Source organism: Phoenix dactylifera, chromosome 17 (assembly GCF_009389715.1).
Source record: "Phoenix dactylifera cultivar Barhee BC4 chromosome 17, palm_55x_up_171113_PBpolish2nd_filt_p, whole genome shotgun sequence".
Taxonomy (NCBI): Eukaryota; Viridiplantae; Streptophyta; class Magnoliopsida; order Arecales; family Arecaceae; genus Phoenix; species Phoenix dactylifera.
The window spans coordinates 15,782,193-16,049,205 of NC_052408.1; the positions used below are offsets into that span (position 1 = coordinate 15,782,193).

Below are 267,013 nucleotides of genomic sequence, written 5' to 3' on the forward strand. Positions count from 1 at the left end.
ATTGAATGTGTTGAACTAGGTTGCACGGATCGAAGCTCCGAACATAAGCACCATCCATTTGATAAAAGAACCTATTAATGACAAATCCAGACAAGGTAAGTTTATGTCAAAGTTTTTTTGCTGGGTTAGTGAATTGGGTCTAACATTGGTCTGCTTAAGAGACCCTGAGAGGGACATGGTATGGCTTGTGTGACATATAGAGGATTATTGTCCATGTTTTGCGCAACATGGTAAAATATAAAATGCTAAATGCGACAATTCAAATCAAACCAAGTTGGTTCATCTTGAAAGTTGATTGGGATTGAATTTCTTAAGCGGTAGCACGTAATTGACTTGCTTCGATCTAAATAGATTATTTATTGCTTGTGTATCCTATAGCCTAGACCCGATCTGCCCTCCTAACATGTTTATATGTGAGCATTTGGCACATGCATCACGCAAGGCTAATAGAGATATTCTTTATTTAGAAAAAAATTGTTTATTAAAATTTATTTATTTATTTATTTTTGGTACAACGATAGCTTATACGCGCAAGTGTGAACAAAGCCAACTAAATCAGAAAAGATAAGCTCGAGCAAGGGAACAGAGACCAATGTAGGTTTTGCCCAAGCAAACTTAGAAGAAAAACATCTGGATAAAGTAACATTTTTCTTTTTCTTTTTTTGTTAATGAAGGGGTTGGGGAGGGCAAGACAGTGTGGAGCAACCTTTGGAAAAGAAAGAAAAGAAAAAAAAAATAAAGGAAAAGAAATGATGGCTTGTTTTATTGTTTGGTTATATTTTATGATAAATTATTATTATTATTATTTTATATATATATATATATATATATATATCTTGGCAAATATAGTTTATCATATATTTATTCTTAAATCACTGTTTATATATATATCCCTCAAATAATTCAGTTTTGACAATAATGCCCTTATGTTAGATTTTCGAATATAGCTGTTAATAAATAAATATGTTAAATGTAAAATAATCTTATTGCTTTTGCACTAACATTCTTGAAAATTCATCCAAAAATATAGTTTTCATAATAGAGTTAGATCTTTTTTTTATATATCTAATGTTCTAATGCAAAAGGATAATAGTATCATTTATACTTAAAATGATTATTTATTAATGTTATCAATCAAAAATAAAAAATGAATATAATTACAAAAATATAATTATTTGAGGTGCATGCAAATAATAATTTTAAATTATAATATTATGTGCTAAAAAGATAGTTTTGAACGCTATTACCAAACACTTGCTCCAATACTTTCATCTCTTGCTACTTAAAGCAAAGGGGCAAGGAGTCAATTTTAATGGGCCTCGTCCTCGAGAGGGGGGGTAGTATGGAGTAGAAGACAGGAAGGCTACTCTTAGTCTCAAAAAAAATTAAGAAGAAAAGAAAAGAAGAAAAATAGTTTGGCATCATACTTTTATAAATTTTGACCATCACATCAACTTTAGATATTAAAAATCTTAGGTATATATAGGACATGTATAAAATTTATTCATCTGATGGGTAGCAACACACGTATAATATGGACTTGAATTATTTATAAATTATTTTGCAATGATATGTCCATATATGTATGTTTGTGTATATGTAGAAGCACATAAATATATCATGTGTATACACACATCACTTGTATTTGCAAGAATTTAATAGTAAAAAGGATTTATTTTTTATCCACCACAAAAAAGAAAGGATTATGTTATAATTAAATAATTATTTTAAAAATTAATATAATTATCTTTTAAGAAATTAAGCTATAATATGCATGTACAGGTTTAATCGTTTCTTTTACCAATAAAATAACCATTTAGATGTTTAAATTAGACGATAGGTCAACCCATCTACAACATGAATATATTTTTGTCACACTGGCCCGTTTATCTTGGGTCAAGTTAGCATCAAGCCGACGAATTAGGTCATGGATCGTCCGCTCCTGCCCTTGCTTATTACCCCACGAGCATGATTTTTCTGCGGTGCGGTGCCTAGGCTGCACTACAAAGTGTTGTGCAACCTGAAAAAAATGGTTGCCAACTCATCTTTTTTTTACTCCAACTTACTAATTGATCTAAAGTCTACAATTCCAGGCCGCGCCGCAGAGTGTTGTGCAGCATAAAAAGGGTTACCAACTCAATCTTTCTTGCTCCTCTTTACTCATTGATTCAAAGTCCACAATCTCAACAAATTTCCTTCTTAAATATATATATATATTTGATCTTTATTGCTTTTTTTTTTTGCCTAGGCAAAAGGAGGAGGGAGAGAGGTGGAACTCCGCCTGCCCTCAATGCAAGTAGACGGAACGTCATACCCTCCCAACCTGTAGATTGCTCTACGTGTGAGTATGTCACCCCAGCGCCATCTCAATACCGGCGGACCAGATGGCGACTTCACCGGACAGATCAGAGGAAGGGTATAGTGGTTCCCACATTTAATCGACGTTAGCATGTTTCGAACTTGAGCCATTTTGGTGGAATTTTAGTTTCATTCCAATCGTGCGACCACCTTGGCGGCGATCTTTATTGTTTTCTCCCAGGTGTGATGCTGAAAATGGACTCCATTTGAAATAGCTCGTAGTTAAACAAAATCAAAGTTATGAGAAGAAAATTTCAGTTTGGCTCCTTTGGATGGCCGCCATCACAAGATGGACGACCATCAATCAATACACTCCACGGGCAACTTCTGCTCCAACCCCAACCACTCTCGCTCGCTCCTTCTCATCCTCTCTCGGCTATGGGCTCGGCCACCCACTTTCCCACGCTCTGCTGCTATTCCCATCCGACGACGCCGCTCCTCCTCTCCTCCACCTCCTCGTCTCTTCCCATCGTCACTTCCCGAACCCTAGCGTCTCGCCTCGCCCACGGCTCGATTCTCCGCCTGGGATTCGTCCCTCTCTCATCATGGATCGGTCTGAAGCAGATCGGCATCTCATTCCGGCAAGTTTACGGCCAGAGAGGTAGCCTCCTTCTCCTTTTTCTTTCATTTATAGCTTTATTCTGGCTTTATATAATTTTTGTGCGAAATCCTTGTTCTATCTAGAAAAAATGGGTATAGATTTTAAATATTAATTTATTGGCTGCTAAATATATTCTTTCATTTACCGCTTTGCCTAGAATTGTGGGGAAATTTTCATTATTCCTGTTTTTTTCGAAGTGATTGCCGTTACAGTGGAAATAAAGGAGCAGAAAACAGGATCATGTAGGAACTTATGGATCATAGTCTTAACAAAACAAGCTGCTTTACAAATTCACAGAGCATGAGTTCGAATTAGTGTTTGGATGTCTTATCTTCGATGTTCATGGGCCAGCAATCACATGCAGGATATATCAGGAACAAGCAGGACTGTAACTCGAGCCTCATAAAGCGTCGAGTGAATTTTCATGGAACATGGGATTCTGTGTGTAAAAGAGTTTCTATAAGTTGAAGTTAAAGGTTTGGATAAACTGAAGTAGGAAAATGAATACAAAGTTGAAACATTGGAAAGGTTGCTCCGCCAACACCACATGAACTCCAATTCCACAAAACCATGATTCTCAGAGCTTTGCCAAACGCCTGTAGGCACCATTATCGTTATCAACAAAAATAGAACCTCACAAAAAAAGTTTTTAAGAAGAAATAAATGATGTCTTTGTGTAATTTCGCAGAAACAAAAGAAAACTCAGATGAGCGATAATTAAAATAAGTATTTTTTTTTCTCATAGGGTGATGGACTATGTGATGTCTCCTTTGCAACAGTGCTAATTGCACCTTGATGTGCTGCTTTGTTATCATTGCATTGGCAGTCACATAGTACAGAGCCTTGACATTGCACACTAGAGCAACATCACCAGAGCTTAGCTTTTGAGAGTACTCAACTGTAAGTGAAGAGGCAAGAGTTGTGTAAGGATTCACAACTCTTACACAATGGCATGAATAGAGATTCATCATGCCACGTGAAGTTGGAGTGGTCTTAAAAAAAGCCACACAATATGGTAAGAAGTAACAATTGCACAACTCTCCATTTCTCATTACATATAGATTACTAAGTTGCTTCTAATGTGCTGAACTTGTTCTTTCAATAACTGAGGGTAGAAATGGATGAGAAATTGTTATGGTACAATTGACTCAAATCTGAACCGGGAACTAGCTTAGGATACAACAATTTAGTCTCATAGTCAACTCATGCAGTTGACTGGATGGGTTGGAGGTTCCTTTCCAATTTAGGTTTGAGTTGGATCCCTTTTCAGATCAAGTTCCGGTTTTTTCTAAGACGTAGGATCAGCCAAGACATCAGGACTAATTTTATTGGTTTTGTCTGAGTTTTTGCATGTCTGATCAGGTTGGTTCCTGTTCTAGGTTTAATATTTACTGTTTTCATTCCCACCTTGTTATAGTTTTTCTAACAGCCTGCGACTGATAAACGTCTCATGGTTTTGAATTTCAGCTATGAATTGAACCAGATCAAGTTAGATATAGATCGAATCTGGTCCTACTCTAACCACTCACACCTCTATTAATAACTTAATCTATGAATGTCAGGTGCCACAAGTATGTTATAATTACTCCAAAGTTATGAGAGGAATGTATTATATTTTTGGGGATTAGGGATAAAAGATCATGAAAAATCAACTAGGATGGAACCCCTAATAACCCATTGAACCTTGATATTTTGAAGAAATGCCCCTGTTTGTGGAGTATCCTATCCACTACAACACTCTTTACACATGATGCACCTTATTCTTAACAAGGCCAGTTCTATGGTACTTTGCAAACACTAGTTTAAGTGGAAGTCGCTGGATTTTAAGTAGTTTAATATTTACACAACAGTTGTAAGGCCTAAAATTTGTAATAATTCAGGCGATATTACTTTGTTTTTTGTTTTCTCTTTGTATAAAAATGTTTTAACCATTACCATGTGTTTGGTTACCATATTTCATGCTAGTTAGTGATTGCTCTCTGAGATTAGTTTTTCTGAAATTGGTTCTTGTTGTTTGTATTTAGCCTTTTTAGCTAATTTAAAAATACTTGTAGTTCACTTTCACTGTATCATTTACAAATATTCTCTTTGGTATGTAAAATTGCTGTATCATTTACAAATATTCTCTTTAATGTATAACTTTGGTGTTTTTCTGCAAATTAAAACTTTCTGTGCCTAAGTTTTATACAATTTACTAGCTTTTATATATGTATGTATGTATCTATGTGTGTATGTGTATATTTCTATGCAATGAGAGTCCTACACATGAACATTTTCTCTTGAAACGTTTCTTGGTGCAGTCTAGCTGATATAGGGTGTGACTGATTTTTATTCTTCTTTCTGCTTCACTTGTTCTGTTTCATTCATTGACGTTTTCCGATGGGAGGAAGAGTTGTTAACACTTCCATGCTATTCCATCTTCTTGCTGATAATTGAGTTACTATTTTTTTCGTCTTGTGTATACTACAATCCTTTACTTATAACTGTCAGCTTTATGTCATGCCCTCATTACCTACCTTTTTTTTTAATTATCATACTTGTTGGATAATTTACTATCATATTTACTGATATATTTGATTCTTATTCTTCTCTGCTGCAGAAAAGAAGCGAAAATGTTGTGGTAAAATTGTTTATGCTTCTCTGTTTGGAGTTGGAGCTCCAGAAGCTCTGGTTATCGGAGTGGTGGCTTTGCTAGTCTTTGGTCCTAAAGGACTAGCCGAGGTAAGCTCCTTTCTTTGTAAAATAAAAGCTTATTTCCTAGACTAATGTTATGATGCATATAATTTCATTTAGACCATCATGCATGGACATAAAAATTTGTAGACCAATTAATGGTGCTAAAAGAAGAAGAGATTGATCTTTCTGCACTTAATTTACTAGCAAAACTGATTTTTAGCTATTTGAATAGCACCATGGTGGCGACAACAGTGGTATGGAGTCCAATAACTTGTTAGCATATGCAGTTTGGCTGAATAATTGCTACCGTGTCAGCTATAGCATGGTCCAAGTCTTAATATTGTAGTGAAAATATCTGATCTTAATCGACCTGAGGTGAATAGAGAATCTTTAATGAAGATGTAGAATCAAATGCAAGATCATTGATCAATAATTGAGCTTTAGAGTTCGTAACCTTGGATATGCACAAATGGTGAAACATGTTCGAAGGCTAGCCTCTAACAGATGGGATGGAGCTTGCAGATGTCTAGTTTCAAGTTTGTGTTACGTTTCTTATATAGTTGATTTTTCAAAACTTTATAAGATGTTTGCCTTTTTCAGTTCCTTTCTTTCACTTATTCAAGAGTTTTTGATTTTTCAAATTTAAATTCCAGTCCTCATAATGCATCAATGTATATCACCCCTAACACTTTTGTTCATTGAGTAGCCCTTTTGTTCTTATCCTACTCAATCAGTTCACAATAAGATGACATTTTTTGTTGTTTTGAGTAAATTACTATATAAAGCTAAACATGAAAATACAATAGTTTAGGTAGTTTATATGAAAGAGGAAAGAAAATTATGCTATGATGGACTGCATAAAAAAAGGATGTGCACTCTTAACTGCCTAATTATCCTTTCCTAATTATAATGAAAATCAAGGTTTATTTTTCTTTGGTCGAACCTATATATTCAGTCTTTTGAGCAAGTTGATTAAATGCAGGTAGCACGCAACTTGGGAAAGACTCTGCGTGCTTTCCAGCCAACAATAAGAGAGCTTCAGGTTGGTTAAAACACTGCTCTTATTTTTCCTTATGCTTTTCGTCTACTTGGCTTCCTTTGGAAATAGGATACTTTTACCGGCAAAAATGATAAGCTATGAAATGTCCAAAGAATGAAAACAGCTTTGTAGAAAATTAGACACTATAGCAACATTATCTTATGTGTAATTTGGGGACATATATCAGGTTGATGGTTCTTATGCTGCAGGAGGTGTCAAGGGAATTCAAGAGCACCCTTGAACGGGAGATAGGACTTGATGAAGTTGCATCTTCAACGAATTACAACATCAAGCCCACTTCAAATGTCAATGAAAATCAACAAGCTGTAGTTGACCCAAGTAAGCAAAAAGATATTTTTTATGCCTAATATAGTAGAATGGATAATAATCTTTTTAACTTTTAATTTAAGCAAAAAAGATTGGGAAGGAATCGGTGTCTTAAATTTTCTTGAAAAAAGTCGCATCGTATGCTCTTTGGTTGCTGTGTACCACTTTTGAATTTTCGCTTGCTTCTTATATTCTAAATTTATTTGTTTTGTCTCTTTGAATTACACAAAGCTAGTTTATTTCTGCAGATGGAAAGCCTTCAGCTGGACCATACACCAGTGAAGAGCTTGTGAAAGTGACAGAAGACCAGCTGGCCGCATCTGCTACCAGACCTCAAACAGAGGCACCCACTTCTGAAGAACAACTACAAGGTAGGCCGCTATAATGATCACTTCATGCCACTGAATTGAAGCTCCTTATTTTGCCTTCAATTTTGTGTGTGTCATTCATCGATGTGATGACGATTAACATGTCATGCGACAGCAACATCATCAACTTCAGAAGTCACAGCTGCCAATTCCTCAGAAGTTCCAGCTTCTCCTGTTGCTCCAGAAGCTGCTGCTCAAGTACCTTCATCTGAGAAGGCAGAGAATGATAGATGATAATTTCTACATGAGCATGATCGTAGCAAGCGACTGGCCAAGGGGACAATAACTTTGTCCCTACTAGATACTGGAGCTAAAAGGTTAGGAATTTCTGGTGATAGAAGGGAATTTTGTTCTCCTTGTAAGCTTGTGTCTGTGATATTTGTATCATAAGATCGGAGATGGGCTTAGCACCATTAATGGGTCAGAGAATTTTAAAGCTAGCAGTCTGGCTCATGTTGCTGGTTTCGGATATGTATGTACATCGTTTTCCCCCCCTCAAGCAGCTAATAAAATGCGATTCTTTGACATTTTTAGGAGTCATCTTGGAAAATCTGAGTCATCTTGGAAATCTGAGTCATCTTTGAATTATAAGAAATTATGAGGAACCTATATTGCATCTATGAACATGCCAATGATGCCAAAGCGGCGCAGTAGGCTAAATATGGCATCAAGAAACGTACCGTGCCAAAATGTTATAAGAACCCATGAAAGCAAAAGATCGAAGGGCTGCAGTTTAGATTTTAACAAATGCCTCGTGTGAAAAAGTAGAAAATGGGATTCGGTTTTATAGTTTTTATAATGTCTATCTTTCTATGATTTGATAACCCATATGGTATCACGAAGCAAACTCAAATCCTGTGTCTCCGACTGCTGTCAGGTTCCTGTGTGATGTACTGTCCATGATTTAATTCAGTGAGCACGAATTCATCCAGTGCAGCTGTGGCTCGGGAATCTTTTCAGACGTCTTTAACACTCCTCACAAGATTTCAAGACTCACCCTAGCTCCACAATAAGAAACACATACAAATCTCTGCTTGCGAGGACACATACTTTTGCAAAATTGTTCAGCGGTATGAGGGCTTCCTCCGCCCAAGAGATTGAATTAGAAAACAAAAGAGAAATTTATGACAGATTATAACCAAACACCAAATATATAAACAATTTCTATGGTTTGAAACATCTCATTTGATAATCGTAAACACATACTACGGCTCAACACATGCTAGAAGCTGTTGGGCAGATACTCATTTGTAATTCTTGCTGCTCCTGGGGAACTTATGAGACATAATCTCATGCAATGATGCGGAGCTGGCACAAGGCATTTCTTTTATAATATCAAAAATAAATGAGAATAAATATTGCATAGCCATGCATCACAGCTACAAGAGATTGACTGCTCAGTGAGACTCAAACTCATGATAATCAGCACCTGTTTGTGCACAACCGTTGAACCCAAAACCTTCAAAAATTCCATTTTCAGGCCCCCCATAGCCACCATCTGGCCCTTTCAATCCCCCCATTGGGGAAGGAGCGTCTGGACCCAAAGCGTCCTGATAAAACCCAGAAAAGGGAATAGATGGGGCATTTTGTGGAGAATTTCCCACAGATCTTCGCTTATTAGAATTGCTATTAGACATCAGAGGTATGGGCTGCTGCAGCTGATTCTTTGGGGGAGGCGATTTGGGCCGCAAGCTTTCTATGTCTGGGGTTGTTTGGACGAGATGAGGAGCATCAGGTGGTGGATTCCGCCCCCCACCTCCTTGCCAAACTTTCCCCTCTTTGTCTGCAAAATTCCTCATATATGCCTGCAGTACAGTATTCTTGTCATCAGGATTACAGAACACAAACCTTACCTATGCAAGCAAAAAATCAGAGAATTTGGTATCCAAAAGGAGGGGGTGAAAAAAAAAGAGCATGAAACATAGGGTAAGCAATTTCCTACCTCAGCATTAAAATTAGATGATGATAATCCCTTCCCTACTGTAAGCCAACCTGAACGAATATTATGGTCCTCACCAAACAGTTCAAGCCGCCTCCTGCCCAGAGAGAAATGCTCAACAATCCTATACAAATCATCGGGCTTTTTTGTTGAACCTGCAAAGTAAATGATAAAAAAAAAAAGGTTATTTCCTTCAGAAATTTTGCTGGGAATCAAATATGTAAGTAGCCAAAGGAGGTACATAAAATAAAGATAATTTCTCACAGCTATGTTAAAGGGGAGCACGGATGGACAAATGGGGTCACAGTACAGGGAACCAACAGACATGGAGAATAACTAAAGAGAACATCTTCAAGAATCTGTAGAGATGGAATCTGTGTTTTGATTGTCGATAACAGTATTTACTCTGAAAACGTTTTTGACAGAACAAATATATTAAAATTCAAAATGGCGTAAAGGAGAGCACCAGATTGGTGTAGTCCCTCTTTGATAGCAACGTAGTTTTATCCAGAATACGAGGAAAACATCTGGAGCAAGGGAGGAGGGATTTGTTTGAATAAATTTATTTGACTAAAAATAATTCTGAATAAACAAATTTGACAATTTGGTAGAAAAATTTATCGGGGTGAAGAGGAAGAGAGAAAAGCTGCTTGTCAGCTTTTCCGATATCCCAAAAGCAGCATTCTTTAAACCTGCTTTATATTGTGCCAAAAAGGTTTGGATGAAATTGTGGTGAGGAATAATAGACAAGGGAGCCTCAAGAATGTTCAGGAGTAGACTAAGAATTTCCAAGCAGGTTTGGCACCAAACACCGAAGGCTGGATGTCCTACCGAATGTCTTGAGTGCCAGATTGACCCTCTTGAGTACCACCACAATAAGCATACAGATGAAGCTGAAGATCATCAAGATTCAAGACCAATGTGGAAGACAGAGAGGAAAATATTATCCAAAATCTAGAGTAATCAAAGAGTGGCAATTGTTGGAGAGTCAAAATGCAAATGGATAGCAATAAACTTCTGCCAGGATTGAGATTTCCTGACATAATTCATCCATTTTCCAGTTTGGCAAATAACCTGCTAAATGTACAAAAGCTTTCTTAGTAGGTTATTGCAGTCTAGTTGTTCATGGTTATGCGCAAAAACTAGGCCAGAATGACCCAATTAATGCAAGCGATTTGATCTGGAATCAAATCGTCAACACAGGCACATCATTACCCATAACCTGGAAAAAATATACAAATCTAAGAGAAGAGAGCACATGCGCCATTGCTTTTAAGAATGAATTTACCAAATGAAAATATCCATAGAAAATAAGAAAAAAAAGTTATAAATACCTTCTAACAACTTGTAAGTATGCCGTTTATAATAATAATGATGGTATTTTCTCTTCAATTTAGTGAATGGAATGTCCCACCAGAGATGAACAAAGATCCAAAAGTTGAACTAACAACATATAGACTCCAAAAGCAGAAAATACTAACCATAAGCAGGTTCTTCAGCTATTATCACATCTGTATCAATATTGGCATGAATGATATGCCCATCTGTGCTACGTCGAACAGTTCCCCTTATGCCCATCAAGCAATGTTCCTACCCAATACAAATGATTATTTTACTTAGCAGGCACTGCAAAGACAGCAGCTTAGGAAGAAGCTGAAACTTGAAATATCTAGATAAAGAATAAACTTGTTCACCAAAAGTTTACTAACCTTCGAGTGCTGAAACAATGTGCGAGAATCATGCCTCAATGCAGGAGTTGCATTTGTTTTGTTGGTTTTCACCCAACAAATATCCTCACATCTCCGAAATCCCCACTATATGCAAAACAAAAAACAAAAAAATAAATGATAACAGGTTATAACCCCCATAAAAATGGCCAATCACAGAATGATTGAAAATACACCATTATAATCAGCAGGATAACCATATCAGATAAATATATTCTCTTTTTTTCCCCTTTTCCCCCTGTAATGCAAATTGGAAGAATGAAACCGTTTGCGCAAAATTTTGCCACAATATCCCATAAAGTTTGAGGGCTAGTACTTTCCAACAGGCTATTGACAGAAACCTCCTGTTATCAACAAATCAATCACACTGCTCTCTCCCTTTCTAGAATTGGAACAAAAGTCGGGAAGAGTGTTGCAATAACTGCTAACAAGATCAAAACTGGATCTTCTAAGCAAGTATAGTAGAAGACTAAACTAAACTGACCTTCTTTAAACACTGACGGCCCTGTTCAAGTCCTGCACCATCACCAACCCAGAGGAAGATAAATGAAGGGGTGTCAGCTATTGCCTGATGCAACGAATAGAGAAGATTTAAGGATTGAGTAAAATCCAGTATATTGAGAGTTACTAGGTGCCAATAAAGATACTTATAGCAAGCATGCAAGAAATATCAAATCAAGACCAAGCATATTATTCTAATAAACACAAGTGATGAATAAAACTTACGAAAAACGCACCTCAATCTTCAAATTCACTATCTCTTCAAACGTCCAGTATTCCATGTGGTCAGTAACACCAGGAGCCCGATGAACATATTCTTCCCATGGAGGATCCACAAGAATAACGTCAAACTTTGTGCCAAAAAACTCAGGAGAGAGTGCATGCTCACGGAGGTCACACTTATAGTACATGGGTGGGCAAGCAGACTTTGCAACAATTTCATCTTTCTTCTGGATTAGTTCCCTCAGCTTTGGATAGTCTTCCACAACACTAGTGAGCTCCAGCTCTCTGATGAAATTCTGTGGTCTCATACCAGTGTCAACAAAATTTTGAGAGTAATCATTCTGCTCTCCCCTTGAAGGACCTTTGGAAGGCCCACTGTTTCTCTGTGGACCCCAACCGCTAGGTGCTTTATCATGTGGCATCCCGCGGCCACCTGGTCCCATTGCATTAGGACCAGGACCAGTTGTGTTAGAAGGAACTCCTCTTCCAGGGCCTGGTTGATTGAAGTACATGCCATGATTAGGGCTACTTCCCATATTAGGTGGAAACCTAGGTCCACCAGGCCCAAGAGGAGGAATTGGAGGAAGACTGGGAGGGACAGCTAGCATGTTCATATCAACACCTCGAGCTCCAGGCCAAATGAGAGGTCCTGGAAATGGGGAACCGAAAATTGGTGGGCCAGGTAAGTGTGGCATATTCGGCCCAATTGACTGCATTGGTCCAGGTGGCAAGCCGAGATGACCAAATGAAGGGCCCATCATAGATATTGAAATTGCATCACGTTGAGCATCCCTCCCAGTTAGCCTTCCTCTTCCTCCTCTTGCAGGTCTGCCCCCTTTTGATCCTTGTTGGGGAGGCCTATTAACAGAACCTGATCCCTGAATATTCCCAAATGGATATTGTGGATCATTACTTTGGCTCAGTCCTGGATGATTATAATTTTTGTCCTCGTGCCCTCGTCCTTCTCCGGCATAAGAATCAAGAGAATTCCTTGTGGACCTCTGATCCACAGGTGAACCATGATCTTGGTACCTTTCCTGTAATTCATCTCCATAACCATATGCTGTTTTACCCTTTTTCTCAGGTGGATATTCCCATGTTCCATCATTTACTCCGGAAGTGAAATCCTGCTGTGGACCCACTTCTGCTCTCCTCCCAGAATATATGGAAGAAGGTTCCTCTTTTCCAAAGTCAAGATTCTTGTTGGGTCTTATCTCTATTGAATCAGAACTCTCATAAGCATTCCTGGAGGTTGATGACGCTTTTACGCCGTCAGACCTGATTCTAAAATCTTTTCTATAGCCAGGTTTGCTGTGAAGATTTTCACCATCCACCATTTCTTGTTCATGCCATTGCGACTCCCACTCCTTGACATGACCAAAATCATTTTCCCTATCTTTGGAATCTTGCCTAGTCTGATTTCTCTTCCAGTGGTCTTTTGAACCTTCCCAGTCTCTATTTTTGTCATTCCAGCTCCTGTCTTTTCCCTTGGAAGACCTATCATCCTTATACCCCTCTCTTTCCCATTCTCTACTCTTAAGTCCAATGTTTCTTTCATTGTCAGATTCTGAATAGCCTCGGTCATGGTCATCCTGCTCCCTATGATGCCTTCCGCTTCTCTCAGGGGTTCGAGACCTTTTACTATGTCTAACTTCCCTCCCAATTTTATCTCTCATCTCTTCATCCCTGGCAACAGACCTTTCCCGGATTTGAACTTCATCACGACTGCCATATGCCGAGTCTTGCTGTTGTCTATATTTCTCAGATTTCTCCTCATGTGGCTTGCCACTATACTTGTAGGCATCCTCATTTCCTGCCACCTCGCTTGATCTTTCCCGCCCCCTTCTCCATTTATCATCTTCACAAATATCCAGTCTAGCTTCATGAGGTGCAGAGACTGGCATAATATCTTCATCTTGAGCAACCAATCGGCCTCTACTTCTACTGGGTTCTCCATCTACTCTTTTCTCTTCCCTAGTACTGGACCTGAAACCCTTATCAGCACTAGAATCCACAACCTTACTTTTGGAGTCGCTTAATTCATTTCCATAATCCTGCATTCGATCCCTAACAGACCCCTGCTTACTATGGTCAACAGCTTTCCCACCCTTTGAATCTGATTTCTCCATGCGACTGCTATCAGAAGGTTTCATGCTTGATTTTCTACAAGAATGCTTCTCATTCTCTTCATTCCTGCTCTTCCTAATGCTATCTGATTCTCTCTCCCGGTACCCTTCACTCAATCTCTTTTCACTTCTCTCTTCTGGATTCCTTCTTGAAATCTTGGTATGTGATTCTCTTTTTGTGTCATACTCACATTCATCTCCACTGCTTGAGCTACTTGACTTCTTCCTAGCATCATTCCTATCTCCAGAGCTTTTTCTTCTTCCGCTATCCCGTTTCTGAGCTTCTTCTACGCTACTGTGCTTCTGTGACTTGCTTGACCGATGCTTCCTCTCATCAGTGCTTTCCCAGTCTTCATTTTCTTCAGTTTTGCTGGACCTAACATCCATGCTTTCAGCTGCATTCTGCTTCATGTTACCCCAACTGAAGTTCAGTGCATAAACTGCACAAAACAACAATTAATTGCGACTGGTTCCAGCCCTAATAACTGTTAGTTCGCAAATAACAAAATTTTCCCAGTAGGTAAACCCCATCCCGTTGCCACAATAAAATTAAGAAAACAAACTGAATCAAAATGGCAGAATGCATGTGGCAAAGATCCAAAAATCATGATGCAAGAACGCCTTTTTTTTTTGGGGGGGGGGGGGGGGGGGGGGGGGGGGGGTGGGCTCCATCTTCTATACTGCAATTTTTACGATTTTAATTACTTGACAGGCAGGTTCCCTATCATCAGATCCTTAAGCCACTTTTTTTCCCCTGATTTAATGGGTAATTTTTGTCTTATTTTCCTATTTTTATTTTGATTTCCTAGATTAGCGGGGTGGTTGAAAACAGGATATTTGTAATTAAAATTGAGGGTTTCCCATGTAAGAGGCGAAGTTAAATATGTATCTTTCTATATATATTCTTCCTCTCGGAAAAAATCGTTTGCATCAAAGATCCGCAAAGAAGCGATCCAAAGCCGAACCCGACCTTGGAGCTTATTGCTATAACTAAAGTTAGGGTTAGGGTTTAGGCTTCTTCTCAGAGACACCTGGCCTTAAATAGAGAGAAGATCGGTGGAAACCCTAGGTGTTAACACAACCTAATAGACGCGCAAATAACGCGGCTTCTTGGGCGATGGAAATGGTGATGGCGGAAGGTGGAGTTGGGGTATGAAGACGAAGGGGTTGCGGCCGGATGCGATTGAGGGTGGTGGAAAGGACGGAGGTGGGGCGGCGGCAGTGGTGGAGGTGGAGAAGGGCGGCTGCGACGCCGCCGTAGGAGGGGTGAGGGAGGACACAAAGCGAGCAGAGAGAGAGAGAGAGAGAGAGGGAAAAGATATAACTTACAAGGGCAGTCGGTGGCTGTTGGCTGCCTCTCCTCGCGGAGGTGGACGGGGAAAGGGCCTGGAGGCGGAGGCGGAGGCGGAGGCGGAGGTGGAGGCGGCGACCTGGGTCTCCGATTTCAATGGGGGTGCGGGACTCGGGAGAGGGAGGGAGGGATCGCTTCGCTCCTCAGCCCCTCCGTGAGGGTGGAGCTAAAAAATAAGGTAAAAATACCGGGTCAACGTCGTGGAGGATTCGGCGACACCCAGTCATGATCTCAGATTGCGCTGCAACATGTTGGGTTAGGTCCGACCCAAGCCGAACCAGATCCACCGGAAAAAGCTTGCTTTATTATTTAAACCTTTTTTGTTTCTACTTAGAAGTCTGCTTGTTGACGCTTTGCGTCAGTTCGGCCCAACACGAGCCCACCTCCAAACTCGAAAATTTGGCTATCCATCTCTCCTTCACATTCAAGGCCTCAAGGGTTCCATACCCTCTTTAGCAAGCTAACATGTTTAGTTTTTGGAACCTTTTTCGTTTAGTTTCTGGTTCTTCTTGGCACCTTTCTTGGGCTTTTATCCCTTTTCTTTTACTTAATGAACCGGATGGAACTGGATTCCTCTCTTTCTCTCAAAAGGTCAAAAGGACTTCACTTTAATAAAATGGAAGTAGACTCTTGCTTAGCCGCTTATAACAAATCAAACAGGCTACATGCTGGAAAACACATCTAAGATATATGTGCGTGTATATATATATATAACACATCTGCCATGTAAGATAGGTGATGAGAGGAAGCATGAACAGTTACGGTCCCATTTGATTTGTTTTCTTTTTTTTTTTCTCTAATTAGATTATTTTTCTCCTCCAGCCAGATTTGAATGCACGCAAAAGTGGAAAACAGACCATCCGAAGCCTCACGAATCGGATGCACGGGTTCAGCTGATGCACGCCGGAAGAGGCACCAATTGCCGTGATTTGTTTCATCTTACAGATAAATCATCAAATTCTACCAGTCATTTTAGCCAAATCAACTGTTTCTATAATTCTTCTCCAGGACCTCTTAGCAAGGTTAAAGAAAATGCGCATGAAATGGCATGGGAGTTTTGCATACGTGATGCACATGGATTCCTCTCCCTCTTTCGATTCCACGCAAAAAAATAATTTGAAGCACCGCATCGACCCCTTTTTTTTTTTGGTAAAATGGATGATTCATACCATTCCAGTATGGATACATCTAATAAGATAAAAAAACATCACTTTCCGGAACGCTCTAGACAACACTTCTTTTCCAACCCCCAGAACATCTCTAAAGTGCTTAACTACACACGAAGCCACCCAGTCTATAGCACTGCTTACCTCTCTGAATATATGCTTGGCCTGAAAGATCATATTGCCACTCGTCATAGCCTAAATATTCCAAAGTAAGAGATGATTCCCTCCACCACCGACCTTCACTTTAAACTGTTAAGAACCTCAACGCGTCCTTAAAATAATTGATCAGACAAATAGGTGACATACACAACATAATAAATAAAACAAAGTTACTTGCCTACCAAGAGAACAGAAAAGTTACTGAAATAACTTAAAAGGAAAGATGATAGGATTGATAACTAAATGACTAATCGAGATATTTTTGTGATTCCAACTGCAAAAGTTTAAACAAAAAAGAAAACTACAGTACCAAACTATTTCATTTACTATGACAAAACAAAAGTTACCTGCTCGCTTCTGAATCTTCTGCAATGAATCAATCACCTATTTAATTTACAACACCCATCTGACTCTATAAGAAATAGTAACATGATTGCAGCATAAGCCAACTGGGACTGGATTATTTACTTTTTAAATACACAACTTTCTGATATTTCCATATTTACAATACTACTTAAGAGTTCATGTCAACACAGAGAATGCGCCAACACCAATGTGAAAAGCCAATCACATCTAACAGTCCTGGCACTCTTACCAGAGGCACAGTGGTAATTTACATTCCCAGACCTCCCTGCAAACCCTTGGCCCTCTTCACCGCATTACCATTCTTCGTCAACATCATTATCATCATCGGCAAAAATCTCAAAGGTGGAATACAGCATCACCACAGATCAGTGGATTGCGTTGATGTTCACCGACCAGAATGCCTTTAAACTGGCTAATTGATCCCAGTGTCCAGCTAATACCCTGTTGCATCAACAAGTTGTCGAGACTAAATAAGAATCAACTTCAAAAGAAATGGCAGTCACATAAGACAGTGGTAAGAACTTGTATTCACCATTTACTGTAGCAACAGTGCATACTGATTTGGGACAGATCAGATTTGCTCTTTTCTTAAAATAAAAGAGCATGCCAACAGCAGATGAATAGTTAGGGACATGTAAAAGATTGAAACAAGTAACACACCCACAAAACAAACAGAAAACAATACATAATTCGCAAAACTTTGAGTTATTCACCATCAATTTATGGCAAATGCTGGTTTAGTAGAAACAACCAGATCAAAAAGCAGTTCATTATCCTTAGATCAATTAAGTAATTTATTTATTTGGTTAAATGTTTAAAAAAGAAAACTCACAATCACAAGCTGGTATTACATAACCAATGATAATTCAAAAAAACCTGCCATGCCCATGCATACCAAATTTGAGCACATAGTTTATGAAATCTAGCATGAAAATCAAGCCAGCAAACCCTCAAATTTGATAACTGACGGTGCTATATTGACATGCATGGACCCACACACTTGTCAACTGCAACCCAGATAATAACTTGCAAAAGATGTTAAAATAAAGATCAGGCAGCCTTCCTGTAATCAAGACAAAGTTTGTGAAGCAAGTTCTGAACAGTATAGAGATAAGGTTGCAGAGCATGATAGGCACTAAAGAATAGCAATACGCCAACAACAACGCAATGAACATAAAACTCACCAATTATAATGCCCTACATATTTTGCACCTTTCCTGTAAGCATCTCTAGCAGCCTCTAAACCACACAAAATACAGTACATATTCTGCTTTTGTAACAAATATGAATAATACCAGAATTTCCTCTTGAAGATTAGGTGGCCATAAATATCCATAGATTTGACCTACTTAATAGATACAGCGCACATAGGTTCGAAGAACAGAGGCGAGCACTAAGGAAAATAATTTTGCAGGTGATTGACTTACCACCATCTAGCATAAACTACCAGTGTCATGACCGATCGATTTAAAAAGAGAATTGAATCATAAAATTATATAAGATGGATCAACATGACGCATTTGCAGGCTATTATTTATTTTTCCAAAAGGGAATGCTTATAAGATACATGAAAATTAAAAGTAAAAATTTTCACATATCTTGCAATAAAAAGCTACGATATTTTTTGATGCCGATAAGCTACATACAAATCATACGACCAAGGTTATGAAAAGCACTCAAGCAGCTTCTAGGTATCTATATATGGAAAATTTTACATCATTTATTGACAAGAAAAGCTAACGAAAGAAAAGGAGCAAATTTTTACCAAGCAGATCACCAAATAATCCAAGTGACAAGCATATGACCCAATAATAAAACTTTAAGCAACAACTGAATTATCGGTATATAATTATAAGCATAAGAGGAAGTCTGCAACAAATAAAAGAAAAATAAAAGGCATGTTACAGATAGAATTTGCAAATACTTTTAAGAAATGAGTAAAATATGAAAGAAGATAAGGGCAACATTTGTACCAAACAGACACTCAAATTTGAATGTCAATGTGATGATACAATTAAATCCCACATAAAAGAATAGATGCTATATACATCTTGGCAACTCCTAACATCAGGTGAAATCAAAAGGCAGAAATAAAACATAGAAATTGCAAGAGGATAAAAGGGGAATTACAGGCATCCATATGAGACATGTCAAACCTCAGATGTGTTGACAGTATTTGCCTTTGAGTCCATCAGTATATATCATGCAATGAGGAAGTCACATTTAGATACTTGTAGAATAATCAGTTACATTATTCGAGAGGACAGAAAGGGAAGAAGAGTTACAAGCCCTTGAGTTCACCAGCCACCAGATAGTTAGGAGTTCCAAAACAATTCAACAATAATGCTAAGTGTTCGGTGAAGACCACAATATATACTCTACTTAAGCAACTTAAAAAAGTGCCCTAAGTGTTCAGATGGGCATTTGAGTCACGATCATATAATGCATCATGAACAAAGACTATCAGAACTCAAGTGCTTTAGTCATGCTAGATAAGGTTATATCACAACCATATGAATCAAGCAAATATAATGATATTTTGTATTCATTCTATCATTTTTTTACTCTATAAAAACCATCGACAACCACCAAGCTCTCATTTTCTTCTTGAGAATCTTGTGTTGGGAGGAAAAGTTGTGACATGTCTGATTAAACTATTGTCATAAATTTACCCAAGATTCATAAACTCCTCAGTTATTTTCTTTCCATTCACGCACAAGAACAGATCAAATTAGGTAGCCTTGAGGCCCTTGACTATCTTCCTTCCTTAGGTTTTTTCCTGGGCCACACTCTAGACCATCAGATTCCTCGCAACAAAGCCTACACAACTCAATGCGGCACTTATATATGACACATGATTAAAGGGCATTAGTGTTTCTAAAAGAAATTTTAGGCTTATGTAACAAAAAGAAAAGGTGTTTGAATGACTACAAAGGGATGGTCAAAGAACACGAGGATAAAAGAGCATTTCAAGCTGAAGAGGCAATAGTTAAATTATTTAGCATATCATAGCATAAATTCTTGAAACAGAAGCCAACATACCATATTGTTGGTGCTAAACTGTAATTTAAGTTGCTGACTCTGCAACTTTTCTCTCTGCCAACGCTGCCCCAAAATCACAAGCCCCATTAAAGCAGCAGCCACAAAGACAGACCAAAATGTGTTCCCTTCCTTCGCATGATGATACAAAAGTACTGCCTTCCTCTTCCACCATGCTTCACATGGAAGGCAAGATGCATCATTTTTGTTTTCTTCATTCCACTCTGAAGCATTTGTAAAATCTGAACGAGAATCTGAATTTTGGCAAGAAGAATCATTTTGCTCGGCAATTTCAGGGTTCTCACTACATAGAATTGAGCTGCTATATCTGATTCAGCATGGTAAGCATTAAATATGACCGATTCTTCACCACCCAAGCTTAACCGTTGCAATCCCTTGCCTTCCCCAAACTCCATATCACCAACAGAGAGACCCTTTCCATTATCAAAGAACTGAATTCCATGAAGGCTGTCATCAGATTTACTCTTGCAACTTTCTTCATAGGTAATTGTGGGTCCATTATCATCCTTCTCAATAAGGCTTGCATCTTGGCCCCTGAATTTATTGTGAATTTCAATGCACTCAGGTTCTACTGGAAGATTCTCGGTCTTTCTAGGTGGGAAAATAAAGTGTCTGGACATGAACATTATGTCAGGAAATCCTTGCTCATTTTTGTTGAAGTCCTCATCTAAATTCTCATCAGTGAGCTCAAGTGGTTTTGAACCAGGTGCAGCAGCATATGTGGATGCTGTGAGAGAAACAACCTCCCAGTCAGTTTCATGGGCCGAATTCTCCACACCCTCTATCTCATTGTCTGCCATTTCCCAAAACCTAAACAGAAAACTTAGGCAAATTGGAATCAGACTTACAAAATACCGACAAGGTGAAATAAATGATTATATGCTTATCAAACTCAGGTAGAAAGAGATGAACACTTCATGGGTGCATCTTTTTCAACTGACCAAAATTTATAAAGCATATTTCGTTTACAAGCATAAAAATTTGGCAACCCAATCAAGCAAGAAATTATCAGCAAAAAACATCAGATCATAAAGACTATCATATATCAGAGGTGAGACAATAAATGAAAAATTCCTGAAATGAGACAACTTTAAGAACTATCTGGTCTTAAACTTGAAAACAAAATAAGGAATTTCCATGAACTTCTTTTCATCCAAAAGGAAGAAATCAAATAAGGAACTTGACTACAGCAATCAAAAAGCAGCAACAAATGAATTTGCCATCTAACTTTTTGATGACCACGCAGTCACATCCCACAAACTAAAATATCATATTGCCCTAGTACTTATAAAATGATAAAATAAACTACCAATAAAATATACTTACCCCATCAAATTGGCTAATATAAAGCAACAACTAAGCAATTCCTTTCCTACCAGGTCTGGTCTCCATTTTGGACTCAGTTTTGATTTGCCCTGCTCTAAGGTGTTTGTTCTTGCTTTGTTTATTTGGGTTGCATGGGTTTTTGGATGTAATTAGCCACGGGATGCACTTTCTTTTACCATCTTTTATTTTCTTAAGAAACAAAAAGATGGACAAAAGCATGAAGGAGAAAATGATGTATACATATATAAACAGGCCCCCCCCCCCCCCCCGGGCGGCGCAAAAAAAAAAAAAAATGCTAAACTGCTACCCAAAATTTAACATGGCAGACTTGTCCGAGATTACACCTTGACAAGCGGAAGATTGAGCTTCCATATAAAAGCTCTCAAAAGTGAAAGACACAAAGAATAATACATATAAATTCTCGGAGCGCGAAATCACAGAATTATAGATGTGCAAAGGACAGGCTATCTTCCGTAAGAATTATGGAGATAGAATTAAAGAACAAAAAGCTAATCGATCATCTTTTCTGCATATAGAAATCCACATCTCTATTAAAAACAACCTGCTAAGATACCTTCACGCAGATCAAATTCTAGTTATCCGCTCCAAACAAATTAAGCAGTCAAAGTCGCCAAAAGAAGGTATCCAAACAGTCAAAAACAGGAAGATTTCATCTTGTCGCCAAAACAAGAACGACCAAACCCTAAATTATACGACAGAGAACCTAGGAAAGAAAAATCTTAATATAGAGAACATCCGTCCAAATCCGTCAAATCGAATCCAGGAACGTTCAGAGTACCTCCGACAGAAAACCTCTGCGTGTCGGCAAGAAAAATGGGTGGGAGATGGAAGACGAAGAAAGGTTTCCCCTCCAATCCCCGGGGCGAAAGAATTACAGTCGAGCAAACCTATGCAACTCCCAATTAGGAGTGGCAACCGCTACGGTACCCCTAAATTTTTTTCCTGTCCTTATCTCAGGAAAATTCTGCCATGGACCAGTTCTAAATTTGATTAAAATTTATTTAAACATTTTAAATTTTAATTTATTAAAAAATGATAAATTTATCAGATATTAATTAATTTTTTTCGATCACATTTCCGACTCGGAATTATAATAAAAAATATGAAGTAAAAATAGATATAAATAATTTGATAAATAATTTAAATATAAATGAGTTTTGTAATTTAGTGGTGAAGGTAGGAGTTAGATATTTTTAAAATTTAGGATTCAAATCGCTTCATGATATATATATATATTTATATATATATATATATGTTTGTAAAATTATATATATTATAATTAGAATTAGATAGTGGGTATTTGAGAGACAAATTTTAAGTCTATCCTAAATTCTAACAATTTTAAATTTTAAATTTGTTCTAAATTATAGAATATTTTGCTGAAAAATATTCTGTTAAAATTTGAGACGGTCAGATATTCCGAAAATCCTGTCCAGCTATCATTCCTGCAAGGATGATACAAGGTTTAATTTAGTCAGTACAAAAGAAAAAATAAATAAATAAAAGACGGGGCTCTATCTTTCTCCATGGGCCATACTCATGAATATTGCCGGTTGCATACTTTATTTATTTATTTATTTATTTATTTATTTATTTAGGTTGGAGTGCTCTGCTGCCAGCATGGTTGAAATTGGATCTTTCCAATTGATGAAAATGAAAAGAAAATGACTGTAAAGCGATAGTCAAATCCAATTAACTCAAGTTTTGAAAAGATTTGTTAGCCAAAACGCAAATCCTGTAATTAGAAGTTTACGATGATGACATTTTAGTAATAGAGATCTTCTGAGGATTAAACACCAATTAAAACTCCTTTTAAGTTGCTTAATTGCCGTAAGTGAGTGCGAAGGGCTCATAATGTTAGCCCAATCTAATCTCACTTTACCGAATTAGTAGTTGAACAAACTTAATGGCGGGTCTTCTGTGATCTCGTCTTCTCAACCACCAAGTATGGCGATGCTGTTATAATACTTGGTGGTTGGTAAGTAGATATCCGTTTTGTTGTGGATCAACTTTTTATGCTAATTTACTTGACTATATAAAAAGATCGTAGGAAAATTATTTGAAGTGTCGTGTAATTTTTCATATATAAGTCATAAATAGTCTCGTCACAATGATGGGATCCGTTAACTAACCCCACACCTACTTTTCCTGGGCCCAAGAGTAGATGCCACCACGACGAGGCTCTTAAATTTTTAACGGAAATGAGAAGGGAACTAGGGGTGCCTAATCTTTTTTATATAAAAAAAATCAAGAAATGAGCTATTTTGAGTTATTATGTTTGTTTTATTCGGTGGTCCTTATATTAAAATCTTTTACCACAATAAAAAAAAGTAAATTATCGTTTCATTCGGACTTCAAGTCCTCACTTCACTTGTTTATCGAGGGTTATTTTCCTAGCTTAAATAAGGATTCTTTCTCTTAGAGAAAATCGTCTTAGAAAGCTCTTTTTTATTGGTAAATAGAATCATGTCTATTTTTCTTGAAAAAGTGGATTCTATCACATTTTTGTTAATAACTTTTAACATATAATGATCTCCGAACACGTATTACCTAATAAGAAAGCTCCTTTTAGCTGAAGTAGTTCCACACCAGGTCTGGGGGCCTAGACTAGCGGAGGCAATATTAGTATTAGATTGGGGTAACCTGAACTTGACATCCCAAAAGCTCTTGTAACTTGGGAAAGAGGACCTCCTTCGGTTAGAATAACTTTTTTCTTCTAAGACTCAAGATCTGCGGATTCCCTCAAGCAGTGGTGCGTACAAAAAGGCGGAGGATTGAGACCATCCTTTGCCTGTTCTCCCAGTCGGGAATTTCATTCCTTGCAAGTATATAATTTTTAAGAGTGAGAGTATCTTGACGGCATTCATTTGATTATGAGTCCATTGAATAAAAGAACATTTCGAAAGAAAAAAGAGATCGTGCTTGCTAAGCGTCTCCTACTCTTTAGAGATAACTTACCTTATAGGCTTAGACCTGCAATCCCGAAAAAGCGCCCTAATAAGACTTTCTTTTAATAGTGATCTCAGTGAGGTAATCCACAAGTCTAAAAAAAAAAAAAAATCTAAAAATGACATACAAACTTTTATGTAAGATTTGTCGTATTGATCGATTGCTAATACATGCCGACTGTCCTATATTACATCAATATGCGGTACAGAAAACTTACTAACATCGAAGTAGAAACTGTATCGAGTATATCCATGCTATAATAGAATGATATCAGTACAGAATTAGTACCAAGCCAGTAAAATTTGCTTTTGATAAAACAAATCCTGTTTGACCCATCATATCATCTTCATTTAAATGAAGAATCATCTAGGTGTTAAAGTCTCGTGGCATTTATAAGTACCACTCTATCATTTATATGTATGCAAACATAAAACATTTGTATCATGTAAAAACTTACTAGAATCTAATGCAACTGGTAGCAAAGGACTTTTAATCCATGTTTTATCAATATATATATATATATATATATATATATATATATATATATATATATATATATATATATATATATATATATATATATATATATATATATATATATAGTGTAAGCAACCAGAATAGCAAACATCTACTTGTTAGATGGTGGCATTCACGTAACTTCAAAGTTCTTCTTTAATTATCTACTTCTCCAAGTGAAAGATGGATTGAAATCAAAGTGGAATGCATTAGCTTGAAAAGGAGGGAAGTATGTAAAACCAAAGCCCCGATCTGCAAAAATGCAATCAAATTCACGTCAGATCACATCATGCCTGGGATATTATTTAGGTGGTCCCAAATCACAAGTGCTAGTCCATGTACATAACTTCTAAGAAGAGGTCCCACATCAACATAAGTAGTAAGAACATGTCTTAAACAAGCCAACATAAACATATTTGCCCCTTAAAAGACAACAAACAACCAACCGAGGCCAAGTAGTAGATATTAATTATTAAAGCACATGAAGCAAAGAAATCAGGTAACTTTCCCGATCAAGGAGCATCAACTATGAGAAACTCCCTATCCTTCTGCAGGCTATGCATGGCTTCTTTCTGCAACGTGAGCTCCACATCGATGCTCCTGCCCCCTTCCCTGCCGGGGTACAAGTACATCATCCCATCGAACTTGTTATTGGATCCACTCCTCACCTGCTCAGGGCGCCCGAATCCGAAATCCACATCATAGACTTTGAATCTCGGCGAGCTCCCGACGGCCACGCAGTTAAACCCGGCCATCAGAGTAGTAGAACATCTTGGGCTTGGCCTCGTACTCCTCGAGACGCTTCCGGATGGCGCCGGTGTCGTGGGCGTCGATGACCTTCTGGATGGCGCTAGCGCCGAGCTCCGGCGGGCTGGCTAAGAGAAGGCCCGACGCCGTGACGGTGAAGATGGCCTGGATGAGGTTGCCGAAGTAGGCGTCGGGCAAGGGGCGGTCGACGCGGGAGCGGCAGTCGATGAAGACGGCGAAGACGGTGAGGTCGTCGGGCTTGAGGGCGCGGGCGCGGCAGACGGCGCGCCAGACGTGGGCGCCGAGGGACTGGAAGGTGGAGAGCGGCTTGGCGTCGGGGGGGAGGTTGGCGTTGGCGTGGGCTTTGATGCGGTCGACGGCCGTGCCGGAGAAGGAGAAGAGCTTGGCGAGGAGGGGTTTGGGGGGGCCGTTGGGGTCGGCGAGCTCGTGGTCTTGGGCGGAGGCGGGGAGGGAGAGGGGGACGCGGGTGGGGCGGGCTTTGGTGCGGTCGAGGAGGGGAGCGACGGAGATGGATGGGGCGCCGCGGCAGAGCTCCGCCCAGGAGGACATGAAGTGCCAGGTGGAGTTGCCGTCCAGGATGGCGTGGTTGAAGGCGCAGCCGATGGCCAGGCCGTCCTTGAGCTTGGTGAACTGCGTGTTCGACAAAATGACACAAGAGTGAGTAAAAAAAAATATTTTAATGTAAACATATTTAGATCCGAACTCTCAGCTGCGTCCATTATTTTGTTATGTTTTGGCTGAAAAATATCCAAATAGTTAGAGAATACAGTCCAAATTAGAATCTCTTGAAAATAAGCAAATAGCTTATAGGTGTCAACCGGTTTAGTTGACCAAATCACATGATACCAATATAACACATCTTTATGATGGATATGTATAGTCTTAAAAAAAAAAGATTTTCTTTTCTTAATTTCTGAACTCATTTTCTTTGAGGACTACAGTTAGAAATTACTCAATTCATCAAGTAGTGCAGACATAATCAAATGGTATTTGTTACTCGTAGTATATTGGTGTACTAATCTATATGAAGATAAAATAGTGGTCAAACTAGCATATATACAAACATGCTTGCCATGGAACTAATGGTGGCCTCACCATCATCTACACCCTCAAACAAAAAAAACCTAGCATGTCTAAAAATTAGAGTTTATTCAGATGCTGAATTCAGGGAACCGTACATTTGAGTCATGCATAAGCTTCTAGCTAATTAAACTAATATGGAGATATTTCAGGACTTTCTTAGCTTGCATGCAGAGGCTATGGAAAAACTCTAACACGTAGGGCTCGTTTGGTTCGCAGGAAAACGAGGGGGGAAAGTGTGGTCAACGGGAAAGTAATGAAATGCCTCTTGTTTGGTTGGAGTTTTCAAAGGAGAGAGATGGGAAAGTTGTATTCCCATGAGAATATGATTCCCACATTTCATGGAAAAGTTTTTCCCATGAGAAACATGGAAAAGTTACTTTCCCATGAGGTGGGAATCACTCCTTTTTTATTTTTTCCCAAAAAGACCCTTCAGCATTAAAGAAGCATTAAAGAGGCATTAAAGACCTAATTTTTATTAAGGGCATAATAGGAATTATACATAACTTTCTTAGGAAAGTGGATGGTCAACCAAACATAAGCACTTTGGAAATTAGTCACTTTCCCATGGTTAACCAAACATGTCAAAAGTACTTTCCTAGGTATCCTCTTCCTAGGAATCTGATTTTCAGGAATCATATTCCTAGGAGGAAAATACTTCCCGCGAACCAAACGAGCCTGTAGTAATTTTGTATCCACCTCGATCAAAAAAAAAATATTAGGGGATAACCTCGAGGGCCGGTAGGCCAGAAGATGTGACACTCCCAACTAAAAAAGGGTGCATTTAAGACCACCGCATTGCTGCATAAAAGAAGGGCATCAACCCATTGGACCTAAGTCAAGGAGACTGGTGCATGCAACCATGTGAAAGCTGCAGCGGCTTAATTATGGCTTGCTTCAGTGATTGCAGTAGGGAGTTGGTAAGTGACTGTCTACTTAGGAGAAGGCCATGCTCAGGGATTGGCTAGCCCACATCATGAGGTCCTGCCCAGGTTTGCATTTAGTTAAAATCTCCATATTCCAGAGGTAGATCTCAAAGCGAAAAGAAAAAAGAAAAAGGAAAGGAGTGCACAAAGGATATGGTGACTCACACACGAGGCCATTGGTTTCACTGCCATTTGATGATCACTAGATTGGAGCTTGATCGAGTTTTATTAACTATTTATTCTTGGAAACATAGTCTATTTACATGCCTTAAAAGCACACTTATGTTTGTTTTGTGCATCTTTGCATTGTTTTATATGTAAGGAGTAGAAAATAAATGGTCATTGAACAAAGGATTGGAAATATATTTTTGGTCAAGAAGCCTCCGTCATCTAATAGCACTAAAAAACTTGCAAGTTCTTGCAAGGAAGGGGCGTGAAAGAAGGATTCAACTTCCTTCATCCGAATCCACCATTCTGTCACCTACCACAGCTCTCAAAGCGCTCCGAATGTTGTCATTCCTCTACATACACATATCTCAAAGCAGCCAATGGATGATCCAATGGTGGATTAGTGTGAAGAAAAAGTAAATCTTTCTTTCATGCGAAAGATACAACTCCAACCCTACGAGGAAAACTAGAAGTTTCTGCTAGCTTTCGGATGGGGTGCTATGGACATCTCGAGAGACCGTTATGTCCTCTTAAAACTGTTGGAATTGTGAAGATAAAAAAAGGAAAAAAATTACTCTCAAAAATTTGGGTTGATGGACCAACATAACCAGACCTACCAACAAAGCCTCGATGCATATACAAAATTTCCTTGTCAACTATACCATTCAAAAATTACAGAGAGACAACTAGAAGAAATTGAAAATGACCTTACAACCTCTTTGGGAATCAATAATAATGTCATTAATGAAGTGTGTGTGTATAATTTCCTTGTCAACCATACGATTCAAAAATTACAGAGAGACAACTAAAAGAAGTTGAAAATGACCTTACAACCTCTTTGAAAATCAATAATAATGTCATCTATATATATATATATATATATGCACCTAATAAGATGTGACATTAACACTCATAATATTGCTTCTAATAGTAGGGTTCCTTTGTGTATTAATACACCAAGTCATGCTGAAAATAAAGTTACCTGAATAGCCGCTAAGTTGATATGAATAATATATTAGGTTGGTCGGACTAAGGATGCTTGATCTCTCAAATGATTGATTGTTGGACATACTTTTAGGATAATGGTGGTGGACACGGGATATCTGAGTACCTCTTGGGGCCCATCTACGACGCTTCATAATTGCATTTAATGCATGATCACTTTTACGTGGACCAATGAACTGCTCTACTTTTTTTCGTTTTTTGATGTGAATGAACTGTTTTTTTTTTTTTTTATAACGCATGATCACTTTTACTTGCACGCATCTAATAATGGATCTGGAATTCTTTTGTACACCATATTCAACTCCATTGGAGATTAGTTGTTACATCCATTTAGGAGGCCTAAATCGCTATATGGTCAAGCCTAGCACTCATAGTGTTTGTATATTAGGTATTTGGGCAGTCCCTTGGATAAACTAGGGGAAACTTACTAATTATGGCATACCAGGAAGTATTTACTAAGCTTATACTGTTATACATTTACTGTCAAACAATAGAAAAAATAAGAGAAGTTGGATGTACTGATATAATCATGTACTAATAAAAGTCTTCTCATGGGATACCCAACAAGCTTAATTAATTCGAACAAACCCCTCGTGTCTATATTTATGCGAATTCCCTAAAAATGATCTGATACTTGAACTAGAATTACTTCAAGATTAATTGAGCTCGGACTTAACCTCAAACCTCAAAACTCGAATAGATGTGTATGGTTAGGCATTAGTCAAAAATACCTACAACTCCAGCCATAAGAGATTCATAAAACTTTATTTTGTAAATGATCCATCACCTACAAACAACCACCAATTGCCAAAAGGGGATCCTTAACATCTTCAAATGTAGGAAATACTTGTAACCCTCGTGACAAGTTTTCACCTACTTACATGCAATCTTGGACCTATACTTTACAAAAGAATACCGAAAATTAAACAAGAGAAGTTTTTATCTGAATTTATGGCTAAGTAAAACTTTCCTTGTACCTAAGTCCTACTAATCAAGAAAATATATACAACTTGGGCATATGTGTCGATGCAAATTTTGTCGTCCAAAGTGACACAGGTGCTGTCATGACTGTCAAAGGATATTATTTTAAAGAGAGCACCAGTTGAGACCACCTATACAGTCCTCCTTTTTTTCATGCATCCAAATTAGAGGTGGAAATATTTTGTCATTTAATCTGTTTAACTTATTTCAACCAATTAAGAATCCAACTAGATTACCTATTTAACAAAATAGTCAAATTTGTATCTAAATTTTTGACCTATTCAATAATCATGTCGGATTCAATTTGACAAATTTTTAATCTACCATGTATTCGACCTCTTGTCCAACCCATATCTTGTCCAACCGATCTAATTGCCACCTCTAATCTAAACCCGGTTAGAAAATGATTCATTCAAGGTAACATTTTAGATAAAAATTTGTCTATATTCTCAAAATATCATTTCATGATCTCCCATTGTCCTTTTGCTTGCATCACGCAATGCTCCAAACTACCTATACTTTTTTTTTTACAGCTTTTTGGAGAACGATGAGGGATTCCAACCCCATATCATACCTTACATGTTCACTCCTGGACCGACATTAAACTCTTTGGGCAGACAAGTCTCCGGACAGACCAAGTCTAATGTTCACGAATTTAGAGTATATAGGAAAAAAAAGGAATCCTAAAAAAGGATCGACGCCCTTCAAAATTGAATGGAAAGGGGTGGGTACAAAGCTACTGGTTGGATGAGCAATTTTGTTAGCTTGTTGCTGGCTCAGGTATGAATGCTGATAACTCGATGCTTTCTCGTGATATTTCTTATTATTGTATTTCTAATTTTATTAAATTGGACAAGTATAATTCAAAAAAAAAGAGCTTTTTAATGAATGTCCTTCTAAAGATTCATATTTACGTGAATATTTTTTAAAAAATTTATATTTATTTTTGTATCCTGATGAAGCACTATTTTTACACAAATGTCCTTAATATAACGGTTCTTCTAATATCATTACTAAAAATCATATTTATTTTTAATTAAAAATAAAATAAAATTTAAATTTTTTTTTGTCTACCATCGTGATTGCTTTGTCTTTTTTTCTTCTTTTTTTTTGCATATCTATCCATTAAAAATTTTTTAGTTATTTTAATTTGAAATCGTTAATTTTTTAACAGATGACGTGAATACATATACAAAAATAAAAAAATAAAAAAATATTTTATAAATATATATATATATATATATATATATATATATATATATATATATATATATATATATATATATATATATATATATATATATATATATATATATATATATATATATATATATATATATATATATATATATATATATATAAGTTTTAATTTTAAAAGAGTATTTACGCAAAATTTGATATTTAGAGGATATTTATAAAAAAAACCTAAAAAAAAAAAGGTTAGAGTGTATTTCAGAATGGAAAAAGTTGGGCTTAATTAGAATCGAGGCATTTCAGGAATAAAAATAGAAAGATATTGGTTGGCGGTCACCTGCACTGCGAGGAGAGGGCGGCGGAGCCCCTCGAGGTTCATGACGCCGGTGTACGGCACCAGCTCCTGCAGCAGCCCAGCGGCCTCCCCCTCCACCAGCTCCGCCACCGCCGCCCCCTCCGCTGCTGCCTCCACCACCTCCGCTCCCGCCGGCGTCTCGCAGTCCACCACCAGCACCCCCTCCTCGTCCTGCTTCAGCCTCCCCGCCAGCGGATAAAAACACTCCAAAACTTTCCCCAGACCCTCCTTCAGCCTCCCCACGATCTCCCCAAACTCCCCACCCTTATACAACAAAAGCTTCTGGTTGTAATAGAACGTTACATAAGGGAGATCGAACGTGTTCAAAGGGCACGTTGGCTTCTCCGGCTTCTTTTCGGGAAGGACTATGGTCCTGTTGATGACCTTAACGGCCTCGGCCTTCGCCTCCTCCAGCGTCCCATTCTCTACTGCCATGGCGAGGGGTGTTCTAGGAAGAAGAGGAGCAGGATGGGAATGTTTGGGACTGTGGGAATGATGAGAAAAGGTGGTGCCGTGGGGGTAGCTATATACAGTAATGGATTTGATGAGGGTGCTGACGGTTTGGTTGGGAGCGGGCATTTATGGGCTTCATGAGCAGTTGTTCGTCGGTTTAAATGCTCCTCTTGTCCCGTGCATTCACCGCCACGGCATTGCCGCAGCAGGAGTCCTTCTAACTCCTAAAGTTCCTTTCTAACAACAAGAACGGTGGCATTTAAATCTTATGTCGAAGAATAAGTATAAAGAATCTATCTTGTTTCTTTGCTGATGCCATCTAACTCATCTTGAGATTAGTTACTGATTCTTTAGTAGAGCAAGCATGCATCTGGAAATGCCAGCAAATTAATCTAAGATAAGAACTCAAATCGACAATGGAGAAACAAAACCCAGCATGGGATGAGAAAAAGGTTACAGGTCATATTTATGACTCGGGAGTACCATGCCAGAAGGCCGGAGGCCATGTGAGCTTATCAATGACTCTGGGACCAGATTAATTCCTACGTACCAGGAACAGTAGCAGCTTCACCGATCTTATTTATTGAGTAATTCTGTAATACGTGAAGCAGAAATTAATATATATATTTCGGTAAGAAATGAAAGAAATAAACTTCAGAGAATTCCTACTGATCCGTGATCCTAGTTATGCCCGCTAAGGTTTAAGCATCCCTGAACAACTGCGTTACAGTACTAGGCAAATATTCCAAGGAGCCTTGTTTCACATTTTTCCACAGTAAAAGGCTTCTTCATCGTAGCCATGTCAAAGGGTGGTGAATGCTTAATTATTCTGTAATAATATTACAGCAATAAATAGCACCGCTGTTCTCGTATTGCACCGCTTCCTAAATTCCTAATCACCAGCATGCAAAAAAATCTGATTGAAAGGAAGGGGAGAACCGATAATCACAAAGTGCGACTTCAAAGGAAGGGGGGCCCAATGTTATCACATGACTTCTCTCAGAAAAGACCAAAGAAACCACGAGTGACTGTTTGAGAAAGGGCTAAAAGAAAAAGGCGAACTAGTTTTCCTCGGTCAGGTAATTTATTACTAGATTTTGAAATCCGCTTTATCCTTGCCAACTACATGCGGTACAGGTTAGCAGCTGTATTAATGAAATTTACCTGAAAAAACTAATTTATAAATAATATTTCTTTTATTTTTATTTTTTTACTTGGACAAATGGCTGGCACTAATCTAACATGACCATGTCCGATAAAACCAAAAAATAAAATATCATGAAAAGTCGTTGAAAAATAAAAAAAATCAGTCCACAGTACCTCACTCGAATACTCTGCTGTAAAGAAGACTATTTAGTCTGTAGCCACATTCGCCTCATAGTAAATATACCTATCAAAGAATAAAGTATCATGCCTAAGAATCGCAGACAGTACCCTCTCGTCCAATCATTTTTCAAAAAAAAAATAATCAGGACAGAATTCTACATTCTTTCTGTAAACATAAACAGATTACAGACCCACGTACTAGCTACAATCTCCATGCCAGTTATAATCAGCCATTGCCTCAATAGGATATCAGCCAATGCAGTATCGATCTCTCATCACATCGGTATTCTATCCATCCCTAATCAACCATCTCGTATTAGCTATTATCCTTTCAGCATTGATGCAGATCCCTCTTCGTATGAACTTGCTATTTGGTCAGTCTGAATATCTGCACCTAAGATCCATAAATGCGGATGCCTTAAAAGAAAAAAAAAATGAATTCTCTAATTTCACTGACATAACTGAGAAGAGGCATCTTATCAGTAATTAATGTGTAGCAGAATCTAAAAACAGGAACAGAATACATCAAAGTTGAGATGTAACAATTTGCTTTGCTGTGCGATGACCGAAATCAGATTTGCCTACACAACATTTTGTTAACAGAGTCCTAGTTTTGACCGGATCCTGTGGGAGAAAAAATGCCATCAATCTGACACTTTCAAATAATACAGCAACAGAAACTATGTATCTTCACTCAAATTGTAATATACCGCTGGCGTGGTATTAAGCTTAATACTGCAACTACATAGTAATCAAAAATTTATTGTGTAACAGTAAATAAAACACTTCACTGAAAATGTATTATGTTGCCAGTATATATTGAACGCCCCTCAATTGTTTTAAGTAGCAAAAATTTGGTTGTGTAACCGAAGATTAAGCACTTTGGAAGAAAAAAAAAGGGGTAGTCATGACTCATGACTACCCCTTGACTGTGGAAAGACAGTTTGCACTGATAATGACTGGCTACTTACAATTTGAACCTCCAGAAGTTTTATTACTTGCAACTTATAATATAGATAGAAAACTCAAAGAAGAAAAGAAAATCTTAACGGGGGCATGCATTTTTGCCTCTTTTTTATGTTGTGAATCATTGTGAACGTAGAAACAGAAATTTAGCAAGAAATGATTGAAGGTGCTAGGGACATGCAAATAGGCTAGGTATCGACCAAGGAGAAGCAAGCTTTTTTTTTGTGTGTGTGATAACAAAGAGCGAGTACATCACTACAATCTTATCATGAAACACCACCTGCCCTTATCAAAGAAGCAAGATGTCTCGGAAATCTATCAGCCCAAACCGCTTCTGAACGCTTTATACTTGCTTGATTAGCCAAGTGATCAGCTACCTGGTTACCTTCCCGCATGATATCGCGACAAGAGAAATTTAAAATAGTAGCACAAAGAGTCCAAATGTTTCAAATGTTTTGATCGAAACCACCACTGTATGTGAATCTCCCTCATAATTTTCTCATTCTGAAAATTCCTCACCGCTGTTTTGAACCCATACCAAGCTGCCATTAACTCTGCCTAAGACTCCGTTTGGCAGAGCTATTGGCAGTAGAGCTTTCGGAAGTAAAGTTTTATGAAGTAAAGCTTTTATAAAAAGCTATTTAGTATTTGGTAACTACATTTCTAAAGTATTGTAAGACTTTAATATATGTTTGGTAAACAAACTGAAAAAGTATTTTTGGTATGACAAAATAACCATACAAGATATTGTATAGTATTATACAACAGAGTATAATAAAATATAATATGTATTAATACATAAATATATAATACAATATAATATTATTGTAATATAATATAATATAATTATAGTATAATAATATCATATTATATACTATCGCATAATGATATAACATAATTTGATATTATATAACATAATATATCAATGTATTATGATATAATGTAATATAATATTATATTTATAGTATAATACACTAATAAAGGTATAAAATATTATAATTATTATCATTATATATTAATATTATTATTTTCTATTATTATTGTATTCTATCATGGGTATTTTGGTCCAAAAGAAAAAAAAATTATAACTCAAAATAGCTTTCCGATGGAGCCTAAAAGTGCTTTTCCGGAGAAGCTCCAAAATGAAGCTTCTCTCAAAAAGCTGTTTTAGCTTTCTGATAAAGCTAAAATATCTTTTCAATTTTTTTTACCAAATGCGTGTACTCCATCTAAAAGTGCTTTTGGAGGGTCAGGAAGTGTTTTCTGACCCTCCAAAAGCTCTGACGGGGCATAAAAATCAGGGCCAGCCTCTAGGGCCAGAGGAGGCCAGATGAGAGCTTTTCCCCAAGAACTAAGGCATCTCATAAATCTCATCTCATCTCATCTCTCGGGAAGTAGATGATTAGAGACAGATCCCGTCCTAAACGTTTTTTATTAGTTTTTATTCTTGTTTGGTTTGGGTTCTGAACTGTCGCGTAAGAGAAATCCAGTCCTAAATTTTATTTCCTTCAGTTTATTCGCGGAAAGCTCAGATCAAATCCGTTCGTGATTCAATGTTTTCAACCTTTTGGAAGAATTTTTTTATTAGCCCCGACCCATTGAGATATTAATTTCAGTTTCAGCATCGGCCAAAATCTTGACCGTGGTCCAAATTGGAAGGTTAAGTTCGGGATAGACCCCAAGCCGATGTCTGAGTCTGAGATGGGATTAAAGAGGCCCGACCTCCCCTAATTCGTATATAATCTAACTAGATTCAAAGTCAACCCAAATTAATCCAACACATTTGGACCAAATCTGATCTGATTTTACTTGAGTCAGCCCCAAACAACGCTAAAAACTTGGCTTCAAAATCGAACGAACTTAATTTGGCACGATCAGATGACCCAGTTCAACTTGACCTTCCACATCCTAGAACACTAGGAAACAGACACTAGAAGCCTGTCTCCGCAAATGAATACTATTTTGCTCTAAAAATTTATTGTCGATAATATCCCCTGGTCACAATTATCTTGGTATTATTATTTTTGTAAGGCCTCTAAAATAGTATACACTTCACAGTACCAAAATGATCCCTTAAATGCAGACCCACATCAAAAGAACACCGTACTCGAATGGATCGCTTCCTTTATTGCTCACCACTTCAGAAAGATTCTCTAAACTTGTCATGTACCTGTTCCCCTACCTCTGAGGTGTATACCTTCTCTGGACTCACAGGGTAGTGCTCATGCGAGATTACTGTAAGCAGCCGATGTATCAATAAAAAAAAAAAAAAAGCATCTAAAAGCGTAAGTCCAAAGCAAATGCTCACCCTATCATTCCCATGTATGCACATTCTACTCCCAAAAAGAAATCAGCATGATATCATCTTATTAATTAAACCCACATTTGAAACCAAAATAAAACCATTAACACCACAACATAGACAGGCAAATTGATCAGCAATTGAGCTTGCTTATTTTCCTTTTTGTTTTCTTAAAATCTAGATAGAAGCACCTTCTATTCTAACTGGTACTCTGGACCAAGAGTGCAAATGAGCCAAGTAGCGCACAAGCTGCTCAAGCTTAACTCGGGTCCAAGCTCGACTCAACTCAATTATTACCGAGCTCGAGTCCAAGCTCACAAGCTTAGAAAAGTGTATATATATATATAATACTTTTTTATTTATAGTATATATTATATTTTTATTTATACTATATATTATTAACTTAATATTTGAATATAATATTATGTTATGTTTTGTTTTAACCATATTTTTTTAATAATGACTAAAGCTCGAATTCGAGCTCGATCATCACTCGGTTAATATTCTAGTCAAGTTAAATGGATCTCGATTATTATTATTTTTTTGATTGAGTCGAGTTCAAGCTTAGATATTAAAGGTTTTTCAATCTTGAGTCAAGTTTCGAGTTCGAGTATTTTGAATCGAGTTGAACTCAAGGTTCTAATTATTTGACTCGGCTTGCTTGCACTACTGCTACTCTGGACCACAACTCATTATAGAACTCTTGTTCATTATCTTCTGAACACTCCCTCTCCAACTCCATGAACCCTGCCCCCCTGCAACTCAAACTTCGTTTTAACCCATACCACCATTTTGGCTCACATGAGACGCATGGGTAGAGCTCCAATTGCTCTGGTGGAACCATAAACTTTTAGCTCTCCCGTAGTCTTAAATTTCTCAGTATTGTTCTGATTTACTTCAAATGGTACGAAAAAAATTGGTTTCTAGCTTGTCTTGGACAATAGAGGCAGGCGGGCTCAAGCCCAGCGCTTGTCTTCAAAACTTGGGCCTAACTTCCTAGAGCAATAATTAGGTAGTTGCGTAACGATTAAAGAACCAACTAGCCTAAGCATCTTGTAGAATTAGCCAAATGTCCATAACAAACCTCAGAATATTTGTACCAAATCGTATAACACCATAATACCATATTCTCTTATACCTGATTGGCTCTTTTAGGCTAAATCCAGTACAACCTGCAGTGTTTCAAACTCGCAGACCCCGTAAGGAGTCGCAACGAAACCAAGAAATATTTTGCAATGGAACAGGAGATTGGGGTTGGAACAATTCCTTCAGCCGTGTCGTGCACCCTCGATTGATTAATGCTTAATTTAACAGATAACTAATCTCCTCGTTCTGAAATCCAGGAGCATTAGTGTTACCCAAGCTTTATACCAGTCCAATAGTTACAATTGATACAAGTTCTGAGCTGCACGAGAAATTAGAATTATAGTGCATATTTTATTTTATACATAATTGGGAGAGCATTGCACATCAAACTCTGTTGGTTGACATTGATACGGATGAACTGAGGAACATACCAACACCGTTTTCACATAAATCCATTTCACTGACAAGATAATAACCATACAACCACAAGTTACTTCACATTATTCATGCAGCCAAACTCTTGGATGCAATCTCATAGACGTTCTCAGAAAGCCCATTTGCTGACATTATCATCTCCAATTGTGCCTGTATCACAGCAAAGAACACAGAAGTGCGCTTAGAATCATAGCATACTTAAAACTCTGCAGAACTCGTGTGAGGCCTATGGTAATACACCAAACAACCAAAGATTGACGTGAAAAGCAAATTATTCAAGCAAGCAGCACAATTCATCCGGCGGCATCAGATCTATTGAGTTCGCTTGGCAACTGCAGTCACAATGCATAAAAGGCGCCTCCACCGGCCACCAACAATATAAGTTTTTGCTGGCTTGAGATGTGCATGGAACACCAAAAGTACTTATGATATCCTAAAATTGACATGGTTTGATGATCCAAGGCATGGCTAACAAAAAACTCACCAGCCAGCCAGAGTTCCAGTTCATGTCCCGTCGCAACATGATCTGATCTGTATTTGGCATCAACCTTTTTTGTCCAGGATCCAATAGAAGATACCAGACTGTGCAGTGACCAAATTGGTCTAACAGTCCATGGTCATCAGATGAGGCTTTGCTTTCACAAGATTGTACATGCTTACAAGGAATTTGGAGCAGAGAAACTTATGGAGACACAGGATGAATAAATTTCCTACAATAATGACTAATTTTACCTTCTCCTAACTCCCTCAATCCACAACCAATTATCCTTTGTACAACCCCGACTCTTAATTTGCCTTTTCTAGAAGAAGTTCAAAACACGATCTTACTATACCATGCGAAATTTGGCCAAGGAGTGTACTCATCATATTGTAGAACCAATTCTAACTAGCATATGCAGGTGCCACTTTGCAAAAGATTTTAGGCATACACAAGCATTCATATTGCAAACTGAAAGGTAGGGTTACCTTAGCAAGTGTTTGTCTAGTCTCATCATATCGCCTCCATCTCGAGAAGGCTGACACCATGCGGGAGGCCACCTGAAATCAAATAGAAGAAAGCAAATTATATAACAAAGAAAAGGATAATCTAAGAGCAAAATGTAGCAAAAGCATTACTGATGTGCAAAATGGAGTTTCAAGTCCCAAGGCTTTTGGACTGATATGCACCTGAGGGTTCAATTTATCCAACTGCAACACTATTTCTCCCAAAAATTTGTAGCCTGACCCATCTTTTGCATGAAAGTTCACAGGTGATCCACAAAAACCTCCAATTAGTGAGTATACCTGAAACAGAAAAAATGATCTGGAAGTTATCAAAGAATCAAACATAACAATTACATGATATAACCACATGGTCCAAACCGACCAGCCGTAACTCAAAACATGAATAGGAAATATTATCACCTTGTTTGGATTTCGCAAGTCAAAGGCAGGATGGTTCAGCAACTTCTGGACATTAACAACATTTCCAGGAATGTCTGACATGGCTTGGAGAGCAAACCATTTATTTACAACCTACGAAAAAAGGAAAGGCATTATGCTTGAATACCACTCTACCTGTTCTATTGCGACCAGAAACATGACACAAATGTCTTGGAAGAGATGCTCAACATAGCGTTTGACTTTGTCTATCCAAAGGTCTCTTACCAGAAAGTCATGCTGCCACCTGCTATAGAAATCAGAGAGAACATCATCACGGACTTGACCTGGATTTTGGGCTATGGCTGTTAGAGCAGCAAACTGTTCAGTCATGTTTGTTGCAGACTTGTACTCATGCAATGCAAGTTCTGTGAGCTCTGGTTCATCCAAAGAAGCGAGATAGGCTGTATAGAATAATTAACAAGAAGCCAAATTTAGAACTTTCTCCGTAAGTCTCCGTAAGTCAAGCTATGATGATAGCAAAACATACCAAGAGAGGTGTTTTTCAGTGCACGAAGAGCCATATCATGATGGTTGAAAACATAAGGACCTGAATTTCTGTTGTCAATAAGCTAAAAATGAAGAAAATGCTGGTCAGCTCCAATGTGTAGGAGAATGAAACGTATCATCTATCGCACAACAGTTAAATGGTGATAACAAGAGGAAAGCTAAATGCTGAGTCATGGACTCCATCTTTTTTTAAATCAAAGCATTATCGGAACAAATTACCACTACCACATATGTGCATAAACACACTCGCACATACACAGTCAACTTGCTATAGCAGTGAGATAACCAATATTGAGTGCATGATTTTCATGATGAGATAATCAAAAACCTACAGTGGCTAAGAACTCTTTCTTTAGCTGGAGAGCAAGCTGCTTCTTAATGAAAGAGCGGACAGCATGAACAGCATCTGGATCTGCAACAGCCATCATGTCCATGATCTCCCCTTCACCAGGCAAAGTAATTGCCTTTGCAATAAATTCCTAAATGAATAGGAGGATTAAACCATATTAGTGCACATTATTTTGCACCGAAGAAGATGAGCTTCAGGCAAACATAATTGTTACTTTATCCAAGGTTGAATTACAGAGGATGCTTCTAATCCCATCCACAAACTTTGGGTTCAGAACCAATGTTTCCTTTTGCTGGAAGTCTGCTACAAGACTGAGCATCAGTTTCCTCGCCAATACCTGACCAGCCTCCCATCTAAAGTGCAATCATATACACAATTTCATCACTCATATAGTGAACTGCATGTCATAAAATAATACAATAATAACAATAGTATAATCAGCATACCGGTTGAATTCATCAGAATCATGTGCGAGTAGGAAAAGCAGATCACTGTCTGTAAGATCAGAATCAAGACGAACAGGTGCGCTGTAACCCCGCAACACAGAAGGGATTGGCCGCTCAGGTATATCAGAAAACACGAACTCTTCTTCCTTCTGCAAAATTCAAAAAATGCAAGTTCTAAATACTTTCATTTTTATAACATCATTCAAAGTAATTTCAAGCCTCACCACTAGAAGCCAACCCACTTCCAGTGCAGAAGAAAAAGTACATAACCCATTTTTTCTTGCAACAAAAACAATAGCATCACTTTGAATATAGAGCAAAGTGCAGCAAGACTGTCCCATATACCAACATAAGTTCTTGACTGACCTTCTTAACTTGAAGTACTGTTGTGGAGACTGGTTGGTTGTTGCTTGTGATTGTCTGCATCATCCCATCATTATAAACGGTAGTGAGGGGCATGTCTTTTCCACTTGAGTCAAGAAGTCCAATAGCAACAGGTATAAACATTGGTTCTTTCACTGGTTGACCAGGAGTTGGTGGCACTTCTTGACTGACAACATCAGCAAACATGTTGGTTAGTACTATATGTCCAAATGCTGCAGGTCTTTTAGTAGTTTGCCTGTGATAGATATGTGGACAGAACAACGTAGATGGGCAGTACCATATAACCTAAGAAAACTTAACAAAATATTTTTGCTGAGAATGTAACTAATTACAACATTATTCGTGAAATAAAAGAGATGCAAAGAAAGAAGCACAGGTAACTATCACATTGATATCAAGCAACCATACTGAGGTTAACAATTCATAGTTTTTAGCAACAGAACCAAGAAACATCGAGTGCTTCTAACATTGCTTTGCCTAAGTAATGCATTAGCACATTTACCTGAACCTCAAAGTATATGTATGAGCATCAGGATCATAAGATGAAGTAACCTTAACATAGGGCGTCCCAGCTTGAGAATACCTACACGTTTTGTGACATCAATGGTAAGGAGCACCCTTTGCAAATGAAGGAAAACAGGAGAAAATGCAAACAAGATAACACATACCACAACAAAAAGTTAGAGAGGTCAGCATCATTTGCATCACGCATTGCAGCAAAGAAATCTTCACAGGTCACAGCTTGTCCATCATGTCTTTTGAAATATAGGTCCATGCCCTAAAACAGTAAAGAAACTCTGTGATTTTTCAAGAGAGATCCAAAACAAAACGTACATATCCAGTATGTATAACATTGATAAAATTTAAGATCTAATGACAATATAGTCAATTTTTAAACCTAAAATGAGCATGCGATCTTGCACTCACCAAATTCATTATATGATAGGAAAGTTGGGCAAGAGTCACTTCTACATATTCAAGGGTGACAACAAAAATATCGTATAAACTAGTTGTCTAGTAAAATCATTCTGAGAGAAGCATGCGGAGATCAATCTAATTATTAACCAACCTATCACAAAATTATGCAACATGTTCAGTTTTTAAGAAACATGGGAACAACAGAAAGGACATCCATGATCTTACCTTCCGGAAACCTGAACTTCCAAGCAAGGTTTTGTACATTCTAACAACTTCAGCTCCCTATTATAAACAAAGATAGTGCATATCATTAGAATCTATTAATTCCTTTCTGGTAAGGGGGAAAAAAGGAAAGAAAATGGCATGACAAACGGGTAGAAAGACAAACCTTCTCATACACCTGTAATGGACACCACACCGAGCAAATTGTTAATGAACCATCACATGTTCACCAGAAGGGAAAGGAAAAGTCAAATACAGTGATGAGACTTGCATAAATGGGAAAAATAAAGAAAAAGGACAGACGAATAGTACCGTCACTGCAGGTTCGCATCCATACAAACCATGTAAGGAGACATATCAAAAGGTTGTTCACACAAGTACAAGTTAGAAACAAACCCTGAACAGAACTTTAAAGAAACTGACGGCAACTTAGAATTCCAGATGTCTAGAGTTATAGGCAATAAAACCCACCGGTATAGAAGTTGTCCATCTGTCAATGAAATACAAAAAGAATCTTCAATGTCATTTTTTTTTCAAAGAAACTTGAGCGGTAGGATTGCTGTGAACCAAAAACAAAAGGCATCCTGAGGTTTCAATGCCTACCTTAATATATGAATGTGGCCGAACAGGGTGAGCCATTGGACCAGCATCCTGGAAATCACTCAAAAGTTCAATCAGTTAGATGCCACATTTCACAGCAACACTCTATCAATCAACACTGCAAACTAGCAACAAGTGTTGAATATAAGCAGCCTATATAGAAACAGTTCATTATTAACTATTCTACAGTTGCTAATCAGGCTAATGGATATGATTAGCTAGCCTATATCTACTAAGGATTTGAAGTTCACATAATTGCAGTTTTTTAAAAGAGCTTGTCACTCAATATGTTGGTCCTTATGTGAGTAGGAATATACGAGTATATTGTAGTCATATATTTAAATGCTACAGAATAATAAATGACATAGAAAATTTAAGAAGTCTTCCAGAAAGCTTGTTACTCTACCCTTAGCTAGTCCTAGATATAACATAGTGGTTTATCTCACCACCACGAATAGAAAAGTACTTATGAGCACTCTGAAATGTCGAAAACTCTACTTCAAAAAAAGGAGAACAGAATCAAAATTTAGAATATCTAAAAACCTAAAAAACCAACAGAGTTTTCTTTTTTTTTTTTGACAAATACTTTATGAAGACTTATTGAGATGGAACAAGGAGGAAATGAATAATATGCTACAGTGAATAATATTGGGAGGAATCATATGCTCTCAGAAGGCCAGAAAGGATCCAAGAAGCAAAACTACGAAGGGCTAATTCCAAACTACAAACTCCCTGTGCAGGGGAACAAGCTTGACTTCTCTTGGATCTCCCTTGCATTATGCCAAACATTGATCATTAAGAACTTCGAATGTACATTTCCCTTTCTCTTGCTTTCAATCTCTTCCTAACATGGACAGAGACAAAGAGAGTGTGTGCGCCAAAGCCTATATATTAGAAATGGAATTTTAAGTGAATCACTAGTGTATATAATCATGCATCATAGAGGAACATCTCATTTGTCATAGACAATCAAACCCCTTCTCTCACAATAATTCACAAAAACCCACCAAGAAAACATTTATAAAACCATCTCCTTTCATCAACGAAATCCACAACAGATCAGAGGCTTTTATCAAATCTAATAGCCAATCTTATGCACCAATATCACAAATTAGGATCACTTGCACCTGAATCGGGCCATTAACAACAATTATCGCTAAGCAAATCAAGTCTAAGAATTTGGAAATTCTAGCATGAATTGATGTTAGTGGTATTTCTAATGACACTGTTTTGTGAATTGCACTCATGACTTGTGGAAATCAACAAAAGTTTTCGCCTGATCTCCAAAGCCTACTCAACAGGTTCAAGACTAATTAAAACACAAAAAGGGGAATAACGAGTTTCCAAAACCCCCCAACCCCCTCAAAATAAAAAAGAAAAAAAAAACTCAAATTTTACTATAGACCTGAAAAACTAAAATTACAGAAAAGTTAAGGAGTTAGCTATACTTCTATTGTTTTACCTTTACTAATTTCCATATATTATATGGATGATGTTCAATGAAAAAAATTGGATGTCATGTGAATATATTCAACAGTTCAACAGACAAACAGGAGAACATATAAACCTGTGGAAATTGGTAATTCCGAAGTCTTGAAACATCAGCTATGCGCTTAACTGTGCGGCTGCCCATGTCAGATGAAAACTCCTGCCAACCCCATTAAAAAAAATGACTTCCAGACATTCATAAAGTTTTTGCATCATCTAAGAAGCACATTATAAAGTCAGAACATAAAGCACAGAACGCATTACCTGATCTCTAAAGACAGTGAGGCCTTCCTTTAGACTGAGCTGGAACCAGTCACGGCATGTCACTCTGCAATGGTTTCAAAATAACTCAAATTTTTAACAGACATCTGGGTTAATGGGAACAAAAGAAAATGAAGAGCCCACTCTTTTAGGAAAGCTAGTCTTCTGGCCAGAAACCACAGCTGTTTGGTGGCATGAAAGTCACACATGCACACAAAAATCCACAAGTTCTAGGTAAATTGTACACACAAAATATGATTGTCAATTAGAAATGAAAATCCAATACCACACATTCTCAAGCAAGCACACTAAATCTATGTAGAGATATTACATAAATACTTGGACAAATATAAATATATAAATATGGCAAGGAATCTCATAAATATTGAGGGCATCCAAAATAAACAGATCTTAGGCAGTTCATTAAGAAAATGATCGAACCTGTTGCCAGTCCAGTTGTGGAAATACTGCAATTCATCCAAATCAAAAGCCACATTAGCATCAATTCCAAAGACAAGAATAGCATTATATGCCAATTAAAACATTATACAATCAAAAGTAGTTTTGCATAGCATCTACCTCATGACCAATTACTCCCAAGATTGCAGCATAGTCTGCATCTGTAGCAGTTTCAGGTGATGCCAAGACAAGTTTAGAGTTGAATAGCTGCCCATTTAAATGTTAAATACCATCAGAAAAAAATGACAAAAATTTGTGGTTGTAATCAAGCTGAAGAATTACAGAAATGCTCACATTCAGGCTCTTGTTTTCCATGGCCCCCCTGCAAACAAAGAGAGTGGTCCCATTAAACTATAGAATCAATCAAATCAACTATCCAAATTACACATTCAAAGTAAATGACATCTACTACTCTGAAGCATTTAAAAAGTACATGTGCATATGGCAAACATATAGTATCAAGAGAGCTTCATGCAGAAAAGGGAAGTATTGATAATTTCCCAGGCACATCAATATTAACACTGGCAGCGTCATATTCTGCATGCAATGTTTGTGGCTGTGCTTTTCAGGGGTAGACTACATATTTTGATGTTAGTAAAATAAAGAATTCTGTATATGTTTATAAAAGAGATGTAGCAAGTAAGAAAAGAAAATTCATAAAATAAAACAGCATTAAATCATGCATCAAATTATCTGATAAGCATATGTAGCAGGCACTGAAATATGACTTGTCAAGTGTTTAAGCAATACTGAGTTCTATGCATGTTTATAAAAGAGAATCTAGCAAATAATGAAAGAAAACAAGTTTTGTCATAAAATAAAACAGCATTGAATTAAGCATCAAATTATCTGATAAAGTATATATGTACCAGCACTAAAATACAACTCGCCAGATGGTTAAGCTGAACAATAGTTAAAGTATCACCCTGAATTGTAATCTGAATTGTGATGTGTAGTGGGATATAACCCTCAACATCGAATGAAGAAAGGAATTAGGGAAGAGGGGGTTCTCAGTTTATACTGAATCCTATAACCACTAGGTAGAGCATCGTATTTAAATGTGCAATGAATGAAGACAGAGAATCTGGTTATTCCATCTTCAGCTAACTCAAACCCACCTCCCTTCCAACAATCATTCTATCCTACTTTTATCAGATTCAAAACACTTTTCTTGCAAAAGTTATCCCCATTCGGTAATCCTCTCATAACTTTTGTTGTTATCTCCTCTGTATCTTGGGCAGAACGATGAGAAGCCATGCCTAGTTAAATAAACTGAAGAGAGTACATAACAAAGAACATACAGAAGCTTGCATATGCAATTCTCCACATTTAAATGATCTACAGAAAGGTCCTCAAAACACACCCAAAGTATATTTAGTATTTAGTTTATTGTACATACACAATAATCTTCTCAATCTACAAAAGATTCATGACCACTTTGAATCTAATCATAATTCAAAAAATCACAAATAATAAAGCATTCAGATGAAGGAAAGAAACTGCTTACATGTTAAAATCAGGAACAGCCACAATGTTGAACAAATCAAGGTCATATTCAAGACCAAAGACCTGTCCCACAAGCAAATGAAAGAAACTTGCATCAGAATCTGATCAATAACCAAACATATCATAAGTGCAAACTGGAATAACAAAAATACAGACTTCCTCATCCCATTTCATAGCTGACTTGAGAGAATACATCGCATGAGCCGTTTTAGGTACATCATGCGAAGGGGTCCAGATCCTCAAAGAAACCTTCCGGCCGGAGCGAGTTACAAATGTGTCATCTCTGCTTTCTAACTGTCCAGCAACTAATGCAAACAAGTAGCTGGGTTTTTTAAAGGGGTCCACCCAAAGAGCATAATGTTTACCATCCTGTAGATAAATTAAGGTAATATAATTTGGTGATCAGAAAAACCAACTCGACCTATCTTTCTCATGTTAATTCATACAATTAAGTAAAATTCACCTCAAGGCCCCCGTGCTCTATGAGATTCCCATTAGATAATAGTACTGGATACAGTGTCTTATCCGCTTCAATTCGACAAGAATATTTTGCCATCACATCAGGGCGATCCTGATAATAATGTTGCATTAACAGTTTACTTTTTGTTAACAGATAAAAGATGTCATTTGCTGGAATAATAGGAAAAAATTTAGCAACAATACTAGTGTGATTTACAAATAGAGGTCACTCTTGACTGCATCAGACACTTAGATCAGCAACTCCATTGTGCAAAAATTGCTACTCAATCAAATGCAACTGAATTTTACTTATGCATAATTCATCATGCTGACTGGATAATTTAAAATAAGGAAGTCGCCTTCTATCATATGCACGTAATAACCTGGTAAAAAGTGATTTTCCGAAAACCTTCTGCTTCACATTGCGTACAAAAATTCCCAGAGGATTTATAAAGACCCTATGAAAGGAGGTAATCCTGCATTAGAACACTGAACTGGAGCAAAAGCAAATCCAAGATTTTGATATTATTTGTACCTCCAAAGATGTATTGTTCTGAGGATATATCTCTGTAACAATTTCCAGAGTAAATGCACTGGTGGGTGGTGACGCCAGTGTCAGTTGACGCATGTCCAGCTGGAATTCTTCTTTCTGACATATCATATCAGGGTTTAGAAATGTAAAGAACAGAAGCAGCCAAAGTGTTGTGCACACCAAGCAGAATATCAATGTTTTTAGATGGCATGACATCTATCGAGTATGCTCGTCCGCTTGAACAAGGTAAATGCAAAATATGAGTACCACTATTATGCCAAGGATGGGAAAAGATGTTCAAAAAATGCTAGCAATAACAAACTCAATGTGCTACCACTGCCTCAATCGAAGATAATGCTCACACGGCCATATATAGCATATTTTAGTAAAATGAAGCCCTCCTGAACCTTCTTCAGCTTTTTTTTTGAAATTCCTGGAAAATCTATAAGCTGCACAGCAGCACTCCCCTCCCTTCTTTCTTGTGAGTCTTAAGAATACACTGAGCACTATAAAATAACATTTCCTTCTTGTCAAGTAAATGTAGTCCAATTTCCTTATGCTCGCAATACTGAAGCTCCGACATCTCTTTTTTAATCCACTTAAGATAGCATAGAATTAGACATTTTATCAAGTTTATTAAAATTACTTCAAATTTAGCCTATGAAATGATGCCAATGTGCACAATAAAATTCCCGCAGAAGGAAGAATTGCAGTATGCATCCGACAATTCCATCTGAAATAACAGTAAGCCATTCACATCAAGCATTGAAGAACCATGATTAGTAAATGGTCATTCTCTAATCATACTAATCTTGTAACATGACTCCCTTATCATGGCAACATTTTGCATTTATGAAGAACAGAGACAAGAAAAAAACACATGCCATCTAGAAATACTAGCGCACCAGATGTTTGAAGAATAAAAACAAGCGACCCAAGTGCTATTTAGCACTAAGATATTTGTAAGGAGTGATAGTAATCAAGGATGAGTAAGTATGGGAATGAGGATCATGTGTAGTTATTTGACCCCTTGTAACGGAAAAATTATAAAATATAGAAGAAAAAATAAAGGAGGATTGAGATAGAGAGAAAGAAGAAAGGAGAGAAGAGAGAGTGGAGGACAGGATGAGTGTAATGAAGGGGCAGCAGTATGGGCACAGTTTTATGCCAGTGAATTAAGCTAATTTGCCTGGACCAAGCAAACAATCACATATTTTGGTATTCTAGACTCTTTGAAAACATCAAACCCAATTAAATCAAATCAATCTAGGATGATAATCAAACCTTAATTACATCAAATCAGTTATAATCAGCACTAAAAAGTACAACAGTTGCAATGGACTACCTTCAGGTCCTTGCCATCAACTTTAATTGATAATAGCTTAAGATCGTGCCCATGAAGGACCAAAGGACAAGAAACACCTGATAGAAATAGAAATAAAATCAGGAAATTGAGTTTACTTCCCCTGATATGTAAAAACAATATGACTAAAGCCTGAAGAACTAAAAATGTCATTCTGTGAGCTGCTAAAGAAGATCACTTGAAGCTGCTACTTAGCACAAGAAATGTAATCAAAGATATACCCAGAAAAAGCTAAAAACAACGAAAATACCAAGATTAACATACATATACCTTCAATTCTGGGTAAAACAGCTATCTTTGACGATACAATAGTTTTATCCTCATCCAATTGAAATCTCAAATCCACCTTTAGCAGTTCACCATGCAAACAAGGAACAGGATGATTAGCAGATATATTGGTTATGAAAAAAAAAGAGTAAACAGCATCCTCACGAAGCAATATCATCATGAAATGTCAAAAATAACATTGTCAGTGGCAGCAGGAAGTTACTAATTGAACAACTTAGGGCATTAAAATGGTGAACAACTTGTCACTGCAATAGCTATGACCTGGAACCACAGGCTAGGTCATGGTTCTAGATATAATCCCTTTTCATTGAACTGCGTTTACACTATGCCGCATAAAACAGAACCCAACCCAAAGTCCAGATAAGACTGGTTCAAGCAATGATAACATACTGATTACCAGTCAGTATATTATGATTCCAGATATGGGGTATACAACTCAATAACCTTCAATATAAATGAGAAAAATAAAAATTAAGAACCAATGTGTATCAAGAGGTACAAGCCAATATACCCTCATACAGCACAACACTCCAATACTGGTGAGCAATGAGTACTATGGGCCAATGTGCATGAGACTTCAACCATTCGGTTCAAATGTCGAAAAGAACAACCTACAACTGGTCCTCAGTGGAGATCCATTTCCACTGGAGACCAATATTGAATCAACAAGTAGTTGATACACAAGAGTCATTGATTCCCATACACATAACATACCACTGTTTGCATATGAAATACCTCTTCCTCATCATCCAGTAAATAAACTCTCTTAATGGAAATATCATTATCCGGTTGAACAATGTGAAATATTCATTCTCATGGCCGTGGGTTGGGTATCAACAAATTCTCTTTCCTCTAGATAATAACATGTATGCCCTTCCACTACGTTCTAAGTTTAGCACTACTTAAAATCAAGGTTTGTAATCTCGGTAATAGACCCCATACTAGTACCATGTTGGTCCAGTGTTGGATGAGGGGCTAGTTCAGCAATACCAAAACCCAATATGCCCCCATATCAAGCATTAGTGTGGTGCCAATACGGTGCGCACGATATGGGGGTGGTATGCACTGGACATGCACTCTCTCTTTCTTCATCTTGATTTTTTCCAAGTCCAACAAAAGTAATGGAAGATCTAAATTGCATGAGCATAAATCACATAATCAAGAAGTAGTCTCGCACCTGATCAACAAGTGTTCTAGGTGTCTTGGGAAAGAAATGGACATCAACTACATTTGTCAAATAATATGTCCATCTTGAACATTAATCTTGTTTAGGTGAAATAAGGTTTTGTTGCTGTATGCCTTCAAAAGTCTCCATCATTTCTAGACCTTCGCCAAGTCTAAACTCGTAACCTCATTTCCTTATTATTGCCTCTAGGACCTAATAATTACATCGCCGCATTACCTTCTGCATACAATTTAGCCTTTAAAGAGTCCTAGCACCTTACATCAAGTGCCAATAACAGGATATCCTTTGCCTTTCTGACAACATTTCTTCAAAAGAATTTGCAACTTCTCTTAGACAAGTCCACATTTCATTTCGACTTGCCACTAAATTTGTTATTCTCGTCTTTTACCTGCAGATAACCATAATCACTACTTATTTTTAGACAAACTCTCTTAACAAAAAACTACATTTTCACATTTTCACTCTTCTTTTTTTGTGAGAGACAAGGTACCAACATTTAAAGGAAACATCAATAAGCAAAATAATTGAATGTGCACAATTTATTTTAGGGTCGCTGAGGTTTTTTTTCTCCCTGTGGAATTTGGGCCGGCCCACTCCAAAACCATTCCTGAGTGTTTATGAATATAGGTTTAGCCTGGCCTATAATCCTGCGATCTTGTTGGTTGCACTGGCTCAATCCACGAATCTTATAGGATTTCAGCCCAATCATCCAAACAAGCCCTTAGTGGTTGTGTTATTCACGAACTTCTCTGCTGGTAATTTAACTCAATAAAAAAAAACTACACCATTCCGTTAAGTAAGCATAAAATGCATAAAAATGGACAAGGTAACAACATTCTTCTTTTCTGCGAGAGACAAGGTAACAGCATTTAAAGGAAACATCAAACAAAATAATTGGATGCATACAGAATTATTTTAGTGGTAGTGTTATTCATTAACTTCTGTGGTGGTGATTTAACTCAATAAAAAAACTACACCATTCCATAAAGTAAGCATCAAAACTGAAACTGTTGCCACCAACAGTAGACTGAGTTAAATAAACAGAATATCCGAACCTCCATACCCAAGCTCTGGTAAAGATAAACCAAAATAGACATACCAAATAAATTGATCTACAGATAAGAGCACTATATAAAAATTTCCTGGGAACAACCAAATTTGTTCTTTTTATCTAGTTAGACATAAAAGTCCACTAATTGGGGGGGAAAAAAGTCAATAGGATAAGATGTGGATAGGCAACCAAATCTTTTTAAAAAGAAAAAGAAAAGGCTGTTACAGATTACTCGTTATAACCTACACACAAAAGCAGAGGGCTGGAGGGACACTTTAATTAAAGAAAACAAATACCGTGTCAAAGAGATAATCAGGCTTCTTGTAGTCCTTCAAGAGGATCTCTTTTGGGGTATCCATCTTTGACGCCTCCGTCTGAGATGGTAGGGGTTCTGTTGCAACTGAACAAGTTAACCTTCTGCCAGTAAACCTTCCCCACTGAAACAATGTCATAAAATTAATGTCATCGTGACACTATCATCATAAGAAGAATATCAGATGAGCCAAAAAAAAAATCATAAAAAAGGAATGTCACTTTTCCTGATCCCTATAGATACTTATATAATAAAAGAAATCTGAGAAATGAAGTAATGGAGCAAGCAATAGCACTATGAAAGCTTAACTACTAAATAAGAAAAACAGAGTTCTCTTAATTGTATCCGTTGCAAAACAATACTCTAAAATAAAAAAGCAAATTTGTTGCACATTTTCATCCATTCATCCCTCCAAAATCATATTTACCATCAACCTCTCAGTATCCATGCTGCATACAAGTCCAGGAACATTTCTTTCATAGCTCACCAATGGTTTCATTAAGTAGGGTCCAAACTGGGAAGGAAACAAAATTGCCTTTTCTTTTAACAAAGACAAGGCCAAAGTGGATGATCACTAAATGTGAGTCCCACTAAAAAAGGAAATGAAAGAAAAAGCTTGTATTTTCTCCAATAGTTTATCACATTACTGTAGGGCTTGTACAAAAATGAGATACCATACAAAAAGAGTGCCACCTCTGTCCTCTTTGTATTGCACCATCAAAATGATATCTTCACATGATAGTTGCGTCCAAGGACTCAAGTCCCGGCGGGATATCCTGGCGGACACCAGGATGGGGTACCATCCTGGGTGACGAGACAGGATTGTCCTGCCATCCTGATCAGCATCGCTTCGGATAAGAAACCCCAAGTGTCGGCCGCGGGGGGGGGGGGGGGGGGGGTGGTCTCCGTTCACTTTATTCAAAACTAGTGGTCCACCACAAATTTCAAAGAAGCCTATCATTTTCTATTATTGCACATCAAATATGATTTCCATCAATGATAAACATATACACAGCATTCCTTGGCAATTTTAAATTCAAGATTATATGCATGAAAATTTTTAAAGACTATATATATTAAAAATCACCAACAGATAAAAAGAACATGCAACTTAGTCCTCAAGCAGATGGACAAGACATAGTTAAATCCAATCATATGACCTGTATGAAACCCAGCTTGCATCAAAACCACTACTTAATGTCCCTGTGCACCGTCTGGTCAAGAGAACAATATGGTACATGCATAGATTGACATGAAACAAGGGCACATTAAAGAGACTGCAGATTACAGCGCATGTACAATATATGTGTGTGTGCGCATGGACGAACACAACCATAAAGGAAATAAAAAAGGAAAGTGTTACCAATCAAGAGCAGTTTGGAGATGAGAAAAGGTAACAGCTGGAGGAAGAAAAATACAACATGGAAAAGATTATGCTAACAATTATATTGGATGAAGAGATTGTGCCCTCTATTACTTATCATAAATTCACATGGAAAAGAAAAAGACTTCAATCAAATGCTATACAGTGCATTCAGAGATTATACTGTCAGACATTCATATTACTATCAAACTTAAACTTGCTGAGGAAGACCAAGAGCATCAAATTCAACATCCATCAGCCTATAATAATTCCACAACAAGATTAAGCAAAACTGTAACTTCTAAAAGTAACCCACAGGTGAAGAGACAGGAAACAGATTTCTCCTCCAATATGTACCCTGCAAATAACATGAGTAAGAAAAATGCTCAAGTTAGAATGAAAGTTGTTGAACTAGATGCCATCCATAAAAGAGAAACTGACCTCCTTGCTGACGTTTAAAATATTGTTACAGTGGTTCTTTGTCAAGTAATTTTTTGTTGGATAGTGCAATGAAGAACAGCAATGCCTATATTGAATCTGCAAACAAATGTAAAGAGTGTTTAAACTATGAGAATTACTTTTTTTTCCCAGCACAACTCACAAAGACAAGCTAATAAAAATGTGAAATTCCTGACAAAAAAGGAAAAAAAACCAAAACAAAATAAATAAACACAAATGACACCAGCAAAGAAAAGGGTGAGAGCAACCCTAATTTTCATCAAATACAAAAGCCTACCAAAGAGAAGTATGCAAAAAAAAAATACTTGCAACTAATCAAGCAAAGATGATTGGAGGGGAAACTAAGCTTATATAAGACAAAAGGCATGTAAGCTCAAAACACAATCTAGGAAAATATGCATTAGAGAAGACAAGGTGCAAAAAGTTATGTTGCAGGTTACTTCAAGCGTGGATGGCATGAAGGATATATAGCTGGGCATTGAATTTATGACTAAAAAATACTAGAGGAAATATTTATTAGTCTGCTGTCATCTATATCACATCCTAACATAAATCTCAAAGTTCACCTGGATCTGATCTGATCTGATCTGTGTCATAGTGCAAACCATTTATTTCTTCACAGTGTAGTTAAACTAAACCAAAAAATAGTAATAGATCACGCTAATTAGGTGAAAAGGTCAAATGATGAAATCTAACAAAAAAATGAAATGAATATCAAAAGAAAAAGCCAAGCACCAATGCTGCAGTAATAATTTATCAAAATGCCTTTCTTTTTAAAATTTCACTCTAGTGAACAACAGCAAAGAATCAGTTTTCATTTCCCTTAGAAGCTATGCATAGGTGATACAGCCCTTCCACTTGACATGCGAACCCCCCAAACCTTGGTCCACCTATCGATTTGGCGGCTTAAGCCTACACAAACGTGCGCATACACAATGCCCTTTTCCTTAATAGAAAATGATAAGCAAAATACCAAATAATTTAGTTAACCGCATGTAGCAGTTGTAAAAACAGCATATATAGGCTAACATCATTGAAGAATCAAGTACAATTAACAAATATCCAATCAGTTAAACTATAGTCATGAAACCCCTCCCCCCTCCCCCCTCCCTTTTCCCAAATTGGCACACCTAATACACAGGTCACTCTGAAATATAGCAGAGGGGACAGCACAAATGCAAGGCATACAGCGAACGTTTATACTCCCCATATTCGAATGAAAGAGAAGAGATATGCAACGATATGAAACAACAACAATGGCAACTGATTTGTCGTCATCAGAACTTCAATATACTAACAGCAAATGAACCAGGAACAAAAGGTTCACTTCAGTACAAACAAAAAAAAAACAGAAAAGCTTAATCGACACTAACTAGCTCAAAATTTAGCTCAGAATCTTGAACAATCAATGCAGAGTACTCCAAACATTAAAAGTCGTACAAAGACCAAAACTTCAAAATCAGATCAAGAAATCGAACAGAACATCTGAAATAATCCATACACCATTAAAAGATTTCAACCAGTCAAGAAGTGAGTTCAGATAATCACATGAAAGGACGAGAACAAGCCGAGAAACCCGGGCTTTACCAAACTCGAACCTTTGCACGGACCTACCAAACGAGCCATTTCGATTGAAACCCCCTTCACCTACTTCTGCTACAAAGAGTAATCACTCCCCCAAATCCACATCAAAAAAAATGGATGAAAATAAAATAAGAAATCATTTCCGCAATCGATTAAAAATTAAACGCGATCCCCAAGCAAGCCCTAAGATCGCCGCCTAATCGCAGGTAAACCGAGACGAACAATAAAAAGAGACCAAAGATTCGATTTTATAAGGGTTTGTGGATAACCTAAATCGTGGACGAGAAAAATACACACAATCACAACCGTACAAAAGATCAAAATTGTGATCTCGCAAGGAAACAAATAAACTGAGGATTATTGGAGAATAAAATAAATGAATTTAATATGGATGAATTTATATCTTTTTACTTCGATTTATACCTCGATCGATCAAAAAAAGCGAAGAGGAGCGGAAGAAGGAAGCAAGATCCTCTTCGAGAAGCGGAGATGAGAACGATGGACGATGCTCCAAAGCCGGTATCTTATATAGGAAAGGAGTACAGAGGAACGTTGTTACGCTCCGCCAAATTCGATCCCCAGGAAGCTAGATACCGGGCTGGCATCGGGTCCGAAGTGTATTTGGGAGCCAAAATTCCTTTTTCACCCTTCGTTAGGTCGAACTCAGGCCTGGTTTGGACGATTTAGGGAAATGACTTGGCGATCGTATTTGAGGAGGATATAGAATTTGGGTGGATCAAGGCGAGGTCCATCCAATAAACGGACACGATGATGCGGACCCACAACCCACGGGGAAGCGTGATGGGAAAATATCTTCTTTTCTTGATTCCGAGGGCACCCCACCTTCTTTCCCCATATTACGGTTTTGCCCTCTAAAAGAAGGCGCGCACACCCAAAAAGCAGTAGATGTTTGCCAAATCCGAATCAGATTGTCCACGTGAGGTCGGCTAGAGGCAGATTAAACAGGCCAGCTGGTGCATTGAATCCTAGATTTTTTTGGAGATAGTTTGTTAAAAATCAGAAAATTTCAAGGCAACAATATAAAAAAGAAAAAAATTTAGTAGAATGTAGTCTTTGTGAAAAATATTGCGAACATACTTGACGTTTCTCTGTTATTTTATATAAGGAAGCCCATTTTATCATCACCTTGTCTGATATGGCGTGCAATAATGACCGGTAGTACGACCGATGTATGGGTGTCAGCCTATATGAACATAGCAGTGCTGGTAGGATGCAAATTGCGGTGCTGCCACAACTGCGGGCTGCAGAGTTATCAGTTGTTGGGACTATCAGTTTTTGTCAATATATACTGATTATTCTCTTCATCTGATTACTCCTTAGTTAATCAATTATCTCAGCTCCAATCAAGATAGCTCACTTCGATTGGTCAGCTACTCAGCTAAGGATGAGATTGTTCTCTTCAACTTACGTTCGAGGTCAAGAAAAAAGACCTATTCGAAGGTCGAGGTATTAATATTTTTTTAAAAATTTTTAAATGTCCTGCAATAAATAAACAATGCCAGAGATAGTGTTATGGGCCTCATTAAATTTTAATATTTTTGAAATTTATATAATTTAGTAACACCATCAATTACACGATATTTTTATTTTTTTTTGTATTTTTAGGATAATAAGTAGAATATGTAGAATAGAATGGCATTAATTGTTGTTTGCCGTAAAACTAATATTGTCCCATTGCCAAAAGAAAAGGCGTTGTACCAGAAAAAAAAGAAGAATTGTACCACAAAATGTGCAAGTAGTGGGCATGCAAAGTAGTATTCGGTCGTTGGACTTAAACTTTTGCATCCCATAACTTGATTGTGTTTATGCAACATGGATTACTTGTTCCCGAAAACTTTGTCCGCCACTATTATGTCCTAGTATAATGATTAGTAGCTAACAACAATCATTTTAATAGCAACTCCCACTAAAAATTACTTAATAACTTGACTTAAAAAAATAAGGATTGCTTATTATTTTAAAAAAGAATAAAACAAAAAATCCAAAGGAAACATAAACCCAAGGATATCATTTTTTAGCTGATATAGGGGCAAGGCTTCAATGTTATTATTATCTTACTGTAATAAGCTTCCACCAAAATTAATAGCTATCACAGTGGCTACAACAACTGCTATTTGTCCAAAATAGTCGGGATATACATCATTTGGGATTAAAATAGTGATAATTACAATGTTATTCTTCCAAATTAATATTGGTCCCAAAAATTTGTTTTTCAACCATCAATTTTTTGAATAAAAAGTTATTTCAGAAACTATAATTGCATATCAATGCAAATGTTAGAAATATGTTCCTTGATTTTAGTTCGAGCCATTTCTGTGCCCTTTCAAGTTTGACCTACCCAAATCACTTGAATTAACAAACATTACAAAATGATTGCTTAAATTATGGCCTCATAAACATGTCATTCAATCCTCGCCACCTACAAAATTTTCTTTTTGGGGGGAACACTTGACTACCTCTTGAAAAATGAGCTTGTGTTGCCAAAGCTGTATGTATGTATATGTATATGTATGTATATACAGATATGTATTTATGTATGTATGCATATATATTACTTATTTCTTTCTTTTTTTTAGAGATAATAAATATTATACTCGAAAATCAAGCTTACATGATGATAATCTAAACATTATCTATAGTTTTTCTTTTTTTTAAAAAAAATATTGCTCATATGTATTTTTAAGGTATTTTGTACCTGCTTCAGAGATGTAACGTAGCGTAGAGCATTGTATTCAAAATAGCTTGCAGAGAGTCGCATGATTGCGCCTCATTTCGATAATTATAATGATACTAACTATCAAGGATTGAAAAGAATGATAAGTTTTAAGGCTTACATCGCAAATGAAGTGCGAGCAAGTGAAGGCCATACCACCACTTTAGACTTTTTTCCCGTTTTTAATCACGATCAAACTTCCTCTCGCTAGTGTAGCTATTTGAAGGAAGACTTATCACAAATAAGCACAGTGTATTGCCTCTGGTTTTGCCTGACTCTTTTTCTAAATAAAAAAGATAAAAAGCATTTTTTGTCTATACTTATTTCAAAACATGAATTAAAAATATTCTTTAACCAGATTCTAGCTTCAAATGAAGTTTACCCGAGACAAATTTTTCATCTGCCACAGTGCTTGCATTACTTTGGGAACTAGTGTAAAATATTCATTTTGATGATAGGGAGTCCAGTAGAGTGATCGTCCACCAGGCCTAAAGATATTTTGTAGCCCCTTTTTTTTTCTTAAGCAACACCAAGCACATCCTTTAACTTAAGAGTTGACAAGTTAAAATTTTAGGTGAAAAAATTTGATTCATACAGGAATTAAATTAGAAACCTCTTGATTGAAATTCTTTGGGTTGGGTTAGCAGTGGGAGTTGCAAGGAGATTCTGTTTTTGTTTTATTTTTTTGTTTGGGTGTTGGCAAGGAAATTTTATTGGCAGTCTATTTCTTGTGATGCGTACAATTAGTTTTGATCTAGATGCTTTGAATGCAGATTATAAATTTAGAGTGACAAGAAATTATTAGATTTCATGGTTGATAATATAAAACTTAACGCCTTGCATATCGACGGTCAGGATGGCCGAGTGGTCTAAGGCGCCAGACTCAAGTTCTGGTCCTCGTGAGAGGGCGTGGGTTCAAATCCCACTTCTGACAAAAAGTTTTAATATAACTTATTTTTACATTTTTAGATAAGAAATGAGTATTAATTTGAAATATTAATAAAAGTTGATATTTTTAATTTTATTCATTCAAATATAAATTGTTTTTATTAAAAAAATTAGTTGAAAATGAGCATTTGATTAAAAATATTAATGGAAATTGGTCTTTACTATATTAAGTCTTGGATTTTATTTCCTAAAAATATTAAAAAGTTGAAGAATGACTCTTTGATGTATAAAAATAAAATCAAATTTTATATATTCGCAAAAAAACACTCCAATTTCCTTCATTTATCCATCTTGACAAATCTCAACCTTTTCCCACTTTACTAGTTAGACATCTAATTTCTTGGGATATGTTAAAAAAACAGTTGAATAATGACAATTTATTTATTTGATATGCAAGAAAAGATTTAAAGCATCCACAAGATATATTAGTTTAGGCTCAACCTGCATCATGCTGGAGCTGAGTTACTCAGTTCATTCAAATATATGAGTCCAGATCTCTCAGTCGAACTTAGCACAAACTCCACGTCCCCGTATACTCCTTCATTTTATTATTCTTTTCTTCTTCTTTTTTTTAAGATAGAGAGATGGGTAGAAGCCCATCCAGAATCTACGGGTACATTTCTATCATGCATGCATGGATGTATGTGAAGGCGTTATGCAACTGATCCATAATTCCGGTTCATGCGTGTCCAATTGCAGTTCGATCACAAAGACATTTAAAACAATATGATCACAGAGTACACATATTTACAGAGCAACATAGGAAACTGATACAAACAGGAATCAGGGTATCAGATGGGACATATCAACTTAAGGATCTGGATTCCCAGGCACTGAATCCTCATCAGTGGAACCACTCTCATCTTCGCTCAGCTCTTCATCACTTGATTGTTCTTCTGGGGGAGCACCAGCATCTTCAGGCTTTGCATATTTCTCGCAATATTCTGATGGAAAAGAGCAACATCACAGAGAGAAGAAATCTTCCAATTAATGAATCAACAGTCTTCAACTAGCATGGTTTGCTTTTGGAAATTGGAAAATGAATGAAACTGTTTCTTAGAAGCATTAAACCAAACTTGTTTAAATGCTTTTGCACGTTTATGATGCTGGAGAGTGACAGGGTCAAGAATTTTTTATATCATTAATTTTAAAGTTTAGAAGGGCCTTCATTGTTTAAAAACAAAACTAAATTGTAGTATTGCTTTTTTGTCTATGCACCTTATATCCACTTTGTAGATGTATGTACAATTTACAAAGTTGCCGCTAAACTCGTGATCATCTTGCGTATGAATATTGCTAAAATATCAAAGGAATTTAGGTGTAATAGATTTTTTGCAAGATGCTTGACAATCATGCCATGCGCATCAATAATTTATAGCTGAAAAAAACCTGTACAATTACTTAATTAGCTATACACAACCACTATTATCAAGAACTACCGAACCGTCTTAAACCGGGTGATTCAAGGCCTACTGAAATGGACTGGCTAGACCGGGACGATTCGCCCAGTCAATCCGGTTCGACCAAAGTTTTTATAATAACACTTTCTGAATACCGTTCAAATACAAACAGAGTAAGAATAGTAATCTTTATGACATAGGTGCAGGTATATATTATTAAAGCACCATTCATGGAGATGAGGCCTATTGTGTGCATGTATATGTAAATCAAGGATATGAGTGCTGATGGCAAGGGTCTGCTGTATCAACATGTGCAATGTTGTGCTAATAGTGTTTATGGTAGTTTCTCACATGGATTAGTATTATATATCGGTTCAGATGGAATGAGTGTACTAATAAGGTTGGTAACATAGAAAAGATGGGAATAGTATATATGGTAGTTGATGGAGGGAATTAGGAACATAACGAGAGAGAGCTTGATGGAGAGTAATGAGTTGTGGGTGTTTGGGTTATGTAGGATGCATCAAGGGGGTGACAAAAAAAGGATGGCCTGCCAGAAGGTAAAACAGAGAGATTTGTAACTTGTTAGGAGGACAGAGGCTACCATTTATGTTGAAGGCCAATCTGGAGGTGGGCAGTCATCCTATCTGTACACCCTGCAAGTATTTGCATTGTAATAAAATGCTCCATAAAATGAAACTAATCCACAAGTAGAAAAAAAAGGTTACAGTGCTCTTAGATAGAATCAATGAAAACTGCTGATACTATTACCACAAAATTTCCAACAAGTCCATGAGAAAATTTCAGAGTTTGAGTTATGATGAGATTGCCTATTTGGATATAATGTTACGGAGAAAAGACATTTCTCAAGGAATTATGGATGAAATAGGGAACAAGGAAATAATCAAAAACCAGATAAAACAACAAAAAATCAAGGTCAGAGAAACAGAGAGAGAGAGATCTTTAATAAAATCTTGAAAAGCTGAAAGCATAGCTAGCCAAGGCAGAGTGGTTTACTCACAAAAGAGTAATAGTAAAGGGTGTGGAAATTACATATTCACCTAATAAGCTGATAGGAGCTGAAGAATCAAGATGCGAGGTGATGTATAAAATTAAAGAAAAGGAGTCTGAAAATGAATGGAAGGATCCTTCACTAATTTGGTCTTTCAGGAGAAAGTAGATAGATTTACTTGGAAAAGTATGGACCTAACAACCCCAACATTGGAAGATAAAATGCACTGAAATAATACTTATATAAGTTCAAATTTATAAGTTGAAAAAGGGTGTTAGCACTTAATACTTCATACCATATGTTTTGCTGAAAAAAAGTGGGAGTACATTGAAGAGAAAACATGAATTAAAATTAGTTGCTTTAGTTTTATCAAAAACAAATTTCTTGGACTAATATTTTTATAGGTGAAGCTGTAATTGCAAAAAGTGATTTATTTTTTTTAAAGAAAAATGAAACCTTCACTCTTGGACTATTTGGGAAAGACTTTAAGATGAACATAGAGGTGCAATCATAAAAGCTGAACTGCTCTGTGGAACAGGAAGAACTAAAAAGATGAGTAAATTAAGACATTCCACCTTTATTTTACTATAAGAGGGTTGAACTTAATGCCTATGTTGGATGGAACCTAATCTCGGAAAGAAAGGTATTCGACTTCAGAGCAGATTATTACTATACGAGCTTATGTAGGAAGCTTCATCTTTGTGGCATAGTCAATGCACATAAAGTATTTGGCTCCATGTTTCTTTAAACATCACTTTGTTGGAATCAACATCAACTCCTCAAAGATGACAAAAGGTTAGGAGTCAACTACAGTAGTCAGAGGAAGCAAAAAGAAGTGCAATGACAAATTTTATTGGTTCAAGACTGCATATCAATAGAGTTCAGGGGCATTTGTTTGAGCACTGCAAATTGGCATCCATTTGGAGGAAGGGGTTTCCTTTCTTGAAGATTTCTATAAAGAACATCTCATCTCCTCTAAAAGAGCTAGTTCTGAACTCCTATGTCTTCTTCCCACTGGCTCATGGCTTTCACAGCTAGTGATGATAGATGTTCATCACTAAGCTAGTTTGATTGGTAGACAAATATGGGGTGGCACTGGCAGAGAGTGTTTGAAGACAGCTTATCATGCAATCTTCCAAAACTGGACAATGATAGTATGGGCTGTTTGGTTTCAAAATTCCTGTGATGCATCCACATTCCTCATGTAATAACTGCAGAAAACCTCTACCTTATCAAAATTAAGACAAAACCGTATTTGACAATGAAATTGGCTATGCCAATGGTCACTTGCAACATAACTACTTTTGAAGGAGGAAGTGGAAACCATTTACTGTTTAATCTAAAATCACCAATGATATTACAGGTTAAGTATCCTTCTTCATGTCAGCTAGATTAAAACACAAAGCACCTACATTAAGCAAATGGTAGTTTAAGAGATGTCACCTTTCACTTTTTGTTCGTAAGCAGGTCGATCACGCATCATGAGTGCAGCAGCTTCTCCATTTAGCGGATCAGATGGGTTGGGGTACAAAAGTAGCTGTGGGAGAAAAACTTCGAAAACATTTACAAGATCTGAAAAGACAGATGTGAACATTTTCAAAGCACTTATGGTATCCAAAAGTAACGAGTCGACAAATGCAGATTGAGTATCTAACAACCATCCCTGTTCTAGACGAGCCATGAAATTCAATGCAATGATAAAATTGGATTGATTAGCTCTTTACCAAACATGGGGCTCCACGTCTGGTTGATGACATCCAAGCAAACTGAACCAGACCTGAATTCAGATAGAGAAGGACATCAGAACATTGCAAAGTCTTCTAACTCATACTTACGGCCACAAAATTAAGCCAACAACAGGAATTGCAGACAAACATTAACCAGAACCACCATAATTTCTTAACCAGAAACTCACATTTCATCTACATTAGGATGACAGATCTTAGTGACAAATCCAATAGAAGGAGACCTGTAAGGGTACGCATCTGGCAATTCCACCCTGATCTTCCACACACCCCCCTGATAAAGACCTGCCAAAAAGTCCATACATGAAAACCAGAAACTTCTCTCTAATTGAAATTAAACAAGCACTGACATGAATCCCAGAACCGAGAATTCATAAGAACATCAAAACTATCAAATTTCTGCATCACTCTATCAAAAGGACCGAGAGATGAAATCACATTGAAACTATCATCCAACTGCATAGAGGAATTCACAATTACTGCAAGGGTACTCAGGAAAAATGAATACAAAAAGAGAACAACAGAAATCATATCAAGTTCATGATTTTATTACAGCAAACAGATAAAGAAGGAATTTGAAGCACACAGTTGAGGTCAGAGTGACCAACCAAATACGAATTTCAATAATCCATGGTAAATTAATAAGAAATGAAGAAAACAACCAAAATCTTGCAAATTAGTGAATAAGGGTCAGGGATTGATGCATGCTTCTTCCAGATTCCAACGTAACTGAATCAAGCACATAAATCACTACAATCAAACACCTACATATCAAAAATAATCTGGAAAGAATAAAACAAGAAAAAGTCCTCGTCTCAAAAATATTGTTCAAAACTAACTATTGAGGCATCTTTCAATGGAGATTATGGGCAGATGCTATACTTTCTTTGGGTCCATGGAAATCAACGTAGAACTCCTGCATCCCATCGTTTATCATCTCCACTTTGTAATCACTCATCATCCTTTAAGCCGGAAGATCAAAAAAAGAAATAAGACAAAAAATTCAAGAAAATGGTATAAAATGGGGATCAAAGAATAAGGGATTTTTTGGATATTCACAGTTTCATCAGGTCCATTTCACGGCGCTTGCTGGGAGAAGACATGGCTGCTCTCTTTCGCTGCGGCCGGGAGATCGATGGAAGAAGAGATGGGCGTTCAGCGAAGAGAGCGAAGATGAGTTCTTCTCTCCTTTCTCCCCCTTACGCAGACTCCAACAGAATGGGGTAAAAAATAAAAATAAAAATTCCCTGAATGGACCTATAAATTCTTTAAACTTTTCCTGTCACTTCCGGTGGTTCCGTTCTGTTCCCTCTTTAATTTTATACCAAAATGCTCTTAATTTGATACGTAGGGATTCTCACATACCCTTCCGTTTGAGCTCTATGATTGACCTATAACCAGTTTTCATACTATTTGTAATAACCTTTGAGCTCACTCAAAAGGTATTTTTAAAATTTCTTAATTCTATATAAGTACTCAAAATCTGTCCGGCGAATAACTAATATAAAATTAAATATATACTTGCAAAGGTCCTCACATAGTTTTCTATTTAAGCTTTGAATCATTACATACTTTTCCATTTAAATCCTAATATCTTTGTTAGATTGAGGGTCTAAATCTATTTAAATCTAATTACAAACACCATGATCGGCCTCAATGAGCCCATATTGCAATGTTCTCTAGTTTACATGAGCTATGGGCCGGATCTGGTAAGACTTTGTCCAAAATGACTATCCAAAAGATATTATTTAGATTTCTTAATCCTACGTAAGTATCCAAAATCTATCCAGTGAATAATTGTTATTACATGACTAAACACACATCCCACACATAGTACATTCCTCACATAAGTTTGAATAAGAAAAATATGTATTGAGTTTAGATCAGATGGAGATTGGATTCTGGTATGCATCAAGATCACGTTTTATCTTGAAGAGTTGATCGAGATAAAACAATTCCTAGAGAGAGTTTACAAGTGGAAAGTCCAACATGCTATAAAAGTTAAAGTATAAATAACGGGTAGTTGATAGCTGTATAATAATGAGAGATTAAAAATCAAAATATATATTGTTACCTAAAGTCAAGAATGAACGACCAAATATTTTTTAACATGTCACTAATTTCATGGTTTCCTATCCTTTACGTTCATGACCTTTTTCTCTATTGATTGGGGGCTACAATCCGAAGTATCCTTGACATATACAAGACACACACCCAACCCATTTTATTATCACTTTAGGACGAATTTATGGGCCGGATATTGGATCCACACCAACCCATTTATTATAATTTAAATGTTAGAATAACAATATTAAACAGGCCCTCTCCGATTCAGACCCAGGTTCTCAACTCTCTTTTCTTTAACATTCAGTAAACTCAATCCAAAACTTGGACACATATTGGCTAATATATTTTTTCATTACAAGAGCAAAACCATTTCAGTAGGGTATTGTAATCTGAGGGTTCAAAATTATGTGATTTTCTTATCTGGTATCTTCGGCATCACCTCTGTATTTCTTGGTTTTCTCATAAATATAAAAAATATCTTACTTATTTTCTATTTTTAACAAAATTTAAATAGATTTGGCATAGTTATTTTTTTAAGAAAATATATAAATATGACAATGATAGCCGAGTAGGTGATTAGTGAGAGATTACGGTAGCCGTTGTGGTAGTTTGGCAGAGGCTATGCCGAAGGGGTGAAGACGAAAATGGCAAGATGGACAGGACAGCGGCGAAGATGAAGATGGTAATGATGACGGCGGTGATGATTATTTATTTATTTTTAAAATTATAAAAAATATATTTAATATTTTTTTATTTTAAATCAATAATTTTTAAAAAAAATAAAATAATGTAAGCAAATATTTTTTTGCTTTATAAAAGCAATGCAAAAAAATCCATGGGTATTTGAACCCGAGTATCCAGGAAAAAGCAGAATATTTGATGGAAGAACAGGGGATCCTTTTGAACAACCTGTTCTAATAGGAAAGTCCTATATCCTAAAATTAATTCATCAAGTTGATGATAAAATCCATGGACGTTCTAGTGGGCATTACGCACTTGTTACACAACAAAAGAGGCTTTCGTATTTTATTTTACTCGTGCGGAGAAGTTGAATTATAATGGAGGAACAATGACAGCCGTACCATGGCTTTATCAAGTCCTGTTTGCTATATGATCCACTTGGTCTCTATCATCAAATATATACATATTTATACTTGGTCTGATGGACGTACATGGTTCACGTGAGCTTGGTTTCTTGTTCTTGGTGTTTTAAGTAAGAGAACTGTTGACAGGTGGATGCGATGCATCTTATTTAATTATTATTGAAACAGAGCTTCGGACTGCAGGAAAAAACATCTTCTATATAAAAAAAAGTACTTAATGCAGATAAATTATAAGGAGTTTTTTTTTACGGTTATCAATTAGATTCGAAAAATGGATCGATTTAAAGGCGACCATTCGGAAGACCTTAGATTGGTTAGAGAGCTGAGTTCATTTTAGGCAGTTGCCCGGCACTTCAGTGTGGACCGAAAAGTCACGTGACCCCAAGCGTACGAAATTTGTGTCAAGGGCAATGATACGGTTCTGACAAGATTGGATTTCACGTGTGTATCGTACCTTGCAGGAAACCTTCTTTCCTGCAATTTCCTCTGACGTGGCTAAAGTACATTGACGATTTCCCTTTTTTTTGTTTTCTTCTTGTTGTTGTGACTTATGATGTGGATGAAATCATCGCTGCTGAAATGACCAGGGCCTGAAAAAAAAAGGGATATGTAGCCATCAAATTTATGAAAACAGTTACAATGGCTTAGGTGGCTCGCTAAATTAAAAAAAATTGACTACTAAGGTTGTTGCATTGATTAACACAAAAAATAATAGTTATTATCAGATTAGTTTTACTGTTTATCCAACCAAAACAATGTTTCCATATGAATCCCTTTATCAAATTAATACTTTATGGCAATGGGTGAAATCTGAAATTTTAGAGCATGTTTGGCTAGAAATTTTAAAAGAATGAACTGAAAATTCTATAGAATTTATGAATTGGACCGTTTATCCAAGCATGACCTGTATCAACCAATTTTTATTCGGTTCAAATCTAATGAGAAAAAAAAATCTTTATAATTTTTTTAAATCATGCAACCCAAAAATTAAGATGTGGACTAAGTTTGAATAAACTCTTAGAAAATAGAAGTTAGATGGACCAACAGATCATTATTAAAATTCAACCTTATAGCGACATTGAGTCCAAACGAACACCATGAATTCCCAAGTATCCAAGTTCAAGCTGAAACAAAGTAGAAGGCAGCTGTCATTATCAAAATTGTTGCTCTTGTGTGAGAATTGATGCTATTATGATCATATATAGCATATGTTTAAAAGTCTAGTTCTGAATTGAGCCTAGAGATAACATGGTGCGTAAGCTCACCGGATAGAAATAGACCCGACCCGATCCGAGCATTCTTAAGGTGACCGACCATCAACACGATGATCATCATGTACCAAACTTCAAGGCAGATCATCACAACAGAAGCAAAGTGACAGCCTAACAAATGCCCATATGTCCCTGAAGGCAGACCATGATAGCCCATTCCATCCTTCCTTGCACCAATGCGTAACATATAAGACCCGAGCTATGGCGACCAACAAGAACAAAATGTTGTAGGCTGCAGCTGCCCCACCCAAGGCCCATCTGAAGGCAAAGATGAAGAGGAACAACATCCCAATGTGGACTAAATGTAAAGACCCATGCGGACGTGTATTTAGTCACACATCGGTTATTTGCTGGATAGATTTTGGATATTTATACAGAATCAAGGAACCCAAATAATACCTTCCGTCTAGCTATTTTTGGCGAGGTCCTAGCCCCTAGGTTGTTACAAATGGTATCAGAGCGGACCCAGCCCATAACTTATGTGAACTAAGGGACACTGCGACACGAATCCATCGAGGCTAACCACGGGCCAATCGTGGTGTTTGTGATTAGATTTGAATAGATTTGAACCATTAACCTAACAAGGACGTTAGAGCTGGAACGGAGATAGCATGTAAAGACCCGTGCAGGCATGTATTTAGTTCCATATCAATTATTCGCAGGGTAGATCTTGGGTACTTATATAGGATCAAGGAACCTAAATAATACCTTTCAGCTAGCTATTTTGAGTGAGGTTCTGAGTTGTTACACTAAGAGAACACCCAAACCAATCCAAGCTATTGCCATAACCTTGCTTTGAGCCCGAAGAAACTTCTCATTAGGAAAGCTGATGGCCAATGCAAACATTTGGGGGATAATGCTGATTGTGAACTTGCCAGCAAGATTGACAATTTCTTCTTCCAGCCCAAGAGGCTTCAGGATGGGGCCTGAAAATATATAGAGGGGGCACATAAGGGTTGAAGAGGCAATGAGTATGATCCACGAGCGCTGCAAGTAGATGCCGAGCATATGAACCAGACCAGCTCCAAAGGCCTGTCCACATAGAGCCTCGAGTGCACTCCCCATGCCGAGCAAAAAGAAAACAGGGCTTCAGGAGATTGTAGAATGAGTTTCTTTTGAAGCACGACACTAGAATTCTCATCAACTTTATCCATATATGGATCACTGTTGATTCAGAAGGATCATCTATCTATTTAAAATTTTTCTTGAGATAACATGAACTCGGGTCACTGGTATCAACGCCCCATAAGTTTACTGACGACTGATGCTCATTCGGCATAATCTTTGTTAGGTTGGTCAATTTCAGCAAAACAACCTTACAAGAATTTATGCTTCGAGCTTTATTTATTGTAAATATCATTATATTGGCTATCATCATCAGCATTATCATAATTTGATTTTTGCAGATTAAGTCTGACTTTTCTGGCATTTGGATTGTTCAAGCTTTTAACCCTGACCGGCCATACTTAGATATATACCATGTTCTTGCCTGTGGCGACACTGTACTTAAATATGCACCACATTCCTATCCGTAGTGAGCCCATACTCAATATTGTGACTAGTCCAGTATTTATATTATATACACAATAAAGAGTATTAATACTCAATGAAACTAAAGTATTGGAATTATTAGAAAAATTCCAAATAGATTTAGTGATGAAATTGTAATCTATATGAGATCTTAGCTATTTGTTTTTTTTTTCATGGAAAAAATCAATCTTTTCATTTTGATTCCTATGAAATAGGATTAATGAAAAACAAATCATCAAAAAAAAGGACAATTCTTAATTCTATTTTATAGATAATTTATGAATTTGGAGATAAAAATTTATGGTTTTTTTTTTGTTCCTATTCTTTGAAGTGTCTAATATGCAATAGAAATTTGATTATCAAAGCCTTCTATTTACTATAATTTATTATACTGCTATATTGTATTTCAAGCATACCCCATGTATTGCAGGGTTATATACTTGTTAATGTATTAACTTTCATGCTAGGTACCTTTTTGCATTCTGCAGGTGATTAATACAATTACAACCACAAGTAGATGATGTTACATCCATTCTACTGTGGAGAAAAGTGGGGAGAGAGCTCATATATCCTCTTTTATCCTGTTCAGAGAGTATATATCCTATCAAAACTAGGTAGGCACTAAAAAGTAGAATGGGAAGAAAACTACAGATCTAGATATGCTCAACGATGTCTAAATTTTAAAATCAAAACTAAAGGTAGGTCTCATGTTTGTAACTTTTCAGGTTCATCTTGTCCACCCCACAACCGCACACGCTCCGAAGCTTGTTCTGCCTGCATTGTCATAAGATGTGGTGTTAGCGACAACAATCTTATGTTTCACTTCCATACAAAAATACCCAAATCATGAAATTGTTAGATCCCAAGTAGATGGACAATTTAATTATGCATGAACTCTCATTTGACAAAGCTTTCTCATAGGATGCTCATGACTGCCTATGTTGATAGCATAAGAAGTTGAAGATGTCTTGGAATTAAGCTCCCTGCTCTTTATGCAATTGGAATAGGAGGTATTAGGGGTGATAGTTAGGTAGCTGTTTTCAAGTCATCTGCATCCTCAAATTTATAATACAATTTCTAAATAATCCCTTCAAAATAATCAATTTCGGGCTGCTGAGGAGGTGATTGTGTAAGAGAAGGAATTGATTTGGAGAAAGTAAATATCTAGGAAATGGTAAGTAGGTTGGGAAGGCTGAGAAGATGACATGTTACTCTTCATAACTTGAAAATATACATCTGAAGGTAATAGAATATATTATGAGTATTGTATTGGGATTTGAGAATGTTTCAAAGGTTTTCACATCAAAAAGAGTGTTTCAGAGGGTACCATGTTTCCACAATTTTCCATCAGCAGAGCCTAGGAAATATTTAACAAAGATGAGGGCAGTTAAAATATTGATAAAAATGCTTTTGCTGGAGAAAAGTATCTTTTACCTCGGCCTTCCAATCGGTTTTCCAAACTATTAACAATAAAATCAATGTCTGAATTGCAGTTCCAGAAATCATGCCAACCCAAATTCCCTGAGATCAGAACATACCTTGATCATCACAAAAAATTCCAGCATATACTATATATTAAGTTTTGCTAAAAACAAAAAATTATAGAGTAAGAGAAGAAAGACAGTCTTTAAGAGAAGCAGATGTAATTGTAATATAACCAGGAAGCTTCATATCCTATCTATTTCTGTGTTAGGAGAAGCATTTAACTAATTAGATTACATGCTATTTTATCATGTATAAATAATCCTTGAGCAGTTGAAAGTTCCTGAATACTTGGAAGTGCTCTACGTTTTGTTGTAATCAATATACTTGAGAAGCTGACCATGCTGTAAAATGTTGGTGAGAACTTAGCAAAGGAGCAGAGATTGTACAGTCCGTTTTCTCGTAATTTATATTGTGTCTAGAGATGACATTCATATTGGTATTAGCTATTAATTACCTGTATCAACTCCAATTAGTTATTAATTTTATTAGAAATACAAAAGTTCATTTAATAATTTATCAGCTTTTCTTCAAGCATCTTAAAAAGCCTTGCACTCTGTTCGGGTGTCTGCTGCATCTATCCTGGTGTGACCCTCCAACTCTCTTTTGCCTCCCTTGGTATCTCCTTTCTATTGTTTGTGAGGGGCTGGATGTGTCTTTTTGTTTGCCTCCTGGAGCTACTGTTTTGGTTTTCAGATCCTTTTCCTCTAGTCTTCTTTCTTACTTGGAACACCCTATCTCCTCGTATACTTGTATTCTTTTATTCTTTAACAAATTTGGGAGTAACACTCTCACCCTAATCTCCCATTCGATCAAAAAAAAAAAAAAGAAGATGAAATTTACCTGCACTCCCTGGTGAAACCGGTAGCCTAGAAGGAACCCAAAAGGAAGCCCAAAAATATAGTAGCAAGCCAAATTAATATAAGCCACCAGAGCTTGCCAGCCACCTCCAACAGCAACCCCTGCCAAACAGAATGAATGCAGTCGAACCAAATTAACCAAGAAAACACCATAATTGATAAGGTGATCACCATACATAGTCTTTTGCAATGAAACCTTTACATAACACAGCCGAGTGGAATAAATCAACAATACCTCTATGGCTTTGATCGCAAAAAGGCATAGGATTTTAGTCATGGGTAGTACTAGATGAATGATTACCTGATATCACCGGCTGGACGCTATTAAGCACCATAGTGATGCCGAGAAGGTAGGCTATATCTGCAACAGCTCGTTGTAAATCTCTATCGCTAGTAAATATGACGCTGAAAGAGTTCCTTGTCACTAGAATCGTGATCATAGCAAGGATTCCAATCATGAGAGATTCGACAATCACCACAATGACAGCATATTTGGTGGCTCTAGGGCGACCGCAGCCAAGCTCATTGGAGACCCGAACACTAAGAACAGTAAACATAGTGAATGCTATGGACTCATGCATGAACTTGCTGCAGGAGTAGATGAGCAGTGGTACAATCTTTTACCTTATAGCAGCATTAAGTCCGATGAAAACCATGCCTTCCCAACCATTTATGTTCATGCTGAAACGAAAAGAAACGAAGTTCTCATTGTTTGATCGTTTGTGACTATGGCAATGTGAATATCTTCAAGGTCCTACTGTGAACTCACCAGATAGAAATGGACCCAACGGCGATCTCGGCATCGTTGAGGTGACCGGTGAGCACCACAAGAACCATCATGTACCAAATTTCGAGGCATATCATCACAGCAGAAGCAAGCGACAGCTTCACAAACGCCCACATATCCCTGAAGGCAGACCATGATAGCCCGGTCCACCCCTCCTTGCACCAGCCTACAACATATATGACCTGAGCTATGGAGACCATCCAAGATGAGATGTTGAAAGCCGCAGCGGCGCCGCCCATGCCCCATTTGAAGACTAAGACGAAGAGGGCCAGCAACCCGATATGAATTAAGAGAGACACGATGCCGATCCAAGCTAGCACCGCAACCTTGCTCTGAGCTTGAAGAAACTTCTGGGTTGGAAAGTTGACGGCCAATGCAAACATTTGGGGGATGATGCTGACAGTGAATTTGCCGGCAAGCTCGGCGATTTGGTCTTCCTGGCCGAGAAGCTTCAGGATGGGGGTTGAGAAGATGTAGAGTGGGCACAAGAGGAACGAAGTGGCGAAGAGGATGATCCACGACCGCTGCAAGTAGACGCCGAGCATTTCAACCTGGCCAGCACCAAAGGCCTGCCCACATAGCGTCTCTAGTGCGCTCCCCATGCCAAGCTATCATTTTTTTTTTTTTTTTGGATGGGAAAGCAGATCATTGAGAGGGAGATCGTAGAACGAGTTACTTTTGAAGCATGATACCAGAATGCAGAATGACTATATTAATATATAGATCATTGAAAACTTATTATGAACATGATCAACTTCATTAGATTGGTCAGGGTTATCAAAACACTTTTACTAGAGCTACCGTTGTAATGGTTTTTGGAATGATATTATAATGAAAAACTAACAGTATTATTTTCCAAATTATTGTTTTTTCAAAAAGACTATTTTTCAGCCTGTACAATCTCTTTTGAATTAAAAAAATAGTATAAAAAATTGTTTTTTGGTAAGAAAAATAAATTTATTTAAAATAATAAAGAAAGAGTAGAAATGGAATTAATGGCGTTGCCGTGATGGTAAATACGGTAGAAAGGAAGGGGCGTCAGGGCGTTCATAAAAAACCTTGACGTAAATTCAGGTGGTCCCCACGAGCTGGAAGGAATGTCGGTGTTCGACGCCGAACACCAAATCCTTCCCTAGAGTCCGTTAAGCCCCACCGCCGTTTCGGCAGAGAAACCGGGGGAAAAAAGGTGGTCGAGAAGGGAAACTGGTATAACGGAGAGATACTTACGAGAAAACCGAAAGAGAAGTTAGAGATGACGGAGAGGCCAATGGCAACGGCGGAGAGCTGGAGGTTGCCGAGGTGGCCGACGAAGATCTGGGTGGTGGAATTCATCCCGTAGAGACAGACCACGCTCAACCCGATTGGCAACGCGATCAGCCACAGCCGCTTCGACTCCCCGACGAACACCTCCCACGCGTCGCCCAAATTCCTCACCTGTGGGATGTCCGGCACCTCCGCTGCCGCCTCATCCCCAGCCGTCCCGAGCTCCTCGTCGTTCCCGCCGTCCGCCTTCGCCACCACCATCTCTCCTCCCGTCTTCATCCGCCCCTCGCCGTTCAATAGAAGTAGCGTGTCCATTGCGGCCGGCCCCTTTTTGTTTTTCTATGTCCCCCCCCCCCCCCCCCCCCCCCCCTCTCTCTCTCTCGTGCTTGTTTTGGACGGTGGAGAGCGGAGGGCGGAGAGGGTGGGGGTTTCTCCGCTCCGCTGCCTTAGTGCGCTCTCTCTCTTTCTATCTATAAATTGGTAGTTGTTCGAGAGGAGGAGGGTGTTTTAAAGAGAGAAGATCTCACGTGTGAATGGGGAAGTTATTCACTTCCTCCATTTTACATCAAAAAAAAAAAGTCACACGTGAAGGGGGAACTGACTGCTGTGATGGGGGACGGTTGCCGATGCTACTACGAGGGTACACGAAATCTGATGACTCTTTATCATCATAAAAAAAAAAAAACTGCAATGAAATGATTATAAAATAAGACAAGAATTTATTTGATCAGATGAAAATGACTTTAATCGCCTTTCTTGTGGTAGCCTGCTCTCTAGGAGTGCAGCAGAGTTTAGTTAGGTTTGTTTCCCATCATCTTTAATCATGAAGAAGCTTGGCTTGACACCTCCAGAAGGACTGAGGAACCAAACGGAAAAAGGAAAAAAAAACATGTTGGAGTTGGGACCAGTTGATTTTTTATAATATTTAATTACTAAATATTTTTTTAAAAAAAATATATTATGCTCTTGAAAATAATATCTTAATTACAACTTTGTTATAACAGTAATTATTTTAGTACTTAAAAATTTAAACAATATATCCTGAACCAAATTATGGCCTAGTGTTATAATTACTACTGGTCAATAACAATTTCCATCAGATTCCATCATAATAGAACAATGCCGTAAATGAAACTTTGTGTCTAGCTGCTGGGTCTCTCTCTCTCTCTCTCTCTCTCTCTCTCTACTACACATATTTTATTTGTCTCTCTTCTATATGCTGCTTAGGTTGGTGGAATATTGTGTGAAGGAGAGCTCTACTTCCGCTTCATGGTTTTTACGTGGCTTGGAAGATGCCTTGCATTTATCCATATATTGTCGGTCTCTCTCTCTCTCTCTCTCTCTCTCACCGACATTTTATTAATTACTTGTCTCTCTTCTGTATGCTGCTTGGGCTGGCAGAAATGTGTGAAGGAGAGCTCTCCATCGAACGATTACTCCCACTTCATGGTTTTTAAGCAGCTTGAATTAAGACGCTTTATATTTGATCTACTGTCAGTTTGCTCCGGTGCACTGCTTATATTACATTGTCTTTCTCGCATTTATTGTTGGACAAAGGTCTTTTTCTTATGTTGAAACAGAAGGACCATGAACCATTCCCTGCATTCCAAGTGTTTTGAGATATTTGCAAGGTATGATCCAACAACCAAGGTCATAAGAAAACACTGACAGATTTTATGTACCATCCTACCAATCATTGCACAGCAAAAAATGAAATGAGAAACCACCGAGGTAGTAGCACAGTTGGACGGAGCTTTGTTTTCAATGAAGTGACCCAGGTTCGAAACGCACGGACGTCGATTAAATGCGGAGACGGAATGCCTCCCACATGATTTGCCCGTTGGGAGTGCTACTGGTTCTTTGGTAATGAGGTGGTGCTGTGATGACGTACTCACACACAGGTTCGCCCATACTGATGAGAAGGGTATGAGAAACTTTCTACCTACATCGGATATTTTCTGGTGGAAGGGGGTCCAGTGGAGGATGCTACGCGGGTGGGGTTAATTCCCCTCCCCCTCCCCTCCTTTTGTCTTAGCAAAAAAACAAAAAAAAGAAATGAGAATGGAGTGGTGTTTGAGGTATTTTTTTAAAAGAAATTTAAATCAATTTCATCAGTAACAAATTCAGATCATGATGTATGTTATGCTATTTCATTGCACAAAACTGATATGCTTAGTCTAATGTCTCACCAATAATGTGTAGCGATTGTATCAATTGTATCCTAGTGCTGCAAGACAATAAACCGCAGCAAATTTTGATGATGGATTGGAAGCTTTATGAAGTTTTTTTCTTTTTGGTGTCATCATAAACACTGCCGTCTTTTGGCTAAATAGCTCGTATGGGTACGCATCCTTGCAACTCAACTACCTTCCTAAAGTCATTCACAAGCAAACAACCATATTTTCTAGTCTCGCGCACAATGATACAGGATGAGGTGCAATTTAAGTGGGCACATTAGACTTAACTTTCATTACGTGTTGGCAAATCCAATCCTGAACTAAATCTAATACTTGCACGGTATCTTCAACTCTGGCCAGTTGTCATTAATCCTTGCAATGCAAGTCATATAGTTAGCACCATAACATAAACATGATGCAACAATCTCACAAATCAAAGTCACAAAAGTACATGCCAAATAACCATCTATTTCAGTCTAAATAATAAGGACGACTACTTATTCCTTGTAGATCATAATTTAACACCTTAAATTTCATTTTACAACAACCACCATCCTTAGATTTCATAGTGAATGCAATAACCTCTCTCGCTGCTATATTAGATAAAAACCTTGCCCTTATGCATAATTAACAAGAAATATGAATAGATTAACAAGATGTGAGTAGGAATACATCCATCAAGAAACCTAGTTCAAGTGATCCATGTTTAAGTTTGCCATATTTTATTTGATCAGCTCTAACTTGACTAAGATATCAAAGGAAAATTAGTGCTAGTCCTTTATCAAGAATATGTCCATCATATTTTGGATCTAATAGGCAGTAATAGTGGTTCTCCCCCGACAAAATAAAGGCTTTCACTAAATTAAGCTGGCCTTTAATCAAAACAAGCTAGCCCAGCAGCAACGCTATAGCTTAGCCCGCTTGAAACTGGGCTTAGATAGGTCCACATAGAACGGTCTATAGGCCGGGCTTGGATTGTTTGTGCCACCGCGTGGCATCGAAACAAGCTAGGTGGGGACCACCACATCAGCCCGACACAAGCCATGTGGCATTAATTCCAAAACCCCACGCTCTTTCGCCACGGGTCCAGGGACATCATGGGAATAAATCTCCGCAAACTCTCTCAAGGGGCATATTTGGAATGCAGTAGAAAAAATTTTCCGAGCTTGGAAAGGTATGCACGAAATCTCGAGTCTACAAAACTAGAATTCTTCCCATTTTTCAGTCTCTCCCCGGCCTGATTTCCCTTTCACACGCTAATTTAATCTCTATGCGTCTTTTTAGAAATATCTACGCGATTGTATATAGACCGTCCGATCTCGAAAAGACGGCAAATAGATCAAAGTATATATATTTATATGCGGAACTCCTATTAAGGTAGCGTCAGCTCTCTCTTAGATAAAGAAACGGATCTTTTTTTTTATTTCGATATTTGATTTTTCGCACCCGTTCTCGGCCTTTATATTCTATACGGTATAAAGTCTCAAGAGGAATCCCCTCCCACTCTCTTTCTTTCTCTCCGATGGAGAAGCGGAGAAGGCCGGGGACGATCCTCGCTTCTCCGACGACGGAAGAAACCCTCGTCAGCGTCTCTGAGGTCTAAGCGGGGAATTTCGGCGATCTTTCATTCTACTGGTAAAACCCCTGGATTCTTGTTCTTCTTCGCCTCCTCCCGATCTTTACGAGCCGTGGACTTCTATTAGGATCTTGAATTCTGGTGCGTTTCTTCTCGCTTTTGCTTCATGATATTGTTTTTGGAGTTTCGGTCGATGTTCTTGTATTGATTGATATAGGAATTCGGTGATTCTTTGATTAGATTTGGGCGACTGGAATTGGAGTTCATGGGTCGGATCTTTCCACTGTTCTGGATGATTCTTGACGAGTTCTTTTAGATATTTTTTTTTTCCGCTTATGATGAATGGGAGATGTCCGTGTCTAGAATCCTTGTCGATGAATCTTGGTATAAAGTGTTGCTAGTGTTCTGCGAAGTGATCAGACCTCATGTGACGTGGCTCCGGATTTACTTTTGTCGTTCTTTATTTGATTATCGGATTTCCTTTCATGTTTTTAGAAAAAAATGTTCCTGAATTAATAATAAACTTTGGAGTGTGAACCCATTCCTGAGCTGCTGGGTTTACTGGCTTTGTTGCGGTTGTGTATGATGTTTATGTGGGGATCTTGCAGAGCTGATGTTTTTATCTGAGTAGATGAGATATATGAACTGAATTTAGTGAACTATTTCTTTCTGAAATCTTGGATTATTACAACTCTTTGGTCAATCATCAACTGATCTATATTGTCAGCTAGTGGAGAACCAAAAGCAGTCATATTTGCAGTAAAGATGGTCTGATTAGTAAGTAGTAGTAGCTTGGTGTTGCGGCACAATTTATTCATGTATTAAGTTAATTGCTTTGCTGAACTTCTTGGCTAGGGGAGATTCAAAAGCAGTCAGTGAATTTTTTTTATCTTTGCTTTCTGGATTGTTGCAATTCTCTAAGTAGTTGTATCTTTTCAAAGGTCGAGTTCTTTATTGGATCACCAAGCGAACTATATTTGTAGGTTAGTGGAGAAGCAAAAGCAGTTTTTCTTCAAAGGGGTATAAAGAGATCCAAATATAACCTAATTTCTAAGTTATTCTGATGTGCTGTATACTTTAGGTGTGTTATCCTCATGGACGAATAATCAGAATTTAGGGTCATTCAACTCCTCTTCTGCGTATGTCATGATCGCCTCTATGGATCAACATTTTGCAGTCTTGCATAGGAATCAAAGAGTTGTAATCATAGTGTCAGAGCATCGGATATATACATGTAGCCATCATATGAATTAAATATGATGTTTACAGTGGGATGACTTTAGGTTGTTGATATGAGAAGGCTCATGTCAGAAATTATAGCTATGAATAATGAGAGATGTAAGTGGTAGAATTCAGATAATAAGGCGCACCAATTCATTTGATTATAATTCAAGTGGGATTCAGATGATGCATTACTTTAATTTATGTGATTTAGTCAGTATTTTACCTTTGTCATTTGATCTTGAGGTGCTTAAAGGCTTGGGAGATATAGAATGTAGGTGGTATTGAAGGTCTGAATGAATTTGTAAGAAATTCTTATCAATATTCTAGTCCAGCTAGATCACGCATCAGACGTCAAACTGAATGAAGTTTATTTGAACCGATACAAATTTCAGATGTGCCAAAGCATTGGTGATTGCTGTCGCTAGTCCTGGAGAGGTGGTGCTGAAGATTGTTTTTTTGCTTCGGCGAACTTATAATGTAACTGTTGGTGTGGCACAAAACCAACAATCCCAAAATTATTCATTCAGATGTTGTGCAGGAACCTTGATAACAAGAAGCTATGATTCTAATTACCAACATTGGTTTTACATCATGAGTCCTTTCTACAATAATCCTTTGGTTAAAGTTAGTCTTTCTATGATGGTCTACATGAAGATTTTTTTTTTGTGTACGCGTTCACTATGTAATTTAGACTCCTTGATTTAGTCTTAAGTACGTGCGCCCAACACTTGAAAATGGATATCGGTATGACACTTGATCACTACTCCTTCGGAAGGATTCCTTAAATTGGCAGGACCTGAAACCTCAACATACAAGTAGAGTGTAACCAAGCCAAACACAAGTGAACTGGGGTCATCTTGAGCTTGACTTTTAAATTTTCATGCGAGGATTGAGCTATGGTCGGGTTTGTCCTGAGCTTACAGATTTCAGCTGGAGCTCTCTCCATTGGCTCGTAATAGGGACAAAATGTATGTTGGATATGAGAGGCGGTGTAGCCTGAATTAACAACATAAATGGAGAAGCTATAGCTGTTATACTTGTAAGCTGGTCATGAGAATCTGCTTCTCTGATCTATACATGGTAATAGGTTGGTTTTGTGGCACAATTCAGTCCTAGGTTATTTTATGCGCTGTAGTGCTTCTGATTTGCTATCCTTGCTGTCTACTAGCTGGAATTCTGGGTCATTGAACACCCGCTCCATATATGGTTATGTTTTGCCTGGATGCAAACTTTGCAGCTTTTACTTGGAGTAGAGCATCAGATATCTATGTATAGTCATTGTGCGAATTAAAGAGGATGTCTACAGTGAGCTGACTTTTAGTTGTTGAATACAAAAAAAGGTCCATGCTTATGTTTTGCATCTAATGATGCTGACTTTGCTGCCTTGTGGGTGTTTTTTCGAGATCAGAGCAGTCTTGTGTCATTGGAGGGAAGAGCATCTGTTGTCTACACGTACTTACAATAGGAATTAAAGTGGATATTTACAGTGGTCTGACTTTTGGTTGCGGAATATGAAATGGCACACTTGAGACATTGTAGCTATGAATGGCAAGAGATGAAACAAATAGAATTCAGATAATTCAGTGGGTCACTTAATTGATTACAAATTCAAGGATTGGGGTATTGACTTGTTTTAAATTTATTTAATCTATTTGTTACTTTGCCTTTGTTATTTGAACTTGAGTTGCTTAGACTTGCCTTTGTTATTTGAACATTTTGCTTAGACTATGACTAGAAGTGGAATAAGAGGGAGTAAAAGTCATTTAACCTAATTAGTCCACTCTTTTTTAACCAAACATTCATGGGACTTGGGTTAAACCATTTTTTCTGAAGGTAAAACAAGTAATGAAAGATGGTACTTTTTGGCTTCCAACTCCTTTACCCCACTAATGTAGGAATAATTTACTCCACCATGTGGATGGTGTAGTTTATTTTGGAGTAATAAAGTGTGGGACTAAGTTAAACCATGTGCTTCAAATTAACTTATTTCTGCTTCCAAATGCAGCTACCATTAAAGACTTGGGAGTTATGGAATGTAGATGGTGTTCAAGGTCTTAATTAATAATTTAAATTTTTTAGTCTAATTAGATCCTCTCTAAAGTTGAATTGTGCGAAGTATGTGAATCAGTAAAATTGAGGTAATTGTTGCCACTAGCCTACAAAGGTGGTGCTAGAGTGGAGTTGAAAACTTCCTTATGATGTTTTGAGTTATTGATTTTTTAGCAGATTGCTTGTTATTCTCTGATGAACTAATGTTGTGATTGTTGGTATTGAACAAAAGAAAAAAGAATTGTCGTTGTACCAAAAAAAAAAAAAACAAAAGAAAAAAGAGCGGCTTGTTGTATGAGGTTTCCGGCACTTCAGGGTCTAGGAAGGGTCAAAGATATGCAGCCTTACCTCCCAATATGCAGAGTTGCTGTTTTCGTATTTTGAATTTGTGACCACTAGACAAGGTATACCATACCGTACTGAATCAGACAGTATGGAGCATTGTGTACTGTATCGGTATGGTACTGGTACGCAGTACGGACGGCGTATCGCCACTCGGTATGCCAAATCAGTCTTCGTACCGGGCATACCGAGACACTAACATGATGTCACTGATACGGTGCTTGGTATCGAGACGGCATACCTTGCCTCCAGATAATAGTGGAGCAACTTTACCGTTGCATGAAAGCTTACCCTCTGCATAAAATAAATGATTCAACAATTTATAAATATTGTGAAGAAACTTTGGTTTCAAGGAGCTGTTTATCTAATTATTGGTATTAATTGTGTTGTCAATACCTCGAAAATTCATATATGTGTTGTGAACGAACCTTGGTAACTGTGTATCTTGTTACCAATATTAATTCTACATCTTGAGTTCTTTCAATGATAAAAAGATATAAATATGATCATGATGCTTGTATTAATGTTTAGTCTTTTTTTGATGCTCTATATGAAGATTTTTTGGTTTATCATCTATACAATCTTAGACTTGGTGATTTTTTATTGGTATGACAAATTAATACAGGTCCTTTGGAAAAAAAATTTATATATTTGATGGACTTGACACTTAGACATTTACAACCCCACCTTCCATTGTACCCAAGTTTATGTAATGCCTGGTCTAATTTGCATTACCTCATATCTGCTCTTTAAAACCCATATTTTAAGAATGCCCAAGCTATGGACTTTAGTTAGGTATACATGAATTGGAAATATGAGTTATCATGGACCTATCATGTTGTCTTCAACAGTTAACCTATTGAGTTTGTCAAGGTTTTGAGACTTCTTGAAAGTAACAACATTAGTCTTGTAATGCTTGACGCATATTTAATTATTTATTTATTGATTTACTTCAATGAGTCTATTAGCTAGTTGGCCACCGTATCGGTCTTCTACAATTTGGGCAAAAAATAACTAAGATTTTACTAGGATAATTCCCTTACTATAGGTAGGCCTCTACCATAACCTTACTAGGGTTTTCGCTACAATCAACAACCATACGCTACATTTAACAACCATATTTATTACTATATAGCTGTTTGTCAACTTTGCACGCATGCATATTAAGATTGACTACAATTTGTTTATCATCTTCATCTTGTTGGAACACAACTAGTACTAGAGGGCATATCCGCTAGTGACTGGTTTGGCACGGTACATGTCCGTATTTTGTTGTTTTAAGGTGTACCGACAAAGGAAGAGCTGGAGCGGGAGGGGAAGGGGGAGGGGGAGGGGGAGAAGGAGAGAGAGCAAAAGAGAGAGGGAAGGACGGAGGGAGAGGGAGGGGAGGGAGAAGCCTTGAGAGGGAAGGGGAGAGGAGGGTTTGAAAGCCCTCATCTTGTCCATAGGAGGTTGCCCCTATTTTCGAAACAAAACAGGAGCTGAGCCCTGATTTTTTTTTGAAAATTTCCAACTGAAGTCCATATTTTCCTATCTCTATCCTCTCTCTGTTTTGAACCGATGGACTGAATTGTGCCGGTAATCAATCTGTCTGGTTTAGTATACCCCGAGCCAACCGGTTTGGCATGGTTCAACAAACCTTGCCTTCTAGTGAATTGGACCTAGTAGATTGTTGACTTCGTGACTATGTTGCAGGCCACTTGGTCATCTAATTCAAACTTCTCTAACTTTGCATGATTAATTTGAGAGGGATAGAGACTTTGTTGTGCTGAAAATGAATTGCTTTATCCTATGTATTCTCTAAGTAGTGGTATGTTTGCTGTTGGGACTACTGCACTACTTTTATATTTTTTAAAAGGTCAGACTAGGGGTGCAATCGAGCCGAGCCAAGTAGCTAGAGGCTCGAGCTTAACTCGATTCAAAATACTTGAGCCCAAAACTCGACTCGAGATCGATCAATCCTTAATATCCAAGCTCTAACTCGATTCGATCGAAAAAAGCAATACTTGAGATCAACTCGACTCGAATATCAATTGAGCTATACTTGAGCCCATGCTCGAATTTGAGCATTGGTCATAACTAAAAAATATAATATTATATTTTATTTTAAAATACCAAATCAATAATATATTATAAATAAAATAAAATAATATATATATATATATATATACACACTCGACTGGCTCATGAGGTTTTAAATCGAGTATTCTGCTACTTGAGCTTGACTCGATCTTGATAATAGTCAAGTCAAGTCGACCTTGGACCCGAGTTGGGCTCGAGCGGCTCGCAAGTTGCTGGGCTCATTTGCACCCGTAGATCAACCTATTTAACCAACGATAGATGCATTACATGCTTCTTCTAGTGTTTTCTCTTTGAGTAGCATAAACCATAGAACAACCATTTGAAGATCAAAAATTAGTTCACTGGGGACTTGATATATACGAAAGAGCATTAAGGTTGGCTCTTGGTGTATGTTCACTGACTGGAAACTCTTTTTTTAAGATAGCTACTTAAGACAGTTTTAATCTCAATGTAATTTAGAATGCCTGCTAGATTGCTTCTTGTGTTGTTTCGAGATATGCCTTGTTACGTACACAAAAGCCATGTATACATTTTGTACTCTTGCCATTTCTTCACGCTTCGTCTTCCCTCACCAGTTGGAGCAAGTCTATGGTTAGGGTTGCTAGAGTTCCTTTCAAAAATCTGCCAACAAAAATTGCTCTTGAACTCGCGATAAAGTTTTGAGCAGCAATTCCTGATAAAACTGTTAGGCTTACTTGATTTGTTGTTTGCTTATCATATCTATGAAGGGATTTTTCAAGAGCTTGATAATCTTATCAGGCTAAAATGAGATTGTTGAGCTGAAATTTCTTTTCAAGTCTGCTTTTTCCAGACATCTGGTTAATTATGTCTTCAAGAATCAAGTGTCATTTTGGATTGTAGACTGAACTATGTTGTAGGTTAGTGGACATGGAAGGGTGACTTATACTCTTAAGGTGGTAGCGAAAGAGCCTCTATCTGATTGATGCGCAGTAGTTGCTTGGTCTTGTATGATTAAGCTATAGTGCAAACAGATATTATAATATCACAGTCTAGCAGGGGTCATTGAGCTCCAAATCCATGGATGCTGATGTATTTCTGAGGAGGATGTTAACTTTGCAGCCTTGTGCAGTTGGAGGACTAAGACATCAGATATCTGTACACGTCATTATAGGAAGTATAGAGGATATTTCGAGTGTTCTGACTTTTGATTGTTGAATATCCAAAATCCTTTGTGAAAACTTATAGCCATTCATGTTTAGAGATTATAATTGGAACTTGGTATACGCATAATGAGGTGCACTACCGTGAATCAAAATCTTGTCGATACAATTTGATTATGGTCAAATTGCAGGAAGCCTTATTTGTCAAAGATTTATTGATTTTATACTAAATTGTTTTAGGAGTTAGGAGTTCTGTTATGCAGATGGCATCTAAGGATTGGATAAATTGTGTATAAATTTTAATCTGTCGTCTAAATTGTTTGGCCTGGTTAAATGTACTTTCCCTGGTTAGGTCGAGGGAAGATCATGTGAGCCATTGTGAAGTAAAGTATGTGATTGTGGTTGTTGATTATTTGGAGGATTGCTCATTAGGATCAAACGATTAGTGATGTGGTCATCGATATTGCATGAAAGCAACAACCTTTGACAATTCCTACGTGTAACATGAAGAACTCTTGGTGGTGCAGACCAACATTAGTTCTAGATCATGAGTTTTTTAATAATATTTTGATGATCGAAATGTATGAAAATGATTACAATCCTTTGATCATGATTAATATATGTATGATGGTCTATATGAAGATTTTTTTGGCAGTCATTGATCAAAGAATCATTGATCAAATGAGTTAAAAAGACCCTTTTATGAGTTGAGAATTTCATGTTAACCTCAGTTTCACTGGCCGACAACCTGATACAGGCTTTGGATCCAGCACTTGGTAGACATATGATTTAACATCAAGCTGTAATTACGTTAAAACATGCACCAGTTTTTTGAGATCCTCCTTTTTGTCATTTTAAATCTTTATGCACGTATTTCTTAGATTGGAATAATTCTGGTTTGTGATGGCTTTACTAGCTTGTTTGGATAACCATGTTTAAACATTTTTTTGACTTATTTCTTTCGCACATGTTTTCCCACTGAAAAATGTTTTATCCAAATATATATATATATATATATATATATATATATATTATGCTTCCTTATATATCACATCACTATTTCTGGCTTGAGCCATGCTAAAAAAATATGAATCCAGAGGTGTGTTCTGCAGCTAATAGACTTGTTGTCTGTTATGTCAGACTACAGGAAACAATGCTCCAACAACCTATAATTACTGTTGGACTACAGTGTTGAACTCAACAAACAGAAAAATAGAAAATGGGTGGTTGCTGTTGCTGTTCATCCAGAAGAGCTGAAGCAGATACGGCACCAGTTTATTACTATGTGCGTAGTTCCTGCTTTTCTATTAGTTATTTTTTCTAAAATAATATATGTCAAATTTAACCTATCTTGTTTATAGTTTTGATCTGCTATTAGCAATTTAATTCAGTTTTTAGCTGAATAATGCTTTTATACCTAAAATATGAATTTATATGTCTTTTATTTGTTGAAAGGTGGATTTACTTGCTTGCTTTATGCTTTAAGTGAAAGGAACTATGGATTACACTTCCCCCTGCTGCTCTCATTTGCCAAACATGGAAGAAGCTTGATTATTATTTTTCTCATGATTTCCCTGAGTTTGTTAATATACTGCTTTTATACTGGGTCTAAGAGGGAAAGTGGAGACTTTAGGATAGCTGTACTAAATAAAAAGTAACTTCAGGATTTATAAAATAAAAATATTATAACTTAAGTAGAACTTCAGTTGCTTCTGATACAGATACAGTTTGGTTCGTCATGTTGCAAGTCAGAGTGTTAGGACATGGCAGGAATAAAGCTTGACATATAAAGCAGCACCTGAGATATATTTATTTAGAAGAAATGACTAAGCAATAAAAAAAGGGTGAAGGTGTAAGCAAGGTATCTAGACTGTCGAGGTGAAGTGCAAGGTTCATTGACATGCACGAAGAAGGTTTAAAAGTTTTGATAATGTTAATGTGAGATGAAGCAAGGTAATAGATGTCATGTTTTGTTTGGAATTTGAACTTCATGATGAAATTTGTTTTGGATCCCATATTCTCCATGCTAATGTGCATGACATCTTAAAATGTAAACAATAATCTATCTTACCATTACTTGGTTTGGACTTTGAGCCTACAAGCATGCAAAAATATCAACTAAAGGCTTGTTTGGATGATTGGGCTAACAATCCTATAGGATTCGTGAGTTGGGCCAGTACAATTAGCAAGATCATAGGACCATAGGCCGAGTTAGGCCTATATTCATAAATACCCAGGAATAGGTTTGGAGTGGGCTGGCCCGAATCCCATAGGAAGAAAAAAAAGGCTAACCCAGGCTGTAGTTTTATGACCTTGTTGGTTGTACTGGCCCAACCCACAAATTCTATAGGATTTTCAACCCAATCATCCAAACAAGCCTTTAGTTTATATTTTTTGCATGCCGAGATGGAATTATTCCCTTCTATTTGGTTCTTGAACTAATCAAAGTGCTACTTGTACTTTCTTCGTAGAAGGCATAGCTTAGAGGCCTCTAGCATGAACCTCTTACTAATTATGCCCTTTTTCATGCTATAAAGCCTCATTAATTATCCACAAGATGCTAGGAACATTGAGACCCCAGGCTTGAATTGAGGCAATCGTCAAGTAACTCTTATGTAACTCCAATATTAAATGTGTGAAGTTGTCCATGACAAACATGAAGGTTGGACAGCTATTCATCTGTAACCTTATAGAAGGAAATTACATGAAGCTAATTGGTTTAATTTTGGCTAGTTGATTCATGTGGACATGGTGGCATTTGTTCATGTCCTTATCTTCTTTGCCTATTATTTCTGGTATTGAAATTGTTATGTGATTACTACTAGATAGAGGGTCTTTTTCTTGAATGTGAGAATTAATGTCGCTTTGCATCAGTTTGATTTTACCAATAGCTGTGATTGAGCATCATTTTAAGTCTCTTGATATGATAAAAACTCACTCAGTATAATTCACTCTTTACTACATATGCCTATGTCATTTTATTCTCTCTTTTTAAAGAGAAATAGTGGTAGTGCATCTACTGATACTGGCAGTGCATTTATAAATTTATACATAGAAAAAAAATTGATGGAAAAACTTCCTGCAAGCTTTTCATTGACTAATGTGATCACAGCTTCACATATCCAAGCACTAGATCTTATATTTTTAACACTGGATTTGTGCAAATCAAAAAAAAAAAAAAAATACTTTGATTTATTGTGAACTTCATGTTTTTGACTTTGTCATTCATGGTCATGTTCTCCTAAATGGTGACTTCATATGTGGTCGTTCTGTACCCATCTGTTGCCTTCAGTCATTTTTGCTCATGTGCCTCTTCATACCCAACATTTTAATTTCTATTGCAGAATTAAATCATTAATGATATATGATAACCATGTAAAACTATAATGGCACATTCCCATTCCTTTGACCTTGGTTCAATATTAGACGCGGTATCCACTGACCGATGTACCTTTCCTCTTCTCTATAAGCACTCAGGTAGTGTAATTGATTTACTTGAGAATTACTAAACATTTTGAACTAATGCACATGTCCAACTTTTTACACATAAATTCTTATGGCCAAATTTAATTTATGATCACATGCTCTATTAGGCTGCATTTTGTTTATGGATAAGAAAATGTGCAATAGAAATAGTAACTGTTCCTACTTTTGCTTAGCCACGATTTTTGGAATAACTCTTTGTTGAGGGTGCCTCTGCCCATTAAGAAAAAAGCATATAAGCATAACTAAAGGCTTCGAGCCAGTAATAGCTTATGATAGCTTTTACTTCAAAGAGTTATGTCTGGCATAAGTAGGTTTGACATGAAAAGTATTCCTTGCTTATGTCCTTCAACAAGGTGTTTGAAGCCCATTTTCTATTTTATATTTCGAGATTCTGCTAATTAATCTTGAATTATCCATCCAACTACCTTTCCCTATAGCCCCTTGGTATGGTTGCTAAGTGCAATTTCAAAGTAATCAGAGAAATCTTTTGTTATTTTTTTGTTATTTTCTTTTCTTCATGGTATATTTTGAGTTTTCAAGATCTTTTCAGGGATGTCCAATCTACTGATGTTTGTAATGTCCATGCTTCTGTTGTTGGTAACCTGTTTAAAGCTGATGCATGATCTCTCGTGCCTTTGCTAAAGCATCTAAGGAGTCAAATATTTCATAGCATGAGCATCATCAGCTGTGCCTTTGCTAAAGCATCTAAGGAGTCAAATATTTCATAGCATGAGCATCATCAGCTGATCTTAAAGATATTTGTATCTGTAGTCTGCTAGATTTATAAAAAGATATACACATTTAATACAATATTATTTTTTATAGAAATTGGTTCATTGATGGTGTATATTGAGATTTTACATGCATTCGCTCCTAATGGATTTTACATATTGTCAAACGAGTGTTGTGGTGTTTTCCTTTATGTAGTTTACAATATTTTACGTGATGGCTGTTTTCTATAATTTTGATTAGTTTGGAGGAATTTGGAGGTGAAGCATCTCTATACCCGACTAATTTGCACCAGCTTCAATTGCATTGGAGATTTTTGCTAGCTAACACATCTTGCTATACTAAAATATACTAAAGCTCTTTTATTATTATTATTTTTTCATCAATAGATCCAAATGTCAGGATAATTCATTTTGAGATTCGAGTTTTTCATCTAAATACATATTGTCAAAACTTGGTCCTTTATGCAGTGCCCGCAAGATTTAGAAGAGCATGAACCATTGTCTGCCACCCATGGTACATCTTCTGTAGTATCTAGTGGATTAATTGTTGATACAAATTTGGAGACATCTACTCCAGGCACTTACCAAGCACCTCCTGCACCATTGCCTTATGATGTGGGCTTAACAAGTTCACAAACTACTCCTGGAAACTTGGAATATCGTGGAATCAAGACTGATCATGTGCAACCAGCAGATTCCCAGCCAATAGGAGAAACTGATGGAAGGTTAGAAGGATCAGATACATGTCAGACTTTGGAAAAGTCTGGCTGCAAGAGTAAAACTGATTTTGAACATGAGCCCCCTGAAACAGAAGATGAACCTTCCAAGGTGGATGCACCTATTGTTTCAGTTATTGATGATGAAGATGTTTGCCCCACTTGTCTTGAAGGTAATGTTTTGTGCCAGATTGCAATGACGAAATATACTTTGCACTTAATGAACTATCTGATGTGGGAGGATGAGGATAGGTTTTTCAATTTTGGTAACTTGTTCTGGATGTCACTTGTGTTGATAACATTGATTAAAATGAAAGAAACATGATAATCTATATGGCTAGTTGCTTCTAGAAACCTGTAACGTTTAAGCTGCATTTTCTTTTTGACTTTAAAAGTCATGAAGGAAAGAATGTGTTTCCTAAACATTGAGGATAATATTTTAAACTCCTATGGCTTCTTTGTACTGGGCACATCCTGCTTTAACTAACTATGAAGCATTACCGAACTTATGATTTATGAAGCAGATAATGTATTCCTTTTCCAAAAAGTAAACAATAAGGACTAGTTGATTGATTTGGTTGATCAAATAGCTATCTTTTTCTTTAGTCAACTATCAGTCAAGTATAGTATTATGGGCTATGTGCTTCTCTATTCTGTTTTAGTAGTTTGTGAGAAACAGCTGTAGTTGTTAGCAACTATAATATATCACCACCAAGAAAGTTGTTTAACCTTGTAGTTGTATAGATACTGCAAGTTTCCTCTTGTTATTGGCACTCATTTTGCTTTGAATCAAGCTAGTATTCATATTGTTGCCACGTGAAATTTTCCTCCTATTTCAAAAATCATATGCTTTTCACTTCTGAAAATTGATCATATTTAAGATGATACCGAAATTGATATATATTCCTAAGCAAGTGAACAATCAGCGGCAGGTTAGTTTATTCAAGTTCAAGACCTGCATGCGAGCAAGTTCTTGTTTGTGGACTCTCATGAAGTGTCTACACGTCATGATTGATGGCATTTATCAGGAGTCTATTTTCTTGATGGTGGATCAATCACAAATGCTTGAACGACCTTGATTTTTGTAATGCACTAATAGCTAAAGAATCTGATGAATTTTCATTGCCTTTTTCTTTTGCAGAATATGATGCTGAGAACCCTCGCATTTTAACGAAATGCGAACATCACTTTCACCTCTCTTGCATTCTTGAGTGGATGGAGAGAAGCGATACTTGCCCCATTTGTGACCAGGTTTGCCTAGCAGAGAATTTCAGTTGTTTTTAAATAATTATATAATGCCTCTTTATTTGGCAATTTTGTTTCAGTACGTTGTTGCCAAGCCAAGTTCCTGTGCTTCTGCAGAATATTAATTGCTGGAAAACCATAGATGTTGATCAATATCTGTGTATATGTATAAATGATTTTCATGAGGTTTGTTGAAAATATAGTCTTTACCTGCCTCATAATCTATATATATCTTAGCAATCTGTAACATATTTTAAAAAAGTGAAAAGCCAGGGGTTAATGTACCAGTCGAAAATTGGGAAGAATAATGTACTAATGATGCATGTGAACTATATATAACCTCCCCACCAAAAATAATAAATAAATAAATAAATAAATAAAATAAAGGGGGTCTAAATAGGCAAAAAAGAAAAAAAGGATTAAGAGAGGATGTGCCTTCTCATGGTCTGTCTTTTGAACAGTGTTTTGTTATCCTAAGAATACTGAATATATATATGATTTCTTATTGCAGATCATGATGATCGATCACATGTCTAGTCAGTAGCACTGGATGTCTACAAGGCTACGATAGCGAGGTTTTATTTTTCAGCCCTGTTGGAGTGGATGCCAGCCTGAATAGAGAAGTACGATGTACTCATCTTTTCAGTAGTAATTGGTGGAAGCAATGCCTCTACAGTAGTATGTTCATAAGACGAATCTTTCTAGTCTCAGATGTCTATATTGTGGGTCAAATTCTTTTGGATTGCCTAAAAAGGAAAGGAAGAGGCTAAAGTGATATGTGATTGAAATGTTTGCTTTCTTTTGCATCATTCATGTAAAGCGTCGATTTTTTTTTTTTGTTGGTGCTGAAATAGCTGGCAGATGAAATTTAGAGTGATGCGGTCTTGTGCTAGGACCAGGCGTGGGGCAAGCAATTCTTTTGCTATATTTTTGGAAGCTACGTTTTTTCATCCTGAAATCTCTCCCGGTGTGTTGGTTGTCTTTTGTATAGTTTTAAGCCTATGTAGATACTGGGACTCCTGGCCATATGTCGTCTGCCTTGAATATTTGAATTGTATACGGATTTTTTCCCTCTTTCTATGATGTTTCTCATCCATGGATGTAAGGTGCATACTGGTCCATAAAACATCTCTTGTTTTTGTTTCATATAGCTGAAGAAATATGATCTTCTTTATATACATATACATATATATATATATATATATATATATATATATATATATATATATATATATATATATATATATATATATATAGAGAGAGAGAGAGAGAGAGAGAGAGAGAGAGAGAGAGAGAGGAGCATTGTTCTCATTTTCAATCATGGTGTCTTAACATAATTGGCCTCCTTTAATCGCTCCCCAACCACGCCTTGTGGGACAAAAAAGCAGGATTGGCTTTGAGCGTTGTAATGGTATCATGAATTTAGCAAATGTTTTTCGTTCTTTGGAAAAAAGGGGTGGGGGTGGGGGTACGTGAGATGTTTTTTTTTTCATCTTTTTGCGCCCCGGTTTTTTTTATTACTATTTTTTCAGGGGGTGCGGGAGCGATATTTTGGCAGCAATCTGCTTTCCTGCTTCTCTCTTGGAGGACATGTTCAACCTGTTCTTATTTCCAGTATATAATGTCTTATGTCTTTATTTACTGAGACTGGTATTTTCATTATGTCTCCTTGGTCGCCTATTTTTCTCACTAGCGGATGGAGGACCCGTTGCCTTTTCTTTTTATAGAAAAAAGAATTTTGTGCCTCGAGCTGGGCTGCGAGGTGGCTTGGGTAGGTATTCGCTATAGTCGACGGATACTGGTCACTGTAAAGGTTGGATTCAAGAAGCCCGAGTGGCTTAGGTGGGGATCACCTTTTGCTTTGGGATATTTGGTCTATGGACGGGGATGGTATAGTTTTTCAGGCTAAGCACGTCTTTAGGGAGGCCAACAGTGCTGCGAACTAGGTAGCCTTATGCGGCCAATCACTCTGGTGGCACCTTATAGACTCATGAAAAGAATTTGCCTAGGGCATTATGTGATATTTTATTTTTTGATTTTATTGGGTGTGCTCATGTAGTTTGACTCGTCCGCCTTAGGAGGATGAAGAAAAAAAAAGAGAGGAGAAGAAGAAGAAGAAGAGGAGGGAGACAGAGAGAGAATTTTATTTTTCCCGTTCCTGAAGGATCCACTACTTGTTAGGCGCCTTTTTGTCACCACTGGTCCTGATTGGCCCATAGAAACTGGCCCATAGAAACTGTAACAGGAACGCCGTCAGTTTGACTCCATTGATTTTTACTATTTTCTTTCTCTAGTGCGGATATATTGCTGATGTCCTTATACTCCAGCAAGATGCACAGCATTTGATACCTGATGGGAGGCAAAATGGATCGTCCTACCTCAGCATGGGACCATTCAATTTTAGCCAAACAGACCTCAGCACCGAGCAGGCCAGACCTCGGCTCCACCAAGAGCCAAATAGGCCTCGACCTCGCTAAGAGCGAGGCAGACCTTTGCTCCGCTAAGAATCGATTCGACTTCAACGCCCTACTGAGCAGACCTCATAGTTGAGAAGGCTAGGCTGATCTCAGAGCCCACCGAGCTGACCTCACCAAATATATGTCCGGCCCCTAAATCGGCCCGACCTCAGCGTCCACTGAGCTGACCATGCCAAGTATATGCTGCAGCCTCCAAGCGAGCCTGACCTCGCCTGCGGCCGCATCCACGTACGCACCTATGTGCGCGCTCACACCCGCACATGCGGTCGTACATTACAACCTCACCACACCATGCTTTGTTTGTTGGCATGCCATGACACGTTAACTAAGGATGACGCCATGCTGCCCTAGCTATGTTTACTGTCAAGGGCCATACCCTGCCACATTTGCCAACACCATGCCGTTCATAAGAACGGCCTACACTGTGTGCCTCAAGCATGCCCTGGCTGCACGCCACCTGGCTAAAGCCATCTCCTCTCATATGAGGACGGGCCATACTTTCGCCACCTGGACACCTCTGCAAGGACTATAAATAGCCCACATTAGGTAACGCCTAAGGACTTTTGGACCTACTCAAGATCCACTCTAACTTACATATCAGAGGGTCCTTATCGGAATCTTCAGTGAGGCTTTGTGTAGGGTCCCTGAAGTGCAGGAGGCGCCACCTTTTCTTTGTCCCGACTCCTCCGGCGTGGTCACCATTAGGTCAGATTTCAACTACAACAATATCTTATTAGATTTTTGACGATGAGGTGATATCAGAGTTTGGCCTTGCTAATGGTCGGAGGAATGACCTAGTTTTTGAATATTTTGTTTTGATGTTTAATCTTTGGTTCTATGGAGCTCGAGGACAATTTCATTCCCCGAAAAGGAAAATGTGCAATAGAGTTTTGTGGACAGCAATGCTTAAATACATCAAGCGTCAGTCAGAAAACATTTCCATCTTACAATTATGCCTTGAGCAGCCAATTGCGCAGCAAATGTAGGAAATTGAGGCTGCCAAATAAGAATGCATGTTTCTGATCTTTTTCAACAATAGAACCTGACACCCAAAGACGGATCTGCTTTCGGCGCAAGGCGGAGACTTGGAAAGGCAAGAGTGCGCCCATGCCATATAAAGTCGTTATCAAAATTAGCTATAAAGTGGTGATGACTTTGTCGACTCACAAAAATGGCTCACAGAATACCAACGGACCATGAGACGTCACCATTGCCTTCTATTTTTTTTTTTTTTTTTGGTGCAACAGCATCTCACCAAATGCAGTCGTGGGTACGCCTAGAATAGTTACAGTCATAATACTCTCTAGTACCAGCGGCACATACTCCAGAGCCTCCTATGTGATGGCTCTAGAGTGAAGTACTGCAAAGAAAGCGATCCAGTCTGTCTTCTAGCTTTTTCAAAATAGTGGATGCTTGCTACTGGAGGAAGACAAGAGTTAGTATCTTTCACACAAGAGAAGCCTCGCCATCTACTGTTGGGTTGCGCATAATGCTCGGAGATCTATTGGAGACGGATAAACCAAAAAGTTCAAAATACTTTAAAATTTGTGTAGGATAGGATTCAATAATCAGTGCCGTGAAAAAAATTAATTATTTTTTCATGCAAAAGATACTAACCTGAATCCATTTGCAAGTGGACCAGCTCGTACTTATATAGGTTCGATTTGGATGGTGTCCTAAGTTGGGTCAAATGTCATTAACTATTAATTTTTGGCTTGAATTAGGTGGAGAAACTTATAATATTGCATCTCGTACGGCGTGGTTTGAGGCTTTTGCACTAACCTGTACAGGGTTAATTAATAATAATATTTGGCTGCAACACAACTTGCCACGGGCGGCTTTGAATAGGTGATACATGAAAATTAGGACCGCAGCATACATGATTATAAAGTATCAAAGTGCAGCTTTCTATTTGCAGCTTTGAATATCTTATGAGCGAACAAACAATCCTGCAACATATATGATTATCAAGTATCAAAGGATGGTTCGGTGCGTGACACCTATATCATTATTGATTTGAGAAGTCAAAAGATGATTCAATGCATGAAATCTCTATCATTATGAATTTATGGAGGTATCAAGATTGTTCCCATATTTTGAACTCGTAATCTTTAAGTCATTACAGAGTTTGCTGTTCCGTAATTTCTATATCATAACAGAGCATTTTTACTGTTACTTCAAGCTTCACCTATCGATAATATCATATTTATACAAAAGTTATATTTTATAATTTATATATTTATTATATAAAACTTAATTATATAATTTTTTTTATATTTTTAAAAAATAACTTTCAACTAATTTTTAAAGGATAAGCTTAGTTGCAAAGGTGGTCAGCCGTTAGAGCCCGTTTGGAATTTCCGGTATAAATAAGGGGGAGAGAGGAGGCAGAAAGAGAGGGGAGAGGCTGATGGTTCATGAGGAAACGAAAAACTAAAAAAAGAAAAGAAAAAAAATAAACTTAATCAAGCTTATCTTTTGCTCTTGCGGCATTGGAACGGGGAAAGCGTCATGTTGGTATGAATGGGCTGCCGAATTAACGAGCCAAAGAGCACTGGAGAAAATCCAATACTCGAAAATGAAGAGTTTTTTGTACCAAAAAATGAAGAGTTTGTCCAGTTTTCTCTCCGCCCCTTCCTTTGTCCGCTCGTGAAGTAGCGGAGCCGACCGCTAGTCTCGCTGCCCCTTCTGTCAGATATGCTGAAAATTCCGTGAAAATGGCGAGAAAAGCCTACCATCTCCTCTTCTTCTTAGCTCTTCTCGGTGCTCCCATGGCGTCCGAGCTCAATGCCACTATCGCCACCGTGCTGATCGTCGGCAACTCCACCCTTCGGAGCCCCAACCGGACCTTCGAGCTCGGCTTCTTCTGCCCCAACGGCGGCGTCGCCTGTTTCCTCGCCATCTGGTACGCCTCCCTCCCCATTCGCACCGTCGTCTGGGTCGCCAACCGCGCCGCCCCCGTCCCCCGCCGCATCGACTCGCCCTCCGCCCTCCTCACCAACCCCGACGGCCGCCTCGCCGTCGCCGACTCCTCCGGCTCCCTTCTCTGGATCTCCGACAACCTCCGCCCCGCCTCCGCCGTCCGCCTCCTCGACTCCGGCAACTTCCTCCTCCTCTCCCCCGGCGGCGCCCCCGTCTGGCAGAGCTTCGACCACCCCGCCGACACTTGGCTCCCGGACATGGCCGTCACTCCTAGCCGCCCTCTGGTCTCGTGGCGGAGCCCCTCCGACCCCTCCCCGGGCCTCTACTCCCTCCGCCTCCGAGGCGGCGAGTTCGAGCTCGCGTTCGACGGCTCCGCCCGCTACTGGTCGACCGGGAATTGGACGGGGAAACTGTTCGCCGGCGTGCCGGAGATGACGGTGCGTTACATCTACCGCTTTTCGTTCTTGGACCCGTTCGGCCCGAAAGCGTCCTTCTCCTACTCGGTGGTCCCGGCTCCGACGGAGGGCGCGGGGCCTGTCTTGACGAGGTTCGTCGTCGATTCCTCCGGGCAGCTCATGCAGTACACTTGGTCGCCGCAGGCGGCGAGCTGGGACATGTTCTGGTCCCGGCCGGACAGCGTCTGCCGGGTTTACGGCCGCTGCGGGAGGCTCGGTCTCTGCGTCGGTAGCCTCCATCCCTGCGACTGCCCCTCCGGGCTCCACCCCGCCGATTCTGCAGCCTGGAGCTCCGGCGACTTCTCTGGCGGGTGCTCCAGCGATGACGACTCCCCCTGCTCCGCCGACGGATTCCAGGAGATCGGCGCAGTCGATCTCGACGGCCTCGTCGCGGTCGAAATTTCCGGCGTAAGCCGGAGCTCCTGCGAGGACTTCTGCCGGAGAAATTGCTCCTGCTTCGGTCTAAACTACAATTCCGAAACCAGCGCTTGCCGGAATTTGTACGGCAACGCCTATAATCTCCGGAACAGCACGGATTCTCCGATTTTCTTCCTTAGGGTTTCGGCCTCGAGCTGTAGCTTTTCGAAGAAATCCAAAGCGACATGGAAGAAAACGACTTTAATCGCCATAAGCTGTGGTGGCTTCTCAGCGATTTTGGGATCGATTGCTTTACTAGTGGTCTTGAGAAGGAAGTGGAGAAGAGAAGAAGGGAAAGGAGGAGAGGAAGACGAAGGAGCTTTCTCGAACCTAAAGGTGTTCACCTACAAGGAGCTCTTGGCCGCGACGCGGGGCTTCTCGGAGAAGCTAGGTCACGGGAGCTTCGGCGCGGTCTTCCGCGGCGAGCTCCCGGTCTCCACCTCGGTGGCCGTGAAGCGGCTGGAGCGCCCCGTTGGCGGCGGGGGCGATCGGGAGTTCCGGGCGGAGGTCCGCACCATAGGGAGCGTCCACCACGTGAACCTGGTCCGCCTCCGGGGCTTCTGCTCCGACGATCCCCACCGCATCCTCGTCTACGACTACATGCCCCTCGGCCCTCTTAGCGCCTACCTCTGCCGCGACTGCCGGCCGCCGCTAAGTTGGGCGGCGAGGTTCCGGATCGCCGTCGGCACGGCGAGGGGTATCGCCTACCTCCACGAGGAGTGCCGGGACCGCATCATCCATTGTGACATCAAGCCAGAAAACATCTTGCTTGACGGCGACTTCACCCCGAAGGTGTCGGATTTCGGGCTGGCGAAGCTTGTCGGCCGGGATCGGAGCCGGGTGATGACGGCGATGAGGGGGACGCGGGGATATGTCGCGCCGGAATGGATCTCTGGAACGGCGATCACCGCCAAGGCAGACGTGTACAGCTACGGTATGACGCTGCTGGAGATCCTGGGCGGGCGGCGCAACGTGGAAGCGTCAACGCCGCCGGAGGCGGAGGACGGGTGGTTCTTGCCGCCCTGGGCGGCAAGGAGGATCGTAGAGGGGGAGGTGGCGGCGGTGGTGGACCCAGGGCTGGACGGAGAGTACGACCGGGGGGAGGCGGAGCGGGCGGCGCGGGTGGCTGTGTGGTGCATCCAGGACGAGGAGGCGGCGCGGCCGGCCATGGGGACGGTGGTGAAGATGCTGGAGGGCACCGTGGAAGTGACCGTACCGCTGCTGCCGCGGCTTCTGGAGGCGCTAGTGGCAGGGGACTCGTTCCCGCCGGCGGGCGGGGTCTCATCGTCGTGGAGCGGCAGCGGTTCGGATGGAACGACCTCGGCCGGTCCGGCCGAGTCGGACCGGATTGCAGAAGCCGGATCGGGTAAGTCCGAGTCGCAGGACTTGACGAGTTAGAGGAGCAAGGGACCTCAGGGTTGGTGGGCCTGGGAAAATGTTCGTGGGCCCAAAGGGTAGTGTGGTACGGCCACTTAGGTGAGTCAAACTTCCATCACCTAGTGGGCCGAAAAGGTCTTTTGCAAAACAAAAAGACCATATTTTTATTTTTGATATTATCGGTCGAAGTTTTTTCCTGCTTGCTCCTCATCACGTCATGTGGAACGAAAGAAAACAAAAGAGAAAAATATATGCTATATGTATAATAAAATATAGAAAAAAGATAATTTAAGAGATGAGAAAGGAGAGAGAGGTACCTTCGATTCATCGCCCTCGCCGACTATTTCGTCGCCACCCATCGTCCTATTATGATGCTACACGAAATGGTCTACAATATGCAATTTTCACTAATAAGTATCATAAAGCAACAAAAAAAATGTCATGAAATATTTTTTTGAGTAGCTTCGATTGGCAATGAAATACTATTTCATTACTAATTTTTGTCATTAAAGATGTTTTGGCAATGCAATTCTATTGTTGTGAATACTATGAATTTTAGTAATGAGATATTTTTATCATGAATTAGTTATAAAAAATATATTTTTAAATATCAGCAATTTTTGTGAGGATTAATACTGTCATTAATATTTTTAATATTTGGCGATAAAATTATAGTTCATTGCTAACGAATCTATTTTTGGCGATATTTATAACCTTGTTATTTACTGATGATGTTTATAGTTTTGTCACATAATGAACTAAAATTTGTCATATAATGATTAAATAGTATTTTCGTTATGCATTCTTCATTGTATAAAGTTGCTAATTTTTTTTAATTATCTATTTAAGTTTTAGTAATGAAAATATTTTGTTGTTAAATATATCTTTATTAGCAATATATATAGCTCTGTCGTAGAATACTAGTTATTTAATGAGAGGATTTGTCACCTATAAAAAAAGACTAATTTAATATAAGAATTGGATTACTGGTCCAACTGTATTTATGCTAAAAATATATTTAATTAAAATTATGCAAATAAAATATATAATATAAAGTATTAAAAGTTTTCTACATTAAATATCATTACTTTTAAATTACAGCATAAATAAAAAGAATTATGAATTATTTTATTTTAAAGAACCTTAGAAAGATATACATGATTATGGAAATAGATTGAAACTATTGATACTTTCAAACATTTTAAATAAAAAATTCAATATATATATATATATATATATATATATATATATATATATATATATATATTGTGATGGAATGGGCTTTTATTTATATATGTATATATGTGGCTGTGATACATAGAGATTTACAAATTGGTCTAGGTTGACTAGGTTTTTTCGACTCTTTGGACCTTAGGGAAGATGTGGGCCATGTGGCCATATCTCCTTAGACCCTATGGGGGCGTTTGGTAACCTCAATAGGATCATCACGGTGATCTAAGATCTCCGGTGATCCGAATGCTGGAGTGATTTGATCCCCGGTGATCTAAAATCAATATGTTTGGTAAGCCATGGTCCAGTGATTAAAAATTTTCGGATATCCATGAGTAACTTGTTTGGTATGGTACGGAGATCCAAGATCACTGACTACATAATACCACAAATATCCTTGATATATCTTAGATGGATTTTTTTTATGTATTTTTAATTCTCATGAATTAAAAATATAAGTCAATATACTAATTCCTATAATAGTTCCATAATTTTGTCACATATTCTACTTTTAGTAGCCCTTATCATATATTTATTAATTATATAAAATATATTATAATAAAATATTAATATATTTATCAATATATTAATTATTAATATATTCTATAAAAATATATTTATTACTCCTATAAATTATTAATCTTATAAAAATATGTTATTTTTCATTATAGAATTAATATTTTATTTATACTTATAAAAGATTTTTTAATACTAATAATTATTTTGATTAGAAAAATAAGGTAAATAGGAGTAATATAGTAATATATTAAATATTTTCATTATATAAATATAAAATATAATAATATATTTCTACTAGAATTTAAAATTATTTTCAATAATAATAGGATAATAATATGATTAGTAATATATTATAATATAATATATATCATTAATATAATATATAATATCAACATTATATATATATATATATAACATTGACACAATATATTGATGGTATATCGATATATCAATTTTTTTGTTAACTTGAGAGGTATTTTTGTCTTTAACTTTCAACCTAGGATCACTGCCCTCGAGTGATCTTGAATTTCCGATCTCAAGGATGGGTATCCCATCACCGAGTTGGGGGATGATTTGAGGAGTGGAGGTGATTTAAGATCATCGCCATATAGGATCACCGTGGTGCAACCAAATGCGGTGATTTCATCACTTCCACCCACATCACCCTTGATCCTAGGACGATTATCCCATACTAAACGCCCCCTAAGGAATATGTGGCCATGTGTGCTGGAGACTTTTCAAAATATCATAAAAAATAAAGTCATAATATTCATTTTTTTTCAAAATGAAGATAATTAAATTTTTATAAAAATAATTAATTATTAAAATATAGAATATCATAATATATTTGAAATAAGTATATTTTATCATGTGAATAAGTTTTAAATAAGTATAATAAACTATAATTTTATATAAGAAGCTAATATTATTATGGTGCTCAAGTTGTAGGCAACTATCTTGATAAATTTCGTTCCCGATGGCAAGGGTATTTTTATCATTAAAAAAATTACTTTCATAGCAAAAATAGTATATGTGACTCTTCGAACCGGCTTTTCTATATTTAGATAACACCATTTACTCACTTTAGTGATGAATTATTTGTCATGAACTATATATGCATTAGTGACAACATTTATTTTGTCATAAAATATTAAATATTTTTTAACAATATTTTTTTGTTACAAAATATTCAATATTTCTTAACAATTTATTATTTTCATCGATGAGGCATTGACTACAATTTTTTTTTTTTTGTTGCCAAATACTTTTCGTTTACTCACTTTATGCATCATACATGGCCTTGTAATGGATTGGAGTCCAACACAACCAAGGGGTAACGCTATTTTGTAGCACCAGGTGCCAAGCATGGTAGCATGGGTTTCCATGTTTGGTATAAGAAGGCACAGTATGCATGTCATTTATCATGTTCTCTTTAGGCATTTTGTACCAAGTAGCATCTTTTGGCTGCATTAGGTGGGACTGCCCCATAGCACCAGTCTTTTATTGCTTGGCGTGGAAGGTCTTATGCTAGATGTATTCGATGTGTCCTAATGAGTCATAATTTTATTGATACTGCCTGGTGAATAATGCTTAAAGATATGAGCATCAAACCATGTTCACATTCACATTTGCAAGAATCATAGGATCATTTTTTACCCAACAATTCCCTCTTAAAGTAATGGGAGAGGGCAGAATCTAGAATAAATATTTCATGTTCGGTTTAGGCTAAGAGAGGATCTATATTAAAGTTATTTTGTTTGGCTGTGAATATTAGGAGAATGGAGTTGATACAATAACCCTAACAGATAACGACATCAACTCTGGTAATTCGTGGACATGTAGGGGCTCGTTGTTCGCATTGATTTCTAAGCATAGTTATAATATTCTTTGACCTAAGACTTTTCAATTATTCTCGAATTATACATAAATTTTATGATTTATTCACAAATTATTTGTAACAAATTTGAAAAATTTTTGTGTCACAAATTAATGATAACATACATCATTGTTAGGATGATTTTTTTCGTTATCATCTGTTACTTTGGTGTCTTTTATCCTTATTTTTAAGTAACTAAGTTCTAAATACTTTTAGAAAGTCTTTTATACTTTTAATATTTTCTTCTAATTTTTTGTTATCTGAACTCTTTCTGAGCTTTTGATAATTTTTTTGGATTCCCCCCCCCCTAAACTCCACATCAATGCATTAAACTAATTTATCCCCAAAAGTCAAAGACTATGGTTTTGAGCAGTTGATCACATATGTTTTAATTTTTCTAATCAATTTTATATCATTAGGGTGGGGGGGAGGGGGATGCGATTCAAAACATGTTAAAATGATTAGAATTTTGAAATTATCACTAAGAAAGCCATTTGTGATTAAATGAACCGTAGTCCAATTATTATATTTTCAGAAGATTTTAAGAAGCTTGAAAACACCAAGATTTAACAGTTGTGGGCCCAAATATTTGAGGAAGGATGATGAAGGATTTGAGACTTATTTAGGCCTGAATTGGGCTCTATTTCTGATTTTGTTCAGTCTCGAGCTCAGATTGGCTCAAGGTTGGGCTAATGATATACCCATGTCCGGCCCGAAAAATAAATGAGCTCCACATTTAAGTCCAAATTTGGCTTGAAATCTTTTGGACGTACCTCATAGTCTTACTCGAAGTCGGTCCAACCTGATGAGCCTAGAGCTATCTCAAGCTCATTTCCAGTCTCACCATCAGTGGTGGGAATACCGCAATCCAGCTTGTAGGACTTGAATATATTCATTAGCTTCCTTTTGAACTATAAATATATATGGTTAGTTGGCCAAAAAAATATATTCATTGGCTTCCTTTTAAACACCATTTGATTCTTTAATAAATGCAAGGCTATAGTTTGCAACCAGAAAAAACTCATCATACTTCCTGATTGTAACTTGTGAAAAATTCTACCTGGAGAAGTTTGAAACTCAAAACTACTTTTTTTTATGCAAGCTAACACACCAAAAATGGAAGTCTTTTTTCTTAATGTAAAATAGATAACTTTCTAGAAGGCTAAAATGGAATCTTAGGTACTCGCCAGGAAACTTCCAGGTCTCCATATTAAAAATTCGGATTGAGGGTAGTCTCGTCATTTCATAAATCAGCACTCTCCCGAGGAGAATTCGAAATTTCGCACCGGCTATGACCGGTTGCGGAGCCGTACGTTAAAAAAGAAGACAGGTCGTTTATCTCGGCAGTTGTAAAGCACACAGTGAGCGAGTGTTTTAGCTCTGCTTTGCGCTCTTTCTCGCATGCTTGGAAACGGCTCTATTCTCGGGAAAAATCCAAGAAACCCTCGCCTTATCGTCTCCTCCATTATCGCAGAACCCAACTCCCTGAGCTCAATTCTCTTAGATCCGTGGCTTTTTTCGCGAATTGGAGTTCGAAATCTGGTCTTTCATGGCGGAAAACCCCAATGTCGAGCTCGCCGAAGCACAAATCGGCGGCATTTCGTGTGATCCCGTGTTATGTGGCTTTTACCTCCATTGATCGAACCAGTGCCTAGTGGTATCTTGCAATCCACTATTTTTTTTATTGGATTTGGGCTTCTTCATTTTGTGATTCTTGGTAATTTGGTTCGATCAGCGCTCATGGACTGGTTTTTGATGGTTAGAATAGAATGAGATCTATGGCCTTGCGGGAATCGTGAAATGAGGAATCGAAGATTGAACTTTTCTCCGATATGATTGCATTGCATTTCCATCTAGAGTTGTAACTGGAGCTTAGGTGTTGGTTTTCTTGCCGTTTTTTCTTTTATTTATTTTACTTTGATCTCAAGGGAAGAAAGTTTCATTGCTAGACTGTCCGGAGAACAGAGATCTCAGTTCAGGTGAGAACTTAACTTCCATTTCGCAATATTTACTTTCAAAGCTTGGAAATAGCTTAAACTGCTGTTACTTGTTGATGTGCAATTGGAGAAGCGAATTTGCTTCAGGGTAATTGCTTTAGTAGAATGGGATCAACTCCAATCACTTCAACAATTTTTTTTTTATCACAATTTAATTTTAGCAGTCTTGAAAAATGAACTCAAGACTTGTATAAAGTGGATGATTTTTTTTAAAAAAAAACTTCAGATTGCTTGGCCAACTCAATTTGAAGTATAAGCATGATTGTTACCACAAAGTTGGCACTTCACCCTTAAGGGCTTGCCATGGACAAGGTGTAGGGTTTCAGAAAAGTTAGTGGTTTGTGAGCTTTTATTTATTTTCTTTTTTATTTATTTGCTACTTCTGGTGTTCTGTTTATTCTGAGATAAGGCTTGTTAGTTATAATTATTATGTGGTAGGGACAGAAGCTTTGCTTTCTCATTGATTGGTATAAATGCACTCATATGAGCTTTGTTGGATCAATCATATATGGTTAGTGGGTCATAATTTTTCTAACTTTTTGATCTATGTCTTTAATAATTTATGTTTCTTAACATGATGTTTAAATCTAAGGATTACATTTCTTTTGGTGCTAACTTGACATGCTCTGTTGCTAGGGCTGCCCCATCCTATTATAGCTGCCTAATCTTGTCTGGGTGGTGACCCTGATCAACAAGCCAAGTTGATTCCTCGTTTCTTCTTTCCCCCCTTTAAGGATATGTGAGTCTTTCTGTGTGTGGTGGTGGTGGTAATGTTTGACCGTAATAAATTTTTTTGGAAAATTGAGGTGGGATCATTAATCTGGGGTTGTGGTAGGTGTGAACACCTAACGGGGTCACCCCTATTTCAAATGGAGTTCAAGTCGACAGTATTTGTCTTGTGATCTTGAAATCCATTTTGATTTTCTTTCTTAAGTAGTCTTCTTTGTGATTTATTGCGAGGAATGACAGGTTATACCACATAAGTGCTATTGTAACAAAGAATACAGATTATTTGTTTAACAAGTTTCTTCTTTTTCCAAACAAAAAACTTTATTTTTCTGGTTTATGGATAAGGCATTCCTAATTTTCATGTTTTAATAGTTTCCAGCAATATCTTTTCATTGCCTAGAAATGTAGTTTTTTATGTGCTTTTGATGTTTTTGGTATGCTCTCTATTCGGGTTGAAATTCATCAGTTTTTTTTCCTCCTTTTTGGGTAGATCATGGAGGCTGAGTTGTGTTCGTGTCGAACTCTTTCGTCAACTCGGGAAGAAAGTGGAGATGAGGAGCTTTCTGTGCTCCCTAGGCATACAAAGGTCATTGTTACGGGGAACAACAGAACAAAGTCTGTTTTGGTGGGACTGCAAGGTGTTGTCAAGAAGGCTGTTGGTCTTGGTGGCTGGCATTGGCTGGTAAAAAAGCAGTTCTTCACTTTAATAGCTTGTCATGTAACATCATCATTGCATCATTGTATGATTGAAGATGCCTTGCACTTTGTCTACATTATCCAGTCTGTCTGATTATAATAAGAGTATTACAAGCAGTTAAATTTCATCAGTCTCAGATACAAATAGATTACATATAAAGGTAATGTCTGAAGAGAAGTTATAAAAAAATTAGTTTTCAAGATAATTCTTTAAATTTATTTTTCAAGATAATTCTTTGCCATAGAAGCACCTTTATGATATTCTGGTGTGTTTGTGATATTGGTTAGCTCATCTGATAAACACTATATGTTTCTTAAGATGTAAAAGAATTAGGAATTGGACATCATTTGTTCTAACTTGGTCAATTCTAAAGGTCCTAATCATTGTTCTAATAGGGCCAAAATACATGCATTTGACACCAACATTCTGATGGTATAGAGAAGGTCTCTGCTTGGACAAATGCAGCACAGACATAATTTATAGACTTTTGGTTGCTTAGCTTTAATAATATAGCCTGAAAGTTGTGATTGATATAGTTTCCTAGCATACTGATATAGTTGTGATTGCTCAATTTATAGACTTTTTCTAATCCAATCCATGCTCCATGATGCATATTTGGGGTTCCAGGTCCTTAAGAATGGGGTAGAGGTGAAGTTGCAGAGGAATGCTTTGAGCGTGCTGGAAGCTCCAACTGGAAATGAGGAAGATGATGATGAAATTTACTGCAATAACTCAATCTGTAGTAGCTCTGACATGGGAGAGAAAGATGTTGATTACTGTGAGTTTATCACGTATTCTTGACCTGTAGTTTTATGTTAGCACCTGCAATGAGCAATATGATTCATTCATCCGAATTATTTCTTATCTCCTCTTTGGTGTACAGCTAGCATCGAGCTCCATAAACCAACAAAACGAAGGGTTAGGCATACAAGACCCTGGGCATCCTCAGTCAAGGCAATGAGTCGAACTAGCTACAGAGATACAAAAGCTCATATCTTTAAGCATCAAAAGGTAATGAATATCATTGTTGCACATTCATCTAGAATTCACTGTTTATTATTGAACTATGTTACCATCGTTATGATATCTCCCTGCAAGGAGGCATCTCTATACACTTTTTAGTGTTACATAGATTCCATTTATGTCCTTGTTGTTTATGTTCCAAATTATCTGTTAATGACAGAGGGTTAATTTGGCAAAACTTGAAACTGCCACTTTATGGAGATACTGGAAGCATTTCAATCTGGTGAGTGCCACTGTCTGTTACTTCACAATCGGATTCTAATTATACATATTCCCAGAGCTATGCATTTCCATGCGGAACTAACATCAGAATGGAATTGCAGGTCAGCACTAATCCCAATCCATCTAAGGAGCAACTGGTTCATGGAGTGCAGCATCATTTCCTCTCTCAGGTACTTATTGATCATTATGTGAATGTTGCCATGCATTTTTCAAATGTTTTTCTAACGTATGTAACATATATGCCCTATACCATATGCACTTTAAGCCCTGTAAGATATTTAATGCACTATTCATCTATTTTTTCTGAACTAACCTTAGTTTTTGCCCTATTTGCAAAAGCAAGTGGATGAGATGCAGGTGATTGTGGGCTTTATCCAAACTGCGAGGAGGTTGAAAACTCTCCACTCTTGACAGGAAACAGATGAGAGGTAGTATTTTGTACATGAATAGGTGGAAGTAAGAATGATACAGCTTCTGCCTGTATGCTTTGTGAAGGTATCGAGGATCCCGTGTGGGACGCCGTTTCTTTGTCTAAGAACAATCCCACAATGTAATTTACTGATCTTTTTCAGGTAGGAAGTAGTGAAGTTTATAACTTATTATCATTAGGTAAGACTGTCAATCAAAGACTGCTGAGCTGATAAGTAACCTCACCATAGAAAAGAGCAAAGCTCTAGCTTTGCCCACCAGAAAACCGGTAGTAGGCTGATTAGCCCAATGGCTGTTCATTTCTTGTATATTATATGTTGGCTTGAAAACTGGACCATCAGACTAGTGCAGCGCAGTTGAAAAAAGCAGTTTGTGAGCAGCTCATGTTTGGCTTGCAATTTGACTTGATAAAGACGTCTCATCTTATATTTGGAATGTTTAAGCCAAGTCTGAGAGTGCTCCTCCTGCTTATGTTGGATCCAGTAAGGAAGAAATATAAGTAAACAATATATTATATGTCAATTGTAGTATTTAACAACTTACAGTATTTTATCTATTTATTACATGCGACCATATTATTTCAAGAAGAATGAATTTTGAGCATGACTGAAAGCTTGTGAACAAAGGTTAGCTCGAAGTGTATACAATTAGTCTTCAGAGATCTCAAGCCCTCCCCTGATCCCAAAAATGAGTTGGTCATAAGCAGCTCTAGTCTTAGTGAAAGGTAATTGAGCCTAGCTTGGGCAGCTGTGCTCAGCCAAATTATGACCCAGCTCTCTCACATGCATAGCCTGAAGGGGACTGATAGGTTGGCATGGCTTTTGGAACCTGTCAGAAGGAAAAGGACACCAAGGCTAGTACTGCTTCCTTGAGAAGAGCCATGTATTGCCTGAGAAGTCTCTTTCTCTGCGGTTCAGGAATCAGGAGTACCTGCGTTTGTTAAATGAAGACATTTTTCTATCTATTTCGATACCCAGATACTGTAGATGATGAATCATGTGCATGTCTTTGTTGGGCAGAGTGAGCTGCAGATAGGACAATAGCTCTTAATTCCTTCTACCATGGCATATAACAAGAACACTCGATATAGGAAGCATGGATAGTTATATGCTGTTTTTAGACTTAAATATCTACTCGTAAGGCCTTCCATCTTGCTCATTCTCTTATCTCAACGACGGGAATCTTATTTATCAGGGACTAGAGTATATAGAGAGGGAATAATCTGACAATGGTGGTGGATACCATAGTTCAAAAAGAAGTGCTTAAATGTTATTGAATGGTTTGGTTAAGATAGTAGAAATTGCCAGCTTTTGCAAATGGTTTGTTATGGTTTTTGAGTTTAATATGTAGTCGGCATTTAAAAAATTAGATTCAGGCTTCCATGAAAGCAAGACGCAAGGCATTGATCTGAATAAGTGAGGAAGTGCGAAAAAATCATGTGAAATTGCTCGGAACATAGTTACATGTGCTTTTGAATTTTAGCCAAAATGTTTGGTTAATTAAATCAACGATCCAAGTGTTACTTCGAAAATCTGAATAGGGTGGGGCATGAGCTTTCACTAGTAGCAGTTTAGAGATCTATTGTTTTGGAACAAAAGTGCTAGTGTTAGGTCCAAGGAAAAAAATATATCATAATTGACATGCAACTTTCTATTATACTTTGTAGGATAGACACCGAACAAGCTGCCAGAGAGAAGCAATAGAGAAGTTAAGACCCTGCTTGTGAAATCTATGTTATGTTAGATTTTACTGCTGTGAAGTTTTATTCATTTAAAAATAATTTCAGATTTAGACATCTATCAAGGAGTAAGATCAATTTGAATATATCCATCTTTGCCCTTTTTTTAAATTATAACTCAACTTTTATATACTACGACTGGTCTTGCAAGAACTCTTTCTATGCTTGACATGTATTCCTTTTTGTATAACACCACCTTCATTCTCCAGGAATGCCTGAGATGATTTGGGTAATTGAATTGAGAAACTTAGAACAGTAGATTTTCAGGAAAATGATGGAGAATATTGTTATCAACATCTTCTTTTCTTTTCTTTTCTTTTTTTTTTTTTTTTTTTGACTTAGCAAGGGCCCATGCAGTTCCAAGGGGGTATTGTATGGATAAGTCGAAGACTTTCGCACTAGATTCCTCCAATGGTCGTCTGACCAGGTACATCATACTTGTTCCATGGTTTATTCCTCATTTGTTCTCCGTAATGACCCTTTCACCTCGTTCCTTGCATTTCCGGCACTCTTTTTCATTCTCTTATTACTTCTTAACTACTTCAACCAGGCTTATCAGTCTCTTCTCGTGGTTGGTAGACCTCACATGCCTTCCAAGTTACTGTATGGGAGACGCCTACCAACCGGTTTGCTATTCATGCACCTCCCTCTCACTTTTTCTGATCCTCCATCGAGTCCTGTTTGCTTTAAGATCTGTCCTGCTTGATCACAGAGAATGGATCCGGTTGCACCTAACCCTTTCCGTGTTAAACTAGCCTAAGCCGTGTAATAATGGACTGATGAATTAGGTTAAAATCAAACTGTCAACAGGCCATCTTCTTTGCAATTTACTTGTTTTAATAAAGAAAAAACATGCAATTTAACGAGCTAGAGCTGCTATCATGATTTATCTTCTGTCTGCAAACAGAATTGCGACCGTTCAGAGGAACAGAGAGGTCAAATTGAAATTTTGTTAAATTTCTTGATGAGGATTCTAGACAAATTTCGGCTTATGATATTTACTTCGAGTAATAGGTATTTTTTCTTGAAATATAAAAACAAAATAACAAGTACAAATCTACATGTTTTTTTTTTTGATTTATTAATAAGTGAAAGCATCCAAATGATGTTGCCTTTCCAGCCGTACATAAGTGAAAACGACAGATGCAGACTAGTGCATGGTTTGCTATCTTTAATTTTTTTGATGCTCCTTTGATCTTTCTTATGAAACTATGCGACAAACAAGATCGATTTTGTTCATATACCAGGCTATAGGATGTTAATTGCATGTTGGTTTCATGCGCAAACACCAGGAGAGAGGCAAAATTCATGAACATATTGGATCCCACCCATGTGCTCTCATGAAGCTCATTTGTGTCATTAAGCATAATATTTGATGTGAGTTAAACTAGTTCTACTTTAATTCACATCATTGTCAAAAAAAGGGCATGCTAAATGTGAAAATTATCATGGTTTAAGTTCCAAATCCTGTCCTTAAAAATCTACCTCTTGGCTTCCGCGGGAGCATCATGCTATCGGCTGGTAAAGCTGAATGCTGTTAGGACCAAACAGGAGATCCGAAAACAGAAACCCGGGCAGTTGAATTTCTTCCGTCGCCTACCGCCCGTCCCGTGACTTGAGCATATCCGGGCGCAGGCTGGCAACGGTGCCGCGTTCCGGGCGCACGTTAGTCAAGCCCACGGCTCGGAAGTAATCGGCCGGCTCACGTTAAATAGCCCTCCAGTTTACGCCAGTCGGCGCCACTCGAGCCTCCACCGCCAGCTCCGATGAAACGGAGCCCCAGCTCGCCGCTCGCCAGCCGGAAACCTAGCTCCTCCGCCGGGCGGAGCCCAGTCCCAGCCGGACGGAAAACCCCGGACCGGTGGGACCTCTCGCAGAGCTCCGCCGCCTCGGCCGGCAGCAAGTCGTCGGCGGCCAACTTGGGCGTGGTCAAGATCGTCCTCAGATCGATCGGGTCGTGCTTCGGCCAGCCGGTGACCGGATCGCCAAAGGCAAAGTCCTTGAAAAGCTTCACTTCTCCTCCTTGTAAGCTTTCTTCCTTCTTGTTCTCGCCTAAACCCTCGTTTGCGATTGAATTTGGTTTGTTTCTTGGATTTTTTTTTTTACTTTTCGGGGTGGGTGGGGGCTAATACGTATATTATGAGGGTGTCAAGACCTTCCCCTCGTCTCGTATTCAACGTTCTTTATTTTGGCAAATTAAATGCTAGAATTCTAGTAAAATTAACCGTATATTATTGGATAAGTCTGTGGAATTGGAAAACTTTCTTGTTTCTATTATTTAGATCTGTTTTTTTTTTTATTTTTTCTATCTAAATTTTTTTCAACTGACTTTGTAGTTAGCCGGACAATTTTGACCATCCCCTGCTTTGATGCCTATATTACTTACTTTGTGAATGTTTCTGATCTTAGATTTTGGATTTCTTATAGATTATTATCTTATAAAGGTTGATACTGTATGTATATGTCAAAGAAATTATATCATGGCAGTGCCTGCTGAACTTGTCTTAATTAATCATTTTTAGCAACTCCATCGGGCAGTATGCTTGGTGACTCCGACGACAGCAAAAGTAGGAGATCAAGTAGAGGGACATATAGCAGTGGATACAGTAGAAAATACAGCAGCGCATTCAGTACTTCCCAGAAAGAGCCTGGAAACATGAGCTTCACTTTGGCTGAGATCCAGAGAGCTACTAAGAACTTCTCCCCTTCTCTCAAGATTGGACAAGGTGGTTTTGGCACTGTTTACAAAGGGACACTCAATGATGGCACACTTGTTGCAGTCAAGCGTGCTAAAAAGGTTGGAGCAAATTGTTTCCAAATATATAAGATTCTTTCTGGACTGCATTGATTGGACTAGAAACTGAGGCTATTATGGAATTTTGGTTTATGATTGTCTCTGCAGAGCATTTATGATACTCATCTGAGCGTGGAGTTCCAAAGTGAGATCAAGACTCTGGCGCATGTTGAACATTTGAATTTGGTTAGATTCCTTGGACATCTGGAGTATGAGGATGAGAGGATTGTTGTTGTTGAATATGTCCCCAATGGAACTCTAAGAGAGCATCTTGATTGTAAGTTTCATAGATCTCCTTCACCTACTTCCGTTATGGTCTTTTTGTGGTTGTCCTTGTTGCTATATTGTTTAATTTGCCCTTATCCATATTAAAATATATTCATGAAAATCTATTATATGATCTTTGCTGTTGTGTGGTTTAAAAGACTATCGGTGTTATGGGTAATGGACTTCAACTGACATACTTTTAACAAAATGTAGGTTTAAATGGAAAGCATCTTGAACTTGCTGCGCGACTGGATATTGCAATTGATGTGGCTCATGCTGTCACATACCTTCATACATACACAGGTAAGATTGCTGTTGCAAAATCTGGTGGTTGTAAGAGTTGATGGATGTCTTGTTCTTGATTAATGATGTGACTTGGACTGATGTAATCATTTAATTAAAAGAAAAATAGGAATATTAGGAAGACTTTGCTTTAAGAAAGAATTGTGGTTGGTACATTTGCATAATCATATAATTGACAGGCAAACAAAGACAATCAGACCTGAAATATCTTGGAAGCCCCCCCTTTCTACCCCACCCGACTACACTCGTATGCAGGGAAAAGTAAAAGAAAAAAAAAACCCTAAGATGCAGAGATTTCATAAACCTACCCATTCTAAATAGAGGAAGGAAGAATTGAATCGTCATGTTGGCCCAGAACTTTCTAAATTGATCATCATTTAGGCCTGAAATAACAGGGAACTCAAACAAGAGGGAGAGGGAGGGGGTTAGGCTTGTTATCTCAGGCATTTTATAACATTTTTTTATATTATTTGGTCTGGGATTTTAGTAAAGATAGGACATGGCGTTAAGTGGGGGCAGTCAATCAAGGCTTTTATATAATGCTCAGTATCCTGTACTTGTTTAATGTCTGTGTTTTAGAATGTAGCCATGGTATGTGGCGGTTGAGGGACCATATAGCACATATGTGGTATGAGGCAATATATGCAGTTAGTATTTTTTAACTATATGAAATAAATAAAATATGTTAAGTATAATAAAATAATCACAATGATAGTATGTTTTAGATAAATAATATCAATGTTAGTAACAAAAGTAACTAACGATCAGTACTTGTTATTTATTACTTAATAGTTAACATTAATAGGAATAATTATAATATAATTGAAACCCAAATCCAACCTAACTATTGGTCTGAACATCCACCATCCACATAGGCCTGCATAAGAGTGGGCCACATTTGGGCCCACAATGTTAACTGGGGTAGATATGCAGCCACGTTGTTAATTAAGCTACATATACTGCCGAGCATAACACTTTTGAGGTCATATGTGGTATGATCATAGATAGGCAATTCAGTGCAGTCAAGGATCACATCTGCATATGCGACCTCATACACGGCAACTTAAAACACTGATTGACACAAATCTATTATTTGGACAAAATGATAATGGGAAGTTAGATAAGGATGATGCCTAATGGGAAGGTGTTATGGAGAATATAACACATGAAAGTGGCTTTGAGGCCTATGTTTGGTTTGCACCTTTGATATTGTGGTTGCTATATTCCTTATGGGCTTTAAAAGGATTAAGATGATTCAAACACTTGGTTGAAATTCTGGCTCAACAAGACCAAGGGAGTTTCAGCTTTCATACATTCATCCATAAAATTCAAAAAATCTAAATTATCAACTCAACTGGGCAAAATAGTAAAGGGTGAAGAAAAATGAAAGAGGTTAAGAAAAATATATTAGACATTATCATAGCGTATGTCGTATTGTTTGGAACAATTAGGTGCTTAATTTTTTTGTCTGGAAAAAAAATATATAGTAGGATGGTTTACATCAAGTATATTGTGTCTTATAGCGATCTGTAATTTGATGATGGTAGAACACATGTTGATTTGATAGCGTTCTAAAATGTGTTTGCAGTTTGGGGATGATCTAGGGTGCACGTAATGCTTAGGCAGAACTCAGGCACTGCAAACATCACATGAGATTGTAAGGAAAATTAGTTCAATTTCGCGAATACATAAATTCTGCTTTATGAGCGAGCACTTCCTCATGTGGGCTGAATATGTAATTGAGAGGGTATGGATTTCGAGGTACTCAGAAGCAAGTGCAATGAGTGCGGCCTGTGATATTTTTCATCTTATCATGTGTCTTTATGAACTGTATTTGTGTTTAGTTCACTTTCTGTCTGCATGTTATTATGATGTGCAAGTTCATGCCACTACAGACATTTTTTATGCTTTAAAACCACAAACCTTCATGGGGTGCATGTACCTATTGACTATTGAGTTGTTGGTGATCTCGAAAGTCAAAGGAGGGCATGGACTTGAATTGCATGGACATTGGGTATGGTTTGTGGCACCTATCATGAGAATATATGTATGTAAAATTGCATGCATGCACGTACCATTGAAAGGCTGATTGTGCTTAGGGACATAAATAGACTGGTACATACTATAGAATAAATTGCAGTTGGAATTGTATGAAGCCTGCATTTTAAATGAATATGGAGACATTTTTTAATGAAAGAATATGAAGAAGCTAATCCTAAAACAGGGTTCACCAGATTTTGTCCTATCCTGTAAGGTTCAATCTTATGACGTAAAAACCTCCTGTTAGGCCTTGACCTGCAATCTCATATTTATTGATGAGGGTTTTTTGACCTTGAATCTTCTACACTAATTGATGGGAATGTATACTGTGCAGATCATCCTATTATCCACAGGGATATTAAATCATCTAACATTCTTCTTACTGAAACTCTTCGTGCAAAAGTTGCTGACTTTGGGTTTGCTCGACTGGGTGCAAATGAGACCGGGGTTACACATGTTTCAACTCAAGTTAAAGGAACTGCAGGTTATTTGGACCCAGAGTATCTCAGAACTTACCAACTCACAGAGAAAAGTGACGTATTCTCCTTTGGCGTGTTGCTTGTGGAATTAATAACAGGGAGACGCCCTGTAGAACCCAAAAAGGAACTCAAAGAAAGAATAACAGCAAAATGGGTATGTCTCTTCTTCCTCTGTGCATCTTTATATCCTGGTTATGTTAAACTTCATGGAACCCTGATTAACCTTTAACAAATAGGGTATAGGGCAACTGTTTAGGAAGCAAATTTTGTTTTATGAGAATCCAAGACTAAGACCATAGGAGTTAAGGCTTACGGGATGTAATTTATGCTGAGATGGTTTATTGATGTTAAATCATTATTATTTGCACATTTATCGGCTCACAAATCAACCTCACAGGCAATGGAGAATTTTACTGAAGGAAATGCAATTCAAACATTGGATGCAAATCTTCCACACAACCCAGCACCTAATCTATAACCATGTGGAATCCTGATTAACCTTTAACAAATAGGGTATAGGGCAACTGTTCAGGAAGCAAATTTTGTTTTACGGGCATAAGAGTTAAGACTTTGAGGATGTAAATTATTCTGAGACGGTCTTTTGATTTTAATTTGCACTTTTATCGTCTCATAAACCTACCTGACAGGCAATGAAGAATTTCACACAAGGAAATGCAATTCAAACGCTGGACCCAAATCTTCCACACAACCCGGCAACTAATCTGGCCTTGGAAAAAATCCTTGAGCTAGCCTTGCAATGCTTAGCTCCAACTAGGCAGAGCCGGCCCAGCATGCAGAGGTGTGCAGAAATTCTATGGAACATCCGGAAGGACTACAGAGAGCTCTTGTCTTCAGAACTCCCAGCCCTCCCATCAACGGAAGCCTTCCATTACAGAAGAGAAAAGATGATCTAAACTGAAAGCGGAGTTTTTATACAATTTCCTTTAAGTAGGTTAATATTTGCAGATTTGATGCTTTCACAGCAATCTTCTCCGGTCATTTGTGAATAGGAAATCACCAGAGGTTGACATTGGAAAAGGCGCTTCCAGCATTGTAAAGTTTGAAGTTAATTGGTATGGGATTGGGCTACTTGTGGGGAAGTTAATTGTATACGGTTATGATATATAGCAACTCTTTTTGCATATTTATACTTCATATTCGGGAGGTGTTGTTTTCATTGTGATTATTCTCATTATATTTTATTATACTATGGTGAAGTAGGCTAGAATGGCTCTAGTCAGCGCAGCTGCTCGATGAATTCCAGAAGTTTGACTGGAGTATCTTCTTTTATCTTTTTTTTTTCTACTTTACCAATCGTCCAATCTTGGCGAGAGGAAAGGAAAAATAAAAGAAGATACTCCAATCAAACTTCTGGAATTCACTGAGCATCTGCTCTAACTGGGGCTAGAATGGGCCCAGCCCGGGCTGGTTTTGGGTCGGATCTTAAGCCACGCCCGAGATTGTTCAGGACGAACTTGGACCTACAAATAGGACTCAAAAGATTTTGGGCCAGTCTCCCCTGGATAGAGCCCAGCCCGAAGCATCAGCCCAACGTGTTGCCCAAATCGTGAGGCTGGGACCTGCTCCAATACTGGACTGAAATCATTATCTAGGATTCTCTTGCGGGATGGCCCCAGCAGCAATCGGGCCAAGAATATCAGGTCATTCGGATCATTTCAGGTCGGCCTAACCTTTCAATCCAACAAGATTTATTCAGGTTGGGCCCAATCAATCTTTGGCCCGGTCCTAATGGAGCTTTGGGCGGGGTTCGGGCATGGATATGGAAAGAAACTTAGGACCTAACGTCCGGAAATTCGGGATAGGCTTACACAAGCATGTGGGCCGGCCCAAGTCCAACCGTAGTGCTACGTTTTTGGCAAAACCACCTGTCACGTAAGAGATGAAACATTGAAGACTGAAGAATCAAAAAGGGCAAAATCCTTTTTTTATACCAATTTCTCTGCTATTTTGATCAAGGTCGTTTTTGCTGCTACTTTACTCTTCAAATTGCACAATTTCTCCCAGCCAATTTCTTCTCTGCTATCATCTTAAGAAGACAAGGCAAAGCAAACAAGCGTCCCCTGCTTTTGATTTGCTACTAGCAGTCCCGAAGCTGAGCAACCACAGAAATGCACAAAATGCAAGCATTTCTATTTTATGGACAGGCTTAAGACAACTGGGACTACCACTCTTAATTAGCAGTGTTCTGATCGCCCAATTCGAGTTGCAACACCAAGGTGCTTGATTAAAATCAATGCAGATTTGCATGACATCCAGTAAATCATGAGAGCAACAATGATGGAAATGATTCTGACACAATGTAGGCCTTTTTTTCACTTTTTTTCCTGAAGTCCTTCAAATGTCACAATGCAATACCTTAACATATGCATAGCAAAAGAAAAAGATAAAAAAGAAGATACAAAGAACTTGTTTATGGGCAGAATGAAATGCCCATGTGCATCAAGCCAACACTACATGCTGTCTGAAACATCATAGATGAACCATCATACACATGGAGGTGAGCTCGAGAGCCCAAAATTGGGATTCGAGATGAAGTTCCTGCATTCCGATCCAAGAAAGCGAGGTACAAAAGGAAGTTTCTGCTGATCTGTCAGAACTTCTACATTGATTTAAACATAGTGAATAAGAACGTTCACAGATTAGTGTGCTAATCAGATCTGAGGTTGCCATCACTGGTAGGTGAAGTCGATCGATCCCTGCGCCTACTTTGCGACCCCCGTCCATATGGTGAGTGGGATCTTTGCCGTTGGCCCCTTGAAGGTCGATGAGGTGAGTAGCTGCGTGAATGTCTACGACCGCAACCTGCAGAAATTATAATAAAAATAAACATAAGAAAATACAAATTTTCATAAACCCACACCGTGCTGCAGTACATCACTGTTGATGCCCACATTATATGAAGGAAAAGATCCAATCACACAGAACTTGGTACCACTTCAAAGGAAAACCTTACCGAGGTTAAAGGTGTTCCATTTTGGAAGGTACAGTACATGAATCCTAGTACCTTGCTTCTAAAGCCATCACAGGCTCTCCAATACTACCCCCACCCCACTGCACACGCTTACCTAGGTTAAAGATGTTTCATTTTATAACATACCTTCCTAGGTTAAAGATGTTTTATTGTATAAGTTACAATATATGAATCGTAGTACTTTGTTTCTGAAGCCATCACAGGCCCTCCCTCCTTTTACCACTAGAGATGCGCGCGCGCATAGGACACTCATGCCTACTAATAGCAGTACATAATATAAATGTATACATCATGGTTTGAATACCAGTTTCGGTACCCATACCAGTATCATGCATTCATGCTTATACAATGTCTGCACAGGTCGGTTCATGGTACCAACACTTGGTACGCCTCCCATTTCGAGTATCGATTCGCTATTTGTATTGTACAATATGTCCGATAATAGGCGGTAGGTCTCGTACAGCAAACCATACGTTTTTAGTCAAAATTACAAAAAAAACCCTAAATTTCTACCATAAAAAAATTCATTTTGAACCTTTAAATAACAGTGCACAAAAATGGTGAAGCCTAAGGACTCATTTGGTTTGCCGGAAAAATTCTCTCATTAGAATGTTTTTTCCTGGAAAGCTAATGCCTTAGTATATGATGCTTGAAAAAGTAGTTTTTACATGTTTGGTTAATCATGAAAAAGTGGCACATTTTCAAGTGGCTTATGTTTGGTTAAACATCTATTTTTCTTAAAAAGTTGCATAAAATACCTGTTATGTCCTTAATAAAGGAAAAAACCTTACCTCGTTCTATCTAAAAGCTTAAGGACACTTTTGGAAAAAAAAAACCCAATTTCCAATCCGTGGGAAAGTCACTTTTCCATGTCTCACAGGTTTTTCTTTTCTACGAAATGTAGAAATCTTATTTCCATAGGAAAGTTACTTTTCCATCTTTCTCCTTTGAAAACTCCAACCAAACATGAGGCATTTCTCCATTTTTCCGTTAACCACACTTTCCCCCTCCTCTTCCTGCGAACCAAACGAGTCCTTAAAGTTTTAGCCTATGATAACCTAATTTCGTCAAAAAACCACCCTTATTTTTGGGGTACATGTCTAAAACATTGTCTCACAACTTGTTATTCCTCTATCCTCATCCTTTGCCCTCCTAATTTAGAACAAACTCCTCTTCCCCAATCTTTTATCATCAATTGTAAAATGAAAAACCTATAAAGCAAAATCCCTAGCAATATGATTATGCCAATGTACACCAAAGGGTTTGTAATGTACATAATGGACCTAATTGCAGCATGTTAATGAGCGTGACGAGCTAGTACATGAAAACCAAAGCGGTCCACTAACAAAATCTAAGTTGTCTCTTGTTGTGTTTTAAGTGCACAAAGGTGAAATAGTCTCTTGGACGGTTGGACCTCTCCATATCTTCCCACATCTAATGCAAAAGGTCCAAGGGGCTCCCCATCAACTGCCTTGTACCTCTTAACATCTTTGCTGATGGGGACATCAGAGCCCTTCATCCAGATGATCCTGAGCCCCCGGATTGAGCCAGACTCGTTTATTTGCATATTTATTTTATTATTTTATTTTTGGGCTTATTTGCATTCTAGGGTTTATTTGTAGTTTATTTTATTTCTGGGCTTATTTGCATTTTAGGGCTTATTTGTGTTATTTGTGGGTTCATTAGGATTTATTTCTGTGTAAGGGGGGTTTATGCAAGTTGTGTATTTGGGCCCTATATATAGGGAACTATTTTCATGATTAGGGTTTAATGAATGATTAAGAATTTCTTTTTCCTACGTTCTTTCTTCTCTTCTTCTCCTCTCCTTCTCTATTCTTCCTGCGTCTCTACAACCTCTTCTTCCTTCTCCTTCTCTTGTTCTTCCTTCTTCTCCTCTTCCCCCGCACTGGTGCTACATCAACTTGGTATCAGAGCAACCGGTTTTGCTTCTATTGCCAAAGCCCCGATCCGTCAACAGTTTTTCTTTCCCTCGGTTACCATCAACAACAAGAACAGACCCCTTCCCTCTGTCAGTCCGCTCACCAAAGAAAAAAAAAAAAAAAAAAAAGGATCACTGCCGAGTCTGTGAAGGCCCAGATCGACAGCCATCCGCATCCGACCCCCCCTCTCTCTCGGTCTGTGTCTTCACCAGAGCAAAAAAAAAAAAAAAAAAAAAAAAAGTTCTGCAGCCGAGAGAGAAGAAAGAGCCACAGCCCCTGCACCAGACTCTCCTTCGCGTCTCTCTGACTTGATCCATCAGTCGCCGCCGCTGCCCAGTGAAGGCCCGAGCCCACCGTCGGAGTAGCCAAATCCCACCACCCGTCGCGCCCACGGCCGCCTTCACCCCGCGCACAACGTCAGCAGCGCCACCAGCTCGCCCGCGCCGCCCACGGCCGACCCGTGGCAAACCCGGGAACGCCAGCCATCCCCCGCTGCAGGTCACGGAGCCGCAGCCGTGACTGCCGACGCGTCACCGGAAGCGCCGCCGGCCGGAGCCCGTGACCGGCCCCGCCCGCCGCCATAGGTCCCAGAGCCCCGGCCACCGCCATCGCCGTGAAGATCGGAGCCTTCTCCCGAAACCATCGGGAGGTTGAAGAAAACAAACCTAACGGGTAAGATCCAAACCCGTTACCCGTTTCTCTGCTAGCCCGGATCCATTCCAAAAAAAAAAATAAAAATAAAAAAATACACGTGCCTTGCACGTGAGGAACTAACGGGTTATCGGAGCGGTTCACGCCCGACAACCCGAATCCGACCGGATCCAAGGTTATAACAACACACGTGATCTCACGTGTCTCAAAAAAAAAAAAAAAAAAAAAAAAAGAAGTCGGATCACGTGACCTGCACGTGTTTCCCCTCAAAAAAAAAAAAAAAAAAAAAACCAACCTTTGTTCTGCCGAAAAGGAAACCCTAGGGTTTCCACCGTCCCCTTCGCCGCCGTCGCCGAGCTCCGCCTGCAGCGCTGCCTCTGGCCGCTCCGCCTTTCCTCCTTGCCGCCGTCGTGCCACCCCTTCGCCGCCGTCGCCGAGCTCCGCCTGAAGCGCCACCACCAGCCGCTCCGCCTTTCCTCCTCGCCGCCGTCGTGCCAACCCCATTTCCGCCGCCTCGCCGAGTCTGCCGCCGCTCATCTTTCGCGGCAGCCTTCTCTCTGCCGCTCCATCTCTGTTGCGCCACCTCCGCCGGGCTCCGTCTCCACCGAGCCTCGTCCGCCGCCGCCGCCGTGTCCGCCTTCACTGCGACCCGAGGACGTCTCCCGTGAACGACACCGGACCCACGCCATCCTCGCCACCGCCACCCCGAGCACCACCACAGCACCTCCCCGACTTCGGCCGCCATCCCAACCGTCGCCTCCCTCATCTGCTCTCCCCCTTGGCCATCACCGTCGCCTCCCTCATCTGCTCTTCCCCTTGGCCATCCATCTTTCCCGCACGAACCAAGGCCCCAGCCGCTCTTGCTTCTGTACTGGCCCAAGCCCGTGCGCCATCAATTGAGCGCGGCCCAAGCCCAAGCGGCTGCAGGTCCGATCTCAGGCCCAAACCAGATTGTTCTTCAGCCCATTTCAACAGCCCCGGAAGCCTTGTGCTGTAGATGCAGGTCCATAACTCCAGCTAGCTCTGCCCGGCGCCAACTTCGTGTCCGAGACTCCACGAGCAGACGATTCTGGTTGACTGCATCCGCCACAGGTGATAGGTTTCTACTTTTTCTGGCTTGTTCATTTAATTATGTTCTAGTTCTCTTGCATGATAGCCACATTTTGAAAACTTATATTGCTGTTATAATTCAGAACATTGAACCTCTCACTTCCGAACCCGTCCTATTACCCTTTAAATCTTGACATTAAATTAGCACACCCTAGTAACAGGACGTTTCTCAACATTATTCGATCATATTGATTTAGGATCAGAACAACTGTACTACTTGATTGCAATCTAATTTCTTAAATTGAATAATCTTAATCCTTAATTCTGAATAACCGAAGTAAAAATCAGCAACATTTAAATTTAAGCTATTATTGTGAAGACTTGCTGATTTCTGAAATCATAATAGATTGCATTAGTAGGTTGTCCTGCATCAAATCTGGTCCTGCAGCATACTTATAAGGGTTTCATTAGTGACACTACATTTCACATCATCACCCAGTGTCATCAGTGCAAGCCAACCTGTAGTGATATGGAGCACTATCTCAATCAACCTAAAACCCCTGTAGCTACCATGAATTCCGACATTTTGAGGTCTCTCTTAGAACAAATCGTTGCCATGCGGGCTGGAAACAAGGAATTCCAACAAGAGATCCGTGAGCTCGTGCAAAATTCTAGGACCCCTAAATCGCCAACCCCTGTTACAGCCCAAACTAAAATCGGTTTGGTCGCACCACCTGTAGTCCTTCCCCACTCTCCTAGGCACCAAACCCAATACTCTAGGTGTCAACAATTCGGCCATATAGCGCCCCAATGTTCCACTAAGACCTACCCGATTACTGAACCAGAAGTTAGGAACCAAGAGGCCGAATATGTCGAAGAAGTCTATGAACCAAATATAGAAGACTATGAAGAAGACTTTGAAGACGAACCTACAGAATTAGACTTTGTCCAAAATGATTCCCAAAGGGAGACTATTGATCTAAGTACAACCAAGCCACTTCACATCACTATTGTGGAAGAGGTAGTGACAGATATTGAGAGCAAGTCACCTGAATTGGCACTTGTAGCTAAAGATACCCATGCAGAGTCCAACCTTGAACATTCCCCAGTAGTAGTTTCTCTTCTAGAGGAGTTTCATGATGCACTCCCTGATGATCTTCCGGATGCACTTTCTCCAATGCATGATATCCAACGCGCAATCGATCTAGTTCCCGGAGCATCTCTGCCCAACCTTCTACATCATAGGCTCAGACCGAATGCATATGCTAGGACCTGGAATTTAATGTTACCGACAGTTGAGTTTGCATGTAATAGTTCGGTTAACAAGTCCATAGGTATGAGTCCATTCGAAGTAGTGCATGATTACAAACTTAGGCAACCCATAGACCTGTTTTTCATTTCTCATCAGTATAGAGTCTTTGAGTCTGCACAATCAATTGTATCACATCCACATTCATTGCATCGAGAAATCAGCAATTGTAGTCACTTTAATAACTTAAAATATAAATCCTTTGCTGATTTACACAGACGTTATAATGAGTTAAGTGAAAGAGATTACATCATGATAAGAATTAGGTTTGAACGACTTTCTTCGGAAACGTTTAAGAAATTGCAAATTTGTAGTGCAGAACAGTTCAAAATCTTAAAGAAAACCAGTTCGAATGCATATGTTGTGGATCTTCCTGATGACTATGGGATTAGTGCGATATTTAATATTGAAGATTTAGTCCCATACAAAAAGATAATATTCCTGCCTTCCGACCCCTTTATTGATATACCTGCCTATGTTGGATACCCTGCCCTATTACCTGCTGTTGAGCCACCACCTCCCAAATTTCATGCACGCAGAGAACAAATAGAACATATATTGGATGAGCAGGTTATTTCAAGCAGGAACGGTGGTTACCAACGTTACCTTGTTCGGTGGAAAGGTCGACCAAAGTCTGATGTGACGTGGATTTCCAAAGCACAGTTGCAGCGCATTGACCCCGATCTTCTGGAGCAGTACGACAGCCGGCCAGACCTGTACTCGACGGGGTCGAGTTTTTCTCACCCGGGAGGAGTTGATGGGGACATCAGAGCCCTTCATCCAGATGATCCTGAGCCCCCGGATTGAGCCAGACTCGTTTATTTGCATATTTATTTTATTATTTTATTTTTGGGCTTATTTGCATTCTAGGGTTTATTTGTAGTTTATTTTATTTCTGGGCTTATTTGCATTTTAGGGCTTATTTGTGTTATTTGTGGGTTCATTAGGATTTATTTCTGTGTAAGGGGGGTTTATGCAAGTTGTGTATTTGGGCCCTATATATAGGGAACTATTTTCATGATTAGGGTTTAATGAATGATTAAGAATTTCTTTTCCCTACGTTCTTTCTTCTCTTCTTCTCCTCTCCTTCTCTATTCTTCCTGCGTCTCTACAACCTCTTCTTCCTTCTCCTTCTCTTGTTCTTCCTTCTTCTCCTCTTCCCCCGCACTGGTGCTACATCATTTGCTTAACCTCATTCAAGAGGTCCAATGGCTTACCATCAAAAGCTTCCTAGTTGAGGCATGACAGGCAAGTTAGCATCCCTCAATTAAGAGAACCATGCGACTCACAGTGCAAGGAGAGCTGTCTGGTTATCCAAAGCACCTCGCAACTTATAGTACGATGTTAGATTAAAAGGATAAGAGAGGGAGTGTTCAGCAATGCAACCTTTAGTTTCCTATCAAGGACAGGTCAATCTATCACAATCAGCAATGAGGGAATTGGTCAGACAGAGGTCTGGGGCATCCAGTCACATTAAAAGTTAATGAACTGTAGTTGGGGAGGACTACAATAATCTCTGGCTAAAATTGATCATCTGTTTCTCAATGCTCTTTTGCTTGTTTGTATATCTCTCATCGGACAATAGGAGAAAAGACATCAGTTTTGTTTGTTCATACTTATGAATTAATGAATGAAAATTCTTAAATCCACAACAGGTTGTTACTTGCAGATCATATAGTAGCCATCAGTTTGTTAAATCAAAATTTTCCTGCTTCAATATCTTTTTTCTTTCTTTATTTGGTTATTTTTGATATCTTTATTTATTCTTATCCAGAGATTAGTCTGCTATGTCCAATAATTTCCCCACTTCAAACTACAAACAGCAAACTCTTCTACGAGTGCTAGCAATGAGTTATGATAAGTACGAAGATCCTTGTCTTAATCTCATTATTCACGCTAGAATTTAATCAACATGCCAAATGACTTCAGAAAGTAGTTTACCTATCAATAGGTCCTTCTTCTCTTAACCTTCCTCATGCTAATCTATAGTACAAAGCACATATTACTTATGAATAATCATATTTATTTCTACCTATATGAAGAAACTAGACCTAAAGAAAATTGGTCATTAAGCTGAGGAGCAAGCTGGGTCTAACAGATCACTGGATATAGCATACTTTAGAACACGTCAAACATGCCCCAGAGAACTAGATGTACATTAAAGATGCAATTTCTCAACATTTTCATGAAACAATTTTCCATCTGACATGCTTGGATGTATTTCGAATACATATAGACAAGAAGCTCCAAATGCATTTTTTCCAAATACATTTAACTTTTGTTGGAGGCACCAACTAAACAAATCTACCACACACCTAGCATACAGTTCATTATACATCACAGGCATGTACTTCAGTTTCTAATTTCTCTGACCAGTAGCTCTGTCCATTCTCTATTCTAAAGTGAAAGGAATTTTATTCCTATCTTCTAATCTTTTAGATGATATATTTAATAGGTAAAGGTGATCTGCCTCTCTAGATCACTATATTTGTTGATTCTGTTCAAGATTGTAACACAGTCCAAGCTCTCATTTTTTTGCAAGACTAGCATGTCAAACCACAATTGGTTATAATCACCAGTCAAATTGATTCTTTGTGTTACATGCAATATGTGATTTTTCGAAACATATCACTAGTCAGCAAATAGTCAGTTTACTGGAGATGATAATTCTTCTTTGGAAATTACTGTCACAGATTATCAAAATTTCCATACCTTAGATATCTTCCATTAATGCTCCATGCTTGGTATCAAAACCGAAAAGTTTGACATGATAGTTTCATGATTGGCTCCCTTCTTTATCAAGTGAGATTTCACGACTACTTGTGGATAAGAGTTTGACATATCCGTTATGGTGATCATTTATGAGAACTTGTTCGGTTGATCAAGTTCTAATTACATATGAATGCAACTCGAGTCTAAGCCATAAGAGTCTACATATAATTTGGCCTAATCTAACTTTCAATATTGGATACAAGACAACATAACTTGGGACTTGTAGGACATCTTAATTTGTCAATCAGTCAATGACATCAACGATCACAGTTCAATAATGTTTCAGTATTAGTGTTATAATTGTGTTCAAAATGTTTAAGCTTATGCAAGTGCAGATGAACATGTATTGTTTTATGAACACCCAGATTCCTTCAATCTGAATGCATTGCAGGCCAACAGTCTGAAAAACCATGCCATTTAGCATAATTTACAGAATTTTAAATGCCTATAAACCAAAAGTCAATTGTTCTGAAGGTTTTGGGCTGTGCAAAAAGTGGGCACAAAACAAACACTTTTTAATGGAAAATAATTATCTTTTGGTTTATGGAATTAGAAGCATCAAAACTCATGCACAGATGAGGAACCTCCAAAATATTTGTTTTAAAGTTTTCAAGTATTTTGATTGTTGGATGAAGTGGTAAAGAACTAACCAGGATGAGCACATTCAATGAAGATTTGAAAGTCATCTATGAGGATAGAGGAAATATATTTCTCGAAGTAGGGAAACATATAATAACTTGAAGTTATGAGAATGGACTTCAAAAAAAAAAAGTGTTAAAGAAAAGATGTAGCGCCCTGTAGAAATGAATGACAAAGAAGGATCCGAAAACCTAGCCTTGAAAAGTTGGATTGAAGGAGAAAAAAGCAAAATTTGTATAAAAAAAGAGAGATAAAACTACATGTAAGATATAAGTGATCCGCCCTTGGTATTGGTCTGATTATAAGACCAAAAAATCTTATGGCCCAATACCACTTGCAGCTGCATGGAAATTATTCAGTTCATGAGATTCCAATATTCTAGAGTTCACTAATAATATGAATTAGTTAATGAGACTCTGTAGACTATGGATTAGTAAACTTAAAATAAGAGGCGACAATGGCGAGGATTAAAGATCATGACACCCAAAAGAAAAAACAAACAAATAAGGCATCTAGAAAGCAAAAAGTTGAAAGACATGTTAATTTATTGAATGATATGTAATATAAGTTAAATTTGTCTTGATGCTTGAGAAGTTTTCAGCGTATTATTTAAGAAATAATTTAAATGCATAGAGCAAAGTTGGTGTTAGATAGAAGCAAGCTAGTAAAAACATTCAGGATGAACAGAATATCAGCAGGAGAAAGAATCTTACAAATGATTTACAGCATACAGCATACAGGCATATACCCAAAACAAAATAATGTAAAGATTGTCAAACTAAAACTGAAACTAATATTTGCATTGACCATTCACGCAACAAGGACATAGTTTTACAACCAAATAGAGGTGCAAAATTGAGCTGCTTCCATATGTACCTCTTCTTTCTCTTTCACCACAGTATTTTCCAGGAGTTGGTGTCCTCCCATGCCTCCTTTTTGCCTGCCAATCAGCATAGAACATAGACAACACAGAATTACAATGCAGAGGTCTGTGAACTGCATAATATGGCCGATGCTAGTTGGTGATTCAGAAAAGAATTAGCAGACAATAAAACAATGAAAACAACCTGATAGTTAGTTTTTGAGGTTATTGTAATCATTTTTACAGTTGACAATCCATTACTTTAATTTCAGGACTCACATTCACAGTTATGCTAAATGGAGGAAGGCTATGGTAGTTTACCTTCTTGGATTAAAAAACAAAAAAGATATCATTGTATGATCAGGATATTATGGCCAACCAAAGAGGAGATGCACCAGAGTCAGATAAAAGGTCACAAGTTGACGTAATTTTGTAGGGCATACCGTATGATGTTTATAATCAGGGTAAAAAAGGAATACAGGGCAAACAATCCTCTGTAATTAGTCGGGTTTCGTGACTTTGAGATGTCGATGCAGTGCTCATGTCGAGATGAGGAATGTACGGACTGTTAAGAGCACGTATTGAGATTTCGATGAAGCTACACACACCAAACCTGATGCCAAAAGTTACCACGCAACATTTCTTAAGTTGAAAAGAGCTATCATACAAATTGATTAGGTTATTGCAAATACCATTTTCTTATTGCTATTTGAAATAACAAAAAGCACTACCTTCTCCACTGTGATTAAGCGGCCTTCAAGTACAGAACGGTTCAGGTACTTAACGCAGCGGTCTGCATCCTCCAGAGTCTCCATTGTTACAAAGCCAAAACCACGAGATTCCTTTGTTCGGGGATCCATGACCACATGGCATTCCTGAACCTGCAAATTAGAGAAATTATCTTCATAGGCACTGTATGAATCAGACCATACAATTATGACTTTGGCATATTATTTAAATTTAATTATAGGTGATGTTTTTTTTGGGTTAAGAAAATTTTAAATAATTTTTATCTAAAACCATCAAAGTATCACCAGTTTTTTTGGGGGTTAAGAAATATACTGCAAGTAAAAAATAAAGCACATACCCTTCCTTCATTGCTAAAATACTTCTCAAGATCACTGCTAGTAACTCGTGTGGATAAACCTGTTACATACAAGTTGTTTCCAGGATTCCTTGCATCTCTACAATCTTGGCTCCTATTGCACACATTAGAATACAGACCATCAGCAAAGAGAAGAAAATTGAGTTGGTAAAAACTAACTCCTGCATAGACTCCTTGTAACACATTATATAACATATGCAGTTATATATACTTTTTTGAGAACAAAAAATTTATGTACCTAGAGCGACTCCTTCCCCTTGATCTTGATAATGACCTTGATCTACTATGTCTGTTTGGAGGAGGTGTAATTGATCGAGAAGTATATCTGAAAGACATCATTATTTGTGTATATAAATCTCTGTGAGTGATAATCAGAACTATGAGAATTGCTATGGGAATCACAACTAACCTTACTTCTTTTGATTGAGACATCTATCAAAAAATCATAATATCAGAAAATTTGCAATAAACTGAAATGGGTAGCTAAGCTACGTATGACTTCAACTGTTTTTTCATGCAACCATATTGATCTCACAATCATTACATAGGCAGTATACTTTTAGCAAAAGGATGATCATGCTTAGCAAAATGTAAGATACATTTCAATATACATGAATCCAATGAAGTGCATAGGTTACTTCTTGCTGAAGGAAATCACTATCGAAAGCAATACTCAAAATTCAAAAAACCTAGACCAAAAAACTGAATGTATTTATGTAGAACAAAAAGCATGGATATAGTACCAAAATAGATCAAAATATCTTTATAAGCTGGATAATGATGCAGAACCGAACTTACAGCTGCATTATCAAGTTAAAGACAAGTTGATAAAAAAATAAAACGAATTTCCAGCATTTTTTTAAGATTTATGCTAAAACCACTGATATTTCAGTCTGCTTCCCCAAAGGTAATTGATTCAATAATTTACAGAGAATATAAATAATCCTCGTAAGAACTTTATGGGAACACATGAAGCTGATAAAGCGTAACGATAGGTACCTTTGGTATGCGTTAAGAAAGTTATTGGACTGCCTACTATTAAAAAAGATATATAAGAGAAACAAGTGTGAGAGTAACGATGAAGTCCTTCACATTTCAGAGATCTCACCGATAAATTGCTTATCATATATTGCTAATAGAAAAGACTGTTAAGGGGTAAAAACCATGTCTCATGAAAAGGTTAAGAAAGTGAAGACATACAAAAGCCATAAATTTGAGGGTCAAAGATTTGGTCCTTAGCTCTTTATAGATGTCATCGGCAAATTAGTTTCTTGTGTTGTACAATCCTTAAGTACGATAATTTGCTAACTGCTTAAGATGAGATAAGGGGGCCAGGGAAGGGAAGAGGAGATTTTATAAAGCATTTAGGTTGTGGTGAAGGATTCCTCTTTTGCAAAATGTGATTACACATAATAGCAAGATTGATGATTTTATACGGACTAGAATGTTTGGATAAAATTATGAGACATGCATGATGATAAAGCTTAAGTGGACACATCGTAAATGCATAAAGGCAGGAGAAAGAATTGTGCATGTTGAAGAAAACTTTGGGGTCGGACTAACAAGGAAAATGAAAGAGAATTAATTCATATGGTATGAGCATGCTAATAAAAGAAGAGGGGCATGGTTATTTGTGACTGGGCCACAAATGAAGATAGAAAAATTAAGATGGAATTTATGCAAAGTTCTGAAAAAGCACAGCAGAAATAACAGATTATACAGGGACAAAAAGAAGATTTGTTGAGTAAATCAAAATAATGGATACAGATGCATCCTCATCTATAAAATCATAAAGTGACTACCATTTAGCAAGAGACTAAATAATCAATATATGAACATCTCATATTTGCTCATAGAACAGCCAAGGAGCTAAGCTGAATAGTAATTATAATAGTCTAAGCCAAAATAACTAACATATAAATAATCAAAAGGTTCAAAAGTTCTCAAACATCCATCATAGTACATTGAAATAACAGCTATGACATATAGAATTAATGACAAAACACTCTCCCCACCATGCCCTGCCATTCTACCGATATCGATATTTTACTCTAGTGTTATTTGATACCAGTAATTTCCTAAATATGCTAGGGGCATCTTGCAATCACTATTGTTTCGGTACCTAGCACTACTCTGGTTATAATTATCTAGTCATGATAGTATATTAAAGTTTCAGTGTCAAATGTTCCTCTAGCTATATAAATCAACATGATAATTGAATATTTGAAATATGCTTGCTGATTATAAATTTCGTTTCGAGTTTAGAGGTCAATAATTCTATAATAGGCAAAGACAGAAGAAAGGGTCATGGTCTGCCCACCCATATGAAGGTGCTTTGGAAGAACAAAGAGATACAGCCAAGAAGAGAATAATATCAGCATCAATCTCGTCATCAAAAGACCAAGCAGGTCAAACCTTGATCTCCAGTACAAAGAAAATCTCATATTTTGTTTTGCGCTCCAGTTATGTTTGCAAATATCTGCATCATACTCTTCATGATCATGTTTCTGTTAACCTAGATTAATTCTATGGGAATTTAGGTGGTTTTGGAAACCCATCGAGGCGATGAAAAGATTAAAAGAAAAATGCACGAACAACGACAAAGAAAGAGATAAAAGGGTTCAGAAAGGGTGTTCCATCTTGGCTTTCGAAGCAAGACCAAATTCCACCAAATTTTCGTGCTTTATTCCTTCAAGACGGTCGCCGATTCATTTCTTTCAAGAATTCCCGTTACAGATCCCAAGTGAAGTAGATATCCTTCATTAGATCAAATCAAAGAATGTTCAACGAAACCAAAAGAAATAAAAACAATAATAAAAATCACGAAAATTAAGAGGAAATTATGAGCCCAATAGGTATTAAGATCGGAAGACATCAACCAACATCAGACCAAAAATCAAGAACCTCAAAAATGATCGGGAGAACAAATAGCAAGCAAGAATCTGAATGAAAAAGTCTAGGATTGCGCTCAAGAAGATGAACAAAAATGCGGAAACAAAAAAGAAAGGAAATAAACGATTGAAAGGCTTACCGATATCAAAACCCCAAACCCTAACAGCTCTTGATTAGGAGAGATCGAATGGGGAGGAATTCACGAAGAGGAAGTTTACCTCTTTCGCGGAGGATTAGATGCGAGGCAAAATCCTACAAGTAGACAAGCTCGCTCCCGCTGGCGAAGCGAAGGTAATCGACAAGAAATCGGTGGGAGTTCGTCAGGGCTGATCTGGTCCATAGTTGGCGTGTTTCCATACAATAACGGAGGGGGCCGAAACCGTTATAACGGCCGTTACAAAGTTATAACGACCGTTTTTCGTGAATACGACACGTGTATCTACTAAATAATATTCGGATATGCATATCAGGATTTTAGTGGCAAAATGACCAATCCCGACTAAAACTATTTTATTGTTTAGACTGAGCTTTCTCTTGGGAATAGAACGATAATTACTATTATGTCAAGATCATTATTCTCAAAATTAAAATAATTTTTAATTAATGTAAAGATTTAGATTTACAAAATATGCCATCACGTTGTGGTGTATTACCATTATGAAGAAATATATATTAGCTAGAAATAGGCTATTATTTAAATTGTTATTATTTATATTATTTACATCCCATCCAGATTGGTCACTACGACATGTAGATCAATTAACAACGAGTTTCGAAGAGTCATCCAGTATGGATCGGGTAGTAGTAGATCCTCTAAAGAGATATCTTGTAATAAGGGCTTTGGGAAGGATGTTAACTTTTGATTAAATACCAAGATACAAATCGAGAACTCAACCAGTAAATTGAGGTGCTTAGTTAGTAGGTCTCAGTTGTACTTAGCCAGCAAGCTAAGTTATGCAATATTAGAAGGTTATAGACATAAGATCGAGTACCAGAGAAATAGGCTGAAACATCAAGGGTACAAATCAAAATACTAGTTTGTGAATTGAGTACCTATGATGCAGACCAAGGGAAACAAGAGCTGTCTACCTAGGACAATACCTTTAATGGAGTAGAACACGTGTGAGGTGATTAGATAACAATTATCATCATCCAAAATATTGGAAGAGTGGTGGCACTATCTAGAATGTAGAAGTAGTGGAGGAAAGGTAACTACTATGCATGGTACCCACATGGCACAAATTAGCAAGGACAAACGCGAAAGCTAAGTAGTGATATATATTATAGTAGTTAATAGGAGTCGGTTAGAAATATTAAGCTGTAATTTTGAGAAAGATTCTTCGCCAATCAATGACAAGCAATTCTATTTTATCTTTCAATTATCTTCTGTGATTCTTAGTTATCTCCTAGTTCGTACTGTTTAGTTCAAGTGGTGTGGCGCCATATTTATCGGCCCTTATTCTTGAGAAAGTCAAGGTCGCAAGACTCATTATCATCTAACTATTCCGATTTCGACATTGATGGGATGCTCATGCATCGATCCAGCCCAATCATCGATTATTTCCTATATAATATAGCAAGTCCTCTCTAAGCCTAATATGCAACAACAAAAATTTGGAATCCTCCTTGTGCACAAGTAGAGCTTGATGGACAACATGCAGCTAGGATTGTATATTTTTTGGCAAAAAGAGCAATAAATTATCTAGCATTTATTATAGGAAAGTTTCTATGCTCACCCCATTTGCCTGGTGGGCAAATGCCCAAGTCAAGCATAGGACATACATGGGCCGTTCACCCTATGTGCATGTGGTCATGCATATGTCAACGCGTAATAGCATGCATTGTGGTTGCACATCAACATATATTTGCTCTTACCTTGTGGAAAAGTACTTGTAAGCCTAACAGTGGAGTTATGCACTATAATTTGTCTTAAAATAGTTTTTTTTTTTCATTTTTGTACCCAATTTTGCTTTTCTGTTAAAGAATAGTCTAAATAATAATAGTCATTTAGCCTATTGTAATATCCACATAGCTTACATGTTAGCTGATGTTACCATAATCAAACAAGTCCAACCTATATTCCATATAGCACATATCAAGATCATGTGTTCCCAAATATAACTTAAAAGACCATATGGTGTTCTTGAGAGAAACATATATCCAAGGAAAAGGTGCATGCATCCATCTCAATTCAGAGGATGTTTACGCACAAAATGTTTCCCACAATCTTGATATCTAGATTAAAATTAGATGTTTAACCCAAAATCTTGATATCTAGATTAAAATTAGATGTTTACGCACAAATGTTTCCCACAATCATCATGTGCCATAAGACTATCGACACCATTGTTATAATTGACATCTCTACTCTTCAAAGATCGGGATCGATGCAGCTAACTTCCACCTCAATCTTTCTCACGTGACTCGACCGGGGCAATCGATCTACTTAGTAATCAACCAATTTTTTAGAATTAAGTGGCTAGTCATATTGGTGTAGGCATTGTAGACTGCTGCAGCTTGTGGTTTAAATCCCCTCAAATCAATTATTAGTTTGATTAACTTGCATATCATTTCAACTCATCTTGTGTCGTAGCTTCTTTATCCCTCCATGGATATGATATAAGCCCCACATGATAAGGGATATATTAAGCATGAAAGACATTGATGAATGACTTAAACAATTACAATTAAATGATTGACTATCTTATGTTCAAAGAAACTTAATTCACAAGATTAATTGAGGTTTGAGATGTATAAAACTATAATAGAGGGGAAAAAATACTCATCATTTTTTTTTTGTGAAAAAAGAGGAATGAATGACGGGAACTTTTAATTTCCCAATGATAAAAACAAGAAACAGGAAAGTCGAGTCACCTGGAATAAATGCAAGAACATTGGAACCGCAAGGATTACATCAATGACTTAGGTTGGCTATTGGCCCTTGTCAGCATTTTAGATGGGTGCAGGCCGTTAGTGCCTCTGTGGGCTCAGAAAGACGAGATGGCATGATAAGCTCTTGAGCCTGTCTATGTATAAATGGGCTGGGCCGTGGCCTATTCTCCAACATTTGGTAAGCTAGACATCAATACCGAGATATGATATATCACTCTCTTTCTAGAAAAAACCTTTAAGAACTTATTTGGTTCGTGAAAAAAAAGAAAGAAAAAAAGTGTGATCAACCAAAAGACAAAGAAATGCCTCTTGTTTGGTTAGAATTTTTAAAGAAGAGAGATGAAAAGTAGCGTTCCCATGGAAATAAGATTTCTATATTTCATAGGAAAGAAAAATTCATGGAGGACATGGAAAAGCTACCAAACATAAGTCACTCTGGAATGTACCACTTTTTCATAATCAACCAAACATGCCAAAACCATTTTTTTAGGCACCACTTTTTCATGAATCATTTTTTTCAAAAAAAATATTTCGATGAGAAAAAAATTCTTCCCGCGAACCGAGGCAGAGGTCCACGGTGTAGCAATCAAAGACGAGCGCATAATGCATAAGGCTCTCAGAAATCGAGATGCATGATTGCTGTAGTGCACCACCACATGGTGCAGGATATAATTTCTCCATAACTAGATGATTCTTTAGGACCCATTTGGTCCCCTCTCAAAAAAAAAAAAAAAAAAAAAAGTAGATGCTCAACCAAATATAAGTCATTCTGGAATGTTTCACTTTTTCATAATCAACCAAACATTCTAAAACCATTTTTCCACACATCATATTTCCATGAATCATTTTCTCAGAAAAATTATTTTGATGAGAAAAAATTCTTTGCATAAACCAAACGAGTCCTAAAGAGTCATCTAGTTATAAAGAAATTATACCCTGCAGTACGTACACCACGTGACGGTGCACCACAGCAACCATACATCTCGATTTCTAAGAATCTCATGCATCATGCGCTCGTCTCTAATTGCTGCATCATGTATCTCTACCTTAATTTGTTTCTGTGGTGCACTGCTGACATGTATGCAGAGCAAGGTACAATTTCTTTTGGTTGTGCCTATTACAAAGGAAAATGATTAATTCGTACTGCAGGGTAAATCACATCTGTTGCAAGATGCTGTTTTCTCCACATGGACATCAAAGAGGAACGAGTCCCTGCTACAGAATCTCGATGAAGGGCTGGGGGCCATGTTCTTGGACTCGTGCCTCTTCTTATAAAAGAGGGACACAATAGGATTGATGTAATAGTGTTTTTCCTCCGAAATTAGTTGGAAATGAGCTCTCCATGTAATTCACAATGGCAGGGATATGACATTAAGAGTTGTGTACTTGTAAAGGCATGTATTACTTGCTGAAATATGTTGCTCATTTTCATTGCTCTTATAACTGCAATAATATAATAAGCATCAATATTGTTATAAATGATATAATAGTACTTACAGATAAAAGCTATATACAATTTTCTGCCATGGAATCATGTAGCAGCTGCCACAGGGAAAACAAGAAAAAAATATTGTTTGCCCTAATTTCTTCTTATTTCATATTTTACCTTTTTGGTGAACATTTCATATGTATGCAGGATATTTTCATTTCAAGCTGAAGCTCCGATCCTTTTAATTCTTCGGATTCTTTATCTGTGCAAGGACTGGCGCACTGCGTTTTAGGGCATTTCTTATTTTTGTAAAGAATTTGCTAATGTTTGCTTGGAAATTACTAACATTTTATAACCCTTTTTACAGCAAATCATCAATTAATCTCTCCTTGAATTATAAGTGGGCTAGGCTAGAGTCTCTCTCAAAACTACGTATCCTGTGTCACAACTTACAACTTTATCCAAAAAAACTAGTCGTAAGGTCTATATGGGTTCTCACATACTTTCTTCGGCTAAGAATCTACATTCAATCACAAACATTATGACCAGCTCATGGTCAGTTTAAATATATTTATACTATACTATTTTATCATAATGCAGAACCTCATCCAAAAGAACTAGCTATAATATATCATTTGAGATTGTTGATTCTGTATAAATATTCAAAATCTATCTAAAAAATAATCGATTTGGAACTAAATATGCATATGCACAGATCCTCACATTTCGAGCCGTCATATGGCGGTTTAGATGCATGAACCACTTCCAAACATTGAATTATATCAATCAAGCAAACGTCAAGCCAGCAAAATCAGACAGATTTTTCTGCCTATGTTTGGGTTCAAAATCACCATCATGCTGCACTCCAAAAGAAAGAAACAAAGAAAAGGCACAGGGTTCAGAGGCAAGGGACACCAACAGGATCAATTTTGATGTGGTTTCTTACCTCAATCAGGAATCAGGTCATTGCCCTTCGTTACATCGGTTAGGTAAATAGACATATCTAAATTATTTTGCAGATAAAATATCAATATGAGGATCAAATCAATTTAAGGAACTGTGATTTTACACTAATTATATCAGATTCTAAATTATTTTGATGTAAACTAAAATCTAAAACCATGCCTTAGCCATCGGCCTACTCATTAACATGCGTGTGCTACTTACCCAAATTCAATGTATGCACTGTGTAATGGCCCATAGATTGACGCATGCACTTACATCACTGACTTAATGATACAATTTTCCAAGACGTCCATATCTTGCGCTCATTCCAGTACTACTCTTGTCCAAACATACTTAACTGCAGATTTTTGATGGAATCCGATGTATTAGTGCTGATATGATTGCACTCTTTGCCGCAGTATCTCAAAATAAATATTTGATCGATAAAATTTATAAAAATTAACGATTACGATTGACAGCATACATGACCATATAGAGTACATAGTATAGGATATAATTTTTCGAAACTTGAGTGAGTGACATCTAGAACGCGAAGACCTTTATTTACCTAAGATGGTCCCTCGGCCTTTGGCAAGGAAGATGCCAATTAAAGGGGATGGCTCGGCCAATGACTAAGACAGCAATCCGTTCGAGAGTTCTTTAAATCCAAAACACGTACGTGCCGCACGAGAGTTACTCTTACGGGACCTTGACCCCTCCATTGTTGGTCACCGACCCCGGAACCAGGGTTTATCGCCACGCTTCTCTCCAATTTGAGTTCCACGAAGCTGAAGCGAAGCCAAAAATATCGACCGTCACAAGAAATATATGAAGACATGCTCATTAGCAAACTCCATCCCACTTTATGGCTTGGTCATTGTCCTCCTGCAGCCGGACTCACAGCCACGCAAAGGAAGCCATAAATAGATTATGTGGCATTTCAGTCACCACCTCCTATTAGATGTATCGACTATTTTGTCATGAATTCATCTTCCTATTGCTGTTGATGCGAACGTTCTTTGCTGAATGACATGAACAACAAATAATTTCATATGTTCGGATCTTTTGTAGTGCATGTTTTGCACTGCATAAATTTGTACGACCTTTGATGGCCGCCCTGATATTTGAGTGTGCAGACGGATAGCTATCAAACATAGCAAAACTAGTCAGGTTGCATGCTATATACAGTATCGTATTAGGATATTCAACGACTGTCTATCTTTATAATCGGATGATGCGGCTGTCATTAAGTGTCTTGATGTAAAATGAGAAGAGTTTAATTCAAGCACGTTACAATGCGAAAAGGATTGGTGCATATGGTTGGCAGGTGGCAGTGATCCATTACGATCATATAAAGCCATCCAAGTAATGCCTTGCTTTTGTTCATGATATAATAAATATCTCTTATTTTGGTGACCCAAAACTTGGCCAACGAGACACCGGCGGGTCACCAGCGAGGCAAGTTCTGTTTGAAAGCGTGGCAATTGGGGTGTGGTCTGAATCCGTCCAAATTGTTATCAGATTTCATGCTATCGTGGACAACATGGGATTTAAGAAGTGGTGTTTTCTGACACCTGTCTCGAACGTTGTGACGTCTGATGGGGCTCACCCCTGTCCAGGTTCTCTGCATATTCTGCTTCCAAAAAGGTGTGAAATTATTGAACTTCGGTAGGTGGACCAATGACAATCCAATGCAGACCTTTCCCATCAGGGCGAAGGAGTGAGGCGTTGCTTTCTTTTTATATTATTTTCTACGATACTTTCTTCTTGCAAAGTATCACGAGCTGCTACTTGGCTAGTTTTTTTAGCATACACTTAGTCACATTGTTCAAATTGCACCAAGTTGCAATGCACCTTATCTGAATGGCATCAAGTTCATATAAAATTTGTACTATGTTACTTACGAGAAAGAATCAGGAGACTTAGGGATCCACATCAGATGGTTTGGGCCGAATTATAAGCGATATCGAATGCGATCTAGGTTGCTAGATACCTGGCCAGCTCAGTCTATACCCAAGCTAACATTTATGGGCCAAGCTCAACACAAGAAATTATAAATAAGCTCGGATTGTATTCCACCCAATCCAAATTAGATGCTAATCAAGAATTAAGAAAATCGAAATCATTCCTCCCTATAGTCATATATATACAAACTTTATTTAGAATAATGATTCTTTAAGTGACTCCTATCTTTATCTACCGTGTGTTATATAAGTATAGGTTAGACTATCGAAATTTCTCGTGTTGCATCTTTTTTAAAAAGTTGAAATTTTTCTAGAAGATGGGCGGAAATGGATAGAGATCCTATGATGATATTAGGCTTCATTGTCCAAGAACATAAGAAAACACAAATCATTTTAGTACAACTAGAACATAGAAGACTATTGGTAGATGATAGAGATATCCACACATGTGGTAGATAAGAAGAACCATGTACCTACATATAAACTGTAGCAGTGTTGAGGAAACACCCAAGAAAATCATTTTCAAATACTTCTTGAGCCCCATTTAAGAGCTGTAGAGAGCTACCATTTTAGGTCTCCATATTTGACGAATTGTAGACTTTGAGTAAAGATGCCTACTCTTTGCATGATCATTTTAGACAAGCTCAAGCAACGTTACATAGTTGGATACCCACAGGAGGTTAAGAATTTGGTTAGATTTGACGCCTAAACCTCTAAACCTAACCCATGACCCAACAAGATTAATCAGATCAAGTTGCACTGTTCAATGTCAGGGGTTCCAATGCCACATCATGAACGTACAAGATATCATACTATCTCCCACGCACAAAAAAAAAAAAAAAAGCATCCAGCTGAAGAATATTATTTCTTTCCATCTGGTAGGTTTATCTTTCAAAGAGTAGTTAAAGCATCTCCTGATTTGGTAGGATGTAATCACGTTAGCTTTATATGAAATGCCGGTAAAAAAAAAAAAAAAAAAAAGAAAAAAAAAGAAAAGGAAAAGAAAAGAAGAAGAAAAAGGAGGAGGAGGGAGAAGAGGAGGAGAAGAAGAAGAAGAAGAGCAGCCAAAGCATTGCTCATCGTGCACCCTAGAAAAAGTACTGGTCATTAAAAAACACCCAAAGATGCACCCAGCTTCGAGAAAGTGCGAAACGAGACGATCTTTTAACTGGGACCCAAAAGTGACCGTACAGTGAGCACGCCTTTCCCGATATTTTGACCCGATTATAGATCCTTCCGTCAGCCTCCCTTCGAAGGGGAGACATTAAAGGGGGTGTAATTAGAAAAAAAGGGAAGACAAATTGCCAATACGAGCGCCATCTTCTTCTAACACCTCTCCGTGCCCCCTTTCCCATCCCCACCCCATCCCCCCTTCCCGTTCTCGAAGCTGAGAAAAGATAGCTTTCTTTTTCTTCCTCTCCCTCTCTCTCCAAGCCCACCGATTCGACCGTTGATAGAGAGGGGACGGCGGGAGCCGTGGGCGTTGGTTTACTGGGATTGTACGAGCCTGAGAGAGAGAGAGACAGAGAGAGGAGTTCTGGATCCACGCGGTGATACAGGCAGTTGGGGCCGTGGAGTTGGAGGAGCAGGGAGGCTGAAGGCAAGGCCTTTGGTGGTCCCTGGCTCTTGGGTTGTATGGAAATGGGCTGGAATTTACTTTTGATGCGAGCGCTGGCGTGAAGATTTCGTGGGAGTCTGTCAAGGCTTCCACTTTAATCATCTACTAATTGGATGCACGGTTGAGATGGTGGTTTTATAGGTAACGGTTCTCCTTTCCCTCTGCTTCTTAGCTCTGGTTCAAAATTTAGTATTTTTTTCCTTTAGTTCTAAGCATATCTCAATTCTCACCTCGAATTGATGAATTCCGGTTGCTCTTTTTTGAAAAACATAAGAACTTCCAGAGAGATGGAGAGTGGGGGCGGGGGCGGGGGGGAGAGAGAAGAATGTGAGAAAAAAAGTAATCTTTAGGCAGGGACGGATATCTTGGGACTTGGGGTTGATGGGTCTATTGAATTTTGTTGACTTTTTTTTTTAGGTGTCATCTGAATTTTTGTTGGTCCGTGAGGAGATTTTGAAATTTGGTTTTCAAGGGGTTTCCATCTCCGGTTACGAAAAGTTTTCATCTTGCGCCAGGATTTGATACACCTGCTTTCTTTAATAAAAAGGATCCTTTTTGTTCATCAAAGTTTGGTAAATGGCCTTTTCTTCTGTCAAACCATTGGTAATGGAAGAGATTGAAGGCTTGCCTGCTTGGAGTCATGCGTTCAAGTCTGCATGATCCTTTTCTCTTGCATCTAGATTTGGCAAATAGATTTTCTTTCTCTCTTCATTGTTTGATGAGTTTTTTGTTCTTATTGGGTTCAGAGCGTAAGAAGAGCTTCGAAGTTTTACACCGGAGTCTATGCTTTCTACTCCATTTAATGCTATTCTTAAGAGCATGGAAGTTGTTTTGGGATCTCCTATACACATAGATTGAATGATGCTTCTTAGTCCAAATGTCAAGAGCATTGTGCAATGGGGTGTTGATTCTGTCCCTACATTTCTTTGCTTGCGCTGCTGAAATTGAATTCCCCCAGTGCAACTGCGACAGCGACAGCGGTTGGAGCGTTGAGAGCATCCTTGAATGCCAGAAAGTTAGTGATTTTCTGATAGCAGCAGCATACTTCTCCATTCCCATCGAGCTCTTATACTTTGTGACATGCTCCAACCTCTTCCCCTTCAAATGGGTCCTATTTCAATTTGGTGCCTTCATAGTCCTCTGTGGATTGACTCACTTTCTCAACGTATTCACCTACGAGCCGCACTCCTTCATCCTGATGTTGGCTCTTACCATGTCCAAGTTCCTCACTGCTCTAGTCTCCTTCTTGACGGCTATAACCTTGTTGACTTTGATCCCGCAGCTTCTGAGAGTGAAGGTGAGAGAGAATTTCTTGAGAATAAAAGCTCACGAGCTTGACCAGGAAGTTGGGCAGATGAAGAGGCAGGAGGAAGCGAGCTGGCATGTACGAATGCTGACTCAAGAGATTAGGAAATCACTTGACCGGCATACCATCTTGTATACCACTTTGGTCGAGCTCTCGAAGACATTGGAGCTCCAGAATTGTGCAGTGTGGATGCCGAATGAGGACAACACGAGGATAAACCTCACTCACGAGTTGAGACTGAGGAGCTCTTCAGATGTTTACAGGCTTTCAATTCCATTCGATGACCCCGACGTCATGGAGGTTAGAAAATCTGAGGGTGTGAAGATACTCAGGTCAGACTCTTTGCTTGGGTCTGCAAGTAGTGGAGAAGTGGATGAAGCGGGACCTGTGGCCGCGATTCGGATGCCTTTGTTAAAAGTCTCTGATTTCAAAGGGGGAACACCACAAGTTATTGAAACTTGCTACGCTATATTGGTTTTGGTTCTCCCCAGGGATGATTTTAGGATTTGGAGCCCACATGAACTTGAGATCGTTGAAGTTGTTGCTGATCAGGTGGCTGTTGCCCTCTCTCATGCTGCTGTTTTGGAGGAGTCTCAGTTGATGAGAGACAAATTAGCAGAGCAGAACAGGGCCTTGCATCAGGCCAAGCAGAATGTCATGATGGCTAGTGAGGCAAGGAATGCGTTCCAAAGGGTCATGAGCCAAGGAATGAGGAGACCTATCCACTCCATTCTGGGTCTGTTGTCTATGATGCAACAAGAAAATTTGACTCCTGAACAAAGGCTCGTCATTGATACAATGGCAAAAACAGGTAGCGTGATTTCGACATTGATCAATGACGTAATGGAGATCTCTACCATAAACAGAGAGCATTTTGCCTTGGAGATGAGGGCGTTCCACTTGCACTCAATGATAAAGGAAGCTGCTAGTGTTGCAAGGTGTCTTTGCAACTTCAGGGGTTTTGGTTTCGGAGTCCAGGTTGAGAATTTGGTGCCTGATCGAGTTGTTGGTGATGAGAGGCGGATATTTCATGTAATACTGCATATGGTCGGTAATCTGTTAAATGGGTGTGATGAAGGATATGTGACATTACGCATATGGAGTGATAATGATGTGGGAGACAGGCAAGGTCAGAGATGGGCTCCATGGCAGTCAAATTTTTCTAGTGGGTGTGCTTGTGTCAAGTTCGAGATTGGGATTAAAAGATTGCAAAGTTTTGATTCGAGCTCATCTGTTCAGCTTTCCAGGAGACCCGACAGTGAGGGGTTCGATATGGGCCTCAGCTTCAGCATGTGCAACAAGCTTGTGCAGGTATCTTCAATTTCATATTTTTTCTTGGCTGAAAGAAAAAACAATATCATATGGGTTGTTTTTGCTGTAACTTTAGTATCTTTACCAGAATGCTAATAGATATTATGGCACTAAAATATAGTGATCTCAACTAAGGGAACCCATTCCAATTCGTTCCCACTCCAGTTAACAGTTTATCACAACTTATTTTTTGCTTCATCTGTGACTATAGTTGCTGAGATTAGAATTTCTTATGTTTTTGAAGTAAGCATGTTATATTAGAAGCTGACAACTCTCTCTCTCTCTCTCTCTCTCTCTCTCTCTCTCTATATATATATATATATATATATATATATATATATATATATATATTTATCTGGCTGAAAGCTGACAACTCTTTATCACTTTAATGTTTTGCTGTAATCTGCAGCTGATGCAGGGGAACATCTGGGCAGTTCCAAATTCTCAAGGACATCCAGAAATGATGACACTAGTTCTTCGGTTCCAACTGCAGCCCATTATGCCGAACTCTGAATTAAGAGGATCTCCCAAGCACCATCTACCTACTTCCTCTGTGCTTAAAGGTCTCAAAGTCTTAGTGACCGACGATGATGGTGTCAATAGAGTTGTGACACAGAAGCTCCTCGAGAAATTGGGTTGTTGTGTCTCATCAGTTTCCTCTGGGACTCAATGCCTGAGATCTCTAGGCACCTCTGGGACACCTTTCCAACTTGTTATTCTGGAAATCTACATGCCCGACATGAATGGCTTTGAGGTGGCCAAGAGAATTCAGAAGTTCAGGAGTGGGTGCTGGCCTCTGATTGTGGCTTTAACAGCAAGCGTTGAGGAAGATATGTGGGAGAAATGTGTGCAGGTGGGAATGAGTGGCCTGATTCAGAAACCAGTTTTGCTACATGTATTAAAAGAAGAGCTCTTCAGAGTCCTTCAGAATACATAGAATTAGATGGATCACTATTCTTTACTGAGGTACTTAAGTTGATTGCAGTGTGGTGCTACTGAATTTCATCCTTCAAATTTGGTTCACCAGATATGGTGATACTTACACTGTCCTATACTAGATACTTATACCCAGAAATTAGATAATGAAGTTGGAATCAGCCATAAAGAAAAAGATCCTAAACTTAAAATTGAGCATCAAATGCATATATCTAATCCATTCATTTACTGACTTTTCATTGCATTTCTTAAGAGGAGCAAAAAGATGCATTTGTCGAATGGTTCTATGGCATCCATGTCAATGTTTTCAGTGCCCCAAGTTCTTCGTACAACAGAGGGCTCTCCACCAGGATGACATAGGCAGTTGACCTATGTGAATGCAGTTCATCTTTATGCTTGAGAGATTTAGGTTCAAACACTCTATTAGGCATCAACTTTGAAATCTTATTGGTTCGTGGCTGGTTAAAACTCAGATTTCATATAAGTTACTTTTATATCCTGGTCTCTTCACATTAAATAATGATCACTGATCAGAGATGAGCAGGCATTTTCTCATCTTTAGGATTGAATTGGCTTTTGGAAATAGTGCCTCTCATTGATTCTGTGGTACTGTGTCACGAAAATAGCATCTAATCTTACTTATCCTTGCCCATCAGAATATGGTACTCTTTCGAAACATCCATGGATACTGCATTTGATCTTAAGCCGAAAGGCCAAGAAAGATATAGACCTCTAGAGGCATCACTAATACAAGGCTACAATTTCTATCGGTACTGTTCACTTTTTTGTACAGGGGTTTCAGCCATTAGCATCCAGTGGATTTAAGAAGCATTGAGCGGGTATCCAGTAATTGGCAATGCATATTTCAGCAAAATTGGGGCAGCTGTAGGGACAGAGAACCCAAGGAAGAGGTTGGTCTGGGAAGCAAGTGACAATAGCATGATTTGGTCCTAAGTCAATAAAACAGTCAGATGTGGTGATATCCTGCGAAGGATTCTTTCTGACAGGTTTTTCCATTGGTTGGGAGTTGGGACAATAATGTTGACTGGCCTGAGTAGAACCCATCTTGTATAGAGCCCTCTACTGCAGGCTTGCAGTGAAGCCATCTTTGGTGTGACTTTGGAAACACAAGCAGAAAGGAGGCTTTTCTCTTATTTCTGCTATTAACCTCATTTTGTAATCTGAATGTCTCTTCTTCCTTTTATCACTGTTAGGCAAGAAGAAGCATTTTTGGCATTAATCTTATATTTGCATGTACTTGCATTTGATCTAAGCTGTAACTTACGCTGATATACAATAAATGTGGTTGCCAGAAACTGGTCGAAGTGGGGGAAAAAAAAAGATTTCCAGAAAGTTATGCTTGTGGAATGTAAAACTCTCAATGGGTAAGACCCTACGATATCAGATACTTGGTTGTCCAAAAGCTGTTTTGAAATTTCTGCTACGTGGTCTGTAACTCTTTGCAACTGAAGAGGACATAAAAGCACTTCCACCAAATTCTTGTATTCGGTTGCTCTAGAATTGATTGGATTTTGTCACCTCCCAACTGTTGTGATTATCTTCTTCTTTGTAAACGAGAGCCAAGTCTCGCTGCATGTCCATGTAAATACTAAATTGAAATGTTTAGCTATATGTAGCACAGCAGAATTGCCAAAAGGGCAAAAGATTATAGTTGTTGTTTCTTTGCAAGGATCCTTCGGTTGCTGAGAACCTCAAAATTGAGAAGATGATAGCAAGTGAGCCGGTGACTCCAGTTGCTTGGTTGGCAGCTAATTAATCATTAGTCCTTCAAACTGCTAGTGGTGTCGAGATTCTAATCTTACGCATCAAAAATCCAAAAAACAAGCAAAAGAAAATTGTATGGATGATGTCGTCCCCAACTGCTCAGCTTGTTGACCGAGAGGTTTAATCTCTTGGGCAGCAAATAATGTGCTGAAAGAGGAGAAGAAAAAACGAAAAAGATTCCAAGCCAAGATGCATAGCTCGGAACACCGTGGAGTACAAGATTCTCTCCAGCTGTAGAACACCGGTTTGAGTCTAAATTTATATACTCTATTCTATATATTTCTTGTAAAGCCAAGAGAAGAGAATAATTAAGTATTCTAGAGATTAGGTATATTGGAAGCTAGGGTTTGTGAGGAAATTTTTTACTCTGTAATCTTATTATATTTTTTATTTTTATAAGGTGAAAGAGCCATACTATTCTAGTATGAACATATTCAACAAAATTGAAAAATAAAATATCATAAAGAGGGAAAGAAATAATTTATCCAACAAATTTTGCCCGAGTGTTCCACCGCATAAGAGGTGATCCAAATCTCCAGTTTTTACAGTGAATATTTGCATCATTTCTGCTCTTTAATGTAAGCCAATAGATCGAAGCACATAAATATTATATACTTTTATTTTTTTTCTTATTTTTTTTTTTGTTTCGTTATTCTCCTTGCCTATTATAACACATACAAATAGTATTAACCTTTTAAGTTTGTGGTATTTTTGTTAGTTGATCTAAGTCTATCATGATATAAAATATGGATGTGTTGCATGTCCGAATTGGCCACAAGGAATTAATATCAGCAGAAATAAGTCTCAAAACATTTGGCCATCCAAGTAGCAGTTCCATATCCATTGTTTTAGTCTCAAGTTGAACCTACTGTTGTCATCCTTACACGCCCCACACACACACACAGAGAGAGAGAGAGAGAGAGAGAGAGAGAGAGAGAGAGAGAGAGAGAGAGAGAGAGCTGAACCACCCGGTGCCGAGGAAAAAAAAAACAATATGGGGGGAGAAATTATATCCAATCTGTGCACGTCATCAATCACAGTCATCCATTTTTATAAACTTCATTCATAGAGCACTCATCTTGGTGCATTGCTAAAAAGCAAAGGGTCGTGACTGGGGCATGTATAGCCACGTGGTTCACGCGGTGCGAGATATTATTTTTTTATGAGTCATTTGGGTAAGAATTTTCAAAGTTCAATAATCACAAACGAGCGAAACAAACTCAATCCAAACCCTATCTCTCGAAGGTTAAAAAGATCTGCGAGAATCCCTCAAACCTATCGGTTCTCAACATTCCCACATTAAGTCCATTCTCGTAAGTCATGCCCAATGAGCCCAAGATAGTGCTCAGTGAGAATTTCGTGAGAAACTAGTGGAATCAGTTGAGAAAGAAAGCTGTTTTGAGAGGATGGCTAGTAGGAAGCTCTTCTCCAAGATCCATTCCAATAAGGAAGTCACGAGATGCCCATTAACTTCTGTGTCTCTTAGCACTGATACCTGCTCCATAAAGGGACCAAAACCACTTGCAAATTAATTAGAAGGGAGAGGTTTAGATGTTTGAGCCCAGATTTGGGCTCTCGATAAGTGGCTATGAAGTCGTTTGACTTTGGTTGCACGTGGCCAGATTGGCATTCTGCCAACTCCTGGCCGTTGGGCTCCACGCCCAAGTCGCATTCGGTCTTGGACACGAGATCTAGAGAGGGAATGCCGTGGCCAGTGGAAGATTCGGCACTCCACTTGGCCCATTTGTAATCTAAAGTAGATAATAGATTATTTGAGTACTTGGGTGTATGTTATGACACGCTAGCTTTAGCACATGGGAACGTCCACGAGAAGGGAACATGTCTAGGTTCCTACTCCAAAAAAAAGAAAGAAAAGAAACTATGTCTAGGTCCCACATGAAATGGTGTACTTCACCTGTCTGTGCAGTGGATTCATTTACTTCCATCAGTGATGAACTTATATTTGTTCTGAAATTGATAGTTGAAGTTGTATTCATTTACTTTTATTTTTGTTTTTTTTTTTAAAAATTACTATTTCTAAAAAAATAAATTTATCAAACTACTTATATTGTATCCACTGTTATCTATGATGCCTTTATTACAATCGCCACTGCTACTATTATTACTATTGTTACCTCCATCTCCACCGGTATCATCACTGTCGTTGCTACTATCACTACCATTCCCGCCTCAATCATACCATTACTACTTCATTATTGATCTCGTTATACTATCGTCGTTGTCACCGCCACCATTACCACCATTTTCTCCACCTTATTACTGTAGCTATCGTCGTCACTTTTGTTATATCACCACCAGATTTGATTTGCCACCAACACTACTGTTAACTCCCCTGTCTCCATTCTAACTAGAACCATCTCCACCACTATTACAACACTTGTTAGAAAAATAATTGTCTATATTAAACTTATATATAGCAAGTTAAAAAGGAAACAAAATTATTATTTTTGTTTCTAAAAATAGGAAGAAAAGAAAGTGATGCGAAACGATACCCAAATCTTGCATCAAATTATAACAAGTTACTTTTGTCAATAAAAAGGTTACTAAGCAATGGGTTACACAATAGTGGATAGCCCTTCTTTAAATGCTCCCAATCCTCCAAAGTCTGATTTATGCCAACGAAAATATTGCCCATCTAGCCTTCATCCTCATCAAGATTCTTCAGCTGAGAAATGTAGCTTGTTCACATTGGACATTCCTTCTCCATTAGATTTGCCTGATATTTGTAGGCTGCATGGCCCGCAGGCCCGGTCATCTCAATCCATTTTTAATTATAGCTTCTTGTATGTATGCTTGTGGGTAAATCTCTCTCTCTCTCTCTCTCTCTCTCGATTAGAACCAAGAGCCAAACCACTTTCATGTGGGTAGTAGTAATGCCATCATAGATGGTAGTGTATTTTGTAGGTAGGTAAGAAAAAAGAAATGCCATTTGATCTAACGATTGGGCTAAAAAGATGCTCAAAATACCTCCTTCTAACTCTTTGCCCAGCCCGAGTTTAGCCCAAACTGGGCTCAGAAACTTTAGGGCTACTTTGTGTTGCTCATGTTGGGCTGCCTGTGGGCCATGCTAAGCCTAGAAAAGGTTCATGTTAGTACCTTGGTTTCAAACAACGAATGATGACTATTCCAAACACTTCACACAAAATGAATATTTAAATTCTACATAAGAAAACAAAAGCAATGACTTCTTCGATCTAGTTGTCCCTTAGACATCTTCTTTAGAGCCTGAAATAATCAAACCCCTTCTATCTTCTTAGCCCCTCAGTTTTGAAATTCTGCAATCTTGAAATCTTTGGATTTGACCTAGGTTACATGCAAAGTGGAAAAAACCATCTAAATGTTTATACTTCCATATATAAGGTATTCATTGTCTTCATTTAACGGTCAGTACAAGTTTTCCTTCAGGTAGAAAAAGTTGCTACCAAGTCATTGTGCAATACATACCCACGAGGGAAGACTACTACATTTTGCCCATAACTTTGAACAATGCTAGTGCCCAAGAACTAAATATAATTATGCTTCAAGTTCAACATTCTATTGGCAAATTCTTACAAGATGAGCTTTATTAGGTGTTGGAAGAATTTTGTCAAGTAACCTATTTGCATCTTTCAAGTGTCAAATTATATGGGAAAATGGTACAGTGGACGTACGTGAATAACCAATTGATCACTGAAAACACTAACCTGTAATTAGTTCATTATGTAAAAATTAGCAAATCTTCAACACCAATACATCATAAAACTCTAATTTGAGGCGTGACTTTTGGAGGTTTCAGGTAATGAAAAAAAGCCTCCCATATGGGATTTTTGATTCCACAAAAATGGAGTACATGCATATAGTTCTTTGTTCCCTTTTATTCTAACTCTCTCTACCCATTATATAAAGCAATTTAGATTACATAATCGATCGGCATGGATAGAAATTTAGTTGTCCAATTGGAAATTGCACCTTTGTGATCACCTGTGTAGGACATCGGCAACCCGGTGACAGATGATCACTTGGTCATGAAATCATCTCAAAGAAGACCGACATTAAACATTCTCTACATGCCTTATGTGAGATCTGGGTTACGTAGTCAAAGCAATACTCCTTACCCTCCAAGAAATACACTAATAATCTATCAGCTGACGAAATTTGGTGTTACAGCGCACCTTCTCAATAGAGAAAGAAAGTAATGTGATGCAACCCAAGCTTTTCTTTTATTATTCAATCACTCACTTTCACTGTTCTGACAATTTTGAACATACCAAGCAGTATTTGAGGGCAAATCTTGATATCGTCCAAGTCAATAGATTTGATTGACACTCTCAGCCTAGGGATTTTATTTTGACAAACAGATGCACCTATTTCATTGATATTCGCTAATAATTTGTTATTAATTTGTAATCAATGAGAAGAAATTGGCAATTTGTTGCTATTTTTATTGCTTTTGGAGGATACAACTAATGCATCTTTGAGAAGCCTAGCTGACCAAAAATATCTTATTTGGAGTGTCCCATGGTTCCCCAAGTGCCAGCCGCAGAGAAGCATGCCATCAAGTAGAGCGCTATATGCCGCTAACCACTCACTCGCCAGCCGCTCGCTCGCCTGCTCTATTGGAAGCCTGACCCCTTCTTCTATGTTATCTACAATCTCGTTCCTCGATTAAATAAATGTAAGAACTTGTTTGGTATTTTTGCGCTCTTTGGAGGATGGATTGACTAAAGATACATCGAAGAAAAAAAAAAATCTCTAAACATAAAAAAAAATTTCAAACAAATGCATGTCTCAACATTGTAGGCCCCTTGTAAGTCTCCTATAGATCTTAGGCATAGATTTACTTCAGAGGATAGCGAGTTTATTGAAAATTGTCTCAGTTTAGCATATGGTTGGGAGTAGCGTTTTCATTATAAAGATGTATCACATCACGATCCGTTGTTCAAACCAAATCACACTAACGTTATGGAAGTTCCTGGATCATTTGAAATAAGATTAGTACCAAAAGCAACCTCTGATTTCATAAAATAATATGGAAAATTGGCTATGGAGATTCTGTAGAGCCCTGGAAAATTGGCATGTGAAAAGCTTAATCGGGCATACTTTGAAGTATGCTGAGCCTTAGTCATATTGGCAGATTGCAGAACATTCAAATTATAAATTAAGGAGGGGTGACAACAGCACAGCATTGGATATCTAAACAAGGATAAAAAAATGAATGTCTAGCAGTGAAAAATTATATATGTTTCACAAGAAAAGGTTGAAATTGTACAATTCAGTCTAAAGGTGTTGGACTTCTTTAATCGCATTTATTCTTAATCTTTGAATCAAGACTGGGTTGCGTAAAGATGTCAAAACACTAATAGGTCTCTTGCAAGTTTCCAAGGTCTTGAAAAAAATGAGCATGAAACCAAAGTTCTAACATGATAATACATAAGGCTGTCTAGAAAACATGATTTCTGAAATAATTTAATTATGATTAGGTTTTTGAAGAAGAAATAACAAAATAAGAGATTTCACTCATTGGAAAAGGGCCATAATTGGTGGTGCTTCATATATTAAAATATAAACAAAGATCAAAGAGCGTAGGTGGAAGATGACTCCTTAGAAGGTGGCCGACGCAGATGTCAAGCTGAAAGAAGTCCAGAAATAAGATAGCAGCAAAAAAAGAAACACGAGCAGTTTAAGGAGTATACTTCCTTCTTACACTACGCCACAGACCCTAGTACGTATGAGTTGAGGAGGCTAAAAGACATAGGACTAATGCTTACAGGAAAGGTGAATAACAGAATTATGGCAAATTTTAGGATTGGATTTGTCTTTCTAAAATGAACAATATCTGAAAAAAGCACAATTTTGTAATCATAGTGTATGTTGACTGCTGGTTTGCTTCATTTAGGGGTGCATATCAACAATTAGATACATAATATCTGTGCATCACATATCAGTAAGAAGAAACCAAGCTAGTTTAACTGCTCACCAACCTGACCATCTCTTTATCTTTTAATTTATTATCAACTAAAACCAGATAAATTCTTCAAAAAAGGTTATGTTTTTTTCTTTTTTAAAGAAAAGATAATGAATATTGCTCCTTATCCTAAACTCACCTTCTATATGATCATTTTCAGTTTGTGTTTGGATCTTGAACCATGTTGGGGTAGCCATCCTATAGATTTTGCATGACTGGCAGGGGGAAGATATCATATATATTACTACTAGTTGGAAATTAATTCCATATTAATTGGGACGAAACAACCTATTTGCATTTGTTACAACATAGTTCGATATACATGATTTTTCTGGCCCCTGGCCATCCCTGATATAGATATCTAAAACTATGTACTTTAGTTTTACATTTATATTTGACTTGATTGTTTGTTTCTTTCCCTTGTCAAGACATTATATTGTAATGCAAGCCGGACGTTTGTTTAAGATTGCTTTGGTATTTTACATTGCTTTATGTATGGTATAGTATTCTCTACACCATATGCTAAGCATTACTTTTTCAAGCAAATTTAAGTATGCTCAACTCCATCTGATGCACTATAGAGATGTGTACAAGGCCATAGTGGTTGAAGAAGCAAATCTATGTAACACTATTTTGAGAAAAAAAAACAACAACGAAGGAGAGTCATGCCGAGAAAGAACCTAGTCTTGTATAAGCTTCAATCAGCTATGATGCAGCTTAGCATGCCCTGATCTTTTGTCAGTCTAATGTTTTTAGCAAACTATATCAGTCTAGTTTGGATAAAGAGCAAAAAAAAAAAAAATCTTGAAATTCCAAAATATTTTAAATTATTCAAGGCTCTATGAATCGGAAACACAAAACAAATCAGATGACCTGAAGATCTGAAGCATGAATTGGAAAGGGGATTTTGCATGTATCCGAAAATCTTTTGAAGATCTTGGCTTTAGGTCAGATGGATGTTGCATCTATTCTCTGCAGCAAAAAGCAAATTTCTCATGGGGAGCAGAAATTATATCAGGATGATTAACAACATAATTGATGCTCTTGGAAGTTTTCTTGACGCCCCCTACAATCCCCTCCATCAAAACAAAACCTCTAAACCCACCATGACAACATCATCGTGCTGCATGTAACCTTTGTTAAGAGTACAAGAACTACTAAAAGGCCATTAATTAATACCACATCTATATACTATGTCTTATTCGAAACGTAAATAAGAGCTCACCCTGAGCACTCCATCCATCTATATACTTGTGTTGATGGCCATGACCGATCGAATTCCTCCTTTGATATTTTATGCAATTCCTCTCCCTTATCAGTGTTGTCTCCTTCGCTTAGTACGGCGGCCGTGCATGAGTCCATGCGAAGGCGTCGTGGCCAAACTGCGCACCATTGAGTGCCAAATTCGGCGGCAAATTGAAAATAGGAAGAGACGACGGGTCCGGAAGCCCACCTGGACCTCCACCTCCGGCCATCCCCGGTAGCGACCCGCCCGGCAGCGGCCCTGGTCCTCCTTCCCCTGGAACCCCCTCCTCCTCCTCCTCCTCCTCCTCTAATGGCAACCTCTCGTAGGTTGCGTTCGCGAAGGTCGAGGCAACCACCATAACGGGCCCTGCAGCAATTAGGGAGCCCACGACGCTGCCCCCCACCACCTGCCCCTGCCCGCCGGCCAGGTACACTGTCAGCCCCGTGGACCCTGGCGGTGAAGGGCCAGGCAGGAACGTCCCCGTGAGGGAGAGGATCTCGAACCGGCCATGGAGAGCCACCACCGCGCCCGGAGCAGCTGGCTGGCGGAGGGCTGCGTTGGCCACCGTGCCGGCGCCGCTGAGCACGCAGACACCACGCTGGCGGCGGCGAGCGAACTGGGCGATGGCGTCCGCGACATCTGCGCCGCCTGCGACCTCCATGACATGACTGCGGAGTGCGTTGGGGCTGTCCCGGGTTACGAAAATGGGGGGCTTCGGCTTGTTCTTGGAACCTGCGGGGCGGCCGCGGGGCCTGCGGGCGCCGGCCACGATGGCGCCCTCCTTTGACTCGCTGCTGTTGTCCCTCTCCTCATCGTCGTTAGGAGCCGTAGCGCTGCCACCAGGATCGGCTTCTTTCGGCGGGGGTGTCTCCTGACTCTTGGGACCAGGGGAGCTGGAGGCCGGTTCGGCTCCCGGGAGGCCCAAGTGGCCATGCCACCAAAGGTTCGCCAGCTTGTCGGAATATAGAGAGTCTCTTCTTCTTCTTCTTCTGCTGCTGCTGCTGCTGCTTCTGCTTCTTCTTGCCCTCTTCCTCCGGTTTTATTCCACTTGATTTCTTCTTTTGCTTCTATTTTCCTTCTCTTCCTTCTAATCGAACTTTTATCTCTCTAAGCATGTGCACATGAATCAAATATTGAGAAAAGAAAGCCCTCTGGAGAAAACATGGGGGAAAAAGAAACAAGGGAGTTCTATTAGCTTTTTTGGCTGTAGGAGAGCTTAAGGAGGAAGAGCTAAGAGGAAGAAGAATTATTATCCATGGGTTACATTATGGAGAGAAGTTTAGCAACTAGAAAGAGCTGCCATCATGGGAGACCAAGGAAAAGGATTGTTTTCCTTTAATATTCTTGGGCTACCCTTATTATATATCGAGCAGACACAGAAGAAGGTGGTGTCGGAGAAGGCTATTCTTTCTTTTGCTCCTGTTCAACACTAAAATACAAGCCAAGTGGAGCAAAGAAATTGACCCCAGAGAGAGAGAGAGAGAGAGAGAGAGAGAGAGGAGAGAGTCTATTGTTTAGAGATATCCTTGACCCTTTGGAGTCGAGTTGGTGAGGTGATGTTGGTGATGTGAAGGTGGGTGGGTGCCATGAACTTGCATCGAAGGTGGAATGGGAGAAGAGTGGAGTATGGTGGAGATTAGGGTTTCTTGTAGGAACGCGTGCCCGTGGGCAGGTGGAGACCACGTCCCTTTCTCAAACTTCGACATCCCAACCACACTAACGCGCGCGCGGGCACGCACAGGACCTATCTGTTTACTTTCTTTTTAGTGTTCCTACTACTTCTAACCCACCACAGAGCAAACCCTCCTCTCGTCTCCCCTCCATAGGAGCAGCCTTCTGAAACTAGTACTATTCATCAAATTAACACTTCTTTATCTATGTACTTCTGACCTGAGTTGTAAAAATTGGTAGAGAGAGAGAACCTAGAGAGTCGCAACTTCAAGTTTACTATATAAAATATAATAAAAATATTTTATATATCCATCGTTTCCAGGTGCTCTTCAATTATTTTTTAGCTGTCTATATGGTAAAGGCAGTAAGAGTTTTGAAAGGACGGAGTACAAATGGAGCTTGTCGGCCTTGAGTAATCTGTACTAAGTCCAGCGAAGAGCCCAAGACCAACACCTGAAGAAGGGAAAAAAAAGGTTTAAGTGAAGGGGGAGATGCTGATCATACGTTATTCTACCTTTGTTTTTTTGGGTACAAATTCTATTTATTTTTTAAAGTAGCATATATTACTCTATTTCAGAAGCATATTGATAGTTTTGGACACAAGCAATCATATGGAAGAATCCCATCGAAGCTGGCATTTTTTTATTGCTACTTGAAACTAATATATGGATTTCTACGCTTCAGATGATTTTGCGTCAACCTTACACCTTCATCTATGTTAACTGTACTTGTCCAATTATATAAATCTTCACATCTTCACCTCCTTATGCATTAATAGCTTCCCCCTCATATCAACTTGTCAAATGCTTGATCTTAGCTGATACCCACCTATAAAATAAATTCTCTACGAAATAAGGCATAAGATTATATCGGTAAGCTCGCAAACATAAACTTAGAGGCAATGTACTTCGCACACGATCATGAGAGTTAAAATTATTGAATGAGAAGGATTGGGTATCACTTGGGAGAAAAATCATCAAGATGATGCAGGTGCCATGATCAACATATAGACATCATATGTGTAACAGCTTGAAGTGGGGAGCCCCTATACAGTTTCAAAGCGTAATTGGAGTGCAAGTTCTCAAAGAAAAAGGTCGATTACATTCTTACACCACTATTATCATATGAATATAAACATTGAGTACACACTATAATAGAAGATCCTTGGATATATGATGAGAAAATAAATTTGTACTCAAACAACTTGAACAGCAGAAACAGCTTATAAAGTTTTAGGACTTTCCTGGAAGGTTGTGTACATGGCAGATTTTGATAGGCTTAGAAACATGAAGTTTGTTCAATCTAAAACTATGCCCTAGTGAATGAAAAATACACTGTGAGCCTGTTACATGCACATAAAAAGTTCCTTAGGCCGACCAATGCTTGGCTGGCAACGTCTGGTAATTTAATTATTTATTTTTTGATGAAAATGTCTGGCAATTTAATTAAACCACCTTCCATATATCAAATCAATTCTTCCAATTAATCCCCTCATGCTACATAGTAGAATTTTGTTTGCATGAAATGATGCCGCAAGGGTTTATCTGATGAATCAAATATGAGTCAAAGTTGGATCCAAATGAAATCTGCCAGACATCTAGATACATAGGAATTTCCAACAATATTTTTGTTAGGGCTTAGGTTGTATTTTGAATGTCTGTCCTCTATAGCTGTTGGAGGTAAATCTGAGTATTTAGCAAGCTTTGACTGATATGGCGTAGCATAATTTTGAGGAGTTATTCAATTTAATGGAGGGCTGAAACTAGATCAGATTTCAGTATATTCATATTCATATTTGTTTTATTTGACGAATATGGATACGAATATGGAGTATTAGTCAGATGTAAAAATTTACATTCATATTTATTTTAAATGGATATAGATAAAAATTGGATATTGGAAGTACGTATATAAATATGGGTATAAGTTGGATAATTAAACTTTATGACCATAAAATTAAGTATATTACTAAATGGATGTTAAAGTAAGTCAATAACATGTTAATATAGTCTTATCTTTTTTAAAAAAAATTTATGAATACTATTTAAAATTAAATAGGATTGTAAATAGAATCTGATATTTGATACGGATCGGATAGTTGCCTATCCATATTCATATTTATTTTTTTTCGATGAATATGGATGTTAGTCAAATGTTCAAATTTCTATCCACCCATGGATTGGCCAGTTCCTACTTGGAAGGTTGCAATTTCTTGACCGCTGCAGTTTCCACTCCTGCGAATAGTTTAGCACATTCCTTATATGGATAGATTCAAATATGACAAGAGATCCGGACTGATATTATCCGGTCTACTTTCACCCCTAATTCAACCAACATAGATGCGCTTCAATGAGAAAAAAATAGTTTACCAAGTTATAGCAACTAGCTTCAGCCAATTAAAACAAGATATGTACCCAACATATAGAAATTTTCACAATCTACTCCCTAGCACCCTTTGGTGCATATGAACGTTCAAGCACAATTTTTTGGCATCTTTAACCAAGATGTTATGCATCCACCAGGTGAAAGTCCTAAATTGCTCTACAAAATACAAATGTAGCATTTAGCCAACTTTCTATGATTTATTCTAAATGACAAAACATTAATTAACTCAAGAAAATATTTATATGAAAATCCTAAAAAAATTGAAAACCTCAGTTCTCAACATTAACCAATGATCAGGATGGCTGGCCATAAAAAAATATAGAGGAATATCTAGCTGATTGCTGGCGATATAAATATACATGAACATCTAGCCAAGCCTAGTCACTAAAACTTTCTAAAACTTCCTTCATCCGCCCATTTGTTTGAGTATCTTATGGCCTCACAAAGCCAAGCATATTGCGTGAAACAGAATAACGCTTTTTTTTTTTCTTTTTTGGCAGAAAAGTTGGCTTTATTACTAGTAGTTCAAATGTGCACCGACCACCCAAGAGGAACATACAGTAGGAACATCAACTAAAGCATCCAAAACAGGGCAAGCCCTGATACAAGTGACCAGTAACAACTAAAGACACACCATCAGCACACCTACTACAGAATAATGCTTCACGGGAAGATTTCAACAATATACAATTCAGAGATTCCTAAAACGGTGGTCCATGGCACAACTTGCAAGTACAACGGCTCCCCAACTAAAAAATCCTTAAAATATGTTTAGCTACTAAATTTCCACTTGCCCTCCACTAAAATAAACTAGTGGATGGTGGAAAAGGACCACCCAAATGGTACCAGAGGAGCACAGGTAAGAGGCGCATGAAAAGAGGCCAATGTGTGCAAAAAGATGACACAAAACTAATCCCGTGGAATTCAAACCTTGTTTTTGTTTTGATGAATTCCAACCTTTTTTGGCGCTGAGCTTTTTCCCTCATCCACCAGAGGACCCCTGCCTCTGACTGCCCAAGCCCTCTCTATTTTTCACCCCCGCAAAATCCATAGGAACATGTCAGCCGATTAAAATGTTGAAATGCAGGGGCCTGAAACCTAAGCTTTAGTCAGGTGACATGTGCCACTAAGAAAATTAGGGTTTGGTTGGTATCAAGGATCCGAAAGAAGCTTGAAGGGATGTTTGATTCAAGCAGAAACAACTCTTAATTTCCAAGCATCTGATACTGCAAGTCATTTCAATGTCAGAATAATAGCATCACCTAAAAGAATACAAGATTCGGGGATGTAATGCAGAATAGATTGCAGTAAACGACGAACAATTTTCTCTGTAACAAATAGAGCAGGGTTTGAAGAAGCATCCAACAGTGTGCAGTTTGTTCAGGCCCAATAGAGTCCAAGACACCATGCAAGTGCCTTTGCTTCAGTCACAGAGCGGCGTCAAAGCTTGCAGAAGAAACCTGCAGCACCCGAGCAGCAGTCTGCCCGGGAGGCCACAAGGCACCAGAAAGAAAAGATTTTGCTATTATGCACCAGACGGCTTATTTCTCCTGATCCCTGCCTGGAGTTCATTTCATTGTTCTTCTCTACATTTTCGAACATGCAAATGAGCCAATAAACATTTCTTGTTCCATACAGTATGAAAGGTTGACCACCTGCAGTGCCGAACGTCCAAACAAGGATATCAAAGAGCTCAAGCCCCCAAAATTTTGAAGCTGTTTACCGTTCATTTTATGCCTTGCATTGTAATTATTTTTCCTTGGTGATTTGACCACTAGTTATCAGTAGCACACCAGCAGACTGCCCCATGATTGTGCACACAAACAATTCCAATATGCGATTTCCACACGGATGATTTATAACATTTCCAAAAGACCCATCATGAAAATCATGACTGATCAAATCGAGGCCGTTGGAATTTGGGCCACATACAGCTGAATGCCTTTAAAACCTTTTTGTCACAACCACCACCAAAACTTGATACATTGTTATGACAATGTTAAGATTCTCAACCAAACAGGTTACCAGCGCATTAGGTCTTATATGTTAACATGTTGCAATGGAAATACTATACACACTGATACATTGTTATGAGAATCACAACATAGGCAGAATTAAGGGTATGCTTTCAAGTTCTTAACGAAGCTAATTGTGCTAGATTGACAAAAAAAAAAAGCTTGGGTAGCTATTTGGTCAAGTAATATATGAGCAAGAAGAGAGCTACAAAAGACGCCACAAGGGTAGCCAATCTGCGACTTGATTTGGTCTCAAAAACCTGATAGATACAACTTAACAAAATCAGCAGAATTATAGGAAGAAGAGAGAAAAAAGAATATGGTTTAACTAAAATACCATCTTGAATCGATCCATTGTTCCAGAGAGGATTCCCCTAGATGCATCCATATCATTGCCCTGAATGCCAAAAACAAATATTAGCAAGATGTTTATTTGTCATGCTAGTGCAACGTGCGCACATGCACGCATGCGTGCCTGTGTGAGTGAGAAAGTGAGTGAGTGAGAGAGAGAGAGGGGAGGGGGAGGGGGAGTAGGGACAAGAAGAAATAGCTGTAAACTATGTACCATTCGGTCAAGCATACGATTATGACCCTCAACCTCTTCATGTATATCACCTGTCAACTGTCAAAAAGGGGAAAACAGCACTCCATTAATCATTGTAGTATAGCATATCAGATGCAAGAATTAAAACAGGTCAGTTGCCAAACAACTATATATTGTCCCGAACTTCATGGGTGCAAAAGGTGATGCTTAAAGTGAAGCTAACTATACTGACCTTCACAAGCACACAGGATCAGGATCAGCATGAAGCAAAGTCCCCCCAAAGCCAATATTAATAACAGCTGATGCAGCTTAAGTTTTAGGGTGTACCAAATATTTATTATGCTAAGTCAAGTGTGAGAGAGTAATGATCTAAGCCCCACAAGAATCAGCAAGATATGACTATTTATGGCTTACAAATAAATCATAGAACAGATTCATTGGATCAGAACAAGATCATCAGGTTGCTGGAATCACACAAATCAGACACAAGTACTAGTAATTACTTATCTGTCAGGATCCGTCCACCCAAAATCTAAGTGTCCATCTTCTACCTCTTAAGACGCTAGTAGATTATTGTATTAAAGGAAAAAGATGCCATAGAAATGTCTGCTAAAAATTCAATCGAAAATGATAACAGAGAAATTGTTTTGTTTTCATGGCATAAAGGGATCCCAGCCTTTATATTGCAACCTCGAAGTCTATATAACTATCTAATCTCATAAAATCATGCCCGCCTTTCATGATAATGTTAAGCATAGTACAAACTGCATACAAGCCAAACATCTGGGCCACGGTTTGCCAAACTGTGCCAAACTAGCCAGCTCAAGGCGTACCAAATCGAACTAGTTGGTTGCTGGCGCGGTTCGGAGTATATAATCGGTTCGATCTCCTGACCTTCGAAACCCTCATTCGGTCTTTCCCTTGTGCCCCTCTCTCCTTGATAAGTAGGCGACCCCTCTCTCGCTCTTCTTAAAACAACACTCTTCACCGCCACAGCCCCTTCTCACCACCACCAGCCCTCCTCGTCTCTTCACTTCATTCACCTCTCCGTTGTGTCGAAACTCTAAACTTGGAGGCTGAAGCCCTCCATCCTCGACCGATTCAACGACGAAGACAACGATCAGGGGTTCTCTGACTAGGTAAGTCTCTCTCTCTCTCTCATCAGATCCGAGCCCCTCTCTCTTGGTCCCTCCCTCCCTCCCTCTCCCTCTCTCTCCATCCCTCTTTTCCTCTCCCTCCCTCTCTCTCTTCCTCCCCCTCCCTCTCCCCCTCCCTCTCCAATTCTTCTAATTTCGATATGCCCCGGAACGGCATGGTACGCACCCATACCATGTCGAACTGGTCACCAGCCGGTATGCCCTCTAGTACCGGTCCAGTAAACCTTGCTTTAGGCCCATAGCATGTTGATCATACTCCCATGTGCATTAAGCTTTCACACTCTTTTGTCAAGAAGAAGAGGGAAAAAAGAAAATGAACTTTCAAAGTTTTTCTTTGCTTCCCTACTCTTACGTCAGAACAAGCTATTAACCAAGGAAACAAATACGATTAGGCGGACATTAGAACTCAAGACATACCTCATGAGTCCAAATATTGAAGGAAATAAGTTACTTGATATTGAGAAAGAGAAAATTTTGATTATTCATCAAACACAAAATTAATCTATCAATTCGCCTTAAACTCTAGGTCTACCTATTAGTGTCCAAGTTGAAGCACTTAATCTTTTCTTGTTGATAAGCTTCAAAACCTTCGATGGTCTTCCACTTCATTATCGAACACCAATTAAGATAGTCTAGGTCTGCGGAATCGTCCCAAACCGTCCGGTTCGGGGTGTCCCGGGCCGTATCGGCGGCAGACCGGAATGGTTCCGCCATTGAAACCGAGACGCCTCTCGCCATCGCCGGAGGGAGAGAAGGAGAAGAAAAAAAGACAAAGATAGAGAGAGAGAGAGCAGGGAAGCGAGGGAGAGGAAGAAACAGAGGCTACCGGCGGAGGAGGCAGAGGCAGGGCTCCGCTTCCGGTCCCCTGTTTCATTTGAAACAGGGGCTCAGAGGGGGGCCTTTTATTTTTGCATTTTTTTAAGTTGAAGTCGGCCGACTGCACTTAATTTTTTTTTAACTCTGCCTCCTCCGCGCAGAGGCTCTCCAATCGGGGCTCTGGTCAGCCTCTCTCTTCCTTTCTCTCCATCTCCCTCCCTCCCCCGCTCTCTCTATCGTTCTCCTTCTCCTCCGTCTTTTCTATTGTGTCGGTACGAGTCCGACACGGTACAATGCGAGCCCGTACCGACTCATCCTGCTAGGCAACCGGTACGATGTCCGGTACTGATTTCGCCGACGTTGGTTAGCTAATATATTTTGGTCAAATGTCCAATGGTCTGTGAAAACTTAAATAGGCAGTAATGAATTTAGGAAGCAAGAAGAATTTACGATGCAAGAATAAAGAAGCAAATAGTTGTTTTGGGAATCATCCAAAAATAAACAGGCTCAAACTCTAGTGACACTAGCAATCTCATGAAGCACTGATCTAGTCCACCTCATAGAGCCTTTGAACTTCAGCCAGCTAAAACACTATCATGGCCCAAAATAAACTTCACTAAATCCAACATAGTAATTGCAATAATAGCACTAAGAGTTGAGGGTAAATAGCCAAACTAAATCCTATGTAAGACCAAATTTTCTCCCATTATTGTGTATATATAATTCATACAATTCTACTCAAGACATCATTGTGTACTCATTAGATCTATCAAAATAATGATCTAAGCAAAGATTGACAAGTATATCAAGTTCATCAATAAAATTTTTCTCATTATGTTTACGTGCAACAGAGTCTCTTTGGAAGTATAGTAATCCACTACATGCAACAATGAACTTGATTCTCCATTCTATAGCACATCTCCTCTTGTTTCAACTAACTCGGATGCATCAACATCATATCATCAAATCTAGAAGTGATGCGCACCATGACTTCATAAAACTTATCAAAGAGAAGCTCTCAGGCAAGCGTTAAAAACTCTAAAGATTCATTTGGTTGCGGTATGTCACATCATAGTTAATCTAAGGATTTCTGAAAATCATTTATCTAGAAAAATGATTGCGGGAGAAAATAAATTCTACCATATTTGGTTGGAGAAATGACATTGGAAAAAGATTACTATGTTTGGTTAGAGGTAATCTTATAAAAAAATACTGTCAAAATTTTCAACAATACTCTTGAATAAACAATTCAAGTAATAATTTTTTTCTTAATCCATTTGTTTGCAATTTATAACCTACTTACATAAATGCTGTTAATATTGGTTATTTCGAATATTGAAATATATTTACATCAGTTAATAAATATTTTTAAATTAAATATATATGTTAAAAAAATATTTCTTATTATAAATAATTTAAGTATGTTTTTGGTATATAAATAAATATATTAATCATTAATAAATCCTATGTTAGATTTATTGATAATTAATAGATATTTGTTAATAAATATATCAATATATTAAATATATTATTATTTATAAATATGATTATTCAATATATTAATATAATATTCATACAATATATATTAATATAATTAATATTAATTATAATATTCTTAATACAATATCAATATAATATAAGTGAGGACATTTTTATCAATAAATGATATTTTTAGATTACCTCCACTCAGTAATCCAATATGAAAAAACAAATACCATCAAGGTGGTATTTGTTTTATCTTCTCTCTCAAAAAAATAGACATCAAATCCACCATTTATTTTACCATCTCTCTCTTCTACTTTTCGTGCCAAATATAGCAATTTGATATTTTTCTATGCTAGATTACCCCCAAACAAACGAGCACTAAATTCATAGTTATAAACCATATCAATATGCCCAAACTACCCAAGCATCTGCCATCAAATTCAACATGAATTTAACTCTAACAAGACCAACCAGGCTAAAGAAAGTCCATGATAAGGGCATAAAAGGTCATGCCACGCAATAGAATATGTTCACTATTTGAGATGAAACATGACGAGATAGAAGAGTTTGTTTCTAGAAGCGGTACAACTTTCATATAAAACAAACTCTGCATAGAAATAATATCTATAAGTAATTCATAAATGTAGAAAAATGACAAATTTTGTGTCTGGGCCAACAACAAGACCTTTAACCAAATATTTGTTCTTGGGTAAATTAATATGTTGAAATAGAATAAAAGCTGCAAACATACTTAGCAAACTAAATTGTAACATAACATGCAGAATTATTCAGAGACGCAGATTGTTTTTCTCAACTTCAGAGTATCAACCTATAGAGCATGAACTCACTTGGTGGATTATAACTTACTCTCTTTAGAATATTTACTCTGTCTTGTAGCCCTTCAACAGCTCGATCATCTTCATGTTCATCAATTTCATGAGAGCTGTAGGATGAAGCTCGGATTCCACCCTCTTCAATGCCATCAAAGAGAGCAGCTCTGGTGCTACGATAATCCCTGTAATCAATCAAATTCCATAATAAGTAACACTTATATAATCTTGCAGGAAATAATGCTCCTTTAGTAACTAAATAGCTCTGACTTAGCAGGAAAAAAGAAAAGAGAAGAAAGAAAGTAAGTGTTCAATTGGTTGGAAACTCGACCACTTATTCTAGTCAAGAGTGGTACCAACTATACTTTTTGCAAATTTCTCTTTCTTTTGAAGAATGAGGTGCAAATCAAAAGGTGGCTCATCAAAAAAGGATGATTCTAATAACATAACCAAAATTTAGATTGCCATCCAAAAACTATGATGAAAACAGGACACATCATTTTCTCATTATCAATATATGTCCATAATCGAGTTTTAATATCTTTTAGCCTGCAATGCAATAGTTGAACCATGATGTATGATTGTTGTAAAACAATCACTAATGATGAGTATAGTACTAATAGTTCATAGTTATTGCAAAAGATGTTTGATGTGTATACCAATGTTTTTAAAACCAGACCGGATTGGCCAGTTCACCTGGTTGAACTAGGAATCGTTTGCCTGCCCAGCTCGGCTCAAAGGATATTTTAAATGTAATCAAAACTCGGTCAAACTCAAGAAAATCGGACGAACCGATCAGACTGACCAGTCCGATCAGGTTGTCCCAGATTATTTTTTTGGTCTACCTTGAAGATGGCATAATCGACTAATCAAGGCCCCTAATCGTAATCCTCCTCCCTTCTTACTAATCGCTGACCTCCTCCCGAAGCCCTCTCGATCTCTACCTCTCTCCTCCATTGTCGGAATCCAACGTCTGAATATTGGCCAAAACTGGCCTCAAACTTCCTCTGAATCCCAACCTCCACCAACTCAGCCACCAGTTCTCTCTATCTCCCCCACCTCTATTTTTCTTTCCTTGTGTCAACCCCCACCCGTGGTCTGGCTGCCTCGTCAGACTGCAAGCCCACAATCCCAGCTATCTTCGAAGAGGAGGAGAAGAAAATGCCAGAGATCGGTGCCTCAAACTCATCGATGGACCGAAAGCCCGTGATCCCGGCTGACCGAAGAGATCTCCACGCCTACAGCAAGGTGAGTAGTCTCCGCCTCTAAAATTATGAGGTTTTAAGATCCAAAAAAAGGGGGAAAAAGCATGTCTTGAGAATATTATTTTTGGATGCAAAACATTAAAGTTAAACATGCAAAAGATGAATATCCTTTAGGGTCGTCTTGAGGTTTTATGTGCCAAAGTAATTCTGAACCAAAATTTTGGATTTGAATTCAGAAAATCTGACCCAAAACCTCATAATTTCATGTTTGGATCTGATAAAATCCATGTTTTTATTGGATGGCATTCAGATCTTTTTGGAGTTAGAACCAATTACCTGATTTAACATGTAAATATGCACTATGCATATTAAAGAAACAGAAAAGACAGTTGGATCAGTACCTAAATCCTGATACAGAATAGAATCAGTTTCAAGCTAGGGCTCATAGGTCATCATTTTCCAATCCAGGTTTCCATCGCTATCCCATTACTCTAATTTACAGTAGATCCCAAATTGCTCATATGAATCAGCTTCAGATCCACATGGGCATGATCTTCAAGTGTCAATTCAACTCAAAAACCAAGAACTTGGGCACAAAACAGAAGACAAATTCTTCAAATATCACCATAAACGAAATCAAGTGGTATTCTGTTAAAGATTAAGACAAAACAAAGGAATAGAATTTACATTCCTCCATAGGTAACTATGAAACGTCTAGCTTATAAATCATCAAGCTACCATACCAGAATCTTGCAATAAAGTTTATGGAGTACGATTTAGACGCATACCTTCTTGAATTCATGACTCCACTGATTTAAGCGAACTTGAAGGTTTTCCTTCCCCTTTTTTAACTCTTCTCCAAGTCTTTCTCTGTCTTGTGTCACAATCAACTTTCTTGGATAAGAGGAATACAAATGTTCCCTTTCCCTATTCTACCTTTCAAATACATCCGAGAAATCAGCATTAAGTACGTCCGTGGATAAATGGATCAAAAAATTTCGAGTTCATCTAATTTAATTGAATTCTTGCAACCGAGTTCGTATAAATAAACTAAATTCTTGCAACCAAAGATGAAATCCGTCAAAATCATTGACGAGTAGAGAAAAACGACCAAAGAATTAAAATTTTCAGGTTACAAAATAATTCATTCCGTACTAGAATCCCATTCTTGAATCTCTCAGGGAAAAAAGAAAAAAGACGAATTATTAGCGGCAATCGAAAAAAAAAATAAGAAGCCGTCAATACATAACATATCCAGATCTTCGAAGAACCCCTAAAACCCTAACCCAGTTCTTGAATCGAAAAGCCTAATTCTGGAATTCAAAAGGAAACCATCAGTCGATGATCGATATGAAACAGGTAGCAAATCTAACCTTCACGACCAAGAGCGAAAAGGAGAAGCAGAACTAGGGCTCTCGGAGCTCCGCGATCTCGCCCCAAGGGAAAGCTGGGAAAGGGAATAGAAACAGAGGTGGAGCGTAGTGACAACGCCCAAGGTTTTTAAGGGCGGTGTAGTTCTCTAGTTGCTGGCAAATGACGTGGCATTTTACAATGTAAATTAATGATATTAATGGCTTGTTTTGGATGTTTAGGATAAAACCATCAGAGTATTGAAAAAATATATAGAAATAAAATAAAACAAGAGTACACCAAGAGAAAGTAACTACGGTTTTTTTGATATTTTTTGTTTAACTAATCACTGAAAAATATATAAAAAAAATTTCCATAATCAAAAGATACAACTCTAAACTCCTAAATTGCTGTGAAGTGCTTTTAGAAAATTTTGGGTCCGTTTGACAAAAGTGAGATGCTTATCCAAATATTTTGGAAGTTAAAATTTCTGCATAGTTTAAAATTTTCTTGAAAATGACTATTTCCAATGAAATATCATGGTATTTAAATGTATCATGTCCTAGATATTTGGCCTAAATGTGCAATGACGATTCTACTATTGCAGTTTGATGAAGTAAAGTTTGATATAACCATTATATTTCATAATCCTAAATTATTAGAGTTTTTTTTGGCAAATTAGATTTTTTTATTGTAAATATAGAATTGCTTCTTCTTTCTTCCCTTGTCCTAAAAATATAAAGAGAGAATTGAGCTTGCTGGCCAACCAATTGTTGGTAAACATGCTTCTAGGTTGGGTCAGATTCACCTATATTGAGAATTATTGATCTAGAGTTTGATGGTTAGTATGGGTCTAAATTTGATCTAAATTCTATCCATTTAAAAGTTATGTCTAATTTGTAATGAGATAAGTAAGATTTAATTCGGCCTATTTTGGTTTCGATTCAAGAAAATTGGTTTAAATTAGTTCAATTTTGGGTATACCTCCAAACTGATCCAATACTATACGTACCTCTGGTTTTTAGTACTTTGGTTCGATGGGTGGTTACTATGTTAGTTTGCATTGTCTCTCTATATTACATGTGATGAGCTTATTTAGAAGTTTTTTTTTTTGGGTATATTAGCGCTATCTTTTTTTTTCTCCTCTTGTCATAAAGATAAGTTTTTTTATCACAATTCGACTCAAATTGTCCATTGTTTTATCACTCTTCTATGAATTCCTATTTGTATTCACCTCCAAGTATTCGCTTGCAAGATGTGGGACTGAAACCAAACACTATGAATATCAACAAAGTTTGTCTAAGCTGACCTTTTTGGTCATCCCCTGTAAGAAGGTTGATCAATCATAATGACCAATCTCTGGACTTCCAAAAATAAGATGTACTTTAATTCTTTAATCATCTAATGCACTGCATGTATTATTAACAATAAATTATTCAACAAACAGATCTGTGAATTTGCATTGGTCCAACTTATGCATCAGCAACTAGTAAATGTATAATTTAACAAATCCTCAAATAATTAATACCATTCAATTCACATCAACCATATCTTTTCCTGCCTCTGGTATTCTATTTTAAACCTCCTTTTGCAGCCAAGGATTGGAAGCCGGTGCCAAAACAGCGCATCGATGACTAATTTGCGCACCACAGAATCCAAAATCGGTGGCTTCTGCCGCAGCCTACAAGAAAACTGCGAGCCCGAAGACGCGTTTTGCGAAGAACGCAATTGCACGAATGTTGAAATCCGACGCGTAAGGTTTTCAGTGGGAACTGGATCGGCAAAGATGTAATTTTAACAAAGACCGGGGACATTTCCGATTGTCGAGATTCTATATAAGGCCCGGCTGCCGCGCCACTTTGCCTCTGCAAGCCGGGGTTTCTCCTCTCCTTTTCTCCTACCCCTCTCTTTACTCTCCTCGGCGATGGGTTATGAGAATTTGTTCGAGTCCTCACCGGAGATGGAGAGATTTCTCTGCGAGAGGCTTCTTGATCAGAGCCATCCCATCTCCGAGAGGTTTAGGGTTCTTTTCTCGCTTCGGAATCTCCGGGGCCCTGGCCCACGGGAGGCCCTCATTCGCGGTATGCTTCGATCTTGATTGATTTCTACTCTGCGTTGCGCTGCTTCAATTGTTAGTCTTCTTTGTAAATATCATCCAGGATTCTTGATTTTTTTTGTCAGATTCGATCACAGCTGTAACCTAATACCCTGAACCGTTGCCGAAATGTTTGTTTTATCCGGCTTTCTTGTCATTGGGTTGCATCCCCTGATCAAACGCTAAACCCTGATGTCCTAAAATTATGTCACATTATCGGTGTTTTTTTTAATCACTGGAGTGCATGCACCCATGTAACTCCAGAAAAAGGAACCCTAAACACCGTCAAAATGTTGACTTTATCGGTTTTTTGTTTTAATCTTTGGATTGCATGCCTAGTTCCTGAGATTTTGTTGCTTATGTGCTGTATTACTTGGATGGATCTTTTGTTGCACGCTTTATGTTTTATTGTTTTTCCTCAATGATTAAACTAGTTGAACTTGGTAGTAATCTGGACTAAGAAACATCTCATTGGAGCGCATGCTCTAATATAATGCCAGAAACTGAATCCTAGAATTCTAAACCCATGTCAAAAACTGGACTTTGTCTTTTTTTTTATTACTTTTAATCATGGTGTTCTGTTGCTTGTGCGTTGGTATTAGTTGGATGAATCTTTTTTGTAACCTCTATTTCTAGTATTTTTCCTGCATGATTGACCAAGTTGAACTTGCTGGTAATCTGGACTGAGAAGCCAAAGTTTCTAATAGATGCGCCAGAGGTCAGAGTGATACTCAAAACAAGCAACTCCTAACCTATATGGGGTTTTGATTAAAGGGATACCACTGGAAAACTGATTTGAGAGGCCCTAGTTTCACTTCATTTGGTGTTTGAATGAGGCAAATATAATAAACAGCTATTATGCAGTGAATGGTGCACAAATCTAACATGCTACAAACACACGTTAGACATATTGCCTGTATTTTAAGACCTAGGTTACAAAATTCTCTTATATCAGTAATTTGGCTTGGGGAACTTCTAAATAAATCCTTACTTTAAGCCAAAGAAAATTTTACACCAAGTTGTTCACTTTAAGCCAAAGACATATCACCAGGGTTTTCCAGAATCATGTTGTGCTTAAACTGGAGATACCTTTATGTCTATGCCATGTAAGATGGTTGAACAAAAAAGAATTTAGACCAGAAGATGGACAATATGCCATGTTTTATCCAGTTTAACAATTCAGGTTAATGTCAACATATACGTCTTTATGAATATGTATTACACTACTTGCATAATCAAATTGTTCCTTTATTAACATTTTGAAGTGCAACCTTCATAACAGTGATGCGTCATATTTTTTCCTCTTATAACTTTGTGAATACATAGATTTTTAGTTCCATGTTACTCATGTTTTATTTCCTGCGCTGCCTTCAGCTACGAGGGATTCTTCAAACTTGCTTGCACATGAGGCAGCATTTGCTCTAGGTCAAATGCAGGATGTTGAAGCTGTTCCTGCATTAGAAGCAGCTCTCAGAGATCTTTCATTACATCCAATTGTTCGTCATGAGGTTGTTTTTCTTCAACATTGCTAATTTAGGATTGATTTACTGCTGTTTCTTTTGTTTTGTTCATGACTATGATTATGTTACCAGGCAGCAGAAGCTCTTGGAGCAGTTGGTTTGGAAGGCATTATTCCCCTGTTGGAAGAGTGTTTAGCAACTGATCCTGCTCAGGAGGTGCAGGAAACATGTGAATTAGCTCTTAGACGTATACGAGAACAAAAGAACATTAGCAGTGGTGATGGAGCATCTGTAAAAGCTTCGCCTTTCCTGTCAGTTGATCCAGCCATGCCTGCTTCCCTTAATTCCCCAGTGGATCAACTAAGGTACATTAAGATGAATACCTAAACGTCTTACCATGCATGCAGACAGCTTATTGATAAATTTTGAGCCTCTTGTTCAAGGGAAGTTCTCCTGAATGAAGAAGAGGGCATGTATGAGCGGTATGCAGCTCTCTTTGCACTTAGGAATGCTGGTGAAGATGCTGCTGTCAATGCTATAATTGCGTCATTAAATGCTAGAAGTGCGCTCCTACGACATGAGGTGTGCCAACTCTTTTCTATCAATAAATGTGTGGTTCTCCTTTGCTCTAAACGATATTCTTTATTATAGACAAGTTGGATTGTCCTACAAAAAAAAGAGACTAGTTGGGTTTATATGATTAAGGACATGAATAATATATATTAATATCTTCTGTTGTAATGGTTAGGTTGGTTCATTTTTTACAAACAATTTACTGTAAATGCTTCCTGTATGTACGGCATTTGGTATAAAATGTTGTGACCCGGACTTTTTTGTGATCCTTAATTGGAGATTGGACATTTCATAGGTTTCAGAATCTGATTTTGCAATTGATTGTGATATTTGCAATATATGTTTTGTCTTAATTGGTGTTGGCTTGGTGGCATTTGTTACAGGCCTTAAACTGTTTGAACTAATACTACCTGTTGTATAGTTGGAGTTGTGGAAGAGGGTGGTTGTCATGAGATATGTGGAAAGACATTTAACATTTATAGGCGAACTCGGGGGACAGCGCCAGAACTGGAAATTATTTAGCTTATAGTAACTGGAAATTGAGGGATCAGAAAATAATGACTGTAATATTGGCATTTCTATTACAAAGGTTACTGTTCTTGGCGTTTTAATAAGGAAAGCTGTAAACAAATTCTATCACATAGTAGATTTCCCCCCCAAAATAGTTGATATTTTTCAAGAAATTCTAGATACTATATTATTTGATCTTTATGAGTTATTGGTGCTATAAACTGCACGCCAACTTAATTGTTCTGATACTCAGTGTGCACATATTATACCTGGATCCCTTCATTCTATTAAAAAAAAAAATAATTGGGTCATGGCCTCTAGTAAGGAAACATTGAATCCACTCGTCGTCGTCATCTTCATCGCTCTCTGTGTGTGTGTGTGTGTCTGTTGCTAGAGAAGCACTCAGTAGATCTTAATACAGCTTATATGTCAATTTTACAACTGATGGATGATGTCAAACATTTTATGCCTTCTGATTGTTTATTGCTGACATTAATCATCCTAAAACTGCTGTTAGCAATCTGTGATGTTAAATTGACCTTGTCAGATAATTATTGGACCTTAGATCTTTCAATCAACATTTCGAGCCTTTGAGGGTATTATATTAGGACATTTGATCATGTTGTTCTTCCTTCATGCCATTTATGTTCTCCATTACCCAGACAGGATTGACGTGCATGGTTTGAGTTGTTTTGTTAATGATGCCTGGTAATTATGGTTATAATTTTTTCTGTTATACTTGCTAGTAACTATCTAGGTAATGCAAAATGCAAGTGTTTTTACAGGAGTCTAATACTGAGCTCTTCTGTTTGATAACTCCCATGTTATTGTCACCTGATGTCCTGATCTTCATTTCTCTTAGGCTAGTATTCTTCCATGTACTTTCTTGAACTTGCAGACTGTCATCGCTGAAGGAGTTGCTTTTAGCTTAATATAAATGAGAATCAGATAGTCCTTTATGCTTCTAGCATGTAATTAGTTATTCTCTAATTTCAAATTTCATGAATGCAGTTTTGCATGAAGAACCTGCCTTAGGTTCTATTGTAGCGATATTTTTTCTGCCTTATCATGGTCTTAAAAGTGAAAATATTTTTATTATAACTTATTGTGCAGGTTGCTTATGTGTTGGGTCAATTGCAAAATAAAGCTGCTTCTGCTGCACTTTCTGAGATCCTGAGAAATGTGAATGAGCATCCAATGGTTAGACATGAAGCTGCTGAAGCCCTTGGATCCATTGCAGGTACTTTAAAGATGGGCCGCTTGATCTGATATTAGTACCATGGTTCCATTTTATTATATCATGAATTTGTGTTTTCACATACGTTATTTGCTAAGAGGATATATTTTAAACCTCCTCGAATATATTATTTGGTTTTTCATATCACAATTTCCCTAGAGAGAGTGACATTACATTATCAAAATGGACAGAGACTTTGTATAACAAACCAGATACCTGTTTGGAACCCTTAAAAGTCTCATCACATTTGTGCTTAGTAGTTTCATTGATCCCTGACCTCCAGACTGATTATCCTCGTGATTCTATGTTAAGAGCTGATGTTGAGCACCCTCTTGCTTCCATTGCCTTAGGCAATCTAGCTTTATTAATGCCATCATCCTCCCCATCCTTTTTCTTTTTCTTTGATTGGTCAAGTTCTTATGATATCTTATTTCTTTAGATAAAAGTGGAACGATATCTTGCTATATTCTCTCTGTTTTTTCAGGTTAACGATCTTGATGTTTTTAATATATGCTTGTTGTCTCACTTTTTGTCATGTTTTAGATAGTGAAAGTGTGGCACTTCTGAAGGAATTCGCAAGGGACCCTGAGCCTATAGTCTCTCAGAGCTGCGAAGTAGCGCTTAGCATGCTGGAATATGAAAATTCTGGCAAGTCCTTTGAGGTAAGGGAGTCAAAGAATACAGTGCTTTTGTGCAGTACCACTTTGTGTTGATAAAAACTTTTGACCTCTGTGTCCTCTCCATGCAGTATCTTTTCTTGCAGACACCTCAAGTGCAGTAGTCTCATCCACAATGCTTTGCATCCGAATTTTTCTGTCACACATTAGAAGATTGGATTGGTAAATCAAAAGACTACCACTAGTGCATTAGGGCCTCCAAGTGAAACATCTGTATTTGCAGATTGGCTCAATATTTGGCTCTGTTGTGCATTAGTTTGACTCTGCAAATGTACAACTTTCAAGACGAGGTAGTGTATTGTCAAAAGATGAGTTGATAAGACTGCTTCTCTATACTTCAATTTATGAAATTAAGTCTTTTTTTTTCTTTTGATGGTTAATATTAAGTTGATGCATACCCATATGATGGAAGGATCTGTATTTTAAGTGATCCAATATCTACATGCATATCACAAACACATCCAGTTCCGACGTGCTCACACCAGGATTCATTGCAACAAATTTGGGATTGTCTAATACAGTCATAAGTGTTTGTCTCCACTAAGTTTCTTGCATTAGTGTATGCATATGCCCATGGTTAATCTACTCTTTTGGTACATGTGATGTGTATGATGGGTGGGTTCCACCCTCCATTTCTCACAGAAAAGAAAAAATAATAAACGTATGGAGGGTACAAGTCCAAGTGCCGTTGGAGCAAAAATGTTAATTTAAACATGAAAGCACGCTGTAATCTGGCTCTTATGCTTCCCTTGATTAGTAATGCTGTTTGTGGAAGGTTCTGCTATGATGCTCCGATATTTTTCACCCATAGCAAGTATGGTGTTATGTGGTCATTTTGAAGATGGGGCAGCTGTCTTCTGTTTCTTCGGCTTTATATAGTAGTCTTATTGTTAGCGATGCAGCTGGCTGTGCTCACGCGATAGCAGTGTGAGCAGCCGATATACCAAAAAAAAAAAAAATGTTGGGGGCACTTGGGAGACAGAAAGACAAGATGCAAGATTATACGATTTTGAATGTCAGCCTAAGGGAGTAAATTGTAGCAGGCCATATCAGAGATGCCCTAGGATGATATAACAAGAAGTATGGAATTCTCTCATCTGGTTTACGTGGAGTTATAACTGGCTGGCCTTGTGCGTATGCCCTCTACGTATTGAGAGAAACATGGAGAAGAAAATGGGAGAGAATCCACTGTTTGATTGGAGAGGATTAGGAGAGAAGAGAAATCATTTTCTTTTATTTAGTTAGAAATTGGAAATGAGTAAGGAAGAAAAACTCAAAATTTTCATTTGGATGGGAGAGAAAAGAGGAGAATTTGGGAAATGATTTCTCCCCAACACATATTTTTTTCAATCTCTCCTAACATAGAGAGAATTAGAGTGCAACCCTTTTATTCACATGTTTTCTCTTGTATCTAGAATTTTTTCTCTCCCCTTCTCATCTATTAGATTGAAGTCGTCTTTTCTCTCCCTTCCTCTCCTTTCTTTTTTATTCTCTCCTACCTTACATAGCCTCGTGCTAACAGGCTGGAGTGTGAGTTAAAATTTTAAAAAACTTTGGATGAACTATATATAAAATTTCTAGAGCCAACAAACATTATCTGTAGCTCGTAGTTCAGGGATTGGTGTGTATCAGCATCTCTTGATCTTCGAAAAAATAACAGCAATTGAGGGGCTAGTAAATAATTAAAATTTTATCAAAAATCAGAAATAATATATAAAAGAATCTTGCGAACTTAGGGACCGTTAAGTAACAAATCATATATATGGGGGACTATTAAATAATTCTCCACAGCACTTTTTCAAAATATAACCAGAACTAAACAAGTAAGAGAAAAAGAAGAGCGTAAGATTGGAAAACTTGCGATTCGGACTCAATTGGCTATTTACTAATTTTTGACTCCGATAAGTAAACTGTGCAATTTAAGTCCAATTTATGTATATATTTGTATATACATATTATGCACCTTTTGAAAAAAAATGATATCTACTTTTCTTGAGTCTAAAATCAATAATATAATACTTAAATCAAAGATCCATAGAGTGAAAAAAGAAGAGCTGGTGTGATGTATCCAATGCCCTCGTGCAATGCCGACTTCTTCTAACGCTAGAAGGCCATAGGAAGACACTTAGACAAAAGCATGTCGTGAAAAATGCACATGGAATGGGTGTGCATGGATAAGTATAGAAGCTATAATTGCAAACCACGATTAAAACAATGGAAGCATTTGTTTGTACTTTTTTTTTAAGTCTTGATTTTAAGGATAATTTTTTTACTATTTTTTTTTAGAATCGTCTAAGATTCCGGCTAAAACTATCCATCATAATTTATACTATTAAATATATATAGAAATAAAAAATTACATATTTTTAGAAGTATCTAACCTATACATCGTACAACCGTTAATGGTGTTCATTTATTAGTTTGCCAAAATATACAATAAAATATTTAAATAGGGAATTCACTTTACTGGTCATGATTTTTATATATATAAATTGTAGCAATACAAAGTTATTTTTAACAAATTAGAGACTAATATAATACATAATTTTTGGTTTTTAAATATATTTAATGATATAAATTATAATTAATAGTCTAGATCTTTGATTTAAATATTTTATTACTAATTTTGGATTTCAAATACCGCTTCCTAGTTCCGTCCTTGATTTCTGACTGGCCCGGCAGAGATACGACCTAGACGCCGAGTTTTCCAACCTCGAAGTGCGTGGACGGTTGAGGAGGAGAGGGGAACGACCCAAAGGAAGATAGAGAAGAGAGGAGCTCCGCTAGCTTCTGCCCTCCCAAATCCATGGCGGATAACCTATTCCAGGGGCTCCCTCCTCCCTCCGCAACGCCTCCGGCGGCCCCGGAGCGGTCCCCGACCTCTGTCAAGAGAGATTCGTCTCCGGCTCCCTCCGCCGCCGCCGCCGCCGCCGCCGCCACCGTCGCTGCCAACGCCAACGCCCCGGCTCCCGCCCTCAAGAGCGCTTTCAAGAGAGATAATCCCCCCGAGTCCCATGACGCAGGTGCGCGCTAAATCCTAGGGCCTTGTTTGATTTCTCTTTTGGGCGATGTCCATCTACTGCGACCTTAGGGTTTCTTGGAATTTGTCTGCTGTCAGTTATTGACTCTATCTTTCACTGGATTTCGAGGATGGTATGGAATTTTAGGCGAATTGCTGGAAATATTTAGAGAGTTGCATCATTCCGACTAAATTTCTCTGATTTAATCAGTGATTGGACCTTATTAGAAGTGGCCAAGTTTGTGAGTGGGAAAAAAAATAGTTTTTCGGAAGTTAAGGGAGTCTCTAGTGAAAGGATATATGCTTATATTTGTCGGAGGAAAGAGATGGAGAGACTGAACTAGAAGTCATACCTGAAACAACTTTTCCCAGGGGGAATAGGAAATATATGGGAGATAACGGAGGAGCGATCACAGATTGAGGAGGTATGGATTTTAAGAAAGATCCTAGGAACTCAATGATCACTATGAATTAGTTAAAACACTACCCATTCAAGTTATGATTCCTTATTATTTGCATGGCTATTGCATCTGAATCGGAGCCGACTCAAATGACTTCTGGTTTTCATAGTCACAAAGGCATGCTTCACCCAGGATTAGGTTTTTTCACAAAATAATTGCAGCTGAAGTCCCCCTTATGGTACATGGGCCATAAACCTACCACCGCACTAACATCTTGTAACCTCTCATGCAGGAAGATAGAGGAACTGACGACATATTTAAACTGCTAGATATTAGGGGTGGTTGATTTATTGGACTGATACTATTGTCTTATATCAAGACTAGGTTACCGGGCTGCTTGTGGATAAGCAATTCTGATACTACTGTCTCATATTAAGACTAGGTTATCAGGCCGCTTGTGGATAACCAATTCACAGTCTGAGCAACCTTTTTTTTTTCTTTCTCACTGTTAGTTTTGTTGATATCTGATATAATTGATTGATACTTTCATGGCTGTGTGTTTAAATCTGGAATTAATAGTTTGGCAGCAAAAGCTGTTGCACTTTTGACCTAGTTTTAGTGTCCTCCAGTACTAGATAGACAATGTAAGCTTTCTGATTTAGCAAATTCGGAACACCTGCTGCCGGCTTCCTTATTGACTAGGCTGACCTGTTCACTAGAAGCATCTGAATTGAGGTACAAAATTGTTTTTTTTTGTGACCGTGTATTGCATCTGAATTAAATATCTGTAGAAATTCACCTGTTTTTGTACTCAAAACAGTTAACTTTCATTTCTTTTTTTTGTTTGAATGTTATGCTTTCTGCTAATCAGATAAAATATTTCATCGTGAAAGATAATTTTCATTTTTAAATTAAAATACTTGATGTGTCTGGCAGCACCACAGAAGAAGTTGAGATTCAAAACAAGTGTTGATGCAACAGAAACACAGATTATAGAAGCAATGCAAAAGATAGCATCACATATAAAGAATCCTTCGAAGTTCAGCAAGGCATCAAAGCTTGCTATGCAATTAATCCAGGCTGGAAGTGTGAAGCCAGGGACTAGTGAACACTTCTTTGCTGTATTGGAGGCTGCAATGTCTTCACCAACAGCTTGTAATGACCCTGCATTGAGAGCAGATTACCAGGCCCTGTTCTCAGCAGTTCAAGATGTTACAGAGGTGAGGTCTTGAAAATTTTGTAATTTCCAGTATGTATTTGATGAAGGGCTAGTTTTGAATTGTCGTGTAGTTGGTTGTAGTCATTTGATAGTAGTTGAATCAAGAATCTGTGAGGAATTGGCCACATCAGATCTAGAAATAGCATGTCATTATCCAGAAGGCTCTTGGTGTTGCCAAGCTATGAGAGCTAGCCTATTTTTGACCTGTCATCTGTGATTGGAAGATCACATTTGCAACTGCATTGTTATATTTTCTTTTCATATACAGTCATTTCCTTGATGGCAGAAAAACATTGTGCTGGTGGAGATTGACCTTACCTTCTTTTTCCCCCCTTCTCCTGATGTGCAGTGCTTCAGCAAGCAGCAGAAAAATCTATTAATAACATGGACATTGCGGGCGGTGGTGGCAAATGATCTTTACACTGATGACAGCTTTGTGGTATGAAGAATTGGATTTTTTATTTGTATGTGATGAATCATTAGATTAAGCAATAGACTTAACAAAGAAATGAACTCTCCATCCAATAATATCTGATTGATCATACATACTATGTAGTTATACCACTGGGAAAAAAGTGTCAATATGTCATGTGCCCTAACATTCTGTTACAGGAACATAGGTATTAATTGCATGCTCGTAGAAACACACTTGGAATTTTCTGCACAAGTATGTTAATGAAAGACATTGTCTACTTAATAGAAAATTGTTCCACTTTTATAATTTAATAATAATGCCCGTTGAATAACATCATATGCTATTATAGTTTTATAAAGCAAGGAAAATTATAGGTCATGTTGTCTCAAAGTGTATTGTTTCTGAGAGCGCTAAACCATGGCAAAGGTTTCTGCTTTATCCATCAATTGCACATTTGGTCATTTTACCGAGATGTTGTCTTTTAATTATCACTCTAGATCTCTTTTGTTTGGTATATTCTTTAATTTAGACGACTAGAGATATTCTATTGAGAATGCACTTATTATTTTTATAGGTTTATGTCAAGGTTTGCTATCTCGCTACTGGACCCCGTACTAGTATCTTGCTGGTATAGTGTTGGTATGCCTAGTATGGGGTTGGTTTCGTGTATCGAGACTCGACATACCCTCCATATTGAGTTTTGATTTTGTCCCAGTATGGTATTATACACTCGGTACAGGACGTACCGATACGATGAACCGTAGTATACCGTTACTCTACACAAAATGTTGGCAGCTTCTTGTTGAGTCCCATTTATTTTAAATACTAATTATTTATTACTTTCAATGTTACCAGCATTTTATTTCCCACGTATGATTAAGTTAATACCGTTCTTCCTAGCAAATTAAATTTCTTGCAAGAGATTTTATCTCACTTCTTTAACTGTTTAACCTCTAATAAATGAAAGAAAGCATGAATCGTGCTTGAGTAGTGATTGTTGACAGAGAACCATTTAATATGGTACTGTCATTTACGCTTAACCATCATGTTCTTCCTTGAGTTGATATAAAAAATTACAAGATTTGTAAGCTCTAGATTCATCAACTTGTTCTGACAGGAGGGACTGAATTTAAGTCGAATCATAACAATTATTTTCACTAGGAGCAATGGGCTTTTCAGCATAAGGGTTTTTGTTAAATAATAGGTGCAATGTCTTTACAAAATGAAAGTGGGTTGTGAGACAATTTTCTCTGCCATTGGTCCAAAAAGTAAATAAGTAAATCACCTTTGCTCTATATGGGTAGTTATTCGGTGGTCAACTTGGTGGGTTGACAAAGCAAAAGCATAAACGATTCACAAATTTGATGTTTTATTTTCATCATTTTCAATGTTGAGCTTGCTGTTAAGTTTGGCGGTTTCACTCGCTGTATAGGATATAAAACAATACATATTCAGAATCACATTCCTATTTATATTCTGTTTTTAGTTTATTATAGTGTAAATGCATTCAGTTATTTAGATGATAATGATAAAAATGCTTAAGCTTGACAGGCTTAATACTTCTTTGTTAGGCTCTTGTGGATGTGGAACAGAATTAATTAGTGATTATGTTCTTTTCTTTTGACATGAGAAGGTCTAGATGTTCTCCAAAACCATATCGAACTGTTTATATTACATACTTCTCAGAAAAAAGTGTTTATAATGCATCCTTGTTTATGTTTTGTACCTTTGCCTTTACCGAGTATTGTTACTATTTCAGTATTCAAAAGCAGCAGGAAAAATCAAAGAAGCCATTTCTAGCCTCCCCCTTGCCACCACGGATGATGACAACGACGAAGCGGCAGCACTGGCACTAGCTGAAAATAAGGCAGTTGGCATTGACAATTGTCAGCAGGAAAATACATCGCCTGATTTGTCTGAATCTAATAAAGAAACATGCGATCCGTTTGGATTAGATTCTCTGCTCCCAAGTACATCTAAGAAGGATGAAAGATCTAAAGTAAAGGACGTAACAGCTGTAAACATAAGGGCAGAAGAAGAAGAATCCAAGAGATTTATCAAGTCACAGAGAGAAGTTTTACTATTATGTTTGGAGGTTGCTGCAAAACGTTACAAAGTACTCTGGTCAGATTATCACATTCTCACTGATTCCCTTTGATATTTTTTTTAACTTGTTTCGGGTTCATTCTGTTTTACACTTTAACAAGCATTATTTCCATCATTTGTGTTAATGGATGTAATATTGTCTGTGTGTCAGGGCCCAAACTGTGATTGATATATTGGTTAAGCATGCATTTGACAACATAGACAGGTTCACGGCTCGACAAAGAGATGCAATTGAGAAGCTCTGGGCTTCAATAAGGGAACAGCTGATCAGAAGGAAGCAGGGGAAATCCGTCACTGGAAAACTTGACATGAATGCTTTCGAGTGGCTTCAGGAGAAGTATTCCCATGAGAAGATCAGCATTCGGCATGCTGTTGGAGGTGGAGGCGAACGCCGTGCTGAACAATGGCTTGGTTAACTGTTTCTATTCCTAGACATGGTTTATGGGAAACCAAATTGAGCATCTCCATTTGTTTCAAGATCAAAACTTTTATCCTAAAGAGAAATTCACATTTTAACCACCATCTTTGCCAACAGGTTGCTTTGCCAGATCAATGATAGTGAAAACAATCTCATGCAAATTTTATGATGCATTTAGTTCTTTACTGTCACTAGTGAAACAACATGGGTAATGGCATGCTTGGCTTTCTCTGCATCCGACTCTGCTCATGGCTATGAATATGATTCCTTGAGATGACTCACCTGAAAACATTGTTTAAGTTATAATCATTGGGTTGCAGAATAAGTTAATTCCAAGTAAAATGGGTCAACCTGTGTCTCTCTCTCTCATATTATGAGTTGGACTCCCACTTAATGAGGTAGTGATAATTTCATCTTTCAGTCTCTCATATTTAATTATGCATATGTCTTACTTTATATATACTTATATTGATTTTGTGCAGTGTTAACACGCTTTGTATTATTGAGAAAGATTAAACAGAAGTAATCACGTTAACTAACACTAAACATTTCCATTAATCACAACACATTTTATACTCACTCGATTCTTTTTCTCTACCTAGTGAAAGGATTAAAAGATAAGAAGCATCAAAATAAGACGTAGAAATGTACAAATCGCAAGCAAGATGGAGGCAGAAAGTGAGCTCTCCCATGTGTCAAGGAAAACATGACTTGTATGCAACTATCACAAGACTCATTTCAAATTTATGGAGCAGTTCATCCTGATATCCCTTGGCCATGTGATAGTAGAGCATCCAAAGAGGGCCCCCTCAAACAATTGCAGGCGCAGACAGAAGGCAAAAACCAAAAAATGAAGACAGGTCGAAGGGGATGGGCGCAGGAAGCAACCACAAAAACAAGCGGCTTAGGGAAGTAATAGCAGCTACATAATGTATGTTTACGTAAGCCTTCATAATATCTTACTAATATTTGTGGGCCATTCTCTCTGACTTTAGACCCTGCCAAGTATCTGCCTCGCTGCAGTCATTTTTTTAACAATATCTCCCGTATGCAATCGTTCTTTGGGTAATTTGCTGGAACATTGTAGCCCAATGTTGATCACTGAAATTAAGCACTCTTGTATCCTGTCTTGTTTAGCGCACCTTTGTTGTTTGTCATCGATACTTTCAAACTCTTCCTCTCGTATCAACTGCGGATCTACGATGTTCATAATTTGAGTAGGAAAAGCCATCTCAACAAATTGATGAAGATCTTGGCTCTCAGTGAAGGTTCATCAGTGGGTCTCCTTCCTGTAAACATCTCCAAGAGAAGTATTCCATAGCTGTACACATCTCCATGAGTCGATACTTGGCTTCCCAAACCGTACTCTGATATATGTTTGCACAAAGACAACGACAAAAACATATATTGTTAAACATTCAAGATATATAAATCGCTCCACAAACAAATCAAAGAAGTGGATCATTTCTCTATGCCACCAAAAGATTATATTGGAAGCATAAATTCAAATCAAAAGGTAGAAATATGTTGTACTATAATGAATGAACCAGATTAGCCTATCTGTCTTTAGCTGCTCATCATTAGTATATATTAGCCTACGTTGGAAGAAAATGAGAAGTAGAAAAATTTGTGCATGGAGTCTCACACCTGGAGCGATGTATCCAACCGATCCTTTTATCGCCGCCAAGCTAGCAGATATGGAGAACGAGTTGGTAGATTCAGAGAGAAACTTCGCCAGCCCGAAGTCAGTCACACGGGCAGTCATGTCGCCGTCTAGAAGAATGTTGCTCGGCTTGAGATCACAATGCACGATTGGCACCGGGCTGTGATGATGAAGGTAATCCACTGCAGAAGCCACGTCGATGGCTATGCTCACTCTCTGTTCTAAATTCAAATTCCTCGTCGGGCATTGCTCATTCGCTTCTGGATGCAGCCATCGTTCCAAGCTTCCATTCTCCATAAATTCAAGAACCAATGCTTTGAAATCATTACCTCTAAAATCAACACTAGAGCATGCCGTTATGATTTTGACCAGGTTCCGGTGTCGAATGCTTCTCAAGGCCTCACATTCAGCTATGAAACTCCTTGAAGCCCCCTGCTGCTGAAGGTTCAGTATCTTCACAGCAACCATCTTTATATCACCCAAATCCATGACTCCTTTATATACAGAACCGAAACTCCCAATACCAATCAGATTTGCTGAAGAGAACCCATCAGTTGCTCTGACCAATTCGGCGTAAGAGACTCTAACATGTTCTGTTCTCATGGCTGCCATGGATGTACGTCTCATTCCTGTCTTTCGAGTCCGGTAAAGTAACACGAAGAAGAGAATCAGAGTCACACATAGAACTCCACTAGAAACTGCGATGATCACCACCAAGATAGCAGCTTTGTGTTTTCTCCCATGGGGTTGGGTAGAGGGGCAGGGTGGCAGGTGCAGTTCATGGATTCCACCACAGATCTTTCGATTTCCAATAAGTGAAAATGCGCTCATATTTGCAAAGACCCCACCTAGTGGAACCTCGCCTTCAAGGCTGTTGAAAGAGAGATTCAGAAACTGGAGGGAGCGAAACATTTGGAAATATTCTGGTACATGCCCGGACAGGTTGTTGCTTGAGAGGTCCAGAAATTGAAGGCCCTTTAGATTGGCTAGCGATTTCGGGATGACCCCCTCAAAAAAATTACCGCTCGTATCAAGGATTACGAGGACCACGCATTTGCCGATGCTGTCAGGGATTTCGCCATACAGTCTGTTCTCGGAAAAATCGAGGTCATTGATATTTATCAGGTTGCCAATTTCTGAAGGTAAGAACCCATGTAATGCGTTGTTTGATACGCGTAGGGCTTTAGATAGGGAAAACAGGCTAAGAATCTCTTTGGGTATAGGGCCTGTAAGCTGATTGTAGGAGAGATCTAGTGACTGCAAGTTCTTGCAGTTTCCAAGGTGGGTTGGAATGGTTCCATTCAATATGTTTCCATGCAGAAAGAGTTCATTCAACTGACTAATGTTTCCGAGTGAAGGTGGAATTTGGCCAGAGAAATTGTTGTCAGACATATCCAGCTCATGCAGTGCATTAATATTTCCAAGAGATGCAGGGATATTACCTGTGAGAAGGTTTGAACCAAGGGCAAGTCCTACCAAGTTTTTCAGATTCCCTATATCTGAAGGCAGGCTTCCAGATATCTGGTTTTGCCAAAAAGCAAGGACCTGGATATCCGTGGAGAGGTTGGAAACGGAATTGGGTAGGACACCAGAGAGGTTATTGTTGGCGATCGCAAGTAATCTCAATTTGCTGCAGTTGGTTAGAGCAGTGAGGAAGCTCCAATCGTCGCCCTCCTTGGCTGCTAGTTGGTTACTGAAAAGTAACAGGATCGACAGGTTCTGTAAGGTTCCAAGGTTATGAGGGATTTTTCCATGGAGATTGTTCACTTGGAGCTGTATGCGAAGCAGTCCAGAAGCATTGGATAATGAAGAAGGGATAAGTCCGGTGAATTGATTGCCGTACATGTCGAGATATTTGAGGTGGGGAAGAGTGCTACCTATGTCAGATGGGATGATCCCTCCGAGACTGTTGAACCCCACACTCAACATACGGATGCTTGTGAGATTGTAGAGACAGGGAGGAATCATGCCTGATAACTGGTTTTCAGCTACATCGAGCGAAGCAAGGGAGGGCAGATGGCATAATGAAGATGGAATGCCTCCGGACAGAGGGTTCAATCCAAGAAAAAGCCTGGTGATAGAGGTCAGGTTCGCGACCCAAGGTGGGATGCCGCCCGTAATCATGTTGTTCGACAAGTCGAGCTTGTCCAAAGAGGAGAGGTTGGCCAAAGAGGTTGGCATGGCTCCCGTAAGATTATTGGATTGGAGGATCAAGCCGACGAGCTGAGGAAGTGATCCCAACTCATGGGGCACTCGTCCGCTGAGGAGGTTGTCGCCTAAGTGAATCCAACTCAGATGTTTGCAGTTGCCAAGACTGGATGGAACTTGTCCTTCCAGAGAATTCATGCTTAGGTTGAGAAGTCGCAGTCGATGCAAATGGCCGAGCTCTTGAGGGATGGATCCGTCGAGTTTGTTCTCTTGGAGACTCAGTCTTCTGAGGAAGGTGAGGTTGGCTACGGATGGTGATATGGTTCCTGCCAGGCCAAGGGAGGGTAAGTCCAGAGCAATGACCCTCTCAGGGTGCCGACTACCACACGTGACGCCTTCCCACTGGCAGAAATGAAGCGACTTGTTGTCCCAAGAGGTCAGAGCCCCATACGGATCATCATACATATTGGACTTGAATGAAATGAGAGCTGAGTGGTCGCTTACGCTTTTGCTGTCGTTGTTCCCCACCAAGGAGGCTGCAGTGCTGGTGGTGATAGCTGGAGAGTGGGGAGACGAGAGCACAAAAGAACACAAGAGTAGAAGAAGAGTTGCACGCATGAGAGAGGACCACCAAGAGCATGCCCTCCGTGAGTTGGAGAGATATCCCATCTGCGCTACCTGGAAGTCGAGAGGAAAACAATGAACAATATATATAGCTGGGCGGAGGCTCTGGATAACCTTCCAAGAGCATGCTGGCTTTGTAGCTAGTGGGATTTCTCGGCTGGGTGGTGGGTCTCTCGAGAAGAAACTAAGGTAGGTTTGGGTGGGCTACGTCAGATTGTTACCATGGGATAATTTGACGGTTTCTGAAAAGTTGCAGCACCAAGACAAGCGCGTAAAAGACGTTACCCCTTTTTTTCAGGCGGGCGGCAGTGCAACATTAGTGCAGATCTCCTGTTCATTAAGATATGCATGTGTTGACCTCGGTCGTAGCAGAAAAGATAAATGGAAGACTAACAAATGGACAATGATCCGAGTTATAGTGTACCAAAAAAAAAAAAAAATCTACGTTATCGTCTCTGGAGAAGAAACTACGGGTAGCTAATTCTTCGTCCTTCAAAAGACCGTGCTATAACGATTAGTTTTCGTGTTGACCGGTCCTAAAATTTTTGATCCAATATTTCCACCATGTTTAATTCCCATAATAATAGTCAAATTGAAAGGGACGTATCTGACCTTCCGATGCGAGTCCAAGACGATAACTTAGTTTTGGGGGAAAAATATAAGCCGTCTCGACTGCGTGACCCTCCGACCTGGAGGCGCCGAGCAGACCTACCGACCCAAAGACGCCCGACTCGCATTGTGGTCACATCCCCCGCAGCGTGACAGAGAGACTACGCCTTACTTTCGTCAACAATCAAAGCGCGTGGCTCCAGCAGACGTTCAGTTTACTCAACAATCAAAGCGCATGGCTCCAGCAGGCACCTAGTTTACTCAACAATCAAAGCGCATGGCTCCAGCAGGCACACGGCTTACTCAATAATTAAAGCGTATGGCTTCTGTTGTCCATGGATATCAAGTCTCTTACGGAAAATCTGCTTGGCTATGAGTGATGGTATGACTCCATGATGACTTGAGAGCTCCGGCCTAATCTCCTACAGTAACAGCATTGATTCACACGATCGAGCATTAATTTCTACTGTATGCCCAATCGTACGACAGATCATCTGCCCCATCACATCACAGGTAAACCAGCCCCCTCTATAAAAAGGGAACTTCTCCATTTTAAAGGGGGCCGGGAAATGGAAACTCTAGAGATTCACTACTCATGTTCATACACTTGCCCCTTCTAACTTAAGCATCGAAGGGCCGGCACTGGAAACCCCGGCTACCGGCTTATTGCAGGTTTTCCGGAGGACGTCGCGCGCCAGCCGGACCGCTGTTCGTCGATTCTAGCTGGAGTTTTCCTCTCCTCAGCCGATGGTCGTCTCCGGATCCAAATTCCAGCAACATGTAGATTTTTTTTTTTTTTTTGGGTACACTATAACCTAGATTATTGTCCATTTGTTAGTCTTCCTTTTTCATCTTTTCTGCTACGACCGAGGTCGTCCTCCGTGCAACACACGAATATCTTAATGAACTGGAAATTTGCACTAATGCTGCACTGCCGACAACAGCCTGCAGAAACGGCATAACGTCTTTTACGCGCTCGTTTCCGGTGTTGCAACTTTTCAGAAATCGTCAGATTATCCCATGATGAAAATCTGACGTAGCCCAACCAAACCGATCTTAGTTTTTTGGGATAAGTGATGGGCGGTCCCCTGTTGGACCGGAAACTAAGAAAAAATTCCAATTGACCGGTGTTTTAACTTCCCGTCTTTCACGATTTTAAATTTATATCTGGAGACGAAAATACCCTCCTCCTTTTTCATGGGTGTTCTCTCTCCTTTACGTCTGGATTTTTTTTTTTTTTTTTTTTTGATGTTCTCTCTCCCAAGCCCCTATTCTCTCTCCACTGCAGGCCACGGCCCGCCTCCTTCCTCTCCCAAGCCAAGATCTTCCGTGGAGGAAGGGAAGAACTCCATCACCGACCAGCCATGACCAATGCGGAAAGGAGATCCACTGCGTCGCCGTCGACTGCACCCCGATCCGGCAGAGAGAGGTCTTTTTTGAGCACGGTGCGCCCCCCAAGAAGAAAGGAGATCCGTGGCAGAATTCAGAGAAGGAGGAGGCCTCTGCTTGCGCCCGTGGCCACCACGGCTCGCCAGCCGCGTGCCGCCGTCGGCCATGGGCCGGCCTCCTCCCGCGGCCGCCATGGCCCGCCCCTCTTTTGGCGCCGCCAGCCTCGCGGGAGGAGAAGAACGGAGGAGACAAAGCGGAGAAAAAAGAAAAGAAGAAAAAAAAAAGAAGAAGAAGGAAAGAAAAGGAAAGAAAAAAAAGAAGAAAAAGGAAAAAAAAAAGAAAAAGAAAGAAAAATAAATAAATAAATAAATAAATGCATAAAATAAATATATTTACGAGTGAACGAATAAAAAATAAATAATTAATTAAGATAATAACTAAATATATTACAATAAAATAAAATAATAAATAAATAAATAAAATAAGAAGGGAGGAGAAGAATAGAAGAAAAATAAAAGAAAAATACAGTTAAATCTTCTCTGCACACAATTAATTGTTCACCGCGTCACACAGTTATATATTTATTGATTCGTTCATATATATATATATATATATATATATATATATATATATATATATATATATATATATTCTTTTTTTTCTTCTTTTCTTTTTTTCCTTCTTTTTCTTTTCTTTTCTTCTTTTTTTTTTGTTTCTTCTCTTCTTCCCTTCTTCTTCTTTCTTCTTTCTTCTCCCGCGAGCCGGCGGCGCCGGAAGGGGGCCGGGCCGCGGCGGCCGCAGAAGGGGACCCGGAAGGGGGCGGGGTTGCTGCCGGAGGCGGCCGCGGCTGGCCAGCAGAGAACACCTCTCCTCCCGCGAGGCCGGCGGCTTCGAAAAGGGGCCGGGCCGCAGCGGACGCGGGAGGAGGGCGGGCCGTGGCCGGCGACGGCGGGGCTCGTGAGGGGGCGGGGGCATTCCTATCACGCCTCATGGATGAATAATGCAGCTGCTGCTTGTAAAGCAGCATATGCCACAGCTGGAATTTGTAAAGGTGTCAATAGATGGAGAGCAAGAGCATCGTAGATAAGATTTTTCCCTTCTTGACAAAAAAAAATTTGGGTTTGAAATATGTTGAACTAGTTGATGGTCATGAAGAACTCATGTTTTCGTGCACCGGTCAAAAAAGTGCACTCGTCCCTTCGTAACCCAAACCTAGGTCGCACCGCTGCAATTCTTTACCATTTTCTGACTAAAAGATCTACGGAATCCAAAGAGCCTTTTATATTTCTTACTTAAAATATCCACTTCTTCATTTAATCAGTTAGTTTTACGTTCTTTTCTTGCCAATGATTATAAGTATGTAATTCTTTTTTGTTGTTTTTTAGTGGAGATTGGATCCTTTTATTCTTCGGTTTAACAAATTCCATTATTTTTTTTCTTTTGTTGTGCCTTTGAATCATCTAACCCTCTCAATTTTGAATGGCTCAAAAACCTAAATTGGAGTTCAATCAACAAAAAAGTAAAACCGAGGAACTCAATGGAGGAGCGATCACAGATTGAGGAGGTATGGATTTTAAGAAAGATCCTAGGAACTCAATGATCACTATGAATTAGTTAAAACACTACCCATTCAAGTTATGATTCCTCATTATGTGCATGACTATTGCATCTGAATTGGAGCCGACTCAAATGACTTCTGGTTTTCATAGTCACAAAGACATGCTTCACCCATGATTATTTTTTTTCACAAAACAATTGCAGCTGAAGCCCCCCCTTATAGTACATGGGCCATAAACCTACCGCCGCACTAACATCTTGTAACCTCTCATGCGGGAAGATGGAGGAACTGACGACATATTTAGATGGCTAGATATTAGGGGTGGTTGATTTATTGGACTGATACTATTGTCTTATATTAAGACTAGGTTACCAGGCTGCTTGTGGATAACCAATTCTGATACTACTGTCTTATATTAAGACTAGGTTATCAGGCCGCTTGTGGATAACCAATTCACAGTCTGAGCAACCAATCCTTTTTGTTTTCTTGCTCACTGTTAGTTTTGTTGATATCTGATATAATTGATTGATCTTATACTTTCATGGCTATGTGTTTAAATCTGGAATTAATCGTTTGGCAGCAAAAGCTGTTGCACTTTTGACCTAGTTTTAGTGTCCTCCAGTACTAGATGGACAACGTAAGCTCTTTGATTTAGCAAATTCGGAACACCTGCTGCTGACATCCTTATTGACTAGGCTTACCTGTTCGCTAGAAGCATCTGAATTGAGGTACAAAATTGTTTTTTTTTTTTTTCCTGTGACCGTGTATTGCATCTGAATTAAATATCTGTAGAAATTCACCTGTTTTTGTACTCAAAACATTAAACTTTCATTTCTTTTTTTTTGTTTGAATGTTATTCTTTCTGCTAATCAGATGAAATATTTCATTGTGAAAGATAATTTTCATTTTTAAATTAAATTACTTGATGTGTCTGACAGCACCACAGAAGAAATTGAGATTCAAAACAAGTGTTGATGCAACAGAAACACAGATTATAGAAGCAATGCAAAAGATAGCATCACATATAAAGAATCCTTCGAAGTTCAAGGCGTCAAAGCTTGCTATGCAATTAATCCAGGCTGGAAGTGTGAAGCCAGGGATTAGTGAACACTTCTTTGCTGTATTGGAGGCCGCAATGTCTTCACCAACAGCTTGTAATGACCCTGCATTGAGAGCAGATTACCAGGCCCTGTTCTCACTTCTCAGCAGTTCAAGATGTTACAGAGGTGCGGTTTTGAAATTTTTGTAATTTCTAGTATGTATTTGATAAAGGGCTAGTTATGAATTGTCATGTAGCTGGTTGTAGTCGTTTGATAGTAGTTGAAACGAGAATCTGTGAGGAATTGGCCACATCAGATCTAGAAATAGCATGTCATTATCCAGAAGGCTCTTGGTGTTGCCAAGCTATGAGAGCTAGCCTATTTTTGACCTGTCATCTGTGATTGGAATATCACATTTGCAACAGCATTGTTATATGTTCTTTTCATATACGGCCATTTCCTTGATGGCAGAAAAACATTGTGCTGGTGGAGATTGACCTTTACCTTCTTTTCCCCTCCTTCTCCTGATGTGCAGTGCTTCAGCAAGCAGCAGAAAAATCTATTAATAACATGGACATTGCGGGCGGTGGCGGCAAATGATCTTTACACTGATGACAGCTTTGTGGTATGAAGAATTGGTTTTCTTATTGTATGTGGTGAATCATTAGATTAAGTAATAGACTTAACAAAGAAATGAACTCTCCATCCAATAATATCTGATTGATCATATATACTATGTAGTTATACCACTGGGAAACAAGTGTCAGTATGTCATGTGCCCTAACATTCTGTTACAAGAACATGAGTAATAATTGCATGCTCATAGAAACACACTTGGAATTTTCTGCACAAGTATGTTAATGAAAGACATTGTCTTCTGAATAGAAAATTGTTCCGCCTTTATAATTTAATAATAATGCCCATTGAATAACATCATATGCTATTGTAGTTTTATAAAGCAAGGAAAATTATAGGTCATGTTGTCTCAAAGTGTATTGTTTCTGACAGCACTAAACCATGGCAAAGGTTTCTGCTTTATCCATGTGTTTTGTTGCATCAATTGCACATTTGGTCATTTTACTGAGATGTTCTCTTTTAATTATCACTCTAGATCTCTTTTGTTTGGTATATTATTTAACTTAGACGACTAGAGATATTCAATTGAGAATGCGCTTATTATTTTTCTAGGTTTATGTCAGGGTTTGCTATCTCGCTACCGGACCCCGTACTGGTATCATGCTAGTAGTATAGTGTTGGTACACCTAATATGGGATTGGTTTGGCATATCGAGACTCGGTACACCCTCCATACTGAGTTTTGGTTTTGTACCAGTCTAATACTATATGCTCGGTACAGGACAGTACGTACTGATATGATGAACCACAGTGTACCGTTACTCTACACAAAATGTTGGCAACTTCTTGTTGAGTCCCATTTATTTTAAATGCTAATTATTTATTACTTTCAATGTTACCAGCATTTTATTTCTGATGTATGTTTAAGTTAATATCGTTCTTCCTAGCAAATTAAATTTCTTGCAAGAGATTTTGTCTCACTTCTTTAACTATTTAACCTCTAATAAATGAAAGAAAGCATGATTCATGCTTGAGTAGTGATTGTTGACAGAGAACCATTTAATATGGTACTGTCATTTACACTTAACCATCATGTTCTTCCTTCAGTTGATATAAAAAATTACAAGATTTTTAAGCTCTAGATTCATCAACTTGTTCTGACAGGAGGGACTGAATTTAAGTCGAATCATAACAATTATTTTCACTAGGAGCAATGGGCTTTTCAGTATAGGGGTTTTTGTTAAATAATAGGTGCAATGTCTTTACAAAATGGAAGTGGGTTGTGAGACAATTTTCTCTGCCATTGGTCCAAAAAGTAAATAAGTAAATCACCTTTGCTCTATACGGGTAGTGATTCGGTGGTCAACTTGGTGGGTTGACAAAGCAAAAGCATAAACGATTCGCAAATTTGAAGTTTTATTTTCATCATTTTCAATGTTGAGCTTGCTGTTAAGTTTGGCGGTTTCACTCGCTGTATAGGATATAAAACAATACATATTCAGAATCACATTCCTATTTATATTCTGTTTTTATTTTATTATAGTATAAATGCATTCAGTTATTTAGATGATAATGATAAAAATGCTTAAGCTTGACAGGCTTAATACTTCTTTGTTAGGCTCTTGTGGATGTGGAACAGAATTAATTAGTGATTATGTTCTTTTCTTTTGACATGAGAAGGTCTAGATGTTCTCCAAAACCATATCGAACTGTTTATATTACATATTTCTCAGAAAAAAGTGTTTATAATGCATCCTTGTTTATGTTTTGTACCTTTGTCTTTACCGAGTATTGTTACTATTTCAGTATTCAAAAGCAGCAGGAAAAATCAAAGAAGCCATTTCTAGCCTCCGCCTTGCCACCACGGACGATGACAGCGACGAAACGGCAGCACTGGCACTAGCTGAAAATAAGGCAGTTGGCATTGACAATTGTCAGCAGGAAAATACATCGCCTGATTTGTCTGAATCTAATAAAGAAACATGCGATCCGTTTGGATTAGATTCTCTGCTCCCAAGTACATCTAAGAAGGATGAAAGATCTAAAGTAAAGGACGTAACAGCTGTAAACATAAGGGCAGAAGAAGAAGAATCCAAGAGATTTATCAAGTCACAGAGAGAAGTTTTACTATTATGTTTGGAGGTTGCTGCAAAACGTTACAAAGTACTCTGGTCAGATTATCACATTCTCACTGATTCCCTTTGATATTTTTTTTAACTTGTTTCAGGTTCATTCTGTTTTACACTTTAACAAGCATTATTTCCATCATTTGTGTTAATGGATGTAATATTGTCTGTGTGTCAGGGCCCAAACTGTGATTGATATATTGGTTAAGCATGCATTTGACAACATAGACAGGTTCACGGCTCGACAAAGAGATGCAATTGAGAAGCTCTGGGCTTCAATAAGGGAACAGCTGATCAGAAGGAAGCAGGGGAAATCCGTCACTGGAAAACTTGACATGAATGCTTTCGAGTGGCTTCAGGAGAAGTATTCCCATGAGAAGATCAGCATTCGGCATGCCGTTGGAGGTGGAGGCGAACGCCGTGCTGAACAATGGCTTGGTTAACTGTTTCTATTCCTAGACATGGTTTATGGGAAACCAAATTGAGCATCTCCATTTGTTTCAAGATCAAAGCTTTTATCCTAAAGAGAAATTTCACATTTTTACCACCATCTTTGCCAACAGGTTGCTTTGCCAGATCAATGATAGTGAAAACAATCTCATTCAAATTTTATGATGCAATTAGTTCTTTACAGTCACTAGTGAAACTTGGGAGGAATGGCGGTGGAGATCGACAACTGTTGAGGCGGTTATAACCGCCTGACAGCCACAATCACCACCACTTCTCCCTCCCCGCCGAGGTCTATAAAACCCACATACTCCTGCTCACTGAGGGACTCCATTGCTTACCTTTCCTCCACCTTTCACTCCCATCTCTGTTACTAAGGAATCGGATTGGGAGCGACGCCGTCGAAGTAGGAGGCTGAGGCGCCGGGGGAAGCGATCAAGCTACCGGAAGAGCTGCTCGGCTCCTCCTCGGAGCAAGGTAAAACCTTAAACCCCTCTCCCCCTCATGATTTGTATCCTGTTTAGCTTAGATCTAATCTAGCCATGAGATAAAAACAGAGGTAGAAGGAAATAAAATAAAAGAGAAATGGAAGAAGAGAAGGGAGGGGGAAGACTCAACCTGTGGTGTTCGGCCGCTGAGTCGGCGTTGGCACGATCGGCCACAGTTGTGACCATGGCTGTTGACAGCCGAATACCCTCCTCCTCCCGATCATCTCCTTCACATTTTTAGTCTGACCCTAACCTAGCACTCCATGAATCCAGCCTCAATACATCCTTAAATCTTCCTCTCACCCTTCCTCTCAGTAGGTGACCTCAAGCTCCATTTCTCCCACCGAGGAAGGAGGAGAAGAGGAGAGGTCAAGGATGAAGAGAAGAAAAAGTCCGGTGATGGTGGTCCTAGATCCGGTAGTCGAGAACTTTGGAGAGGGAGGATCAGGGCGACTGAGGCCCTCCTTCCTCTCGACGGTGCCCGAGCTTCCATCTTCCCCCACCAGAGATGGAGGAAAGGAGCGGCCAGCCGGGCCGCGGTTGCTGCCGGTCGGACCACGGCCGCCACAGGCGCCGCTGGTTGGCCACAGGCGCTGCCGGCTTCGGGTCGACCTTCTTCCGAGCTCAACCCCCTTGCCTCATGGGAGGAGAGGAGAAGAGGAGGAGGAGGGGATCGGGAAGGGAAGAAGAAAGGAGAAGAAGGTTCGGAAAGGGAGGAGAAGAAAGAAAAGAAAAAGAAGAAAAGAAAAGAAAAGAAAAGAAAAGAAAAGAAGAAAGGAAAATAAAATAAAAATTGATGTGGGTCGAATTGGGCCTGATTCCGACGGTGGGATTCAAATGAACCGAGCTTTAAAGGCCCCAGGCTAGACTGGGCTCTTGTCTGAGCTCAATATTCTTAAACCCAGAATTAATTGAGTCAGATCTGAACCAATATGTAATTGATCCAGATTTGAACCAGAAATGGAATCAAATCCGAACCAGAAAGTAGATTAGACCAGAACCAGAAATTGAATTGGGCCATGGGCCTGACCCAGAAATGGAACTAGGTTATGGACCCGAAAATGAAATTGAGTCCAATGGATGGGCTATAAATGACTTTAAGATTATAAATAAATAGAAATTAAAAAATGTGCAAGTGATATGTAATTTAATGATCTTGCTAGGTATTGGAGAATTGGCATTTGGGTGAGCAAATTAAGGTAAGTAACATGTCTTAATCTTATTATGGATCATATATCACATTTTATAAGATGAACACGTATTATTTATGCAATTTGAATTGTGTATATGAATTGTGGAAAAAGTAAATAACCATGATATAACCTTATGTTTTATCAAATACTTGCGACTATTTGATTATGAAATTGTATATGATTATTTATATTTTCATAAAATTAGGATCAAGCATGTGTTAGCAAATGATTACATGATTTTGGATCATGATTATTATTATATTATATACACATGATTATGATGATGTAGAAAGATGCATAGAAAAATAAAGTTTTCAGCATGATCATGAGTTTTATTTAGCATGATGCCATTATTCACTTTCCAATGTATCTATGAGAAAAGATTTATGAAAAGCATGATATATTTTTAAGAACTCTCAGATCGCTATGCACGACCCCCGCCAGTGGGTAACAGTAACTAGGCATACGACCCCCGCCAGTGGGTAAAAGTAACTTGGCTTTACGACCCCCACCAGTGGGTAATAGTAACTGGAAGAAGACCCTGCCAACGGGAACAATAGTTGGCAAAGATTATGACCCTCGCCAGCGGGTTACAGTAGCTCGGCATACGGCCCTCGCCAGCGGGTTATAATAGCTTGGTTTAGACCCTGCCAACGGGGAACAATAGTTGGCAAAGATTATGGCCCTCGCCAGCGGGTTACAGTAACTCGGCATACGGCCCTCGCCAGCGGGTTATAGTAGCTTGGTTTAGACCCTGCCAACGGGGAATAATAGTTGGCAAATATTATGGCCCTCGCCAGCGGGTTATAGTAGCTTGGCATACGGCCCTCGCCAGCGGGTTATAATAGCTTGGCTTAGACCCTGCCAACGGGGAATAATAGTTGGTAAAGATTATGGCCCTATCACGGGTAATAATAGTGACCATAGCTGCACTATCATCTGAGAGCACGGATTTCAAAGCATGAATAATGATAAGTACGGATTTCAAAGCATGAATAATGACGAGTACGTATTTCAAAGCATGAATAATGATGAGTACGGATTTCAAAGCATGAATAATGATGAGTACGGATTTCAAAGCATGAGTAATGACGAGTACGGATTTCAAAGCATGAATAATGACAAAAGTTTTATGATGCATAGCCATGTTTATGAAGTTGCGTAAATGGACATGCATAGTTTTATGACTGGTTTGTTATATGAAATGTTTAATTTGTTACAACTGTTAATTTCTTAAATTAATGCACTAGTATGAGAAAATATTATGCTTGATCAGATAAGATTATGCATGGTTACTTACTGAGCTTTATAGCTCATACCCATTTATTTATGTTCTTACAGATGAATAGGAGATGCTAGGAACGAGGAGCGTGACATGCTTCAGGGTTATGGGGAAAAGAAAATGACATATTAAATGTTGCTATTTTTAGATTCTTTGTAATCAATCTTTTATTGATGAAACATTTGAAGTTTTTAAGTGGCTGCGTGTTATTACGGGCAAAGATTTGCAATAGCATGGCCGTGTCATGATTCGAATTTGGGGCGTGACATGGCATGCTTGGCTTTCTCTGCATCCGACTCCGCCCATGGCTATGAATATGATTCCTTCCAAGACAGACCCATGAGCTTAATCCTTGAGATGACTCACCCGAAAACATTGTTTAAGTTATAATCATTGGGTTGCAGAATAAGTCAATTCCAAGTAAAATGAGTCAACCTCTCTCTCTCTCTCTCTCTCTCTCTCTCTACTCCAAAATAAGTTATTCTATGGATAGTTCATTCCAAGTTAAAATTTTAAGAAATTACTTTTGTTTTTTTATAAAAAAATCAAATTTATTTTTGAAATAAATGAACTGAATTTTAGCGTTTGTCTGGTGGAGTAAAAAAATTATTATTCAATTTAATTCTCCTTAAGCCCGCAACCAAGTGCAGTTAATGTTTAAATTTGCACTTCTTTCGCACCAGCCTCGTAAAAACAAACAATAAAATTGATTGAAACTTAGAATTTAATGCTGCGAAGCAAATGCTTTAAACCCTAGCAAAAAAAAAAAAAGGCAAATGCTTTAAAAAATTTAACGCAAGCAAAACTATTTTCCAGGATGAGTGTGATACACATCAGACTTTGAGATTTGCGTCCGGCAGCGCCTGTGTATTATGTCCGAAGCCCTAATTTCCAGCCCAATGAAAGCAACTGGTACGCGAAACCCGGTTCCTGATGCGCGACGATGCCGCCACCATTCCCGCCATCCCGACCCCGACTTCCAAACATTTGAATTCCCTGTTCCCCCTCTGCCACTCTCTCCGCCTCCTCCGGCAGCTCCACGCTCGGATCCTCCTCCATGGCCTTCACCTCTCCGCCTTCTTCGGCTCCCGCCTCGCCCACGCCTACTTCGCCGCTGGCTCCCCGCAGGACGCCCGCCGGGCATTCGACCAAATCCTCGCCAAAACCCCCCACGCCTGGAACACTGTGCTCTCCGGTTACTTCAAAACCCGCAGCCTCTCCGAAGTACTGCAGCTCTACAAGCTCTCTCGCGTCGAGGGTAGCAGACCGGACAGCTTCTGTTTGGCCTTTGCTGTCCGGGCTTGCGCGGGACTCTCTCTTCTCGAACTGGGGAGGTCAATTCACTTGGAATCCATACGATCAGGTCTGGAGACGGATGAATTCGTCTCCCCTCCTCTCATCGATATGTACCTCGAATTCGGTTCTTTGGAAGACGCCGAGAAAGTCTTTGATCGAGTTCCTGTTGCGATTTCCCCTGTTTGGGGTCTCATGATGAAAGGGTACTTGAGGGAGTCCATGGAAGTTCAGGTGTTTGGTTTATTTGATAGGATGAAGGAGTTGGGAATCGGATTAGACCCTTGTTCGGCAGTCTGTCTGGCTCGGGCTTGCGGAAATGTTGGCGCTGCTAAAGAGGGACGAATGATTCATGGCCTCTGCATAAAAAAGAACGTTTTGGATTCTAATATCTATCTGCAGACCTCACTGGTCGATATGTACGGGAAGAGTGGTTTCATGGATTTTGCACGGAGATTGTTTGATGAAATGCCTCACAAGGATGTCGTGTCTTGGAGCTCAATGATTGCTGGTCTGGCTCAATGTGGGAGAGCACATGAGTCGCTGTTGGTTTTTCAAGACATGCTGGGAAACTCGATAGCGCCGAATGAGGTCACTCTTGCCAGCGTTCTTTTGGCTTGCTCGCACTTGGGAGCCCTGCAGCAAGGGAAGAGTGTCCATGCATACATGGTCAGAAATGAGGTTGAATTGGATGTTGTGACTAACACAGCTCTCCTCGACATGTTTGCTAAATGTGGATCTATGGACTTGGCGTACGAGGTGTTTAATGCAATGCCCGAAAGGAATGTCTTTGCTTGGAGTGCGATGATTGGAGGGTTTGGCATGCATGGAATGTGCGAGAGGGCGCTTGCTCTTTTTGATGAAATGAGGTCTGAGAATCTTGCGCCCAATTCTGTAACATTTGTCTCAGTGCTATCTGCATGCAGCCATTCAGGTAAGGTCCAAGAAGGGCGGTTCTACTTCGAGTCCATGTGTAAGGACTATAAAATTACTCCAAAGAATGAGCATTACTCATGTATGGTTGATCTCTTAGGCCGAGCAGGGCTAATCGAGGAAGCTGAATCGTTGATCAAGGAAATGCCGCAGGAGCCTAGTGCTAGTGTGTGGGGAGCTCTACTGGGTGCCTGTAGAATTCATAAACGGGTGGAATTAACTGAGCAAGTGGCTAACAAACTCTTTGTTTTGGAGCCTGATCTGCCAGGTACCCATATATTGCTTTCAAATATCTATGCTGCAGCTGAGATGTGGGATATGGTGAGGAAGACAAGAGAGATGATGAATGAGAGGGGATTACAGAAAACAGTTGGTTTCAGCACAATTGAAGTTGATAAAAGGGTTTATTTATTTAATGCGCTGAATGGAAGGGACCACCGGCGTACAAGGATTATAGAGCTTTGGCATGCGCTAAGTAATGAAATGAAAGAACTAGGTTATGTACCAGATTTATCCTTTATACTTCATGACGTGGAGGCAAAAGAGGGGATGCTTTGTGGTCATAGCGAAAAGATGGCAATAGCTTTTGGGCTTCTGAAAACTAGAGATGGGATGCCACTGAGGATAACAAAAAACTTGAGAGTTTGTGGAGATTGCCACACTGCAAGTAAGTTTGTGTCTTTGATTACAAAGAGAGAGATAATAATGAGAGATTCGAAGAGATTTCATCATGTTAAAGATGGTGTCTGCTCATGCGGAGACTATTGGTGATAAATTTCAACCCCTTGTAGTTCATATAGTTTCCATTTAACAAAATGACATGAATTCATTTTTCCTTGGCATTCTCGTTTGCTAAGTTTTGATTGTAATAATCAGCAAATGCTTGCAAATTTTTGTTCCACTATACTTTCCCATCTTGTAATGCACATAAAACTTGGAAGGATTGTTTTCCTAATTGTCTGCTAGTGTGTGTTTATTGATAATAGTTGAGAATTTGATGATTGCAGACTGGACACACTCGGCAAAAGCAGTGTAAAAATATCAAAACCTTAGACAGGTTGAGTAATCTACCTTTTTGCTCCAAAAATATGTATCAAATTTCGACGACCAAATTTCTTGATAACGATTGTCATTTCTTAGTTGACTTTGAGGATCAGATTGGCAGGAGGAAGGAAGAAACAAGAAACATGGTATCACCTATCTCCTTGAAAGGGTCCTCTTGTAGTTCAGTTTTCAACTTCATACTCAACAATAATTTACCTAATGCATTAGCTGCATGTCAAGTCAAACTACTATAGTGCTTTCTATTTGTATTTTTTCTTCTTCCTATTGTATATTCTTGTTGGTCCTTGAGTCCTTTTCTAAATTCATTTTTGGAGACTATGATGCTTTCACCTCATTTCAACTGGATTTCTGCATATTAACATGTCTTCTTTGTAATCTTGAGAAGCTCAGCATTTATTACACTACATTTTCTCACCCCATCTGTATGCCATCACAGCATTTCTCTATTTTTTAGCTTGAATTGTTCGAGTCTTTTGATATATGCCTATCTCTGTTTTCACTTTTCTTTTTGAAGTATCCCAGAAATACTCTTGGATTAGATTGTTAGAACTGTTCTACTCAGTAGGTGCTCAGGCTGTTTATATCTATTCTCAGCCATAAACTAATAGATCTTCAGTACACAGGATAGATTTTTCTAGAGAATAATTGACCTAAATTTTTAATAGGTGCTCATAGGAAGACCATGTGACAGACTAGCATAATCTTAAGCCTGGTAGGACCAGTGGGATGGTCTGATAATGAAATTCCTCCAGAAAGAGATCTGCTATACAAAACATTAACTTTGTATAGGCTTGACACTGTCTCCTTCCCCAGTAAAATAACTTGAAAGACCAAAGCACTAGTCGGTCATGCTAACCCAATCCTGAAAGAAAGCATCACCCACATCAGACAGTCCTCAAGTGCGGCATTCGGCGGAAAATACATACTTTATTGGAGCTCACTTTCATTGAACCTCTTTAAAATACTCTTCCAACCCAATCCTTAAGGTTATATTAAAGCCACTCTACCTTCAAAATATTTAAAAGAAGACACCCATCTTCAATACACCATTAATACAATGTTCCCTTAAAACCCTACATGCATTCTTCCATGTGTCCCACCCCATATCAGTTCTATAAACTCCTATACCCAATTATCTTCACACCCCAAAAGCCCAACTCCCCTCCTTTTCACCCCTCACACCAAGCCTTGTTTTTTGGTTATCTTGAGTGGCCCTATTCCATAATCTCTTGATATGGCCTCTGGAGCTGGCTCTCCCTGCGGTGCATGCAAGTTCCTCCGCCGGAAGTGTGCATCAGACTGCATCTTTGCTCCATATTTCAACTCTGACCAAGGCCCGGCCCGGTTTGCAGCAATCCACAAGATATTCGGTGCCAGCAATGTGTCCAAGCTCTTGTTGCATGTACCTCTGCTTGACCGATGTGAAGCTGTTGTTACTATCGCTTATGAGGCCCAGGCCAGGATCAGAGACCCTGTCTATGGTTGTGTTGCGCACATCTTTGCTCTCCAACAACAGGTGTTCTTTGTTCTGTGTTATCTATGTCGTTCCTTCTGTCTATAATTAACTTGATCTGGATGTTGGATATAAGTCTACATGAGGAAGACATAGCATTTCATTCTAGAACTGTTTGAACAATTTTAATTTCCAAGACTTTTTTTCTCTGATTACATAAGATTGAGATTGCTTGCATCAATCTACTCTAAGGGCTTTGTATGAAGCATCACACCCATTAAAAATGTCAGGAATGTGTTAGATTAGTAACATTAGTTATACGAGTTAAACTGCATCAGTTTACTTTAGCATATGAATTATCTTATTGTTCTTGTTCAAATTGACAGGTAGCAATCTTGCAAGCACAGCTAATGCAACTGAAAGCTCAGTTGGCTCATAGCATTGCAGGGTCACAATTGTCAGGTGATCAGTGGCAAGGGAACATCGCCGATCCACTTCTCCAATCATACTCAAATATGCAGACTATGTATCCCAAGAGGTCTTTTGATTGCGTGGATTATAGTTCAGGTGGACTGGCTATGCAAGAGATGGGCTCTAAGGAGGATCTTCCTACCCAGCATTGCACCAGGAGGAGGGCACCACACAATGAGTTAGGGGAGCTTCAAGCTTTGGCTCTGAGGATGATGGGGAGCTGATCCTCTTTCGCATGATGCGATAAGAATTGCTTACTGCTTGATGTATATAAATCTTAAGTAGTATAGGGTGGTTTGAATGTAGAATCTAATGTTACAGTTAAAATATCTGCCAACCTTCAAAGCTCCTTGTTCTCAACTTTCCAATAATAGGTCTATTAGTTGGCTCGGCATAAATGGGGCCTTCAAAGTTGATGTGTGGTGGGTATATATCCATTTTTCTGTCATGAATGATAGTGGAATCAGGGTGTTGCTAATTATTTGGCATTTTTTCTAGGCTTTATCCAAGTTAAATGCCATAGGAAGTGGCAATTTGACAGTAACAAATGTTAAAAAATTGAATGTTTTTATTCTGTTGCAGCACTATGAAAGATCAAGGTATGTAAGAAACAGAAGGCATGAAGCTCCAACGTTTTGAGTTCCTCCTGCATCATTATCTTCATTGTTGGGCTTAATTTTCTTTTTTCTATTATTATTATTATTATTTAATGACCCTAGGCTTTGAAGCACTCAAGGCACAGATTGTCTGTTCAATGGGGTAAAGGGCTATATCCTGGCATGAAGCAAAGGTTGCTTAGTTTTGAAGTACAGATTTACCTAACATATTTCTATTAAAATTTTGACCGAGCGATGTAATGACCCAATGACCCTACCATGCATGTATAATAAACAAGTTTAGAACCTGCCCTAATATATCCCTTATGTAAATGAGCCGACAACATGTCTCCTTGATCGAAAGCATATGATATCAGTATGCTAAGCTCCTCTTTTTTAACAGTCTAGGACTTTGCCAATCTCGTGAAAGATCTTCTATTGTGAGGCTGATGCGATGAGGGACATGATCGGATCAACATAAAGGCGCTAATGTGAAGAGGGGAAGAAGACTGCCTCATAGGTTATGGCTCTTGCTTTACGCTAAATCAGCTCTGAACACCATGTAGTTTTGTTAAAGAGATGGGAGTATGGGAAGTGTGCACATAGCCATAGGCCAATCTTATAGTCAAGGCAGAGTAAATGGATGAAATGCTGATTCCTAAAGAAAATAGTATTTAACTTTCTTATATGTATCCAGAAAGGCTATGGGCACCTTGACCAGATGTGCTATGGTGTAGCTATCACAATAAACTACTCCAGATTATGTATCATACATAAAGCAACATTTGTTTAACAGCAATCATCGCATCGAGATGGTTTGTTGTTATAAAATTTTGGACTACACTATCATCGTTGATCTCTTATCTTCTATATGTTCTCATGCATGGAGCCATTGGATTTAAGTAATGGTTGAAAAACTCCATGTTCGAAAATATGGAACCAAGGACTAGTGCCTCTTGTGGTCCTGTTACAGGCCTTGCGTGCATTGGCGAGAAAGAGGTTGAGCATGTGAGAAAGAATAAGAAGTCGAGCTGTTTGATTTTTTTTTCCCCCAGAAAATAGTGATATGGAGGGAAGAATAAAATAGTGCTATGGATTATCTTATCATATTCTTATTTAACATAATAAATATAGGCACATGCAATTGCACTTTATATCTGAAGTTCTGAACTTTGTCTTTTGGTCCTTTATTTATTGATCGAAGAAGACAGAGTCCATGAACCTAGGATTTATAGTTTCTCATTTCCAAATTTATGATCATTTATTGTCCCTTTGATCTCTCAATGTAGGGTTTTGTCTGTCTGATGTGCTTGATTGAAAAAAATGTGGCTCATCTTTGTGGAGACTTCAGGTTTAAGACCTGAGGGAGGAAAAAAAATACTGAATTTTGAGACCTATCTTGCGCCCGAGTGAGCTGCAACATGTCACGCAAGAGTTGGAAAATAGGTAGCTCCTGCTAAAAACTAGTTCGAATCGGACATCCAGGCTTAACCTTCTGAAAAAATTGGATTTGGTTGTCTCAGGTCTGACCCATTTCTAGCTCTCTTCCTCGACGCAAGAATATATACATCAATAGGTTACTAAACATCATCAAGTATAAAGTATTAATTACATCCCTAACTCAGGAGCATCCTTACAAAGCCACCTCTATGTTCTCTATAATTCACCCCACTATGATACCTCTCCACCATATATGCTGCAATCCCCGTCGCAGATAGCACCAAGACGATGAAATCTAGTAGTGATAAACTTAAATCTCAGAGCTTGCCAACGGTAAAAGGAAAATCCAGACCTCTAGCAAATGGAGAAAGTGCCTGTTAAGCTAAAAGCCTTTGTATATTATTCTACATAATCCCAAAACTTATAAACTTCGAAGTTTTTTTTATACTAACTAAGAACTAAGAAAACTAATTACATATGGTGTGCTTATTGTATTGATAACCTATGGCCTACAGCTGTTCCTCTTTGCCATGGCTTGACCTCTACACCTCGGAATGTGGTGTTTGAAGTGTAAGACCACCAAATGGGTCAACAATGCTCTAGGAAAAGTAAGGTCATCACAACATTGATCAATCAAGAAGCCCATGCCAAACTTAATTGTGCTTAGGTTCTCTCTTTATTTTTCTTTTCTTTTTTATTGAGGGTATGGACCATTTGGAAACCATACTTTTTTCTTCCATCATTGCTGCTGCTTAGGGATCAATGAAAGGCAGCCTATTGGAAAAAGTAAATGAGACCAATAAAGGTGACAAAAGGAACACTCGTCTTTCCAAAGAAAACAAAACAAAAATGGCCAAAGAAAAGAGCTTGAATGAACGTGGGAAGTGCTTAAGGACAATCATGATGGAGATGGATCTAACCTCATCAGCACAATATAATATTGAAAACTACAAAATGAAAAAGAAAAGGGAATGAACATAGTCATGCTTATATATTTTAGAAATTAGCTGCTTGGATGATCTTGTTCGTAAGTCAAATAAATATTCTCACCTTCAATAATACACCACTTTTATGTCCATTTCCTATTCTCTCTGCAAAGGAGAGAAACAATAAAAGTGGACAAGTCAAATATGTACCTTCACCAAGTTATATATGATAAAATTTAATTTATATTTGCAAGGTGCTTGAAAGTTACACTTATTCATGCTTACTCTCAGTGCACTACACATAAACAACAATAGTTTATGATAATATATTCAAGTCCATTGCTATCCAAAATAGAGTAATAGACACAAAAGAAATTTGTTTAGAAAAAAGAAAAGGTGTACGGATTTTTAATTATTCATGCTTACTCTTGGTGCATCGCACATAACCAACACTCAAGTATGATGTTACATTCAAGTCCACTGCCACCCACTTCCTCATATGACCAATAACATGTGATATGCAAGGAGAGAGTAAAAGCAATATAGACACTAGATAAATTTATTTAGGAAAACAAATAAAAAAAACATGTGCATTTGAATGTGCCTTTATCTATTACCATACTGTTGGTTCAGAAGTTGGAATATCAACAACTTCGCGATACAAGATAGGTTGACCGTTCTCAAAATTTTTCATATATACTTTGCTCAAATCCAATAATAATATATTTAAGAAGAAATTTTTTTGCCCTTGTTAAGAAGCTTATAATGGAATCCATATTTCTTCCGCATTTTTGTTTTTCTAACTCATAACTTTCTTTCGTATTTTGTTTTCAGAGAAATACACTAAAGAGTACCATCCGAAATAAGTTTAGCTAATATATGTTTTCTTTTCATATAGTATTATTAGGGGTATATTTGGTTAGGAGGAGATGGGCTCTAGAATAAAAATGATAGTGAATGGCTCCCAATCTAGTTGTTTGATCGGAAGAAGTTTCATTCTTATTTCAATTTGAGGGGAGAATGAAAATGTTCTAATTTTCAAAAACTTAAGTCTGACTCTATCCCAGCATTCAAATTTCATTCGAATTCAAATTTCGATTCTTCTTTCAGTAAAGAACTAAATATGTGAAAAAATATGGCCATTCTGATTCCAGGCACGAGCCTAATGCATCCTAAAGGGATTCAATATGCTCACACAACAAACAGTGATTTGTCTCTCCATAAGTCATTCCACCATCACCACCTCATTGCATTTTATTTTAAAGAATTTATTTGTCGGCTGTTTTACCTAAAATATCAGAGAACTCCAAGCGGCTCGTTCTAAAAACAACAAAAAAAAAAGAAGTCGGAAAGAAAGTCGCCGTCTTCTTGAAAGCTCAAAGCACTGCGAGCTCCCAAAGCCAAAAAAAAAAAGCACTGCGAGCTCTTTTATCTCCCTCCCTCTTTTTCCTTTTAAGTTGAAGGCCGAAAGCCGAGCGTAATCTGTGCCTCCTGATAAGATCTCAGCCGTTGGATCTTACGGCCAACTTTTCTTCAAGCGTGGCAACATCTTGACCCCACTTTATTTTATTTTTTTAGGACAATAATGGCAGACGCGAGACACGTGACTCCATGTTATCAAAATAAAGTAATGCGTCCTTTTTCTCTATAAAAAAATCATCATGCGAGTCCTTGGCCGTCTGATTGCACATAGTTGATCGGTACCGTCTACCTCCTCCTTGTGTTAACACATCAAATATGTCTAGAAACATGACATAAGCTACATGGCCAAAAAATTGAGTAATAGAATATTTTAAATTTATCTAATTGAAATAAATATGTAAAATATCAGACCTTTAAGAAATAATAATTTTTTTGGACAAATTTTCTTTTTATTTTGCAATCGCTCGCATGGAAATTAATGCACACAAGGCCTGAACTTTAAGACATAATCATGAGCTTGCTAGGTGCAACCCAAGAGGCCCAATAGTTGAGACCAAATGGGCTGATCCAATCCTCTATGCTTTAGCCTATCATATGGATTTTAGAGGTAAATATCCATCAACCAAATTCTTAAGATTTCCTTTTTATTTTATCTTTTTGTTTTGGATAATACAAATTATCAAGATATCAACAAGCCAAAATATAATAAAAAATTTCCACACGAATCTAAAGTCATATTGACCATAGGATGTGGCTCATGTCGGCAACGGTGATGATCGCCGCCTAATTTATTCATATAGAATTACATCCATGCTAGAAGCCAATGAAAGAATATAAATGTCTGCATTCAAAGAACTAAATAGTTATTTTAAGATGGTTTCATTTTGGTTTGATATGTTCTGTAACAATCCAGAACTTCACCCAAAAAGACTGATTGTAAGTTATTTTTTTGACTCCTTAGTTCTATATAAGTACTCAAATCTTCTTGACGAATAACCGATATTAGACTAAACACATGTCCGCACGGGTCTTCAAAGGTTCATATCAACAATATCAAATAGTAAGTTTAGAAGGCTTGATAATTTGTTCCGGGTGGCTGTGTCATCTAAATTTGATGCTTCGACCAAAAAAGATGCAACAAGGTTTTGTGACTATGGGGGAGGCTAAGTCACGCAAAATTTATTAAGAAAAAGAGGTAAAAACGGAAGCTGTACATGGACAAAGAAAGTAGCAAAAAGCAGGCTGATTGGAAAGGAAAGCAAAACACAGCCAAATTAAAGACATTAATGGTCTTGTAGAAGGGACGGGGTTGCTTTAATCAACATCATCTTGTGATTGCAAACAAGAGACCAATCATTTAGGAATCCGGTTCCCATAGAAACAACCCCCCGGGTTCCTTCCTAGTATCTTACTTGGATTGCCACGAGTGTTCAACTTGCTTTTTCAGACACAACTAGAGAAAAGACTCGAACTTTAGTGTTGCAACAAGATAATACAAGTAACATTCATGGCCTTTTGATTGACATGTCACAATGAAACTGGGTTGGGTTTAGCCTAACTCTTGCTCCAAAAGAAGAGAGAGAAAATTGACCATATTGATAAAAGGGCAAACTCAAGGTTCCAAATGATGAAGAGAAATTAAATGCACCCTGGAATGTAGCAGCTAATCTCCAAGGGTATAATTGCTCTGATCTGCAAGTGATCTGCAAGTGTTATTCTAGGAAAATTTACAATAGCAATCCTTTCATTTTGTTCTATATGTAACTTGCAACACACTTAGGAAAAATGAAATCCACTAGACAGGAAGGGGGGACAAAACAACTGAAATGCAAGCCATAAATAACATTCTCCACTTACTCTCACTTCAAAGCATCCTAAAATTTCCTTCAGAGTTTTGGTGAGTTAACATTGGGAAAGTCCTTGAAGTTGACCAAGGTAACAAAGACTTGCTCAGACCTGGTGCTTGCTAGTGGGGGTGATTCCATATTCTATGTACTAAGAAAGTTAAAGTTGCCAGCTGAAGAGACCTGAATTGATAGTGTCCATGAGTTCCCCACTACAATCCATGGAACTCGACCCAAACAGAAGCCTTGGAAATAAACTTATCTTGGTGCTTTCGGAGAAAGTTTGAATAAAACTGCTTACCGAGTTTTCTTTTTCATTTTTCCCTTGGGTGCTAGGTTGTGCCAGAAATATTGTAACATTCTCCGATTTTTGCTTCAAAAAAAGGAAGATGCTAGATATAAGCAAACTTATGCTGCGTACAGAGAGATTGTATCCATGTTTTGAATCTCCGATCGACCACCAGATCACAATAGAGCAACCTTATTATTGCACCAAGCTTGCCCTCTAAAACAATGCCCTTCGATATCTAATTATATAATCCACATATTTCAAAAACATATTTGCTTGATTATTTTTTTTTTGTTGCATGCCATTATCTATGCCCTCTAGCAACTAGATATAAAGAAGGTATTAGCATTTGATTGCTAGGGTATTCAATCCTAGGGCTCTATTAATTAAGGTTTTATCATTAAGTCCAAAATATCTAGATCATAGGCATGAATGAACTTCGTCTTTACATTTTTACATAGTTATAGTACATAATTAGCACACATTATCGAGCGTCGCATAGAATTCGCTTGCTTATTATAAATTTGGTGCAATTATAGTTTGTACCAGGAGGTCGATCGATACATATCTGAAGTAACTAATAACAAAATTTTTGATGATAGATTGCCATGGATCATCTTCTTTCAAATGCACTGCCTTCTCATGCATGATGAAGATAGGCAAAGGTTACCGATTGAAGGTCCTCCATGTCGTGATATGCTGGTCTCCGGGTGTTCGCTTGCATGTCAGGAGAGGCCATAGCACAAGAATAATTATCGCCGGCGGAGAAGGAGATAGGATCTCCAGTCGCGTATGAATGAGGGTGACATTCCTGAGAAGACTGGAAGAAATTAGGGTTGATCAGAAGCTCATTGCCATAGCTTAACATGGCTTCAGGATTCATCATGGGATCTGAAACCAAAGCTTGGCTCGTCCTCAAGTCCCCACCCTGAAAGAAACCCTGCCCATCTTGTTGGTAAGGTGGGAATTTGTTGTTCAACTTCTCTTCTCTGGAAGTGGAGGTGGAAGTGGAAGTGGAGGCAGTGGCACAGCCTTGAGCTGCTGCTTGGGCCTTGAGAGAAGCCAGTTGTGCTTGCAGATTCACAACCTATACGAAACCAAGGAGAAACATTAGCGACAAGAAACCGAATGCTTTTGACTCTCTACAGTGCTGAATTATTTCCATCCATCGAGGAGGATGCGAGATATGAGCAGAATTTGGCGAACAAGCTAGGCTAGCTAGCTGTTTTTTTTTTTTCAAGGTTAGAGGCGCTGAGTGGAAAATAAATTAGGTAGTGCTAAAATCTGGAAGAACAATTACATCCAATCCATTTTGGAGGAGATAATTTGTTGCCAATTGCAGCGAAAAACTTAGCAGCTCGTGGAGTTCCTTAATTAAGATGAAAAGATTTGTGCATGCTCTCCTTTCTTCCCAAGAGAAAGGAAAACCATCTTCAAGAAACAATTACATATAGAAAGCTGATAGGGCCGGTAGTGTTGGTGAAACACCCAGCGAACTTCCTGCAGTGGGCATGTCGATCGTTAAGAGGACATGACGTGGTGTGCACGGGTGATGGCGGATTTCTTCGCTTAGATTGCAGAGTTTTCTTGGGTTTTTTGAGATTAATGGGATACTCACTTGTTGTTGGAGAGTGAAAATGTGAGCAACACAGCCATATATGGGATCTTGGAGCCTCGCCTGAGCCTCGTAGGAGATGGTGACCGCAGCCTCGCACCGGTCGGCGACCGGAAGGTGCATGAGGAGCTTCGAGACATTGCTCGCTCCGAAGACTTTGTGAATGGCCGCGAAATGGGCAGCGCCCTGCTCATGGCAGAAGTATGGGGCAAAGATGCAGCCCCTTACACACTTCCTCCTGAGGAACTTGCATGCTCCGCAAGGAGAGCCAAACCCTGTCATCTTGGCCTTCGAGGTTCCTGGTTTTCTCTCTCTCTCTCTCTCGCTTGCATCTATGCCTATGGAGTGAATCATCCCTTTGCTTATAAACACTAGAATGAGAAGGGGGTGGATCATACTGCAAGGATTTTTTAATTTTGCCTTGGTCTCCTTAGTGGGCTACATTTGTCATTATTTTTTTGCAGTGCATGGCCCTCTTTTCACCTCATCTCCAATTCTATACTAATTTGAGATTCCATTCAGAGAGACCCAAAAGACACAGGAGGCTACACTGACCCAACCCATTTCTGATTGCTCGGGCGTTCCACTTGTTTTGCGTGGTGATGCCTTGGCCCCTTGTGAATTAAAGGGTAAATTTACGCTTGCAATTAACTTGTGATCTATATCTGAATTTGCTATCCTATCACGAGGGGTGCATGTTTTAGAAATGGAGCAAAAGGCAATGGAACAAGAAGACATGAACGCTGAGTATGTCGCACACATCTACATTCACATGCTTGTTTTTTGGGCCCATGTCACATAGCCGAAGTCCCTCAATGTGGTAGAACGTACCATGGCATGCTTGTGCTCATTGATCGCTTTCAATCAATCTTGCGTGCCGCTTATTGGCATCTACATGTGGACCTTGCAATGATGTGCACCCTACCTTACTAGCCTGCCTACCACCATCCTTGTATGTTCAGTTTCATATTATTCCAACCCTAGCTAACATCTTCTTAAGGATGAAGACATTAAGAAATCGACCTACCGTTGCTTGCCAGGGGTTTAAAAGTGCTCCAATTTTACCTTTACAAGTTTCGCAATTTGTCGATGATAATCGTGTAACCTATCTTTCGAACCTACCTTGTATGTTCAGTTTCATATTATTTCAACCCTAGCTAGCATCTTCTCAAGGATGAAGATATTAAGAAATCGACCTACCGCCGCTCGCCAGGGGTTTAAAAGTGCTCCAATTTTACCTTTAAAAGTTTCGCAATTTGTCGATGATGATCGTGTAACCCATCTTTCGAAGCTGATATAACCCACATGTCTGGCTATAGACGCAAGTCTAGACTCCCTGCCAGTCGAAATAGAATGATATGATTTGTAAAATGGATCGGAGAAGAATGATTCATGGTGAAAAACAAGTTTGATGAGCAATCACTATTGAATTCCCTCTGGAATTGTTGAGGTTAATGTACTTGCAACTAATTCAAATTGGAAGGAAGTGGTGGATTGGAATCTTTGGGACCACCATGGTCTGCCATTTTGTGGATTAATCAGATGAGGCGACGGCTTCATATGCAGGCATTAGCCTCCCTGGAAGTCATTACAATCCCACCTTTGCATGGTTTTGGTCATGGGTACTTGTTGGCCACTTAACCACAGAGGGATAGCTGGTTTTGGAGACAGCTAAGGCAAATCCGTTCAGCTACTTATAAAAAAAATGGTTCCTTGCACCATTCGTGCAGGTTAATTAAACAAGTAGGCGAAGCATACCCAGAACACTTGTAAAGAGAACTGTGACTTTCCAATGCTGATAGTTTAGAAAGAGGAAAAGAAACAGGAGAAAAGGAGCCTATCAACTGCCTCCACCACTGTCTTTCTCCTTGGCTTTTGAAAGTAGATATAATCTTGCCATCATAAATGACCTATGCCAAGGTACAGTACAAACAAATACAACTAGGTGTGTTTCAGACTTTCTGACGTCCATCAAATTTTTTTCAGTTGATTAATATCTGATGTCCATCTTTTAAGGTGCAAATGGAATAGCTCCTGTGTCAAACAATTTATTCTAGCAAACACTGTCATTGAGGAAGGTTCTTCTTGCCCTTGTTTATTTTCTCATTGCTGAAAGCAATAAGAATTTCTCCATTAAAAAGAAAAGTGAGAGAGAGTGAGAGAGAGAGCGATAAGAATTTCAATCCCCCTCCAGCCAGCTTTGCTCATGATTTCTTACTTAACAAGACAAGGAAAAACTCATGAGTTTTGTAAAACGTTGGATATATCTAAAGGTTGTCTAATAATTATTAGGATCATCTTTTTTTGAGGAGAAAAGGAGGAAGTGATCGAAATACTTCCCCTAATTTTATTTATGATTAAAGTGTATACGTACAAGAAGGGGAATTATTTGCTAATCCTAAGCATCAAATTGTTGATGGATTTCAGTAGCTCTTGATGAATTTGGTCTCACAACATTAATTTTCCCAAAGATAAATGTTTTTTTTTTACAAGAAAAATTTGGGAGTTCCTTTCCAACCAAATATGCCAACAAGGTGCCATGATGAATTGGTCCCAAGCTCTTGTCATAGAGGATTTTATCTTCCTGCGTCACCATGAAGTGACTACTCTATTAGCATCGTCAACAAAGTTAAAAAGTATCAAATCACATACTCTATTTAAAACCGTGGCTTGAATCAAAGGCTAGCTTTGTATTTGTGATGACTGGGGAGCCCAACAAGAGAAGAAAGGCAAAGGTCGTTTGTACCCTAGAATCTTGTGCTCTGGGGATCCCATACACGTGTGCCAACAAAAACAAACGTAGATACTTATTCATTCAAAGGCACGTCTCAAACGTGTGCCTTGTGTATTCTACTACCAAATGGGCTCTCGGATTATGAAAGGAATGGGCTCATCAAATTCTAATCGGTTTAAGCCCGACGTGCGGAGAGAATGGGAATCCAATGGAGTAAAAGGGAAACACAACCTTTCGTCACGATCCAGTTGAGATATAGATATAAGAAAGAGAAAAAAGAAAAAGGGGTTTGAAACCATGCCTCTGATCTACATAGCTGAATCCAAAGAGGTAACTCTAAGTACTCATTTTTGATGCTTCAGCTTGAGAATTAGAATCGATGGGATCATTTCTTCCGGATAGGTCGGATTCGGTACCATCTTTACCAAGGACTTGTTCCCTAAAGAAGGAGGCGGGTGGGATCAGAAAGAAAGGCTTGTTCTACGCTTTAAAAACGGATCTTCACGGCGATCCTCGAATTGGGAGGAAGAGAACCAGCACCTATCAGAGATTTCGCCCTGCTACAGCGTGGTGGGAAGATGGAGTCAGCTTTCGAGCTCCAGAGTTTCATAATTAGGTGAAAGGTTATCTATCATCATACCAAATGGTCATAACTCAAACTCATTTCCTAACATCTCTCTCTCTCTCTCTCTCTCTCTCTCTCTCTCTCTCTCGTAGAGAATTGGGACAACCCATTGGAGAGTACATTTTAAATCATCCACCATACCAAACATCTTGATGTTTTTATTATATGTTGGGGCACTTTAAAATGACAAATACTTATATGTAAAGCCCATACGGAGCTTGGAGTTTCCAACCGGGGACATGATTTCGTAAGCAACATGAGTGTGGCCAAAGCAACCAAATTATAAATTATCACAATAATTTCTTAGTCTTGAATACCTAAGTTACAGTATGAATCCAATTTATTTTATACTTACATGAAGACAAATTAAGAGTCGTTGAATTATTATTCATATGCCTAAGAAGTTTAATATAGACTCATCTGACTAGGATTAATTTATCATTCAATTTGAAACATTTGGAAGTTGCTGTACTATAAGAACTCTAATTTGAACCGTAATATCTTGAGTGCTTGGAGTGATTACATTGTCCCTTTTCCTTCAACCAAGAGATCACGCCACACACATCATGCAGATTAGCATTGACTCCTTGGCGAATAACCGATGTGGGACTAAACACACGTCCCACATGAGTCTCACATACTCTCCCGTTCAAGCTCTAACATTCTCGTCAGGCTAAAGGTTCAAATTCATTCAAATCTAGTCACAAGCATCACAATTGGCCCATGGTCAGAACCCGTACTGCAGTGTCCTCTATTTCACATAGGCTATGGACCGAGTTTGCTCTATTATCATTTGTAATAACTCAGGACATACCTCATCCAAAAAGGCTGGTCGGAAGGTATTATTTGAGTTCCTTAGTCCGAATAACCAATATAGAGCTAAACATATGTCCGCACGGATCCTTATACTTGTTTACCGTCCATAATTATATACCCTTATTTTTTTATAAGCCTTGCAAAGAAGGTCACCGCCACATAGAACGTTCAAACGAATGGTGTTACTGATTAATTGCAGGGCAGTTTGGTTGATGGTCAAATTTGGCAGGGTTAGGGGATCCAACCAAACGAAAAAGGTGGTGTAAACTGTAAACAACAATAGCTCTTACGTAAGTCTCTTGAGACCGCCAAACCGACAGAAAACTCGCATGCAGGCCCACCATGCACGTGCTGGATGATTGCTAGATTCTAGGGTTCTTCAGCCTGTCATCTGAGCTAGGGGAACCACCAAACGCCATGTATATCAAAAGTCTTTATTGGCTCGATCAGTTCCAGAGGCTGACGCCATGAGGCTTCTACTTCTCAACTAGTGTGTTCCCATGGCTTCTACCAATCACTTTCAGGAGCTCAGTTTTGTGCTTCTCAGCCCATGCATTGAGGAGATAAATAAGAAAGAAAGAAAAAAAAATGACCCCGCTACTCCATGCATGCATTTGTATAAAAAGCTCATATAACAGGATCTATGCTCACCAACAATCCAACTTGGTTTAGGTCTTGGGTCCTTATCGTTCCTGCTTAGACCAGGGAGGTAGTTATGCGGTCGCAATTGTGTTAGATCTCCACCCCCTCCCTCGTCAGCTCGCTGTTCGCATTAGCCATTGCAGTCTCTGAACCCCGGGGACACTGGTGGCCACACGACGGGTGCTGCCTGAGGGTCATGGGACATGACAAGATTGCCTCGCTTTCAGAGCCGTGGGATTGTAATATAGTAGGGTTTTAGGTGTGGCAAGATGGTGGTTATATTTGGATCGGATGTGGACATGTTGTCTCGCATGAAGGCAGATTTTCTAAGCGTAGGACCCTTAAAACTAAATTTAATGCATCAAGGTCTATTTGAAAAGCCCCTCCAAGAGGGGGGAGTGATGGAGATGTTTGTGATTGTTTCTTCCTCAACTTGAAATCTTTCGGTGGGACCTTGGAGAAGCTTAGAGCCAAGGCTTCAAGCTAGTCTCTCTACACGCGGAAACTAGTTCGAGAAGTTATGAGCTGGAGATATGGGAACCTATTTGTAGGTCTGTGACCCATGGGAGGATCTAATGAGTAGAGAGAGTTTGGTCTTCGCCTTTGATTTTGTTGAGCGGCTCAAGAAACGCGGAGGAGAAAGAAAAGGAGAGTTAACCTCAAATCCGTTCTGCACTTTTAGACTGGTCGGCTACTTTGAGTCAATGAGTCATAGTGTGAAGGGGCTCTCATGACCTGCAACTGGAACATGATTAGGCTTCCTGACTTCTTGTGGGGTTCCTGTCCATGTCTCTAAACTGATGGCGGCATCTAAGACTTTGCTTTAATGATGAAAATTGAAAGTTAGCCGTCTGACTACAATGTCGATCGCGCATGCGTAGTTTGTTGTGATTTTCTATTTTGTTTACAAAATATAGTTTTTGGTATTTAATGAGGTGTTTGATCGCTAGATAGATATCCAAAATATTGGATGATATTGGTTTGACATATCATGTGCTCCCATGTATAAAGACCATCCAAGGAATTTGAAATTGAGTTCAGGTTGTGCGGGCTTAAACCGAATGCGAGCCAAATTCCTTAGGTGGGCCTTTAAGTTAGGTGTCAGCAACGCCCTAAGCCATAATCGGAAGTTTTTCATCAATTCATTCATCTGAATGAACTAAGATCGAAGAAACCAGTACCAGACATATACCAATTTTCCGGCAGCATGACTCAGTATGGGTCGTACCAGGCCGGTACCGAGAGAGAAATGGTACCGTAGGAGAGAGAAAAAGAGAGAGAGAAGGGGGAGAGAGAGAAGGAGGCTGGAGGAGAGTGGAGAATGCCGGCAGAGGCCGGCCGAGCCCGCGAGAAGTGAGGCTGCGGCCACTTCCTTTGTTTCATTCGAAACAGAACAAGTGGTCGTGGCCTTAAAAATTCTTAATTTTTTAAGGCTGTGACCGTTGGCCCTATTTCGAAAAATAGAAAAAGCAGCTGCGGCCTCCGCCGGCATCCTGACCTCTACCTCTCCTTCCTCCTCTTGCTCGCTTTTTCTTTTCTTCTTCATCAGCAAATGGTTGATAAGAATTTCTAATAAATGCTGATTTTTATTGACTCATGCAACGTTGTAATCAGAGTTTCACCAAATTTCTAATATTTTTTTAGAATTAACATGCATGCTTATCCATGCAATATGGGAGGAATTCTTTCCCCCTTTCTTCTCATATTTTAAGTAATTTATTTCTCCCTTTTTTGTTCTTTTGTGTGTGTGTGTGTGTGTGTGAGAGAGAGAGAGAGAGAGAGAGAGAGAGCGCTAATATTGTCCATGATTAGGTGTTCTCTTGTAACCATTTTACTTTTCAAATATTACTGATTTTTAGCACTTCATCTAAGCATATAAGCAGATCTTGGACCAAGTTTTTTGGGCAGAATTTTTTAAATTAAAATATTTGCTAATTTTACGTATTACTAAAAGGATCCCTTCATTTCATTTTATTGGCATGGTTAAGTAATTTCTTTTTGGTATTCTATCAGTAAATATGGTTCAGGAATTTGGCAACTTTTCAACTATTCTATTCTTAATTATTTCATAAAAGCAGACCATTAGTGGTGATCTTACTATTGTCTGTTCATTTGGACAGAGAGATTTATTTGAGGCATTCTCCTCTCTTGCCAGAGAATGGCAAACCCCAAAGTATTCTTCGATATACTGATTTGGAAAGGCAAAAGCTGGTCACATTGTGATGGAGCTGTTTGCCGATGTCACGCCAAAAACTGCTGAGAATTTCCTGTGTCTCTGCACTGGAGAGAAGGGGATGGGGATGTCGAGCAGACCATCGCATTTAAAAACTTCATGTGAGAGGGTGGGGACTTCACCAGGGACAATGCAACTGGTGGTGTTATCTATATACAGATTCAAGTTTGAGAATGAGAACTTCAAGAGGAAGCAACCAGTCCTGGTGTGCTATCGATGGCCAATGCTGGTCCCAACACTAATGCATCCGAGTTCATCTGCACTGAAAAGACTCCATAGCTGGATAGGAAACATGTGGTGTACGGATATGTGTTTAGTCTTGCATCGGTTATTCACCAAAAAGATTTTGGATATTTATACAGGACTAAGAAACCAAAAAATATAAAGTTATCAATAGTTGAGTTATTTGCTGGTGGTGATCGAAGACTGCGGACAGATCACAGGTTCTTCTTGGTTGTCGATGCACGATAATATGACTTGAGCAGCAGTGTTTTTTGGAAGGACCTGTTCGGAAAGACTCAACCCTAATTACAAATAATTTTAGCATGGCTCTTGCTATCAAATGATCACTGATCAGAGTGCTTGTACTGTATTACTATTACTGGTGATCCATATGTTCATGTTATTTGTCCATTTCGTTGACACATTTGGACAGGAGGGTTTATTGAAGACACTCTTCATTATCTTGAGAGAATGAAAAGCCCCGAAAGTGGGTGTGTGTGTGTGTGTGTGTGTGTGTGTGTGTGTTGATGGAAAATGGAGGCAGCAGAGAGCTACCCCCTGTTTATTGAAAGAAGAAATTTACAGGAGTTGACATAGAGTGTGATTTACAGAGGTTACAGCATTGCAGAAGGAAAATAAGAAGCAAAGTACAGGAGGCTATAGAAATGTTTCGCATTCCCATTCAAGAATTACTGGGGTGAACTAAGGATAGTAGTCTACTCCCAAGGTGCTGATGGGAATCTTCCATCTTGGCGGTGCAGAGATGGCTCCAACTGCAATAGGAGAGCAGAATTTTCTGAATCACAGAATAAACAGAGCCTTTTCTATTCAGAAACAATCGAGCATTCCTCTCCCTCCAAGTTTGCCAACAAACGGTGGCAATTAGCTGGTCCCCTGCCTTCTTATCCAATCTGATATTGTTCTTCCTTCTCCATTCAATCCAGAGGCTATGGAAGTTCAGTTGGCTGCCCTCTGAGTTGCAGCTATAGCCTGATGGTGGTCCACAAACTCTTAGCAAATGGGCATCAAAAAAACAGATGGTTGACTGACTCAACTCTTGAACCACACAAAACACAGCCAGAGCTCACATTCCATCCCTTCATCTCTAATAATTCATTCATATGTAATTTGTTGCTCGCCGCTAACCACAAGAAAACTTTCACCTTCTCCGAAGTTGCCGCCTTCCAAATAATTTTTGAGAAGGGGCAATTGAGTCCACCAAAGTTCAGGAAGTTGTAGAGCGAGTCCATGGAGAACATGCCATTAGAAGCAAGCTTCCATACCAGCACGTCCGCAATACGAGAAGGTCTGATTGGTGATAGCCAGTTGTATTGTGATTAAGTAATTGGCCAGTGTCACCCCAATAACCATAGCTGAGAATTTCAGCATCTTTATACCAAAGAGAGGGCATTGGCAAATTTGGCAAGCCACTGCACTACAAGTGCTCTTCTTTGCACAGAAAAATATGGTTCCCAGAAAAATTTCACACTACAATAATGAATTGAGATCCAATTCTGGTGAATAGCCAGCAAGCTTCAGCTGCCCATCCAATCCAACCAGTAACAAGCAAACCTTATTGCTTGAGGGATGAAACTTGTCTGAAGCAGCGAATTCATGGACTACCCCATCCATCTCAATCCAACTGCACCCCGGACCCCTCTTCTGGACTCCCCTGCCCTTCATCATCCCCCTCACTATCGCAACCTCGTCCCACCGATTTGCTTCTGCATGCATATTGACTAGAAGCATATGATGTGCGCTGTTGTTTGGTTCCAAAACCATCAGCTTCTCCACAGCTGCTGCTGCAATCTCCAAATTCCCGTAGATTTTGCACCCCGACAGTAAAGCGCCCCAGATGACTGCATTCGGCTCTACAACCATATTCCGAACCAAATCCAGTGCCTCTTGTAAAAGACCAGCACGTCCTAGAAGATCCACCATGCAGCCATAGTGCTCCATCTCTGGAGAGATCAAATAGTCCCTAATCATGCTTGAAAACATCCTGCGGCCTTCTTCAACCAAGCCGGCATGAGCACAAGCACTAAGAACACTCACAAAGGTTACTCTGTTTGGGACTATCCGCCCAGCCTTCTTCATCCTATGGAACATATCAAGTGCTTCGTTTCCATGCCCGTGAACCGCCAGCCCCTCGATGACAGAATTCCAACAGAACAGATTCTTTTCTGCCAACTTGTAAAAAACCACCAGAGCTCTCTCCATGCTCCCACACTTTGCATACATATCGATCAACGCCGATCCCATATAAACATCATGATCAAACCCATTGAGCAATGCATACTGGTGCAGCTCCCTTCCCACCTGGAGGGCTCCTAAATGAGCGCAAGCTGAGATAACAGTGGCCATCGTCACTTCATCGGGGCTGACCCTTGCAGACTTCATTCCTTCAAAGGTCTCGACCGCCTCCTTGAAGTGCTTGTTTCGAGAGTAACAAGAGATCATGGTGGTCCATGAGACCAAGTCCTTGTTGGGCATGCCATTGAATAAGGAAGCAGCCGACTCCACATCCCCAGCCCTTGCATACCCTGCTATCATAGTATTCCATGACACAATGCTCCTCTGCGGCATCTCTTCAAAGAGTCTCCTCGCTGAGTCCAAATCCCCAACACGCGCATAGCCCAACAACATCACCGTCAATGACACAACATCTCTTTCAGACATTTCATCGAACACTCTCTTCGACTCCTCAATCTTATCCAAACTCGAGTAGAAATCTACCAGTCCGGTCTGAATTAAAAGCTGGGAACTGAAGCCAAACCTCCAGATCTTCCCATGAACAGCTTCCCCGAGTCCAAGAGCAGGTACTTGCATGCAGGCCTTGATCAAATAGGAGAAGGTATAGCCTGTGGGGAGAAGATGGGATCTCGACATGTCTACGTATAATCGAAGGGCTCTGATCGGTTGGGAATGGCCAACGAGACCGCCAAGCATGGCGTTGTACACGAAAACATTGGGATGGGCCATGTCGGTGAAGGTCAGGAAGGCGTAATCGATCTCGTGGAGCCGGCAGCAGGTGGTCAGGAATTGGTTCATGAAGAAAGTCTGTTGGTGGGAATTGGTTTTGATCATGGAGGCATGGATGGATTTCAGGTCCCGCGGTGCACTGCATCTCTTAAGTTTCGATATGATGGGGTGATTGGAGCAGCTTGGAGAGAGTGTTTTGGGGGTTTGGAGGGGTGGTTTGACAGAGAAGATGGGAATAACGCTCCTGAGCCTAACGGTCATGTCAGAAAATCTGAAATTTGGAACACTAAAAAGGGTATATATTTTGACAGTCAAATCTATTTGTTTTTCAGTTTATAGCTGCCGATTCGAGATTGCGGTAGGTTGCAAGGAGAATGGGGAAAAAAGGAAAGGAAAAATATGATGCAGCGAATCGTTGTCTGTTTCGATGTTCATTTTAGCGGGAGAGGAGTTTTTTTTTTTTTTTTGGCCTTTCGAAGGGCCATGGGAAGTGGTTCACCCCAAACTGCCCCTTATGCCAGAAGTCAAGTCAGTGGACTACGTCATGTTCCAGTACCAATGTGCAAGGAGGATTTGGAAGCTTGCCATGATTCCATCAGAGATAACTCGGCGTCATTTCTGCAGGTGACAGGTGATTATTTTGGTGACTTATTTGGCTTATCAGATCTGGCTGTCTAGAAACGTCTGAACGTTTGGTGAAAACTTTCCCCATCGAGGTTCGTTGTCGAGCAGACCCGACTCCAGACGGCAGAGATCACCCAGTCGCAGCTGTTGGATGAATCTTTGTCAGCTCGAGATACCTGGAGCTCTTCTTCTGCTCTTGGAGCATCTCGTACAGTGTTCTTCGCCTGGGAGCCCCCACCCTCGAGCTTCTCAAGGTTAACTTCAACGATTGCATTCTGAATGACGAGAGTAGGAGAGGTGCCAACTTCATCATCAGAGGTCCGGAATCCAAAGTGATTGCAGTTAGTGGTTGCTAGATCTTCGATACCTCGATCTCAAAGGCTGAATTGAGGGCAGCTTGGGCTGGCCTAAGTTATGCTCAACGAGTGCTGCAGACCAAAGTTGTACTACTCAAGGAGGATTCAGTGACAGTCATTGGTTGAATCCAGCAAAGCACAGAAGGGGTAGGTAACCACCACCCATTGTTTAGGAACATCCGGGCTATGGTCTGTGGTGGGTTGGTTTTGCAGGCGAAGCATGCATTCAGAGAAGCTAATGGAGTTGCGAATATGGTAGTCTCTCATGTAGCCAACCACTTGGGAGATACTCTTCGGTGGAAAAAAACAGAGTTAACCGGTGCACTCCAAAAGTTACTATTCTTCGACTTTTTTTGGATGTATCCATATCTATACTGTATGATACATCTTTTTTAAAAAAAAAATCGAGCACCCTTCAAACTCGAGAGAAGATCAAATTAAGCAATCCACCGCGTTTTCCATCATTTATGCCAGCTGTAGATCTATGATTGGCTGCTTAGTGTCTGTATGTTTGTGATTAGACGCCTGATACAAGCCTGAGTACGGTCCATCCGATCATCAATTGCTTCACTTGCTAATGAAGGATCGGTGAACCAAACAATGATAAAATGGAGGACATTTTGACCCGTTCGTGTGCGGTGAAAAATTTGAAATAGCTTTTTAGTCCTTCTGGCATTGAAAAATTTCTAGCTGGCAAAAATTTACATACACACATAATTTCTTTGGCAAGATTTGCATTTTCTTTTTTCCCTCTTTTCTTTCACTGAAAAAGTTTGTGTAACCTCTTTTTGCTCATTAGCTAAGAAAATAAAAGATACAAAGCTAGTTGTAGAATATCTAAATTAAGACACATTTAATGTAGTGAATGCTCCAAGTCTAAGCTTCATGTCCATCTGAACCATAGCATGAGTTGCCAAAGGAAACTCGGCTTGGCATCGGCTATCATATGATCAAACGCTAAAAATGAGCGGGAAAAAAAGAAAAAAAAACCATCATTTTTTTTTTTCGGATGTTATTTGCCTGAAAAGATGATTTTTTTTTTTACTGGTTTAAGGAGCATCGGGAAGGATAGGGCAAGCAAGGGAGGAGAGAGACCACGAAAATCGATTAGAGAGAGAGCCCTTAAGGCAAAACCCTTTAAAGATCTCTCGCTCTTCTCCGGGTTGAGAGGAGGAAAGGAAGTGCTTTAGAAAATTATATGAAAACCGAATAAATTGAGCCAAGAACCCAAAAGAGGGATATTAAATTAAAGATCTCTCGCTTTTTTTTCTTGCCTCAGTCCGGGGCCAGATTGACGGACTCTTCTTTATTTTTAACTCCTCTCCAACATTGTTCTTGCTTTCTAGAATGTGCAGTCACAGCTTGCCCATTCTTCTTCTTCCTACAATGCACGCGGCTGGGTCGGGCGGTATCAGATTTTAACTCTTGTCCGGGTTATTTGGAGGCGATCTGGACTTAGGTCTGAGTAACCAGCCAAGCAAAGCAGCGAAACAATGCCAGCTGAATCTGTTTCCTCACCAAAAATAAAAAAATAAAAAATAAAAACCGCATCTCATCTTTAAAAAAAAAAGGCTCAAAGAAATACCTTTAGGCTTTCAAGTTCTCATACTTTGGGCACAATCTCAAGATTAAATATGCTCTTTTTTGGGTATGAAGTATACAACATAATCCTAAACTGCCAACTCACATCTCAGATGCAGAGCATCTGACCACAGACAACTTCCACAAACAACAACAAAAAATAGGAACACAAATAGAAGTACAGAATGACAAGGCCGGCTGCCGTAGATCCACAGAGGCGGCAACTGCTTGTTAATGTAAAATCACCTCAATGCCGCCTGATTTCCCCGCTGCATCAACCAGCCTGCAGGGTTATCTCATGTGGTCTTCGTTTTGGGAGTCTTCCTCTTGGGTTGTTTCTTTGGCATTGAGTTCTTGATCCCAATAAAGAAAAGTGTGGCGCCAAAGAGAGCCAAATTCTGCAGCGATTAACACCAAAAAACTATTAATTGCAATGCAGAGATTTATGGCCAGAACCTGGCAGAGTAGGATAACACATGGTTAAGCCACATGGGAAGTAAAGACGCAAACCTGCGCAAACTTGACAACAAGTTGTGCAAACTCGGGCTTCTCAACATTGTAGTTATAGAAGTCGAACAAAATAGGTGTGACCAACGCCAAATACAAAAGCTGCAATGAAGTAACGCTTTCAGCACCACCAAATCTCAGGAGTAGCTAGAATAGCTCAAGAAAGGATATAGCAAAACTTGAGTACAATATTAGATTGTTATTAACAGAATTAGTAAAAGGACACCTTCCCATGCAAAAGAACCCGCTTGCTGCCAGTTTTACATCCGCAATTTATCCTTGGTGCCTTTTTTTTTCAGCTATAATACAGTGCTTTAAAAGACAAATGAAGCTTAAAAAGGAGCAAGGATTACAGACCAGGAGATAAGCTCCAAACGAGCTGCTGAAGATAAACAGAAGGCCTCCAAGCCCTCTCAGAACTATAGTAGAAATGACAATATGTTTAATCTGAAAGTGAAGAAAGAAATATGCATAAGTAGTGTAATCACCTGCGAATTTTCGATGGGAAAAAGAAAAGGAACAGAAATAAAGCAGATACAAACATCAACTTCTGGTACTTTAACTCCCAGATGTGAGGAAACATGATTCACAAAAAGGTCATATTTCGGAGCCAAAGCCTCAGCTGCTGGACCACCATCAACTCCAAATTCAGAGAACCTGAACAGACAGCTCAACATTAGTATAAACTAACAGTGCCAAAAGTTCAATTATATCAAAAGCAGCTTCTTAACAATGTACATGCAAAGCCAACTGTTGGAAAATGTTTAACAAACATAATTTTGAAGTGAGATAGAATAAAAAAGACAACTTTCAAGCATAGTGATTCGCAAAGAAAAAGGTTGACATTTCTCCTTCAATACCTATTTTTCCTTCATAAATCTGCAAGTCAGCTATTGACAGCTACAATATGATCATTCAAGAACTTCAAGCGGACTAACACCAAATAACATTTTTCCACATCACTTACTACCTGAGCGTTATGGGTTTGAAACATGGAAATAGCCTCTCCACATATCGGAGTAAGGCTACGTGCATCTGACCGTTCCTAGAATCCGCAGTTACGAGAGGTCTCCAGAATTTTTACGCTTTTTGGTGTATAGGTTTCAAGATTTCGAATGAACCTTTTCATCACTACGCTTATACTGTCCCGTTAGAGAAATGCCGTTCCTGGCCCCCATGTTCTCCCTCTTCTACTAATGTATGATAAAATATATAAAGAGTCTCAATACTTGCAACTATAAAGCATATAAAACTTTTTGATAGGTATCAAAGTTCCAACAAGAGCAAAATATTAAACTAAAGTTGAGATATTGAAACTGTGCTTAAGGCAGGTCAGATTGTAAAGAACCCCGTGAAGTGTGATTTCTAGCTTTCAAGACATTAAACTACGGACAAATAACATGTTTTTCGATCTTATACCTTGCATCATTACAAGGAATGAATTCATCATGCCACTACCTCTATGAACATGATCAGACCAACCAAATCCCAAAGTGGGCAGCCATCTAGAATGTGCTGCCTACATGTCATACCAGAAGTAAAGATTAATTTCATCCAACAAAAAGATGATATTTGATTAAGGAACAATGCTACGCACATGGGAATCCATGCATCACAATGTCAACCAAGTGAAATCTACCATCAAGCCAACAGCATATTCCTGTCCATGGGAAAAGTCATTTTCTAAACAGATAATCATGTATTATACAATTTCAAAACTAAATGCATAAGCAGGTTACATAAGGGGCAAAACAATCCTCTTAATGTGTTCTACAAGTAATAAGTTTGGTCAACAGGTCATGACAAATCATTTCTACCATCTCTCTGTTTGACAGCAGGAAAACAATAACGCCAGATAACAATTTCAAATCTAAGTTAAGCCAATCACAGCATTATCCCAAACACTCCATACTAAAGGTAAGGCAAAGAAACCTTACCTAAGTATTCAGATTTATCAAATGACACAACCCCATATCAATCAAAAGAATTACAACTTTATGCACCAAAAAAAAAGAAGAATTACAACTTCAAAATACAAGATGTTGTTTACAATAGTCATCATGATCTTAGCTAATAAACTACAGAAGCAAAACGATTTTTGGGAAAGCATTTTAAAAAAAGAGCACTAATAAAAAAGCAGAAACAAAGAAATTTAAAAGCTCAAATGACCATTCTGGAACATCAATTGCACCTCAATCCACACAAAATCCAACAGAAACTTAAATCCTAGCTTAAAAAAAGAAAAACAAAGAAACACATAAGCAACATATCTATCAGGAAAAAAGCGGAAAATAGAAATATTCAATTTTGTTATTATATCTTTTGCTCATCTCCAGACATAATGGTGATTAAAAACTGCAGCATTATGTTCATCAAAGAAAGCCTATGTGAGGACAGCCCCTACTTGCTGATTGGCTCTGTCAGACTGTCGCGCAGCGGATCTTTAGCTGGAGGCTCATAAATTATTTCATCTCTTACCGATCACAACAGCGGTGAGTCAACTTAATTTGATACAATCAGAAAAACTCATCTCACCTCTCGATGCCTCCAAGGCCCAAAAATTTACTCTATCTCTTTCTGATTACAAAAGAGGTTCGACTACCAACAGGCCATTGGCCTCCATCTCATTGTTTAATTCTTCAAGCTTACCATGAGTCCCTCCAACCTCTTCTCTATATGCCTAACATATTTCCATAGCGAAAACAGATAATGGAAACTCAAATACAATAATCTGTTAAATACCCATCTGAATCATGAATCTGCTAGGTTTCCATCTGAATCATACTTTTAATTCGGGGTTAACCAAAGAAGCATCCATTAAACAAGTACCCCTTTATCCCAATTCTCATGGGTTTTCATAAGACTACCAATTCACCCATAAACTATCACCATATCAACCTAGTGTATTATATTGTTCTCTTTATTTCCTTTTGTTATTAGATCTTTTGCTCATCTCCAGACATAACAGTGATTCAAAAAATGCAGCACTACTTTCATCAAAGAAGGCCTATATATATTAAGGACAGCACCTACCTGTTGATTGGCTCTATCATTGAGTGGACCTTCAGTTTGATTAAGCACTATTTCACCATCGTCCTTCCCCCAACCTGAGGTTTGATCCAAAATTGATCAATGGTTGCAGTCAATTTTGGCTGGCTTTGGCCAATTTCGATCAATTTCGGCCATTTTCTACCAAAATCGATTGAAACTATTTATTTTTATTTTACTTTATTTGTTTCATAAGTAAATTATGTGATGAAGCTGGGCCTTGGCACAATGATAAGGTTGTTCCATTGGGACCTGAATATCACATGTTCGAAACACACAAACAACTTTTCCATAATAAGTGCAAGGCTGCTAGATATGACCCTCCTCAAACCCTTCAATGGCGGGTGCCTCATGCACTAAGATTTTCTTTGCAAGTAAATGTGTTTGATGCTATCTAAAATTCATCAATATAATTCAATAACACATTCATTAAGACCTCATAGGTGTTGACAAAGGGCTAGATAGGGACAGATGGTATTGACCATAAGAAAGTAAATGCAGGATGGTCGATTGTAAATTTGGAATTAAGAGTTCGATGAAGATGTCATGTTTGAAGCTATTTCTGCCATTGCAAATACTTTAAAGTGTAACATGTAGTGATTCCGTACATAATTAAAGTTTGATAACGCAACCTTTTTTAATAATATTATGACATTTTACTCCATGGATAAAGTATCCATCCATGTGGTGAAAGAAGAAGAAAAAGGAAAGAAAGGAACGAAGGAAAGAAGAAGACAAGGAAGGAAGGAAGGAAGAAGAAATGGATGATCGATGCATCAAATGCATGATTGATGCAAAAGGTTCCCCAGCAATGCAATTTTGCTTCTTTTTTTGAGAAAGCTATAGTTTTTGCATTGTAGATGACTTCTATGAATCTCAACCATGTTGCCCTTGGAGACCCAAGAGAGGAGCTAAATAATGGTGTTTGCAACTTGAATTGAAGCAGGAAAGAGCCATGCTATTTTTTTCTCTCCCCCACAATCCTAGGCCAAAACATTTCATTTATTCTACTTGATAGTGTGGAAAACCATCTCACATGGCATTTTATTATTTGCTAACTTGGAAAGTATGAAAATGGGAAGGCTTCTAAAACAAGGTTTTTAATTAAATATTTTAAAAATAATATTTCCTAAAAAACTTTTTTTTTTGCAAAATTTGTGTAGGAAAACTCAAGGTTCCTCCATTTGCTAGGTTGAAAGCTCATGTGAGGCTATGATGGAACAACATTCTGCATCTGGTCAAATTTAGTGCACTGCCTAATACATGGTCCACTAAAATATGCAGCCAAAGAGATGGAAACTTCTCAATTTTCACCTCCTTTTCTTTAAAAAATTCAAGCATGCCACCTTTACAAAATAAGAAATTTATTTGTTTTGGCGATACCGTTAGCCTTTTTGCAAAACTTGTCCATTGTAATGTTTGCATAAACCCATTTGAATAAAACCTAAAATTCAGAAGGGGAAAAAACAGCTAGTATCTATTTGTTTTGATGGTTCTGGCCAGAAAGAAGGGTTTAAGTCACTACAAGGTCCAAAGTACCCCAATACTAGAGCTTATACGTCATGTACCAATACCTCAACGTGCCGTTGTATTGACGCTTGGATTATTGGTATGAGCTGCTACATGCCTCACTATAACTCGATACAGGGTAATACGTACCATAGCATGGTCGATTTGTCAAACCTTGATCACCATAAGTGGTGATTGCACCCCACCAGAAGTAGTTAATTGAGTTGCTTCCTATACTATCTAAGTTTTGAGTCCAAATAAGACTCCAAATCTAAACCAATTGACTAACAACTACACATCTAATGCTAGCTTATTTTAGAACCCTGTGTAAACCCCCCAAAACAATACAAAGTAAAGGGAAAAAAAATGCTATGAAGCCCCATATCATTACCCAAAATTGTCTATACACCGCTGACATGCAACATGGCATGAGGGGGCTAGTGCCTTATAACATAATTCCAGCATAAATTTCCCCAATCTCTTTGTACCACATTGCATGGTAGCTATGAAGAGAAGTTGTGGCACCATGTTTGAGCATTCAAGCCATGACAACTTGTATCAACGAGTATGATTTTCTTTATTAGCATGATCCTATATTAGCCTATATTATTTTTCTTGTATGGAAACTGTACATGAGTATATATAACCCCTGAGATGTATAAATGTGTTAAAATAGAAAAATTAAATTAATTTTCTCTCTTTGTTTGTTTTTCTCTTCTTCTGCAAATATTTTAATTTGGTATCAGAGCCACCAATCACCTAATATGCCACCACCATCTCTTCCACCTTTGCTGTGGTTGTCGTTGTCATGTCTAAAAGCTTTGAAGGCTTCTATTGTTGATCTGCTGATCTCTATTCTCGAATAAATCAACACTTAAAGATCCTCTATTTTTTGGTGGATCCGCAGATTCTTTATTTTCCATCAGATCCCCTATTTTCTAGTGAATCAACATTCGAATGTCTCATATTTCTTAGTAGATCTGCATATTCTCTATTTCGGTAGATTAATACTCAAAAAAAAACATATATTTTCTAATGAATCCGCAACTCTCCACCGTTTTTCTCCACAGGTTTTGATATTCGGTTGTCTCTTACCGTGGCTCAGCCACTTTCTCTCCATCTCCGGTTTTATTTGCTGCCTCCAACCTCTTCACCATCCAGTTCGAGGTCTCTTGCTTTTCTTCCATAGTGCCTCCGTCTATAAGAATCGTCGACCTTCAGTTGTCTTCTCTTTGAACTCTGTCCTCATTGCATCTGCTATCTTTTATGTGTCTTCTCGCTGCCTCATCATTAGACAATCAATCGGCCACATCGACAGACACACCAGATTACTATATTAGTCAGTCATGTCGGTAGACGCATTAGTCTACCATGTCAATTAGCTACGTCAGCATTGTCAAACACATTAGTTTGTTGCGTAAGCTTCTTAATCTTTCGCATCAGTTCCTAAGCTACTATGTCAACTTCTGTTTTGAAATATCAAATTTTGTATTATCACATCAGCTTGACACATCAGTCTACCATATCAACTCCTAATATGCTACATCAGCTTCTGAGCTACTATAACAGCTCGTGTTCTGCCACATCAGGCTTTATGCTGCTATGTTAGCTCTTGATCTATCACTACGTCAGCTTCTAAGTTGCTATTTCAGCTCCTAGTCTATTAAGTCAGCTTCTGAGCTGCTACTTCAGCTCTTGATTTAGTACGTCAATTTCTAAGTACATTCGTGATATAGTTTTCAAAATCAAGTTGGCACCTATAGTACCATCTTGAGTTTAAGGATGGATGTTAGCATAATTTTAAGAATCATATAATAACCTGTATTAGCTCATAATATTTTTTTTATTAGCATGATCCTGTACCAGTAAGTATTATTTTTTTTATTAGCATGATCTTGTTAAATTGATTTTAGGAATCCCATAACAACTTGTATCGGTGATATTATTTTTTTTTATTAGCATGATTCTATATCAGCCTATATTATTTTTCTTGTATGGAGTCTGTATACAAGTATATATAACCCCTGGGATATATTGAATGTGCTGAAATAGACAAATAAAATCATTTTCTTTTGTTTTCCTTTTCTTCTACAAATATTTTAACTAAATACATACTCATATCAACAGTGTGAATATTACATGTTACACGACTGTATTAGAGGACCCATCTACAGTATTAGTAACTAATTCCAAAGTACGATACATATTAGGGAAAGAAGAAAAATACATATTAGGAAAAGAAGAAAAATAAGCTCCGTAAAAGATCAAAATCACCAGATCCAAACAACAACTGCGTTTCAATCCATATAAAACCTAAATAATCAAAAAAGCCCTAGTTTTTACAAAAAAGAAGCACGTCAATACACCGATATGGGGGGGAGAAGGAAACAAACCCAGTTTTTTCCCCTTTTTTTTCTTCACGAGAAGATCTACTATTTCAGAAAAACGGAAAAGTGCACGACCGCAATCTAAAGCATAACGAAAGCAGAACCCTAAACCATAAAATTCGCCCGGACTGCCCTAAAAGAAAGAACCGTAGCAAAAAATTAAAAACCGTAGCCCGCTTAGCAAGATTATTGGCAAGAAATAATTACCGAACCAGACGGAAGAGAAGACCAGGGCTTACTCTTGATACGCGGTCAGGATGAAGAACGAGGCGAAGAGAACCCTCCCGGCGAATGACAAAAACCCCATCTCAGCCTCCGACGAAGAGAGCCCCCAAGAACACCGATGAGATCGAGAACGAAGGAGAACGCGAGCGAGTCGGAGAAATCTCGCTTGCTCCGCCCCGCTCCGATCGGATGTTTAGAGAGGCCCGGCCGCCGCCTGGCGGCAATTTAAAGCACGGGACACGTAGAAGAGGCTGAAAAGAGAGTCTACAATAAGCACCCTTGGTCTTTGGACAACATTACTAAAGTACCACGGCCTTCTTACACGCGGCCGCATCGGCCGGTGTGCGGACAGTCGTTTGAGTTTGGTGGGCCGCACACGGCTTGAGGTTGATTCAAAAGAAAAATCAATATGGACCGTTTGATTTTCTGATCAGATCAAAGGAATTTTGTCATGGGCCTCATGGCCCTATGAGATGCGAGACTTCTGCCATGTCTCTAAGGGACCATCGAAAGTGACCCAACGGGCGACCACCGGTCTTGTGAATCCGGGTTGATGGAGCCCCGGGTACTCGTCTAATCAAGAGCCGTCACCTCATGGATGGCCGGACTAAACCGACCGAAAACCGTGAAATTAATTAGGAGGCCGACCACTAAGGTGATAGCCCAGTGAAAGTTTGGCCTTACTTCCAACCGAGTGGTTCCAAGTTCGAAACGTACAGACGTCAATTAAATTATAGAGACCGAATACTTCCTGCTCAAATACGGAGTCTGAAAGGACGTATCGCTCTGCTGGTAGCAGGTGTGACATACTCACACATGGTATTTGTGCCGGAGCCTATAGGGATAACCGAGTCAGGCCCACAGATGGGAATGATATGAATAAAACCGGACCGGTGCCCAACACACGATCATTTCTGTCCGCATCGAACATTCTTCTGGTGGGGTGGGGGTCCAGTAAAGACTGCTATGCGGAGGCGGGCTTGTTCGAATTGATAGGCCCCACTCTAGCGGCATAGAGAACGGTAGATGAGTTTGGTGTTCGAAAGTGTTTCGCACCCACTGTTTAACCCTCAACATGACTACCTTTTCTTTTTCCCTTTTTCTGTAACATTTCTTTGACATCCCGTCATGCAGAATTTGTAAGAACTTTTTTCGTCGCAGCCGATGAATACATGACTAGATTAACTTCTCCACGCGTATGCCTTTTCAAAGCTCTAATTTCTATTAAGTCCCAATTTGCAAACCACTACTCTGTTTCCCAGCGCCCACCAGGGAAAGTAATGCTCTGTGAAGTAATTATTAGAGGGTATGATTTGCTTGAAACTGACTTTATAAACTTGCTCTGGCCTTTCATTGATTTTTTTACAATTTTTTAGAAAAATAATCATCTGATTGAGTTGAACATTAACTGCAATTCTAATTAACACTAAAGTATTAATTAGAACAAAATCGATAAACAGTAAGACTTGTGGTTGTGGAAGTTCTCACAAAGTTCCAACATGACCATCAATTAGGTGTTTTGCCAAGAGCATTCTTATGATTTTTCTAGATTAGGCAACATAAAAGAGGACTTCCATGTAATCTGTCTTAATCTAACTCGGTCTGCTGCTTTAGCATTCAATGAAACAACACTGACCAAAGAGTATCAAACAATAAATGAGGAACCTAACAGGAAGAGGCCACAGAAGACTTTCTATTTTAAATATAGCAAATAGAACTGACTGGCTAGTTGTAAACTTCTGTAATATGAATTTTTCTGAGAGATGCTACAAGGACTTGGGCAGCCACACAAAAAATCTCTTGGCATGACAAGATTTATGAGACTCACAACAGGGCCAAGCGAACCACGCAGTGGCAGGCTTGTGCCTCATCAAGGAAGAACTTCTATCCTGCTAACTGCCACTGGTTCAATCACTAGAGATTGGGTACAGGAGACCTAGGTTCGAGTCACGCTTTCATCGCAGTTCATGTTCTAAATGAGTTTCAATATGCCATTCCCCATCTTCTTCTCAAAAGAAACACCACAAGAAGCTAAACCTATTTATGTTGCAACATGGTCCACACTAGATCCAGCTTGTATTAAAATATCAAAACCTAACACTATAAATTATTTCTGAGTCTCTGACAGTGTTAGAACCAGCAATTCAAGTGCTGCCAATGTCATTTCATCATCTGTAGATATTAAGAATCAGTGCCAATATTCTGATAAAAAGATCCACAACATATATCTGATACGAGACGCTGTAATATATATAAAGACACTCAAAGGAAGAACTACACTCACCTGGAAGACAATTAGCCAAACCTGATGTACATCCATATTGGTGCAGAGATTTCAGACAACTACTCTAATTTTGGCCTCAAGGAGTATATGTACCTGTATGTGCCTTTCTACATGTTTAAACAAGGCCAATAAACCGACCAATTATGCTATCAACCTCAGAAAAGCTTTTTTCTTCCTGGTAACTTGCAAATGCTTTCAAGAATATCACTATGATGGAATTGTCTCAGAGAAAAAATGGAAGACATCCCTTACATTAGTAGATAGAATATCCAGAGGAATGTAGGGCTGGCACTGGATAAATCTATAAAATGTACAAAAGAATATTGCCCTTTCTTTCACCCCAAATCAATCGCACCTTTGTCATCATGTTTTATGACATCAAACGTGGCCCTTAAAGAGGTTAGCAAACTGCTAGCTAATGATGGATTTTTCACTATACTGGACCATTACTTCTCGGTATTATTCTAATGGAAAGGTTTTTTGGTGGCCCAGCATGATCATCAACAAATGGGAGGTTGAGTACTTCCACACTGTCTGATTCATTCATGTAAGTTGTCTTGGATAGATTGTGAAGGTTAATCCAGTTTGTGCCACCATCAGTGCCGCCTTGTTGCCCTGCAGTTCCATCATAGATATCATCACTGTGATGACTATAATTGTGGTGACCAAAGCTGGGAGGTTCAAGAAAACTGGTCTGAAGCCCAGATGACTCAGGGATTGCACGGGCCCCACCAATGGCTCACAGTGCGATGCTCTGGATCTCGGTGCTGATAGACATTGTTCCTGAATAAAAGACTGGATACGGAGGCATCAAGGTAACTCTGCTGTCTCTCTGAGAGAGGACCCCAGCTCTCATCTTCATCATTGATTTCCATTCGTAGCTCATTGTGTGCTGATGACGAACCTTGGTCTGGCTCAAAGGCCATTTCATTTGGTGACGGAGGAGAGTCTTTCAAATCTTCCCCCACGTCTACAGGGTTAGAAACATAATAACAATCCAGCAGATAAGGCCTTTGATCAGGATTTGATAACAAAAAGGGACGCAGATGATGGCCGGTTTTAGGTACATCCTCATTATGACAGAGTCCTTTCTGCAAGGTGAATCTGTGAATGGCACCACCTTGGCCTCTCAAACATGGGGCAAATTGCCACGTTCGGGTTAGTAAATAATTCTGATCAGTTTCCTGAGGCTCCTGACTCTGCCTACAATTGCGAAGAGTGGATAGAAACTTTTGGCCATGGGCACTTGGTTCCCAGGTTGGATATGCACTCTGGAAGCTGTACAAAATTCGAAACAGAATCAAGTCAAGAGACCAACTGAATGGAATACAAAATAAAATAACAAACATGACTTCCATAGTTACATGTCAAGCAATAGCAATTCATCGTCAGGAGAGCCATTAAGAAAATGATATATAGCTCCATGTGGGCAGTAATAACTCGAGCATCAATTAACCGCAGATGACTAGCCAACTAAATGATGAACTGGGATAAAATGTTATTTTGGGGGGAAAACAAAGTCGTATGAAGACCCAAAATAAAATTAAAAAAGTAGATAAATAAATAAATGGCCCACAATCTTACAATATAAGTTGAGGTGGAAGATGCCAATTCAGAGGAAGTGGTGAAAGCTTAATCAATGAATTCTACATAGAGCAATAGGACTGATAGGGCATCGGTAAAAAGAATAAGCATGGCTCTTCATAAACCCCGAGTTGCAAAATAATCAGATGATACACTTGTATCAAAAACTAACAGCATGTTTAAGATCAAATGATCAACAATGAAAGCCTAAAGAAATGTGGTCAGTCATACCAACTAATTACAGAGAAGCAGTACCTTAAGAAAGATTTCTCCATTTTCCCTTGAATACTCCTCCTGTCCTTCGCTGCATCACATGGTGAACCATACTTCCTATTGCCATGTCTTTCAAAGTCAAACACGCTCAAACTATTATACAAAAAGTAAGAGATTAAATTAGCTTGCATCAACCTGATATCTCAAGAAAAAGGAAATGATTCAAGAATGTTTCTAAGATACAATCGAGAAGAATACAAGCACAATACCTGCAAACATGACCAACCCCATCAATATACATGGTGAAGTCTGATATGAAATGCAAAATGTCATCAACGCACTGCAAAATGTTTGAAAAAATTGTTAAATTATAAGATGCATGCAGCATATATTTAGTATTTTAACGGCAGGTCTGGACGTTGCCTTCGGTATGACAAATATGAGCAGAATTGGGGTAAGAAAGATTGAGACCATCTCCTCCAGCAGCATCATGCCAGTATACTGTAAAGTTAAGAAGTATAAAGATTAAAGAGTTTGTTGCTGTTTTGAAAGCCAACTTTAACATTGGATACATATGTACATATACATGCACGCATGGACATGAACGCATATACACAAATGTATGCTATATCTAGTTTTGCTATTTGCCGCTGTTACAGATATCAAGGAACGAAGAATTCCTGTTTAGCTTAAAAAGCAGAGCTTGCACCATCTTTAACTGACAATGTAATAATCTTTGTAAGAAAAATTATTTAAATGTACCATAAATTTTATGACCAGGATATTGTTTTTGAGGAAGCAAAAGCCGAGAAATCACTCTGAATCACAGAGTTCTCTACAAAATATGCCGCATATATCAAAGTCTCCCTCACCTTAATTTTTAATTTCTTAGGGAGTGAATTTAAAATTTATCATTCATAAGTGACCACACATCTGTCTATACATGTCACAACACATATTTTTTTTTCTCTTCTTATATTGGAGGTAGCCTCCAATATCATAAAGATAAGGTTACAAAAAGTTCACATTGCTTGATAAAGACACCACAACACTCATATTTTTTCCTCTTCTCATATTGGAGGTAGCTTCCAATATAATAAAGATAAGATTACAAAGAGTTCACATTGCTTTATCATGTATTCAGCTTACAAAACAAATCAGTGGGTGTTTTGAGAATAACAGCTGGTATTTTAAACTACTTAATACTGCTTTCAACCATCTCTTAAATATCTTGGTTTCTTTCTTTCTTCATCACAGCCTACAGCACCTCCAAGTAAAAGAATAAATGAAAAGCAGCAGCACCTAACATTGCATGTCGACTGGTAGATCTGGATGAGACGTGAGTTCCAAACAGCATCCTAATACAAACTGGGTATGGATACAGCAGATTTGGACGCAACTTGATTTGATCCAATATAAATTATTTTCAAAATGGAAGTCTAACCTACATGACTTGGATCCAGTTTGAGTATCCAACCCGCCAACAGAATAAGGAGTGAGTTGAATATGGGCGATAGTCAGTGGCCCTAAAATATCCAGGTCAAGCTAGACCCAAAATATATATAGGTTCCTTGCACCCTTAACAGAAGTACAGCAATTAGCATTCTCTTTCTTCTCTTTGAAGAAAATTTCTCTCCCTTATACTTCAACTTCAAATTTACTCAATTATTTGGGGCTCTCAAACATTTTTAAGTTGGTGTCCTCCTTGACAGAACCACCAAAACAAGCTGCTCAATGCTTATATGATACCTCTACTTTAAGCTGGCAACTTGACAGCTTAGGACTTCCTAAGCATGCATTACATCTATTTATGCTACAAATAACATTATGTTGTTTCTTTGATGACCATGACCCACCAAACTTCTCCAACAAATTCAATTTGAGTGCATGAAATTCAGGATGTAGGTGTTCTCACTTGTTTGAAGCTGCCAAGAGCAAGGATGGCCGAATTGTCCCAAACTGCCCGATTCGGGGATGGCCGAGCCGCAACGGCAGTGGATTGGACAATTTTGGCAAGAAAAATGAAAAACTGAAAGAGAGAAAAAGCCAGAGAGGGGAAGGGACCTTCCTCCACCACTCCGCGCGGCTCCCCAGCCCTTTGTCAGCCTCCACCTGACGTCGGCCCTCCCTCCCCCACTCTCTCTCTCTTTTCCTCTCTCTTGTTCTCCCACCCCCTCCTCTCTACTGTGTCAAGACGCGCTCTCCCTCCCTCCCTCTCTCCCTCCTTTCTTCCTCTCCCTCTCCCTCTCCCTACCTCCCCTCTCTCTCTCTCTCTCTCTTTTTCTCTCCCTCGTCCTCTCCGCTATGTCAGTACAGGCCCAGCCAAAAATGGCATGTTGGCATATTGAACCGTGCGTCGGGCACCAGTCTAGGCATAACCGGCATAACAATCCTTGTGCAGACTCAAGCAAATCTCCAATGTTGTGAACAACATTAATTGAATTGAACTGAGTTGCTTCTATAAGTTGTTATCCCCATTTTAATACCAAAATCTTTCTAGGTTGCAAACTTAAAGTCATCACTTCTATGTATTCAGCCTCACTTCAAAGTTTAAACAAACAATAGGCTGGTTTACCCACACAAAAAAAATGAAAAAAAACAATAGACTGTCACTTCCAATTAGAAAGTTGAATCTTCAAATGCTTAATAAGTGTAACCCATTAACATGGCTAGTAGGGTCACTGAATGGAAAGGAGCTTAATGGCTAATCAATCAAATATGGATACATTCATGGTTATTGACCTCTTTTATAACCGGCCATCAACCTGACATTAACCCTCCACCTTCCTCATCCAGGCTTGGTATCAACCACAATGGTGTTTCAAGCCAGCACCCCTTACCTTGATTAGCTTACATGGCTAATAAAAAAAGGAAATATTGTAGATATATGCCTTTCAATGTGTCCCTTACCTCATGGAAAACTAGTTTCAAGCTATTGCTAGTTAATCGATTTTGGAGTGCCCTATTCCTGATGTGAATTTCATTTATTGTGAACGATGTTAAGCAAGACTAAAGGTAAAATATGAACCATTTTGGTGCTTCAATCATGTAAGGTCATAGATTTTCAATTGTAGAAACACAATTTTTTATTGACAATCAGCAATCTTTTATTGACATTCTTCATACATCAATTGCATGTGTAAGGAATCATTTCTAGAAGAATCAGATGGTATACTTATGAAATAAATAAAACTCTCAGCAAAATAAGCCTCTCAGCTTTTATTTATTTAAATATCAAGACAAGTTTCAATTACCTATTTTTCTGCTAGCCCACATCATCACGGCTATGAAGCAAATGCCTATGTGCAATAAAGCAACATGCAGTTAGCTGCAAAAAGTCTATTCATGGGAAGCCGTTTTTCATGAATATATACATGGAGTCAATAGAGTGGTGATGGTAAGAGCTTTATTGAGAAGGAAAATAATGGTATAACAGAAAAGTCTCATATACGATGATGCAAAGATCAATAGTATTTCACAACCAATTGAAACCACAGCTTAAAGCATATCTTGACCATCTGTAGTTAATCAATTAACCTGAAATAGGGTTTCAAATTCCTGCTCGAACCAAAGCACTGTGTTCTTTACCACGCCACTCTTTGCCATATAATGGGTATGCTGGACAAAAGAGACATTGCTCCTTCCGGATCAAGAACTTGAAGCTCATCAACCACGGCTGCTCGACTTAATAGCAGTCATAGCACCAAAACAGCAGCATACCACAACAAGTTGCGAACCAAGAATCTGCAGAACCAATTACAAGTGCAAAAAGTTGAAATCACACTTTTTACATTAAGGAGAGTAATGCAAAGGCAAGGTGATTTTCAGTAATGGACTTACATGACCCTCTAGCAGAGATTCATCTATAAATCCAATGATGATCAAAATAGAAACAAAGCCACCAGACGCAAAAGACATGAATTTGGCAATTATATTGATGCGAGGTGATGGAAACTGCTTGAGATAATTTGAAGCATGTTCCATGCTATTGCTGATTCGATGTTTGAATAAGTGGTCAACCTGAACATAAGTAAAAGAAAAGAGAGTTTATAATTATAAGTTTACCTGGTTGTGTAAAACTGCATCCAAATGGGTTTCCATAACAGACATGAACTCGATGCTCCGCATAACTGATCATGCATGACGCACCACTTAATTTATTATGCATACTCCATGCATTTCATGAGTTTTGTTTCATCTTTCAGGAACCAGGATTATAAAATAACATGAGAAGCTTGTAGATTTGAATCAAACTAGCAGTTCCATGAATAATATTAGAGTTCTCATCCATCTAAAGAAACTGAATAATTTATTTTTAGAGTGCATCAGAACAAAATTTGAGGTAAGCAATGGCAAGAAATAAGAAGATGCAATGTTTTTTAAAAAAAAATTGGTACAGATTCAAAACGATTCAGCAGAACATTTCACATAAGTTGTCAAAAGATGAGGGTTTTTCTTACTTCACAAAGCCTGAGAAATCATTGGCTTAAAATACACTCAAATAGAAGATACTAATGAGTTAATAGAGATTAAATCTATGAACGTGTACTCTTCTAATAATAATCTTTATATGGAAAAGATACACTTGCCATAATGGTTCCTCCATAAAATCTAATGTCAATTATGATGCCAAAAGGACAAGCCTTAATACACATGCTTCTGTAACCACGGTCTGATAGTTTATACAATTTAAACTCAGCCAATAGCTCCATTTGATAAGAAAATTCTACTTAGAAGAAGAAATAATTGAGAACAACAGTCAGGATAATCAGTCACACTCATGGAATGCCGTACCGGCCCGTACCGGCCGGTACGGGCCGGTACGTACCGGTCCGGTCCTAGACGTACCGGAACGGATAAAAACCGGTATAATCCCGATTTTTTATCCGAACCGGCCGGTAACGGGTGCGTACGGCCGGTTCGGGCCCGTAACCGGCCGGTTCGGAGCCCGTACCGGCCGGTACCAGGCCTCGTACCCGGTGCGAACCGGCCGGTTCGCACCGGTACGATTTTTTTTTTTAGAACCACAGCGCCGCGCGCTTGGGTTTTTGAAACCACCCGCATACGGCCGGTACGGTACCGTACCGGCCGTACGGACGGACGGACCGTACCGTACCGTCGGCCGGCCACCGGTACGCCGACCGTACGGTACGGCGGACTTGGTCACACTGATGGTTTATACATCTAGATATTAATTTGACAATATTAGTTGGCATAAGATACTTCTAGTTTGAGTAAAAGAAAAAATGTGCAACACTATCAAACCCAAATCCATCAATATAGGTGGCTTGGACATTTTAGCTCATGCAAGGACTCAACAAAAATTTCCAACTGCAGTCACCTTACAGCAGGCCTGAACAGTTTTTCTAGAATTCTCACTTATGCTGGTTGACAGATAAAGGAGCTTGCCAAAAATTGAAACAAAATATCATAAAGAAAGGTTGTGGTAAAGCTGCGTGGACAAGCATACTCCACTCTAGCCCCAATTCATATTATGTATAGTAGTATACCATGCAGTTTCAATTTGTGTATTCCAGATTTCAAAAATTTTGTATCGACGCTACTTCTCAGCCTCAGTTGTTGGGCTGTAATCTTAAAATCTTTCTCCAGCATTCTTGTCTATCTAAAGTTGACCTCATAATAAATCAAGTCACTTAAAATCCTCAGCACTACCTCACATAAGTAATGTTAGGCCTGGTCATACTCCTCAGTCATACTCCTCACTCTTCTACTTGTGCTTATGTCACCCCCTTACAAAGACATCCTCTGCTTTTCACTTCGCATGCTCAAACAATTAAACCATCTCAATTTGTATAGTGAAAGTTTACATAATAATCCAGGAAAAGAAATATCCTTTTATTCATGTCAAATCTTTTTGTAGCAATAACAGCATTATTATTGACTCAAGAGCATAATGGAAAAAGGAATGCCGGTTAAGAATCATTGTTAACATACAGTAAAAAAGGCATGCTGGTTAAGCATTATTGTTAACTCAGAACAAGACAGGAAAAGGCATACTGGTAGAAATTAAGCTAAACATAAATGGCATGATGATTTGCATGTATACATGCAGTTTTGGCCCTTTCCTCAAGGTGAGGGGTTGGAGGGTTAGGGCAGTAGGAAGGCAATGGTTGTGACGAGTCGATGATCTTAAGCAATGCAAATAAGAAATCAAACCTTATAAACCAACCTATCAGAGTTGATGCCTTAACTGATAGACAAGCAAATTAGTTTCTAACTGTTACATGTTATAATAATGATAACAAAACAACTAATTATTCAGAAAGGAAGAAAAAAAGTTTATGCATTGGCCAAGGAAACCTAATGTTCAAATTTCAAAATTCCAATAACGAATATATTATATATATATATATATATATATAATATATATATATATATAATAAAAAAAAACACATAAGCAATGACATAAGTTGATAAGAGAATTTTAGTGAAAACCAGATCTGAGGTTTAAATGTTTGTTTTCAGATGTTATCAATTGAAGCCATTTAGAGAAATTACCTCATTAAATTCTCTGAAGATCCACTTGATAAGTTAGACCACCTTCGAGAATACACTATACTTGGATGATATAAAATTGTTCAGCGTGCCTCAGAAATAATACACCAACATAAAGATAACCAGGCATGGCGAAATGAGAAGCATCCCAGTCCCGATAATTATAGCCTCTTTTTATAATGAGGGTTTGTGACAAAATCCCTCTGAACACAGAATTTACTGCAGAAAAAAATCCAGAGTGAGCATGTACCACTAAATGATTCCAGACTCCAACTCTAGTATCATGTAAAAAGATTTTAAAATCTCATTAAAGAAATTTCAAGATTTTTTATACAGGAAGCATGTGCAACTTCCTGGATGTAATCCAAAGTTTAAAGTGATAAAAGTTCAAGCAATGTGTGTGGTGATCAGTTAAAACAAAATCCACAAAGTATATAGAGTACAGAATGAAACCAATGCCTACTTGTCAAACAGCTCTGAAATATGCAACAATTTAGCGTCCATTCAAGAGTCTTTGTCAGTATCAAATGATTTTTCCTTCCATTCTTCCTGGATTTGACAGCTGGACCAGCACCAGGATCCACCCAGCATTGGAAAGGCAAGACACCTTTATTTAGCATCCCAATCAAGTAGTTCTCCTTGCGCATTATCGCATCACCACATCATGCGCAGAAAGATCTTTGACCACACAGAGTCGTTGTGAGTGCTGTAGTTGAACAACTTTTCTAAATGACAGGCCATGGTGTTGTTTGAATTTCGCGATCTGTAACATTAAGACTGAAAGATACACAGGATATAAATTGAACCTTGGTCCATTTTAGTTTAAGAAATTAAACTGCAAATTGAACAGAACTGTAAATTTACCTATTATAATAGAAGTGATGAATTTTCAGAGCGTTTTTGAACTGCACAATGAACTTTAGAATGTTGAACAGTCCGTAGATTGTCATTATAACCATGGACCCAACAATTATCGCTTTTGTAATTGGTGAAAGGTACCAATGGATGAGGTTTAATTGCCTTCTTTGCCAGATCGCAAGGCTTGCTACCTGATTCAAATGCATCGATCCCACACTTCACATTCCACAGGGCATGCCAATCAACAACCAATAAGAAAAACCAAATAAAACATTCCACAAAGATCAGAGACAGAATTTCAAATATCCACTTGACTATAATGCATGAAAGCCCCTTCTCACAATAATAGTTATACAGTCTGTCAAAAAACAGGTCTAAATCAGCAATTGGTTCCGCTTTCGGTCCTTCATCATTAAGAAGCCCTGATGGCTCTCACTACCAGAACTTGGCAACCTTGGTATGCAGACAACTCTATCTCAGGAGCACATCATCAACCATCTGAGCAGTTAGAGGTGATTCACTTCGCAGTTGCCATTTAAATTTGCTGGAAATATTTCCACCCTTTCAAGCACTGAACATCCTCAGAACAGGTAAAAGTAACATCCATGCCCCGAAGTGATTATCTGAATGACAAAGAAATGACAGGCGGCATTAAAAACAGCAATGATTATAGTCATTGCTAGAACGAGGATGGTGCCCCTCGAAAAGATTAAATCTAAAAGTGTTAAATCAGAATATCGCATATGGAAGACGCACAGGGAAATTCCACATTGTTCTTCTAGAATGAAAATTCAAGTCAATGAAGAAAACACATGGAACAATGACACTCGACAAGTTTGTTCTTGATTATCATATTTAAAAACATATATTTTGGTGTTTGAACTAATGAGGGATAGGAGAAAAACAAACAACACCAACAACAAGATACACCAAATCAATCATGGCTTTTCCTCCACGAAAATACTGGTGGATAAAATAAATGAAATGCTCCATTAAGTATCTCTTCTTTTAAATTCATGAGTTTGAGTCCCTATAACAAAAGCTGAAACGTATCATCTTATCCATAGCAACCAACTTGACACCATTTGATTTGGGTTCAATATCCAACTCCTACTCTATCATGCAGACCTATAGATAAAGCAAGCAGTTTTTCTCCCTTGTTTTTAAAGTCTAATGGTCCACAAGGAGTGAGAATGTCTTGTAAACTGAGAAGTGAGAACAGAACGAAGGTGGCTGGGGCACAGAGAAGAAGGAAAAGAGACGAAAAGGAGAGAGTAGAAATAAAAGAAAGATATAGTGCAAATCAATGTGACCACATTCCCACAAGATCGGAGTAACTGTAAATTACGATTTTATATTCACAGTGCTTCTAATATATACCCTACAAAAAAAATTTAACCCTACACTACCTTCAAGTAAAAATTCAGCTCTTAAGATTACAATAGGAAAGTATCCATCGGTAACTTTTATTCTCTAATCTTGGCCAAAGCTATCTTCATCCTTCATCGCTTAAAAAAAAAATTAATTCAGCAGCCAAGAATCAGTGTGATACCTCAAATCTTGTTGAAATCTTCACATGTAGAAATCGCAACGAACCAAATTAGCTAAAAACTCTAAATTTCACCGAGCAACAGATTCCTCTAATAAATCTTTTTTTAAAAACTCATAATGCAGATTTCAAGAATCCCGCCAGTTAGTCTAAAACCAGAAACAGGTTTGGAGTAATTGAGAAAGAGAAAAACAAGAAAAAGAACTATTAATCACTCGAAGAGAAAAAAAGGTTACCTGTTTGTCATGGAAAGATAGCGCTGCCCACCGACTGAAAGCACCTAAAACCCCCCGGAAAAATCGAATTTTTAAAGAATCCCAAGAAGAAAAGTCCGACTCAAAATGGAAACTTGGTAAAGAAGAATCAACAAAAAGGAAAAGAAAAGAAAGGAATTAAAGGGCGAGATTTTGGAAGAATGATCGACAGAGGAGATAGATTGATTGCGTGGCAAGAATCGGAATTTCTTGGAGCCAAGAAAGACGTATCGGTGCCGGTCTCTCGGCGTCGCTTCCGGATTTCTCTCTCCAGCTGCTGCGATCGCCGACTTCTACACGGAAAGGTGAACAAGAGAACGGGACGGAATAATCTCCGTCTCCGCCTGGAAGTACAGTTTCATTAACGGCGTGATTCCGTTATAACGGATCCCACATGAACTGCTGATGATCGTCGTAACAGTCATAACGGCCATTATTTTTCCATCTTATATTTTGAAGTATTAAATTAACAAGGGTCTATTGAAACGATACTCAAAATAGAAAGCAGCAATATTACTCATTTTATAAAATCATATGATTCTGGATACAACACCCTTTTAAAATAAAGTTCCGAAAATTTTGAATTCCCAAAAATATTATTATATTAAACAATAAAAATAATAAATAATAGTTATTGGTTATATTATAATAAGTTATAATTAAGTTTTTTTTCATGAATGTCCTTCTAAAAATTTAAATTTACATGAATACGCTCTTCAAATTTACATTTATTTTTGTAACCTCATAAAACATTGTTTTTGCACAAATATTCTTAATATAATGATTCTTCTAACACCATTAATAAAAAATATATTTATTTTAATTAAAAATAAAATAAAATTTTATTATTTTCTTTTGTCGTCTACCGCGATCATCTTATAAATATTTCTTTTTGCAAATCTACCTATTAAAAATATTTTAGTCATTTTAATTTCAAACCATTAATTTTTTAATGATTTTAGATAGCACGGCTATATATACAAAAATAAGAATAAAAAAATAGAATAGTAAAACAAGTATTTTATAACTATATATATATATATATATATTAATTTAAAAAAAATTCATACAAAATTTGATATTTAAAAAATATTTATGTAAAAAAAAAAACTCTATAATTATGATGGCGTCGTCATGGGACTCCATGCAGCCGGACCTAAAGCCAGAGAAGGGACCCACCTTAGCAAAAAAAAAAGCGACAGCACTCGGCCTTGCTTTTTGGTGTGGGGAAATGATGGGGGCGAATATCGGCGCCCTGTGAGACGTAGGGTAAATTATTTAGCACTGTGTCTCCGATACGCACTGTGGGAAGTTGGGAAAGAGAGCTCCTGCTTCACTTAAAAGCCTGTTTTCGTACTCGGGCCGTAACTATGCTTCCCAATGCAAGACATAGCAAACGAAACAAATGGGAAAATTTTTATGGAATTCGATGATCATATGATTAGACAAACAGACGAAACAATTGAATTTTTTTCTGTACTTCAACAATCATATGATTGTACTTAAAATGTGCGTGCAGGAGGATGATGCGCCATTATTTCTCAGTTCATGTACTTGATTATTTTAAAGTGGTTATGGAAATTTTGGTTGCATCCCATTCAATTTCAATTTTCCTCCTCCTTTTAGAGTCCCGTGATGATCATAATTTAAAAATCTATAATGATGTTCAAATTGTCTGACCGTAGGCTTCGGCTTTGGAAAATGTTAGGCTATGCAACTCATTTGTAAGGAAGATCATAATTGTATCAAGGTAAAGCACCAATAGATGTGATTATATAAAAATAAATGCTATCTTCTTTTAAACCGGTCCACTCTTCTTGTGTCTATATGTATGTATGTGAGCATGTTTGTGTTATGTACGCATGCATGCATGCATGTATATATGTATATATATATATATATATATATATATATATATATATATATATATATATATATATATATATATATATATATATATATATATATATATATATAATATATCTGCATGTATATATATATATTATAGGTATATATGTATTTATATCTGTTATGGGGGAATTGAGCCGCCATGCCCCACGTGATCGGCACGCGTATCCAGGAAAGCTACAGCTGCCCTATGATCCAGCACTCCGACCCCGAGTCGGACCTCCTCGGCTCCGCAGCCCGACCCCGGGTCGGCTGCCCTATGATCCAGCACTCCGACCCCGAGTCGGACCTCCTCGGCTTCGCAGCCCGACCCCGGGTCGGCTGCCCTATGATCCAGCATTCCGACCCCGAGTCGGAGATCTTTTGATAACGACAGGCTATTCTCCAGAGGCACGCCGCGGCCTCCTGCTCCACTACTCCCCTGCAACGGCTGTACCCGATGCTGCCCACGATCTCCTGTATCAACCGTACAAAGCGGAGCTCCACTACGCCCTGCCATGACCGTACCCAGCGCTGCTCCACGACGCCCCGTAACGGCCATGTCAGTGGCCATTCTATCGTGCCCCACGACGACAAACCCCCTGAGAGACCTCCCAGCCAGGTATATATGCGGCTGGGGGGAGAAGGGGGGGGTAAGCAATACCTCCCAGAGCACTCTCTCCCACTTGTGATTATCATCTCTCCTCCTCCAATCTCCTCTGACTTGACCGTCGGAGGGCCATCACCACCCTGGTGGTGGTGCAAGGCTTGTTTGCAGGTTCCTTGGCGGAAGGTGGAGCGCAACCAGCACCAACCAAGACAACTCAGGCGGAACCCCCGTTCACACCGTCGTGTCAATCGTTCTCGGTTTGGACCACCAGCAACAGTTGGCGCTAGAAGGAGGGCACTGAACCTTCGAACGATCGTAATGGCACGGCGAGGTGGTCGCGGAGCTTCCAATGCTTCCGGTCGCGGAGCCTCTCGCGCCTCTGGCCGGGAGGCTGCTGCGTCCCCAACACACTCTCAGCAGCATTCCACCGCTTCTCCTCCCATTCAGACGGTCGAACCTGCTCAGTTCGACCAGCTAGCCCAGCAGGTTCGCACCCTCGCGGAGGCAGTGCAGAACCTGCAGGGTGTGATCTCTCGGGTGCCGCAGCGGGCTCAGGAGCCGCTGCTCCCCGAGCACTCGCCTCTTCCTCACAACCCGCGCTCCTTCCTCTCCCATGGAGAGGAGCGCCGGCGCGGGGAGGATTCTCGAGTGCGGTCCATTCTGCCAGGACCTTCTCATCGGAGCTGCGCGGGGTACGAGAGGCGGACCCGGGCGCGTTCTCAGACACCCCAGTCCTCGAGGGGCCCGCACTCCAGTCGGTCCCCCTCGCGCCGCTCCTTGTCTCCCCACCCACCGGTCGCGCTCCCTGGACCGGCGGGTGGACGATCTCCACAGACAGCTCCAGGTCCTGAAGGGCCACTCCAAAGATCCCTTCGCCGACTTGGAAATCTCCTCCCAGCCGGCGCTTGCCTCAAGGATCCTGCGAACCCTAAACCCGCCGGGGTTCAAAATGCCGGCGATCGAACCCTACGACGGGGCGGCGGACCCACGGGACCACGTGGAGAGTTTCAGGACTCTTATGCTCCTCCATGGAGCATCGGATCCTCTCCTCTGCAAGGCCTTCCCGGCGACCCTCCGCGGCCCGGCAAGGGCGTGGTTCGCCGGACTGGAGGCTAATTCCATCCAGTCCTTCCACCAGTTCACCCGTCTCTTCATCAGCCATTTCGCCGTCAGTAGCCGGCGAAGACTGGTCTCCGACTCCCTCTTCGATGTCCGGCAGAACGAGGGAGAGAGCCTGCGGGATTATCTCACCCGCTTCAACAAGGCAACACTGGAGGTCCGGAATTTGAGCCAGGAGGTGGCTCTCTCAGCCCTGAAGCGAGGCTTCCGGAAGGGCAGACTCACCTTCTCCCTGGACAAACGCCTGCCGCGGAGCTTCCCGGAGCTGTTGTCTCGGGCAAACCAGTATGCAGACGCCGAGGAGGCAGCCTCCCACCGGAACAAGGAGGCCGCCGAGGCCCCTCTAAAGCCCGGGAAGAAAAGGCGAAAAGAGGCACCCCAGAGGAGGAGCCCGACGCCTCAACGCCGGCGCAGAAGCCCGTCACCAGCAAGGAACCACGGCGCCACACGCCCTCGTTCTCCGCACCGACGCTTCAACCGGTACACCCCACTCCTGGCCCCCCGGGCCCAGATCCTCATGGAGGTCAAGGGGCGGGAGGACCTCCCGGTCCCGAGGCAGATGAAGAAGATCCCTGGGAGGAAGCCTTCTCGGGCGTACTGTGAGTACCACCGAGACCACGGCCACGATACCGAAGACTGCTTCCAGCTTCGGGACGAGATCGAGGCTCTCATTCGCCGAGGGCGTCTCGGTCGATATGTAAACGACCGACGTCCCCCCGCAGACCCGCGTCCAGCCGACCCGGCCCTTCAGGAGCCTCGGGAGCAGAATCGACCCGTTGCGGGAGTGATCCACACCATCACTGGGGGCTGCTCTCGGCCCGTGAGGAACGCAGGGGGCTCGGCGGAAGTATCAGGAGTGGCCGTCGCGAAGAGGCAGCGGGTCGGAAATGTAATCACTTTTTGTGATGAAGATGTAAAGGGGGTTCAGACTCCCCACGATGACGCCATGGTGATCTCTCTCACTATGGCGGACTATGATGTAAGGCGTGTTCTTGTGGATAGTGGAAGCTCAGCTGATATTTTGTATTACGAGGCCTTCCAAAAGATGGGCTTTTCCCGACAATTGTTGCACAAAACATCCACCCCCCTCATAGGATTCACTGGAGACGCTATCTCGGCCGAAGGTGTCATCGAGCTGCCTGTGACTGCGGGCATTGCATCCGCAGAAGCCACGGTGCGGCTCGGGTTCTTGGTCGTCCGTGTCCCCTCGGCCTACAACGCTATCCTCGGACGACCCGGACTGAACGCCCTTCGCGCGGTGGTTTCTACCTACCATTTGCTCATGCGGTTCCCCACAGCGGCCGGGATTGGAGAGGTCCGAGGTGACCAGCCGACCGCACGGCAGTGTTTCCTAGCAACTCTCAAAGGGAAGAAGCCCATGGAGGCCCTAAGCGTCGAGTCACTTGACGCCAGAGACGAAGTGGCCTTGCGGCACGGGGAGCCGGCCGAGGGCGTAATCGAAGTTCCCCTCGAAGAAGGCCGCCCGGACCGCACGGTCCGGGTCGGTGCCAACCTCGACTTGGAAGCTCGGCTCCGGTTAGTGGAATTCCTCCGAGCCAATGCAGATGTGTTTGCCTGGTCGGCGGCCGATGTACCTGGGATCGACCCGGAGGTCGTTTCTCACGCCCTCAACGTCGACCCGACCCACCGACCAGTAAAGCAAAAGAAGAGACACTGTGCCCCGGATCGGATCCGGGTGGTCGACCAGGAGGTAGACAAACTCTTGGAGGCAGGTTTCATAAGAGAGGTGAGCTACCCCGAGTGGCTGGCAAACATCGTACTTGTCCGGAAGGCGAGCGGGAAGTGGAGGATGTGCGTCGACTACACCGACCTGAACAAGGCGTGCCCCAAGGATAGCTTTCCGCTTCCACGGATAGACCAACTGGTCGACGCGACTTCCGGATATCAGCTACTGTCTTTTATGGACGCCTTCTCCGGCTACAACCAAATAATGATGGCTCCACAGGACGAGGAGAAAACTGCCTTCATAACAGACCGGGGGCTGTACTGTTACAAGGTAATGCCCTTCGGTCTGAAGAACGCTGGCGCCACTTACCAGCGCCTCGTCAATAAAATCTTCAAGGAGCAGATCGGCCGGAATATGGAGGTGTACGTGGACGATATGCTGGTAAAAAGCCGCCATGCAGACCAGCACATTGCAGATCTGGAGGAGACTTTCACCACCTTGCGAAAGTTTCGCATGAAGCTAAACCCAGCAAAGTGCGCTTTTGGTGCTTCGGCCGGGAGGTTCCTCGGTTTCATTGTCAACCAGCGCGGGATCGAGGCCAACCCGGACAAGATCAAAGCCATCCAAGATATGTCCCCTCCGACCAAAGTGAAGGAGGTTCAGGAGCTCGCTGGAAGGGTCGCCGCGCTCGGACGATTTGTGGCAAAGTCGGCCGAACGCTGCCAACCATTCTTCAAGGTGTTGAAGCGCCCAAAAGACTTCCTCTGGACGGCCGAATGTCATGCGGCGTTCGACCAGCTCAAGGAGTACATGGCGTCTCCTCCCCTGCTGTCCAAGCCGCAAGAGGGGGAGATGCTCTACCTTTACCTGGCGGTCTCCCCAACCGCAGTCAGCGCAGTACTGGTTCGGGAAGAGGCAAGACTTCAGAAGCCTGTATACTACATCAGCCGAGTCCTCCGGGATGCCGAGACGCGGTACACGAAGGCTGAGAAGATCGCCTTCGCGCTGCTGACTGCGACCAGGAGGCTTCGCCCCTATTTCCAGGCTCATTCTGTCACCCTTTTGACCGATCAACCACTGCGGCAGATTCTCAGCAATCCAGAGAATGCGGGACGGCTGGTGAAGTGGGCAGTAGAACTTGGTGAGTTCGACATCCGCTACCAGCCCCGACCAGCCATCAAGGCCCAGGTGCTCGCGGACTTTCTCGCTGAGTGCACTGTGCAGGAGGCGGAACCTAAGCCGCCGGAGACACCCAGCCTCGATCTCCCGATCTGGACGCTCCACATTGACGGGTCGTCGAACCCTGAAGGTGGAGGGGCTGGGCTGGTCCTCACCAATCCCGATGGAGTGATAGCCGAGTATGCCTTGAGGTTCGGATTTCCAGTGACCAACAATGAGGCGGAGTACGAGGCCCTAGTCGCGGGACTCAAACTCGCCAAGGAGCTCGGCATCCGGCGTCTGAAAGTCTTCACCGACTCCCAGCTGGTGGTCGGGCAGGTTCGAGGGGAGTTCGAGGCGCGGAGCCCGACCATGCAGAGCTACGTCCGGAAGGTGCAAACACTCATTCCCGACCTCGGCAGTGTTGACATTCAGCAGGTCCCGAGGAGCGAAAATGCCAGGGCCGACAGGTTGTCCCGCCTAGTGGACGCAGACGCGCACAACTTGTCGAGGGCAATCTACCTGGAGACCCTGGATGCCCCGAGCATTGACGGGGCTGGAGCGGTGATGGCAATTGATCCGGAGCCGTCTTGGATGGACCCGCTCGTCGCCTACCTCGCCGAAGGAATCCTCCCTGAAGACGAAGATCAGGCCCGGCGGCTTGTAAAGAAGTCCGCCCACTACGTACTTTATGAAGGGAGGCTGTATCGGACCTCGTTTACCGCCCCCCTCTTAAGGTGCCTCCGCCCCGCGGAAGCGGCCTACGCCCTCGGCGAAGTCCACGAAGGCATCTGCGGATCGCACTTGGGGGCTAGGTCCTTGGCGCATAAGATCATGAGGCAAGGCTACTATTGGCCGACCTTGTTGGAGGACTCGAAGGACCACGTGCGGAAATGCGACGCCTGCCAGCGCCACGCCAACGTCCAGAGAGTCCCCTCTGTCCCCTTGGCGCCAATCACCGCGCCCTGGCCCTTCGCACAGTGGGGAATGGATATCCTCGGACCATTCCCCGTCGCTTCGGCCCAGCGGAAATTTTTGATTGTCGCCATCGACTACTTCACCAAGTGGGTGGAGGCAGAGCCACTGGCCACCATCACGGAGGCACAAGTCCGGAAGTTCGTGAAGAAGAACATCATTGTCCGATTTGGAGTACCTCGGGTCCTCATCTCGGATAACGGTCGACAGTTTGATAACAAGCACTTCCGGGACTTCTGCGAGGAATTCGGGATCGAGCATCGGTTCACATCCGTGTCGCATCCCCAAACCAACGGCGAGGCCGAGGTCACAAATCGGACAATCCTCCAAGGTATCAAAGCGCGGATCGGCCGGACGGGGCAAGCTTGGGTCGAGGAACTCGAGAATGTCCTTTGGGCGTATCGGACCACACAACGGACTCCTACTGGAGAGACGCCTTTCAGCCTAACCTATGGCACGGAAGCCGTTGCCCCCGTGGAGCTCGGACTCCCCTCGCCTCGGGTGGCCGCGCACCGACCCGAGGCCAATTCAGAGCAACTCCGAGGGAACTTGGATCTCTTGGAAGAGGCAAGGGAAATGGCTCAGGTACGGATGGCAATGTATCAGCAGAGGGTGGCCCGATATTACAACTCCAAAGTCCGACCGAAGCTTTTCAGAATTGGAGATCTGGTGCTGAGGCGAGCTAAGGCATCTCAACCTACGGAAGGTGGGAAGCTAGCGCCAAATTGGGAAGGCCCGTATAAAGTTCGTTGGGTAAACCGACCTGGCTCCTACCAGTTGGAAGCCCTAGATGGCCGAGAAATTCCAAGGGGCTGGAATTCCGCTAACCTGCGGATGTATTACCAGTAGAACAACAAGGCCAGAAAGACAATTTAAAAAGGTGCAATACTTTTCATTTCAATAATTTCTGGTTACAGTGGCGTGCTCGTGTGATTACAAGGAATTCCCAGAGGGGAATTAGGGAGTAAAGAAAGTAAAGAAGAGGTGGGGACCCAAACCCTCAACCCAGGGCGGCTGCAGTCCCACCAGAAGTGGGTGCTTCTAACCGGAGGCGCCATCCAGCACCTCACCAAAAAGAGGAGGAGCCGCCGCAGAAGAAGCTCCCGCTGCCCCCAGGGGAACGCCGCCTCCAAAGGATATTCCCATCTTCCCCAGTGGTAGGGAAGAGAAGGGATTCAAGGGGGAAGAGTATATGGAGGCGCGGTCCCGGATTGAGCGTCCGGCGCAGAGCTCAACCGGGAGGCTGAACTTCAAGGAGGGGAGATGTGATCCCGGATGAAACGCCTAGAGCGGAGTTCCGCCGGGGAGACCCTCCTTGTTGATCCCAGATGAAACGGCTAGTTGGCTGAAGTTGTAAGGGGAGCGCCTCCCCTTTCCTTCGACAGGAGTCTCTCAGTCATATGCCAAGGAGGAGGTCCGCGATCCATGGCAACCTGCAGCTCCGGCTTGGCAAATTCCATCGTACCTGCACCTGTATTTATAGCCAAGCTGCGGCCCCCTGGTAGTTCCGATACGGGTGGCTCCAATAAATGCAGGCGCACTGAATCCGGAGCCGTTCCGGCTCCCGAGGCGTATCTCCCCGCGATTTCCTAAGCGTCATTCTCCTTAAATCGCATTCTTTGTGCAGGACGATCCGGGTGACGTATACCCCTAGGTCCACGTGTCTCCGCTCGCGCCCAGGCCGCATCCTCCTCGAAGAACCCGCGTATCGCGGCCGCTCAACTAACACTCCTCACCAGCAGGCGATGGCGCCGGAGAGGAGTCCAGAAGGGAGATCTCGCTCAGGTCAACTTCGGGATACTTAGCCGACACCCTTGCCAGGCCCTCCTCGAAGCCCAAGGTGAAGGCTTCGGCCCCCGCGTCCGACGCGTCATGGACAAACTCGTCAGACTGGCGATAGGTCCGCACTGCCTCCGACATATCATGGGCGAACTCGGCGGACTGGCGATAAGCCTCTACCGCCTGACGCCCGATTTCCGCCCTCTTCTCGGCCAGCTCCGCCTCAGCTCGCTCCATAATCTGAGCCTTGGCCTCCAAGACCTTCGCCACAATCCGGCCTTCGGCCTCAGAGGAGACCCTCAGCAGATCAGCCTGAGCCTCTTTATGCTTCGCCTCGGTAGCAACCCGAGCGGCCTCGGCTTCCTTCAGGCGCGAACGGAGCTCTTGGACGTCCGTGCATGACTTCTCCAGGGCCGACTCCAGTTCGCCTAGTTTGGCTTCAAAAGAGCGGATTCGGTCGTAGGCGTTGTCGGCAGACCGCTGGGCCTTCTCCCACCGCTCTCGATAGTCCGCGATCTTCCGGGACTGCTTTTCAGCCCGTTCCTCCGCCTTCTTGACCCTGCTTTCGAGGCCCGAGGCGGCTTTGAGTTGCTCCCGAGCCTCTGACAGTTGCTCCTCCAGGGCGGCGAAGCCGAGTGCCCGCTCTTCGGCCTCCCGGAGCCTCGCCTCGAGGTCCCCGGTCGTCCTGCCTGCCGCAGCCCGGCCTCCCTCTTCCATTGCTTTCAGCCGGTCCTCGGCCTTCGCCAAAAGCCCCGCCTGTTCCTTGTAGCACTCCTCCAGACGGATCATGTACTGGGCGAGCTAAGAAATAGGAAAAATAAGGGAGTCAGGCGGAGAACAACAGAGCCAATAAATGGTGAAAGACGGCCAGAAGAACACTCACCGACATGAGACAGACGCAGCTGGCGGCCCCAACGTCAGAGACATCCAACTCCCGGACCCGCCGACGGTCCTTCTCCAGCAACACTGTTTCGATGAGATTTCGGGCGCCATCGGTAGTGAAGGCAGACCCCGATTTCTCCCCGGAGCCGGATGGTGGTTCTGCAGCCTTACCCTTATCCATCGCCTGGGGAAGAGTCCGGCTGATCGCGCTCGGGGCGGGGGTCGCCCCAGGAATTGATAGGGTCCCGCTCGGCCGGGGCCTCGGCGCGTCCCTCCTCGAGTCATCAGGAGCCGACCGAGTCGAAGGCCGGGTCGGGGACCGATCACGTCCGACCCGTCCGTCTTGAGCAGGCTCAGGTGGCACCTCCGGAGTAGCGGCAACCTTACCACCGGAGGGCTGATACAGCGTCAGCTGCCGGTCGGTGCCCACGACATCTCCCTGACCGGTGGGCCCGGACTCGTCGGTCGGCATCGGAGGTATCTCCTTACGGGACTTCTTCGCCGGTGGGGCCCCGCTCGGAAGAGCTCGTTTCCTCCTCCGGACTGCTTCCAGCAGGGACGCCCTACCAACAGCCTTCGACTTCACCGACCGCATGACGTCGTCGACCTCTGCAAGAAGGACGGGATGGTCAGGGACTGAGAAACCGAAAGGAAGAAGGAACGAAAGAGAAGAAAAGAGCTAAAGAAACGATGGCGGACTCACGGTCGGTGGGGACCGAGCTCAAACCGACGTTCACCAAGGTATCCTCAGAAATAAGGCGGCCCACCGGGGGAAGCTGGCCCTCGGCGACCAACCCCTTCAAGGCGGCGACGCCCTCGGATTCCTCCCTCGACAACTTCGACAGGCCAATTGGGGACTTCACCGGCGTCCCCCAGATTGCCCTGATTTCCCAGGAGGGGTCTGCATCAACGAAAAAGAAGCGCTCCTTCCAGTGGTGAATGGAGGTAGGACCCTCCTTGACAAGGCCGCACCCTCGCCGCGCTGCGAAGCACCACCACCCTTTGTCCTGGGGGTGGCCGCTCAGGCCGTAGAGCTCCCAGAAAACGTTCAAGGTGGCGGGAATCGCATGCAAGCGACAGAGAACCTGGAAGACCGTCAGAGCACGCCACGAGTTCGGCACCAGTTGCGTCGGTGCCATTCCTAAACCCCGGAGCACCTGTAAGACTAGGTCTGAAGGGGGAAAGCGGAACCCGGCCTGGAGGATGCCCTCATTGATGGCGATCTTCCCTCGAGGAGGATGAGACATCCTCTCCTCAGGCCCTGGGAGCGTGACATTGCAGGCCTCGGGAAGGTGGTACCGAGCCACAAATCCGTCTAAGTCCTCGGCGACCAGTTTTGACTTGATGCTATCTGCTCCCACTTCGCCCATCCCTAATGGCCAATCTACGGTCAGGACGGGGTCAAGAAGGAGGGAAAGGCCGGAACGACTGGGGTGCACTAGTACAAAAAGAAAAAGTATGAAGAGCTCAAAGTAGAAGAGTGGGAAACTCACTTGAAGAGGAGGAAGAACGGCTCCGAGAGCGTCAAAGGAAAAGCAAGCGAACGTTTCGGCGGCAACAATGGTAGCGCAAAGGAGAAACTCGAAAATGTCCGTAAAGAAGAAGACGGACGGGGGAGGGCCCCCGATTAAATAGGCGAAAGGGCAAGTGACACCTCGATGACGCCAGAAGACGCCGGGCCGCCGAAGGGTCGCTCGCACCCCAAAGGCGAATCGACACCAGTAAGGAAGGATGTCCGCCGAAATCCTCAGGTTGCCAGGTCAGCAGCAACCGCCATACGCCATAAAGAAGGCGGGAAGCTTGAAGCGCGCGCGCCTCTCCGAAGGATGGCGGCAATCTCGAAACATCACTCCCTTCACCTGTTCCCCTTCTGGTTCCAGGCTCGGAAGTGGGGGGCTACTGTTATGGGGGAATTGAGCCGCCATGCCCCACGTGATCGGCACGCGTATCCAGGAAAGCTACAGCTGCCCTATGATCCAGCACTCCGACCCCGAGTCGGACCTCCTCGGCTCCGCAGCCCGACCCCGGGTCGGCTGCCCTATGATCCAGCACTCCGACCCCGAGTCGGACCTCCTCGGCTTCGCAGCCCGACCCCGGGTCGGCTGCCCTATGATCCAGCATTCCGACCCCGAGTCGGAGATCTTTTGATAACGACAGGCTATTCTCCAGAGGCACGCCGCGGCCTCCTGCTCCACTACTCCCTGCAACGGCTGTACCCGATGCTGCCCACGATCTCCTGTATCAACCGTACAAAGCGGAGCTCCACTACGCCCTGCCATGACCGTACCCAGCGCTGCTCCACGACGCCCCGTAACGGCCATGTCAGTGGCCATTCTATCGTGCCCCACGACGACAAACCCCCCTGAGAGACCTCCCAGCCAGGTATATATGCGGCTGGGGGGAGAAGGGGGGGTAAGCAATACCTCCCAGAGCACTCTCTCCCACTTGTGATTATCATCTCTCCTCCTCCAATCTCCTCTGACTTGACCGTCGGAGGGCCATCACCACCCTGGTGGTGGTGCAAGGCTTGTTTGCAGGTTCCTTGGCGGAAGGTGGAGCGCAACCAGCACCAACCAAGACAACTCAGGCGGAACCCCGTTCACACCGTCGTGTCAATCGTTCTCGGTTTGGACCACCAGCAACAATATCTAAAGTACTTTAAAAACCATTATGGCAACATTCCATTGTGACCAAGGGCTATGGACCATGAAATAATACTCGAATTATGATGGCCTGGTTCATTGGACCAGCCTATTAATAAGATATCCTCGGCCTACAAAAAAAAAAAAAAGTGGAACACACACCTTGCACATGCCTAGTTGGAGGAAGACTCCCCTCGGCAACTCCCGAAGAAAGTCGGACTCTTAAAGGCCACCCCCCTCCTTCAAGCCACCAACGATCATCATTGATCTCATCGTCGATTTGGATCTTTTTATTATATTTTATTTAAGATTAATTTACATACAAAATTAGTATTGTTGGCTTTGTGTTACTATAGGCGGTACCCACGATAGCATGGCCATATTATATCTCGAATTTAGGGTGTGATACGAATAATTTAAATTATAGAGATAGAAAAAAGATGGCTGGTAAAGTTTTGGAATTATGCGGCTGTATGTGAGTTTTGTGGAACCATGAAACCACAAAATACTATTCAATATAAAACAAATTTTTAGAGGGCCTTTTTCACAAAAACCCAAGATTAATGATTTATCAGTGCTAGCAAAGCTTGTTTTATAAAAAGTAACCAAAATAACCATGCCTTGAATTCATTTATTTTGATTTCACTATAAAACTCATGAACCCAAAAATAAAATCTCAATTATATCCTGTATAAGAGAAAAAAATAGATAAGGTTGCATATTTTTAAATTTTAATTCTGTGGCTGGTCTCCCTATTAAGAGATGAGTAATTATAAGTAAAATGCAGGCAGGTCATCCTTCCTCCCTTCAACCCCTACCCAACAAAAAAAAAAGAAAAAAAAAGAGTTGAATATGAAGGAGAAATTGGATCTAGATATACATGCTCTTTTATGCTTTGCATCCGTGAATGGTTGTTTGAGATTCAAGCATGTTAGAATATCAAAAAGTCTAGAAAAAATTATACAAAACACGATTTGGCACTATGAATACCATATGTACGGTTTTCTGAGACGACAACTAAGCTAATATGCAGCAAAACTCCAATAAATATTAAAATTTTGATTATGATACTTTGCAAAACTAAACGAACTATCAAATCCAAATACTCTCAACTTTTTTTAGGAAAAAAAAATATAGTTAGTGCAAATGGTTATTACAACGACATTGGATTATAACATGCTTCGCAACACATCCAATTTTTCCTTTTCATTTTATGTTGTGAATATGCGGAAAAAAAAAAAAAACAACTCACAACCTTAAACTTTTTTTGTTAAATTTCCATACAGTTGAATGCATATGAAGTGAAATTTAGACACCATGGGTAAAGAGCAACTAAAATCAATTATCAAGTCAAAGTTATCCTTTATTTGTTTAGCTGCTCATGTTTCTGGTATGGATTGCTAATCACACTTTCAATTTTTGTTGGCATTATTGAAAAAAAAAAATAAGAGAAAAAAATTATATTTCTATCCGCCTGTTACAATATACAGAAGCAGCCTTTATATAGACTAGAAAGTTGACCAAATTTAGTAAGACCGACTAAGTTTAACATAATCAATCAATCAATGGACCTAATCAATCATATGATTTTAATTCTTCCTCAAAGCCAAAGGTAAAGTAGACACCAACTTGAGTTTGAAAACAAAAGATCGCAAGAGGCTAAAAGGATGAGATTTCGTGATCAAAGAAGAGCTTTGGTGGACATCATTCTTGAAGGAACTAATATCATAAGTATAAAATTTCTCAAAGTACCATCGGACAGAATTCAGTTCTATATCCATCAATAGATGCATATTGCTCTAGAGGATAATGCTCAACCATGCCATGATAGAAGCTTTGTCAAAAACATTGCAATATCCCTCTCACTTTGTGCCTGATAGGTGCGCTCTAATCTAGCAATCCTAGCATCAAATCGAAAATTTATACAAATAATAGAAAACATAACCATGCTTGACATTGCTATGGCTCCCTTTTAATCTAGCACAGTAGATGCAACAATAACAAAGAACCTTAAAAGAGAATATATGCAACTTATTTAATTTCCAAGCGAAAGTTTTGCGTGACGTTGAAGCATTCTCTATTTATACATCACGACACAGGCTCGTGCGAGGAGAGAGGGGCCACCATCTCCACATCTCTAACCCTATTTTGTCTCCACATCATCCCTTAAGTGAAAGTGTCAAAAAAAAAGGAACGAAAGGATACAAAATTACAGTCTCAACGGCATTCTCTCTCTCTCTCTCTCTCTCTCTCTCTCTATTTATTTATTTATTTTTTATTTATTTTTATAAAATGAATGATTCACACCGTTTAAATACAAATACATTCAATAAAGTCAAAAAAACAAGTGTTGGAACGCTCTAAATAACTCTTTGGAGTGACTGGGCACATACGAAGCCATCCAGTTCGTAGCTCCGTTAACACATCTATTGGGGGTGTAAAGGAGGGCCACAAACCTTTAGTCCCATACTACTTAAGTAGTGGAAAGGATTGTGCTTATAAGGGTCTCCATCTTCTTTCCCTCGCGAGGCACCTTTTGGACAAAACCATGAGGGGTATCTTCCATCCTGAAAGATGGGGGGCTCTCTAAAACAGATAATACCTTGTGACGGGACGCAACCTCTTTTCTTGCTCTAATAGAGAGGGCACCACGCGTGCATGGACCTTCCCCCGCATAATCCTTTCCACTCGGAGATAGTGTTAGGGGTGTAAAGGGGGGCCACAAACCTTTAGTCCCATAGTGCTTGAGTAGTGGAAAGGATTGTTCTTATAAGGCGCTTTTTAAACAAAATCGTAAGGGGTATCTCCCGTCCTGAAAAGACGGAGGGCCTCTCCAAAGCGGACAATACTTCATGACAGGATACAATCTCTTTTTTTTGCTCTAACAACATGCTTAGCCTAAAAAGTCACATCATCGTTTATCATAGTCTAAATATTTTCTGCAACTTATTTAATTTTCAAGTGAAAATTTTTGCGTGACGTTGAAGCATTCTCTATTTATGCATCACGACACCGGCTCATGTGCGAGGGGAGAGGGGCCACCATCTCCGCATCCCTACCTCTATTTTGTCTCCACATCATCCCTTAAGTGTACGTGTCAAAGAAAAAGGAACGAAAGGATACAAAATTACAGCTCGTTCTTCTCTCAACGGCATTCTCTCTCTCTCTCTCTCTCTCTCTCTCTCTCTCTCTCTCTCTCTCTATTTATTTATTTTTTATTTATTTTTTAAAAATAAATGATTTATACCGTTTAAATACAAAGTTCAATAAAGTCAAAAAACAAATCTTGGAACGCTCTAAATAACTCTTTTTCTCCAACCCACAAGATGCCTTTGAAGTGACTAGGCACATACGAAGCCATCTAGTTCGTGGCTCCATTAACACGTGTTAGGAGTGTAAACGGGGGCCACAAACCTTTAGTCTCATACTACTTGAGTAGTGGAAAGGATTGTGCTTATAAGGATCTCCATCCTCTTTCTCTTGCGAGGCGCCTTTTGGACAAAACTGTAAGCGGTATCTTCCATCCTGGAAAGGCGGGGGGCTCTCTAAAACGGATAATACCTCGTGACGGGACGCAACCTCTTTTCTTACTCTAACAGATAGGGCGCCCCGGGTGCATGGACCTCCTCCCGCACAATCCTTTTCACTCGAGGATAGTGTTAGGGGTGTAAAAGGAGGGCCACAAACCTTTAGTCCCATACTGTTTAAGTAGTGGAAAGGATTGTTTTTATAAGGGGTCTCCATCTTCTTTTCCTTGCGAAGCGCCTTTTAAACAAAACCGTAAGAGCTCGTTTGGTTCGCGGGAAAAGAAGGGGGGAAAGTGTGGTCAACGGGAAAGTAATGAGATGCCTCTTGTTTGGTTGGAGTTTTCAAAGGAGAGAGAAGGGAAAGGTGTATTCCCATGGGAATGTGATTCCCACATTTCATGGGAAAGTCTTTCCCATGAGAAACATGGGAAAGTTACTTTTCCATGAGGCGGGAATCACTCCATTTTTACTTTTTCCCAAAAAGTCCCTTCAGCATTAAAGAAGCATTAAAAAGGCATTAAAAACCTAATTTTTATTAAGGGCATAATAGGAATTATATATAACTTTCCTAGGAAAGTGGATGGCCAACCAAATATAATCACCTTGGAAATTTGTCACTTTCCCATGGTCAACCAAACATGCCAAAAGTACTTTCCTAGGCATCCTCTTCTTTTAGGAATTTGTTTCCCAGGAATCATATTCCTAGGAAGGAAAATGCTTCCCGCGAACCAAACGAGCCCTAAGGGGTATCTCCCGTCCTGAAAAGATGGAGGGCCTCTCCAAAGCGGACAATACCTCGTGACAGGATACAATCCAATTTTTTGCTCTAGCAACATGCTTAGCCTAAAAAGTCACATCATCGTTTATCATAGTCTAAATATTTTCTGCAACTTATTTAATTTCCAAGTGAAAATTTTTGCGTGACGTTGAAGCATTCTCTATTTATACACCACGACACCGGCTCATGTGCGAGGGGAGAGGGGCCACCATCTCCCCATCTCTAACTCTATTTTGTCTCCACATCATCCCTCAAGTGTACCTGTTAAAAAATGGAACGAAAGGATACAAAATTGCAGCTCGTTCTTCTCTCTCTCTCTCTCTCTCTCTCTCTCTCTCTCTCTCTCTCTCTCTCTCTCTCTCTCTATATATATATATATATATATATATATATATATATATATATATATATATATATATATATATATATATATATTATTTATTTATTTTTATAAAACGAATGATTCACATCGTTTGAGTATGGATATATTCAATAAAATCAGACAATAACAAGTCCTCGAGTGCTCTACATAACTCCTCTTCTTCAATCCACAAGATATCTTTGGAGTGACGGTCCACATACGAAACCATCCAATTCATGGCTTCATTTGTTTCTCTAAACACATGCTTAACCTGAAAGGTCAAATCATCACTCATCATAGCTTAAATATTCCAAAGCAAGGAGTGACCCTCCACCGCCACTGGAGCCACTTCAGATCCATCCAATCACGATAGTCGAGTCGCTCTCCAATATAACTGAGCTAGCCTACAGCACACGCCGAGGCCGACCCATACCTCCCTCAACTCTGCTTTAAAAATTGAGGTATCAAAGATCCGGCAGCCACCAACAACCACTATTCTGAAGTTTGAGCTCCTGATGACGAAGCCATCACCTCTCCTGGGCCCACGGCAATCTCTTTTTGGGGCACCTCATTTTCATCTACTTCTAGTGCTGCATCCTAATTTATCGTTCCATTAAAATTTGATAGATAAAAGATGATAAATTAGGTTAAACTTTATCAGTATCCGTGCTTCCTTTCACCTGCATCGCGTGCATCCAACGCCAGAAAATTAAGCCGGCTCTACCCCAACCTTCCCACGTGGCTCGGTCCAATTAGTTGCGGCAAGCGTTTGCGTTTGACGCTGCTCGCCCGAGGTCGCAGCCACAGCAGCATTGCAGCGTCGCACCGACCTCCTCGCGCTTTACCGTGGTGACGTCGTCGTTTAGGACGGGGTGTGGGTAGCGCCCCCGCAAGGCGCCAAGCAGGCGTAAAGGCGGGCGACACGTATGGGCGAAGTCCTATATCTTCCTTCGTTTCCCCCGCCCTCTCTCTCGTTCCCCTACGCTCTTGATCACAGTCTCTTCTCTTCTCTCGCTCGCCATGGTTTTCTTGGTCAAGCTCGGGAAGGCTCTCTTTGCGCTGCTGTTCATCCTCTCTGCATGGCAGCAGTAATCCCTTCTCTTCTTCTCTTCTCTCCCTCTCTTCGTTCTTTTCGATCGGTTCTTAGGGTTTTGGCGTTTTGATTCGCCTCCGTAAAGCTGCGGTTTTTGGCTTTTGATTTGCTTGAATGAAGCGAGCTATGGTTTCGTTTGGGTTTCTCTACTCGCTGCATTATGAGAAAAAACGGCTTCCTTTATCGTTTATCCCGTTTCTTTCTGTTTCTTGTGTTTTTTTTTACTCTGATGTCGTTCGAAAATGTTTTATAGGAACTGTTTTCTTGATTCACTAGTGAGGAGGTGAAGAAGAGACTGCTTTTGAGCTGTGATTATAGTTTATTTTTTTGAGAGATCAACGTAGCTTGTGGACTCTTCGAGGAAAAACTGTGTTTTGTGTATAAAAAGTTCGGATTTTTCTCTTCTGATGCGGGAACGGGAAGTTTATGCTTTTGTTTTGATTGCGGTTTCTTTTGAGCGATCAGCGTAGCCTGTAGATCTGTAAGAGAAAAAACTGGTGTTTTGTGTCGTCATTGCGTAATCTTTTTCGAAAAAACTAGTGCTTTGTTGATAAAAAAAAAGTGTGGATTTTTCCGTTCTGACGATAGAACGGGCAGTGTAGCAGAGGATGGCTCAAGGGGAATTATCTTTTAGATCTATTGGGTTGTGGTGCTGCAAGATTTTGTTTTGAGATATAAAGGTTGTTCCTTTTTGCTCTTAAAAGTTTTGAGGACACACTGGTCACTGGTGTTTAATTTCAGCTAGATTACACATACATTTTCTTCTGGTACAGAGGACATGATGTTTTACTTTCAATGCAAGCAATGAAACTGGCATTCCTAAATGGTGATGAAATTATTAAATAGGAATATCATATGAACTACCATGGTTCACTCCTACGAAATATTCATGCTAGGGTTCCATGATAAGAATATGAATTTTTTTGGAGGGATAGCTATAGTTTGGAACTGGAAAATTTAAATCTTGTTGCATTTGAACTGGATTGCTAAAGATCTATATCCTGTCGCATGAAAAAAATTTTTGCAAACTAGGTGGCTGAATGATCTAAATGTTGCCATATGCAAATTATTCAACTGCTATTGATGATATCCTCAGGTTTCTTGTTTTAACTAGAAAATTTAAATCTTGTTGTATATGAGCTAGATTGCTAAAAAAAATCTAAATGTTTTCATTTGTAAACTATTCAAATGCTGCAATTATATCCTTAGATTTCTTGTTCAACTAGAATATTGTAATCTTGTCGTCTGTGAACTAGATTGCTAAAAAATCTAAATCTTGTCGTTTGTAAACTATTCGATTGCTTCAATGATATCCTCGGATTTCTTGTTTACTAGAAAATTGAAATCTTGTTGTTTACGAACTAGATCGTTAAAAAATCTAAATGTTGTCGTATGTAAACCATTCGACAGCTACAATGATATTCTTAGATTTCTTGTTTAACTAGAAAATTGAAATCTTGTCGTTTATGAGCTAGATTGCTAAAAAAAATCTAAATATTGTCGCATGTAAATTATTGGACTGCTACAATAATATCCTCAGATTTCATTAGAAAATTTAAATCTTGTCGTATACGATCTAGTTCAGTAAAAAATCTAAATGTTGTCGTATGCTGCAATGATATCCTCAGATTTCTTGTTTAACTAGAAAATTTAAATCTCGTCGTATATGAACTAGTTCGCTAAAAAGGCTAAATGTTGTCGGTCGTCAACTGTTTAACTGCTATGATGATATCCTCAGATTTCTTGTTTAACTAGAAAGTTTAAATCTTGCCGTATATGAACTAAATCGCTATCTAAATGTTGTCGTATGCAAAATGTTTGACTACTACAATCATATCCTTAGATTTCTTGCCATGTGTGAATTGCATTCTAAGAAAATCTAAATCTTGTTGTATGTAAAAGGTTTGGCTACTCCGATGATGTCCTAAGACTTCTTGTCGTATCTAATCTATTTTGCCAAAAAAATTGAAACTTGACATATAAAATATATTGGATTACTCCAATGGTATCCTCATACTTCTAATTGTGTCTGAAGTATATTGCCAATATCAAGTTTTGGTGATATCGATTTTTGATGTATGTTAGTGTGTCAGATTTGGAAACTGAAAGAAATTTTAAATCCATCAATGTAAAAGATTTTGCAGGTACAATACAGATAATGCTATCAATGACTATAAATACATTAGCTTACATGTTTATAGTTCTTGTTAATTTTTCGATTTTTGTTCTCCTTTGTATAACTTTCATTTCCATCATAGTAATCAGTCTAGAATCTTGATAATGAATATTCTAGTGTTAGTTTTAGCAAATCCATTTGTTTCTGTTTTATTTAGCAGATATGCTTACTGATTGTATGTGAGTTACATGTTTGCCTACCTTTCCATTTTGAAAAGTTAACTAATTAAATTTTTTAGTGAGTTTTTGAGCAGCTCTAATTGTTTTTGTTAGCATAAGTGAACTATTTTCTCTGCAAATATATACATCAATCCTTGCATCTTTCATACATCCAACCTTTGTATTTATCTTGTGCTTTGGATTAATGAATACTGCAATTTTGTTCGCATGCATGGATGTTTAGATGTTTGGAACTTTCCAGAAACATTGTTGCTCCGGATTAAAGCTGCTGAAAATATTTTATTGTTGTAAATTTTTGCTATTATGCTTCAGTGGACATGATTTACCAGTAGCCTGGAATATGGTTTTGATGAAAAAAGAGAGAAAATATTTTTCTCAGAAATTTTATGAAGTTTTTTATGGATTCTGAGAAAGAGAAGACTGTGTTTCTATTTTCATATCTTTTGAGGTCTGGCCTAGAATTGAACGGAATAATGTATGACTTGGTTATATGCAGATGTTATAGATTTCTGTTTTCTGCTAGATCTGATTACATCCAAATACAGATCAGACATGGAACAGGAGCATAAAAGAGAAATCTGAAGTCCATTAAGTTTTCTAAGTTAGAATTACTGGCCAATAGGGTTCAGTCGCAACGAACGCGTCAAATGTTAGAGTTCTAGTATTTGCTGTGGTTGGTTTCAGAAGGATAAGAGATCTGATGACAGATTTATTGAAGATAGATAAAACTATGAAAGTGGATTTGGAGAATCATAGAAATATAAAATAAGAGAAAGTTGAAAAAAAGAAGAAGAATTAATGACAGATGTGCAATACAAGAAACAAGATGAGCAGAAGGACTCGAGAAAAGGAAAGAGGCGAAGAAACTCATTGAAAGGAATCGTAAAGCATGAAAGGAGCTTTTAAAGAAAGAGAGGCAAGTATGGGACAATAAGTATATATGTTTTGAGTCTGTTGACAACGTATTTTTATCTTTGGAGAAGGATGTTTCTTTAAAGGAAATTTTATTTTAGATCAGTGATGGTCGATATACAAAATTGCAGATAGAGAAGACTCAGAGAGAGAATGATGACTTAAGTTGGTGCTTGTTAGTACAAATCTATATTTTAGGTCCTTCGCTAATGAGGGCAAAAAAGTAAATATCAATTAGTTGCTAAAAAAGAGAATTCCCTTCTATGAATAGAACCATCACACTTGTCCATTTCATGGTCTCTGGATCAGCCATCCAGTATGCTCCTCAAACACTCTGTCCAACCATGTCTTCCTTCGCCATGACATTAGCAGGAACAAGTTGGATTGCCTTACAACTATTTATTTTCATTTTTTTTAGTACTTCCTCGATTCAGTCATTTTTCATTTTTCCTGCAACATGTATGTTTTCTATGATCTATATGCTTAGCTTCTTTTATAGCATTGCTACTGTTATCACCCATCTTTGTTTCTTCATTGCATCTCTTTTTAGATGTCAGTATTCTCTCTATTTCCAAGTTTATATTGATTGATAGGCCAGGGGTATTGGTTGATCAGGTTAGCATCCCTTTTGTGTGTTTGGAGTCAGTCATGGGTTTGAGAATGGTGGAGGAGACATATTTCAGGAAAATAGGTTGTTTGCTCTGCCTTCTTCAGTATCTCCTTTACAATTTTCATTTGCAATCACTTTGAAGGGGGAGTTTCTATTCATGGTTGCTGAGAAGGGGGATGTAGTTTTAGCTAGATCTTAGCAGAAATGTAGGGGTTGAAGGATTTATGACTTTGTTTAAATTTAAAAGTCATACTGATAGGCTGTTCTACTTATGGTAGCATAGACTATGGAGTTTAAAAATGATTAGAGCTCTGGAATTTGCTTGAGATTCTGAGTTTTTCCCAGCTAGTGGTCTTGTGGAAGGTTTTGACCTTTCACAACATTATAACAAGGGGTCGAGGCTTTGTCAAAAATGTGGTTTCTTTGAGATGATGAAACCATATCTTGTGTTCTTTTGTGCAGAACTAAGTTAGGGAGAATATTGTGATTTTTGGCTCGTAATTGATAACCCTTTTGCTTTTCTCCTGATTTGGAGAAAAACTTTCTAAGCTTATCTTAAATTTGCCAGTGTTCTGTTGCTTTTTGGTTGGTATGGCTTTGTGGTTAGTTGTTGCATGTCTGTTTGTTTCTTTTTTAAAGGGCTTTCCCCTGAGTGTTCTCTTTATTTGTTTGCCCCTACGGACCACATAGGCGATATTATCTCTTAGTTTGTGTTCTTCCCCCTTCCCTCCCTCTTCTCTCACTATGTAAAAGTGATTATCTGCGAGGCTTTTAATACGAGCACTTGAGCTTTTCATCAGCATCTTATGGCATGCTGGTTTTCAATTTGCATAGATGATACCCTTGATTTGTGAGTCAGTTCAATGATGCGGTACATTAAGTAAACATCTTGTGTTTCTCACATCCATAGATGATAGTGCACAAGGCCACAAACTGTTGTAGATGATGAAACAAGTGATGAATGTTGAAGTTGATCTGATATACATTATACAAATCATGGTACATCTTGTATGTATCTCAAGCGACTAATGTATGTTGATGTGCTTTGAAATGGTTATGCATGTGGACTTTTCTAATTTAGATTGTTCTTATTTTGCTATTAGCTATAGGTGCCGATGTTATAGATATTAATGCTTTGTTGGTAGTTTGGGGTCCAATGATATGGATGCTTTATCTCAAACAAAGATTAGACTTGGATTATTCTGATATTTAAGAATATGGTATATCAATTTAATGCTTCCCATAATGGTCTTGTTTCTAGTGCCACCAAATGTTTCGACAATTTAGTAAAATCATCAATTAGACATTTTCCAGCAGATACAAAGCCAATGTTTTCCTTTTGATGGAGCTCGCAGTCAGCAGCTGTTGCCTTTTATTGCCTATATAAACTAACTCCCATCATTATTTTCAGGCTTGATGAATTTGGAGCTGACGGTGGACCTGCTGCAAGGTTTGTTGGGCCCAAGGTTGACTTTGTCACGGATCGCGCAAGCTCAACACTGGGAGTACAGCTGCCAAAGATTGAAGTGAGGAATCTTGTTCATCCTTTTCCTTTGTCCATTTAGTCAGAAGTAATTAACTTGTATGACTGCTTACTTGGGTGCATCACCTGTAATTTGCTATTAGATTAAAAGTCTGATAGCTACTGGTATAGCACTGAAGGGAATTGGAGGCATTTTATTTGCTCTTGGTAGCTCAACTGGTGCTTATCTCCTGGTCAGTGTACTTTCTGTTATCAAAACTTTATACCCTTTCTTTCCATTGAACCTTATATAACCAGCATGATCATCACTGTTGCATACATCGTTTATACTAAAATTCCCCTTCATTTGTTATGCAGTTATTGTATATGGGAGTCAGTGCCCCTTTTCTGCATTATTTCGACGACTATGATGATCCCAACACTCTCCAGGGCATCACACTGGTTATCATCAGCATTCTGACTTTACTATTCTACAACATTCAAGGATCTCTATCTTCTTTCCTTGCTGTTTTTTCTTATGCATGGCTTCTCACTGCTTGCAGGATCTGGCAATTTATGGAGTGCTGTTTTATTTTGTCGGAATACATAGGTTGATGCTGAAGCGGCAGGCCAGGAGGAGGTCCCTTGGACCAAGGACCATGTAGACCGCACTGATGTATCGGATATCCGTCTACATAAAATAAGCAAGTGGGATATGGACACTGTAGTAGCTCTTTGTTATGGGATCTAGAAAAGCTCAGAGAGCTGTGGTTTGGTTTCTCGAGTTTCAGAGTGCTTCCATATACATTGGCATGTCATTGTGGAGCATCTTGTGTTTCTGTTTATTCTGACATAAACTAGTATTCTGCTTGGGTTAGTATATATGCTGAATTTTGTTCGCCATGCCTGATCTTGAAGGTATCGACGGCCATCTGCATCTGGTATGCATGATCGTAGATGCAACAAATATGCTTTTTGATTGAAGGAAATAATTGCGTAGTTCATGATGTAGCTCTTGGATGCCTGTTGTTGGATAGAAAGAGGAAGGGCTTTCGGAATTCGGAACCATATAATGACAAGTATAAAGGCTATTTTCAAGGATAAATAAAAGGACTATTTACAGGTGGGTATTCCACAATTCTGATAGGTTTTGAGGATCAAAACCATAGGCCAAGATCACATGAAATCTGAACTGTAAGAAAAGAATAACATACCTGAAAATTTTGCTGCTTCAAGGATTGAAGTTGAGAGGAAAATCCCCTGGCAAAACCTAAGTAGAATCCATCCTGGATCAACTCGAGTTGTCCCAATGGGAACGAAAGCAGAATTGAGAGGTTGGGAAAAGCCAGTAGACAACAGAGAGAAGAAGAGAAGATCTCTTGATTCTTCCACTTTGCTCGAGCTAGCTGACTCTACTCGGTCAACGGTCTTTGGGCCAGTACTTAAAGGGCTCGAGGCCCCACAATGATTAAGGCCCACAAATCCCATAATAAATAAGGTCCACAAATACCACAATAAATAAGGGCCACAAATACAACACACACCCGAGCAGCCCATCTCAGAGTTGGGGAAGGCCCGGGAAGGGGAGAACACGGGGGAAATGATATCGTTTTGGTGCTCCCTAAGCCTGAGATGGATGAATTCAGCTCTTGCCTATCTAATGGCTTAAGACTTCTTGGGATACGATCCCCAGGATTGTCTGCAATCAGCCAAGTATTTGTGCTGATAAAGGTTATGCAATAGTTATGTGAATTTGATTGCGGAATTTTATATTTGAGTGCTAGATAAATTTTCCT

At 39.4% G+C, this 267,013-nt stretch overlaps 23 protein-coding genes, 1 long non-coding RNA gene, 1 other non-coding gene and 3 pseudogenes across 45 annotated transcripts; 13 read left to right on the plus strand and 15 right to left on the minus strand.

Moving 5' to 3' along the window:
- The first annotated feature begins 2,651 nt into the window (after positions 1 to 2,651).
- LOC103705486 (sec-independent protein translocase protein TATB, chloroplastic-like) lies at positions 2,652 to 7,896 on the plus strand. Its single transcript, XM_008789210.4, has 6 exons — positions 2,652 to 2,959; positions 5,559 to 5,680; positions 6,618 to 6,677; positions 6,884 to 7,013; positions 7,250 to 7,372; positions 7,485 to 7,896. The coding sequence occupies exons 1-6, from the start codon at positions 2,737 to 2,739 to the stop codon at positions 7,601 to 7,603; spliced, it is 777 nt and encodes a 258-aa protein (XP_008787432.1). The 5' UTR covers positions 2,652 to 2,736; the 3' UTR covers positions 7,604 to 7,896.
- A 605-nt stretch (positions 7,897 to 8,501) lies between these two features.
- On the minus strand, positions 8,502 to 15,414 carry LOC103705484 (N6-adenosine-methyltransferase non-catalytic subunit MTB-like). Its single transcript, XM_039115206.1, has 7 exons — positions 15,214 to 15,414; positions 11,773 to 14,324; positions 11,520 to 11,603; positions 11,018 to 11,122; positions 10,790 to 10,898; positions 9,312 to 9,463; positions 8,502 to 9,174 (listed from the first exon to the last, which is right to left on the minus strand). Exons 2-7 carry the CDS (start codon positions 14,293 to 14,295, stop codon positions 8,767 to 8,769), a joined length of 3,381 nt encoding a protein of 1,126 aa, XP_038971134.1. The 5' UTR covers positions 14,296 to 14,324; positions 15,214 to 15,414; the 3' UTR covers positions 8,502 to 8,766.
- Positions 15,415 to 16,843: 1,429 nt separating this feature from the next.
- On the minus strand, positions 16,844 to 22,281 carry LOC103705483 (annotated as a pseudogene).
- A 2,779-nt stretch (positions 22,282 to 25,060) lies between these two features.
- On the minus strand, positions 25,061 to 31,801 carry LOC103705482 (BAHD acyltransferase DCR). Its single transcript, XM_008789207.4, is given in 3 exon segments — positions 25,061 to 25,550; positions 25,552 to 26,196; positions 31,258 to 31,801. Coding segments are annotated over 3 exon segments (1,338 nt in total). The 5' UTR covers positions 31,711 to 31,801; the 3' UTR covers positions 25,061 to 25,310.
- Positions 31,802 to 37,710: 5,909 nt separating this feature from the next.
- Positions 37,711 to 55,572, minus strand: LOC103705481 (puromycin-sensitive aminopeptidase). 2 transcript variants are annotated; one of them, XM_008789204.4, is made up of 33 exons: positions 55,427 to 55,572; positions 53,402 to 53,497; positions 53,277 to 53,318; positions 51,581 to 51,721; positions 49,030 to 49,105; positions 48,742 to 48,818; positions 47,400 to 47,513; positions 47,248 to 47,322; positions 46,869 to 46,976; positions 46,562 to 46,774; positions 46,407 to 46,468; positions 45,194 to 45,221; positions 45,020 to 45,106; positions 44,882 to 44,907; positions 44,444 to 44,507; positions 44,259 to 44,339; positions 42,695 to 42,742; positions 42,563 to 42,581; positions 42,404 to 42,408; positions 42,258 to 42,269; positions 42,095 to 42,151; positions 41,620 to 41,729; positions 41,454 to 41,534; positions 40,934 to 41,117; positions 40,568 to 40,716; positions 40,336 to 40,474; positions 40,105 to 40,251; positions 39,753 to 39,834; positions 39,491 to 39,666; positions 39,248 to 39,358; positions 39,011 to 39,127; positions 38,810 to 38,881; positions 37,711 to 37,993 (listed from the first exon to the last, which is right to left on the minus strand). In XM_008789204.4, the coding sequence occupies exons 4-33, from the start codon at positions 51,641 to 51,643 to the stop codon at positions 37,913 to 37,915; spliced, it is 2,664 nt and encodes an 887-aa protein (XP_008787426.1). In that variant the 5' UTR covers positions 51,644 to 51,721; positions 53,277 to 53,318; positions 53,402 to 53,497; positions 55,427 to 55,572; the 3' UTR covers positions 37,711 to 37,912. The 2 variants fall into 2 exon arrangements, with proteins under 2 accessions (XP_008787426.1, XP_008787424.1); XM_008789202.4 differs by lacking the exon at positions 55,427 to 55,572 and adding an exon at positions 54,968 to 55,226.
- A 3,015-nt stretch (positions 55,573 to 58,587) lies between these two features.
- TRNAL-CAA lies at positions 58,588 to 58,671 on the plus strand. Its single transcript has one exon. It is a non-coding gene; the product is annotated as a tRNA-Leu (tRNA).
- Positions 58,672 to 59,330: 659 nt separating this feature from the next.
- Positions 59,331 to 64,146, minus strand: LOC103705479 (ubiquitin-conjugating enzyme E2 4-like). 2 transcript variants are annotated; one of them, XM_008789201.4, is made up of 7 exons: positions 63,902 to 64,146; positions 63,725 to 63,804; positions 63,013 to 63,127; positions 62,822 to 62,874; positions 62,541 to 62,669; positions 60,690 to 60,741; positions 59,331 to 59,629 (listed from the first exon to the last, which is right to left on the minus strand). In XM_008789201.4, coding segments are annotated over exons 1-7 (474 nt in total). In that variant the 5' UTR covers positions 63,946 to 64,146; the 3' UTR covers positions 59,331 to 59,628. The 2 variants fall into 2 exon arrangements, with proteins under 2 accessions (XP_008787423.1, XP_008787422.1); XM_008789200.4 differs by lacking the exon at positions 60,690 to 60,741.
- A 5,069-nt stretch (positions 64,147 to 69,215) lies between these two features.
- LOC103705478 (protein DETOXIFICATION 35) lies at positions 69,216 to 73,703 on the minus strand. Its single transcript, XM_008789198.3, has 7 exons — positions 73,170 to 73,703; positions 71,925 to 72,550; positions 71,780 to 71,836; positions 71,457 to 71,695; positions 71,139 to 71,257; positions 70,248 to 70,334; positions 69,216 to 69,587 (listed from the first exon to the last, which is right to left on the minus strand). The coding sequence occupies exons 1-7, from the start codon at positions 73,518 to 73,520 to the stop codon at positions 69,519 to 69,521; spliced, it is 1,548 nt and encodes a 515-aa protein (XP_008787420.2). The 5' UTR covers positions 73,521 to 73,703; the 3' UTR covers positions 69,216 to 69,518.
- A 3,114-nt stretch (positions 73,704 to 76,817) lies between these two features.
- Positions 76,818 to 91,050, plus strand: LOC103705477 (probable E3 ubiquitin-protein ligase RHB1A). 2 transcript variants are annotated; one of them, XM_008789197.4, is made up of 5 exons: positions 76,818 to 77,099; positions 84,917 to 85,061; positions 88,462 to 88,882; positions 89,851 to 89,960; positions 90,466 to 91,050. In XM_008789197.4, the coding sequence occupies exons 2-5, from the start codon at positions 84,996 to 84,998 to the stop codon at positions 90,496 to 90,498; spliced, it is 630 nt and encodes a 209-aa protein (XP_008787419.1). In that variant the 5' UTR covers positions 76,818 to 77,099; positions 84,917 to 84,995; the 3' UTR covers positions 90,499 to 91,050. The 2 variants fall into 2 exon arrangements, with proteins under 2 accessions (XP_008787419.1, XP_017697864.1); XM_017842375.3 differs by having other exon boundaries at positions 76,861 to 77,017.
- A 3,794-nt stretch (positions 91,051 to 94,844) lies between these two features.
- LOC103705476 (G-type lectin S-receptor-like serine/threonine-protein kinase SD2-2) lies at positions 94,845 to 97,812 on the plus strand. The gene has a single exon (XM_008789196.4). The coding sequence runs from the start codon at positions 95,149 to 95,151 to the stop codon at positions 97,621 to 97,623; it is 2,475 nt and encodes an 824-aa protein (XP_008787418.2). The 5' UTR covers positions 94,845 to 95,148; the 3' UTR covers positions 97,624 to 97,812.
- A 4,637-nt stretch (positions 97,813 to 102,449) lies between these two features.
- LOC103705475 lies at positions 102,450 to 106,846 on the plus strand. Of its 6 annotated transcripts, none has more exons than XM_039115207.1 (8): positions 102,453 to 103,206; positions 104,444 to 104,635; positions 105,278 to 105,428; positions 105,534 to 105,661; positions 105,834 to 105,896; positions 105,997 to 106,065; positions 106,235 to 106,351; positions 106,390 to 106,846. In XM_039115207.1, exons 2-7 carry the CDS (start codon positions 104,447 to 104,449, stop codon positions 106,304 to 106,306), a joined length of 672 nt encoding a protein of 223 aa, XP_038971135.1. In that variant the 5' UTR covers positions 102,453 to 103,206; positions 104,444 to 104,446; the 3' UTR covers positions 106,307 to 106,351; positions 106,390 to 106,846. The 6 variants fall into 6 exon arrangements, with proteins under 6 accessions (XP_038971136.1, XP_038971139.1, XP_038971135.1 ...); XM_039115209.1 differs by having other exon boundaries at positions 102,454 to 102,884; positions 102,963 to 103,206; positions 106,235 to 106,846; XM_039115210.1 differs by having other exon boundaries at positions 102,454 to 102,884; positions 102,991 to 103,206; positions 106,235 to 106,846.
- A 2,822-nt stretch (positions 106,847 to 109,668) lies between these two features.
- Positions 109,669 to 115,122, plus strand: LOC103705474 (calmodulin-binding receptor-like cytoplasmic kinase 2). 2 transcript variants are annotated; one of them, XM_008789192.3, is made up of 6 exons: positions 109,669 to 110,087; positions 110,585 to 110,859; positions 110,965 to 111,133; positions 111,337 to 111,426; positions 113,801 to 114,099; positions 114,593 to 115,122. In XM_008789192.3, the coding sequence occupies exons 1-6, from the start codon at positions 109,829 to 109,831 to the stop codon at positions 114,857 to 114,859; spliced, it is 1,359 nt and encodes a 452-aa protein (XP_008787414.1). In that variant the 5' UTR covers positions 109,669 to 109,828; the 3' UTR covers positions 114,860 to 115,122. The 2 variants fall into 2 exon arrangements, with proteins under 2 accessions (XP_008787414.1, XP_008787415.1); XM_008789193.3 differs by having other exon boundaries at positions 109,690 to 110,087; positions 110,601 to 110,859.
- A 1,128-nt stretch (positions 115,123 to 116,250) lies between these two features.
- Positions 116,251 to 130,499, minus strand: LOC103705473 (serine/arginine-rich splicing factor SR45a-like). Of its 5 annotated transcripts, none has more exons than XR_003385345.2 (7): positions 130,376 to 130,499; positions 127,504 to 127,590; positions 127,248 to 127,359; positions 126,892 to 127,041; positions 126,604 to 126,773; positions 126,175 to 126,238; positions 116,251 to 116,768 (listed from the first exon to the last, which is right to left on the minus strand). XR_003385345.2 is itself a non-coding variant. In XM_008789190.4 (7 exons), the coding sequence occupies exons 2-7, from the start codon at positions 127,695 to 127,697 to the stop codon at positions 116,614 to 116,616; spliced, it is 591 nt and encodes a 196-aa protein (XP_008787412.1). In that variant the 5' UTR covers positions 130,376 to 130,478; the 3' UTR covers positions 116,251 to 116,613. The 5 variants fall into 5 exon arrangements, 3 of the variants coding, with proteins under 3 accessions (XP_008787412.1, XP_008787413.1, XP_026659828.1); XM_008789190.4 differs by lacking the exon at positions 126,604 to 126,773 and adding an exon at positions 127,675 to 127,697 and having other exon boundaries at positions 130,376 to 130,478; XM_008789191.3 differs by lacking the exon at positions 126,604 to 126,773 and adding an exon at positions 127,675 to 127,697 and having other exon boundaries at positions 130,297 to 130,473.
- An 8,213-nt stretch (positions 130,500 to 138,712) lies between these two features.
- On the plus strand, positions 138,713 to 143,890 carry LOC103705472 (ethylene receptor 2). Of its 2 annotated transcripts, none has more exons than XM_008789188.4 (3): positions 138,713 to 139,146; positions 139,746 to 141,622; positions 142,032 to 143,890. In XM_008789188.4, the coding sequence occupies exons 2-3, from the start codon at positions 139,883 to 139,885 to the stop codon at positions 142,557 to 142,559; spliced, it is 2,268 nt and encodes a 755-aa protein (XP_008787410.2). In that variant the 5' UTR covers positions 138,713 to 139,146; positions 139,746 to 139,882; the 3' UTR covers positions 142,560 to 143,890. The 2 variants fall into 2 exon arrangements, with proteins under 2 accessions (XP_008787410.2, XP_008787409.2); XM_008789187.4 differs by having other exon boundaries at positions 139,752 to 141,622.
- A 7,407-nt stretch (positions 143,891 to 151,297) lies between these two features.
- Positions 151,298 to 152,593, minus strand: LOC103705570 (AT-hook motif nuclear-localized protein 20; the record flags this gene model as incomplete). Its single annotated transcript, XM_026804014.2, has 1 exon — positions 151,298 to 152,593. A coding segment is annotated over one exon (951 nt), but the record flags the coding sequence as incomplete, so codon positions are not given.
- A 4,946-nt stretch (positions 152,594 to 157,539) lies between these two features.
- Positions 157,540 to 165,162, minus strand: LOC103705471 (bet1-like SNARE 1-1). 4 transcript variants are annotated; one of them, XM_008789183.4, is made up of 6 exons: positions 165,036 to 165,162; positions 164,451 to 164,598; positions 162,495 to 162,642; positions 158,191 to 158,247; positions 157,963 to 158,022; positions 157,540 to 157,885 (listed from the first exon to the last, which is right to left on the minus strand). In XM_008789183.4, the coding sequence occupies exons 2-6, from the start codon at positions 164,462 to 164,464 to the stop codon at positions 157,796 to 157,798; spliced, it is 369 nt and encodes a 122-aa protein (XP_008787405.1). In that variant the 5' UTR covers positions 164,465 to 164,598; positions 165,036 to 165,162; the 3' UTR covers positions 157,540 to 157,795. The 4 variants fall into 4 exon arrangements, with proteins under 4 accessions (XP_008787405.1, XP_008787408.1, XP_008787407.1 ...); XM_008789186.4 differs by having other exon boundaries at positions 164,451 to 164,532; positions 165,036 to 165,146; XM_008789185.4 differs by having other exon boundaries at positions 164,451 to 164,536; positions 165,036 to 165,146.
- A 1,697-nt stretch (positions 165,163 to 166,859) lies between these two features.
- LOC103705470 (deoxyhypusine hydroxylase-B) lies at positions 166,860 to 171,944 on the plus strand. The gene is made up of 7 exons (XM_008789182.4): positions 166,860 to 167,093; positions 168,482 to 168,615; positions 168,700 to 168,932; positions 169,011 to 169,149; positions 170,764 to 170,890; positions 171,431 to 171,549; positions 171,636 to 171,944. Exons 1-7 carry the CDS (start codon positions 166,937 to 166,939, stop codon positions 171,666 to 171,668), a joined length of 942 nt encoding a protein of 313 aa, XP_008787404.2. The 5' UTR covers positions 166,860 to 166,936; the 3' UTR covers positions 171,669 to 171,944.
- A 2,270-nt stretch (positions 171,945 to 174,214) lies between these two features.
- LOC103705469 lies at positions 174,215 to 179,333 on the plus strand. The gene is made up of 5 exons (XM_008789180.3): positions 174,215 to 174,587; positions 175,921 to 176,204; positions 176,553 to 176,642; positions 178,378 to 178,742; positions 178,876 to 179,333. The coding sequence occupies exons 1-5, from the start codon at positions 174,371 to 174,373 to the stop codon at positions 179,138 to 179,140; spliced, it is 1,221 nt and encodes a 406-aa protein (XP_008787402.2). The 5' UTR covers positions 174,215 to 174,370; the 3' UTR covers positions 179,141 to 179,333.
- A 201-nt stretch (positions 179,334 to 179,534) lies between these two features.
- On the minus strand, positions 179,535 to 183,668 carry LOC103705569 (receptor kinase-like protein Xa21). The gene is made up of 2 exons (XM_008789332.3): positions 180,790 to 183,668; positions 179,535 to 180,509 (listed from the first exon to the last, which is right to left on the minus strand). The coding sequence occupies exons 1-2, from the start codon at positions 183,620 to 183,622 to the stop codon at positions 180,349 to 180,351; spliced, it is 2,994 nt and encodes a 997-aa protein (XP_008787554.2). The 5' UTR covers positions 183,623 to 183,668; the 3' UTR covers positions 179,535 to 180,348.
- Positions 183,669 to 186,552: 2,884 nt separating this feature from the next.
- On the plus strand, positions 186,553 to 191,421 carry LOC113461869 (annotated as a pseudogene).
- A 34-nt stretch (positions 191,422 to 191,455) lies between these two features.
- Positions 191,456 to 192,533, minus strand: LOC120104288. Its single transcript, XR_005506752.1, has 2 exons — positions 191,940 to 192,533; positions 191,456 to 191,852 (listed from the first exon to the last, which is right to left on the minus strand). It is a non-coding gene; the product is annotated as an uncharacterized LOC120104288 (long non-coding RNA).
- Positions 192,534 to 194,851: 2,318 nt separating this feature from the next.
- LOC103705459 (pentatricopeptide repeat-containing protein At1g06140, mitochondrial) lies at positions 194,852 to 199,910 on the plus strand. 3 transcript variants are annotated; one of them, XR_005506750.1, is made up of 4 exons: positions 194,852 to 197,177; positions 197,518 to 197,567; positions 197,651 to 197,700; positions 199,415 to 199,910. XR_005506750.1 is itself a non-coding variant. In XM_039115212.1 (2 exons), the coding sequence occupies exons 1-2, from the start codon at positions 195,218 to 195,220 to the stop codon at positions 197,544 to 197,546; spliced, it is 1,989 nt and encodes a 662-aa protein (XP_038971140.1). In that variant the 5' UTR covers positions 194,852 to 195,217; the 3' UTR covers positions 197,547 to 197,602. The 3 variants fall into 3 exon arrangements, 1 of the variants encoding a protein (XP_038971140.1); XM_039115212.1 differs by lacking the exons at positions 197,651 to 197,700; positions 199,415 to 199,910 and having other exon boundaries at positions 197,518 to 197,602; XR_005506749.1 differs by having other exon boundaries at positions 194,853 to 197,700.
- On the plus strand, positions 198,611 to 199,910 carry LOC103705460 (LOB domain-containing protein 16-like). Its single transcript, XM_008789172.4, has 2 exons — positions 198,611 to 199,091; positions 199,415 to 199,910. Exons 1-2 carry the CDS (start codon positions 198,810 to 198,812, stop codon positions 199,721 to 199,723), a joined length of 591 nt encoding a protein of 196 aa, XP_008787394.1. The 5' UTR covers positions 198,611 to 198,809; the 3' UTR covers positions 199,724 to 199,910.
- Positions 199,911 to 206,299: 6,389 nt separating this feature from the next.
- LOC103705564 (LOB domain-containing protein 29-like) lies at positions 206,300 to 207,950 on the minus strand. The gene is made up of 2 exons (XM_008789327.2): positions 207,635 to 207,950; positions 206,300 to 207,103 (listed from the first exon to the last, which is right to left on the minus strand). Exons 1-2 carry the CDS (start codon positions 207,911 to 207,913, stop codon positions 206,657 to 206,659), a joined length of 726 nt encoding a protein of 241 aa, XP_008787549.2. The 5' UTR covers positions 207,914 to 207,950; the 3' UTR covers positions 206,300 to 206,656.
- Positions 207,951 to 215,427: 7,477 nt separating this feature from the next.
- LOC103705458 (pentatricopeptide repeat-containing protein At1g06143) lies at positions 215,428 to 218,370 on the minus strand. The gene has a single exon (XM_008789169.4). The coding sequence runs from the start codon at positions 218,144 to 218,146 to the stop codon at positions 216,392 to 216,394; it is 1,755 nt and encodes a 584-aa protein (XP_008787391.2). The 5' UTR covers positions 218,147 to 218,370; the 3' UTR covers positions 215,428 to 216,391.
- Positions 218,371 to 220,438: 2,068 nt separating this feature from the next.
- Positions 220,439 to 228,375, minus strand: LOC103705457. Of its 2 annotated transcripts, XM_039115213.1 has the most exons (6): positions 228,137 to 228,375; positions 222,551 to 222,613; positions 221,496 to 221,610; positions 221,311 to 221,400; positions 220,957 to 221,055; positions 220,439 to 220,844 (listed from the first exon to the last, which is right to left on the minus strand). In XM_039115213.1, coding segments are annotated over exons 2-6 (408 nt in total). In that variant the 5' UTR covers positions 222,553 to 222,613; positions 228,137 to 228,375; the 3' UTR covers positions 220,439 to 220,742. The 2 variants fall into 2 exon arrangements, with proteins under 2 accessions (XP_038971141.1, XP_008787389.1); XM_008789167.4 differs by lacking the exon at positions 222,551 to 222,613 and having other exon boundaries at positions 228,137 to 228,373.
- A 1,907-nt stretch (positions 228,376 to 230,282) lies between these two features.
- LOC103705455 lies at positions 230,283 to 240,141 on the minus strand (annotated as a pseudogene).
- Positions 240,142 to 259,667: 19,526 nt separating this feature from the next.
- On the plus strand, positions 259,668 to 266,120 carry LOC103705454. Its single transcript, XM_008789165.4, has 5 exons — positions 259,668 to 259,873; positions 265,167 to 265,281; positions 265,382 to 265,471; positions 265,596 to 265,679; positions 265,781 to 266,120. Exons 1-5 carry the CDS (start codon positions 259,806 to 259,808, stop codon positions 265,880 to 265,882), a joined length of 459 nt encoding a protein of 152 aa, XP_008787387.1. The 5' UTR covers positions 259,668 to 259,805; the 3' UTR covers positions 265,883 to 266,120.
- Positions 266,121 to 267,013: the final 893 nt, after the last annotated feature.

What these genes read in the sequence shown, in the direction of transcription:
- LOC103705486 (XM_008789210.4), top strand. Translation starts at nt 2,737, where the DNA reads ATGGGCTCGGCCACCCACTTTCCCACGCTCTGCTGCTATTCCCATCCG. An exon ending in GCAAGTTTACGGCCAGAGAG is followed by an intron (nt 2,960 to 5,558) that starts GTAGCCTCCTTC and finishes TCTCTGCTGCAG; the next exon opens with AAAAGAAGCGAAAATGTTGT. An exon ending in CAACAATAAGAGAGCTTCAG is followed by an intron (nt 6,678 to 6,883) that starts GTTGGTTAAAAC and finishes CTTATGCTGCAG; the next exon opens with GAGGTGTCAAGGGAATTCAA.
- LOC103705474 (XM_008789192.3), top strand. Translation starts at nt 109,829, where the DNA reads ATGAAACGGAGCCCCAGCTCGCCGCTCGCCAGCCGGAAACCTAGCTCC. An exon ending in CAGTCAAGCGTGCTAAAAAG is followed by an intron (nt 110,860 to 110,964) that starts GTTGGAGCAAAT and finishes TTGTCTCTGCAG; the next exon opens with AGCATTTATGATACTCATCT. An exon ending in TCTAAGAGAGCATCTTGATT is followed by an intron (nt 111,134 to 111,336) that starts GTAAGTTTCATA and finishes AACAAAATGTAG; the next exon opens with GTTTAAATGGAAAGCATCTT.
- LOC103705479 (XM_008789200.4), bottom strand. Translation starts at nt 63,945, where the DNA reads ATGTCTTCTCCCAGCAAGCGCCGTGAAATGGACCTGATGAAACT. An exon ending in TTTCCATGGACCCAAAGAAA is followed by an intron (nt 63,128 to 63,724) that starts GTATAGCATCTG and finishes ACTTTTTGGCAG; the next exon opens with GTCTTTATCAGGGGGGTGTG. An exon ending in TTACGAACAAAAAGTGAAAG is followed by an intron (nt 59,630 to 62,540) that starts GTGACATCTCTT and finishes CTTTTCCATCAG; the next exon opens with AATATTGCGAGAAATATGCA.
- LOC103705458 (XM_008789169.4), bottom strand. Translation starts at nt 218,146, where the DNA reads ATGACCGTTAGGCTCAGGAGCGTTATTCCCATCTTCTCTGTCAAACCA.
- LOC103705457 (XM_008789167.4), bottom strand. Translation starts at nt 228,204, where the DNA reads ATGGGGTTTTTGTCATTCGCCGGGAGGGTTCTCTTCGCCTCGTTCTTC. An exon ending in ATCCTGACCGCGTATCAAGA is followed by an intron (nt 221,611 to 228,136) that starts GTAAGCCCTGGT and finishes CTGTCTGTTCAG; the next exon opens with GTTCTCTGAATTTGGAGTTG. An exon ending in TTGTTGTCAAGTTTGCGCAG is followed by an intron (nt 220,845 to 220,956) that starts GTTTGCGTCTTT and finishes TAATCGCTGCAG; the next exon opens with AATTTGGCTCTCTTTGGCGC.
- LOC103705459 (XM_039115212.1), top strand. Translation starts at nt 195,218, where the DNA reads ATGCGCGACGATGCCGCCACCATTCCCGCCATCCCGACCCCGACTTCC. An exon ending in TGGAGATTGCCACACTGCAA is followed by an intron (nt 197,178 to 197,517) that starts GTAAGTTTGTGT and finishes TGATGATTGCAG; the next exon opens with ACTGGACACACTCGGCAAAA.
- LOC103705471 (XM_008789183.4), bottom strand. An exon ending in GAGTAAATATTCTAAAGAGA is followed by an intron (nt 158,248 to 162,494) that starts GTAAGTTATAAT and finishes CCTTTTTGACAG; the next exon opens with TTGACAGGTGATATACATGA. An exon ending in CAATGGATCGATTCAAGATG is followed by an intron (nt 157,886 to 157,962) that starts GTATTTTAGTTA and finishes TGTATCTATCAG; the next exon opens with GTTTTTGAGACCAAATCAAG.
- LOC103705481 (XM_008789202.4), bottom strand. Translation starts at nt 55,045, where the DNA reads ATGGCTCGTTTGGTAGGTCCGTGCAAAGGTTCGAGTTTGGTAAAGCCC. An exon ending in GCTGTTCCTGATTTTAACAT is followed by an intron (nt 45,222 to 46,406) that starts GTAAGCAGTTTC and finishes CTTTGTTTGCAG; the next exon opens with GGGGGCCATGGAAAACAAGA. An exon ending in CACAACTGGACTGGCAACAG is followed by an intron (nt 44,508 to 44,881) that starts GTTCGATCATTT and finishes AAACCATTGCAG; the next exon opens with AGTGACATGCCGTGACTGGT.
- LOC103705460 (XM_008789172.4), top strand. Translation starts at nt 198,810, where the DNA reads ATGGCCTCTGGAGCTGGCTCTCCCTGCGGTGCATGCAAGTTCCTCCGC. An exon ending in TCTTTGCTCTCCAACAACAG is followed by an intron (nt 199,092 to 199,414) that starts GTGTTCTTTGTT and finishes TCAAATTGACAG; the next exon opens with GTAGCAATCTTGCAAGCACA.
- LOC103705472 (XM_008789188.4), top strand. Translation starts at nt 139,883, where the DNA reads ATGTCAAGAGCATTGTGCAATGGGGTGTTGATTCTGTCCCTACATTTC. An exon ending in TGTGCAACAAGCTTGTGCAG is followed by an intron (nt 141,623 to 142,031) that starts GTATCTTCAATT and finishes TGTAATCTGCAG; the next exon opens with CTGATGCAGGGGAACATCTG.
- LOC103705473 (XM_026804027.2), bottom strand. Translation starts at nt 130,497, where the DNA reads ATGGACCAGATCAGCCCTGACGAACTCCCACCGATTTCTTGTCGATTA. An exon ending in GCTTAATCACAGTGGAGAAG is followed by an intron (nt 126,239 to 126,891) that starts GTAGTGCTTTTT and finishes GCTGATTGGCAG; the next exon opens with GCAAAAAGGAGGCATGGGAG. An exon ending in TGGTGAAAGAGAAAGAAGAG is followed by an intron (nt 116,769 to 126,174) that starts GTACATATGGAA and finishes TAATTTCTGCAG; the next exon opens with GTTGCGGTCGTAGACATTCA.
- LOC103705470 (XM_008789182.4), top strand. Translation starts at nt 166,937, where the DNA reads ATGGGTTATGAGAATTTGTTCGAGTCCTCACCGGAGATGGAGAGATTT. An exon ending in TCCCCAGTGGATCAACTAAG is followed by an intron (nt 168,933 to 169,010) that starts GTACATTAAGAT and finishes CTCTTGTTCAAG; the next exon opens with GGAAGTTCTCCTGAATGAAG. An exon ending in AGCCCTTGGATCCATTGCAG is followed by an intron (nt 170,891 to 171,430) that starts GTACTTTAAAGA and finishes GTCATGTTTTAG; the next exon opens with ATAGTGAAAGTGTGGCACTT.
- LOC103705478 (XM_008789198.3), bottom strand. Translation starts at nt 73,520, where the DNA reads ATGGACACGCTACTTCTATTGAACGGCGAGGGGCGGATGAAGACGGGA. An exon ending in ACTTCTCTTTCGGTTTTCTC is followed by an intron (nt 72,551 to 73,169) that starts GTAAGTATCTCT and finishes AAAAAATGATAG; the next exon opens with CTTGGCATGGGGAGCGCACT. An exon ending in AAACCGATTGGAAGGCCGAG is followed by an intron (nt 69,588 to 70,247) that starts GTAAAAGATACT and finishes ATGACAATGCAG; the next exon opens with GCAGAACAAGCTTCGGAGCG.
- LOC103705564 (XM_008789327.2), bottom strand. Translation starts at nt 207,913, where the DNA reads ATGACAGGGTTTGGCTCTCCTTGCGGAGCATGCAAGTTCCTCAGGAGG. An exon ending in TTTTCACTCTCCAACAACAA is followed by an intron (nt 207,104 to 207,634) that starts GTGAGTATCCCA and finishes GGTTTCGTATAG; the next exon opens with GTTGTGAATCTGCAAGCACA.
- LOC103705454 (XM_008789165.4), top strand. Translation starts at nt 259,806, where the DNA reads ATGGTTTTCTTGGTCAAGCTCGGGAAGGCTCTCTTTGCGCTGCTGTTC. An exon ending in ATCCTCTCTGCATGGCAGCA is followed by an intron (nt 259,874 to 265,166) that starts GTAATCCCTTCT and finishes CATTATTTTCAG; the next exon opens with GCTTGATGAATTTGGAGCTG. An exon ending in CTCTCCAGGGCATCACACTG is followed by an intron (nt 265,680 to 265,780) that starts GTTATCATCAGC and finishes CACTGCTTGCAG; the next exon opens with GATCTGGCAATTTATGGAGT.
- LOC103705475 (XM_039115208.1), top strand. Translation starts at nt 104,447, where the DNA reads ATGGAGGCTGAGTTGTGTTCGTGTCGAACTCTTTCGTCAACTCGGGAA. An exon ending in TTGGTGGCTGGCATTGGCTG is followed by an intron (nt 104,636 to 105,277) that starts GTAAAAAAGCAG and finishes TTGGGGTTCCAG; the next exon opens with GTCCTTAAGAATGGGGTAGA. An exon ending in ACTGGAAGCATTTCAATCTG is followed by an intron (nt 105,897 to 105,996) that starts GTGAGTGCCACT and finishes ATGGAATTGCAG; the next exon opens with GTCAGCACTAATCCCAATCC.
- LOC103705477 (XM_008789197.4), top strand. Translation starts at nt 84,996, where the DNA reads ATGGGTGGTTGCTGTTGCTGTTCATCCAGAAGAGCTGAAGCAGATACG. An exon ending in TTGCCCCACTTGTCTTGAAG is followed by an intron (nt 88,883 to 89,850) that starts GTAATGTTTTGT and finishes TTTCTTTTGCAG; the next exon opens with AATATGATGCTGAGAACCCT. An exon ending in CTTGCCCCATTTGTGACCAG is followed by an intron (nt 89,961 to 90,465) that starts GTTTGCCTAGCA and finishes TTCTTATTGCAG; the next exon opens with ATCATGATGATCGATCACAT.
- LOC103705469 (XM_008789180.3), top strand. Translation starts at nt 174,371, where the DNA reads ATGGCGGATAACCTATTCCAGGGGCTCCCTCCTCCCTCCGCAACGCCT. An exon ending in ACACTGATGACAGCTTTGTG is followed by an intron (nt 176,643 to 178,377) that starts GTATGAAGAATT and finishes TTACTATTTCAG; the next exon opens with TATTCAAAAGCAGCAGGAAA. An exon ending in AAACGTTACAAAGTACTCTG is followed by an intron (nt 178,743 to 178,875) that starts GTCAGATTATCA and finishes TCTGTGTGTCAG; the next exon opens with GGCCCAAACTGTGATTGATA.
- LOC103705484 (XM_039115206.1), bottom strand. Translation starts at nt 14,295, where the DNA reads ATGAAGCAGAATGCAGCTGAAAGCATGGATGTTAGGTCCAGCAAAACT. An exon ending in GCCGTCAGTGTTTAAAGAAG is followed by an intron (nt 11,123 to 11,519) that starts GTCAGTTTAGTT and finishes TTTTGCATATAG; the next exon opens with TGGGGATTTCGGAGATGTGA. An exon ending in CATTGTTTCAGCACTCGAAG is followed by an intron (nt 10,899 to 11,017) that starts GTTAGTAAACTT and finishes TGTATTGGGTAG; the next exon opens with GAACATTGCTTGATGGGCAT.
- LOC103705476 (XM_008789196.4), top strand. Translation starts at nt 95,149, where the DNA reads ATGGCGAGAAAAGCCTACCATCTCCTCTTCTTCTTAGCTCTTCTCGGT.
- LOC103705569 (XM_008789332.3), bottom strand. Translation starts at nt 183,622, where the DNA reads ATGGGATATCTCTCCAACTCACGGAGGGCATGCTCTTGGTGGTCCTCT. An exon ending in GGTTGGATACATCGCTCCAG is followed by an intron (nt 180,510 to 180,789) that starts GTGTGAGACTCC and finishes AACATATATCAG; the next exon opens with AGTACGGTTTGGGAAGCCAA.